The sequence below is a fragment of the Oenanthe melanoleuca genome, chromosome 5 (assembly GCF_029582105.1).
Source record: "Oenanthe melanoleuca isolate GR-GAL-2019-014 chromosome 5, OMel1.0, whole genome shotgun sequence".
Classification (NCBI taxonomy): domain Eukaryota; kingdom Metazoa; phylum Chordata; class Aves; order Passeriformes; family Muscicapidae; genus Oenanthe; species Oenanthe melanoleuca.
The window spans coordinates 24,680,797-24,946,335 of record NC_079339.1 but is presented as its reverse complement, the minus strand read 5'-3'; the positions used below and the strand labels follow the sequence as shown (position 1 = coordinate 24,946,335).

The window sequence follows — 265,539 nt, the reverse complement described above, 5'->3', positions numbered from 1 at the left end:
GCTATAAATGCTTTGTTAACTTGTTTTGTAATTCGGTCAGATTATTCGGCCGCAGCTGATTATCTTACAGCTTGATCTTGCAGGTTATCTCTGAAAAAGCCTGCTCCAAAAGGCACCACACAACATGCCTTCTCCTGAGGAGGCTGCTGTGCTTCTCACAGGGCCCACAGCTTGTGAATGCTCAGGAGCAGACAGAAAGGCAGCTGGGAAACTTCATAAATCATCATTCGTCTTTGGACACTTTTCTGGAACCAGGTGGTGCCTAGAACCCAGAATTTGGGCAGTAGGGATTTTCAGCTTAAATGGTGAAGCCTTGTGGTGAGTTTAGTTTTGTGTAGAAGCCATTGTGGGAGTTCTCCTAGGGTGCATGTTATGGAGGAGGCAGGGCTGACAGCTGCCGCCAAATTATGTGAAAGCACAACCTGTAAAGTGCTTTTTAAAGTGTAAAATGGTTGGCAGAGCAACTTTTCTGCAACAAGCAGTGAGAACACCAAAGCACCTGTAGAAGGGTATGCCTTCATGGTAGATTGTAATGGATTTTTGTTCTTCCTAAAAGAAGATAGTCCCTGCTTTTATTATTAATTTTGCAATGAGTTTCAAATTTCATGTAGCAGAAAGGCAGTCTCAAAACATGAAAATTGATTAGACCTAATATATACCTAGAGTCATAACAGTTCAATCAAAAGCATGATTTTATAATTGACGGTTTTATAAGAATACTCACAGTAATAAATGTATAGATAGAGCAGAAAATGCAGGGGGCAGTTTTAAATGGGTATTCAAGATTGTGCACACACACACATTGGATCCATGTAACTCTTTTACGTCACTGTGGCAGCTTCTGTCTGTAGATAAGCAAGCTGGAAAAATATATTTATTCACAGGAGAGGGGTTACGTGTGAGCTTTCACAGGGCAAACAGGAACCCTCCAGACGAGCCCTGCTGCATGTGGAAGGACATTTCAGTTTCCAGTCTCTTTTAGCAGTTGCTCTGTGTGCTGATTCTGCAGTTACAAGATTGTGTGGTCTATGATTAGGAAACCTTATTTAGGAAACCTTAACCTTGGCAACGGTTCTGGGACTACCAGCTCAGTTCAGTTATAGAATATAATTTTAAAGATTTTACTTTCAGCTAATGAAGATGGAAACAAAAGCACCCAATGCATTATCATTTTAATAAATACATATATAAAAATTGTCCTTTTATAATATTGATTAGTGATGATTGCTTGGATCAGGTTAGGTAGGTTTAATTGACTCCATTTATAGCACATCTGTTCTAGACAACTATTGATCTCTGAAGTTTGCATAAGATTTAACCCCAAATTTTTCAAAGCTACCCAGAAAATAAAGAAATTCTTCAGTCAGTATCACCACATTCCCTAGTAAGTGTACAGCTGTTTTAACAAATGGAATGGTACTCTGTGTCCTGACAAAGTGCTAGTGACTTGTACTTTTCACTTGTGAAATCCTGCATTCCTGACAGGACAGGGCTGCCTGCATCCACTGGTGATGCTTGCCAAGAGTTGGCTCTGATAAGAAAGATACAGATAAAAATGTGCCTGTTGTACAGATGGGTGGACTGATAGACAGTACATGAGTTGGCTGCATACAGTTAGTGACTGTATATACATATAACTAGTCAGGGGCAGGAGCAGGGAGCTTCAGATTTGCTCTGTGCTGCTCTAACTGCCAGATCACATTCCCACCTCCAGGGGTGAAACATTTTGCTTTTCACAGTCATTCTGGCTCATATCGGTGCTGCTGCGCACTGCCAGGGTTTCACATTTCACACACGCCTGCTACAAAAACAGCTTTCTGCCTTTATTTATATTGGCAAAAATAAAAGTCTATTCCATTCCCATGAAATCCCTTTCTAAACATTGTTATCATTAACATATTGCTTATTTCTACTTCCTTTCAGTTTGTGTTCCCATAGGGTGTCTAAGCCTCGACGATACAGAGGCAAAGATGCGACAGACATTTCTAAGTAGATTAGAAAGATTTCATGAAGACAACAGTTTAAATATGATCTAGAGGGGAGCTTTGGGTTTAACTTAGCTTTTGTAGTACATACATAATTGTTCACTGCCCACATGAGATTTCTTAGAGACCTTAGAGCATGACAGCTGAGAAACGCCACCTTCTTCAATTCTGTGCTGGGCATTCCCTCAGAACGCCTGAGAAACACTTGAGAGCTGTGATTCACAAGGCTCTCTTGGATGCAGCAAACACAAGCGTTTGTTAGAAGTTACCATATCTCTTTCAGGATATAGCTGGAGATAAAAGGAGTTGGGTGTGTTTTTATAAAAAAAGGCCCTTTTTCCAGAACTGGCCCAAATGCTGGCCGTGCCTAAGGGAAGATCTCAACTCTCCCACAGCCATTCATGCCTGAGGCAGAGTTTCCCTCTGTGGGTAAAAGCACATCTCTCTCAAGGGGGAAAGCAGTGGGTGGGCTGCCTGCCTCTCAGGAGTGGTGTCAGGAGCAGCTCTGCCAGGGACAGCAGGCAGCCTCAGTGGCTCCTCACCAGCTCCAAAGGGGCTGGGGACCCCTGGCCCCCAGCGTGCTTCATTGTTCTCTCTTTGCTCCTCAGACAAAGTGAACAAGTTAGTGCATGTTACAGTCACATCCTGGTTTTGTCATGCAAACACTGCCAGACCAAATTATGCAAGTGCACGGCTGCTGCACGCAAGAGGAGAATGAGACTCCAAACACAGGTCATATGACGTGAAAACATTTGCTACAGTAAGTGGGAGCTCTTCATTTTTGGGATTAATTTTTGTAAGCTACTTGCCAAATTTCTGTATGCAAGACATTTTATATATTCTTGATATAAACTCTGGATGCTTAATAAATGAAACCTATATTAAAAAGAAAAAAAAAAAGGAGAATGTCTTTTTACCTAAGAAGAAGCAAAACTGTAACTGATCTGAGAGTATGAATCAGGCGAACCTGCAGGAAAGAGACAATAAACTATGAAGGTCCTCTCGTGGCTGGAATCAAAATTACATTTCCAAGTCATGCCTGCACTAAGTGCCTCTGACTATTCAGCTACCTCACATACTTAAATAAAGAGAGAGAGCACACCTCAGGCACAATCAGATGCCAATACCCCCTTGGAAAAATGGGTGCAAGTGTCTGAGATCATGAGGTGATAGCTATGACAGTGAGAAAGGACACAAAGGGTAAGGCCACAGGGGAGGAAGGAGTGTGCACAGCACCCCTGCTAACAAAATGTATGCTGGTGTATAGAGCATAGGGTTACTCTGTAAGGAAGGGTAGGGAAGTACTCTGGAAAGAAAGAGGAGATGAAGGTCATGACAGAGAGGGAAAATCTGGGAGAAGAAGCATTTTTTTCTCCCCCATCTGCACCATTTCATGCTGCAGGCAATTGCTGTTCTTCGTTATTCCCTTGCACTACTTGTATCCCTCATATTCTTACTGCTGGCCTGCGGGGCCAACAGTATCCAGAGAATAAAATAGAGGAGAAAGAGCCCCAGGTAGAGTATTCCATGACAGAAGTGTACTGAAAGGAGCAAGCAGGTAGCAGCATCACTGGCTGCAGCTTGTTGGTCTGGCATGTGAGTTGTGCACTCCCTCCTCAAAGTTTCTGAAACTCCACAGAAGAGCATCTGGGATACTCCCATGGTTTCTGCTTATGCTTTCCCTGTTCTTGCCTTAGGTAAAGGATTTATCTTCCACAGCTGGCATTTTAGCAGAAAATCCACACAAAAATTTCATAACAAAATAAAAGGAATTCTTGCTGTCGTGTTTGAGATGACTAAAGGTAACATTCTCTAACAAACATGTTCCTCTTAGTTCTTTGTGAGCTGATGGTGAGAACTTCAAAATGAAGGCTTGATTTAAAGATAATTACTCTTGTGAAGCCACTTCTTAGCTTGACACTTCAAGTAAGCATATTTGTTATTTCTAGCCATTTATAACACCTCAGAACACTGGGAAGTATTTGCCTGTATTTATGGTGATAGTTACATCAACATTCATGGACTTACTCCTGTTTTATAATAATGTAAATAAGAGAGGAATATATCTCATTGTGAATAAAGATAGACTGTTTCAAGAAGTTTAATTTCACCTGTTTGTCCTGCAATCTGTGGGTATGAAAAAATTAATTAATTGACTTTGTTATTAATCAATATTGGACTAAGACAATGAGAAGTAAAACAAAACTTAAAAATCACTTTCCCCAACCCCTTCCTTCTTCCTGGGCTTTATTTTATTTGGAATTGTCAATACCCCCTCCCCCTCAGAGATGCAAGGAGACAGGAATGGGGGTTATGGTCAGTTCCTTAAGTGGTTTCTGCTGCTGTTTCCTCCTCAAAGGAAAGACTCCTTCCCCTGCTCCAGTGTGAGATCTCACCCACATAAGACAGTCTTCCACAAACTTCTTCAACTTCTTCCCATGGAGCACAGTTCTTCACAAACTGCTCCAGTGTGGGTCCCTCTCCATGAGTTGCAGTCCAACCTGGATCTGCCACAGGGTCACAGGTCCAACCAGCAAACCTGCTCCACATGGGCTCCTCTCTCCAGGTTCTGCCAGGAGCCTGCTCCAGCCTGGGCTCCTCTCTCCACAAGTTCTGCCAGGAGCCTGCTCCAGCCTGGGCTTCCCAGCAGCTCACAGCCTCCCTAGGGCATCCACCTGCTCCAGCATGGGCTCCTCCAGGGCTGCAGGAGGATCTTGCACCCCCATTGACCTCCATGGGCTGCAGGGACACAGCTGCCCCACCATGGTCTGCCCCATGGCTGCAGGGGAATCTCAGCTTCAGTTCCTGGAGCACCTCCTGCCCCTCCTTCTGCACTGACCTTGGTGTCTGTCAATTGTTTCTCTCACTGTGTCTGTGATACTTTTGCACAATAACATCTTTTTCCTTCTCAAAGAAAGCTGTTCCTATAGCCCCCACATATGCAAACCTGATACAATTATAAAAACCTCAGTATTGTGGGAAAAAAACACCAAACCTTGAAATTCTGAAATAAATAGATTTTGATGAAGATTAAAGCTAAATATAATATTTTCCACATAAACCATCACTACCATTATTTATTGCAACAATCTGGCATGGTAGTTGAATTGAAATAGTCTTTTAATGGTGTTACTACACAAATGTGGTAAAAAAAATTGTATCTCAACAGTCACCAGCTTTTATTCTTTTATTTCTCTTTGTAAGAAGGAAATCTCTGGAAAACTCTTGAAACTTCTTACTGGGCATTTGACTTCCTGGATGCTGGGGATGGGGGAGCTTAGTACAGTAATACTTCTTTCTCCACACAGTTTGCTTTGCCAATTCGTTTGACAGTGCTTCATTAAGAATCAAACAGATCCTGAAAAGTCATAGACACACCCTAGTGAGATTAATGATGGCACATGAGTGTGTATTTAAGAAAAACTAAGCAGGAGCAACTACTAAGCAACAAGCAAACAGCTTTTTTTGTATTGTAAGGGTCTGATCTGTGCTTGTGCAAAATGACTCCAAATGGTTTGTAGAGAGTTTTTTAGGATATAAAGGTGCTCTTTGGCATGACCTAATTCCAAATTAGTGCCAATGTGTCTCTTACAAAGATCACTTTCCTCTGTATTGGCAGCATCTGTTGGCACACACATTTGCCCAGCTTTGTGAACTAGACCACAGTATGACACAGAACTTGACAGATATTTTTATTCACAAGACTTGGCTGTTTGTCTCTGGAATCAACTAAAATATAGAATAAAAATAGTAATGCAAGAGAGAATAAAAAGTTAAAATAATTTGGAAAAAAAAATACCCAGGAAACTTTTTCTCTGGGGTTTTTGACATTTCTGTTTGGTAAAATCAAATACTGCATGCTTGATATTCATTTGCCTGTGAGAAGTACCTTCTTCACTTGAAGTCACAGGAGCTGGTTTTGCGCAAAGGAGTGCATTCCGTAATGACTTACTCCAGTCGATCAGGGAAAAGAGCGGCCTATGAAGTTGGCCAGGAGCGGCAGAAACGCGAGATGTGCCGTTCAGCACCGCGGACAGCGCCGGGCTCCGGACAGCGCCCCCGCCGAGCCCGAGCCCGAGCTGCGGGCGGGCTGCCGAGAGCCCGCTCGGACTGCCGGCACTGCGGGCCACGGGTACCCGGCAGAGCTCAGAAACAGCCCAAACCAGTGTCTGTGCTCCGTCATGGTAGTAGCTCTGTCTTCAAAACGCGGAACCCACGTTTTGTCACCCGTTTGAAATCCCCAGCACTGCTGCTAATAATAATGCCTTTACGACGTGTCTGATAAGGTTCTTGAACAGTGTCCTGGTTTGGGCTGGGACAGAGTTAATTTTCTTCCTAGTAACTGGTACAGTGCTGAGTTTTGGATTTTGTATGAGGATAATGTTGACAACACACTGTTGTTTTGGCTGTGCTGACTAGTGCTTACCCTCAGCCAAGGACTCCTCAGTTTCAAGGCTCTCCCAGTGAGGAGGTGCACAAGCTGGGCAGGCGTGAAACACTGCCAGGACAGCTGACCCAAACTGGCCAAAGGGATACTCCATCCCACAGAACATCATACCCCATATATAAACTGGGGGAATTGGTCAGAAGGTGTCTTTGTCTCTGCTGCTTCCACCATTGCTAAGAGCACACAGAGTTCTCTTCAGTAACTAAACTGGGATCGTAGATCATTAGATGGAGTTTCCATCTGTTTCTCCTTCCAAGAGAACAGATTGCTAGAAAAAAGACATTGAAAACCATACAGATAAACCAACCATTCTTCCTTGTAAGGAGCTATATTATTAAAGTCAGGAGTGGCCAATCTTTCACCAAATTCTTCTAATTCCTCTGACAGACTAAATGGCACAGCATTCCTCCAACCTCCTAAAGTACAGGTGTTTTCCACTTTATTGTCTTTTCCACGGGACTAGTAGCACAATTTGTTAACAGTGATAAACAAAGTAGCCCTGCAAAAGTACCAGGGGAAAATATTCTATGATTTTACTGGCATAAAAGATACTAAAATGGCATTTAACATCAAGGAAAAAAATACAGCAAAATGAAGAAAAATTGTCAGAGGTGTTTCATTCATGCATCCAATGCATCATTGCCTCAGGCAAGTACAATTTTTCAAGACTCCCTGATGACTAGACAGGAAGCAAATAAAAACACAGATCCTCTTCAAAAATTCAAGGAGAAGAGCTCTGCTTCCCTAATGGGGTTGTTATCAAACTGAAGAAGCGTTTTTTGGGTTTTACTTTACAAAGCTGACACATGTGGCTATTAATAATAATATATATATAAAATATAATGTTACCAAGGTTCCTGCAAAAAAGTTTGAGAAATTGCCTCTGAGAACATAAGCACCTTCAGAAATGGAAAGACTGGGCTGAGATGATACAGGGACACTGATTGCAGTTTATTTGCTGGATTTCATTTTCATTCTAGGAATTGCATTTCCCTTATAGACAGTTTTCTGTAATTGCCATGAAAACATTTTCACTTTGATACACATGCATATGGAAACCTGGAAAGCAATATTATTTCAACTTTCATCATGTTCATCATAACTTTGGCTGAAATCAATAATGGAGGTATTGAGTTGCACTTTACAGAAAATGCCTAATGACAGGTTACATATTCATATATAACCATATACCATATCTGTTTTTCAGATTGTCAAATGAGGATAAAACTCATAAAGAGATATTCAGAGAGACTGAATGGATAAACATCTTCCTGAAACAATAACAGAGGTGAATCACAGCACACACATATAGTTAAGTGAATACTGTCTTCATAAATAATTTTAGATAAAATTGAACCATAAAGTTCAGTTAGAGCTTAAATAAAATCAAATCCATAGTGCCACATTTTCCTGCCCAATTGCAGGCCAGAACAATTTTCTTCAAAGGTATGCTTTTACCATGGAAGAACCTAAGTGCAGTACAGAAACAAGAAGTTTTTGCTGGAACAGCACAGGGTAACTTCCAGTGTCAGCAGCTGGTCAGTTCTCACCACCGGGCAAGTTAGATAGGAAAGCTTGTGCTGAACCTGTAAAAAAGCTACTGGGACAAGAAAGGCACCAGCGGCCAAGTTGAAACTGAATTCTTGTTCCAGCGAAAGACGGAGATAATCAGAGGGAGAAGGGGAGAGAAGAGGGAGGGAAAGAACAAGCATGAGAGTCTTGAGATACAAGACTTCAGGGAAAAAAAATAGGATTTAAACACATCACCCATCACGACCTCTCTCCGGCGAGCCTCCCCCACCGAGCCCGTTTGGCCACCAGATGGCCCCACGTGGAAGTAAAAGGAAACTGATTACTTGATTCAAACATTTCGGGGGTTTCAATGACTAATTTCCAAGGATCCTAGCTGTCTACAGGGAAACAAAACTAAACAGAAACAAATCCAAACGTCCAAAAGTCTGGCTCATGAGGCTGGAGAGTTTGAACAGTCCAGGTTCAGGAGCTTGGATTAAATACACATCTCAAGTCCTGGGATGTTTTTCATGGAGTATCATGTTCCATTTTTAAATCACAGTGAGTGACTTGTTCCTACGAGGGTCGGCATTGAATTAACACTGAACTGACAGTACAAAGAGGAACTTAATAATATGCGACATACCTGGCTTCATACTTTCAATCTATGTGACATTTGTAAATTCACAGGTTTGCATCCACCTTTGGGTGCTCCAGGAGAGCTGGAATCCACCTGGAACTGTAGAGAATTCAAAGGAGGGCAGCACATATGAACAGAAATTAAACATTACCAGCGTGCAAAGCCTGAAAATTGGCTTGCAAAACTGACAAAGAGCTTTATTGTCCAGTTGCAGGCAGCAGCTGGCATTGTGGGCAGGGTCCTGAGTTAAAGTTCCTAGCCAGAAGTTTTCTTCAGAATAATAATCTGCTTTTATTAATTTGTTTGCCTTTTCCCTGAGTTTGTTTCTTACCTCTGCTGTCTTTCTGAGATAGGATGGACCTAAAATCAATGTTTTAATGTTTAGGTGTCAGGTGGATTCTCTTTTAAATTCATCACTCTATTTTTCATGCTTATTACAAGGTAAAAATCTTAAGAGGCTGTTTAACCATGCAGGTATCCCTGAGGACCAATCTTAAGAGATCTCTGAGGATAAACAAACTTAACCCTGCAGAGAATGATGGCCCCTCATGACAGAGGGTTTCCTGGTGCTTTTAGTGTATGATTAAGAGAGGCCTCTGAGACCTGATGTAAATCCCAAAAAGGGGTCTCTTCCTTAACTACTATCTGAATAGAAGATGAGCTTATTTTTAAGTGAGATGAGGGGGAATGCCTTCAAAACATCCTTCACTTTATATTTACCTCTCAGCATGTAGTAGGTAATATCTCACTAGTGGAGCAGGTGCTTGAAGAACTTTCTCACACAAGCAGCCTTCTGAAAATAGTTGCAATACATCCAGCAACATTCACCTGCAAACAGCCTGAATAAGTTAGCACCTGCAGCAGGCCCCCAACAGTGGAAATTCAGCAGGAATCCATACATGTAGTTCAGGTGAATACTGAAAAAGGGATCTGGCAAAAAATGGAGCAGTGAGGTAGGAGTCTGAATATTAGCTGTAGATTTGTACATAAAAAGTTTTTACCCTAGTTCTGCTACATCATAGAAATATAAACTGGAGTTTGCCCACATGGATTTGGGTACTCAGGCTAAGTTCTGCTCTGAGTCCCACTTGTGGCTGGATTTTTGCATCTTTGGTGAGACTCTACAAATGCTGCATGATCATATTAACTATGGCTTTACAGGGTGGAACGGGACTTTTTGAGAAAGCCTTTTCATCTTGCTAAGCTTTGGTACATGTCCAAAAGAAGATGTAAAGGAAGTGTTCTTGTAGTGGTGAGCAAAGGTGAGGTGTACATGGGTAGTGCTGAAACAGTGTGGAGCCATTTCCTTTTCACAGACCTGATCCTGTTATGCTTCACTCATTTTTGCTCTCCTGATTCATTTGGAATTTCAGTCTCTGTATACTGACTGAGATTTATGATCACTTGAGCTTTTTCTATAAAAATAGTTATTACTAGAAGCTGTGTTGTAATTGCCCCCTGTGTACATCTGATTCATGTTCAGAACTTGCAAGAGGGAGTTCCTGAAATTTCAGACATTTCTACCGGGTAAGTTCTCTGTCTGTTTTGATTTTATCTGGTTTACACTGATTTATGTATGTCACTGATTCAATAATTTTTTGTTTTACACTAAAGCATGCCCTAAATTATAATTCTGGAAGGAAGGGAGGTAAGAACTGTTGTGACAGAGAGAAATCATGTCAGGCCAAAGGCAGGATTGTGAAGTGTTGGTGCCTTTTCCTGTTTCCTTTTCTTTTTCTACTTCTATGACACACAAGCCAAAAAACCTGGTTATCATCAAGCTAAAAGCTTTTGACTTATTAATGCTCTAAACACAGAAATGGAATCACCTTGCAGCTGTGAGCAGCAAGCACTGCAGTTTGTCTGATGTGCATGTGTGGTGTTTCCTCTTCTTCCTGTTAGTCAGAGACACTTCTGTGGAACAGCAAACACCTAAAGTTTCACTGCTCACACCTTTTATTCTGTTCACAGCTCTCCTGCTCTTAGAAGCTCTCTGAGCAAGAGACAACTAATCATAGTTTACCTTTCAAGACTCAAGTTCAAAACTGTGTGAAAAATTAGGATTGCTTGCAGGCAGAATAATTGTTTTTAAAGTGGAGGAAACATCTTCAAGAAACAACTGGTTGTGTGGTCTCCATTGCTGGCATACACTGATCATCTGTTATGCTTCCATGAAGTATGATGTCAGATTTGTGGATACCTATCCTGAATGTGTGTGAGGATTTCCATGAGAGTGGGAAAAAACTCTTATTTTTTCACTGCTGATGGATATATGTGTGGGAAAGATGCAAGCTTGACTTTGAAAGATTTTTTTCTTTCTCTTCCTTTTTCCACTTGCATTTTTTCTTCAAACTGGAGCACACATTAGTATTTGCTAATTCTTTCAATTCTTTAAAACTTCTGTGAGTCAGACAAAATAATGTAGAAAAGCAGAGGCAAGCAGCTTTGAATTGGTTGTTGTCTGATAGTATGTGGCCTTTGTTTTGATTTGATAGAACAACTTTGAGGTGGCTTTGTTTTTAAAACAGATGTTATTGAGAAGGATGAACAAATAGAATAATGTATTAACTCTCTAGAGTTTATTAAGGTAATCACAAATGAACATTTCAATGATCGTATCGCAGGCATAAAAGAATAAATCAGAAGAGGAGTTATGGCATTCCTCCTCATTCAAATCCTCCCCAGGGCCTGAGCCTCACCACCCTTTGCTCCCAATTGCAAGAACCCATTTTCCTCCCAGGAACACATCACCAAGGGTTGGCATCCAAAGGAAAGAAGCTCCACTGAGGGTTATTCTCTGGACAAAAGCCAGGAGGGAGCCCAGCTCAGCTTAGAGCCTGTTCTGGACAGTGCACTTGTAGGGAAGACAGTACACCTGTTGTTATCTGGGCACACATGCACACGTGTCCTCTGCAGCTCTTTTTGCTCAGAACCACACCAGCTAAACAGCATTACAGTAGCCAGAGATCTGAGGCAGTGTGCTACTTACAGTTCCCTCTAGGCAAGTGGCAAAACTCAAAGTCTGCTGTGAAGAGTTACAGATTTTTCTGCTTTAATAGATACCCTTCTGCTACTGACTAATGCTTGTGATGGATGAATTAGCCATCATTTTTCTGCCACCACTGTAGGAACAATCTGTGAACCTCTGTGAAAGAGGAAATAAGAATAGAAAGCCACTCACATCTGACAGTGAGAAACTGGAGTGGGCGTTAACACTGAGTGCTGATAGCAAAGACGCTCCTCAAACCCTCAGACTCTGTCAGGATCATTTCTTCTGAGCTTTCCTAGGCTGGATGAGGGTGCCAGAGTACTCATGTATTTTTAGATATACTTACAGCTTCAGATATAGCTCTGGAGGGCTCTTTCATGTAGAAGTGAGTTATGAAGCAAATCTTATTCCCCTCTGCCTCTGCATGATCTGTCAAAGATTGTAGGAGAAACATGTAGCCCTGATTCAGGAAAAAGAGAGAGACTGCATCCTTCTGCACAGCCTTAACTTTGATGGGAGTAATTTCCAGCTTCCTCTGACTAAAGAAAACTAAAAAATAAAGGAAAAAAAAACCCTACATGAGCTACAGAGTTGCCAGGGCAGTGTGAACAATGCAGTATCAGGAGACAGTAGGCTTATGGGACACCCATGAGGATAAGATCCAGAAATATGAAAACTTCTGCATAAAATAATAACTTTTTCCCCTCCAAATTGTTTTGCTCTTCTTGCTTGGTGTTCTCACTTTGGATCTCTCCTTCCAAAGTTTCTTCTTCCAAAGCTGCCCCATTTATGAGATAGTCAGCCAGACATGACCTGGCTGTACCAAATGCCAGCCCAGGCTTGTGTACAATCTGCTGTCAAGGAGAGCACTTCTTTCTGGGCCCTCTCTGGCACTGTGGCCTGATCACTGTCCCCAGCTGATGTCATATATCACTGCACCTTCCCACTGGAGCAGATAATTCCTGCAACCCTCTTCCTGCACTAGGAGGGTTCCTCCAAACCCTCATAATTTAAACCCCATTGTATCCATTTTTCACAGTCCCCTTTTCCCTCTCCCTTGACCATGCTGCTGGCAGCAAAGGCTGTACAGATTGCTGGCTACTCTGTGACTGACTTATTTTGTATCTGTCCTTTTCTGTGTGATGAGAAGCTGAGAGCCAACTTTGAGTCCAAGACTAGACTGCCAGCCTTCATACATTTGCAGATTTAGCTGAGAGGAATAAGTGCATTTGAGAGATTTTCAAGTTAGCTGCTGAGAGACCGACATCCCCTAGAGGTGGTGCCAGTAGTCACAGTTAGTTACAATTAATATGGCCACAAATTAACATTTGAATGTGACTAGATAATAGATTTTTTTAAAAAAGAGGACACATCTCATGCTTAGTATGACAGCAGTTATAGACCCCTCAGTGATCTAAAAACAAAGTCACCTAGGAATATAAGAAGTGGATAATGGTTTGAGTTGCTTCTCCCATGTTTCATTGTTCCCTTCACCATAGCTCCACAATTTATTTGTACTCATTCTCCTGTAAGGTGAGAAAGCAACAGGTAGAACAAATATATTATCTAAGGTTACCCAGCTCCTCCCAAGCCTTACCTGCCAGGCTCAGGTAAGTCCCAGGGGCTCGTGGATTCCAGCAGCACAAATGGGAAAGCCCAAACATTGTCCCCACTGTACCAACTGGCCTGTCCATTGGCTGGGTGTTAAATGCTTTTGGAAATAAATAAGAATCACCTTTTCACTGAGATTTTAGGTCATGCACCACCCCAGCTGTATTGTTTAGAAGGTACTTCTAACTACTTCTCTAACAGACCGTCCACTAAAATCAGACTGTTATACTTATAAAAGTGGTCAAAAGAGTTTGTAAAGTCACCATGAATACCAGATCTGCTCATCAGAAGATTTTTAAAAGCTATAATGGAAACTTTGTCTGAATTGCTGGCAGCTGTGCTGCTTGAGGCATGAGGCTGATGGGCTGTGATGAGAGCACTGCTAGAGAGGAAGATATTCTGGCATTATGGTCTGTGTAATGCAGCTTCAAGCATCTGAAGTTATTTGTTTCTTTCCTACAGTATTCATGATCAAGGCTCTTGCAGGTTGTTTTAACTCTCAAGCAGATTATTTATTGCTTCTTATGTCTTCTTCTAATTTAAAAATTGACATAAATATAGTGTTCTCAAATATTCATTGTGAAAAACAACATTCTTCCTTCTTCCCGTGTCTCTTACCAATGGACCAAAATCTATCATTTATGAACAGTTTTCATGAAACAAACATATGCTCTTAAAGATCAGTAGGAATACAATCATTTTAATAGGTAAAGGTCTGCATGGTACAAGAGGTCATGGCAGGGATTTTTTAAAAGAGTGCTTAAGATAATAAACCATATATACAAATTTCAGGCAATCTCAGCAGCAGTCACCAAACTCCCTATCAAGCACCTGTGAGGACAAGTTTTTCGTGTTTTGTACAAAGGAAACTGTTCTTTGTTTAACCTACATTAGTCATTCAGGGAAAAATAATCCTCATAATTCATAGTATAGTTGAACAAAAAAAAGTCTATTTCATACAATTTTTTTATCTTCTCAATTTGTTTTGAGGTCAAATGTCTGAGATACTCCAAGGTGATGTCACCATCAGTTCTTTTCTCTGAGCTGTATCTCTTCAAGCTGGGGTATTGCAGGCTCTCTGGTGCACCAATGTCCTTCAGAACATGCTCAGAGTCCAACCCAAGAGTTTCATACTTACCCACAATATCATAGTGAATGTTGCAAGGATCACAGAGCAGAAACATTGGTTTCCAGTGGATGTCAAGAGTATGTGGTGGTTTTGATATAATGAAGCTGACAAACTCCTGGAAACTCACTTTTTCAGAAGAATCTTTATTTTTCCTGAACATTGCCCTAATCTCATTAGCAACAGTGGTGCTGTAGAATGGCTCAGAGTGCAGGAGTTTGTCTCTGTAAGCTGAAACCAGCCGTTCCAAGGGATGTCTGGTGAACATCACTTTGGTGTAATTGCTGAGGAGCTCCTTTTGCAAGGCAGGAGGGTAAGACACCAGCCTTTTGATTAGTGATGTTTGGTGGATGGCGTCATGCCGAATATCAGAAGCCTCTGCACTGAAGTCTGATTGAAGAAGAAAAATAGTTCTCTTCCAGTTGGAGCAGCCTACCTTGGGCACCTCACAGTAGATAAATTTATGCTTGTGCTCCACAAAGAGCTGGTTTGCAACAACAGAATCCAATTTGCTCCTTGGTTTGTTAAGGTTATTCTTCAGGCAGACAGAGGCCAGTGTGTTTTTCCGACCGTTTTGAATCGCCCGCCAGTTTTCAGTAGTAGTGGGGAAAACATCTGTGACCAAGGAAGAAATTTAAACCATTTCAGTGAAATAGCTTTGTATAAATATCTTTATCTGTGACAATCATAGCACTTGATCTATCACCCTCCATACAAAATCTAATGAAGATGCTAAAATCAATATTCTTTCCTGCAACCCGACCAGACTATGGCAAACATGCAATAAACTACCCTCCCTAGTGAAACATTTATTAAATTGAAAACTTTCAATATGTTAGCAGTATTAGTCTAAGCAAGTTTAATGTTCCAACATCATGTTTTTGTAGTGCTCTTCTCTTAAATATTGCTGAGATAACTACTATAGTAACAAGTCCTTAAATATTTTCATGGTATTGTTTATATCTTGGGCTCCATAGTTACTTTCTAACACTTGGGAAAAGTGTCTCTCTTTCTATAAAACAGTAAATCTTGTTGGCAATTTTTTTTACTTACCTGTTAGGTTTTCTTGTCTCTTACAGAAAAACCCAACAAGAAATATCCCAAGTAAAAAATTTGGGAGAAGGAAAACTAATAGCTTCTGGTTCATGTTATTATCACAGGAAGAAAAATGACGTGGTCTCCAAAGTGGAATTCTGTCTTTCTGCCAACAAGGAAAGATAATTCAGGTTAGTTTTTGTATGACTGATATAACAAAGATAATATGTGAATCTCCTGCAGAAATTAGGACAGCAGAAAGACCTTTCAAGCCCTATAAAATTAGGCTTTACTAATAAGTAAAAATTTTCTTATGGAAAAGACTCACCACAATTATACTGTTAAATCAAATAGATAAATAATATATGTCCATTTAGAATTATTCCAAAATTCCTCCTTTTCTCAGAACAACGAACTCCTTATGAACAAATACACCTCCCTTGTCTTTTATAGTTGTTGGGGAACAATTACTTAATTTAGGATTACAAAGCTGTATTTTTTTGATAACGTTTAGAATCTGGGAACACAAAGATCTCTTAACCTGTAACGGGTGTATCCGCAAAGACCATGACACATTCAGGATTAATTTCTTTCTATTTATTGCCCTGAAGCTTTGCACTTTGGACAAATAAATCACTGCAGGAGAAACTCTTCCCTATTCCTGCAGGGAATCCACACCACTAACTTGAATTCTCCCATTCTCCCTCCCCAAAGATACTGCATGGTATATATGTATGCTACCATTGCTGCTGCAGCAGAAGAGTCCCAAAATGATTCAGTAGGACAGGAAATGTACAGAAGTGGTAGAGGAAACAACAGAAAAAAGTTGTTCCATGTTCCCAGATAAAAGGAAAGAAGGCAGTCCAACACAACATATTTTCTCTCTTGTGCTCACTCATTGTTTCCTTGCACTTAATGGAGTGAGACCTATCTAAATCCTCTGTGCAATCTTGCTCTGTTCCCCCAGTAGAGAGCTCTTCATCAGTGTGCTTTTATTGGAAGTTGCAAAACTAAGCACAAAACAATAACTTCTGGCAAACACGATATTTTCTTCCTCTTCCATAAAGTCTGCACAAGCAAAAAAGTCAAATAGCACTGTCTTCCTTTCCCACTCCTCCAGTTTTCAATCTGAACCTGCTGGCAATAAGCACATCATTGCCTGAGTTTCTTGAGGATGTAAATTTTTATTTTTTCTTTTTTCAATTTGTCTTATTCTGTTTTGTTTTTACCAGATACGATAGGACCACTTGGGAAGTTGTGTGCCACTCATGGTGAGGATGTACATAAACCCCAGCTGCCATAACAGAAATTGGTTTCTGGTGTTTCTGAGACAGCAGTAGAGGCTGTTCCATTTACATTGCTGAAACTGTACTTGAGCACAAGGGTTCCTCCTTTCAGGACTGATACGTGATTTTGATATCACACACTTTGACCAGGACATCTGCAGACTCAGAGTTAACAGCATTACTGACAATTAAATATCTCTTAGCATAGGTATGACCTGGGGAATGGAGAGGGACACTGTTCACTATCTCTGTATTAAAAATTCACTTGTATTTACAATTAAATGCTGCAATACTCATTCAAATTAATCCAGTATTCTTAGACACATTGTTATTTAGCCTATACTTTTTCATTTTCTTGGCTGGATAGGATCATTGTAAAGCTTATGGGAAGGCCTGCCTTTAACCTTTTCTTCACTTGTACATCAATTCTCATTTCATGATGTGATCCCTGAGTCCTAATGCATCTGAGGCTGTTTCAAGGCCAGCTAAAATAAGTCAGGTTGTTCACTGATCTCATGAGAGCCAAGATTGAGTGCTCCCTTTAAATTCTTTTTCAGAAGCAGTTTGGAGAGACAACTTAACTCTGTATAAATTGAAATCAATATTATTCTAAATAATTCTGTAGAGGGACTCCTTGTTAAAGTATGCTTAGCAGAAAGATACTGGGCTTCAGTCACTTTAAATGCAGTCACTTCAGAGAAGTAATTTTATCATACCTGTCTCAGGAATCAGAACATTTCCTAGATAAATTTTACCCTATTTAGGTACTTGTATCATGCATGTTTACTGATCACACTATCACTAGAGAATATAAGGTCTGCTATAAGACATATTTAATGTGGAAACAGGTCAGTGAGTCACCACAGTGAAATGGAAGGGCTTGCTTCCTTGGGGACAAGAAACTCTTCAGCAGCTAGTTAAACACAGGAGACAACTCCTCTTCTAAGACTTGTGCATATTTGTGGAAGCAAAAGAATCTTTAATTAAATTCAGGAGAACAATCAAACCGTAAGAAGGGATAGAACAAGCTCCACGATGACAGATGGAATCTTTCTAGACTCCTTAAAAAACTTCACAGAGCAGACTGGCAGTAAGTGTTAACACTGCCCTCAACAAATGAGGCCAACATGACATGAAGATACCTTAAGGTGAAGTCCAAAGCCTTCTTCAGAAGACCTTTTCAGGTGAGAGACCCCAGTCCTGAGTTCTGTGTAATGCAAAGCTTCCAGTGATGAAAATCATCTAAGGGAAACCTGAGGAAGAGGAGGAAAGCAAATTGAAAGCCATTTTGTCAAAGAGAGATAAGTCACCTGGAAATTAAAAAGGAGTGAAAAATACAAAATGAAAACCACCTTTGTCAGTAGGTGTCAGTGTCAGTAAATCAGATGAACTTTTCCTCATATTTATTATGGGTTTTCCATGTACTTGCAATTGTGCTTGCTATTTAAGATGTAATGAGCTAATACTTCTCTTAGCATTTTCCCTCATCCTATGTGGAATTAGGTGCAATTTTAGGTAACTGCAAGGCATTCCTCAGTCAAGGAGTGGTGGGTCTATTAACACAACAAGTCCATGCTGAATAGACTAGTTCTGCTGTAACCAAAGGGCAGCAGTATGGGCTCTCCTGGCAAGATGGAAAGACATCATCATAAGCCTCACAAAAAAAGAAAAAAAAAAAAAAAAAAAAAACAAAAAAAAAAAACAAAAAAAAAAAAAAACAAAAAAAACCAGAAATCTCTTCAACTGAAAAGTAACAAAACAGGAAACAGGGACAAAGAGATCTAAATGCTTCTTTGGATCTTACATATTCCCAGAAAAGAAGATCCTAAAAATTAAATATAAGGCATTAATCTGCACTGTTCTTGTTGTACATAGTGGGGGAGGAGGAGATGTTTGTTTGTTTTTTATTTATTTTTAATGAAGCATAAAATCTTACAGATAACAGCCTTACAGTCACTGTTGTTTTTTCCTTGTTCTTCAGATCACATATTATAAATCAATTATACATAGCAATGGCTTGATATTTTCATTATCTGCATGTCTTATTGGATTCTGAAAATTACATAAAAAATAATTTTCTGACTCTTTTTCAGTCATTACTAAAGAGCAAGCCAGGCAGCAAGAATTATCCTCATAGAATCCTTTCTTGCAGGAGTCTTTCAGAAGGATTGCTATCAGGAGATTTTTGAGGCCTGTCAGTTAATTGGTGTTAAATTTCTTCAGTGTGTGTCCAGTTCTTTTGATTTCTTTCTAGTTTCTAAGCCAAAACATGCTGTTTTTTCAAATCAAATGCTTTTTACAGTTCTTAATCCACTATATCAAAGCTATTGGCTTAATCAAGCCAAGAAAAAACAGTAAGTTGGTCTGGTGGCATCTGTTTTCTGTAACATAAGCCAAAGTTTCTATATGAGAATAACCAGAGCAATTGTTCAAGCCAAGAGTGGCAACAAATGGGGAATAGATTACTGAGGAAAGCTGTGCCATGAGATTCATGTGCATGCAAAATGGCAAAAAAGGCCTGAAGCCTTCACAAAATTAAAAATACTTACTGAATTCAAGCCTTCTTTGCACTGCTGAGAATTCTCCCATGGCCCTCTACAATTCCATTTTGAAGACTCTTTTCTTCCTGATAAACACACTGCAAGTAACAAAACAAAAAACATTGTATTATGTTGTTCATATCTTTGCTGTCACATTTGCTGACCATAAAATGTTCTTCCCATCCTTCTGTTTACTCCAAGAAATTTCTGACAATTGCCTGCTTTTAATTACTTTCAACATGTCCCTTTTACAGGGTACAGTGGGTAGGCAGGTGTCTGGAACCTACTTGCACATCCCCTGCCTGGCAGGTGAGACTGTTTGACCCAGAAGAAATCCCTATCTCTGTTTTGTACTTTTCCAGGCGTGTTAAAAAGTTGTCATAAGCTGGAGTTATTAGATATTTTTTCTGTTAAATTGCTTTTTCTTGGTTCACTTGCCTCATGCTTGCTTGATGTTTTGTGATAGTAGATCCTCTGCAAACTTCCCCAAGGTCTGTCTGGACTTTAACTGAGCTTGTGTAGCTACCAGCACTCACACTTATCCAACCACCAGCTTTGGGTTTATAATGAGTTACCTTCCCCCTGACCAAAACAAAGTCTGATCAAAAGTCTTTAGTACTCTTTCAATTAGGAAAAACTCAAAGATGTTTTAGTGGAAGTCACACAAGTACACAACCTAGCACATTGAACTTAGATGGAAGTTCTTCCTCCTGCCTTGTAGATTTATTTCTACAACAGGCACCAAAGATTGTGCTGCCTTGCATAGGTACACTGCTCTGTCCTTGAACTGCTGAAACAATCATTCCTAATATAGTATTTCCTAATCCTTCTCCTGAAACTTCTGAGCCATTGCAATGGAAATATCTTCAGTATTTAAAGAAATATAGCAAAAAAAAAACCAAAAAACAAACAAACAAAAAAAAAACAACTTAAAAATACTTTTATACTTTCATAAACAGTAAGAAGTACTATGGCTGGAAATAACAAATAATGTAAAGTCTTTTTGTGTGGCCCCTATTACCCAAGTACAGAAACATATGTACACACACATGAATAGTTCCAAAACACATTAGTATCAGTTACACTGGCATATTATTTGTTCCAAGTAAACTAAGTAAGTAGGCTGATAATGATTTAAAATCTTCTGATAATAAACTTACAAAGGCATGTCTCAAGCTAGTTTTTTACATACAGACCTTGGTCAGAGCTGAGCATGTGGGGTGATCCTCTGCACCCACTTGATAAGTGGAACTTTCCAGATTAAAAGAATGAAATTACAACAATACTTATTTGTGTTCCTGATACATTTGAAACCAGAAGAAAGTACCAGTATGGCAGCTCAGTGGAAGGTAGGGAAAAATCTCTGAAAACAGATAACATTCTCAGTTGCTGAACCCCATTCTGTACTTAATCCCTTCAAAAAGACAGCTGCAAATACATACATACTGATATGTGCATGGGTACATAGAAGGTGAGGAGGGAACGATGGGTAGAAAACCTCCAAGAACAGCCTGGACAGGAAAACCAAGCTCTGGATGCAGTTCTGTATGTGCTGTTCTATCAGAGTGAATTGCAAGAGCAAGACCTTTTTTCAGCCAAATCTGCAGCACCCTTGCTTCTGTACAGTTTGTGATGGGTGGACAGGAGGGAGAAAAAGTCCAGAAAACAGAACCTTAGCAACAGGCTGGCCTGTCCATGGAGGGGAAAACCAGTAATAGGTTAGGAAACTCACACAATTTCCAGACAGCCAAGGCTAGGAAGTGTCTGATCTGGGTCATTTTGCCAACAAGAGGCAGCATTTGACATCATCTCATTGGCAGCAAGGGTTGAATGGTGTTGGGTGAGAATGGGTAGAAGCTCAGGAGGAGACAACATATGGGTCAGGTTGGGAGCTACTGAGGAGAAAGCTGGCAAGGGTGTCCTACAGAACAGCACACTTCACAGCACTGAGATGGGTACAAAGCAACATTTTCCATTATAAGCACAATCTAAAACCCTTGCTCTGTGTAATGGTCACCTCAGCCCTCCATTACTGCATCAGACCTCTTTCTGGTCTCAGCAGCTGTAGTGATACCTTCCTTGCTGCCATCATTAATCCACTCATTATTCCCATCTCTTATGCCTGCCTTTTAGCTTTTCCTTCTCTGCTTAATTCCATGTCATCTACTTGTCTTACCTTCCAAAGTTTTTTTGATATCTGTCATTTCTCATGCAGCATTAAAAGCTCAGCTTCACTTTCTGATCCATCACATAGGTAGCCCCTGTTACCATTAGCCCTTGATAACAAGAAGCAGTTCCTGCTTGCTCCTCTGCTGCCCCTGCTTTTGGATGAAATTTATGAAGCACCTATGGAGCCATTACATTTTCTCTAAAATCACTCCTAAAAGTTTTCTGTTTCAGGAATGCCAACACCAATTATGACAAGAGTGTGCTAAAGGTGTTACCAACCAGTTCACAAAAGAGCAAGTGAAAGGAAGAGCTGATTTGGGGATGAAAAGGACCAAAGTGAAGAGAAATAAAAGGGTTCATGGGGAAAGGCAGCAGAGAGTCTGGCAGAAAAGCTCCCAGAGAGAGGCAAGAAGCAGAACCCCAAGGAAAAGTGGCTGAGCTGAGGGCCAAGGAAATAGAAATGTTCTGCAGCCTGCTCTAACAATGTTGTGGAAAAGGGAGGTTGAGAACTGGACTGAAAAAGACACAAAGTATAAGTCAGTGAAGATGAACAAATTCAAAGAAATTATTACAGAAAGCAGTATGTTAATTATCCAATAAACTACCAGAGACATTTAAAAAGGAATGAGACTATATGCACTGCAGTCACTCTTGCATTGGGACCCAGCTTGTGCTATTTTATCAAACTTGTATCTCTTTTTCCTCCTGAAGCTGCAGCCAGAAAGGCCAAGGGCTTTTGATTTCCTAAGAAGAGCTAGGTTCAGTGGGGACTCCTGGCTTGTGGCTGGGCTCAGCTTGGCTGGAACCCAGGGAGCAGGAGACCAGTTCTGCTGCAGCATCCCTGGGGCAGGGACTGGTGACATGGGGTCCTGGGCTGTGGGCAGTGGGAGGCAGCCCAGGGGACTGGACAGTGCCCTGTTACTGCTTTTGGTGCCTGACATCTGGTGATGGGCTGTGGGGCCTTTTTATCCTAACACTAATTCAAAATTCCATGCACTTTTCAACTGCCATTTAAATCACTGCAAAACCAGTCACAGGAGAACAAACATCACTACTTTCTTTTAGGGCATCTAGATAAGCCTGAAAAACTTGGAAAGAAGGAAAAAGGAGGAAAAAGAAGTATAGAAGAAAAGTTTAGAGCAATGCACCCTGGCCAGGGTGGCAATGAATAGTCTCCTCCCAAGCTTGTTTCATAGGAGATGGGCCTCACAAAATCCCTCTGCTTTGTCATGTGTATAGCTAACTCTCTGCCTTTGCATGTCTTACTGTCCCCTCCCATGTTTCCTTTCTCATTAATTTAATTAATAGCTATGTTTCCTTGCCATTTGGGTCTACCCACCTTTTTTCAGACCCAGATCCACCTTGTCTCCTCCTGCTTTTCACCTCCCTGTGCAAGTTTGATTCATTTATTCCTGCCATTGCACACCAAATAGCACAGTCAAAACTGTTTGTAAAAGTCCCAGTTATTTAGCACACTGCCCCCAGGCAAACTCCTGTTTGCTGTTAACCTTGTTATACCCTTGTGTCCCCACCCCCAGCACCCCTTTACCATAATTGATGGCAGCTATGACCTCTCTTTCCCTCTTCACACTCCAGTGAATACAAAGCATTTCTGCTTAAATGGTTTTCCCTTTTGCTCCTCTTCCCTCCAGTTTCTCCTGGCATTCTAGCCTAGATTTTGAACTTATTTTCAGGATCCAAGACTAATTTTGTCTGAAACCATACCTCTACTCTCATTCCCCTCCACTCTTTCTTTTTATACTCCTTCAAAGACTTGTTTACAGGAATTGTGTACAAGTCCTAACACCAGTGATTTGGTGTCTGCTCTTTCACAGAAATAACCTCTTTGCCTGAAATATCCTGACACTTTCTGACAAACTGCATGTACACCTTTTTCCCTTTTCCTACACGAATCTAGGCCTATTCTTTCTTTCCCTTCTGCTCTCCTCTGTGTTGCAGGGCAAGCTGTTAAGCAGAAATGTTATGTGTGAAGTCTGTTTCTATGAAACATGATTTTATAGCATACTATGACACATGCAGTATCAAAAATTAAGAAGTTTGGAGACAGTAGGATTAAAGTGATAAGTTAAATCATAGAAAGCATAAAATGAAGTGTCTGCTGGTTTTTGGCAGAACAGTCTTGAAGCTAAAGACTTGACATTTCAGAGCATTTGACATTACAGTGCACTCTAAGTCAAAAATAGTCTTGTGGATTCAGCTGCAGATACAAATGCTAGAAAAATCTGCAAATCTGGTTTCCAGACTTGTCCAAGTATCCAGAAAATGGAGAATGGACAGTCAATGAGTCTCTGAAAAGGTGGATGCCCCACACTATATGGGATTATTATAGCAGACAAGGAATACAAACTCTCCTCCTAAAAACTCTTGCCTGGCTCACTGCACACCTTCCTTCCTCAACCACAGATAGTGGGGATCCTACTGGACAGCCCTTGAATGTCTCAAGAACATGTTCATCCTGTGAACCAAACATGTCAACATGAACCACATGCTGTGTGGAGTATCTTGCTTCTTTAAAACCCAGCTGTTGAAAAGCTACTGAAAAATGTACTCATGAAGCATCATAACAACATGCACAAAAATCATTGAATCAGCTCCCTTGACCAGTGTCAGGATACTCCTGCTAGCAGCAGATTGCTATCTTCTGAACAAGCCCAGCATCAAGAGTGACAAGCCACAAACTCATCAGTCTCACCTGCTGGCAGCAGCAAAATGGTGAGACTGGCCAGTGGGATGCTATTCCTGGCACTGAAGGGAAATGTCCATAGCACAGCTTGTCCCTGCCTCCCCTGCTCCCACCTTTAGCATGGCCTGCCCAGAGTCCTCCTCTCCTGGTCCCCACATCACTGTCCAGCAACACTCCAACACTCCTGCTCAACACATATTTGCATGGGCACCAGAGCTTTTCCCTCAGTCCCCATCCCTGGTGTGACCCCATCTTTCCCAGACTCGATTCTACTCCTCAGGCAAAACTTTAACCCAGTCTCCAGCAAATTCTCACCTCCAAAAGCCTTCCTCATGTCATCCCCAGGCAGCTCGCTCAGCAAATTCAGTTTTCCAGCTTCCCAAACCCCGTCGGATCTCACCCTGATTCTGCTTCAGCCTTCCTCATGCACAAGCCTGCTCTTTCCTGGCTCCCCTGCCAGACTCCTCCCTGTGTCTCCTCAGCCAGCCTCACAGCCCCCCCTCCAACCACCACACTTCCCAGCCCAGCTCATCACAGCTCTCTCTCCTTCTGCTTCCCAGATTCCCACGCAGCCCCACTGCTTCCCACTCTCAGTTCTGTTCTCAGCTAGTTCCAGGCTCTACACTTCAGCTTCTGCAGTTATTTTAGTATCTCCCAAACTAAGCTGACACATTTTACTTTTCTTTCCCTCCCACGTCAATTTTCACACTAGTCATCAAGGCACATTTTCCTGCTGATTTTGTTCTGTGAATGTATTTTGCCAGCAATCTCCAACAATTTCTCCCTAGAAGCCTTGCTCATGCTTGCCTTGTTCTTTAAAATGGATGGTTTACCTTCCTGTGCAGAAGAGGTTCCACTGAGAAGGCACAAGAGGAACCTCTTAAACTCATTTTCCAAATGCTTATTTCAAAATCTGCAATCTACCTGAACTTCTTAGAGAAAAGGTCCCTGGAATCATTTAAGAGAAGAAAAAAGAGCACAGATTTCCTGTATAAAAATCAATAAATTATTTTTGCTCAAAAGGTTTAAAGAAATATCCTGAAGTAGATATTTAGCCTGAAAAACTTCTGCTGAAATGATTGAAATTCGACAAAATCCTATGTAAATGCAAACTGAATTGAAATTAGAAGAGTCAAGATGCATAAAACCCTTAATAAAGTCAAGAAGTGAATGAAAGCCATTGTCATTTCATTTCAGGCACAGAATCCCTGTAACATCAACTTCTTAACTGAGGAAAGCCATAGCAGTGAACAATAGGCTGCCAAAAAAAACCCAACTCCTCTGTAGATACATTTCACCACAGTGTGATTTCAAAAGCTAAACAATGTCTCAGTTTATGCCTTAAAATATTTGATGTCAATTTCTAAATATGTAAATAAATAAAAAACCCAACCAACTCTGAAAAAGAAATCTCTCTTCACAGAGATTTGCCCACACTTACAAAATCATGACATGAAAAGCCACTAACAATCCAATTTTACTCACCAATCAGACAGCTCACTAAAGATTTCCCATGCCTCTGAGTAATGCTAAACAAACAACAAAGATGCAGACAAAGAAAGATCAGTGCAGAGAGACATATTTTAATTTCATCCCTACAGATGGAAAGGAAATAGAGGAAAGATTTTGTGTTCTCCTTACCTGATCTTTACGGCTGGGCAAAGTGCTTCTGTATCCACACAGTTGCTTTAACAGGAGAGCATTTGAAACCCTCTGTACACGTAGTACTTGCCTCTGCTTTGATTAAATGCCCAGTTAAAGCTGCCCGTGTTTCCCTGAGTATGTTCAGGTGAACATCTGCAGCTGCACATTGCAGAGCCCTGTGCTGTGTCTGTCTCTAGGTACAGCGAGCAGCTGTAACCACTCCCTGTGGGGTGCCAAGAGGCTGCCTGCTAAGCAACCAGGAGAGGGGATGGTCGGGAATACCAGGGCAAAGGCAATTAATTAGGTTGAGAGCGATTGTGCTGCGATATTATTTTTAGATGGAGAGCAAGAGGCAAGGTCAATTCAAACCAAACAAACTCTGTACAAGAAGACTCCAATAAACCCTGGAAACTGGAAGGTAAGTTCTCATGGGAAACACGGCTAAAGCAGAAGGAATTTGGAGAAGTTGGCACTCCTTAAAGAAACTATCTTTAGGGTACAAACACAAACAATCCTACACAGTAGGAGGATAGGAAGTATAGCCAGAGACCAACTTGGCTACTTGGCTAAGCAGCACCGTCTTCAATGACCTGAAACACAAGAAGAAAATGTACAGAAAGTGGAAACCAGGTCAAACTCCTAAGGACAAGTAAGAATAGCACTAGATTCTGAAACAAAGTCATAAAGAATAAAGCACAAATTTAACTGCCAAAAGCAATGGATGTAGGAGATAACAAGAAAAATCTGGAAGGAAAAGAAAAGCCTAGTGATAGTTTACTTGTGGAAGGCTGATGTACATTTTCCATCATTCTTCATAAAAGGGTGAACTGTAATTACCTGAATAATATTTAAACTTAGAAAGAGTCTATCTAAAATAGAAAAAGAACAGACCAAAAGTAACTTTAATATACTGTAGTTCACATAATCCTCAAGTATACCATTAGAGCATGTCTCCAGGAGAACTCTCTACTAGCTGTCAATGCCCCAAGTGTCCCTGGATTGATATAGGAACTTACATTCCTGCACAGATCCAAATAGCTCCTTCATAGGCTGCTAAAGAGGTTGAATGAATGCTACACATACTGGCACCTGAGCCTGAGCAAGTGCACTTTAAGGTACTTTGGCAACAGAGAGAAACAAGGTCAGATCTGTTACCTGTGTCAGAAAATTCTCAGAGGTTGTGTGAGAAATGTGTGAAGTGATAAACACAATGCTCATCTTTATAAAGTCAAGAAATTAAGAAGAGATAAAATCTGGGAAAATACTAGAAAAAAATGAAAATATAGATTATTCATAAAAGGTTGGAGATAGTTGAGCTACTTTGCTTTGTATTTTTTGGTATGTTGGCTATTAATTTCTGTAACATGGCAAGAAGTCCTACAAATAGAGAAGCAGTAGGTCACACAATATTTTTTTATTTTAATAATGTTACTGGTATTATAGCATTGACTCATAAAATTTTAAAAAGTATCTTAAAGTGAAACTATTTCTGGAAGAGTGAAAAACTACCCGGGTGTAGGGAACAAAAAAGGAAAACAAAACCAAGCAAAAAAACCCAAAACCACAAACTAAGATTAGTTTTTAATAATTCACTATCAAACTCAGAAAACATAATCAGAAAGATTCTAGCTGGGTCCATTCTGGGCTGAGTAATGGTGCAGGTCATTAATAATTTGGATAAAGGAGTAATCCTTCCACATCATAGATAACAATAAGCCCATGTGAACAGTAAACTCATTGCATGATACATTAAACTCAGAATTCTTTTGACAAATAAGATAAACTGTCTGTAGGAGAAAATATATTGCAATGCACTTGTGTTTACAAGTCTCAGGTTCTAAGGGAGAATAATTGTCTATAAAAATGTGGCAGCCATTCTGGCAAAAAAGGGATAAGAGGGCTGCCAGTCAATCACAAGTTATTCACAAATAAGTAGTGTTCCATCATATCAAGAGTGCAACCTGCACATTAGGAAGAGAAACTGCTTTGATTGTATATTTGGTTGATACATTAAGAAATACCTCCCATTATATTTCTGTCTAGCACAGCAACCAGTAGCTGTGTCCTATTCAAGCAAAATTCTTCCAAGAGAAGGCAGACCAACTGGAAAGGGTCCAGGGAAAAGCAGAGAAAGTGGTCAGCTGTCTTGGGAAAAAAGAAATGCCACAAGAAAGAGAGATTGAAAGAACTGGGGTTACACAGTTTAAAGAACAGAGGGACAAGTAAACACATGAAAACTATCATGTACATAAGTTACCTCTAGGGAGGTAAGGAGGGATTATATTTTTTTTCTGTAGTGGATAAAGTGATGACTACAACAAACAATGTCACTGAAGGTTATGCTATATTTTAAGAAAATATTATTAACAATAAAGACAATAAGATCCTTTATCATTTCTGAGGTACAGTTGGTTCCCTTTTGGAGCTTCAGAATCCACAAGATAAAGTCTTGAGGTCTTTTCCAGTCTCTTTTAAGTCTGTGGTTCATCCTGTTGTATAATTACCTCCATCTTACCTCCCTACAAAAACTACATTTATCAAAGTTTTCATGCTAAATTATACAAATCTAGATTGTTATTTCAATATAGTGACTCTGAACCAACAAAGCCACTACAGGGCTTAACACAGCCCAGACTGGCACAATGCCACTTTTTTTCCCTACTGTAAATCCCATTAGTTCTCATAAGAAATGTGAAGAGTTTTGGCAAAAGGACTGCTGTCTTCCAGTGTATCTGATATTTGATGGTTGTACACTGCTATTTCAACTGCAAAAGTGTGTTCTTTCCTCAGGATTCCAATGGAGTCTGCTAGAAAAGTCTTCTTATCTTCTAGTGAGCTACTCCACAAACTGCTAACAAGACACAGAGCTCGTTTGCCTCAGGGGCCACTTATTGTGATGAGAGATGAAAGACACAGAACTGAGTGAAATGAGATGTGGGCTGAAAATATGGAGACACACTTTGTTAGAGGGCTGCAGAATCAGATTGCTTCATCTAAGAATTTTTTCATGTTCTCATTCTTTGTATTAATCAAAATTCCAGATCACACAAGTTTAATAAAGTATCCTCACTTGGCAGAAAAGATTAAATTCCTTTTGCCTGCCTTCCACCAAAGATCCAATTCTGCCAAAATACAGACATTCCTGGCCAAAGAACAGTATCATATGGATAACCAGCTCAAAGAAATTCTCATGGAGGGTTGTTTGCTGCAGTAGTGCATTACAGAAGTTCCAAGGACATGTGACTCCATTTCCAGCAAAAACCAGTGTTGGTCATTACCTGTATTGCCTCTGCAATTCACTTATAGACACATGTTCAGGTGATTCTGTACAGAAAAAAATATCTCCTTCAAGCAGTTTTAATCTTGCAGAAAAATTACATTCCCCACATTTTATAAATTATTTGAACCAGGAAAAATCCATTTGATATTCCTTCCTGGACTTCTGGACTTCTATTGAACTCTGTATTTGTCTAAAATACACAAGATAATGTTTTTGCAAAACATACTTTTCAAACTCAGAGTAATATCCAGTACAGCATGAAATTCATGTTTGCCCTATAATAAAATACTGGAGTCATACAACAATTCTTTTTTCCATAAATTCATTAGTCTATGATTTTTCTCTGGGTAAACTTTTCAGATTTTGCTGAGGTCATCTTGTGGTGAGGGCTAGGTATTTCACCTCAAATAAGGCTGAGAAGAAAAGAACAAATGAACTAAATAATTCATTTATACTATTAGAGTTTAAAAACTTTATAAATCAGGGGAAAATTTTACATCTAAAAGCAATGTCTGCCTTCTTTGAGTAACTAAACTCATGAGGGAACGTTAGTGACTGAGTCATAAAGGAAGTGCCAATAGCTGTGCTTCTGAGCCCATGTTCCATTGAAATTAAGATGTAATGAAAAGTTTAATAAACTTGATAAACAGACTCCCAAGGGCCAAGTTCCAGTGCACAAAGCATGGGTTATCATGAGGGGAAAATCCTGTTCCCTTAAAGATATCTATGATGTTTTTGGATGTGGCATAGACTTTTTTGACAGTGTGGAATTGTATTATAACATCAGTGTTCTCATAAGACTTCAAAGATGAGAGATGTTAAACTATGTTAATCAGTAGCAACACTATTTAAAATTAAGTAATAAGTCAGATAAACTTCAGTTTTCTCACAACTTCTTTCATAAAGAAAAGAAACAATAGCAGCATCTGGACTTCAGATAACTAATGCAGCCTTGGAAAAGCAGTTCTGCATGGAATCTTGCAATGAAACTCTGAAATGATCATCATTTTAAATTAATGACTCTTCACTGCGTTTTCTTCGCCCTCAGATCCTATTTCAGCCTGGATGCAGTAATACAAATAAGACATGGCTTTTAGTGGCCCTTTTAACAGTTATTTAGGAAGCAGGTCCTGGTACCATGTTGTGTAACCTTAACATGGGTTGTGCAAATGTGGCTAGCCATGCCAATGCCCAGCTGGGAGCCAGGGCTCACTCACCATGGGAGAGCAGAATGAGGAATAACTGCAGGAATGAGGAAGGAAAATACTGGGAGCACTTTGTGCAGTCACAGCTCAGCAGCACTTTTAGAACTATCTCTTGCTTTGTCCACACAGGCATGACTAAATGTATAAAGCATGTCTCTGTTACACATTTATATGCTTACTCAGAAAATCTCCAATAATGTTCACAAGAATTTCTAACTAGTGAAGCACTCTAAGTGAAACCCAAAGGGGAAAAAACCCACAAGGTAATCCTTCATTTCAGTTTTCTTTGCTTCAAATTTAGAACTATTTGTATCTTTTAAAATTTAAAAATATATTTAAGCAGAGTGTGAAATAGAAGAAGCTATTAATTAATTTGTATTGTCAATCGGCAACCCCCATGCAAATGCTACAAGAGCTGAAAAAAAAAGCAATTTATTGCTTCCAAAATAACGTGGTAGAACTCATCTTATAGGTAAAAGTGCTCAGAAGTTTAGGATTTTTATTTTGGAAAGATTTCCCAAGCAGCTTCAGGTTTTGTAAGAATTCAAAAGTAAGAATCTAGAAATAATCTCAAAACTAAAATAACAGTAAAAGAAACTCTCGAGCAGTTCTGTATTTTCTGTATGCTTTCATGAATAAGACTCCTCATGCTAGTTAAAAACTAGGTTTGTACATCACATTGATAGATAAAAAATTCAGAGATTTTAAAGGGTGACAAATCTCTTGCCTTAAGAAGGCTTTGCAAGGTTTTGAGACCAAGAGTTTTAAATATCAATGAAGAAGCTGAAGAAGTTAAATAAGATTGTGTTCTGGCTTTTGATCAAAGCAGATAGAACAAAAATACAGAAAATGTAGAATGTAATAACCCGTGAAGTTCATCTATAAACAATATCAACATTCCTTCTTTAAACTACTACTTTAAATCTATTATCTAAAAAAACATTTAGCTTTTTATGTGATTTGTCTATCTCCTTTACATGGATAGTTACATAGTATTTCCCAGGTAACACGACTTAATCCTGGATATCTGGCCTAAATTCTTCATTTATTTCCCACCACACTCCACCCCTGCAGCTAAGGCAACATAACAAAAAACTAACAAACCACATGAAAGTGTTAGCAAAATTATTTCTGCATCTGAAGAGATCAGTTGAAAAAGCCGATTGCCCTTGAGATCACTAAACCTAAATCAGAACTCAGTATCTTCTAAAACACAAACAGAAAACACTAAAGTTTTAATTTACTAACAAAACACATAGAAGATTAAAAAAAAAAAAAAATCCTACTACCCTTCTAAAAGGAATAGACAGAAAAAATTAGTACCTCTATAATATTTTCTGTCTCTGGAGGTTCCTACTGGATGCAGCTTTGTGCAACTCTGGCTGAGTTTACTGCTTTCTGTTTACATAATGCCTTAGCTCAAATAAAAAGGTGTATCCTTGAATACTATATGTTAGCATGACACATTGTGGTCTTTCCTCAGCAAGGAAGTTTCAATTTTTTATTACCAATATTTGAATTCTAAAAAAAGGGAAGAGAATATTTAGGCTGAGTGACCTTCACCCTTATTTTTAAAACTTTCTCGGTTTTAAACAATTTCCTTCATCCATGCCCTGTCGCTGCACTTCTCAACCTTTCAATTTCTACTTCAAAAAATGTCTAACTCAAAGCTCAGGGAAGTCTGTCTGAGACATTTCAGTCACAGATATGCAATACATTGATTTCTACCTGTTCTGGAGTGGCATGCAATCATTCCACTTCTAGCCTGTCCGGGTGCCAGGAGCTGTTTGGTGACCTAAGGACGGACAAAAGTGCAGGTGTGAAGTATTCAAAAGATGAAAGTGTATGCATGTATGAAAAGTGAACTAAACACTTGAATAGGATGTGTTTGGAAATATTTTTAAAATATCTGTCCTTAACTCTTTCAGAGCTCACTGATGATACTTGAAATATCCCTTGTCAAAGGGTTGCCTGGAGCCCCCACCATCCAAAGGGACTTGACAGACTTGAAAAGAGGTCCTCTGAAAATGTCAGGGAGTTTACAAGGACAAATGCAAGGTTCTGCTCCTGGCTTGGGGCAATCCCAACTAAGAAGACAGTCTGGGCATGGAATGATTGAGAGCAGCCCTGAGGAGGACTTGGAGGTGTTGGTGGAGAGAAGCTGGGCATGAGCTGGCAATGTGTGTTTGCAGCCCAGAAAGCCAATTGTATCCTGGGCTGCATCAAAAGCAGCATGGCCAGAGGGGTGAGGGAGGGGATTCAGCCACTCTGCTCTGCTCTGGTGAAAACCCACCTGCAGTGCTGTATTCAACACTGGGCACCCCAACACAGGATGGACATGAACCCATGGGACTAGTCCAGAGGAGGGCACAAAGAGGACCAGAGGGCTGGAGCATCTCTCCTGTGAAGGCAGGCTGAGAGGGTTGGCATTATTCAGTGTGGAGAAGAGAAGGCTATGGGGAGACTGAATTGCAACTTTCCAGTAACTCAAGGGGCACTGGAAAAAGTATTTATAAGAAAGATGAGGACATACCTTTCAATAGGACCTGTAGTGAAGGGACAAGGGGCAATGTCTTTTAACTGAAGGAAGGTATTTTAGACTAGATATAAGGAAGGTGATTTTTATTATGAGGGTAGTGAGACCCTAGAACAGGACACCCAGAAAATTTGTGGATACCCTGTCTCTGGATGTGTTCAAGCCCAGACTGGATGAAGCTTTGAGCAACCTGATCTAGTGGAAGGTGCCCCTGCCCATAGCAGGGTGGTTGGAGCTAGATGATCTCTAAGGTCCCTTCCAACCCAAACCATTCCATGTTTCTATGAAAATATGGAGCTGAATGCATTTGTTCAACTCTAAAAAATCTGTAAATAGAAGATGTGCCTATCTTATGCAAAGCAGCCCATGAATTGTGACAACAACTTCGTCATGGGCAGGGAGGGGATTGGAAGATGCAAGGTGGCCTTTGAGCCTAACTTATTACCTAAACCTTTTTACTGACAGTAAAAACAGTAAACTGAAACTAACAGTAACTTGACCTCATTAAATTTTAAGTCTAATTTGAGTCACATGAGTGCCCTGTAGTTCTGCATCAGCAGCTTTGCCTAGGCTTATCTTTCAGTTCATTTCACACCCTTGTTTGTACCTCAAAATGAAACTCTGGAGTCTGCAATAGAGTTAGGTGTTTATTTTGGAAGAAGAAAATCAGGCCACATCACGAGCCCACATTGACTGCCTAAGGACATATATCACTAGTACTCACCTGTCCAAAGAGAAGAGCAGCACTCTAGCCAGGTGCACAGCATGAGCCTGATTTCTTCAATTTCTATAGACCCTAAAAGTGGTATGGTTGCAACTAAAAAAATGCAAAAGTGCAAGTTACTTTCTTGATAAATTTGCTGATTTTGTGCTTTCTGCAGGTATAGCACCATGTTACCTACTGTACATTTAAACAAAATAGAAGAAAACCAACAGAAGTTCACTGGAAGTTGCCTCCCAGGATGTTTCTTTGTTGTCTGTGGCTTATGAATCCTCTGGTGAATGATGGACTTTATTGACTATATTAGCCAATCACAATTAATAAGATTATAAGATTTAATAATTTGCAAATAATCTTTGTACTGTACCCTGAGGCAGAACAACACCAGATCAAATAAAATCACAAGAGCATCAGTCACATATCATCTTTAGAAGTTAAACTACCAACAAAAGCAACTGTGACAGAAGTATAATAAACAGGCAATAATTTTCAGTTATGACTGTTTTTAGGAGAGCAAGACCTAGAGAAGAGTCAGAATATAACTTTTCTCCTTTGCTTGTCTAACAGAAACACAATTCCTACCCAGAAGGCCTAAATTACAAAGGAGTACTGCTGATAGAACAAAGTAACCTTGATGAAGTGTGCTCATTATTAGGGAGGCTAAGCAAAAGCTTCCAACATTTCAGCAAAAGTGACTTTGGTATTAGAGAAATAAGGGGGATGTTGTTACTCTCATATTTTTATAAGAATGGGGCAGCATGTTTGTGGTACAGGAAAAGAATAAGCAGATTGTGTTGCAGATGTAGGGGAAATAAGCAAATGCTGATATTTTTACAGAATAACATGGTGCAAACTGAAGAGACTCTTGCTATCTCAGTCTTTTAAAACAATTCTTTGTTGGAGATTTTTTTAATTTACTTCTGTTTACTTGTGGTGAGAAAAGAAGGTATAGTAAAGGGAAGAAGTGCCCATGCTTTCAATTGTGTTGCCTTGCGTTACAGCATCCCACAGCTTCCCACAAATTTAGAAAATCCTGCTTATCACTGACTAGGAGACTTTTTAGAGAGATATAAAGTACCCAATACAGATGTAGCATCATGAAGACCTGTGCCCAGAACAATATTTTTACCTCCTGGTGCACATCACAGATTTGTATGAGCTTCTCAGAGGAATTACTGAAAGCTTTAGTTTGGGGAAAACATTCCTAGATCTAATGGGGCAAGGGACTCTGCTTTTCTAGGTTAGTTTCTTGCAGAACTCTTGTCTGATTTAGTTACCACTTGAAACTAGATACATACATTTGGATTGAAACACACTTCTCCAGAAAGCACCCAACCCTGATTAAAATGTTTTTAATTATAAGGAATCCTTCCTCTGTTCTTCCATCTTAACTCACCATCACTCGAGTCTTTCCTAATATAAATTGTCACATTTTTCCCAGCTTGAATTTGTGAAAACTGAGTCACCAGCCTGGGACTCTTGTTAAACATTTCTCCAGCCAGATTGAACCAGATTCTGCCATCAAGCTTTGCTCTGCAAAGTAGAACACAGACAAGAATAAAAGAAAATAAAGAGCAGCTGGTAACTCTGCCATGTACTCTACTTAAACACTGCTCAGTTATCTTGGTTCAATATCATCCATAAAGTACAAGCAGAAGTACTGGAGCTGGTGCCAGGAAAGAGCATATATCAGCATCACAGAGAAAACTTTCAGTTTCATTAAGTCAGTATTTGAAATGCAGTATTTTCCCAGAACATAATACATTGGAGCCTAGAGGGCTGGGTGCTCTCTTGTCATATGATGGCTTGTAGCAGGCATTGGTCTTTACAGTTTTTTACCCTTTATCTTCTAAAACAGTGACCTGCAACATATTACTCTTGATCTTACCTTGAAAATATAAAATAAACTTAGGGGTTTTTTAGTTTTTGCAGAAAAGTAACAAAGGAAAATCAAACTTGAACTTTTTCAATCTGAACAACAAAATTTGGGAAAGATTATAAGAAAGAAATTCCTAAAACACTAAAAAGTTGTACAAGTTTAAAGCAGGAGCAGCTATATGCCCTTTACCTCCATATGTGGATAAACATTAACATTACTTACATGGTTGTTCAGCCACATAATAATATCACTTACATGCAAACCACTGTATTATTTGTCCCAAGTAAACTGATGAAAATGGGTGATACATATTTAAAACTCCTGAAGATAAATTTCTAAGTGCAGGTGTGTCTCAAACAAACATTTGGTGGGGAAAGATCTTGGTCACAGTCAAACAGGGTGATCTTCAGCACTTGATCTAGGGATAAGATTTTCCATGTAAGAAATAAAATTACAATAATATCCATATATGTTACTGATATGTTTGAGTGTCGAGGCAAATAGTTGAATGATAGGGTTTCCTAATAAAAGACCAGCCAGACCTGTGGAAGCAGATAGCAGGAATAATGATTGGGCTGCATTCTCTGCATAAGCTCTCTTAGTTATTGGATGGTTGGTGTGCCAGCTGGCTTTTCTGTAATTCAGAACCATTTAAATTTGATTGTTTAGATAACCAATGCAAAATTAGGTTTAGGTTCTCTCATTATTTTATAATCAAACTTCTTCAAAAGTCTTGAAAAGAACCTGAATCACCAACCCAAGAAGTTACACACACACACACACAGACACACACACAACCCCAAAACAAAACTCTTGATGCTGTGATCTGAATTTCGAAGACAAATTTTTTCTCTCCTGATGGGAGACAGGAGGAAAGTAACATATACTTGCTATACATAAAAAAGTAATATTCAATAAGGAACATAAAAAGGAAAGGAGACTATGCCAAACCTCCATGGCCCCTCAGTTAATATGGCTCAGAAAAATAAAACTCACAGTTAGACTGTTGCTGTTTACACGCCAGTTATTCACAGTGCTCTTCTCAGACCCTAATTACTGCAGTCTTACCTTGCTGTGATCACTGTATTGAGAAGTCTGACATATTACATCCACTGTCTACATCTCCTTTCAATCCTTCATTTCAATCACATTTCAACCACACAGCAATTGCTTTTCTGTGCTCTGAAGACCCTGCATGTCTTTGCTGTGCTTGTCAGAAGTGCTCTCTCAGCTGCAAGATTTCCAAACTGGTACTGTATGACTGGTTCTTCTGGAGTTGAAGAAAATGAAATCAATAGCATTCCTCTTAACTTAGATAATTTCTTTTGTCAAAAGTATCATATCAGCACGATCTACTGCTGCAAAAATTTATGTTTCTTTTTATTTTCCTGCTTTAATTACTTCCTTCCTTTAAAATCTTGAAAAAGAACTGTAAAAGCTGAAGTTCTTAGGCTTAAAGAAGAGAAGACTGATATGAAACATGACAGTCTTCAAGTAAAAATACCTTTGCAAAGAAAAGGAAATAATGTCTATGGAATGAATGAGAAATAATGTGTGTGTACAACAGTGAGAAACTTCAGTCAGATATTAGAAATAAATATTTAGTGGTAATGTTAAACTCCACAAGAGGCTGTCTAAGCAGGCTGCAGTTTCTCTGCCTCCCTTCTCTACTTCTCTGTCATTCTCACAATGTGGTTTTCTTGCTACTCAATGCTTCCCCTCCTGAAAGACAGCAGTTAATGGGACCCAGCCCTGCACGGGAGGGTCAGCCCTGGTTTTCATTTTCATGAGAGAGAAAGAGGCTTTGCTGCTGTTCCTAGCCCCAGCCTGTGCAGCCACACAGCCCAGCAGCCCCAGGGCTGCCTCTGGAGCACCATCACTGCCTTCTCTCCTAAAGATTTGTTCTGCCTGGTAACCTAAAAGAGAGGCCAAAATTCTGTTCTGTTGTGGAAAGTCTGTGCACACACCCACACACATGCTGGGGTTGCTGCCTTTTCATGCTTAGCTAGTGCCACACAATGAGCACGTCCATGGCCACAGACAGACAAGAACAATGACTTTCTTCCTTGATGGAAACAACTGCTGGAAGAGTGTTCCCAAAAGCCCAAAGCATAAACATTAGGGTCCCAGAAAAAGAAAGGTTTCGTTTTTTCCTGGTTTTATGAGCATTTCTCAGTCAAGTCAGGGTCATGATTTTGTCAAAGATCACCTCTTTGCATGCTAAGATGATAATCTTGTCACATACCTCTACAGATGTGGATGTAATTTTTTAGTTGACAAGTGCATTTTCTTCACCTCTTGCATAATACACACCTCCAGGTGAAAAAAATGCATTTGTCAACTAGGCAGAAAAATTTGGATGTACAGGTTATGAATGTCAAGGGAAAAAAGGACAGAAATTTTGTAATTGCCTTCAGACTCCATAGAAGGCTTAAGACTGAGCCCATTGCAGTGAGGTTATAAAATGGAATAATGTGGTTTCTCTTGTTCTAAGAGATGAGATCAGTCTAAAATTTTCTACCCACCAGAGCAGAGTTGTTATAGAAAAGCATGGATGCAGTTCAATTCTTAAAATTCAATCATCTGTGACTCAAGTACAATAATTAAAGCAGTGCTGGCACCAGTCAGTATAATAACTCTAGAAAGCTTCTGACAGTGCTTGTCTAGCTGTAACAGAAATGTGGTAATCAAGAATGGGGCTGTCAGAAGTTAGTGCAATCTTTGGTTCCTTCGTTTTTCTTATTGATTACTGATACAGTGTAGTGAGCAGCCCTTGGATCCTAACCTTCAGACCACAATTCTTTATCTCCCCACAAACTGGTTCATTCTTTTAAAAACTAGTCTCCCCATTGTCTCAACTCCATCCACATTTTTTATCTCCTAAACAGAGACCAAAGTTGCCTGACAGTCTGTGTGCTTTATTTGGAATATCACATTCTCTGCTTAAATGCTGCCCTTGTACTGGTAGGTAATAAGCCAAAGACTGCTTAACTAAAAAAAATATCAGAAGGGTCCTCTGAAAGTCACCTGGCCCAGCCCCCCACTCAAAGTGGGACAATCACCAAACCTCATCACCCACAGACTTGTCAAAACTTGGAAAACTGAAGCATAAGAAGGTAGAAGGTCCTGTAGGAGAGTCCTACTACAGCTTGGAGGTTGTCAGTGCTCACTCACAGGGAGTGCTTCCCTGAGATATAGTAGCAGTGAGGGGACAAAAGCCTTTGGATCCCGTTCTGCACACACACATTTCCATGCTCTAGTCCTTGCAATATAATATAAGGGTGTTTGAAGACATCTGAGGTAAACAATCTCTTTGTTTATCTTTTGCAATACAGACTGAATGACAATTTCCATTAGTGGTGTGTTTATGATTGCTTGGAAAAAATCCCAGAGCAGCGTGGATCATTTAACACAAATCTGACATGAACAACAAGGTGTATTAAGTTAAGCAACACTAAAAAATAGCTGTCTTTTTCTCTTCCACAGCAAAGTTTTCACCCAAACAAATGCTCCAAATTAAGAGCTAAGGTCTCATGAAGTCACTGCTGCTGTCTCACTGCTAGTAGAAGTGTTAGCTGTGAAAATAGGAGAGTAGGGCTGGGAGTGAAATCAAAGGTATGGCTGTCAACTAGAGCATCTGGAAACTGCTATCAGGAATTTTTCCCTGACTCTCTGAACAAATTGTCCCATTGAGAAGGGATCAGTGCATGCTCACTAAACTCAGGCAAGTTCAGGAAGGAATTGTGCCTAATGAATCATAAAATAACCTGGGTTGGAAAGGATCTTTAAAAGTCATCAGGCCCAGACCTCATGCCATGAATACAGACATGTTCAACTAGATCAGACTGGTCAGAATCTGATCAAATGAAGTCTTTCTGATAACCCTAATAAACAGGGAAAGTAGAGCACCCATACCATCTCTGATAACAGTTCTATAGGCCTTGGCTCCTGACCACCCCACCTGTCCCCATATGAGAGGACAGGATTTTTTCTAGAGACATCTCCTCAGACAGGCTCTGCAATCTTCATCAGCATGGTAATGTCTATTTCAGGGGCAGGAGAGTATCTGCATACCTGAATCTCCTGGGACCCTTTCCATTACCTCTTGCTGTACAGCTGAGAACAAACTGATGGGTTGAATAAAATTGTATTTACATTGTGCAATGCTATGCTGAAAGGCTTTCATAGAGGGTGTCTTGATTCCTTTCTTCTGCTTTGTAGTAAGAGTAAATTTACCACCAGCTTTCTGATGGTATCTCAGTACAATGACATAAAATACAGCCAATTGTGCAACTTGTTCTCAGATTCCACTATGCATTTACACATTTTTTACATTTACTCAGATTTTTGGCAACTTGGAAAGACATTTGGATGAAGTTATTTGTCTTATCTACATCCTGCCAGGAGTGATGTGATTTTGTAACCTTAAGCAGTGCTTAAACAGCACTGAAAATGTACTGAGGAGAAATGGAAGGGCTCTGGGAAAGCCAATCTTAAGGAAAAGGAAGACTAATATATTTTGGGCTAGCATCTCAAAACTGCCCTAGAAGCCAGAACATTTTAAAGATAAGGGACTACAAGAATCCCTTCTAAGAAGTGCAGAGAATACTTCTTCTTCCTATGAGCTAAAGTTTCACAAAAATAGTATTTTTTTCTCTGTCACACAAAAGACTCCAGCCTTTGCAGAAGATTGGAAAAGGTGTGCAAGCACTGTCTAGTCTAATACATAAGAAACAGCTAACCGGGGAAGAAGAAATTATTTTTTAATGATCTTGTTTAAAGATTATCTTTCAACACCAATAATTGAGTATCTCATAATAAAACAGAATAGCCTGGGCTTTTGCCCACAACTTGCAAAAAAGCATTAGAGAGACTTGTTTTCAAGAACTGCTGATTCTTTCTTCCTGTATCCTATTTTTGCCTACATTTTTGTAAAAGTAACAATAAAGGCAAATCAGGCTAGACATTGCTGATTTTAATCCCTGCCTTCTCTTTAAAATTACCTCCTTAGGACACCTAAATTTTTCCAATCAGAAAAAAATTACAGGAAGTCTGATTAAAATTTCAGTGTATCTTTGCAGGGATTTGGCTGAATATTGATTTGGAAAGGCAGATGAAAAATACAGAAACAATGAGAGGAGAAACTGCACTAAACATAGGCCCTCCACACTCCAGGGAAAATCCTAAAGTAGTAAAACACTGTAAGTGCCTACTGAAAAAGTATTAGCTGTGGAAAGTTACCTGAGAATCTTCCTGTACTCAGGAATGCAAGTTCTGTCTTCACTCTCAGAACTAGGCAATCTTCCTATCTAGATCTTCTGCCAGTTTTTCTTCCTCCTACATGACTCTTAACTCTGGTATCTGCCTGGAGATAAAAAGTGGGAATTTCAGGCATCTTGTCTTCTGAATGTGATGCACGTTCAGAAACTGCAGGTTTTTGGCTTCTCCTGGTCTAGCTATTCCATAAAATTCCATATTATGGGCCATAAAGAAAACAGATACCTAATTTTAAAAAGTTTTGTACTGTAAATAAAACATTTAAACTGGTGGACAAATATGGGTAGGAACAGACTAATGGCTGGTGACTGTTGTGTGTTTTTCTGATCATGCAGATCTTGGCACTGAATTTTCAGGAGAGTGAGTCAGAAAAGCAATTGTTGCACTCTAAATGGGCCTTTGTATTGCTGATCACTGTTATCAGACAGTCACTTCCCCATGTTTTTTCTAGAAATAACCTGAGCTGAATCTTCTATAAGACTGACTAAAGGTTTAGATTTTTTTGCAGACACTAAAGTGTTAGATTTAAAGCTTCCCTGATTAATCTAGGGGATATTGGCTAGTTTTTGAGGAAGAAAATAAGAAATGCCTTGTTGACAGAAGGAAGAGAAGAATTTCAGGTAAAGCAATCTATCTGCAGTGTCTTGGAAATAAATAACCCATCAGTTAAAAAAGAAGCAGGAAAACAATATCTACATCTTTATAATACAGTTTATGTACTAATTTTACCAATCAAGGCTTTTTACCTAGGCTGGGCCAAAAGAGAGCTAGGGGAAGGTGGGGAGTGAAGAGGCAGCCACATTAGGAGGAGGAGCAGACATTTATCTCTTGTCTGTGATGACCAGGAGCAAGGGAATGGCCTCAATGGTTTCCCATGTCCTGCTCTCCTGTGTGCATGTAGTTAATGATTTTTGGAAAGCAACCTTCCCACAAAATTTCATATCTGCTGTTGGAGCTTTAATCTCATTTGCTGGAGAAAGTAAGATAAATAGTGAATGGAAATAATCAAACTGCTGGGCCATAACTGCATATTTTCTTTACATTCAGCTTCTAACAGACCCTCAGCCCTCTGAAATGTTCAGTTTGCAATTCAAGTTTAAAACCTTTATTTTTTGTTCCACGTCTTGTTTGCTCAGTGCCTCACTCCCACTGTTCTGCTGAAAAATGGGTGATGTGAGTAACTAAGCCAGAAATAACACATGCACCAAGCTGCTACAATTAATCCACCAGTTAGATTTATTGGACTACAATCCAATTTTAAACTCTAGTTTTCCTCGTTTTTCTGTATAAAACACTGTATTTTTTAATCTATCTCACCAAAACTTCTGCTCTGAATCAAAAACTTAGAGAAGGGTGTATTTTTAACAGAGTTAAAAGACTGTAGGGGTAAACATGGAGCTAAGGACAGAATGAAGAATTGGCACAAATCTGGTACATCTTGCACTTCCACACATCAACAGCTGATCTGGGTTGATCATGCCACTTTCAGAAAGGAACAATTACCTTAACAACCCTCTCTTCCATAAGAAAAAAGATCATACAAGGCATTTTCAAATGTCATTTGATGATTCCCAAAACAGCTCCTGCCATTTGCTCTCTACAGTGATTGGCTGACTCCTGTTCCTCAAAGATGCCAAAATTTAACAGCCTGTTCTGTATTTTAACCTTAAAACTCCTGCTTCTCTTTTCTCCCCTTTCCCCTTTTTATGCAATAATTCATATTTTCACTGTTGCTTATATACACCTGATACTGTTCAATAACAATTTTGCACCTACTGATGAAAATTTAGAAAGGCCTCTAGTTTTTCCAACTTGTTTGCCACTGTCTCAAGTCTGCTTTTTTCTAGAACTTGTTCAGTCTTATTTTTTGTTTGTGCAAGTAACAGATCACAATATTTACATTTTGAATATCGCCAATTTTATTTTAAGGAAGTTCAGTTCTCAAATTTTTATTGAAAACTACCTGATTTCAAATATTTTTAGCTGTGCCAATTAAGAGTTTGGGTTTACTCGCTAGTTTTAAAATATCTGTACTTCTTCTTCCATGGGAATATTGGATCATGGGTACTCTACACTCAGTAGAAAATGGGTACAGTTGTATCATTTTGCAAAATATTTGAACTCATGGTAATCACATTGGGTACTATTTATAAGCAATTATTGCATTTAGCATGGCACTGCATACATACCAGGTATTACTTATGGCTTTTAAAAAAATTACATTAGGTATTTAGTACTTGAATTGAACTATTTCTGTGAATTGAGAAAATATTTCAGACAGGAAGAGAATTTCTAGCATGTGCAAGCATATCAATGCCATTTTTCAACTGCAAATCTGAAGTTTCTGCAGTTATCTCTGCAAATTTTTCTTGGGTATTTCTGGGGTTTTACACATTTCCCATTCTTTGATTTGTTTCTAAATCTTCATTCCTTTGAGGTTATCAGCATACAATTTTAGCCATTTTTTGTTTGCATTAGTCCCTGGAGCTAAACCTAAGCAAACTTTTACAGCCTCATTTTCCATGATTACTACAGAATTAAGCAATCTGATAGACTTTTCTTTGCTTATCAAGTTCCTCTCTATTTTCTGCTGGCACACTCAAGAAATGTTTGTAGGTGTGATGTAGGTTTTTGGCAATACAGCTACATCTTGTATTACAGCAGTTTACCTCTGATACATTTTAAAACATTTCTACATTGATCATCCTGTCTGTGAATATATGTTGGCCTAATGTACACATTCTCCCAACAAGCCCTGGCACATTTACAAGCATGGAATAAATATTTTCTTTTCTAAAACAATTGAAAGCTATTCATTTCCAAGACATTCATTCATTCATTTCCATCTTTACAACTAAATTATTTATGCCTGGGAAATTATTTCTGTGCAGTATATTCTGGGTCATGTTTAACAAGAATACACTTTTCTCATTTTTTTTTTTCATAATGTACATTAATACCTCACTGCCTGATAAATATGTATTAAGATTTCAGCCTTTGGGTAGATGTTCCAGTCTCTTGACATAAATCTTCCTTTACTGTTTTCAAAATAATTATTTTATGTTTCACAAAATCCATTTACTAAGAATCTTAGTAAGCATTCTCAGTCCTTGTGTTTGGGCTTTGTGAAATACTTTTGCTATGGCAGTTGTGTTGTCATTTTAGAAATGCTGGGAGTCCCTTCAGCCTCTGCTCCTTCCTTGTGCAGTGCTGCATGCTGCTCCCTGTCAGTGTGTGCTGACTGCCTTTTGCAGACTCCTTGGATCTTTTCTGTGGAGGACAGCAATATTTTTCTTCATTCCTCAGTTTTCTGTGAAAGTTCTGTGTGTCAGAACTATTCAGTTCTAACACTAATGCACTTAATGTCTTCATTTAGGCCATGAAGTAAAGCTGAAAGCATGTTCAGGCTTGGAGAGAGAGAGAGGGAAAGATATGATGAAACAGTGATGTGGTATACCCATTGTTTGACCACTTGAGAACTGTACGACCTTTGAGTTTACTGAGAAATATGAATAAACTTGTGAACATAGTGAGCCATTTCTCTTCTCTGAAAGCTTATTGTGTGTTCAGGTTTTTGGAAGGGACTTTTATAACATTTGTTTTTGTCAGAGATAAAGGACAATTCCTCCTAGCTACCTTTACTCAGCTCCAGTGCACACATTGTGAGGTTTTTTCTGTAGAGCATGAAAAGAAACAGCAACTCCAGTGAGCATAAATATTTGAGGACAGATCAGAATTTTCTGTCCCTATCATACATTCTTAAAATAATCCTGACTTGGTTTTGTTCATGTTTTTCCAGGAGGCACAAGCAATTCTGCAGGACTAATCTAGATGGAACAGAAATGTGCATTATGATGGGGAAAGAAGAGAGCTACCAGCAGTCCTGTGAGGACATGACAGACACCATTACAAGCAAGGGACTCAGGATAATGTGTGTGAAGAGGAACACAAAATCAGCTAAACAGGGTTAAGGAAGGTCACCTTAATTGCTTACCAGCAATTGCAAGGAATCAAGGAGTGCCTGCTGGGCACTGTGATGGAAAACCCAGCAGGACACCAGAGTGCCTGCACACATGCATGCAGCATCAGGAATAACCATGAGGAGCTGGCCATGATCTTTTTGGAGTCACAGAGACATGGTGGAATGGCTGTCATGGCTGGAGTGCTCCAACAGAGGGATGCAAGCTCTTAGGAAGGACAGGCTTAGAAGAAGAGGAAAAAGAGTTGCCCTTTGTGACAAAACAGCTTGTGTGCATGGAGCTGTGCCTGGGGATGGATGGTGAGCCAACTGAGAGCCTAGGATGTACTACATAGTTCTGAGTAGGGGAATCAGGAAAAAAGCATCATGAAATGTTTTACTGAGCACTGCAAGAATGCTCAAATAGACGTTGTGGAACCTCCATATCAAAAAAATATATTAAAAAACCACCTGAATGTGGTCTTGGGCAACAAGTGACACTGCTTGAGCATGGGGCTGACATTTCTTCTAGCCTCAAGCATTCTATGATTTTGTGATCATACAAAGACTGAAGACAAGTATTGTCTGGCTAATCCAAAAGGAGTTTTGGCTTTGGCTTAATAAAACAGTCAAAAATAGGTAAATTACAAATTCTGTTGGTATGAGTCCTTTGAAACCACCACTCTACGAAGTCTGCAGCTACAATCAGCAATGAGCACATTCTTTATTACAGGAGCAATCTCTGAGTTCTAATCATAACTTCATGATGACTTAACTCTTTCATAATGACACAGAGCACCTGGAGTCTGAATGGACAGCATTGTCTTCCAAGGCCACAGTTATTGCATTGGACAGTGTCCTCTGCCCACACAAAAATGCCTGTTCAGGATGCTGGAAGTGGGCACAAACACCACAGAAGCAATGTTTTGAGAGAAGTTTTCATTCAAGTCCTCTGATTAATGCAAGGAAGTACTGGAATGAATACTTTTAATGAGAGCAAACAACTCATACATTGGAGTCACATAAAACACAGTAAAATACATTTGCTTTGTTGATTCAGATGATAAATACCACAGGAAAAATTCTTGAGTGCTGAACAGAGTAAAGGGATCAAGTCATTGTGCCCTTCCTGTGACTGATCTGACACTTTTTACAAGAGTTCCTCTGTGGGCTTGGTGGTACTGTAAAATGTTAGCAGCACTGGAAATATTTGTTTGCTTCAAACTGGATTGTCACTAGCAGACAAGAGATCAGTATCTTCAAAATTAACCTGTGTGTTCATTACCTATTATAGGAGTATTTAAAAAATGAATTCATCTCGTTTACTCTACCAGTTTATCATCATAAAATCTAGAGATTATACTTCCTTGTATTCCCTTTAAAAACATCCTGAGATTTGGGGAAGAAAAAAGAGAACATTCTAATCAGTTAATCTCTGTACTTATTTACTCCTAAGAGGAAAAGAGAATGGTGCTGCACATAATTTTGAAGTGGAAAAATGTGTGATATGGAGAGAGGACAAGATCATTTAAAAGCTATCTGATTAAAAAAAAAAAAAAAAAAAAAAGGAAAATATTTATTTATCCTATTTCTCATAAAAATAATTACATTTTCAGACATCCTTACATCAGTGGCTGAGGAAGCTGGGAGTGTTTAGCCTAGAGTAAAGGAGGATCAGAAGTGACCTTATCACTCTCTATAATTTCCTGAAAGGAGGTAAAAGTGATAGAACAGTGGAAATGACCTTAAGTTGTGCCAAGGGAGATCAGGCTAGTAGCAGAAGTTTCCATGTTCACCTAGCAAATGTTCAGGAATGTTCAATGTTCACCTAGCAAATTCACCTAGCAAAATCTCTTCTTCTGAGCTTACCTTGAAAGAGAAAACTAAAGCAAAGGAAAGCTGCCCCAGATATTACCAAACAGAAGTGGCTCAGCAACAGTGCTTTGCCAACTGGCAGGATGAAAAACCAAATGGCAGTGAGTCTGCAGCCTGGCCTCAGCCTGGAACATGATTTCCCTTTTAACCACCTGTTGGAAAATTCTGTCAGTGACTTGCAGCCCAAAATAAGACTGCAGGAGCTGGTGCTGCACTGGCACCTGCTTCTAAATGTGAGCTTAGAAACAAAAGGGGGGAAAATTGTCTGCTGCCCTGCTGGATGGCTGTAGTACACTGCCCAGGGAAGAGCTGGGGGAGAAGGCTGAGCCTGACAGGCTGGAAAACAAATACAAAAGAAGGTGGTAAGGCTGGAGGTGCCGGGTGGGGAATTAAAAAGCATGATGGTTGGGCAGGAACTCTGCTCCTAACACTGCTCATATTGCAGTTTGTTGTCTCAATCCAAATAAAAAACAGAGGCTTTGAAAAATGTCACTGACACCTTCTCACCACAATACTGTTTCCTCCATTTTCTTTTAGCTCCTCTTCATCTATTCATTGCTTGAAATAAGAAAAAAAAACCAAGATCTTTAACAACAAGGCAGCTACTTTTAAAGTCTACAATCACACCCACAGTTTGCAACCCCTCTGCAAATTCTGGATCCATCAAAGACCATCCTAGTTTCTCCTTGACCCTTGTTCCTCCTCCAGAGATCTCTTGACTAGTCAATCTCAGAGGCTCATCATGTTTCTTAGCTTCCATTGGCTGTAAAAAAAACGTATTTTCTGGCACTTCAGTCATCTTGTGCTTCCAAAAGAGATTGTGAACAAACAGAAAGAGTATGGGTCTGCTGATGGTTACCAGCAAGTGAAACTGCCTCTGGCTCAGGATGTCCCTGAACTGTGGATGTAAAGAAGTTCTCAAAGAACAGTTTCTTTGTGGCCTGATTCTTATGTTCATGTGCTAATCATCCCACACTGGCTGTTGCCTGAGACAGGATAATGACTCAAAGGGATATTTGATCAGACCCAGCCTGGTAGCTCTGATGGAAGCCCTTCCCCACCCAGAAGAGGAATGCTGCTTCTCCCTCTGAAGAAGCAATGGAGTATTCCCTGGCAAAACTTCTGACAGTCTACCTGCCTTCTTGTGGGAGCCCTTCCCCATCCAGCACATCTTTGTTCCTCCACTGGACAGGTTTGCAGTATTTATAAGACCATTCTCTTGGGAAACTGTAAGAAAACTCACTATATTTCTCCCTCACCACACAATCTTATTGTGAAGCTTTCAGTCCCCTGACAGATAAGAGAGAAATCAATCTTCTACAGCCTGATCAGATAAGTAAGAAAGTAAAGCTTGTTATAGCTGTACACCTGTTCTGTGCAGGATGTCTTTACTTTTTCAGAGAGATCCTCACAAGGGATGGTCCAGTGCAGGGCCAGGAGTCAGATTCAATGATTCTCTTGGGTCCCTTCCAAACCAGCATATTCTGTGATTCTGTTTCTGCTGTTCTAAAATGAATCCCAAATCAATTTCAAGACCACAAAGAGACCAACAAAGATTCTGCAAAACCCTTTTCTCTCCAGCCTGATTGCCAGCTTCAGCAGTGTTCTTTGATTCTTGGAAACTGAACACAGCATTCACATCTAGTGCAAGTTAGCTCTACAGCCTCATGAGCTGCTATCATCTGGAACAAGAAATTTCACCTCAAGTATTCTATCATGACAAGTAAGAGGTTCTTCCTTTTTTCTTTATAATGCAAGCACCACTTCTTGAGCAAGTTGCATTTTCTCTTAGCTTTGTTCATGTCTGAAGATAAAGTCTGGGATAAATGAGACAAAAAAGAGCATGTGAACATTTTGACAGGTGCAAGCTGGAGCACCATCTCAGCCTGTTCAGCCAGTGAGGCACTAGCTCCTTCCACAACCAGGCATGCAAACCAAACAATTTTATTGACATCCAAAAACTGCGGTCTTAGTCCTCCCACACCAAGAAAAACCCCTCAGGAAACTCACCTTTTGCTGTGCTTGTTCAATGCCAGAGCTAAAAAATCACCTAGAATTGTAACACAGCCTGGCTTCTAACCCATCAAAAGGAAATAGGTCAAATCTTATCACTCATTCCACTTGCAAAAAGTTTAATTTCTGAATGTGTTTGCCCAAATGGATTGTTACCATAGCTCCCTGCCATGGCTGAACGGTGCTTTGCCTCCCTGAACTTGACAAATCAGTTCTTTTTAATACTGAATGACTTTCTACAATACCATGTTGGTTTTTCAACAGGATTAATTTTCAGTCTCAATAATAAGTTAGGATAGAAGTTTATAAAGAAACCAAAGGCAATAGTAAACTACAGCACATTTTTTCCAGAACCTAATCAGGTACAGCTGTGTTATTTCAAACTTGTGGCAAAAAGCCAGTGCAGGCATTTGGAGAAGGGTGCTTAGGAGATGCTGCTGAGCTGTGGCAGTTGTTCAGCATGCTCAGGAGCAACCTTACCTCCCTGCTCCCCTGAGCTCAGGGACTGGAAAGACAAGCCAAGAAACCACAAATGGAGCCAGGCCCTGCTTCACAAACACAGCTCTCAGGTTTGCACTGGCCAGCCTTTGAGGCACTGCCTTTCATTGTCTTTGCTTCCCAGGCACTGCAGCTCCAGCATCACATCTTTGGTATTTGAGAAAGGCCATGCTGAGAGACCAAGAGCTGGAAATACTTCCATGCAGCCTGGACCACTCACTCTGTGACAGCCCATTGTGCCATCCCCTCCTCTCAAGGCTGGGGCTCAGATCACATTTGTCGTATTTTTGTCAAACTCCCACTTCAATTCAGCTCCACTTTAACACCTGAAAAAACATCTGTTGTTCTGCTGTGGCCATCTGCTTCCATCCCCAAGAAGCCAGGCCAAAAATACCCAGGGACTTTGAAGAACAGTGTTAGCTGAAACATGATGTTAAAACAGCCCAGTAAATGGGCTATCTTAAAAACTTACAGGAATGAATGCAACTTAGCTTCTACCTCCCAGGGTAAGTTAACATTATTATTCCCTTTGAAAAGGGACTGCAGCAAATGGAACTAATATACCATATAAATATGCAAGTTGTGATAAAATGAAGAATTTATTCAAGGTGGAAGTTCATAAGCAGGAACGGAGAAAAACGAAGGGGCAATAATCCTTCAGAAATTAATTGCTTTCTATTTTTAGTAATCAGGCAACAACAAATTTGTCATGAGTGATGAGTGACTTTATGGTAGATTACAGTGGATCTCCTGATGCATCACTTTTTCAAGAGATCAGGACCTGAGAAACTACCCAGGCTGTTTCTGCCTAGAAGTCAAAACTTTAGTGTGTGGCAGGCCACAACGAGCTCTGCCCTCACTTTTAGTAAATAACACAAAATAATCACCACAGGAATAGTCCTGCCCTGTGACTTTGCAATTTGGGTCACCCATGAGTGAAAATATCCCCCATGAGGGCCCTATCCAATTCCCACTGCCTCCCACAGAGTCTTCCCTTTCATTGTAACACTGGCTAAATAGACCATAATATAATATTTGGGATTGTATGTCTTCAGGCTTCTGGGCATTCAACCCAAAAGTGTTTCAAGATATAATTTATAAACATATTTTTTCCCCTCTGTACTCTTATCTTCCTCTGGAAGAGCACTAGCTGCCCTGAACAGATTGTGCTAGCTGAAACAGGCAACACAGTGACAGGAAACCCAAGAGTACACTCTGTAATATTAATGACCTAAAATTAAAAACTCATCATTGTTAAGCAGTAAAAGGATGTTAGCCTAAAACGAAGGTTTTTGTTAAAGATCATATACTCCATGCTGTTACAATGGTTCATTCCCATTTCCAGACTTTGGTTGCCAAGCTAAATTGCAGAACTCTTCATAGCAAATCCTTCACCAGGAGTAGAGCTTAGAAGAGAATTTTACAAAATGCTAAAATGGTACTCAGCTTACATTTCACCTCAAGTTTGGCCATTGTACTATTGCTATCTTCAACTTCCCATCTTTGATCATTTGAGAAAATATTGCCCAAGTTTGCAATGGAAATAAAAATCAATAATGAATTTAATAATTAACTAGCCCTGGTTCAAAATTGAAAGGAACTGCTTTCTGTTTGAGATTCATCTATTCTTTCTCAGATGAAGAGAGCAAACGTTTAATTTAATTCAACAGTGGAAAACCAGTTTGCCTCCAGAGTCCATTATATTTCCAGGGGGAGAGCTTTGTTATATGAAAAGTAGCTATTCTAGTAGTTTTTGACAATTACTCCAGTAGTTTTTGACAGCTGGTTTTTACTCCAGTTTTTTTTGACAACCTGAAAGTCTTCAAGAGCAAAGCATGAACTAAGTGTTTATTTTCTTTTTCCCTTTTAAGTATATATGCTGTATATGATCTGCTTTTTCTAGTCACAGATCAGTTTTTTTCCCCCCAGTCAAGGAAGACTACATTAAACTGACTGTTGAGGGTGTGCTTGCACCAACTGCAGCCAGAAGAAGCATTGCATTAGCACCATCCTTGGGAAAAGCTGTAATTTGACACATTAACCTTCTAAAGCACATGGGACAGGAGCAATAATTTTGCTCGAATTGCTGTAATAATCAGATCAAAAAGTCAGTTGGGCAAAAACGCTTCACTAGAACTGGCCTGTCTGAAAACAGCCACACAGCAGCTGCCAAGCCACAGGTGCTCAGATTGCTTCCTCACATCAGCCTGACTCCTCCAGCACCACTTCCAGCAAACAGCCTAAAAGCTGATTGCCACATGGCTACTCTCAGGAGCTGAGCTTTTACACAGCAACTTCACTTTGAAAAATAACAGATGCAAGTTACCTGTTGGCAGATACACCACCAGGAAGAATTACAAAGGGTTGAAGTAGACATCATGTACACTGTTGCACTCAAGGCAAATATTCTTGCATGCCAGGTGGTATATCAGACAATTGCATGTTTGTCTTGAAGGGAAACCAACAAATTATTGAAGAACGGTCTTTCAATAAAGCCCAAAGTCCAAATCATCTTGAGTTTCAAATAAAATTTTATTTGTTTGATTCAAGGGCACACTTTACAGCTGTTGAAATATTCCACTCCCTGCCTTAGAGTGAAGATATTTTGAATTTCTTTCCTGAAGCAGGCACAGTGAAACAAGGCATTGTTATCTTGTATATGCCATTTACAAAGACAGATCACTCCCAGCCTCTGATGTTCTACTCTACTGCCCCCCGCTTCAGCCCACTGAATCATAAATTCAATCTCCCCAAAGACTTGATGTCTTTTGGTCATCATACATATATACTCATCCCAGAAAACAACCTATATTTTTTGCTTCCATTCCAACACTCACTTAGCATTAAGCTGTATTTATGAATCTTGTCTAACATGGTCTTTAACAAGTTGACAAAGTTACTTATCTGTGTAATTTATTACCCTATCCACCCTCGTATTTTCTGCAGAACAAGCTGTCAGAGGTTTAATAACAAAAAAAGCTGCCTGAGGAAATATAAAGCTTTTACTTGAATGTTAATGTGAGATTTAGGACACGAACCTGAGACTTCCAACAAGTTTTTTGTCACTATCTTTCTTCCCTTTCTCTTTTTTTGTGATCATGGGTTTCTGTACTGACCTACTCTAATTTCTCCAAAATAGTATTCAAAAACCATAGCTCTCATAGAGCAAAATTGTATATATTTACCAGAACTAAACAAACCTCTGTAGAATCCACAGTGTCTTATGCAGATTCAATTAAGTCAGGGATGTTGCTTGCAAGCACTTGGATGAGTAACTACTAATTACCTAATTGACCAATTTTGAAACTTTAATGTCACTTAAAATAATTTTAGAAAATTACTTCCTGCATGATAGTTTTCTGTAATGTGGGTGAAACAATGTGCTTCATTCCTAGTGGCAACCTGGTGCCACATTTGGCAGAAGTGGAAGGCTAGCCATCAGAAAACCACATATTGTGTCTTTAAATTTGCACAGTATTTCTCCTCATGGAGCAGAGGCTCCTAGTGTTTTCAGGCTATGAATGCTCTTTTCCTACCCTCCTCAGGGTGCAGTGTTTTTTGTGTTGCCAGGGGAATACAAATGTGTTGAAAGACAGAAGCTCAAAATGGCATCTAAAGAGTTTTAGTGGAGCAGAAAGTCTGCAGCTAGCTTTCAGGAATTAGACATCAGCTGTTGTCAGAATCAAACCCACAAAGAAATTAAATATTTTTCTAAAGCTTGATATGAAGAAAAGAAAAAAAATCCCTTCCATAAGAAAAAACGAATATGAAGAAAAGAAAAAAGAATACTCCTCCATAACTATCACTTTTAATACATTCCCTTGCTTCATACTGCTTAAGAATATTGAGTCTCTAAAAGTATCCAGCTCACGCTTTGACACCAAGTGCCAGCACTTAAGAAAGCATCCTTTTTCATTTCAAATAAGTACTCATGTTCCAATACTGAAGACAGAGTGCAAAGTTAATGATACAGAGTACATTCTAAATAATGTTGTCCAAAATATGTTCTATGCAACTTAATCACTCTCAGGTAAATTATTTGCTCTACAGAAAATACACTTAACAATCCACAGACTACTGGAATGCAACATGCAGAATCTTGGAATAGTTGTTAAATTCCAGGATTTTCCCAATGACAGAGTTGTTGCCCACACCAGCAGTGGGCTACAGTAAGAAAACTGCTTTACATTTTGCATTCAATTAAAAGACAAAACTTGAGAAACGTATGTGCACTATATATTTAGAGAAGCCAGACCTTAAAGAAATCAATCATTAGCAAACAGCCAAGTCCTGTTTGGCAAGCTGGGTAATTCCTGTCATTTTTCTTAAAACAGCTTCACTATGGAACAGACAAGTTACAGCAAAGTAAACTCAGGCTTCACTTCGAATTTGCCGTAGATAGAGTCATAATATAATTTATATTGAAAGGGACCTCAGGAGGCCCCCAAGACTAGCCTCATACACCCAGCAAGATCAGATCCAAGGCCACATTGCTCCAGCTTTATCCAGCTGGAAACTACCAAAGAGAAGCTCTTTGGGCAGCCTTTTCACTGTCCTCATAAAGGACACCCTTAATCAAAACCTCTCATCTCAAATGATACCATTATCTGACCCACAGCTGAAAAAGCAGACCACTTTCCTGACAACATCTCCACATTCACTGAAAGGCTGCTTTTAGCTCCTCCTGAAATTGCATCTTCCATTACACTGAAGATCTTGTTTATAGGCAAAGAAGAAGCATAACATACATACAAGTAAAGCTAAGAATTTATTGTCAGCACATGGAAATCTTAACCCAATTAGTCTATTAGTCTCTGTGTAAGTACTATAGGAAAAAAATAATAATGCAGGTTGTGTCCTTTTATACAGAAGTTCAATAATAACTTTTTAAGATGCATTTCTCAGTTTCTCTCATTTTTAGGAGTTGTTTTCACCCTTCTACTGTTACTCTGCATCTCAAAATCAATATCTCCAGGCTGCTGGAAAGGATAACTTGAAGCTATCAGCATCTGAAGTACTTTTTTGAAAGGAATATGCTGCTGCTTTATTCTTCCTCCCTCTAAGAAGGAATCTAGGATTCCTCTAGGATCTACTTGGAGCTCTTTTTCTGCTTGCTAACATGCTCTTACATCTTTATTTTTCCTTATTGGTCTTAAGATCAAAATATATGATATATGAGCCCTTCACACATTAGATGTGATTTCTTTGTTCTGTTACTTCCTAAACACAATCTTGTCTAGTTCATATTCTGCCTTAAACAACAAAACCAAGACAAACAAAAAAACCACCCCAATCAACCAACCACAAAATCAGAAAAACCTACCAAAAAACAAACTACTTAAAAAAACTCCACAGCCCAATGAATCAAATCCCATTCCCGCCCCCCGCTTCCATATCTGACTGCTGGTGAGTAACCACTCACCAATACAGGACTATGAGGTTTCCAGTTTCAAAGACATGCCATCATTAATCTGTACTCTTCTGTTCTACATCCCTTGTTTCCAGTTCTAAAGGCCTGCTATCATATAACATGCCTGCATTTCTCTCCATGTCATTATTTTAGTCATAAATATCTTACTGCACATAAAATACCTGCATAATACTCTTACATAAATAAAACTATGGTTGCACCATCAAAGATAAACAAAGTAAAATATATTAACTACAGACACCTGGCCAGTTATAGAAATCATTCTAGCAAAGCAAAGTAAAATAAAAATACAGGCAGGCCAAAGAAAGTCCAGAAGGGGAATTCTGATATTCCTCCTCAGTCCTAAGGCCTTGCAGACTCAGTACTAAGCTTACGGCATGTTACTAACCACCATAATACATTATTACAGTGCTCATCATGACCTGCTTGGAAGAAGCTGAAGAAGCCCTAATTCATGATTATCTTGGTGGCCTTTCAGTAAATTTGTTTCAGGTGGCTGAAATCTTCCATGAACTGGGGAACCCAAAGATTAGACACAGCCTACATGCACTGTAATACAAAATACCGTATAGATCATCCTAAGTACTTTCAATACTCACCTTGCCTTCTGTTACTGATAGGTAACTGCAATATATTAGCTATTTCTGAGAAGTTCCTACTTTAATTTACCTTCTCTAACTGCTCATTCTCTTAGCTGGATACTGCTTCTTCTCAGTAGATGAAAGCATGCTAAATAAATTACATGGGTAACACTTACCTGTTATGGCCTGACACAGTTGGGCCACAGGAGCCTTTAACAGCTTGATAGATGTCAAGCATAAAGAACCCCAAGGGAGTATTGAATGGCTGGCTTTCCAAAGAGCTGTAGAAATTCAAGCTATTACCACTACAAATCTCCATGTTTACTAGCCCCACAGTCCAACTAACCAAGCAGAAACCTAAGTTGGTGGTTAGGTTTTGTTTGTTGGGTTTTTTTTACCCGGGTAATTCCACACACAAGACATAAGAAATTGCTCATTTGAGATTCCTTCAGCTACTGAGTGTGAGAGGCAATCTAAAAATCTGAAGCAATTGATGATGGTGGTAAGGTAAAACAAGTGAGCTCCAGATTTAAAAAAAAAAAAAAAGCTCCTATTTGTTTGGCTATTTAAGCATCTCCCTCTAAAAGACTAAGCTATGGTGCTGAAAGTAAGACTGAATATGTATCAGTAGCTTAAGTACCTACTTTACAACAAGTTACAGTTCTTGACTCAAACTTCCAGGCCAGGTCTTTCAGCCTGCTCAGTGGTTAACCTCTAGGGACAATTTTGTTACACAGACTGCCCTAGAAGGAACACTATTAGTGTCCACAACCAAGGAGTCTCAGAAAGGATGTGTGTGTTGGGAAATCCTGCACTGCTCATCCTAAGCCACCATATCTGTGAGACAAATTCTGAGTGCTGCATTACTCTGCATGTCAAAAGGGGGATGGGGCAGTACTTGCAGGGAAGACAGACAAAACAGGAGAAAGTATGAAATTACAGAATCATAGGTTAATTCATGTCAGAAAGGAGCTCAGGGTGATCACCAATCTACACTTTTTCTCAAAGCTGGGTAAACGACAAGATTGGATCATGTTACTTGTGCCTTAATCTAGCATTCTCTTGAAAACTTCCAAAATAGAGAGAAAAATCTCTCAACCTAGTGCACAGTTTAACTGTCCTAAGGGTATTTTTTTTAATATTACATCTTGGCAGAACTTATCCTGTTTCAAATTATGCCATGTTGTGTCACATCCCCACACTTAACACCCCTGAGAAGTCTTGCTTCACCTTACTCAGTAGCTTCTTTAAGTTCAGTGATATATTTTAGCATTTTTATTACAAAAGCAGTCTGGATTTCTACAAGACAAGCAAAGTCTGTGTTTTAAGTGAGGTGCAGCAGAGGTGCAAGTGAACAAGAGGCTCCATCTGAGTCTAGTGATAAGGACCAACTCCAGATATTAGAGAGTGATCCAGGAATCAACAGCTGCTCTTGCAAAGAAAGGGGGCTTACTTTTCATTAATTATTTCACAATATTAGCATTAAATAGAATAGTCCAGACTGATAAAAGAAGTGTCAGTTTCTGAAAAAAGAAAATCCAGACAGGAAACCCTTAGCACCTCAGATCAAGGGATAAACAATCAACCTTATTAAACCAACAAACCAAGTTTATTTATATAAGTCTGTACAATTGTGATGAACTATGCTAGGACACCAATGAAACAAAGTAAACAAATCGCTCCCTCTCTAACAAGTGGGAGGTGTAGTCACTCACCTTTACATGCACTTAAAGGAAAAAAGATTACAGCTTTCATACAATTATGTAACTACTCAAGAGTACTTTCTTCATGTATTATTCTCAACATAAGAGGTTTGCATAATTTACTGAAGGTTGCCTTCTCTGAAAACCAGTATTTTAGCAAAACCCAGAGATTTTGAGAGGGTAAGTGGCAGCTTCACAATTGCAGATAATTAGGACATAGTCCATCATTCAGATTGGCATCCTAAACTCACTGCATCTCCTGTGTTTTGGTTTTCTTTACTAAAAGTTACTTGCAACACTGTATGGGTCTTATCCACACTTTGGTTGTATTACAGATAGCCTTGTGTTACCAAATGTAGAAGTTAACTAAAACTAATACATCAAGGCCAAGCATATTAGAAAAACTGTATTTGGGTTGTTTATCTTTAGAGACCACTTGTCACTGCATCTCAGAGCTCTGAGGCATTTCTGTGGAAAAAAATCAGTTCCTGAACTGTTTGATTTGGCAATTATTTCTGCAAACCATTAGAGAGTGATTATTTTTAAAACTGTCTATTGCAAAGTAAGTTTAATTTTTTTTTTTAATCACAAATCACTTTAGCTGTTGAAAAAACCAAATCATATCAAATGCATATCTGCACAGTGAATCACAATGTTTCCTATTAAGTTATGATGGTAGATCTCATAAATCCAATCTTAAAAAGTTTTAAGTATATATGTGTAAGCCTACTGTAACTCCAGAGAAGCTGCTAAAATAGGCCATTGAATAAAGTAGTCTATGATTACATATTTACAGAATAATCCACATGTCCTAGAACTATGGACTATTCAGTAAATAAGTATGGAAACATTTCTATTTATTTGTTTATATGGTAGGCTTCATATGTTGATATTCTTTTTATACACAGTTTGTAGAATCAATCTGCACACAATTACATGATGCTTCTTTAAAGTTACTGTTAAAAAAAGAGTTAAATAAGTTAAATAAGAACTAGATTAGAGTTTCATTAAGAATCCAGCAAGAAAGTATCAAACACAGGTTAAAACATAACCAGTGTATGATTTCAGAAAAACAGTAATGCTCTGGCACAAGAGCATTGCATTTTCCCTCTTTAGGGTCCCTCAGAAACATTCCTATCCAGTTCAGTGCTTAAGTTGTTATATACGTACTGGCCTGAGTAGGAACACACATGTGCTTCATGCTTACCTGAACGAGGGCCTCTAACCTTATAGATTTCTAATTCTTTTAATTTAGTTCTTAGTTTCATATATTTAGTTGTATCTTGTTTGGAAAAGTTCTTTGTTAAATGTCACTTATATTTACATTTGATTTTTTTTTCTTTTTTACACCTGAGTGATAATTTAGCTGTCAATTTGTGTCCAGTCAAATATTCCATAAAGTCATACAATTCTTGTGCTCATGTTGAACTCCACTTATACTAGTTTATATATGAAAAATGTTCATCACCTGCCTCTTATATTACCCACTGACCTTTCTATTACGTCCTTCCCCTTCCATAGAACGTGATATTTTTAAAAAAATTTTGTTTATTGATAGAAGCCCCATTTAAATGGTTCAGAAAGCAAGAAACAAAATGAGCTGGAGTCCAGTGAAGACATGATAACAAATATGTAATACTGAAAGCTTGGAGAAGAAATTAAAGCCCAATCAAATGAGCTCCCACCCCACAAAAAGCTACTTCACCAGTTACAGCTGTAGAGTCTGGATGCACTACAGATGACAAGTCCCATATTAAGAGCTGTGTACCTCTTTCTCATCAGTTAGAGTGTAATTAAAAAAGGGAACATGAAGTTAAATAGCTATATCAGCCAAGCCATTTTAGTAAGAAGAATCACATTTAATGAGTTTCTTTCTTGCAATTTCAGATGCTCAAGTACAGCTGGTAGAAATTCAAAACAGCCGTAAAGAACTGTGACAGACGGATACAAATAGTACTGCAGCTTAAAAATGATAAAAAACACCTGAAAAAAAGTCACACAACCCTCCCAAAAAAATTTACACTTTGAACCTAGGCCAGTTTTTGAAGATTCCCTTCTCCAAAGCTAGGATGAAGGAGGAAGAAGAAGAGGGAGAAAGTGCAGATGACCTTCCAGCCACAGAGGTCTTGCGCCAATGTTTATTCACTGTGCCTGTGGTGGTATGTAAGGGGAGATCACCGAGTGCTGATTCTGCGACTGCCAAGAGATTCCTACGGAAATCCAGACCTCAGGCTAATACTGAACACAGAGTGGACCAATGAGCTGCATCAACAAAATAAAAACAAAACTCAAACTAAAAGAAATGGGAAAACCCCAAATAGCACAGATCCACATTTGTGAGGGGAGCAGAGGAAAGGGCAAGAAGGGAGGTCTATACAGTAAATAGTTGAATGGTTTATGTTACAGATGACTGGCAGTTTTAAAGAGTCTCTTCCCAGCTCCATTGCTGCTCCAACCCAGAAGGGAGAACTGAAAAGGGAGGAAGAAAAAGTAGGACATCATCATGGAGCATGCAGGATCAGAAGCAGCAGAGTGGGCATGCTCAAATAAGCCCCCGTCTCTTTTTGTAGTCCTCCAAGTTCAATGATCGCCGAGGGGCACCATCTTTTGCTGGAGGAGCCTTGGAGGTGATGGCCAGTGCCTTAGATTCTGTTGGGGAGAAGAAAAGAGTAAGAACCAAACTACAGGCAAACTATAAATTTTTACTTGTTGTTGTAGACAACTTCACCAAAAAATCATGTTTGGCTTCTCTAGTATACATCAGGTTAGAACTTCAGTTAATAATACAGACAGTATTGGAGAGCTTATCTTCATAGATGCAGCACATGCAGTTTTGAGTCTGTGTGTTAATCCAGCTGTTAATCCAGAGACAGATAGTAAGCAGAAAAAGTCAAATGTTCTATCTATGTCTACAACACACATTTTTATCAGTCTCCAGATTCTTCTGTTAAGCAAGGAGACTGTACAAAGTAAGATGCCAGAATGGTGCTCTAAGGAAAACGGTTTCTCATCCTTCTCTCTTCAGTGTCCTTCAGTGCTTAATCCTCATCTTCTTGCTAACTCTCAAATTCATAATCCTCACTAGCTGTTTCAGGAAGTCTCTTGTTCTTGAACTCCTGCCTCGTTCTGTAGTCTTACATCCAGAGTTTCCATCTTGACCTAGTTTGGAAATACAACTTCTCCTGCTCTTGCTTCCTGACAACGTTAGTCTTTGTGCATTTTTACAGTACTTCCTAAATTACTGTCCTAAAAGAAGCTGCAGATCTAATCCTTCAAGTAATGCATGAAATACTAAACCTTGTGTGTCAAATTGCACTGGTATATTCCTCCCATGCTTCCTTCCACTGGAAAACAACTTTATAGGACACAAGAAAATAGCGTCAAATTGCACTAGGGAGGTTTAGAGTGGATATTAGGAGAAATTTCTTCACCAAGAGGGTTGTCAAGCATCAGAACTGCTCAGGGAAGTGGCTGGGTCACCATCCTTGGAGGTATTCAAGATGTGTAGCTGTGGCACATGGGGATCTTTCAGTGGTGGACTTGTGAATGTTGAGTTAATGGTTGGACTCGATAATCTTAAAGGTCTTTTCCAACCAAAATGATCCTATGATACTCAACTGTTCATGCCACACATCTCCTGCTGTCAAAGTCAAGATAACAAAGAGGAAGAGCCAGCAAGTTTGTGTCTATTATCTTCACTCACTGGTCAGTGTTTCAGAATATTTTCGTTTCCCTAAAATTTAGCTTCAATACCACCTGCAGTGCCTTAGGGAAGAGCAACTTGGTAAAGCAGAAAGTTCAAAATCAAATAAAAATACCTTATCCCCACAGTACATGCACAGGGAATAGAACAGAACAGACACACAGCTTATCTGCTGTCAAAAGTTATTAGACAAATTAACAAAGTAAGTATCAAGGTAGCTGCCAAGACTTATTAAATACAACACCAAAGATTAGGCAAGTCATAGATAATACAGACTGGAAGAGCATATCAAAAACCACTCATTATCTCCTTCTCTCCCTAGGCTTCAAATCAAGGACATGGGGATATACAGGCTTTTAGTCTAACACGATACAGTTGTTCTGATTTTCTCAATGGATGTCACTATCGCACATCCCCTCCTCCTCAGTTCAAGATACTTGCAAAGACGGTAAACAGAGTCCTTACTCCTATTTTCGAAAGCTCACCAATAACTTTGAAAGAATTATTCTGGAAGAAGTAACTTCTACCAAAATGGCTGGACAATCACATCCCCAAACTCAGAGGGAACACCTACCTGAACTGGGAACCTGAAGATCAATCTTTACATCAAAGTCATGCACTTTGAAAAGATCTTCTGAGAGGTCACTAGCTGATTTAGAGTTCACATCTTTATCTTTTCCTTGACCCTGAAATGAAAACTACAGGTAAGTCTCCAAACCTTATCTGGCCATACAAACAGAGATAAAAATGTTTTTTCCCCTCTTCTGTCATAAACATACTTAGTGTAGGTTTTATACTGCTAGAGCAACTTAAATTTCCTTTCCCAAGAACCAAGAAGCTGTTGCTTTTTTATGATAAAGTTCTACAGGATACCTTTTTCTAGAATTAAAACTTGCATACCTGCTATTAAACACAAGCTTCACAGAGCAAAAGAGTGACAGTATGAGGAACATAACAGAGACCAAAATGGAAACTTACCTTACTCATGTCCTTTGGAGCATCTGGTAACACACCAGATCCATATTTTGCATTTAGCTGGGCAAGGATGGCAGCTTGGACAGCAGGATCTCTGGACTGCAAAGGTGAAATATTAGGGAAGAATAAAAACAAAAAATTACTGCAATTAAATTTGCAAAAGCTGGAACTACATTTTGCTAAAAATGTAGCTAAAATCCATTAATCTAAAACCATAAGAGACTACATATCAGCTCATCCAACTTCCAGAATCTTAAAAGGCTACCGAAATCATCCTGATTATCTGACACTAACAACTAAAAATCATCTTCAGAAAGCTTTTATTTGGAAAAATCAGAAATACATTTCCTGATTATATGGTTTGTTTCTGTGACTATTCTTAATGGCACTGTAATACACATTTGCTTTCAGCTGACAGTTCTGGCTGAAACACTCTACTACAGAGAAGAAATATTTAGAAGATTATTTTCTTTCCCTAATAGTTCTTTACATTAATAAAGCTACTCAGTTACGATTCTTTTCTAACAAAAAAGTATTTCAGAAACGTTTCATTCAAGCCCTGCAATAGAATTTCTCTTTTATTTCCTTGCTGGTTTGTGGAAACTGATGAGAGCCAGCCTGAGCAGTTGTACTTAGGTACCTACACCAGAATCATACTACTCCAGAACAGACCTCAACAAGGCCAGATTACTTAAAAGGAGGAGTTTATTGCCTTTGTGTTCATCAATATGTTATTCAGTTATATATGGAGGGACTGCAGTAGAAGATTTTGCCACAGTATCACATGGGAAGTTTGTGTTGAACTACTTCATCCATCACAGGTCCAAAATGTTTGTTCTTCTCTCACCTTTAACTGATCTTTCAGGAAACTTTCAGCTAACTAAAAGAGAAACTCACACCTAAAGCAAACTGTCTTCCCAGAGCTAACTAAATCTGAGTAATTCAACATAGATGAACTCACAACACAAGTCTCAATCATGGCTTTTGCTGTACATACCCCCACATCACTTATGTCCTTCATACACTGCATTAAAAAAGATGAGGGACCAGGATCTCACTCAGCTGGCATTCAGGGTGTTAATAGCATATGGCATAGTTGGGAATTTTGCTCCTGCACTCTGCATTACACTGGTTTCTGTTTTTCAGCAAATTGCCTCAACTGAACTTAAGTATTACACTCACATTAGACACTATTGTGGGCTTGCACTGCCGCCTAGTAAAGGGGTCCATTTGTTGGTTTTTCATGCTGTGACTTTCAGCCTGGAAGAGAAATAGCACATGGTTTTGCAGTTTGCTACTTGCATTCTTTTAAATCCTCCCACAGCCCCCCATCCATGCAATTACTCATCTGCTATATACAACACTGAGATCAGAGAAAAACCAGCAACAACGTTACAGATTAGAAAGATTTTAACGCACCCATCGTCCCATGCTTCACAGGACAAAACTGCCCTTATTGCATATAACAACAGAAACAGGCACACAACTCTCAGGATAGTTAATGCTTAAGTTTTTGTTAACAAGCTTAACTCCTCCTTAATAAAAATATAACTACAGAGAAGCAAATATCTCTTTCACTGTTTTATTATCTGAAGTCTCCTTTATGAGGAGACTTATCTTTTCTTTCCCATATAAAATGCATTAAGTCACTCTTATAGTAACTAATCTGCTGATAAGGGAATTGAGCAAAAGGATAAAGCAATGTGCTTTAAAATCACGTTATTTGCCTATATGAAAGATTTTACAGATAATTAAAAAAATTAGTAACTTTGCCATGCGATTATCCCTCTCTGCATCATTTCATCTCTCCTTGTAGGAAAGTATTAGTTCAGCACTACTTACCACAAGAGCCTTCTCAGACTCAACGATATTCCACTCTCTATTTCTCTGGTTGATGTAACTGCAGAATGGAAAAAAAGAAGAGTGGGGGAAAGAAAAAGAAAGTGAACGTCATTTATCAGTCCCTACATAAAAAAACCACCTGAAAGCATTCTTGCAGCTTCATCCTGACCACAAGTTACTCTTATTGCAACACAACTGCCCCCTGGGGTATATAGAAGAGAGTTTATATTTTTGACAGTTTTAACTGGACGAGAGATACAAGAAAGTGAAGATAGACAAGCACTAACAGAGCCATTAAAATACACATACCTGTGCAGGAAAAAAGCTCCCATATCCTGCAGTTAATTTGTTAATGCATTACTTTCTCTTTTTAAAATATTGTTTGATACTATTTAAGAAAGAAAATTCTCAATATCTGCTTCTTACCTGATTGCAGAAATGTTTTTTGTTCGTTGACGATCCAGGGCCTCTGCTCTCTCTTCAAGTTCATTAAGCTGATCTTGAATCTGCTTGGCCTTATCTTGGTCACCCAAGTCCTCAGCCATAGCCTTCAACCAAGGAGTAACTCATTAGGCACTACTCTCTGCCCAGAATTACTCAGAGAAACAAAGGCTATATCCATGAATCAGTTAGCTAACCCTGCTCCAGTCATGAAGGTTCTTCCCTGCATGGTAAGAGTTCAACAAAGAGCTACACTTTCCTTACAGCTCAAGGCAAAACTGGATCTCTTTTTCTGAAAAACCCTTACACTAAGGAGGATGTAGGAACACCAGTCCCAGCATGAGGAGGACAGGTCAGTTAGATGACTTAAGCTACAAGTTCTTATTAAAATGTAACATCCCTATTTAGAACATTAGGAAAATAATTATTTCCACGACTGCCAGTTGCCATTTACTTCAGGGAGCGGAGAGTCCCCTGAGGCACGACAACAGCTTATTGTGCCACCTGGTGACAGCAAAGAGCAACTGCACACCCTGTGACGGGAACCTAATCACTTACATGTCCGTGTACCGTAAAACAGTGACCACAAAAACACAGCTAAACCAAGGAACCAAGAAATGCATTTCAGTACAAACTCGGGTTTTACTGCATATGAAGCTTTAATGTCTCGAGAAAGACAAACAGATTTTGGATCTATTCATGCAGTCCTATCTTCAGAGAGACTTCAGACTGCTTATTTTCTTAATTCCTTGGCTTTGGCTTTTATGCACTGTTAAGTCTACTTGTTCCAGGAAGACTACAGGTAAAAACAGTTCATGGCAAGTAAATCTTTTGGCCACTTCTTTTTTTTTTCCAATATAAATTACCAGCCATAAAGTGACAATTCAGCTACCCCTGAGTAAAAAAAAAAATGTAACACAACTTCTGTTTTCCCTATCTTAAAATAAAAAAAGGAAATCAACTTTCAAACATTATTATGAGGTACTCTAAAAACAAACCAAACAAAACCAAAACAAAAAACAACAACAACAAAACTGACCCCAAAAAAAAACCAAAAAGAAAAAAAAGGCTAAGAAAAAAGGAAAAGTTTCTGAGGCAGACCAGTTTAAGACCTTGCTTAATGGACACAAAAAGAGAAGGCTTACATTGTTGGCAATTGCCAACAAAAAAAGAGTGCAATAGCTGACTGGATTCTGAGTATTCTGACCCCAGCAATGAACCTTGAGAATCACCTTCCAGCTGCACAGTTAAAGTCGAGCTTACTGCTGACTACTGCCAAAACCCAGATGAGCTCCAGTTCTTCAAAATCAAAGACTGCATTAAGCTTGCAGGCATCACATCTCTCACCTTCTCCTTTAATAGCTGAGTTTTCTTCATGGCATAATTTGGAGGTGCTTTTCTGAACCTTTCCTTCTCTTTCACAATCTGTAAGGTGCAGAGGAAACAACATGAATATGCAAATAAGGAATCTCTATTTCAATACTTGGGCATTAGCAGCAACAGAAGAGCACAAACATCTATTTCAATACTTGGGCATTAGAAGCAAGAGATGAGTACCACCTAAGAAATTTATTTATTGCCACTGAATTTGACATATGATCTGACGGTTGTTTTTTAGTTTGTGCCTTTGATAATGAGTTACAGCTCCATTCTCCTCACTATCTACAAAAATCTGATGCTAATCACCTTTGGACACTATCAAGCCAATACAAAACTGCAAAACCTGTGATAAATGCAACTACCACACAACTGTCAGTTTTTCAGAACTTGAGAACTAAGTTGCCATACTCAGGAGTTCAAAGCTACACAACACAAGTTCAAGAGGAGACAACAGGGCACAAATGATGAAGGAAAGCAGGAGTGAACCAAACAACAGCAGGATCACCAAGCTATCCTATCCAGTTATGAAACTTTCTTTTATTTCCTTCTTGGAAAGCAAATACCATGATCATTTTGCCTTGTAACAGCTACTGCTCTACTGCATGAGCGCCTGTCACTTTTAAGTACTGACACAGCTTCACTACAATGCATCATTTACCTCTTCAATGTCCTGATCATTAAACTTGTAGTTAAGAGCTTCTTTGATGGACACTTCCTTCTTGTTTATCTCATCTAGTGTGGGCAGCTGCATCCCAGCAGAGAACATCTAAACATGAAACAGAGTTACTTTCCACTTAAAGTATTCTTGGCAGAAGGCTGCTAAGAGGAAACTAAAGTCTGGCAAACTTACTGCTTCCTTCCACTTCATAAATTCACTTTCAGTAAATTCCTGATTTGAGACGAACTCCAAGCGAAATACACGTGAATCACTGCCATGCCTGAAACAATAAAATGTAAAACATTCCCTTGTGATGATGTGGTGACATTGGATCTATATATGTGAACTGATGAAAAAGCCCAAAAGCAGACAAACACATGTCAACACAATCATAACTCCCTGCAAAAAAATTTTGGGGTATTTTATAATTTCCATTATGCACAAGGAGGAAAAAAAACCCAAATAAACCCAACACAAACATTCCAGCATTAACTATCATGACAAAACTCAGTCTATGTTTCAGTTCCCACCTCCAGACCCCACAGAGAACATTATTTGCTATGAAAAGGACACAGATTGATGAACCAAAGAGGATTCTTTAGCATCTTACCGCAACTGTAGTCCTTTGTTTGTCCGTGTGCCACCAAGCTGGTAAACCTTTGCAGTCTCTACCACACCAGTTATTTCAGCAACCTGTACCACAGAGTAAAATATATGAGAAGAAAGATGCAAGAGTCCTTTTTCTTCATGTCCCTGGAATGTATCTGCCATATTCAAACCTCTTCACTAGAAATAAAAAACCTTACTCTAGCTAACAATTCTAACCAGATCAAGGAAAGCAAGACTCTTCAGTCTACATTATCAGGTACTGCATGAGTTGCTTCACACATAATTTTTGAGTTAATAAATTATACCATCTGAATGCTTGATGCAGTTTTTTTAATCTTCTTAGCTCTGCCTTCTTGACCAAATAGTGTACAGTCTCTTACCTTTCCTATTTCCTTCTCAAGTAATGTTGGTTTGGGTTAACATATGTTCCAAATGAAATACACTATTGCTCACACACTAAACACAGCCCTTCTGGGGGCCTTTTTAAATTCTATTTTAGAGACTATTAATGCATCCTATAATTACAGCAATGAAACAGAAAAACAAAACTGAGTTCTCCAACATGGCCTCTTCTGATGGCACACTGGTGTACTAGAAACTTTGTGAAAAAGGAGTCAAAACCACACAATAACTTGGGAACACTCCTAGAAATAAGGAGTGAATCTTACTCATCCTTACCTGGTCTAACCAGAGTCTGTAACTCTAGTTTGCAATACAAATGATAAGACAATATTTACCAAAGCTGGAAGATCAGGCTTTGTTAGAGTTCCCTCTCTCTCACTAAATTTATCTCCTCCCCTAGGTGGTCACATAGATTTATTTATTCTTAAACCAGTCTCCTCCACCTCTGTGGCAGCAATTACATTTTCTCGTTATAAGCAATCTTTTTATATCAATCAGTCACCGGCACCTGAGAACAAATAAGCTGCAAACATTTTATTACAGCACAAAAAAAGAATTAAATCCTGAGAGCTGAACTCACCCGATAAACAGGTTTACTGTTGTGATTGCCAATGCCAATACGGACAAAGCAGCCAGTGACTGTCTTGGCAAAGAAGGGCATGTGACACCAGCGCTCCAGCTTGTGCCGCGACAACCGCACTCGGTTCAGCTCTTCAGGCAAGGACACTGGCTGGGACTTGGGAGGAATTTCTTCTTTCCTGATTTGAGAGAGGTGAGAAGGAATAACCAAAAACCATAAGGGAGGTCCTGAGTAAGGTGCAGCATGACACTGCTTGTATTACCAGGAATGATTCATCATGCACTAGTTGACTGCAGATGTGTGAATTTAGCATTCATGAGAAAGAATTAATGTGAAGTCCTAGGCTTAATAAACACTGCCCCTGCTACCAGAAAGCAGAAAGACACACACCAAGGCACTTTAAGATACAGAGCCATATCTGTAGAGATACAGAGCCAGCACATGTATCTGCCCAGATTTGTGCCAGAGTTCTGCAGCTGCTGAACTGCAGGACTAAACAAATCAGTCAACAAAAGTGAACTGAAGCTGCAAACCCACCCAAGGTAAATGAATCCCATGAACCACGATATAGGTCCAAGGACTCAAATTTGAGCAATGCAATTGTACCCAGAAGCAAAAACACTTTGGAGACACTGAACTGCTCCAAACAATCCTCTAAAACAGCATGTGTCTACCTGAAGTGGATCTCTATTTTTTAACATACTTACAAGTAATCATAGCCCAGTGTTTACTACTTACTCCTCCTCTTCATCAGAGGATGACGATCTGGACGAGCGATCACTTTTCTCACTAGACTTATCATCCTCCTCCTCCTCTTCATCATCAGAGTATACTTCACTAGTTTTTAATGGCTGTTTTTTTGCAAGCAATTCAGCTGGGAGAAGGACAAAGAACACAGAAAAGCAAGCTATAAATATTTTATGAAAGCTTGCCTACAAGAGCTGAACCTTAATTGCTTTAAAAAAAAATCCAAGAGGCAGACAGGTATTAATTTTACAGCAGATACAGGTGGCAGATGTTCAAATCCACTAGTAAGCTGTGCACTTCATTGACTTCTCTCTTTTCATACACATGAAGTATTTAAAATCATCCTAAATCTCAGTTGTACTTATTTTCAGTCTCCCAGCTTGACCGCACATAGTAATTCAAGATGGGTGCAACAACTGTATATATCAGAAAAAAACTATAATGATCAGACAACTTGTTATTTTACAAGGAAAAAGAAAAAAACCTCATATTTGGAGAGGATCACAATAAAATCCAGTAGAGTAAAAAAAATGGTTGCATCAAAAGTCAGTGGCAATATGGACAAGGTGATGTGCCAGTAAAGAAACAAGCAAAAGTAGACAGGATATCACAAGTAAAATAAGTAGGAGTTTGAATGATCCAGAGATCAAAAACCTGAAACTAAGTGACCAATTCAGACGCAGTAGCTAAATCTTACTAAGAACCATTCCATGGACTGCAATGAAAGTTCTGTTTTTAGACCACTCCAGGGAGAGGTAAGGATGAGGAATACAGCTGGCAAAAAAATACTTTGCTGGGCAAAGACCAAGGAAAACACAGACATGGAATTCATTCACTCCAAAGTGTAGGATTGTTGCATTACTCTGAAACAGGAAGTAGCACTTTCAGAAAGCTGCAATAATGTCTCAAAAACTGAAGCAATAGCAATAGCAACATGCTTTCATACCTGTTCTGTTCTTCCTTTTCTCTCTTTCTGCTTTTAGCTCCTCCATTGCCTGAGATTTCTTGTCTAGCTTCTCATCCCGCTTTGATCTCCTCTCCTTGTTATGTGACATGACCTAAAAACACATACAGAAAATCCCTCAACACCACAAATCCGTAAGTTGAAAAGCATTTAAACAAAGATTATTTACATACTTCAAGCATTTTTCAAATAGAAATTACTAATGTACTCCTTTTTGAAATCAGTTCTTTTCAGTTCATTTTTTACAGAAGCTAGAGAAGGAAATCATCTGGAGCTTCATTCTGCTTCATAGCAAAAATAATGAACATATTTATAGGTCAACATTTCTGCCACTAGGTCTTAGTCTCCAAATGCCTCCTTTAAAGTTAAAAAAGGACTAGAGAAATAAAATAGAAGCAATTCAGCAAATAGGATATAATGAGGAAAAACTGGATGAGTATTATTCTCATTTGATACTTCTGCAAGGCCAGATCAAAGCACTAGTTTTCATTTAATAGCAAAGAAAAAAGTTTTGTTTAAAAATACTTTGTGCAGAAATAAAGCTTGTAAAATCTGCAAGATGAATCCAAATCTCAAATGTTTTCAGTCCTCTTGTGGTTTCCATTTCTAACACATCTATCTCTATATAGATAGTATAGTAGCCTCTATAATAAGCATAAAGACAGTAATTTGAGCTAAGTTGAAGTAATTTCTGCAAGGCACTGTAAAAGAACTCTAAATAAGATCCTTTTACACATGCATATATGTATTTGCATATATGTGTATTATAAATGAACTAATAAAGTGTACACACATGTCCATATATGGAGTTGAAGGAGCAGGAAAATGAGATTTATTCAGTCAACATGTGCCTAAGGGAAAACTCATCTCACCTAATTCAATTTTAGGTGTTAAACATCTATTTTACTAGCAAACTGTGGAGCTATTTGTCAGCTGATGTCCTCTTCCATTGCACAAAACAATAGGCACCAAAAAGTGTAAACAATTGACTGGTTCTTAGATGGCTGAAGTTGGGCAAGATGAATCCCACCCCATCCTGGGAGTCTATCTGCCCTGATCTATATTAATGGCAGATTTTCACTATTTGAAACCACAGTTCAGTTACAGAGGCCTGGCCTCAAAAACTGATGTTGTCTCCTTTTTACTGGGGGTGGAAAAACTATAGAACTACTTCTGCTCCTCCTGGCATTCAAACTTTTCCTTGACATCCCTGCCAGAGGAAACTAAGCATTTTTTCCACTGTATGTATGTGCATGCTAAATAATTAATACAACAGTTGAGCAGGTTTTGGTCTGCTCTCTTAAACTTTTCAAGATCACATATGAAATGTTTCAGACTGAATGACAGAAGTTTGGCTAAAGGAACTGTAAAAGGTTGCTTTCCTTTCCTCATGTGGGAGGGCTATCACAGTAACTCCAGACATAGCTGCAACTTTGCATTTTTCATTAAAGAAGTATCAATGCACCCCTCAATATGCCAAAGATGTTAGCTGCTTTAAATTAAATGGAAAAACTGAAGATAGCTTGAGCATACAAATTAACTAAATTCTTATCTGCTTGCTAAACTATTTGACATTAAGGGAAAACATTAGGGGTAGAGAGGCCATATCCTATCTCCTTTCACCAAGGGAAAAGGGTTTATTACCAAGAACAGTTTCATTTCCTACCTGGGATTCCTGGATCTGTGTGAGTTTTTTCTTCTCCTGCTCTTCCTCTTGCTTTTTCTTTTTCTCTTTCTTTTCTTTCTTTTTCGCTGTTTTTAGTTTTTTCTTGATTTCAAATCTAATAGCAGTTATTGGAACAAAAAGAATGTAAGAAAGAATGCTCTTCCTGAGAGAAGATCACAATTGCTATTAGGCTGCAAGGAACACTTCAACTGCTTGTCCCTTTTATGTTATCCTGTCCCCTATTCCCATCCCCTCCCTTCCCCAAGAAAATAAAGCGAATAAAAGCTGAGCACACCAGGTGAAGTCCTACAGAGAGCTAACCTAAAGGGTTGATGAGACCATGCAGAACTTACTATTCCACAGAAATATGCCCTTACTCCATTTTCCTCTTGCCAGTGCAGCAATCATTGCATGCTGCTTCCAACTCTAAAATCATATGGCTATTTCACATAATTAGAACCTAAACAGCTAATGATTTTTTTCTTTAGAGCCACTATCATGCTAACTTTTTCACACTTAAACTTCACCTTTCTGCTGGCACTGGTCTGTGTAAGAATGACTGCAATGTTTCGGGGAGTCCTCCTTCAGCAGCAAAATTCTCATCAGACTGTTTCTGCAGAAAAATTTAGGCACTTCCATGTCTACCTTTATGAAATATATCACCTTGATGTCTTATTTTTAGCCACTGAATTCAGAAGAATAGTAATTTCAATGGAACTGAGATTCCACTGCACCATGGACTGGTCACACTGCTTTAGTGAAGTGTGCATATGGACATACACAAGAAAAAATATAACTTCCAATAACTGAAATTCAAAATGTGTGATCCATTACTGTGCACAGTATACAGCCCATTCTTCTTCAGGTCTTTATATCTGGATTTTGTAGACAACAAACTGAAGTGTCAGACGAGCTCATTGCCCTTTATGCCTTTAACATGAAGCATAACACATAAGGCAAGGCATTATATCAGATGCAATGTCTCCTGTAATTCCAATGAACTCACAGCATCATGTGCAGAAAAAGAGCTTTTAACAGATTCAATTTACCACAAAGTTAAATGACTACCCCACCATCCCCTTAGTTCTACCTGCCAAAACTTTACACAGAACAGCACAAATTCATTTAAGATTAAATCAGTAACTCAAGCTTTGATTGTTTAGCATCAACTACTCTTCAGCATTCTTTCTAAAACAGAGACATTCAGTTACCATAGAAGAGAGAGTAAAATTTCAAAGATATTACATCCTTCTACATGATCTAAATCCAAACTTGCAATCATTTTGATTCCTTTGACGAGAGCAGCAGACTACATAAGATTCTGAATGAAGTGTTAAAATCAAGGCAGGCAGGCAGTGCTTTAGCTATGGCTTGGACAAACACAGTTTGGCAGTTGCTTGTATTGACATGATTTACTCAACAGATGCCAGTCCTCTAGGGAAATTTCTCAGCAAGTGAAAAAAGAGAAGGCACTAAAGAATAAAGAAACTCGAAAAACCTTGCCCCATACATGCCAAATCCTTTCAATTAAGACACATGGGAAGTAAAATACCTTTACTGCAAAGAAGCTGCCTGATTGGACAGTGTACCAGCTACAGATAAACAACAAAATCACAGTACATAAAGTAGAAATCCACAAAAAATTCAATGAAAATGACATATCCAATGCCACTCCTTATTTCAGTATCTCTTATCTTCTATTAAGGTCCAAACCATATACAGGCAACTTTAACATTGATCTGTGCTTCACCATTGTTTTCTGAAAAATTCCAGAAATTCATGTACACCTTATGCTTTGTTTGCCTTTTCCCAAAGCATCAGCACATGACAATTGATGCAAAAAAGATGAAAAGAAAGCAGGCCTTCAGGCATCTAACCTATGGAGCAGTAACATAACTACAAGGATAGCTGACAGAACCATGCATACTCAACAGGTGAGAAACTTTTAGATACTGTCTTCTACAAGAATATGCAGAACTCCTGCTGTGTGCTTCTTTACTACAGGGACAGTTTACATACAAAAAATATACAGTTAACCTTAACTCACTTAACAGTGCTGAATGCTTGGACCTTAAACAAGAGAGCACAGTCAGCATAGTCTCTATGCAGCCTTTAAGAATTTCCTTCCAAATATCAACAAATACAAAATTCACCTTCTCTTTAGCACTTCTCTCTTCTCAATCCGGTTAAACAGTTCCTGCTCTCTCTCCTTTTCTGTCATTTGTTCCAGTCGAGCTCGGTCTTCCTCATCTCCCATCAGGTCTTCTCCATAGCCGTCATGGAATTCCTCATCTTCAGATGAAGAATCTGAATCAGAGCTAGATGAGGAGCTGTTGCTTTCTGAGTCAGAGACTTCTCCTAAATTAAAAATATAAGGTAGTGAGAATCAGCTGGGGCAAAGTCCAACCGCTTCATTATAACATATTAGCAAGGGCTTCCATTCCTCATCTTCCACTATACTAAAAACATACATATAATGAACATTAAGGCCAGGTTGAAATTACCATAAAATATGTATGCTAAAAAATTATAAAATGAGAGATACTACATTTGAAAAGAAATTGGGTTGTGAGTAAAAATTCTTAGTAGAATGAACAAATTTTAAAGGCCTTTTAGTAATGTGTTACAGTCCTAAAGTTAGACTTCTATGCCTATATGCTTATGTCCCTGACAAGTTGCTTAGACAGCCATGAATCTGTGGGTGCACACTTCAAACACCATGATCAACCACCAGAGAAGTGCATAATTAACCACCTCATTACAGCAACCCAAAGGACCAAAATCTGTCATGAGAAGACTGCAACACTATGAATTGCTACAGCAGGAGATAAAGTTGAAACCAATACCCTCAGGGCTGGCAAGGCCCTAACACCAGCCCCATTACTTTAACAACCTCTCCCAGATACACAGGTGTTTAGGGAACAGCTGACTCCCCAAAAGTATTGGCTAACACCATCTTTAAACTTGATCCAAGTCTGAGTGCTTTGATTATCTCACCTAATTGACTAAATTACATTGTATTATGGAAGCAAGCCGTTAGGATTCCTTCCTTCACTTCCTTCTGGGATCAGTATTTCTAGGAACTTCCAGCTTTGCAAGATCACACTGTGAAAATCCTTGATTTGTAAGCACTGATACATAAAAGTGCAGTCATTCCACACCTTTGTCTGTATTTGCCATGCTTGATATACTCAAAACTGTAAGCTCCTTCATATATTTTCTTAACTTCCTTTTTTAGTATGAATGGAAATTGCAAATAAGCACCTGCAAGCCTTCATGGGCATGATGAAAATAGAAGACGGGAAGTTTTCCCAGCATTGAAATGTATTCGATATTCACGTAAAAAATTATGATAAAGTTAGAGAATTATTTTTATTATTCTGTGTCAGTATAAATGTGCAAGAACTCCAAGTCAGAGGAAATGCATGCAAGATAAGTTCCTATTTGCATCACAAACACTATATACCTTTCCCTTTGTTATCACAAGAAGTTTGGGATGGCAAAATACATCAATGAGAAAAAAATGCTACCCACACGGGTAGATAGGACATGTTAGAAGGAAACAAGGAATTTTCCTGGAGAAAGTCAAGCAATGAAATGTCATTCATTCTTCAGATGAAATAACATTTAGCTTGCAGTTGTAATGGAGTGCTCACAGCAATGTTACACTGAATTACATGAACTTCAAGCCACAGTAAATTTAAAAGTTACCCTGACTGTAAGTTACACGATGAAAAGTCTTTGAAGATGGTTTTCAAAATCATGATGCAACATTACTGTTCAGGGTGCCCAACAGATAAGTTCACTTGGAATCACACTAAATAAATGCACATGTGTTATCTTACCCTCCTCAGGTGCCGAGCTCTCAGCTGAGCTGTCTTTATCTGAGCTGCCCGAAGAGGCAGCTTTGTTCATCTGTTTCTTCATGGCTCCTTTCTTCTCTGCCTTACCCGCTTTTCCCTTTTTTTTGTTTTTAGAACCTCCAACAGTCCACTGCGAGGAAAGAACCAAGAAAGGGATCATGAGACACAAACATAATTCTCTTCTCCCTTCTCTGGAGTAAAACCAGCTAAGAAATAGCCCAATACCTGGCAGCAAAAAAACTCCAAACATACAAGTGTAAAGAAGAGGGAAAAAAAAGAGAAGCCAATAGAAAACTTACCAGATAAATTAGAGCTTTTTACAAGGTTTTGGGGAGTAGAGTGTTGTGTGATTGGTTTAAGTTTTTTCTTTGAAAAAAAAGAAACTAATTATAACAATTGGTCACTCCTTTTAAAAGATAATGAAGACATCTGGACAATATCTGCCAAGGGAGGTGGTATTGAAAATATTTTCCTAAGAAAATATTTTTAAACAATGTGTCCAATACATTTCTAAAGATTAGCTTCAGTTTACTATTAAACAGAAGCAACTGAAGTTTTTTTAGAACTAGTTTAATCAGGAGCAGATTTTACATTTCATGAAGGACACAAATGATATATGATTGCCTTTCCAAAATCTTGGTTTTAAGTAAAAGTATACAGTGTCTGTATTTTTATGCAACAAGCCAACAGTGCATGCATAGATGCAGGTGGTGGAACTACCCACTATGTACACAAAGTGGAATCAAATCACAATCACAGAAATCAGAAAAAAAAGGAAAAAAATACAATATCAAGTCCTAATTTGAATTTTCTTTAAAATATCTGTAGTTAACTTAGACCACAGTTTCCAAGTACAGGACTTATACCACCAGACATACAGAGATAGCCATTTTTTACCCCTAAGTCCCTAAGAATATTAGAAAAACTAATATTCTATTAATCACACCTTTCACCTACACAATTCTAGTACTCACACCTTACAGTGTGATTTCTTAATAGAATTTTTACATTGTTCCAACTACTTGGGTAAAGCTAGAAGGGAATAGAAACAAAAAGGATTGACCATATATTACTTAAAGGCTTTACAATATTTTGCCCTTCACTGCCTCTCCTAGAAACTCTCCAGGTGTGAGACCCTCAGGAATATAACAGTTAAAAAAAAAATATATATATAAACATACATACATACATGCAGGTCTATAAATCCTCTAAATACCTGCACATTATTCTCATCTTTTATGCACATCACCCTCTGGTTGACCATGCAGTTTTAAAAAACCAGTCATAATGCAAGTGAGCAAATACAACTGTGTATACCTGAGATCTTGCACTCAAAACTACTCTAAGTGGAAAAAAACCACTTTAGATTTGACCTAGATTTGCATACAAACTTCAGGCTTCTTACCCAATCACCCTATCCTGGTGGATGAATCAAGTCTATCTCTGCAGGCAGTAATCATTCCATCAAACTTGATAAATTGTTCTGACTGATAAGACATCATTCTCAGAGAACCCTGGTGTTCAATTACTCTAGATGAAACTCAATCAAGTAGTTATAAGCTACTACACTACTATCCAATCTAACAGTACATGAACTAATACCTTTGGAATTTCCCAGGTTTTGATTACTCTCACACCCAACCTTGTACTTTCCATATTATTAAATGCTTCATCATGATCTTTAGGCACCATCAGAGTATTCAATAGTCTCTGTCAGTGCAAAAGTTTGTTCTGTTTTTATTCCTGAGGTAAAACTACAGTGTTGAGACTTGCAATTCATACCCTGTGCAGGTACCCCAGAGTCTGTTATGGTCTGCAGGACAGGTGAGAAACTGCACAGAAAGCTTCTGACTTTATATCAGCCCAAGCTTGTACTGAAGGTTTTACTGGCTTCAGCATTAAACTTTTACTTGTTCAGTGTTACAGTATTGCTGTCTAATATTATTTCTGGCTACTATGCTCATATAAATCAGTTAAGAACAAGCTTGCACTCTGTCTAAATCTACTCAAATCTCAGCACTAAGGAATCATCTCTCAGGTAAATAGAAAAGTGCATTTTTGCTACTGGCTCAAACACTCACCTACTGCCAGCATTCCAGAGAAGACACAACAGCAGGAAAAGTTAAACACCATTTAGCAGTGATGCAGATGTGCCTACCTCTCAGAGCTCTGCCACTTCTTTTCAGTGTTCTATTCTGAATTATACCTCATGTCAGCATGCTGCAAGGAAGCAGCACATGGAAAGCCACAGTACACAACACAGTTATATCAAGACCTTGAGAGGTCTTGCTGAGATGAAAGAAGCTAAAATCAGACAAAAACCAGCAGGATTTCAGTGAATAAAATGTTTAATAGCTGTACATACATGTGTTACATATCACTGTTTTCAGCTTTTAACTCACTAGTAGAATTGTGGAGAAAACCTGAGACCAGGAAGATAGGAATCAAAAGAAACCCATGTGACAAACACTTGGAACAAGAGAAAAAAGAAACAATAACCAAAAAAACCAAACAAAAAACCACCAAACAAAAAACCCCCCACCCAATCAGCAAAAAATCCACACAAACAAGCAGCAAAAAAACCCAAAAAACCCCAAACCAAAACAAAAACAAAAAACCCCACAAACAGAAAAACACACCACCAAAACCAAAAACCACCCAAACAAACCAATACAGGACAAGGTAATTAAAAGATCTGCTCTCTCATCTAGGAAAGTGTGCTTTGGTTTCTATTTCACCCTGGAGGCACCACTTCATCTCGCTTTTGTTTATGCAAGTGACCTCTATGTCCATCTCCAAATTTCAGTGCTGTCACAAAGCCAAATTCTTACCCAACTCAGGTGTTTTTAGGCTTATTCAGTTACTCCAATCTCTCATGAATGCCTGGTCATTCCCAGAACAACTAGACAAGACAAGAGTTAGAGCAAATCTTGGACCACTAATTCATCAAAACCAGGTCACAGTGCAAGACTCTTAGGCTCGTAAATTGCTCTGCATTTGCAAACTGTTGTAGTTATCATTTGATTTAATGACCTATCTGCACTGCTCAGAGGGAGTGCCCAACATGAATTTTTTGTTGTGGCAGAGAAAGACAAGAGATTAGCTAGTCCAGGAGGCAGAGGGAAGGCAATACTGGAAAGCCAAGGTCCTGAATTCCTTCCTCATGCTCCAGCACACCACCAGAAATCAAAAATGCATCATGTTCACAAGCAAGGTCAAGTAAAAATGCACAGTTATAGTCAGAACATTTCTTTGTTCTGTTTCCCTTAACTTCAAACAACAATCACTTTCCAAAATCTGTCCTCTATTGCAGTTTCTCCAGGTCCCTGCAGTCAGGCAGCACCAGCCAGTGCTTCTCACATGCTCCCCATGACTCGGAACAGCCCCTCTATTCACCGCTGCCTCCTGGGCCACCATCTGGAACCCTCCACGGTTCCAGACACAGCAAGTTAATAAACCCATGCAGAAATGTACTGCAACGTGGCTTTCTGCTTGTTGTTTAGTACTACCAAACAACAGAGCATTATGGCTCTCTCACAAGCAGCAGCCAGAAGAGCCTTTTGAATTTTCCTCTTTCTGCCAAGGTTCACAGTGCTAATAGCTTGCATATTTCCTCCAAGAAACAGTTGGACATGATGATCCTAAAGGTCCCTGTCAACCTAAATGATTCTTTGCTTCTAAGAAGTCCAAATTAAGCCACAGTAACCAGAATGGACTTAGGGAAAAAAGCCCAACCCACCACATTAGAAATTACCTAGATTTATAAGTCAGCTTCTAAAAAAGCAACTACACAAAGTTATTTAAGAAAATAATTTATAGCTCAGCAAACCTGGAACAAATTTTCACTAGGGAGATAAAATGAGATCGTGGAGGGAAAAAAATAGAAAAAGAAAAAAAGAAAAAAAAAAAAAAAAAAAAAGAAAAAAAAAAAAAAAAGAAAAAAAAAAAAAAAAAGATGAAAAAAACCCATATCTGAAGTGAGCACAGAGTGCAGAATTGTTTTACTGCTCAGGTAGTTGCTGTTTGCTTCTATTCACACAGTATCTAAATGCATTACACACCGAGATTTTAATTTGCAAATAGTTGCAAATGTTCTCACAGCTTTTTTTTAATCCCCTATCAAGCCAGAGATGCACAAGTAAGGTTGCCAGCCTGTCCTTGCCATATTCTGCTCTCCTTCCATATCCAATGGCATTATAAGCAAAATGCAAACTACAAGCCACAACATAAAAGCAAAATAGGCCCCTTACCAGTGGGTTCCTTTCCAAGGCAGATAAACTTCAGCTCCTGTTGTCATTGCATTTAAGTGCACCTAGGTAGGTAACATCAGCTCAGCTTACAAACTTTCATTAATTCATACATGAAAAAAAATAAGGCAGTCCACCAGGCAAGTCATGAAACTACTGTTTCAGCCTGTCTGAACTCAACATCAGGAAGCACAGATATGAAAATTAGGCAGAATTTACTGTTTTTAGGCTTTCTCAAAGCTTGGAAAACTCTATGGACAACACTCCAAGCGCTTCAAGAAGGAAAATGCTCTTTACCACTACTTTTAAAATTAAATAGTAGATAAAAAGCCCCTGTTATTTATCCTGCCTTTCAGGATAAATGACATGTGTCATTTGAACACCTCAAACACTTCCATGATGACAACAGCCCAGCAATCCCAAAACTTAAAGAACTGTTTTAGACACAGAGAGGAAACTCTAGGTGTCAACACCAAAATGGAAAGGAAATAAGCAAATAAAGAAAACACCTTCAGAAGCCACAAAAGAGGCTTTGCCAGGACCTGGCTGAGAGAAGGCCTCATGGGCCAGAATATCACCAGACACCTGATCTACCCTTTTCATTCCAGTACTGCTCTAAGACGCTCGCAGAAATCAAATCCCAAGAAGTTATCCCCATGCTAGTTTGCAATTTAAAGAAGTCAGTTACAGACTAAATTTTACACCAATTTTGTCCACAGCATATTCACATTACTCATTTGGACATGCCAGCCTTCATACAATTAGCTTGTGCTACTCAGATTTGCGCTTGCACTTTATTTGGAGCAGAGGAACTAACACCACCTCTCTTCTTTGAGAAAAGCTTTACTATTGCACCCATTAATAGCTGAAGGAAACTGTCTCTAGGAAAAGTTGAAGTTACAAAGCACACGGTCTATAAGCTGTGTATAAGAAGATTAAAGCATGGCCTGTTTCAAATTTCCTAAGCTTGAAAAAAATGTATGGCAAAGGCCTCACAGGACTGGAGAACCCACTCATTCTTGAATGTTTAATTAAGCAGTATTATAAAATAAAAGCACATAGAAAAAGACAACATTCAGAAGTGTAATTTATACAAACCCACAAAAAGATACCCCCAAAACAGAAAGAATACATGCAGTATTCTGCTCATCTGTGCTTTGCTGGAGTGCTCTAACTTGAAGTGCAGTAAGGAGATACAAAGAGGCATAAAACCCTCTAGCTATTACTTGAAACCATTCTTTTCACTAGCTGCATCACTACTGCTTACCTTCCTCTCTGTCCCTAGCTCTTGACAAGATCCTCAGCTATACAGTTCCTCAACAAATTAGCACATTTGTAAAAAAAAGAAAAAAAGGTATAAACAGACAATCCTCACTAAACTCCAGAATAGTACTAAGCATTCATTATATAAGTCCTCTAGTCCTGGAAGGATATTCTGTCCTGACCCTGTAGGTGTTAAAAGGCAGAAGTGAACCCTTCCTGACATTAGAATGAGTGTACTTTTCAAGAGAAACAAACAGGAGCTCCCGCAGCATTGTGGCTTTCTGTCTAATCAACACTAATGTCAGTGAAGTTGTTGCAGAAGTTATCCACTCTTCACACACAATAGAATTCATTATCTTACTGCAAGCAAAGAAGACAGAATAAAAGCAAAAGCAAGAGCCCAGAATTAACTGACTGCAACTGAGGAACATCATCCACCTAATGCCCTCAATCAGTAACAAGAACACCCTGTGGACACACAAAACTCTAGCATGTTAGCTGCAGCAGTAACCTGGTTAGCACCAAACCGGTTACATGTAGAAAGCTCCCAGTTTGACACGGTGAGCTCTTGAGGAGACATGGTCACAGACCAGATAAAGGAGCCATCAGTGTCCAGATTAGTACATTTCTTTGCAAAGGTAGTTCTTCTTATTGCAAAGCCCTGCAGTCATTGCTGTTTATCAGCTCTCTGAACAAAAGTCTATGGTAATTCAGTCAAGAACGTTCCAGAGCCCCACCAGAAGACAGTTCAGAGCATCCCTCCTATTTCATTGACTGAAACCCACTTTCAATCTGGTGGCTAGGATATTTGATTCAGACCACAGAGGTCCTTTAAGTGTTACAGAACTCAACATCTGGGTGGGAAGTGCATTCTCACTGATACACATAAATATAACATTAAAGATGTAATGACATCCCTTGGGCACTATTGCATAGATGCAGCATAATTTGTACCTGCGGTTATTCAATAACTCCAAAATGTTTTTCTCTCCCTCATGCCTCACTAACCTGCTCCCTCTAAAAGAAAGCAGCATGCTGCATTATGCTCTGAAATAGAGATTTAGGCTTCTTTCCTGTACATGTAACATAGTGCCAATCTTGGAGCATTTAGTGCTTTCCAGGAATCACAAAGAACACGAACACTGAAAAACCTCTGTGAAAACACATGGGTATGATTAGGCACATTTGGCCAGGGCAACAATTTCCATGCTTTTGCCTCAATGTCTTCACCTTGCAGGAAGTCCAATAATACAATTTCAACTTTCAGACGCCCCTACCCCAAGCCCCAAGGCTAAATAAACTTCAAACCAACCACAAGAATACTTATTAAAACCTGAGTTATTCAGCAGGACTAGTGTAGTCAAGCCCAGGGATGTACCGAATGACTGGCAGAAACAGAACTGTTATAAGCCAGCCGCTCATCCTGCTGTGACAAGCAGCAGCTCAGAATGCATATTTCAGGCACAGGAATAGAAGCAAGTGTCCTAATTACCTCTTCTCTAAATCTTTTTCCTCCTGCTGCATGGAGGTCAGAAAGAACATAGTATCAATTTGAAATGATACACAGATTAGAAAAAGTATCAAATGCATGGGGTACAACAGTAGCACTACTGATCTGCGCAAATTCGTGAAGAGGTATTGTCACATTCTACACATAATGGAAAGGTAGACTTAACTTATTACACAAGTTAAAATTCTTACAGCTTTCGGAGATAAACACAGAATGAAATGCTTTATCATCCACATGCTCTCCACACCCAAGTCTACTTTTTCCAGACAAGCTGGTCTCCACATAACTTAGAATAAATAAACTGTAAGCCAGCAGATCTGAACACATACAGCGACAGACTGAGCAGTTCCCCAACAAGAAACCTATTATATCTAGGTTGTTCACAATTTTGTCTGTCTTTATGTCTTAAATGTATATTAGATATACAAGAAGCACTTTTTTAAAGAAAATTATTGATTTGGAGCAGAGTTCCAAGCATATTTATTTCAAAAAATGCGTCAGAAAGAAAATTAAACTGCATATTCTTCACACTTATTGGAAGGAATCTGCTACACTAACAAATGTTTTATGGTTTATCACTGGCCTATCCTGTTAGTCTGCAAGTTGCCACAATGGATAATCCCAAGTGTTATTTCAGAAGAAAAAGATACCAAAAAAAAAGAAAAAAATACACCAAATATCTTCCTGTAAATTTTTTAAGAATAGATGGAATAAATGACCTCACTATAATTTGCAGAAAGTGTGCAAAAGATATTTGTAAGCTTTCCAGAAATTGCTTTACTCAAATACCTGTGTAACATCTGTCATTGCCTGTTTTAATAATTTTTTTTTCATTTTCTTTTCTAGATGCACAGGCTTTTAACCAGCTCTAGACTGTAGTACCAAGAACAAATACTAAAAACAGAACCAGCAGATAAGCACTGCTATACAAGAAATTGAGAAACCTTAGAACAAAGTAATTGTGAATTCCTTCTTGCCTCTTTCTTCAAAGATGTTGATCAAAACACACACTGTTGCATATCCAAATGGCCAGACAGCTAATTCACAGCACAGTTCTAGGAGAATCAAAGCAGCTAAACAGAACAGTTTTACTAGCTGTAAAATAGTACTCCCTGCCTTGACCCTTCTCTTAGGAAGGAAGCTCCACTCAAAAGGTGAAAACCTCTCTCCCTGAATTCAGAGTCCAGCTTTAGCAGCTTCACTGCTACCTCAACTGCAAGCACAACACAGGAAAAACACTAGCTAAAAGCAGGCAGCTCACCAGACCACATGAACATGGGATTAAACTGGAAGTCCTCTTTTCTATAGACAGATAATTTTGTATACAATTAGAATTCAAAAGATATTCATAAAAAAAAAAAATCCCTCTTGCCTTAATGGGTCTCTATCACTGACAGTCAGTCCCACTTTATGAAGTCAGCAGGCTAATTAGACTGCATGATAAATACACTTTCACTGCTTAGGTATGATCAGACAAATAACCCATAGCAATCTCACTGATAACATGATAAACTCACCTCATCATCACTGTCTGATGTCTCAGAGTCTGAAGATGCTGTAGGTTTGCTCACAGGTGGTTCCTTTTCCTCAGAGTCACTGCGTTTCCGTTTGGCCAATGACAGGAGCTCCTGGTGCAAAAATACACACATTTATTTCAAAGCATCATAATGAGTTTTAACAATCCAGGTCAGTGCACATGCAGGTTCTCTGCAATATCTGAGCACATCTCAGCAGCATGATTATTGCCACCTACTAAGGAACAAGTCTACTTATGTTTCATAAATACAGATGTGCACACACAGTTTTAATACTGGCTGCTACAAAACAATTTTAAAGATAACAAGCTATATAAAGTAACTATTAGTACCATTACTTTCTTGGTATAAACAACGTAGGACAAATTACTTCTAGAGACATGTCCAGATTTGTCTTACTTGGATTGGGCAATAATTCAAAACCACCCTAACTACATGATGAAGAATTAGCCCTAAAAAGCCTAATACCAGTAGATAACAACTTCTTCTCCTAAACAACAGAGATGTTTGCAATTATACACTTTAAAGGGAAAATGCTTTTGGCATCACCTTTACATAATGGTTGGTAATATTTAGTCAGCCTGTTCAATTCCTTTTCACTGTTGGTACACACCCCAGAATGCACTTAAAGCTTTGGACATGGAGCAGGTATCAAGCTCAAAGTCTCTGAAACTTAGTACAGCTGTTGTGCTCAAAAGAAAGCATTTTCACAGGCAACACACACCCACACAAAGAACTACATGCCTCTCAAATACTCTCATCATCTGCTGTTCATCACTTGTTCAGGTGACACAAGCAGTAGTACAAAAACAAATATTTTTGAAGCTATGTTACTGTCTTTGCTGTCAGGGACGCAGGATGAATCTTAGCTGTGTGTAGAAATACAGCCACACTAACTTCTGCAGTCTTGGGAAGTTGATGCTGGATTGGTTTCCATTAGCTTCACAACTGGAAGATTATCTCCAGTAATTGATTACAGTTTAATACCTCAAATGAGAATACAAACACTGCAGAAACTGACAGTCTGCCTACTTACCAACAAAGAAACTTTCCACTAGTAATGGCATTTTACCAACCATTCTCTAAAGAAGTCCTGCAACATCAACATTGTACATTTGTACAATTAACAAATCTCCTCTGGAAGACCTAAAGAAACTTCAATAGTGCTTCTCTTTGGGAAGCTTCTGAAGAGGAGAACTATTTTTAAGTCAATAAATATTCCTTCTTTCTTTCTTTGTATGCTTGTTTTCTGTTTTCCAAGATACTATATTTAAAAGGCTGTTAGCCCTTTGCTTCAACAAGCCTAGACTGCCACGGGAAGCTGTCAAACATTTAAATCTACAGGAGTTAACTCAGTATTTAACATTTATATCAGTATTCTCTCATCTCAAAAGCACTGCTTCCCTGCTACCTGATCTTCATCTTTGACACACATCTCCCTGCTGTTACAGTTGCTACAAACAGTTCAGTGGAGGGGGAAGCACCTACTGCTCAGGTACAGCTGTAGATGATGCCTGCTGCCAGTGAGGGATGGAGCAGATGCAGAACCACTTGGCTATTCCTACCACCATCACTTTGACAGTCTAACTGATGCTGGGGCTAGTCCAACTCCCATTTTCATGTTCTAAAACTATCAATCTGATACACTAGCAGGGAGATGCTGGTAGTCCAAAGGACTCTAGAGGTATGCAAGATCAGCCACATCAGCTCCAGTGTATCTGTATTTTTAACAGAGTATCTGATCTGATTTTTCTGAAGCCCCGATCTGCAGAAGTATTTTTGAGTGTTTGGGAAAGCTTTTTATTGCAACATAGCAACAGCTTCTATATTAAAAACTCCGAAGGTTCAACACATAAATTACATCAGACGTGTCAGCTTCAGCATATTCGATCCACCAAACTTCTCCCCGGAGCAAGCACTGCCAATACAAGCTATAGCACACTTCACCTATAATGTCTTTATTTACCACTGAAATCACATCATCCATATCTGCTATACCAAAAGATGAGTCTTTGAAAGCAGCCCCCTCCAAAGAGGGAGACAGCCCCTTGCAACCCTGACACGGTTGAACTCATACCAGACAACACTTACAACCCGGGAGACGCTCTGATGACAAATAAATAAATACTACCCCTTCTTACATATACGGGCTGGCTTCCCATCAATAGAGCTCCCCCAGCGCAGTCACCAGGATTAAGGGGGTCGCACTAAACACGCGTTACCACTCGGGAGGCAGGGACCTGACACGCTGCTCTCCCGGCGTACCAAAGTAGCATGGAAAAGTTGCCCAGCCCTTCGGGCCTCTTTCCCCACTACTCGAGGTGAGAAGATCGCAGGCAGCCGGGCCTCGCTAACCCCTCCTCAGGGCCAGACCGCCCCGGAGCATCGCCCGGAGCATCCACCGCCCGCCCCTCCGTCCCGCCGGCGCCGAGCACCGGGCCCGCGGCAAAGAGCCCCCGCCAACGCGGGCCTCCTGCCAGGGGCGGGCCGGGGACCCGCCGGAGGGACGCGGGCTCTCCGCACGGCGGCCGCGGGGCCCCATCGGGCTGAGGAGAGCGAGAGCGGCGCGGAACCACCGGGCGGGAGCGAGGGAGGGATGGCGGCGCCCAGCCTCGCGCGGGCCGGCGATCCCAGGCCCCGCGTTCGGGCCGGGCCTGCCCGCGCACCTGGTCCAGGTTCTCCTCGCTGCCGCTGTCCTCGGTGTCGGAGTCGATAAGGACACGGCCTTTCCGCTTCTTCACCATGGCGGAGCCGGCGGTGCCCCCTCCCCGCCCCGGCGGCGGCGGCGGCGGCGCTCGCACGGCCCGGCCCGGCCTGACCCGCGCCGCCCGCCCGCCCGCCCGACACAAAGGGCACCGCGCATGCGCGGCGCGCGGGGCGGGGCGAGGGCGGGGCCGCCGCTGTCCCCTCACGGAGCCGCGCGCTGTCCCCGCGGCCGCTCCCGCGGCGCCCGGAGCTCCGCGCACTCCGAGGGTCGCGCCTCGGCCGCTGCCATCGCTGCCGGCGGAACGGGAGCGCAGCGGTGCGGTGCGGTGCGGTGCCGTGCGGTGCGCGTTCCTTGGCCGGCCCGACGCGGCGGACCCGGCGGCGGCAAGGTGAGGCGGGGTGGGCTCCGGGCTCTGCCGGTCACGGAGCAGGAGCGGCGAGGCGGCCGCTCTGCGGGAAAGGGGTTCGGCCGCCACCGCCGCGTCCTGGCCTGGCTCTGCCCGCCGGGCCCAGGCGTGCGGGCGGGAGCCGGGCCCGCTGGCCAGGCCGCGGCAGAAGCTGCCGGGCCGTGCACCGGGCTGGCGCTGCACCGACGGGCTGCTGGAGCCTTGCCGACGGACAAAGACCGGGCTGGAGGAGAATGTACCCAAATTCTCCATTCTCTGCTCGTTCTCGGGTCAAGCGATAAGGATACACGGTTTCTTGATCGCCAACTTGCCTCCGATCTTGTGAAGTGCACGATAAAGCAAAATGTGAATTTCTTCAGTGTAGCTTTAGACAAAACTTAATTAGAGTGTGAGAATAACAGTAGTGAATTTTACAGGGAGTAAAGGAAGGTGAGTGACATATAGAGGATATGAGTGGGATGGCTGACTCCGTTCTTTAAAGCTCAGAGAAGTTGAATGCACATGACATAATTTTTCGTTTTGTTCTGTGGCACGAAAAAAATAAACGAACCCCTGTCTAATTTTACAAGTCAGAGAAAATAACTTCCGTACAGAGCATTGAGCAGTTTTCCTGAAGCCTTATTTAAAAACCCCTATTGAATTGCAGTCTTGCATGTTAAACGTTTTGGTCTTTGCAAATGTCTCTGTAATCCTAAAACTGGTATATTGGGGATGTCTTGGAAGAGAAATGTGGTATGGCTGCTGCAGGACTTCATATTTGAAAAGTTTGGTCATCTGTGTCAGATGAGATTGTAATTTTTGTCTGTGTGGCAGCAGCATCTGCCTGTGGTGAATTTGTGATTTTCATGCAGGGAATAAAACTTTTTAGTTATACGGCTGTCGCCTTGTTTTTGCTGGTGTTAACCCCTAAGCTTATTTACAGTGGAAGCAAGAAGAGAAATGGGCTTTCTTTTCTATTTGCATTTTTATTTGAAGTAGTTTACTTGGGTTTTCTTATCTGCATGGGGATTTCACACCATGGGGAGAGGGGAAAGCATGGGGTGGAAGTCAATAAGTAAATCTGAGCTCTGGGGAATTGTCATTCTGGATGTTGTTCTTTATTCTGTTTTCCAATGACTTGGATTTCTAGCTAATATCAGTTATAAAAGTTAGTTTCACAAGCATCTCATATGTAATTTTTGTAACCTTTTTTCTTTTTCATTAAAGGGTGAAGATCAACTACAGTAACTACAGTAAGACAGCTCTGAATTATGTTAAATTAACTTTCAATCCGTTAATTGCCTTATTGGACGTGAATTCTTCAAGTTTCTGGTATGGCTCTGGCTGTGATGCTGCTGAACGGTGCTTCCTTCCACAGTGGATGCGGCAGGCACAAAGTTTTGCTCTCCTTACTTGGACCTCTCCTTGGCAATTCAAAATTGTACAGCAGCTACAGGAGGCCAGGGGCAGAGCCTGAGAAAAAACCGTCTTGGCAGAATGCTGATTTCAGCTTTAAGAAGGGCATTGATCACCTAAAGACTCAGCTGAGCTTGCTGAAGAAGGAAACCCAAGATTACTTAAAAGGACCTGGAGGCCATTCTGTAAGTCAGCACTTGTTGGAACAAACAAGAGTGTTGTGGCAATTTAGGAGCCAAGAAGATTTAAATAAATGGGTTGTTTCCTCTGATGTGGAGATTGGAGGGAAAAGTAAGGTTTACATCAAGTTGGGCAGGAATAACCAGGCTGCTCTGCTGTATGGAACCCTCAATACAGAAGTACCTCGTGATGGGGAGACACAATACAGTGGATATTGCAGTATGAGATCCAGACCAGCAGTGGTAAGTACAGGTCTGTGTTTGCACAGCTTCTGTTACTGAGTCTGAGGGTGTTTGTGGAATCCCAGTGACAGCAGGTGGCCTGCTCTTTACTGCTGATCACTTTCAGGACTACATTTTCTCTCAGAGATGTAATTGCTGCTGTGCCTGATTTGACTTGGAAGGAACTGAAATTTTTTCTTTGATTTTGTTTTCCTTTCTTCGAAAAGGAATAATACATATTTGATCATTTACCTAATGTACAATAGATAGACTTGTTTGCAGCATCCTTGCAAATGAAGGGTCTGGAATGAATCTTTATATCCATATTGGTAGGATTAGAATAGATATCTTTCTAAATTTGAAGTTAATTGAATGTGTCATAAGTAGGAATTTTCTGTGCTTTAACTTGGTCTGTTCATCAGACTTGGTTAGGGTGAATGAACTAATTTTCTCATGGCAACAGAAAATAATGCTTTGAAATGTGCTTTTTAAAAGGTCTGCCTCCTCCTGTACATCAGAAAGAACAAGACCCAAATCTTTGATAGCTCAGAATTGAGCAAAGTAGGACCAGAAGTGTGTGTGCTTATTATGGTTATTTCATCCCTTATTTCTAAGCACCTTTAAAAGGAAAGAAACATTTTCACACACTGAATAAAATCCTTAAATATTTAATGTGTTCTCTTGTTTGTGTTTTGGCACAAGTACTCAGGTGAAATCGTTTCTGGGCCGGAATCACGGGGAGCAGAGAATATGAGTAAGCAAACTCAATGGGTAAATGAGAGACATATGAACACAGATTAAAATGGTGACATTGGATCAGATGAGTGGAACAAGTGGAGTCTTGTCTGAGTTAAACTCTCAGGGCTGCTACTGACTTGTGCAAATGTGACTCAAACTTTGACCTCCTAATTCTGAAGTAGTGGAGTGTATCAAATAAGTAGAAAGGTCAAAATCGTTAAGCCCATAAAATAAAGTGGCTGCAGGCCTTAAATTTATATTTTCATAGTCTACTTATTCTGTTACCTACAAGATGAGTTGGTAGAATGATAGCTGATAGGTAAACATAGTAGTGCTGTAAAATAAAAGGGAAAATAAAAATTATGGCGCTATTTTTGACTTATTGGCAATTCTGGCTGAGAATAACCCTGCCTCTCATTGCTCCAAGTGACCTCGGTGTAGCTCTCTGAGGATTCTTGGATATGCCATCATACAAATGACAACATCAGGATTTTTCAGATCTTTGGGAAAAAATGCATTAAAGAGTTAGACATGCTTGCAGTCTTATATAAATAAAATATTTATAAATACTTTACACAGTCAATAAAAAAAAAAGTTGGAAAACATTGAATGCTGCCAGTGTTCATTAGTCTTCAATTAGAAAGGGGTAGATTATTTTACTGCTTCAGTTTCCTGTTATCACTTCTGAATTACCTAGAACTGACCACAGAATATAAAACTTAGTGAACTATGGAAGTGCTGATCTATCACTGTAGCATTTATGTACTTGGCTGGTAGGGAATTCAGTCCTAGGAAGGAAGTCTCATTTCTGATAGTTACAAGATTGTGGCTTATAATGAAAATGTGAATCCTCAGAGTGGCAATATTGCAATTTGTGGTCTCTGATATGGTGCTGAAGGAAAGTCAGTGAGCTCAGTAGCCAGGGTGGTGACAGATTAGCTGTGTTCACTGTGTTACAGTAAATACTGTCTGACATAATAGCAAGGGTAGTGATCAAAGCAACAATTGTCTGTTCCTCATAATGAAAGTGTCCCTTTATTAAGGAGGAATAATTCTATTTATCAATATTTTGTAGGGATCTTTTAAGAGGAAGAAGTATTATGACTGGTCAAACTTCAACAGTCTGTATTTACGTGTCCGTGGTGATGGCAGACCCTGGATGGTAAACATTTATACAGACCCTTACTTCTCTCATCAAAAGGATGACCTCTACACCTACTTCATGTTCACCCGAGGAGGCCCATACTGGGAGGAGATACAGGTAAGTGAATGAATCTTTCAAACTGACAAGACTGCCTTGAGATCCTGGCCAAAACATGGGAAGGGGAATTCTTTCAACATTCACAGTTTGTTTATATTGCTGTCCACTCGACGTTTTCATTATACAATAGACATGTGCCTTTGGCTTGAGAGTTCCCAAAACTGGATGGAGGAGGGCACACTGTTTCAATTGTATTAAAGAATTGATCCACCATATGTTCCTCTGAATGCCTACTGTTGGCTCCTACTGGAGTAATAGGATAGATACAGCAATTGAAACTTAGTGGGCCTGGAATATTTTCTCTGATAACCATTTTATCTGTAATACAAATGGATGTAGGCTGATGTAGGATTTATTCCATACAACAGGATTTGCTTAACTTGCAGCCTCTCTGGAGTCAGTCAGACTCAAGAGTTGGGATTTTGTCATTTGTGACCCTTGACTCTGAACACAAAATAACATTTTTAAGAAGTGTGAGTTGTGGCTCTTTTCTGGTTCAACTTGGAGACCTTTTGTAATTGTCTGATAATGACAGGGAGGTTTGCACATCCTTATGAATTGGTGTTGAGTGCTCCATGACACCGTTGTCCAGTCATGTGGGAATAAAGAGTCATTGCTGGCTTGGATGTTTTCCTCTCGCCCTCACCAGCCACCAGCCAGCCCTGCTTTCTTGCTCCCAATACTTTCAGAGAAATTTTTATATTATCCTGAAGTGCTTTGCTAGAGATGCTGATGGCAGAGTACAAAGTTTGCACTGTGAAATGCACAGCATGGTGCAGACGAGCTGTCAGTATGTGCCCATGCTAGATTTTGCAGTAATTTCTGGTTTATGTTTTCATGTTGGAAGGAGATACTCGATGTAAACAGCCACCTTCTGTGCTGCAGCCTTTCATTGTGTCCTGACAGGGCAGTGCTCCTGTGTGATGGCTACGGCCACCACAGGACAGGGTGGGCCTGGAGCTGGCTGTGACTGGCCAGCTGAAAGGGTTAATATGGCACATTTCTTTGTGCCAGTTTTATGTACCCAACTAATGCCAGTACCAGATATAGCTGAGTGTTACTTTACTAAAACATGTTATTTTCTTTTCCCTAAGTTTCTATTTTATATACTGGTGACACTAAAGTCTGATTTTGTTTTATTTATGTCAGATTCCATTCTCCAAATTCTTTCTCTCCAGTCGGGGAAGAATCCAGGATAACCAGCATCCTGTCTGGTTAGACAAGGCAAGTTTTCTGGAGGATTTATTTGAAATTTCATTTGAAAAGGCAGTATAAGGAACACACAATTGCTCTGTAAGAAATTCAAAATTTCCTTCAAGATGATATTGGACTGATATAGATAACTTACAAATTCTCTAATGTTTGTGAATTTGAAATTGAAGGGCCTTTTCATGTTACAAGGCACTTATTCTCATGTGTGGTAAATGAAAACATAAAGTTGTATATGAGGTATTTAAAAATATTTACTAGAAGTTAAAGGGACAAATCAATACTTGATCTAAGTATCCTCCACTGAAGCTTTGTTAAAGGTTATTTGATGTGTAGCATTTGACAGTAAAAATTATGTATTTGCAGTGTAATTTTACAGACGTATTTTAAAGAAAGCCAAAAATCAGGGAAGTAGTGTGAAGGTAGTTTAAGAAATCCTAATAATATATCTTGGTCACACACAGAATATTTAGAGTTGGAAGGGACCACAGGGACCATCAGGTCCAACTCTTAAATGAATGGCCCTTGTGATACTAATGTATATTTACTTAGGGATCTGGAAAGGCAGAAAATAATTGTTAAATAGGAAAAAAAAAAAAGGCAGGAAATAGTCAATGTATCTAGGGCTTGCAAAAGAATAGATTCTTGAGAGCAGAGAGAGCTGAGGCAACATTTGGGCAAGCTACAGGCTCACAGAAAGCACACCTGGGGGATGCAGATTTGTTCTTATATTTGAGAACATTATTCTAATTGGAAAACAGTGGCTAAGAACCTTGTCTTACTATTAAATTCAGTAATTAAGTTTCATGCCAGCTTAAAATTAGGTTCTAAAATGTCTGGTTTGGCATTTTCACAGAGTAGATGGTGTATCACTTGATCTAGAATGATCCCTTCCATCCTTAATTACATCTTAGCTTTTCCTATTCATGAAAGAATTGTGGTTTTATGAAAACATGTTTAGAAACCTAACTGTGGTGAAAGTGGCTGTACACAAACCATGAAGGATAAAAGTAACTGTTGCTTTAGGCTTGGGCCATTTTAAATGAAGGGTTTCTTAGCACAATGGTAAAAAGGCAAATGTGGAGTCAATTCCCACTGGGGTCTGTATTGGAAATGAGGTAGTGAAATGTTGAAGCCTTAGAAAATGCTGCTGCATTTTGAACAAATGCTAGTTTAAAGAGGATGGCTGTGATGGCTGTGTAAAATACAGAAGTAAGAGATACAATTGTGAGTTTGATTGTAATGTTATAAATGTTGTTCTATCCTCTGTGTGTTTAAATTAGGTTAGAACCCTTGGATTCACCATTGGAGATAAAGTAGATGGCCCATTCCAGCTGGAGATCGATTTTATTGGTCTGCTAAATGACAGAGCTCATAGAGAAGAGTTTGCCTATGAAACTTACGACAAGAACACTCCAGTCTAAGTTTGGGCTGGTGTCCTTTGGAAAATTCTTCAGATATTTGGTTTATTTTGATAGGGCTTAATAGGGCTTTTAACAACTTGAAAAGCCTATGTAAACATTAAAGAGATAAATATATGAAGTGTGACACCACTGTCATCTTTAAACTCCCAAATACAGAATATCCTGAAGGGACTGTACATAGATGGACTGCAGTAGTAGCTCTTCCCTGGGTAAGTTTTGGCTTCTGTCTTGACCTTTACTGAAATAAAGTATTTAATGAGTTTGTTCTTTTTTTTTGTCCAGCTCCTTCATTTTCTATGTTATGTGGTTTGTTGACAGTTGCAAAACACATCTGCTAGTTTTAAACTGAAAAAGCTATGAGGATTAATACTCTGAGGACTGGTGCTTAAGCATGACTCAGCTACTGCAATTTACTAAGAGCAGCACCAGAAGGGGAAAAGGCAGAAGTATTTCAACCTTTGGCTCTCTTAGATAGCTAAAAAAAGAAAAAGCTGCCACTGCCAAGATGGAAACAAGAGCTATGCAACAGGCTTAACTTTTCCTTTAGAGCTGTTGAGAATAATCCTACACTGTTGTAGAGCCAAGGCTGGAAAGAAGTAATGCTCCAAAGGAGGGATGGGAGAAAAGCCCTAGCTCTTTCTGCTCCCTGAGGCACAGCTTGGCTTACTTAGCACCATTACAGGGCAGAGCAGATCCCACTTTTGCTGTGTGCAGTTAGCCAAACTCAGCTGAGTTCACAGCCTCAACTGGTGGCACAGAACCTCAATACCTCCCTTTTTCAGCAAAAACCAGTTTTCAGTAATTCAAGATTACAAAGCAAATGCTGAGTAGTTAAGTATGTGTTTCAACTGTCATAAATTTAAGTAAACAAAACACTGACTTCCACAGTGACCTTGTTTAAGTACACTTTAGAAATATTAAATGTACCTGTATTTTATATGGAAGAGAACACAATGAAGCAAGCTGAATCAGGATCTATCATTTTCCTTTTGCACAGAATTCAACAGCTTAATTGTAGAAGAAGGATGAGGGTTATTGTTTCTAAAGATACCAAAGCAAACATTTTTCATGGAGTGAGAGACAGGTGAGTTGGTGAGGAAAACACATCAGTTAATACAAGTGTGAAAAAAACCACTGCCACAGTAAGGAAGCAGTTGTATATAGTACACTAAATGATAGAGCCACTGATAAACAGGACATATACAAAATATTTATTTCCCCCATTAAATGTATAAAAAAAATTGCTTTTTCTTGACATTGCAACACATATCTGATGGGACATTAAATTCAGTGAAACATTTACTTGCTCAACAGCTGAGATTACAGCTGCTAGATTACATTTCTACTTCTGTCCCTAACAAATCCAGACAACTTTTCTATCTATTTTTTAAACGTAAAAATAACAACTACTTTTAAAACCAAGGTATTGAATGTACCTCAACACAATTACAACCTCTTTTAAGCATCTTAGAGATGAAAAGCACGAGAATTTTAACATCTATTTACCATAAAAAGGAACAAAACTTTAACTGTTTATAACATTCTGTTGGTAATTTGTAAATTCAGTTGTGACTTTTTTCAAAAAGGTAGTTTACAATTATGTTATACATTAGTTTGCCAGAGAGCTTGCATATTTTTTCTTCTCTTTGAAATTCCCTTCTAATTGCATGGTTATGAAATAGTAATGCTGAATAATTGCTGTAACATAGAGAATATAAGGATCAATCTGGAGAATAGGGCAAGCAGGTACTTCCAACTCTTGTCATTTTGAACACTGTGGAACATTTTGAAGCTTGCTATCTAAAGCCTGCATTCTAGCACACAACAGGTGCATTCTGATGCATGTCTGTCCTAAGTTGTAAGGAGGCTTTTTGAGCATCCTTTTTTTACTTACATTTTCTTTAACATCTTTTAGTCAAGAAAGTTAAATGAAAACATTATGAAGCAACAAGAGAGTTCTAAGCCCCTAAAAGTTTAGAAGTCTCATCTCAGTGGAGAAGTTGATCACAGAAACATTATGTGTAGAGCACATTGCAAGGTCTCATAAATTGCTCTCTAGATTCCACTAGCTAAAAGCAACCTGAACCATGCACAGACAGCACAAGCCTTTACACGACAGGGGCAGTATTTACAGTGATGCCTTAGATACATCTTATTTGTCCTAACACGCAGAGAGGCCTCTACGTTTTCCAAGAGCACCAGCCCTTTTCTTCTTTCTGTCCTGCTCAAGTGACTCACGCCTGTCTTCCCTGGAGGGGGAAAAAAAGATACTATGTCAAGTTTCATTGAAGGTAGAGACAAACAACCAAAGGAATCTGAAGCTGATCACAGCCTAACACAAGTTTAATCAGTGTGCTGCCTCTGCCACCATAGGCAGGGATAACAGCACTGTTATGGACCAAAGCCAAAAATTCAGGCAAATACTTCTGCTCAGACATGCAAGTCTAGCACTCTAGGTAACAGCATGTCAATATTGACAGCTTCTCCCAAGATGAAGGTAAATCTCCAAACTCTGGAACCAATACTGTTCATGGAAAAGAAGTCTAATAAATTCAGGCAGCCTTTTGTTAGCTTTCCTGAAGTTGAACAGTCATTGGAAGGAAGAATGGCTTTAATACAAAAGTATTCTTTCCTAAACTACATTTAAAGCCTAAGAAGAATGAATCATCATATTATTTTGAATAACGCTATGTATAAAAAGACAAGTGGTGTACTAACCTTGTCTGGAGATGTGGCTGTTTGTAATCTTTCTTGTGTGAACAGGTGTTGCTGCCACCACACCTACTGAGAACAGCATTTTCCTTAAATTCTCCCCATGGTTTTAGTCGTCCTACAATTTAGGGGCAAAAAGAGAGACTAGTTTAATAGCTTAGTAATTGTGTGCTTAACTTATTATAATTACTTTATCCTAGCTAGCCTGTTTCTTGCTGGGTGTCTCGAAGAGGAAATGCTTCTTTAAGCTGTATGATCAATTTCACCAGCCCATTCCCTACAAGTAGGTCTGTAAGTAACAGGTGACTGTACTTGGAAGTAGCTCTCACCATGCAAAGTTCAGCTTCTCACATGAGATTGTGTAAGGAATATTTCATATTTACTGTTACATACATCTATTCAGTGGAATACAAGGATATTTATTCTTGTATTTATGGGCTTTTGGTCATAAAATCCTCATCTTTGGTAGGGAGGCTCTTAAAGCATATGTTATGAAGAAATTTAACATCAGACTGCATGGGAACCCAGAGAGAAAGGAAAAGGGACAGGGAAAGAGACTGTAAACTTTGCTCTCAGTGTTTGTATCAAAGCAGCCCTGTAGGAGCAGCTGAGTCTGAGGGGTGTGACCACCACACACTGCAGAGTCACGGTACCTTTGTGTGGCTGATACCGAAGGGGCCGAGAAAGACTTGCTTTGAGATCAAATGTCTTCTTTCCACTCGTGGGTTCCACAGATTGAGTTCCAAATTTGAAGGGGGTAAGAACTATGAAAAGCATCAAGATATCATAATTAGAGTAGCAAGAGCATCAATGTACACAGGAAGACCACACTACAATTATCAAGACCAAAGAGCCATTAAATGCCCCCGCTGCTACCCCTAGAGATAAAATTGCACAAACACAGCTCCCTTGAAATAGGGAAGGCAGGAATTGTAGAGTACTGGCCCTTTATTTATGATTATACTATCAGAGAACACATACAGCTCCATGTGTTTTTCTAGTCCTTCAAGGCTAATTGTGTTTCTTCTGTGCTTCTTTGGAACTAAGTGTTTTTTCATGTTAAAGAAGCATTCTTTTGGAACAGGCCAGCTTCAGATCAGCATGGAACTTTGCTTGCCCCGTAGAAACATCAGTATTATAGAGTAAACCAGGAAGCTCTGGGTTCTTGACCTGTGCAAATATTCCTGTGATGCTAAGGGTGTCAATGACAGCAGAGCTGTGCTGCTGCAGAGATTGTTAGCAATCAGAAGATTTCCGATTTTTCTTAATTTTAGGTCCTGAGTTGATCAGGGTGCTGATGCTGATAACTGGTTGTCCTAAAGCACAGCTAGAAGAAGCCTGATGCATGCTAACCCTACAAGGAGAATGAGACCTCTGAAAAGGTGTCAGGAATTCCTCTCTGTGCAAACAGAGTGTCCCTGTATCTGCTGTATGAATCTTTTGCTAGGTAGTCCTTAAGGTCTAGAAGATTTTCTATCCTCTTTTCTGTAGGTATCTAGGTATCATATGTTTCAGTCATGGCATCTAAACATTTTAGTCAAACCACTGGAAAACAAAGGTAACAAATTACTGATTCTGCAGTTTCTGGAGAACCAGTCATAGATTAGAGAATTAAATTAAAACCTGGGTCTACATGACATTTGGTTGTTAAAAATTTGTATAGTAATTCATTAAGACAAAATCTGAAAGAGCCAAATAGTCATCATCCACTTTACCCTTTGCTGCAGTCAGATCATTATTTCTTGCATTTCCCTTACTGTTCTTCTGACTTCTTAGTTTGCAGCTCTTTTGAGTGTCAGGTGTACAGATCTCTGTGTATGGAGACATTCTAGATGGAGTCTTGGTAAGGGAGCGCTTGTGCTCATTATCTTTTGTGGCTTCTGAGAACCTGAAAGGCAGAAAGACTTACTGTGTGAAAGATGTTCACAGCTCATACAAAAACTGTACTAAAATACCTTGCTGGTATAACATACCAAGTTTCAAGCCAGTGTCAATAGCAGTAACTAATATTAGAAACTACAAAGAACTGACCTTCTTGCTGTTTTGAAAAGCAAATATATTTGGATGCAATAAGCTAGTAGATTTATTCACTGACATCTGATTTTGACCTTTGAACAGCAGAAGACCTGCATTCTGAAGTCACATAATTATACATTATCAGACACCAATATGAAAAGTTCTGGACTTAAAAACAATCCCACACACACTTTAGTCAGGGACAAAAAAAGCCCCAGCAGCCATGATCCTGGCATGCAAAAGTTGAAAAGTGAAGGTCATCAGAGAAAGTAACACAACCAAGGTCTGCAAACAACCATGTATTGTTAGCAAAGGGAGAATGTCTAATCAGAACTTCAGTCTCTGTGGAAAGTTTAGGAAAATAATTAAAGTAAAAATTAATATAATAGTTAGAAATCAAAAAAGAAACAGTAAAAATAAAGGCTTTCACTAGAAATCCAAGCAAAAGGATATTTATCAATATAATACAATAGGAGATGTCCTTTCAATTCCTTCTTTTAAAATGTTTCTTAATCAAGACTTTAGGGAAATTATTAAGAAGCGAATAAAACATACTGATAACAGAGGCTCATGAAGTATTAACACTAATAGAGAATTAGATTACTGTGGAGGAATGATGACAGACACATGACATTCTAAAAGGAAATGAGACAAGGTATAATAAATAGCACTGAGTACGAGTCCATTCATTTAGCAATTCCTCATGACTTCTGGTGCCAACTTGCTTCCCTTCTCCTAGAAATGGTCTGCTTATAGTCAATCATGAGAGGACCCCTGCTGTGACACTGAAGGGGAGAAGCAGAGGACAAAAGGAATAAAGTACCAAAAAAGCATTGCAAGACTCACCTGGAATACTGAAGAGAGTTCTGAATAAAAGAATTTACAGATAAATTAATTCAGATAAAACAAAAACCATTAGGTTGCCTGGCAAAATAGAAAACCTAACACAGTAACAGAAGAAAACTAATTTGCTTGACTTTGCATAATTTATCTTTAGCAAAATTAAAGCCAGGATCTGAGATGGATTATTCTAACAGACAAAAATGAAGAATGAAGACAGTAACAGAACAGTGAGGCTTAAACCACCCACAAAGCCCGGCTGAAAGTTAGTAATCAGAATTAGTCTTGCATAGTTCATGTTTGGAAGAGAAATAATGCAGCAAAATCACAGTCAGTGTTGATTATTTCATGTGTATCCTATCAAATGGCTTGCTGGTAGCTTTGGTTTGTTCTTTTTACCTGACATTCATTTTTGATGTTGAAAGTACAGAAGGATGAAATGAAGATTTCTGGGATAAAATGCTCCGATTAGCAGCGTTCAGAGAATTGCGTGGTGAGCGCCGGAGGTTACTAGGAGTGGCAATGTTGGAGAATCTGCCTCTTTCTGGATTTGGGCTGAATAAAAATCTTTTGCCACTGGATTGTTTCTAGGGAAAAGCAAATTCTGGGTTACCAGACTCTACTCACAATTCATCTACAAAGCAGCAAAGAGGAAGAGAAAATACACAGTGAATTAGAAGCACAATGGCCTCTTCAGTTTTCTTCCTTTTTTTTTTTCTCTTTAAAAGTATATTTTAAATGTAAGTATTTTTATTATTATTAAATTGACCTGACAACACATACCTTAGAATGTTGAGTGTCTTTTTCTGATGCTCTTAAGGTATTTGATTTTCTGGTCAGCACCTGCAAATAGAAATTTGTCTGAAGTATACATTGATACAATATATGTCATTAAAAAAAATAAATGTAGTATTCAGAAGTTTCATTCATTGTTACTGTTTGATATGGACCTGTCAGTGCTAGAGTAACTGACCTGAACAATTCTAAGGCCACTGACATATTCATTCATACATCCACTGATACGTTACTGTCACTTGTTTTTAGGCTCTACTGCACTTTGAGAGTCCCTGTCAGCAGCTTTCACCCATGTGAGGGTGAAATACGAGAACTGAGGACAGCACACACTGCATCTATTTTTAAGGAGAATCATATGCAGCCACGAGGTGATGATAGGTCAGACACAAAAGATCTAAAGAGACCTGGTAGGACTTTTACAGAAAGGACCTGGAAATATATGAATATGCCACCAATGGGTAACTTCCTGTGTTATCTCTTACCTTGACTGCACTGCAATTTTCATTCAGTTTTTTTTTCCTCTCAACGTAGTCAGCAATAGATTCCATTTTCTTGAACTGAGCCTCGTGCATCTTTTTAAAATCTAAGAAGTTCCAAAGATAAAATTCACAGATCTGATATGGTTCTAAGGAAGTTTAGTACTTGCTAGGAGAATTTTGTGACATCTATTGTTATGGCCTCAAAGCAGCCAACACATCCCTTCATTTAAAGGCTGTAGATCCAGCTGACCAAATAGCACCAAAAGAATCTATTTCAGCAGCTGCATGGCTCGTTTGCCTGATAATCTGGAGAACTATAGAATCATGGTTTGGGTTGGAAGGGTCCTTTAAAGATCATCTAACCCAACCCCCAAAATCTGTACTTAAAGATTATATCTCTTCTACATTTGAGATGATTTAACACATTTTAAGAATTGATGAACATGAGCTAATGTATGCTATAGTATATACTGAACATATACTAATGTATAATAGTACAGCACAACCATAGTATTTCTAAAGTGAAAACTAAATAAGCAGGAGTAATAGCATGTATGTGTTCCTATTCTTTGAAAATCATCAATTGTATTGTATTGAAAAGTCACTAGTAAACCAGTTTAACATACATGCCAGTCATTTATTACTATGAATTTACAAGCTGGAATAAGTACCTTGAAATGTAACATTTGGGAAATCTGTTTTGTTTGCTTGCTTTTTAAAGAGACTATTCATTTATTTAAGCAGAAATAGAAATTTGAGTTATAAAAAACTAAGTCAAGTCTCTCTTTACACAGAGTGAAAGCATCTCTTTCTACAGATGATAGGTTTTCTTACTTGGTGTAGTAGCTGTCATTCCCTTTTTTGCAGACCTAGATGCATGACCTACGTACAAAGGGATCTTCCCTCCTGCAGGATGAGCATTACCTGGTACAGTAAGATTAGACAAAATCATTACAACTCCTGGAAGATTATTTAAAGTAATCACAGAAGTTTTAACTATTGTTCCAAGTTTGTTTCAAAACAAAACTTTCTCCTCAAAGTGAGTGTAGGTTTTGAGAAATAAAACCTGGTATAGGTATGTTCTAAGTCTCTGAAAAGTATCTTAATTGGTTTGTCAGTAATAATATCTTAATATAATAATATATCAAACTACAAGCCTAGCATAAATCCAGGACTAAAAATGCCACCTGATGAAAAAGTGATCCAGTGGAATACATTCAGATACTTTTAGGTAGTTCAAACAAATGATAAAGGATTCTATATTCTTTCCTGCTAATTTTACTCCTGGAAAGAAAAAGTTAAGACTGTTCACCTATAGAAATAGATAAATGAAAAATGAGGAAGCAAGTCCTCCCTTTCTTGCCACCTCTTAGATGCCAAATAAGACCTTAAGGGTATTCTAAAAGACACTGATCCTTTTGGAAGTGTAAAATTCAAATACACTTAGATCTCTGAGAACTCCTTCACTAAGAGTTCTGAAGTCAAAGCCAGCAAAATTCCTACCCTGCAGAATTTGTGGATTTGTGTTACAGTATGTTAAACAAGCAATACAAACTCAAACCAGACCAATTTTCTTCTGGTATCCCCAAACAATGTACTGATCAACAGATGTGCCATAATCTTTGAAGACACAATAAAATTATCTTTTGGTTATTCTAAGTAGCATAAATTGAAGTTACTCTTATCCAATTTTCTACTTACATTGTTCTCCCCTGCCTTCAGTAGAAGTCTTCTCTGCTTCTTTCTTCTGTCCAGTACCTATCCCTGGATTCTCAGCAGCTCTCTCTTCAGTTATTTGGTTTTTGTTTTGTAAAATCTTCTGTCCCTTTTTGTGCTCATCCTGAGGCACTTCATTTTCTTTCATTTCAGAATGTACCTGCAATTTAAACATACCTTGTTGAACAAGTTTGCTCCAGCTGGATATAAAGAAAGGCTGTTGTTCTGAGAGTCAGTGGAACAGATTGCCCAGAGGAGCACAGCCTTCATCCTCAAGGGTTTTCAATATCAGATTGGATAAAGCCTAAAGCACTGTGCTCTAACCTCATATCTGTTTCTACTTTGATTGGGAAATTGAGCAAGGGATTTTCCAAAGTCCAAATGGAATTACCCTGTGAAATACTTACCCTGTTACTTCACAAACTTAGATTAGAAAGCTAAGTACAGCTCTCACATTTTAGTATAAAATTGCCTTTATAGATAAAAGTTATTTATTTGCAAGTAAGAATATATTCACTGGGGATGTTACTTTTTATTGTTGTATTTTTGTATACTCTACAATTCTCTAACAATAAAAGACTAACACTCCTCATTTTATCATTTCTCTCCTCTACCTCAGTAAAAGTCTTTCAGACAGTTCTTAGTTTACCTACTCCTTGTAAACAAAAATAAATCTACCTCCATCTAACCTTGAAACTTCCTCTCCCTCAATCACACAACCCTCATAACAAAAAAAAATATGAACTTAGGCAATTGTACATAATTTTTGCTTACTTGTAACTTACACTCAGATAAAGTGTCTGGAATTGTATATTTCTTAGAGGAACTTATTTTCTTGAAGCGATGACTAGCAAGTAATGTCTGTTTATTACAGGATAGCACATAGATAGACCAAAGTCAGTGCTACAAAATACAGAGGATCAGTACCAGAATGCTTGCATATGAATTTTTATATGTCTACACACACACGCAAACACACATATATCAACTACAAATGGTGATTGAAAAGAAATGAAGTGTGCTTAAATTATGCTCAGAGGAAGGGAGGACAGGACACAAAAGCATGCAATGCAAATCACCTGTTTCTCATCAGAAAGCACTGGGTTTTCTTCACTGGCATTAGTTTCCTCATGGGAGTTCCTCTTTTTTCTGATTATTTTCTTATCTTTACCACATCTTTTTGTAATAAAATGCAGTGAATCAGACATAATTTCCTCCTGATTGCTCAGTTCATCCAATTTAATGGAAGCAGATGCACTCTTTACAGGACCCTGTAGCAGAAAAATACTATAACTGAAAGATATCCAACAAATATAAATTAAATACTCCAGGAACAGTTTCAATTTTATTATTGAAAAAAATATTTCACATAGAGGATAAACAATAGCATGCCATGTAGCAGCACAGTAATCAATAAACTGGTACTATCTAGATTCCCCTAAGTGTCAAAGCTCATTGTATGGATACTTAAACCAATCAGAGGAATTGTCTTTGATCATATTTCATTTTAATAATATTATAAAAGCCTAATATTTTATATTTAAAATCTAACTTGCATAATGCCATGACCCTCCCACATTTGTGGAATACTCTTCACCAAACAGGGCTCCTTTCCTGCTTGTGAAAATTCTACAAAAGCTGACAAGGTTTACACCAGTTCCTCAAACCTTTAAAGATGATTTTTAAGGGGTGCACTTAAAGGGAGATGTATTTTAGAAAAAACAAATAACAAATTACTTTTAATCAAAAGCTTCAAAAGCATTGTCACACTTAACAAAATAATTCAGCTTACAGAAAACTTTAAAAAGAAAACAACAAAACACTTAGAGGCAAAAAAAGGAAGTAGCACAACTGTATTGTTTGCCTTATAGTGGAAGTAAATTGTAATAGATGCAAAACACTTTCCAATTAGTATCTAGTCCCCTTCATTTAGGCATGCAAAATGAATAAAATATTTTTATATTTGGTACTGAATAGTGTCTGGAGCCAAACAAGCAAGAATAAAGATTTGTTCAGTGAAAATGAAATGCTGTTGTTCACAAAGAATAGTTTTGTACTGATGCTGAAAAATACAGAGTTAATTTTGGCAGCTGGAAGGAAATCAGCTTTCACTCATAGAGGCCGCTTCAAAACTAACATTAGAATATCTATTTCTGTCAGTACATAAGTGCTTTAGACTGAGGGCATTAAGAAGAAAATGGTATTTCTATTACAGTTCCCATGTGGTTAAAAACACCCTTGAGCACATGACCCATCTATGGGTTACAAATTAAGGTTTACATTTCTTAAAAGCAACGGCTGATTTATTATCTGTTACCATATTTTCACTTTCTTCTTTTGTCCCTTCAAAGTGTTTTTTCAATGATTCCAACAATTTGTCTGCCTGAAGAGAAATTAAAACAACACATGAACCAAACAGTCCATTAAGTCATTGAAGAGCTGCATAAGCCCAACCCACATCCTATAAACCAATCCAACAAAGAAGCAGAACATTTCCTGCACCCAGCAGAATAAGGCATACCTAGGACATCGTTCGAGTCAGTCAATTAGACAAAGTGCCCAAGGCCACAGATAAATATGTAGCATATTCTCCACAGAGGCACAAAGGCAAAATTTCCCTGACTAGGTTTCCCCTGGGCTATTTTCCAGGAGGTTAATTGTTCAAGGAATGAGACAGCTTTAAGACTCACAGTGCAGCTGGACCTCGTATTAAAATCGTATCAAATTTCTGCAATTGTTTCTGTCTTGCCATGCTACACGCAAAGCATTATTTTCACCCCTCGCATACATACAACAGTAATAAATTAACAATGAAAACACACCATCGATGATTCAGGCTATGAAAGATTCTTAAACACCTAAGTTGAAATGTCAGCATAAAAGCAACCAAGACACCCCCAAACGAACATTCCCAGAACAACCTTCAGTGCTGTGAGGACAGGGAGCTGCCTTGCCCACCCAAGACCAATATGAGGTCTCTCATATTTTAAGGTTTGCGTGACTTCTGCCATTGCTCCTTAACCGCGACCTCAAGGTCCCCTGTTGGCGCTGCTCCTCCCACTCCGAGCCGCAAGAAAACAACGAAACCGAGCCAAACAAACAACCACAACCACCCCCGGGGCAAACCGCGCGGGGACCGGCGTGGGGGAGCAGAGGGGAGCGGGCAGCCCTGCCCGCCTCCATCGGTGCCCGGGGACACCGAGCGCCTGCCCGCATCCCGGACGGCGGCGCAGCCCCCGGGGCGCCCCGTGCGCAGCCGCCGCCGCTCCAGACCGGGAGGGAGCGCCCCGGGAGGGCCAGGCCGCGTTCCCTCGGCTCACGGCCGGGCACGGGGGCACCCCAGAACCCGGTGGACAGCGCTGCCTCGCAGCCGCCCCGCCTCACCCGAAGGTTGGCCCTCAGCCCGGCGGCCTTGGCGATGCGCTGGAGCTCGGCGTATTTCAGCGCTTCCAGAGGCTGCAGCGAAGCGAGCGCCATGACAGCAGCTGCGACCGGCCCGCCCGCCGCGCGCCAACCGACACAGCCCGGGGCGCCCCCGCCGTTCAAACGGGCCCGCCGCGCCTGCCCATTGGCTGGGGCGGGAAGGGGCGGGGCCCGAGGGGGCGGGGCGCGGGAGCCGCCAATGGGGCGCTCTGCCGCGCGTGCTTATTTTCAAGCGCCATGAGGCGCTCCCGGCAGGAGAAAGGCGCGCGCTGCGGGGCCCTCTGCCCAATAGCCGCACATGGAGAGGATTGACGTGCCCGCTGACCAATGGCAACGCGGAGAGGCGAGCAGCGCTCCAATGGCGAGGCTCAGGGGGCGGGCCCCGCGCCCGAGCGCTGGGCGGGAGGAGATGGCGGTGCGGCGGCTGCTGCAGCAGCTGTTCCCGGACCCGCAGCCCAGCGGGGCCATCGTGCTGGAGCGGCCGCCCGCCCCCGCCGCTGCTGCCTGGGTCTCGCCTTCGGCGCCCCCGCCGCCTCCGCCATCTCCGCCTTCGCCGCCGTCTTCCCCGTTGCCGCCGGCCGCGTTGCCGGCGTCGCCGCCGCGGCGGCAGGGTCCGCTGCCGGAGGAGTGCGCCGTGTTCTGCTGCCGCCGCTGCTGGACGGTGCTGGGCGACTCGCTGCAGCTGTGCGGGCAGGAGCCGCCGGGGCTCAGCGTCCTCATCTGCTTCAGTCAGTGCCTCGGGGCGGCGGCGGGGGCCGGGCTCGCTCCGGGCACTCTGGATTGCAGCGCGTCTCTCTGTCTTTGTCCCCAGAAGTCACCAGCGATGTGACCAGGGAGGACTCGCTGTTCTTCGGCCTCGAGGGAGCTCTCCTGGGATGGTGCGTAGCTCCCGTGTTTCCCGGCATCGGGCCTGCCGTGAGTGTTCGCTGCTGTAAATGGTGCGGGCAAAGCCGGGCTCCGGCAGAGGCGGGAGCTCGTCCGGCTTGTGCGCGGGGCGTTCTGAGGGCTCGGCAAACTCCCGGGTGACTTCTGTGCCTGCTCCGCACTTAGGGTAGAGAAACCTTTGTAGGGATGTAGTTTTCACTTGAAACCAAAAGCTTTGCTGCTCTAACCTCTGTGGGTGGAGAGAAACATTGGAGCAATGCAGGAGGAGACAGCTTAGCTTGTAGGTCCCTTCCCTAAACTTAAAACATACCTGGGTTTTGGTTGGTTTGGTGGGATTTTGGTTGGTTTGGTTTGGTTTTTGGGGGAGGGGTGGCTTTTTGTTGGTTGTTTTTTCTTAATAATGGAAATTAAAAACTTATGCTGCCCTATTCCTGAACCTGTAGTTAGCGAGACTCATTCTAATGGGAAGAATGTAAAATGTCACTCGGGGGCTTACAGAACCAGTAGCTTGTTTAAATTTTGTTTAAAGGTGTTTTACATATTATAAGTGATGCCTTAAGGACTGGGGACTTTTGCTTGCTCTTTTTTTGACTTTTTCCCTTGCTCCTCTGTCTTTATAGGCAATAATCTGTTTTATTAGAAAGACTTTTCACCTGGCACATGCATTGTTTTATTACTTAAATCACGGTTGAGTAGAATAGTCTAAACCACTCTGTGATAATAGGATGTGCGTTTTCTTCCTTAATAGCAACTTCACTTATTAGGGAGATTACTTCTTTTACAACATGCCAAATTTCTTATGGTCATGTTGATTTTGCACATACTATTTTTTTGATGAGGAGGTGTTATTATGCCTTGGATTTTGCCCCAGGAGAATGGAATATTTGCACAAATATGCAGCATCTGTGGTTTCAAGAGCTTCTATTTAAGAACACTTTTCTCTTTTTCTTTTTAGTGCTTATTATTTATTATCCTGTCGGTGGTGTGGCTTGGCCGTGGGCTTTATTCTTTATTCTTCTGGCAGTGACCTGGCCTATCTCAGAGACTCCTTCTGTTTCTTCAAGGAGAACATAATCTGGTGAGTACACTGTGTCCTCAGGGTCCATAATAGGTAGGTGTAAGTTACTGTACAAGTAGCCTACACCTAACAAAAGTGGTTTGGCTTTTGTCTGAGCATATTTGTTGTAATTCGGTATACGAGGTATAAGAACTGAAATCAAGATACCCTGTAACCTCCTTCCTGCAAACCCCAGTTCATGTGTTCCTTTCCGGTCCTGTGACCTTCCCCTGTGTCCTTGTACCCACCGGGGGTCGGGCTTGCTGACCCTAGTCCCTCTGTGTCCTCATCCCATTGGCAGCCAGCCAAAGCCACTCCCATTCCCTTCTCCTGAATACCTGGTGCGGGGAGAGGCTCGCCCTCTTTCTGGCCACGCCATCGCCCTGAAATAAACGGAGACTGAAAGAGTCTCTTTGTATCCTTCTCCATCCATGATGCGATACTTTGTCTGATGTATCCTTCTCCATCCATGATGCGATACTTTGTCTGATCTTAAGTAATTAGGAAAAAGACACAGTGTAATCGCATCACATATTGGTGTGGGATTTTAATATCCTTGATGCCTAAATTGTGTTGATGTGAATCCCTTTGATTTGCCTTGCACCTGTTGAGTGTCCTCGTGTAATGTAAGGATTCAGATTTACTTGTGTGCAATACTGAAATCTTTTCAGTTTCAGATTCATTTGGCTAATGTAAGGTATCAAAGTGATAGGTTGAGGACTTGACTACAGAAGCTATAAATTACTTATAGCTGGTGATGAGAGGATCTTGATTCCAAAGTAAAACCATTGTTATGTTTTGAATATTTTCATAATTACTACTTTTGGCAACAACCTTGTATCTGCTTTAAAATCATCTTAAATCATCTGTCTAAATAATGCAACTGTAGGTTTTTTAACTGTTTTTGTTATGTTTTTTTTCCCTTTGCCCTTTTGTTTTCCAGTTACCTCTTAAAAACCCACAGGATTATAGAAGCTTCTGAGGTGAATTTTCCACCTGTAACCTCAATGGAATACATGCAGAAAGTAAGATTTTCACAATAATGGGAAATACTTTTAAATTGCTGATAATTTGATCATTAATTCAAAAACATTGATACAAATGTGGGGTTTTTAAATGCCCAAGACTGAGAAAGTGTGACAGTGACTGACTCAATGCATGAGACATGGAACATTTTCTAAGACCCCTAAACTGCACAATATACCCAGTTCTAGCTAAATTTTGGCAAAAGTTTGGTATCCTTTCATCCCTATTCCTTACAAAGACAAAAACCCTCAAGAATCATTTATACAGACTTGGCCTAATTATTGCGACTTGTGTGGTCATTGTTGAGGAATTTAAAAATATAATTTTTTTTATCTGAAAGGGATTTTTAAAGAAAGTATTTTTATGTCTGTGTAAAAGACAGCAAAACAGCATGGCAGTATTTGTAGTTTCAGAGGCAACACTAGGACCTCCCTCCTGTTTTGGTGTTCTAATTGGATGTTCTTATCTGTAACCTGACTAGTTGATATGTCAGTTAATTGCCTATGCCTTAGCTCAAATAAAGTTATTGTGTTTAGGGGACAGCCAGCATACCCAATATTTATGTTTATTTGTACCTTACTTTGGGTTTGAGTTTAGATTTTAGTTTCTCTTACAATGGGCCTTAGACATTTCTTAAGTTGGGTCCTGTTCCGAATCATCCTCCAGTTTCTGTAAGATCAGAGCGTTTTTACAGGTCAAGTGAGGCTGATGCAAAAATCCTATCCAGGTAAAACTTCTGAATTCGAAGTAAAAATATGTGATTGAAGTAAAAAAACGGGTAGCACTTCATTGCAAAAACAAATTATGTGCCTGTAGAGAGTTTTCTTGTTGACTAGAACAAGCTCAAGCATCTGGCCTTTGCTTTTTGAGACACAATGTCCAAATGCATTCCTAAGCTAATGATTAACAGTTTGCCCACATATTGTCAAAGAAGTTCTCTGCTGTGTCAGAACTTGAGTTAAGCAGGAAAGATCAGATTCATCATAATAAAACCAGAACTCCATCTCCTTAAATAGCTATTTCCATTATGTCCCTGGAAGGGCTGATCCTGGCACACATTCACCCATCTCCAGTTTGTAGTAGTGCAGTTTGCAATGCAGTGCAGCCCTCTGATCTGGGTGCTGGTTTTGCCAGTATTAAACATGCAGTATAGAGATCAAGCCCTCTATATTTTCTCATCTTGAAAGTGAGCTGCTCTTTAGCCACTTAAAGTGGGGTGCAGGTCATTCAAAGACCTGGTGTTAGGACTGATTTTCCTAATTTTAACACTCTTCTCTTTTTTTTCTAGGTGAAAGAAAAGCTTGTGGCCTTCAATAGTCGCTTAGAATTAGTGATAAAGAAGCTGGAGAAACAGGAACAAAATAATTATGTAACAGAATGGCAAAACTCTTCAGCAGATCATGACCTACTATCAGCATATGCAAGAGTTAATAACTAATACCCATCTTCAAGAACTGCTGGAGTTGTTTCTGCATCTCTGCTGAGTTTGGTCATTATGAAGAAATAATACACCAGGCGAGGTTTGAGCGTTGATCTGTGTGTAGAAAGAACTGATGATGAAGTACATCCCTTCAGGGGAAACCTGAAAATCTGGCATACTGAAGTTATGTTTGGAAGACTGAATAGCTCAGCCATGCAGCACATCACTCTCTGAGGCTGCATAACTGTGGGTTTGGTTTTTCTAATGACTTCAGGGGAAAAACCAGCCTTGTAAATATCTAAGTCAGGTTTCTGGAGCTATGCAAAACATACAACAAGGTGATGATATTCAAGAGCCACCATTACAAACTGAACATTCTGAGAGACCTAAAGCTCTTTTCCTACCTTTTAATACAGACACAGTGTTAATGGCAGCCTTGGTTTTAATGGCAGCCAGTTTTTGGCCAAGTGGCTCATTAGCTACATCTGATGTGTGAGCCACTGCTAAATGGACTCCTGAATAGTTTTAATGTCTGTGTGTGTTGCCTGCAAAAGCAGCAGATAAGCATGTCACAGATGCTGCAGTGTTCCTAGTGCATGAGTCTGGATGGCACCATGGAGGCAGAACACAAGGTTTCGGATTTCAGGTAAAGGGCAACCCACGTGTCTGCTGAAGGGCAGCCCCAGGGATGGAGTCAAATTCTGCCAGCTAAGGCTGTGAGCAACTACCTTGAACAGATTTGAGCGTTTCTTTCTGGAACGTCAGCTATGAAACCAAGGAAGGGTCTTCTGCACAATCATGGAAGCACTGCTTTCCTGCACTTATGATTTGCCTGTTGCCTTCAACTGGCCAGTTAAGATGTTTCACAAAAAATACCTCTCATGGCTTATTGGCACTTCTCTGTTGAAAATTGCTTCTGCTTATTTCCAAACGTTTAGAAAATAATTTTACAGAAAAGAAAGCACTACTTACCCTTTGTTACTGGGACAGAATATCCCTAATTCTTGTTTTTGGAATATTAAGGGCCCTTTTCTTCTCCCTTTTGCTGCCTAAAGGGGCTAACGTTTTTCTCTAAAGGAATAAAGAACTTTATGGAAAGTTTAGTAGTTGTCTCTAGTACTCTAGAGAGGATTCTATTTACTTGATCAGCTGAATTCCAGCAATTCAAATTGCCTTCTCCTTCCATATACATGACCAGCAGGTTGCAGACCTCATTGTTGCTGCTGCTGCCAGTTCTGCGTTTTTTGTCATTTCTAAAATAACTTATAATGGGCTTGGAGCAGAGGGGACAAAACTCACTGTAAGGCACCTCAGAGGTTTTAGGTGGGCAGCTGGTACTTAGGCTGTACTAATGCTCACTGTGCCACTTTCTGTTTGGGAGTTCTGTATCGTCTTAGTTCCTTGTGGTAAGCAAAACCACAGAGTATCAACAGTCATTCTGCAAGGAGGGGAGGGACTCTCAAATTCTGATACCACCACTAAAGTACTTCCTTAGTGCTTGTGTTGTTGCATGAGTCTAAGAAATGTGATTGAAAACGGGACTATTTGATTTTGCCCTTTCATTCCAGTTTCTGCATTGAGACTGATTCTTGCTGTTTTATATATATACTATGAACAATGCTAAATTGTTTTGCTTCATTAGTGTTGATCCCTAAAAGAAAATGAAAGCTGTCAGTTACATTTTTGTATCAAAGTTGTGAAGAAGGAATTTGTTAAATAAAAGCTGAAATTCAGAAATTCATATTGTGTCAATCATTGCCACTGTTATATGTCTCCTAGGCCTACTTCTTTGCCTTTGATTGATTCTGCAGAAAGAAAAGCATCACTTCATCTTGCTTTGGTCCTCATTTGTTATGAAGCATCAAAGTAATGGTTTCTTAAATTATATTACTTAGCATGAATTCAAACAGTGAGTATGTGCTGAAAAATAGCTGGTAAATTTTTAAACTGCACTTCTGTAATCTTTGAAACTGGGAAGACCTCTGCCAACCACAGAAGAAATTTTTCGTAAGTGTAGTCATCAAAACAATAAACAATACATATATAAAACAGTTTTCTGAGGGGCATTGTTATTCTCAGGCAATCAATACAAGAAAGAGAGGGTTTCTGCTACCCTCTAGAACAGCCCATGAAGCTCTTACCTTAACTGGTAAGTTAAGCATCTTAGAATGAGTGGATTAACAATTTTTGTTTAGCTGCTGTCTAAGTCAAAAGCTCTTGTGCCTGAAGTCTGCTTGGGGAGCTGATCCCAAAGCAGATATCCAGCATATATGAATTCAGTTAAGTTTTCACAAAGCTACAGCAAGTACACCTCAGAAGTGGAGTGGAATGTATAGTAATTTGGTTAATTTGTCTTCTGAACAGATGACACATCCAGTTTTAGTGCATTCTCAGCCTGTGCTGCTTTATTGCTAAAAAAATTTGTATACAGGTGCAGAGTTTCCAGGTTCATTTTTAAACAGTTCCTCTTTACAGTGTCAAAAGAATAAAATATTATCTTGAAATCCTCAAAGATGCATAGATATAAAAGCAAGCTGCCTTTTGGAGAAAATCAGAATTTGCAGGGAGACATTCTTTCACTGTTAACATGTAAAACATGTGCAATGGGAGTACACAGTTCATAGTCACACCAATAATTTCCTCCACTAATTAATGCAAAAATGCTACCAGAAGTTTAGTATAAGTATTCTTTAGCCTATTAAGTACTAAGGTAATTTTTAGGAATTTATACCTAATACTTCTCCTTTGTTGTTATATTTTTCAAAAGGAAAATAACTTCACTGACATCCTGAAGTAGCTTATTCCCCAAGTTATACTGAAGGGAAATACAAAGGATACAATGGCTTACTCATTACAAAAAATATTCAACAGACTTTAAAACCATGCATAGTGTTCTAAAGAATTAAAAATGAACCACGGCTAACCACTGGGCTAAATTTGTCTTAGAAATTTTCTTGTTTCTTGATAAAGTTGGCTCAAAGACTTTTATTCAGTCTAACTTGTGATACCATGGAATAGTTCTCTTGTAATATCCCTATCTTCATTTGGCAATCCTTACATATCTAAAAAGAGCATTAATGGGTAAAACCACAATTCCCATTCTAAACCCAAAACACAGTGCTTTATGAATGGTTGGCTATGAAGTACAAACAGGAGTTAACTTGACACACCTTTTCTTCCTCCAAGACACTTCTTTTTACTTAAGAGAGAGGACTGAGCCTCTGTACATGGAGAAGCGTTCTGCACAAGTTAAGCCCACAAAATTAAGCTAAATTACAAGTATGGAATTCTGCAATAACAAGCCAGTATTCTACATATTTAATTACAGGTTTAAACTTGGGAAAGTATTAGTGATGTAGGCTATGCCACAAATTCTCTTATTTTCGAACTGCCAGCAGAAATTGACTGCATATTCACTAAGAGACTTGAATTACAGAGAACACACTAAGAGTTTACAGAAAGATAGCATCCAAATTCCCTTTTATTTAATAAGTGAAATAAAGAAAAAAAGACAATTGCAACCTCTGTTGCAGAAGATAAAGACCTCCAGTGATCAAATCTCATTTTCTGTTTTTAAAAATCTCTTTAAAGAACTTAAAAAATATACAAGATTATCAGTATTTTCAGGTTCATTCCTGCGGATGCCATTATTGCTGGCTGGTACCAGTATGCTTCAGTACAGCTGCCTATGTGGCTACAGTTACCTGAAAATACTGTCTATTAAAAAGCTATTCAACACCTGAAAAATATGTACTGTGCTTTTTAATTTCAGTCTTCTCCAAATAATTTCTCTCACCACACTCAAGCTAATTACCTACAGTCTGGCAAATACTACACTCAATTGGAGTCTGTGGTTTCTGTTACTTGTTTGTTGGCTTTGTTGGGTTTTGGGGTGATTTTTTTTGTGGGTTTGGTTTTCTTCTTTCCCACCAGTCAGTCCCCCTGCACTGTAAGAAACTCTGCACCCTTTTCCTTGCTACAGCTGCAGCAGGTGAGAAACCTCATCTCGCCTCTAAACATGCTTAGTTCATGCCCTGCTTTCTACATGCTCAGGACAGTGATATGAACCAGACAAGAGGTTATAAAGGCAAGTTCTGCTGATCCTGGTTCCTGATTTACAGTTTTGGTGCCATGCTTCTGTCCCTATCTAAACATTCTGCCCCCTTCTCTACAGAGGCAGCACATTCTCTAAAAAAACCCAAAATCTGAGAATCAAAGCAGGAAGTTCAAGCTATTGGTATATTAATTCCTATTGCTTCATTATGTATAAATGCATATCTCAATTAACTGGTAATAACTACATTACACTAGACATTTTGAATCATGCATAATTAGAATACTAGCTCTAAGATTTGGTTTGTGGGCCTGTGCCGCTTTCCTTCAGTTTCTCCATGCAGTTCTTCATGCCTAAGGCATTACAAACTACCTGCCTTTTATTTGACCTGCAAACACACTCATTTGGAGGGGAAGTGGAGAGGAGCAGACAGAATTTACATAGGACACACTGAATAGAAAGTTACCTTCTCTCTTTAACTTTAGATGGGGTAAAGTTGTGGGACTTTGTCTGCATTATAACCTGGTACATAGGCTCAGAGACAGAAACATGCTCTGCTGACATCATGAACACTGACACTTTCTCTAAAACACAGGAGGAAGTATAGAGACTGAAAATAAACAGACATCAGAATCCATGGTTAGTGTTCTACACAGTTGAACAAGACACCTTGGTTCAACTGTTGGCTTTTTTGTGCCAGTCAGAGTGCTACAGGGCCAAAGTACTGGATCATTCTGTGAAAGAAATCCAGTGGAATCTAACTTGAACTGCCATTCTGCAGCTTTGTACCTGACCAGCAAGCAGGATTATTAGTTTTGGAGGAAGACCAGCCAGTTTCCTAAGGATGCAAGAAGCAGTAATTTTTAAGACTTGTTATACATCAAAAATTGTTCTATCTTCACTGTTTTTCTCCTTTCCTGCCCCAAAAAAACCGACTGCCAGCTCTTGACAATGTAATCCTCCTGTCAGTATCCTAAAGCTCACTACAATTTCTTCTCACGATACTATCAGAAGTCTTAACAAGACTTTTTCTCCTAAATTTTACAATTACCCTCAGTTTCAGAAGGTACCAACGTGAGTACAGTCTAGACCTTCTGCAGCAGCACTACTGTGTATACAAACAGAATATATTTGTATCATCTGGGTTTAGTACTGCTAAAGGAGGAATGCCCATACTGGTCATTATACCTTTGATATACCACACCCAAGTGTGGTAGTATCTAACACTTCCACTTAGGTTTAGAAGCTGTTAATCAAGGACATTGAAGAAAAAGTCATGCCATAGTACAAGAGCTGAAAGGCAAAGGAATTCCTTTTGTTGCTGTGAACAGTAATTCCTAGTCCAACAGCCTAACAGAATTCAGAGCATTATTAAAAGCCTGAACTGGGAAGTATATGTAGTAGCTTGCCTGGCTACATAAGTCTTTATGTCCTCCTCCCTTTTCTGAGTGGATATGCCCTTGAAGAATTCTGTTCAGCCACAAAGTTCATACTTCTGAAGAATGAACGTGACTTTGTTTTCATTATAATTTCATTTTTATGTAAATGTACTTGCTGACCACAGACCACAGTAAATCCCTCATTTCTCTAATATAATCAGAGAGCAATCAAATGAAGGTCCCCTATGGCCAGCTTCCAATTTTATCAAAAATTCAACAGTTGGAATTCAAGCTGATTACAGTCTTTCAGATCAATTAGCTTTTCATAAGCATATTACATATTAGCCAATTTAGACATTTTCATGCTTATCCTGTTATACTGTAAAAATGCTCACAGCAGTCACAGTTCCATTATCAATTTATGAAGAGCCAAAGTGCTTCACCCCCATGCTTTAAGAACACAAGAAGTGTCCATTAAGCTGGAAGTCACAGTCTAAATTACTTCAGCTTTTCAGAAGAAATGCAGCCAGATTGATCTAAACCTCTGATCAAGTAAATTGTTCAGAATACATTACTATCTGTTGGGTCATACTGTGTCTATAGACAAGGTATCTACACTGAAAAGTGTCAACTAGGAACAGTTTAGAACTCCTGCGGCTCTTTTATGCAACCCTTTGATAGCAAGTAATTTGCTGGATGCAGATCTACAGGTGTAGATCAATAACTCTCTATGTTACCAGAGGCTTCACAGTACTTTCCTCTGCAAAACTTTAGGCATCAACTGAAATCAATTATGGCCTAAAATAGTATTTAGCAAAGCTGAAATTATTTTCTGCTGTAACATCTTTAGAGTTTTACAGTTGTGCTTGGCATGTAGAAATATTTTGAGTGTCAAGTGCTCGCTAATGTTTTTAATTTTTATTTTTTTTTTATTTAAAGACTCAGATTAGTCTTTATAAACAAAGAAAACAGAAAGTACTTCCCACCACATAAGTTTCTAATTTTAGAATCAGGTTCTCTTCACAGTAGAGTATTTGGAAAAGTTTAGCTTCTCAGAGAAATACAGCAAGTGCTAGGCTACAAAAAAAGAAAAAATTACAGGGAAACTTCAGCTATCCTTTCAAAGAGAACTGTCTGCCCTTCCCCCAGCACTGGCAGTGCTTCAGACATATGGCAAAGCTATTTTTTTCTTTTTTTAGTATATATATCAAGTTCCTTAACTTAGTTTTCAAGTTCCAAATTCCCTCCAATGAGAGGAACATAAGAAGAATTCGCCCTTCTTCTCAGGAAGACTCTTCACACAACTCCCTGCAGCACAGAGCGCCACAAACTTATTTGGTTATTACCCACTTACTCTACTGTACAGTCTTGCTAATGCAAGTTATTTACTATCACATGCAAAACAGTTATTGCTACTAAAGTTCTATTTTCTTATTAAATCATCTTATGGCTTTGTTTGCATCAGGGATTCTTCCCCCTACATACTGTGCTATTTTGCATTCCAGTTTCAGAGGTATTTTTCAATTGATTCTCCCAAGCACTAAACTACTTTATTCAATGGTACAGCTACATCCATTTAGAATTGAGCCTGACTCTTAGCACAGGTCCCCCAGAGCTCTGCTGTAAATGGCCCACCTATCCAATTTTCTCAGAAATTTATTAGATGCAGAGGGTCGTTTGGTTGGTTTTGTTGGGGTTTTTTTTCCCTGTTACATACATTAACTCTGCCTGGATTACTGTCATTGCACGGAAGTACATGCTTCTTGATTAATTACTTTAAAGATACATCGTACCAAAATTACAAAACCAAGCTACCCATTCCCTCCCTCCCCCTAACGGCCATTTACAGGCAGGTCTCAGGAAAAAAAAAGATGCAGTATCCTCTCTAAGCTAAAAGAGAGAAATGGGTGAAGAGCAGCACTGGCATCAAATACAAGACTTATTCCTAGGAAATCAGAGGATGCCATCCACAGAGCAATGCACATCACAAGAATTATACTAGTCTCCTATTTGACCAGTCCAAGCTGCCCATTGACTGCTAAATAAATTTCACTTCCCTGGTCTAAACTTTCCTTCTTGAAAAAAGCAGAGGGAGAGACAGAAATCATTAAAACTGAGCTTAGAGCTGGAAAGCAAAACTGGAAGTTACCTAAAATACAAGATATTGAATTCTCAATAATACAGGGGTGGGGAATCTCTGATCCATTGGCTAGAGACAGCCTGCTGTACAGAACAGGCTGCAACATCGTTTTCCAACAGCCTTTGACCTTACCATAATCTGTCTTATTAAGATGTATGTAAATGCAGGATCCACCAAAGTTTTTTTAAGATTCAATAGGACTTCAGCCAAAAAAGGTTCCCCATTCCTGCAATAATGGATAAAAGTCTTCTACGCATAATTAGCATATCACATTTTGCAACTATTAACTTATCACACAATGAGAATGTTTTGCTAGCTATAATAATCATATAATCAGATCTGAAAAAAAGAAGAGATTACTTAACAGAATTTGTAAATGATCTGAAGGTAAGAGATGCATAGTGAATGCACACAAACTCCTTAGAATATTCATACTTCTCTGTGTATATCACGGAATGGTGATAAATTGTTCAATAAAATTGAAAATGGAAGAAAACACCAACAAAGATCAAAAAGAATCGCACTGGTACAGGTGAGAATTATGGATGCTTGCATACTCTAGCTTAATACTACAGTTGGACAGACAGACAAATATCAAAAAGTCAACTATGATTCTATGAAGCCCATTAATTGAATGAGTTCCATTTCTAAGGATAGCATTGCCATTGCCAAAGGGAGGATACTGCATGTTTAGACCATGTTTGTGACATTTCTATTGTATCCTTTCTAGTGTTAATTACATAATCATCACTGTTTACTACTAAATTTGTCACTCGGAAATTGTAAAAATACTACTAGGCTCATGCACAGATCCTAACATGGCACTACAGTTTGCTACAAAGCACTAATGCTTATGGAACTATACACATCTCAAAATGGAAGACATTGGTGATTTTGTTGTTTTCAAACAACTTGTAACATCATTTTGTCCACAAGTATTAAAATATATATATGTATATATATATATATGAGCTATTGCACATGCCCCTTGTTTTTGTAATCTTTCACATGGGAAGATTTCCAACCAACATAAAGAAAACGTGGAGCAAGAAAAAGTGAGTCAGATGAAGCAGCATTTCCAAACACAGCAGTTCTTTAAAGGTGCTGGCCAGGAAGGTACAGCAATGGGGGTCTTCTGGGCACGCACTATTGGAGTACTATTTCTGTGAAAGCCACAGATCCTAAACTTAATAAAATCCTGATGTTCTAAAATTAAACATGAAAACTAATGTTGCTACACTGTCATGAATAGTAGTCAAGGAAAAAAAATAAGTAATTCTACTTTTTTGTAACAATGCTGGGTTACAAAACATTGAGGTTAAGGAGTTTAGATTATCAGGTCTCCAGTCAGACAAACCTGCGATTTTTGTACGTGTCTACAGAAAACAAAAATACCTTCCTGTCCCCCCAGTATTTTGTCATCAAGCTATGCAAGAAACACCTGCTATCTCTAACATCAGAGGGGTAAGTATGTACAGAAGGAAGAAAAGAAAATTCCCAAATCTAAAATCAGACATTTCTTATACCACATACTTCCCACCCACTGTAATCGTATGATATTGACAGTATTTTCCATCACTTAGAGATGGATCCTGCTTCTACAGACATCTCCATTAAATGCTACTGACTTCAAAAAAAGGAGGCCCTAAAAGAAAATGTGCTTTTCTAGTTGCCTCCAATGCCAGAAAGTTCAGACCATATTCAGCAAGGAAATCCTAAGTCAGGCCAAGCTGGCAGTTGCCTCATCAAGCACAATGTTAACTTTTATCACAGAGCCCACCACAATATTATCATTTTAGAGCACCTCTGCTCATTGAAGTTGGCATTACTTTGATATGCAGCATCCTGCCCACCACTCTTAAGCTTACATGTCTGTTCTTTGCTTTATGGAAACAAAAACTGGGCAAAGCTGTCATTAAATGCTAGTTACAAAACAAGTCTAAACAGAGACATTACTTGGAGCATTAGACCAATATCAACGCTTGTCCTCACTCTGCTATGGAACTTGGTCCCATAAAATGACACCACATTTTTGATATTAGAATACTGCCCTGGCAATCTATCACCAAGATTTAAGAAGGATTTCAATTGTTTGCTTTTTCAGCCATTTGCAGGCTGTCTGGCTCTCTCCAGCAGTTTTCTAAAAGGAAAAACAGAACAAAACAAGAAATGCAGAACACCTCCCCAACCATTTTAGTATCTCCCATATTTTAAGCTAGCAAGTCACATTTTCTAAATCACAAGCTTGGAATAAGGTGCACTAAGAAGAGTTTCAGATTTGAGGTGGAATATAATACATATCCCAATTCTGGTAGTTTTTTGCCAAAAATCTTACTTGTTATAGATAATCCCATAGCAGGGAGCATGTAAGCAATATATGCTCCCATCTTAGAATGACAGAAAACATCCTATTTAATTACAAACTACATTGACGAAGAATCTTGTGTAAACATAAGAACCACCAGATTGTGCCTTAGTTTGGGAAGGAATAAGAAGAGCCAGAAAAAGGACTGTACTAAGTATTTCTGCTCTCAACTCACCCCTCTTATGTGGCTAACATTCCATTCTCTTGGGCCTATTTCTATCTAGCTGATGGAAACACACAGGTCCTTTCAGTTCTCAGTCATGAAAGAATCAAAAAGAAAAATTCCATCAGCAGTGCGGAAATCTGAAATTGTGTCGAGGAAGCCAGGTGGATGAACTTCAACTTTACAGCTCTGGTCTCTTCCATCCCGTCAGAAGTTAATTTCTATAATAAAGAAAGATGTTCTGCCCATCTCTTCTACTGTAGAGTGGTCTTGTTCCTTTTGATGCTAAGGATTCATAAAAAGCCTGAGGAAGGGAATGGATTTAATGCAAACCTAGTCATTATCTTGTTACCCCAGAGGCCTTCAAAGCTTCCTTTTCTTTGCTAAAAATGAAATGATGCAGAGTAATTTCTTCTTCAGGAGAAAGCTCTTCATATCCTGCACTTACAGAGGTTCACACATGCAAATATACATTTTGATCACAGACTGGGATACACAGTATAGACAAGGTAATTCTGTATTTGTTCTTGTGCATTAGCTGCTTTATGTGAGTTGACATCTATCTACAAAGTCAAGCCTGGGACCTGGGCTAGAAATACCTGTATGAGATGCCCCTAGCTGTTTGGTAAGTTTCTTCCTCATGTCAGAGCAGAAAATGTTCTGGCTTTCCTGCTGCAACTTTTCATATATATCAGGTCAGTCTCACACAGTAATACATGCAGACACTTTATCTGCTAGGAATTCCAATTTGACACGGCGAAGTACTTAACCTTCCTAAAATTAAGAAGGAAATATCAGTGAAAAACACCAGCTTCTACTTGCATCTGATTACAAACTATTTTTCATTTTAAAATAGAATGCAGAAAACTGAATGAAGAGCTGGCACAGAAGACATTTTTTCAGGAAAACACATGCTGATTTCTGTTACTCTGCTTTTGAGTTTTGATAAAACAGTGGGCTTCTTCTGTGGGGGAGGTCATCTGATGAATCAAATGTTTGGTGAGATGATTCAAACAGAAGTGGACACATCTTTGTTCGTTCAGCTCCATGGAAATGAAGGACAGGTTTTGTTTGCTAGAAGAGTAACATCCACATTTTATAGCCTTTGAGCAAGTAAGAGGACCACCTTCTTAGGACAGGATCTGGAATTCCAAATTAAAAAACAGGGAAAGTAGTTTAGGAATCCAAATAAAATACATTCAACATTAAAATGCCCAGCAGTTCACTACTTAAAAGGCGTGACTCTGATGGATAAAATTACCTGGTTTCACAAACGGCAATAATCCCTTGGTCTGTAAGATTTTATATCTAACTTTAGATGTCCATAAGCTGGCTAAGGAAACACTTCAGAAATGCTGAACTATACCATACTCAGAAGTGATGCAGCTAAAAATACACCACTGTTAATTAGCTGTTGGGCTTCAACCATGTCTCCAACACAGAACATGACAATGACGAGGTAGCAGCAGAGTGCACATGGCAGAGAGCACCTGTACTCTGCTCTAGCAGGTCACAGTTCAAAGAGATGTCAAGAACTATCACCCAACTAACTATGAAACTGTCAGTGCTGGAGAGGAAAAGAGCACTTATGACAGTTTTAAGATCACGTACATTAGGTTCTTTCTTTTACTTGTTTCTCCTCAAGTATCCACAGCATAGACAAATTTCAGTAACTCATCCTTCCATGATTTCCTGGCCTTCCATCAGTGATATTCACCTGGTAATACCTAGTCACAGCAGCTGTTAAGGCATGACATTTTTGCATTAAGTTGCAAGCTACCACGGGTGCACTCCTGCATAGCTATTGCCAGAAATATTTATTACCATTCCCTTCCACTAAAATAAGAGATCCAAAATAGAGGAAAAAAAGGAAAAAGAATACTTTTCACATACAAGAACATGAGAATAACTAACCTCTTCCTCTCTTCCCCGTCTTTATTTTAATTACCTTAACCATTCTGTTGATCAAGTCCAGAAATCTTCCTGTAGCAATTTTCAGCTCCTAGGTTAGAAGCAGAGAGTAGACCATGAAAATGGAAATATAGTACGTGTCACTATTATCTCTTTTATCATTGTTAGTATCTCTTTTGAATCAAACATTTCAGCTGATGATTGGGTTGACTATAAACACTCAAGACAGTTGGGAAAGTCTTATTCTTATGAAGATGTGGAAAAACATACCTGGAGAGCTGCAATAAAACATGCCAAAGGTTTGTGACAGAGCTGAGAACAGAATACAGCCCTTTGCTACAAACCTTAACTACCAGAATACCTTCATTTCATTCACTGGGAAAAAACAAATCAAAACTACAGAAGTTTATTGTAATCTTAGAAATTCTGAATCTACTCTTTTCTATTTGATAATTTACATTTGGTTATTTTATCATTCTTCTAATCCTATCATTTAACAAATAGCACTTTTAAGACAACTATTCCAAGTTAATACGACACAATCTATCTTAGCAGAGCAAATGACATCACAGGACAGGGATTTTACAATTTTCAAAGCATTTAATCTTGTTAGACTATATAATAGTCAAATCACTGTTTCTTTAAGGGGAACGCCAAGCTGAAAGCTTATATTGTGGCAACATTCCAGTTCTCTGAAAGCACACTACAAAAATTAAAATCTCAATGACAGATTTCTTTGGTCAGGGAAAAGGCAACTAAATCAGCCAACAAACTTGATAAGCTTAGTACCTTATATTTAGTACCTGGATAACCTTACAATTGTACTTACCATTATTTTTGATGATTCCACATCCTCTTCAGCAAGCTTAGAAAGAAAGAGATGAATAAACAAAATTAATTTTGCATCTAGGAACCATATATTATCTGCAGAAGACATAAAAGATTAGTTGTACCTTCCATGAACCAGGTAACATTTTTAGACTCCCTACCTAAAACACGCTGATGCTATCTTTCAAATTATCAGATATACTCCCTCCTCTAGTTAAAATCAAAAGAACTGGACCTAAGTGTGGAAGAGCCAGGACACACAAACTTTAAATAAGAGCACACACACGTTTCAGTTTCATGGGAACTGATATGGACACATATTCAGTCTCCAGTAAGGCAAAAAACTCTTTCACATTAATAACAAACTATTGTAGTGAGGATGCTGAGCTGACAACCTAACTGGGAGAAAAATGGATTGCTACAAGCAGAACTATCTCATCACACAGAAACTATTCAAAATTCCTCAGCAAAGTATTATTAGCTTCCACATTCCCACTCAACACAGCATTTCGACAAACACCATGCGCCTGGACCTTCAGAAAATCCCCAGTCATCAGACAACCCCTATTTCAGGGTAGTTACTCTGTTCCCATGTTATCAATTCTGAACCTTCCTACTCAAATTTTCCCTCAAGAACCAGCCAAGCACTATGGGAGTTTGAGACACTGAGGAACCAACAGCAAATGCTTCACAAAAGGATTAACTTGAAAAGGAACAGTTACCAGGATTGGTAATTAATTGGTAATAATCCCAAATTGCCTTGTCATAATAGAAACTACATAATAGAAAACAATCCAATCTTTGAAAAGCTGGGTCTTCTTTCACTAAGACTATGAATTAACTAAACTAAACACTAAAGCAAGTCTTATAAAAAAAGCAGCTGGTGACATTTAAAGCAACTCAAGCAAACGAATGGTTCATCCAACACTGAAATTCAGTTAGCTTTAACCTACTTTTTTTAACAAGTTCACTGACTTTGAATGCCCCAGTTTTTAACTACTCTGCTTGATACACTCTCTAGCTGACTTTCATCAATTACGTGAGCATGGAGTTCACAGTAGCCCAACAGAACTTGCAAGTGCAACTGGATATACATCAAGGTTATGGAAAATGAGCAGGCACAGAGACTGATGGTGACACTAGCAACTCTTCAGAAAAAGGTAGTGAACACTACAAAGAAAAAAATGCTATTGTTCTTGTTTCATACCTTACTGAACATACAATCAATTGATGTGGAGCAAGAAAGAACTGTGAAAGCTCAACACTGCCTACATGACTCCTTCTTTGTTAAAAATTCAGAAAGTATTTTTTCATTAAGTCTTGGCCTATTGCCCATTCATTCTTTCTTGCTCTACCATAACTAAAGATCAGTTTTCATGAACTTTAGATCTCACATTCAGTATCCGAGAAGTTTGCTAACTCCAGGAATTCTAAAGCCAAAAGGAGATGAAGAAATAACTCACAAATAAATTCATCAGCAAAACTGCAATACTTGTCTTCTCATATATATTAACATACTGTATTACCAATCCATAGTAGGGCAAAAAAACCCCACAAAAGTCCATGTTTTGACATAATCAGCACACTGGAACTGGAGACTACACTAACATAATAGTATACAGCTATACAATCAACTTTCACTCCACCCTCCCACGCTCTGTTTTAAGGTGCAACAAAAACTGAGATCCATCAGATCTGGCTTTCCAAAATACTATCTTTACCTCTTACACAGACACAAATGCTCCAGGAGATTAGCAGAATTAAAAGGACTTGGAAGATGATTCCTCTTCTCTTCCCTAGAGCCTGAGAAGTATGAAGAAGTGAGGAAGGAAAGACCTAGAAACAGGTTTATCTAAAAAGACCAAAACACAAAAAATTGGAAGTATAGCAGAGACCTATGGAGATACTGAAAGCAAAATCAGCCCTACACATCACAAGTCATCTAGGGTTTTTCCCATGGGTAAAAACCGCCAAATTTAACCTGGAAAGTGGACAATGACAGATGCTTAAATTTTAAACACTAATACGATAGAAAGTAGCTTACAGTCCCACAAAATTAGCTGCCTTCATGCTGTTTTCACTTGAAAGAGAACTTTGAACTAGGCATCTAATTCCAAGCTCCAAGGCAAAGGTGAGAACTTGTAAAAGACAATCTAAGACTGGGAGTGCCTGAGTCTGGAGGCACCAAACCTAACACTGGGCAGGAACTGGGCTCTAAGGGGTTTATGTTAGCAGCACCCAAGTTAGCAGGTCACATCCCTCTGCCACTTCAGAAGACACCCAGACCTGGAGATAACCCCCAGAGTCAGGACAATGCAGAGACACAGGCCAACATCCCCTCCACAAGAGTACACAAAGGCACATCTGAAGCCTAGAATGGTGGCCAGGAGACAGTAAGGACCTGTCAGCTGATGTCCCCTGTCAACACAGGCTGCCAGACTGTTGGATCCATAGCATGCTGCTGTGGAACTTGGCTGCTGTAGAGACATCTCAGGCACCACACACACTCCACCTTATTTTTTTTGTTTCACTCTGTACCTTTAAATAAAACCCCTTTCCTCTTTTACTAGGTTTTCTGCTTCATTGTTGGTACAATACTGTAATGGTACTTCCTACCATGCAGAGAAACCAAGGAAAACTGCTTAAAGATGACCTTCCAATTCCATGATACACACGCTGTAGGAATGTGCTCTAGGAATACTGTTCAGGCAAAAAAACAACCCTTCTTCCACATTCTATTTTAGAAAAATCCTCTTCTTTTTTTTATCCCCTGAAGACTGTGCAGGTTTTGCATCTTGCACTCACATAACCTCTGGCATAACCAGTCTGTCAGGACTGGTTTCAAATACTGCTCCTTTTTTAGTTTTTAAGAATGAACGTGGGAGGTGTTCAAGTGATACTCCAGATTCTTCACAAACTTGGTTAGGACTTTTTAGCCTTGGCTGGCCCAGGACTTTTGACACCCCTGAATAAGAGGTGAGATCCACCTTGAGATGCATAGCCTGTTCATGGAAATTTTCACACTGCAGATTGACAGCACTGTGGGCAAGACTGTAAAGCAATGCATATTGATTTCACATATACCAGAGCAACAGGAAATTCTTATTTTTTAAGATGCTACTTCTCACAGCTCTGGTGCACTGAAAGCAACTAAGTATTAATCCATATGAATTTCTTACTGCTAAAGTAGTGTACAATTTCACACAAAAGCAAGCTGACTGCTTATCCTCTTCTCATGATAATATAAAACAGAATTATCTTTATATGTAGTATGCCAAAGACAAATCCCCTGGCATATTTTAAAAGTTCATGCACAGACATGTATAAGTAGGAATATTCATTAGTAGCAGCATATTGTGTCTTAATGTTCTGTTGCTCCTAAGCTGCTATTTCTGTTACTACATGAGAAATGGTGCACACGAAAATCAGTAAAATGTTCCTTAGGAAATTTTTCTCCTAAGTAGCTACTGCTTTCAGAACTAATTATAACAGACATGCTTATATTTCATTTGAGCTATTTCACCAGCTGCAAACAACTACTTCATTATTAGGTCATGCATGCTAACACACCATGTCTCCACAAAATCTGAAGCTGTACTTCTCATTTAACCACTTTTTTCTTTTACCTGACATGCAGACTGAAAATGAAGTCACAATTCTATGACGAACTCGACATTTTAAGCACTGCTATCAAATATAGAACACGAGGAACCTCATGCTAGTGACACTAATTATTTTGCTTTCACTAAGAAGTGCTCATCCCCTCATCTATTTTTTTCTTCAAATTTAAACTAAGTACCATTCTCTAGCACAAAATAACACGAACAATTTTGAACAAGTCAGGGCATACCTGGCCTGCATGGGACTACCCTGGAAAGCCACACGTTTCATGGTGTGTTAAATTCTTTTTACCTTATTATCAACCACCATACGAATTTACAAGGCTAAACCAAATTCTACTATAATCTCTCCACTTTCCATAGAACTTGTTTTACAGGGTAGATTATTTGTACCTTCTGGTTTTGTCAAACACTAGGAAGCCATCCCCTTTGTGCACTCCCGTGCCAGCACTACAGACATCATAAAAGGACAGAACCATTCAGATCAGCAGAATTCATCCAGCCCACAGATCGCATGAATAAGAACGCTATCAGCAGCGTAGCTGTGTTCAGCGCTATGCCTGCAGCCAGACACGCGAAGCCTATTTCAGATGACAAATTTCGGTTCCCCTTCCCCAGGTCGCTGCCAGCCGCAGCTGTCCCCGGTGGGCTGCGGGGCACGGCTGTGCAGATCAGGCTCTCCCGCTCGGCCATCTGCTGCAGCCCGGGGCCGGAGCTGCCGGGCGCCCTCGCCCCCAGCGCCGAAGTTGCTGGGACTTTGTAGGGCGGCGGGCGGGTCGGACCGGCACGGTTCCAGCTCCGGTTCCAGCTCCAGCTCCAGCTCCAGCTCCGGCTCCGGCTCCGGTCCGTCCCCACACGGACAGCAGCCGCTCCCCGCTCGGGGCTGGCGCGCCGAGGGCGCCCAGCCGCTCCCACTGCTCGGCCCGGCGCCGCGGGAACGGGAACGAGCCCGAGCCCGAGCCCGGGCCCGGCCCAACCACGGGGCGGGACGGGGAGGCGGGTGCGCGGGCGCTCGGTCCCAGCCCAGTCAAGGATCCGGCACCAGGCTCCAGGATGGACGAGGCCGCCGCTCCCGCCGCACTCACCTGAGCGCGGCCGAGGCCGCGGGGACGCGGCCGGCCCGGCCCCTCCGCCTCCTCCGCCCCTCACTCCGCCATCTTCCCCTCCTTCCCCCGGCCTCCCGGCGGGGGCTCGCTGCGCCCGGGCCCGCCCACTCGGCCTCGAGCCTATTGGGTGCCGTGTCTGTGCATCAGTCCTCGGCTTTCGGCGAGGATTGGCCAGCGGCGCCGTCCATCAGGGGGCCGGCCTCCCGCCTCCAAGGCGGCTCCCTCTGATTGGCCCCGGGGAGGGCGCAGGGACGGGATTGGCTCGGGCGGGCGAGCGGGACTGGCCCGGGGCGAGTCCCCCGGTGACCTCCACGGGGATTTAAAGGGGCCGCGCCGGGAGGCGGCCGGGCTGGGACACCCGCCCCGCACCACCCGGCCGGGGATTGAAGGGCAGCGGGGACGTGGGGTCCCGGTCCGGCGGCCCTGCAGCACCTGCTGAGCTCGCCGAGCATCGTGGTCGGCCCGAAGGGCGGCCTTCAGTCGTTCTGCCTTCAGTCATTCTACGGGGTTTGTGTCATCCGCAAAAATAATTATTTTTTAAATGTTTTTTTAGCAGCGGTAATTCTGCGCTTCAGGCTGACAGGTGGATGTATTGAAGAGTGTGAAGAGGAGTACGTGCCCATTCAGAAAACTCTGGAGAAACACCCCCGTCTCACCGTGATTCATCCCAGATTACTACGAGCCCTTTAGCTCAAATCGTAACACGTGTGTTAAAACATTTAATACAACGCTTTTCTGCCGCGTCACGTTTTAGAGCAGACTGGAATGAAACACTTTGGCTAACTCCAATATTCTACAATCTATTTACAACCAAAGTTCCAGTTTCAAAGAACTAAAAGGAGGTTTTTGTTCTATTGTAAAGTTACAGAAAATAACATGATTTTTATTCCTGCTCTTCATGAGTCAAATCCTGTATTTCAATTATTTTCTTTTCCCAGAGTTGTCAGGCTAACAGGCCTACAGGTTTCAGTACTGATTAGATACCAAACCTGTTTCTGCTTTCTGCAGTCTCACGATAATCTGGTAACTGGCTGCAACCACGTATTTCTGCAGTGAAGCCTCCAGCCACTCTCAAACTCATGGCTGCAGATTTGAAAAGAGACTATCCCTCAGTAGACTGGAGCATGGTTCATCTGTATTTAAAATCCTGTACCTTATACTACTTTTTCTAAAGACAAAGATGAAATATTTAGCTCTGCCTCTGAGCTGCCAACACTTTCACCTTCAAGATGACCTGGTCTCAAGACAAAATACTTCTAGAAGCAACCAGGTATGCAAAAAATACTACTTTTGTGGAAATCTGCTATACAGCTTAGCTTTGAATAACTTAAAATCTAATAAATTTAAGATCTCAGGTTTCTAAAACTCCTCTGTCTCCTGCCTTTTAAATTAGATGTTTATATATATAGTTTTCAGAATATTGAGTAAAATAGTTATTTATATGTGATTTATTCTGCTAATGGCAAAGTTTGATTCTGATAGTTGAGTTGTTTTTTTTTTTTTTTTTATTATAGGAAGGTTGGTTGTTCTTTGATTTGACTGTGTTTTGGGGGTTTTTTTCAGTCCATCTGTTAAGACCTCTTGTGTTCACCTTCAAGCACATTAGCAAAAGTATCTGACATCTGAGGTGGGAGCTTGGAGGAACAAATGTCATAAACAAGCCCTGCATGTCCTCTTCTGGAGCTCATGTTGTGCACTGGCTTCTGCCAGCAGAATAAAGGATTATCAATACTCTGAAAACAAGCTGTTATAAGAAACTGATCTGTAAGGCCTGCTAGCACCATTCTTACTGGTATTTAGCTTTTCCAGTAATTGAAGGATAGTTGGTTGCCATACAGGAAGAGTTGGGGGATGGTTTGGTTTTGTTTATACAGTGGAAGGTTTATTTATGGATTGATAAATACAATATCCAGTCTCACTGGGACAATAAGGCACAACTGTAGGTTACAACTATAGTGTCAGAAGCAACACCTACTTCTAAGCAAATCACAAAGCCTACAAGCATTTTTTACTTTTCATTGGCACTGTTACATTCCTATTTTACATGAGGTGGTTATAGAAGTCTAATGTTTCTTTCTCATACAGAATAAAGGTTTTTAATTTACAATTCTTTCTGGAACTGTGCTGCACTCCACAAAACTGTAAAGTGCAACATTTTACTTTTTAATTCCTTTATTTAAAACAAATAAAATCCTTCAGAGACTTGCAAGTTATCCTTCAACAAAAGTGATGATTAAAGGAACAGAGAAAAAAGGAAATGCACATTTGACAGTGATTTTGAGACTGGTAAGTATTTATAGAAACATTAACACGTGTCATTACAGAGAAGCAGTTATAACACCGATTCTTCAATAAAGAAGCTCCCGGGGTTTTTTGGTTTTACTGGAAGGATCTCCCAGATTGTAGAATGCTCCAGCTGAACTACACGAGATCATTTGTCAATCCAGCCACAGAAAGTTGTTATATCGAACCTTCAAGGATTCCAATCTCTTGAATTGATCAGCTTTACATTAATAGTATTAATCATCTTACACTTGCAAAGAGATTTGTATAGAAATACATTCTGAAATATCTGGGATAATATGATCTTTCCCAATTTGTATTCTTATGCCAGAGCTTTCTTAAATACAGCTACCATACTCAACACAAATATAACAGACCAGAACTTTCATACTGGAAAATATAAATAATTAGTCATTATGCAGGCTACTATAATTGGGAAAGAACCCCTATGAAATCAGTTTCATGATTTCATGTTTCATGACACTATTACCAGGGAGCAGTTACAGAACTACAAATAGAGATTTTGGCATGACTAGTTTTCTTGCATTTTGTACACTGGTAAACAATTTTACACTTTCAGAAGCAAAACCACCCTGATGAGGGGAGGGTTCCTAGACAAAAACAATGTGGAGAGGACACTTCATGGTCTACTGGCTGTCAAGCCTGAGAGCTATGCAAACGAAGGAAACAAGCTTCTGCCTCTGCTACTGGAACAGTTCAAGTGACATAGTGCAAATTTTCTATTCCTTTTGAGAACACCACAGCCTGTCCCCACCATAGATTCTACTATTGTCCCTGTGAATTCATTCCACAAAGAACAAAATCTATTCACAGTACTTTAAAGTACTCTAAGCTATCATCATGCATTTGTGCTAGTTGTACAATGAAGCCATTGAAATTGAGAAGTTCTCAAGTAAAAGGCAGATTTAGAAGCACTGAAGAAACAAATCTGCATGTAAAGAGCCAAATAGAAAAGGGGCAAAAATATTTTTTTAAAAAAGGCAGCTGTAATATGGCAGAAGTGAGTAATTATCAATGCACCTAGTATTTGAGTAGATGCTTGTCTCCAAAAGGTTTCAGAGGGCACTTCTGTGGCATGTTCCCATTTTTTCATTCTAAGATTCAGAGCTCAGAAGAATCAGTTTGTAGATTAAACAGCAGTGTATAAGGAGAGACATTTTTACTGAAACAGTAGTGCAGGAGGAGACAAGATAAAGGGCAAAAAACCCAGGATGGATAACATTAAAAAAGCTCCTTTTCCAAGTTGCATGGCAGCCATTTCCCTTTGTTCCTGTTGCACAGGGAATGTTCAGATTGGTAGAACAAATCAGGGAGGGGTTGGAGATGTATATGCACCAGTAGCAATGCTCTGGGGTATGGTGCTAAGGAGAAAATGAAGTTCTATTCATTACATAGTTGGAGTAGAAAGGAATAGGCTCTCCATCCATCAGTGAAGGAATCGAATGCTCATTTTCTGCTCTACATCCACCTTCTCCAAAACCTGGAAGAAAATTGAGAAACAACTACTTTAAGTTGCTGTACATCTTTCCTACAAGGTTTTTCATTCTAGTATTGAGGAAATGGGCAGGAACGTGGGATGTCTTCAATTCAATTCAATGCCAGTCCTTCATCAGATAGAGACTGCTGTTTCTCATTGAGGACTAAGGCCTGTCCAAGGGAATGAACTTCAGCCATCAAAGCCACAAGAAGGCTGTCAATCAAAATGTAACTGATGTGGTTTTAGTCTGCCAACGGCACAGAAAGGCCTGGATTTCCAAAACTAGATTGTGTGGTAATTCCCAGCCAGGAAAAACAAGGGAGAACACAGTAGAGAAAGGGACATGAGCAATCACTGAAGAGCAAAAATCAAGACTAGAGCACTACTACATAGTTTACAAACCTTTACAAATTCTGCAAAGGAGATGGCACTATCTCCATCTTGATCAGCTTCCTGGATTGTCCTGTCAGCAATGCTGCCCAGCTGTTCATCAGAAATATTTACACCAACCATCATCCGTAATACCTGTAGCATACAAAACAACCATCACTGACATAGGAACAAAGGTATTCTTAGTGCTTTATTTTTGTGTATACTGTCAAAATAACACCACACAGGATTTTCACTGAAGTAATTTCTAGCCAAATATCTGTTGTCCTTTGTACATTAAGTCCTTCAGAAAATACAGGTATCTTTTGCAGCCACTATTGACAAAGAATCCTGCTTTTTCACTAGGCAGCAGGAAGAGGCAGAAGCAAGAGAAAACTTTTGGAACTAGGAATGAGTAATTTTGTCCAATGCTTCTACTTTCTTCCCCAGAAAACATACCAGCATTTGATTGAATATATGCTGTTTGAGATATTTGCCTACAGGAATCTTGAAAGTACATGGTCCAGTGACAACTGCCATGACCCTCCACATTCAGTAAAGCATTTTCTGAGCAGATAGAAGAGGGCAGTTCCAGTCAAAAGCAAACCTTTTTCTTACATCAGGAACCACAAATTGCCATGTGTACTTCCCAGGATTAGCAGCATGTAATTACTCCTAGCACAAGCCTAGTTCCATACAAATGCAGCACTGATGAACTTTGATTACCTTTGCTGCAATTTCAGTAAGTTTTATTCTATAGAGAGGATGCACAGAGGATCAGGCAAACAACCTAATCCACCTCAGTGACTGTCCTTTTGAAATCCTTTTAAGGGCATCTTTGAAAGTTTTAGAAGGTAGTTCTTAAGGACCTTAATGTATTTGTTGAATACTTAGATGTCACTTCCAACCGGATCTGCCTAGCCTACCAAATAAGAATAAAGTCCCATACCATATAAAGCTTCAAGGCAGAAGTAAGCAAAGCCACCACATTACTCCAGCAGTTCTTCTGAGAAAACTGTTGCAACACCCCTCTTCTAAGTGAGTATAAAGTCACAGAGAACATCATGACTGAGTTATTCAAAGCAGCCCTGTGCTATTTACCTGGAGAAGCTCATCTCTGGAAATCTTGTCATCTTTATCTAGATCGTATAATCGAAAAGCAACTACAGGGAAGAAAGAAAGAAAGAGCAGTTGAATTCAAGTGCCATTGTCTTTCTTCATAACAACAGACTGATCTGAAAAAAAAAACAACAAAACTAAGAACTTGCAAATTACTTTAAGAGAATTAGCTTAGAAATTTTAATTCACATAAAACTCATGCTCCATTCTATATAGTGTTATTACCATACACAGGAACAGCATTATTGCTAATAGTGGAAAAAATTTATATTCACAAGCACTCTGCTTGCAGGATGTTTCCTCAAAACCCCAAGTCATAGAAGAGTAATTATCACTAAGATACATACAATCTTTTAATTTCAGAGCCACCCATTTTTACATTACCATTCATTCTCTTTGACTATAAATCTGGAAAAGATATGACAAAAATTTTAAGTACTCCAAGGACTGTTGCCAACTTTGATTAGCAAGAAGAAGCATTCTGCTAATATACTGTAGGCAGACATCCAAATACTTAATAAAATGCTCAGCTGAAGGTGGGGAAAAACACTCTATTATATGGAAAAACTGGAGAAATAAGAAAAGCTTGTTCATGTATGGGACGTGGCTTCTTAATCTGAAATAATTTTGAATACAAACCATTTTGAAACACTTCTGTTATGAGACATTTTGCAAAGTATAGAGTCAACCAATTCCACCAAATTCTGATATAACAATGGCTCTATTGTTGACATTCTGAACAGATAAGCTTCCAAGTAAATTTAAAAAAAAAAAAAAATCAGGCATTAGAAGAGATTATTCCACAGGAAATAACTGTGCAGAAGATCCCAAACCCCTTTCTTCCATTCTTAAGGAGGAAAAAGAAAAAAAAAAAAACAACCCAACCAAAGAGAAGACAGAAAAATAATTAATTCCACAAGAAGGTTCACATTTCTTACAGTGGAGCTTGTTACTTCTGCTGTTGAGTGGTTCTGGTCCATTCTGGTCTTTGCTCTTTTCATTATCTTCTATGGGTCGGAAGTGGGCTAGTGTCCTCATGAATCCACGGAAATTCACCTGGTCCTCTCTGTGTAAGCATTTCAGCAGGTCAGTTTTTGGCATACCTTATACAGGCTCTTCATTTCAGTAAACACTATTAATATTAGAAGTATCAACACCATGTGAACTCTTCCATTCCCACCTTCCCAGGGTTTGGTTCCCTATGCTGTTGCAAGCTGGGATCATGCTGTTATGAAGTATGATGTGTAAAAAAAGAAGCTGTGAGAAGTCTTACTGTGGGCTTCCCTTTCCTGCAAAGTCTGTTTAAGCTGAAGCCCTGACCCATGCTCTTGCTGTGGCCAAATGTATCTATGTATCTTGCTGATCTGGACCCTGATTCCCTGGATTGACTTGATGCACTGTCAAGCACTGGACTGTTGGTTGACCTGACAACAGTCACTGGACATGCTCTGTTTTTCGTGTTCAGGATTGTGCCCTTTTTTGGCAAGTACATCACCCCTTCCAGCTTTGCTGACACCCTTGACTCCTGCCTGTGGGGCTGCCATTGCTCACTGCTCTCTGACAAAGAGCTCTCTTCTCTAATTTCTGTGGGAACTGGATATGTAAGCCCTGCCTGGTTTTACCTGATATGATGACTTGATTAGACAATTCAATCTCTATCAATCAGTAATGACAGCTGTGTTCAAGAGGAAAAGCAGATTCCATAGAACAATCCAGAGAGTATAATGGAAGAGAGACAATACTGAAAATTTGATCGTCTCTTTGTATTTGTGTTAGAAGTGTCATAATCTATATCTTAAATGTAATAAAAACCTAAAATCAACCAACCAAAAGAGGCAGTCTAGTAACAATGGTACAGATACAGTAAGACAAAATTAGTTAATTGTAATGCTACTTTACACAGAATACTTGTTGATACAAGTTTGCTTTAAGAACCAAAGTCCATACAATTTCTTCAAAAGTGTTCAGTAGTTTAGGAAGAGGAGTGGAAAACTGTGACAGAAGCCTGAGTCTGTTAATAAATAAAGCACTAAAAAGTATTGTAAAGTCGTAAAGTATTTCTCATTAGAGAATTAAAAAATGCTGCAGGAACTATCACTAGTGCACACACACTGCAGGGCAAGTTTGAAGTGGTCGGTTATTAGTAAATTCAAATTCTGTGCTTTACTTATCAGCATTTCACTCCCATGAAAACTTCTGACAAACTACAAATTTTGTGCCTGCTCACAAATTCAGTTTGTTGAAACTCACCCTTCTGGAAAGAAGGCGTTGATGATCCTGTCTCCGAGTGGATTGATGGCAAGCTCTGGAATCCGCTGGAAGTCTTCACGGCTAAGTAAAGCAAGAACACAACAAGTCAGCTTAAAGTTGAAGTCAGAGAAGAAGCTGCTTAAAAAGAATTCACAGTAAAACATCCATGGAATTCTATTTCTGCAGCAAGACACTTGGTGACTTTGAAAATGCAACTTTTTAAATTATGTTTTTTTTATGACTAATGGCACAAAATAAAGCAAAAGACAATGCCAAACCTAAATTGCATTACAAACTAGCAGTGCTCATTTATCATGTTAACAACACTTCTCAGACACTAACATCATTTGTGCTAGAAACCTTACTGTAAAGATTCCAACTACAGTTTGCAATGTAAGAAAAGGAAAGTTTCTGAAGTTGCTTTGAGAGAAATTATGGCTCCAATAGGAAAATATTGATTGGGGTTTTTTAATAATTATTTTGGTACTTAATCATATGAGTTATCATGACTTTTCCAGACTGTCTCATTTCAAATTCTGGAAGAATATCATACTTCTCCATGTACACTATAGGTCATTAGCATGTTCTAATAGATTTTTTAGTTTGTTTATGCAATAAATCTGTGTTTTATAATAAGTGCCAAATTTCAGATTATTTCAGATTCAACCAAACAATACTCCTATTTTAAACTGGCAAATCTACACTTTTACAGGCACCGGTACACCAGATATAATTTCACCAGTAGAGGCACATACTCACTGCTCTTGCCAGCCATTCTCTTTTCTGGTCATGATTGTATGTACATAGCACAATATAAACACAGTTATGCTTACACTCTTATTCTTCTGATCTGAAAGACATCATGAGTTGTACTGCATACACATTTTAGAACAGTATGACATTAACACAGCTTCATTTTCCTATTAGAATTGCACTAGTACTTTCTCTTTTCTTTCAACCTAACAGACTGTCAGTGACAGGAAGGCGGGTAATCTTGGTGTGACCAAGGCAGACACCAAATGTGTCTTAGTGAGCAGGTTTGGTTGATTTGTTTTTCCTTAAAATAGAACACAACAACTTATGAGTTACTACAAGATGTACTTCATAATCATCTAGATTTTAAATTGCAAACAGCAAGGGGGTTAAGCTATAAAAAATTCCCATCCTATTCTGTCTGGATGCATAACTTGACATTTCCTGCCCAATCTCCAGAAATACTGGCAGTTCCTTTCAAGTCAAATGCAGTCCTGCTGGTTTTGAATTTGGGGTCAAAGTCTCAAACTTGATTACTGGATGTTTGCTACTTCTGAAAACTATGCTCACTAACTAAACTGGCAACAAGGTCTAACTCATCATGAAAAACTGGCTTACTAAAATAAACACAAATAAATTTTGAGATTATTTAAACATAAAAGCCTTTTATAATGCTGTGATATCAAAGACAGGGTAAAAAAGAAATTGGCTGACTTTATCACCAGTGTAGCTCAGGAAAGGCAGAGAAGCAAGATGTTCTAGTTTTAAACGTATTCTAAAGCACTTTTTGCACCCAGTCACCACCACAGCACTGTTAAGACTCCTAATTCCAGTGCATCTGTTACGACACGGTTAAACTGTCTGACCTAACAGAGCAACCAGACCTTATTTTTAAGTTATCCCAGCAAACTTCTGCTCTGACCAGGTCAGTGCTATTTTTAATAGGCAAAGTTAACATCTGTTTAGCATGATCAGCTTGTTACCAGACCCTTCAGGACTGCTGCATTTTAAGCTATTGCTGAAGGGCAAAGTATGCATTAGTGATTTAAGCAGGAGATGCAGTGATGTGGAAAGCCTATGTCCTAATAACAATATTTTAACAGCAGAACTTCAATGTCAATGCTAACTTTATAACCTAAAAGCAGCAGCTGCCCTCTCTTTCACATAGAGCAAAATCCTAATGCTTCAGAAATTTTCCTGGCATATCATGACTTTTTAGTATTCAGCCTCAGTAGGCACTTGGCATTTCAGCCTCCAGTGATTCTGTTTTCTAACAGGAGATTAACAATTAACCACAAATAACTCCCTGGTTTCAAATCTATTTGTTCTGTCATTATCAGGGTTGCAATAGAGCACTTTTGCTTATTAAGAGCACATTACTGAGTGTGTATTATAACTGAAATAGCTGCAACTGCCATAAAAGCAAATGAATGTGAGGTAAGTTATTCTCTCTTTATAAAGCTAAGCTTTCCTGCAGTCATTAGGAACCAACTTCACCTGGCTGAAACTGGCACTTACAAGAAATTTAATACCCTCTACTTCTTATGTGTTTATGGGCAACAAGGCTCTTCTAAGGTATCTTCCCATGAACCTGGCTCTTATGAAATCTTTGCTTAAATGCAACAGGCAAAGCAATCTTTAATTGTATGATAACACTATGCAGGCCAGCCATTTAATACATATGCCAGTGTATTCACAATAAGGTGCAATATGCAGCAAAGAATAACTAGATTCTAAGAAGACAAGTATTCCTAAGCATGAGTATTCCCTCCTAGGCACAGAGCAGATCCCAACTGTAAAGATGGTTCTGCCTTATCCCAAAGCCTACAAGACCTTTTTTTTCCCTTCCATTTATGGTTGTTCATTCTTCTGTTACTTCTAGATGGTAGCAAAACATTATTCCCTCACCAGGGATGAGGAGAGGTATCTAGAGCTGAGGGAAAGTAAATTAATGGAAAGAAAAAAAAACCCCACATACATGCACACCAGATGTGGTAGAGGAAAGATGCCCAGAGGATACAGGTACCAAGAAATTACCTGAAGAAGGGAAATAATTAAAAGCAGTAAGGTGTATCATGCAAGCTGGTCAAAAAGATTTAAGAGGTTACTGCTGAAGAGGTTCCACTGCTCCCTTCCCTTGATAAAATCACTTTTGTCATTCATCTAACCTTTTGGTGTTCTAACATTAGCTTCCTGTTGAATTCACAACTTGAAGTTCAAAAACTTCAAATAAAAACTAAGAAGACCACAGCTGACAATGAGGCACTGGAAGCATGGAGAAGTTATGGGCAAAGAATACCAATATCCCCCATCTTCAGGATTGCCTCATCCATCTCATCTAACTCCATCCTTACACATGCTCTACATGAACGTTAAAAGTTGCTTAATATCACAGCACTAATTGGTTTATAAACATAAGGCCAAGAAGTATGCAAAAAGGTGATAATTATATGAGCAATAAGGAAGGAAAGAAAAAAGGCAGCATACAAAAAGTGTGGTTGAAGATGCAACTATAGACTACTATTGTACCCTGTCTTTTCCAATCCAAACCCATATCCTTCCTGTCTTTTCTATTTTAGATAAAGCTAAAAATGCTTTGCATTTTCTTGTGCAAAAGTAAAGAACTCCACATTCAGAGAGCTATAGCTTTTACATTTTGCAATCTTGCAGTATCTATTTGAACTAATAAGAACAAGCCTGACATCTTTCCAGACCCAGATGGTTCAGTCAGCTGACAAAGACTGACAGATGGCCTGGCTGGCTCATGTTACCCTTCTCTCAGGATCAGAGTCTTTCTGAAGTTCTCCAGCAGACACATGTGAATAGCTTTCATAAACATGAGACACGCATAAACAGCTCAGTGTGTCTATTCTCTGTAGCTACCAACCAGCTTTCAGAACATTTTCCCTTCCTTCCTCCTTCCATGCTTACCAGGCTATACCAATTACTGTACAGTAAAAACTACTTCTCAAGGGCTTAACCTGTCTTTTCCCCAGTGCCCAAGAAACTAGTATTAAGCGGGAGGTGCCATACAAAAGTTACATGAGAAGACAGCAGTTTAGACAGTACCTCCTTTTATAGCTCTCTACACGTCTGTCTAGAGCTACTTACTAGTAGATAAACTTTGGAACAAAGGTATTCTTGTGTGGTGTACACTACAGTACCAGCCCAATAGGGAGACTCACTAAGCAATCACATACTTACTCTGTTCATGCTATACTATTTCCTCATACTGGAAATCAGCATGTAAGTAAGGAAACATGCACACTGTTTTCCTCCTGAGCTATAGTTAGGATGTAGACACAACAAGCATGTTCCAGATTTCATAATTTAGATGTGTATGGAACCAAGGGTATCAATCTTTTGTTTTGGCAACTCAGCATGTCACAATATTGAAATCCAAGTTGACAAAAGAATTTTCAGGAACATTTTTGTCCTGTCTTTTCCAACAGTTTTGTTCAGATGCTGCAAGTCTGAGGGAACTTACTCATTTTGTTTAGAAAAAGTGAAGCTAAGGAAAAATACAAAATTTTTCTACACTTTTAAAGAAAGGCGAAGGTAAGCCTGACAGTTCTACCTTTACAGATAAAAATGGCTGTAGTCTCTTAGAGAATAAATATGTGAGAGGAAAAAAAACCAAAAACTTTTTGAAGACCAAGTTTTGTATTTATCAATAACCATCTCTAATATTTCATTTATATAACTTTTTAAAAACAAAGTGCCTTGAAATTGCACATAGGTACACTGGGTATAAACATCTGGCTATGAAAGATTTCTGCTTCTGATTATAGTTCCAGAGCTACCAGGATTAATTATCATCTACCAGATCTTCTGTACAAAGTGCTCTTTTCTTGCTCTTCTTCAGAAGAGTGGTACACATTTAAAGATTTTTTTCATGCCATAAAGAACTAACAAACATTTCTTTTCCTAATCATGGTCACATGACTGATTTTGTCATGTTTGATTTGTAAGTCAAAGGTATAAGTCATCCTTACGGAAACAATAAATCTTGCTCACAGGAAACAAACAGAAGACATACCCTCTAAACTGGTGGTAGTAAGCAGGTGATAACTTCTTACTTGTCTTAAAGCAGCAAGTTCTCTTTGATCTGTATCTCAGAAACCAACATCTATGACCTTCCAAGCTGTAGTTCTTACTCTCTCCTCAATCTTTATTTTTTAGGAAGTAGTTTTCCATTACTTAAACTTAATAGTATCTGCATTTTGTGGGTACCAGAACAAGTTTAAAAATTGAATGCCACTCTTCAGTCAGACATGCTTAAGAGTGGGCTATGCTTAGGGGCCAAGACTGCAAGTTAGGAGATGATAACACGCACAGTTGCTGGGATTTTCCAAACCACCTCCACTTCCTTTCCTAAGTACCACATGATTATCAACAATGGAAGTCTACCTCCTCCTGATGCATAATGCTGTGAAACTGAGCGTTGTGCAACAGACATTCATAGCATATTTAATCAATTACTACTCCTCTTACATAAACTGAGTACAGTCACTCTGACATTTAGTTCAGGATTCAATAAGTGAATTTAGTGTTGGAGGAGAACACAGAAGAGTTGAGGAAGAACATGTCCTAGGTTCAAATTGTGCTAGACTAATCCAGTAGCCATCACCTTTATTCATCAATGAATATTAAACTCACATACCAAGTTTGAAAAGGCTGTTTATGTTCTTTTCCAAATAATTTTAAACATAAGGAATATTAACCTTATCCACAATCTCATCAGCTAATGTCTATATCAGAATTGCCAATGCTACAATTTATATAATGCATTGGTTTTAGTGTCAGAATGAGCTTTTGGAAGTTCCTGCATATCCCATCCCAAGCAAATTTTTTACATGCACAATCCATTTAGCTTCAGCATCTAGACTTAAGCTATGCACGTCTAGAAATTTACAGTACAGTCCAAATCACTGGAGTCAATCAGCTTCAAAAACTACACAAGGCAAAAGGAGAGGAAGAGTTTTTTTAACCCAAAATAATCACTCTGTAGTCCTGTTTACCATACAATTCCACATCCAATAACTTAAATGCTGAGAAGTCAGCAATTTGTGGCACCAGAAGGAACTGCACATTTCCTTCAGGAAAGGAAATTGCAGTAAGCCCAAAGTACTGCCAAAGACCATGTATCTTACAGCTTGCCACTCTGATCTTTTAAGAGGTGATTCCAGCATTACAGTTAGGTTGATTTATAGGTAGGCCTATAGTTTTTCTGGGTTTATAGAGCATCCTACAGTCACATTTTACAAGATCACATATAAAACCTCAGGTGATGTCTGTATCCCCGAATTTGACTGGGATAGAGCTGCTCTGAAAGAAATTTAGATGCTGTAGCTTAACATGAGATTTGGCTCCATAAGAGCTTTTCCCCTTCCTACTCTCTCCTGCATTCTTTTCCAGATTTCCTGTGCACTGTGGCTATATGGTGAATGGGAAACAAAATCCATGAGAGTAAGGAAGGCTACAAAATGACAGCAGGCAGAGATATATTTTAACAGGCTATCATCTAACCACAGTTTACCTTTTGGCTGAGAATACTCTTTCCAGCAGACTTGGTCCACCAAAATGAAAAATATTTTGCATCTTTATTTGACTAAGGTGTAAGAAACCAGTTTACTTCTGTAGTTTTTGAACTGTAGATAGGAAACACACACTAAAGAACTTGGAATGTCCTGTACTACCACTTTAAATAATAGAATGTTCGCTTAGTTACAGTGATTTGGTTCCAGCTCTTTTTTTTATTTTTGAGCATACTAATAGATATGAGTGTTCAACAAGAGGTGCAGAGTTAAGTACAGTAAATGGATTGCAGATCCAAGTAGTGTTTAAAGACATTGGATATCAGGAACAAGCAAGTATAGGTCTTTTTTCTTATGAAAGCCAGGATAAAGATGACACAGCAGAACCATTCTCATAACAAACAGTAGAAGCATCATATAAAGGAAGGTAAGAAATAACAATCTAAAAGTGTTGCTTCACAATTCTGAACATTTTTAAGACTTTGAATACAAAATCTGAACTTTCTCCTATAACTACTACAAACCTTCAACACTGCAGTAAAGACAGTTAGTACTTAGAGCACCTCCACTCAACAATTGAACCTTGCATGTAGACAGTAGGTATGAAAGAACTGGCTGCAACAGCCTCAGTGAGAAAAACACACAGACATCCTGCAACAGCAAGCCACCAACACAGATGTGCCAATGCAAGTACAGCTGAATTACCCACCTAAGAGTGCCATTTTCTCCTTTGTCCAGGCTGGTGAAGCGACTGTACAGGCGGGTGATTTGACTGTGGGAGACTGAAGAAAAAAAGAAATATGACAAATTAGCATGTCAATGATTCCTCATAGGAGCAGACCTCATTACACTGAACTGCGCTGTTGCCAGAAGCTGTGTTCAAAAAAGAGTTCACACAGAACCAGTTACATTGAAAGCACATGACAATGAGCATTTAGGGACTTTGTGAGCTATAAATCACAGTTTAATATTCAAGAATCTTTAAATTAGCTCATTCTTCAAATATCTGTCTAACTCTTGTCTTCTACCCATTTCTGTTTTTAATCTCTAACAATTTTTTGTTATCTGACTCAGTAAATGTCAATTAAAAACTATTTGATTTACAGATCCATTTTATTTCCTTTAATTCCTTTATGGCTAGAAATAATCTGAACAAAGCATACATTGATGACCTCTATATCATTCATGACACTAAAGACCCCTGCTATAGTACCTTTCCTTCTCTTTTGCTTATCTCTACTCTCACTGTCTTTTCTCCACCTAAAGATGGAAAGTGAACTCAGTTTCTCTGCATCTGGAAAGTGGTCAGAGAGGCTTTAATTTTTACTTTACTTTTCTTGCTTTACAGGACTGCTGAAATCTGAACATTTTGAGGTTCATAGAGTAAGAGAATAACCTGACTTGGAAGGGACCCAGCTCCTTGCCCTGCACAGCACCATCCCCAAGAATCACACCTGTGATGTGCCTGAGAGCATTGTCCAAACGTTTCATGAGCTCTGTCAGGCTGGTGCCATGACCACTTTCCTGCGGAGCCTGTTCCAGTGCCCATTCACTCTCTGGGTAAAGAACCTTGTCCTAACATCCAACTTAAACTTCCCCTGTCAGAGTTTCATGCATTTCCCTCAGGTCCCTATCACTGGTGACCAGAGAGCAGAGATGAGGAAGGCTTGTATTCCAGAACTCGGAGCCAAAGATAGATTTATTATTAAATTCAGTAGTATTTTTTAGCTCCTGCATTAAACCAGGAATACTTTGGTGCCTAGCCCTCTGTTAAGATCTCTCTGCCTTCGAGGGAGTCAACAGCTCCTCCCAATTTAGTGCCACTGGCAAACTTATTTTGTATGCCTTCAAGTCCTGCACCCAAGTTGTTTACAAAGGTGTTAAGGAGAACCAGCCCTGAAATGGAGTCCTGCAGAACCCTGTTAGTGACTGGTGTTACCCCATTCACTGTAACCCTTTGCACCGAACCCAGAAGCCAATTGCTCAAAAAATTAATTTCCAGGCTTCTAGGACACAGAATTAAAAATTAAAAATAAGCCTATTTCTAAAGAAAGTTGAGAAGGAGTTGGATACAAAGCAAGCAGAAAGTTATTGCAGACTTTGAATCTGCAGTTTGAAACACAAATTACAAAGGCAATATTAAGTTCAGCATAACTGTGTCAACATTACCAAGGTACTAGACAACTCAAGATGTTAGATAACTATATCTTTAGTCTGTGATGTGAGTGGGATAAACCTATATGGAATAGCAATTCCTTTAACACTGAAAGAATGCTTGTCCTGGTTTCAGCTGGGACAGAGTTCATTTTCTTCTTAGTAACTGGTACAGTGCTGTGGTTTTTGGATTTCATAGGAGAATAATGTTGACAACACACTGTTGTTTTGGCTGTTGCTAAGTAGTGCTTACCCTAAGCCAAGGGCTTCTCAGCTTCCCAGGCTCTGCCAGCGAGGAGGTGCACAAAAAGATGAGAGGGAGCACAGGCAGAACAGCTGATCCAAACTGGCCATAGGGATCTTCTGTACCACAGAAGATCATGTCCAGTCTATACTGAGGGAATTGGGCAGGAGGGCCAACTGCTGTTTGGGGACAGGCTGGGGATTGGTCAACAGTAGTTGTTCTGTGTGCTTATCTTTCTTGGATTTTATTTCTCTTTCTATCCCCTTTTCATTATAATTAGTATTATCATTGTTATCAATAACATTTTAAAATTACTATTATATTTTACTTTCTTTCAATTATTAAACTGTTCTTATCTCAACCCATGGGTTTTACTTCCCCTCTCCCCCAGCTTCTGCCCCCACCTTGACAGGGAATAAGAAAGCATCTGTGTGGTACTTAGTTGTCAGCTGAGGTTAAACCACAACAAGGCCCTACAGGAGATCTTGGCTTTTCAGTCTCTTCTGATGAAGTTAATAAATACATGAAATAAGACTGAGTTGAATGTTAATGTTTACTCAGTAAAGCTGTGATTGTCTACAATGTTAAACTAGGACTTAATGTAATATTCAGATTTAGTAGTTTAAAAAGCCTTCACCAGGACATGCACAATGCTTCTCTTACTTGCTCTAACTTACTTGGGAAGAGGTTGCACAGCATATTTTAATCTATGACAATTGAGGCACATTCTTTTTTCAGGTTTGTTCTTTCTCGAGGCTATTTGTTTAGGTTCAACAATTCCCTCTTTTAGCATGACCTGCCAGCAACTGGGTTTTCTCACACAACCCCCCCAGCCTTCCTGTCTCCTCAGTACCTTTCATTCTTTGCATAGGATTGGGCAATTTGCTCAGTTTCACCTAAGGCAACTTCTCTACAATCAGACTGGGCCATTTGCTTACTTTCAAGTTAAGCAACACACATACAGAAAACAAGTACCAGTACTCTAAAGACTTCAACCTTCTGCATTTCTGATCTAATGTTTCAGAGACCAAAACAACAACTGATGATGAAAAAAAGAAGGCTGAAGCTAAATCTCCTTTTAGAAGCCCCATACTCCCACTCTTCCCTGTAAACAAAGAAGGTGATGAGAATTCTACTCAGCTACCATTCCCAAACTGCTGTCAGCATCTCCATTTTTGGAACACCTCTGTAACAGCTAGCATGTGAGAAATAGTACGTAGCTGTTGACAGGAGAAGTGATATTTTCATTAACGTCATCCTAGACAAAAAGCTTATCATAGCTCTGTGAAAAAGGAGGATGATTCAGGTTCACTACTGTGCTCTGGCGTAATTTCCTTTTGGCTCTCATCCCTCACAAAAGCTGTGTCACTGGACATTTTTCAGTGCATTTGCAAACAAACAAAGATTCTCCTGAATACCACAGGAGATTTAAGATCTGCAATTTATGACTGCTTCTCGAAAATCCAAGGTTAAGACTTAAAACTAGCTGAAACACCATTTTATCGATACTGCTACCCCACTAAGGTTCTTCTAAAAATTTAGGGTCAAGACCTCTAAATTAAGAGTTGCTCCCTCTATTTTACTTACATTAAATAATTGTAAAGTTTTTAGCTATTAGACAATCTTGTCTACAACAGTAGCATAAACTCATATAAATATATTTATAAACTTAGTAGATTTTTCTGATGGATATTTATATATTTTTCTATCTGCTACCATGCAAACATTTTTTTCTCCTAAATTTAGGTACAAGCATTAGTGTACTATTAATCATTAGGTAGAGTGCCTCAAAGCATGGAAAAAAAAAGGTGTGAACCAAATATTTTGAATACTATTACATTCCAATGGCTCTCCAAAAGTTTGCAACAGAATGCAGACCAGCAACATCTTGGGCCTCTCATCTTTCTTCTTTTTAGTAGTTGTTAATGAAATATCAAAGCAACTAGGACGACTTCAAGGTGCTTTCGTGCTCAAATTTCAAAATGTTTCTATGCAAAGCAAACAATTTCCAGACATCATGTGAGAGTTAGGACTGCCAACTTCAGGCTTCATACCTGCTGCTGAGAAGCTGATGCATTACCTATGCAGATGTCTCTGAACTTATGATACAAAGTGCTTTTCACTACCACAAAAAACTCCAGAATTTTAATCCAAGCAAATTTCATTCAAGAGATTGTGGCATTGCATGGTTTTTGAAAGACTATGCTTCAAGTGCTCTAAAAGACACGTTCTTCATGTTCTAAAGAACATTAACATACAGTTTCTCAGTCATGTCAGTATCATTAGCTATTCAGTTTTGTGGTACATGAAATTGAGAAGAAGTTATATAATTCCAGAATTAAACTCAATCAAATTGCTTAAATATTTTACTCAGTGCTGCACATTTACCCCAGATGAACTGTAGAAAACACATTTCACAATCAAGAGGCCAAAAAAGAATCCTTGCAAGCACTTATCAGACCATCAATTCAAGATGGACTTGTAATGTTGCCAGATGTTTTCATGTCTACAAAGTCCCTTTCCCAAACTCTTCAGTAGCTAAAGTACCCTCAGCATCAAGTTTCCAACAGACCACAGCAGTCTATTCAGTAAAACTACCTTAGCATTCTGCCTGTGAACTTTGATCCAGATAACCATTGTTTGGGCTTTTTCCCCACCTTCTATAAATATTTTCACCTATATGAAGTGTATAACAGTGCTAACAGCTTAGTGGAATTTTCCATCTGCCTAGAGAAGTATAAAAAGCAGAGAAAAATCATATTCCTAAACAGCAGTTACAGACTGAGGAGAAGAAGAAAATGATTGATAAAGTCAATGAGACACACTGTGATGACTTATAAGCAAGCATGAGTCAGAGATTAGCAATGGTTGATTAACAAAGTGGTATTGCTTATAAAATTGACTAGATAAAAACACAGGAAAATGAAAGGACCTCGGGTCACAAAGCTGAAACCCACCAGTCACAGTTTTGATTACCCTCTGATGATACAAGAAAAGCATTTAGAGGCTAACTAGACTCAAGCAGATTTATTGCTTAGGATGCCTATACAGCCATCTTAATGGTATTTATTTAACTATCACATAAGTAAACTTTTAGGAATAAAATACCTCAGACAATAAATCAAGTAGCAGCATGAGGAAAAAGGTAAAATCTTCTGATTTAGGGTTTAGGTTTTGAAGCATCTTTATAAATCAGAAGAGACTACTTTTACTCCATGATCTATGTGATTAAAAAGAAAAAAAATCACAGAAAATTGTTGCTGGATAAGCAGACTTGGACATTCCTGCTTGTTTATCACAGTCTTCCTATAAGTTTTCATGACAGATGGAAAAAGGATCATGGAAACTATGTTAACTCACTCAGCCTGCCACTACACTAGCACCAGTGCCGTCTTAATCTACTCCTTTTCTGTACCCACTCATTTTCCTGATACAAATAAACTAACACTTAAAAGAATATATTATATCATTTATATTGGAAAGAAAACTGAAGAAAGCATTTTCAAGTAGCAAGAACAGATCAGAAAGCATATTCAGAAGGAAAACTGGGTCAGCTGGGCATAGCATGTTGACCTGAGAAGTTTCCTAGGGGAACTAAACAGCAAAGTGATACCTGTGATATTATGACCTCTGCTCCCCAGCTAGTCAGGAGGGCATCCTCCATTTATTATCATTTAGTCTTTGCTAGAACTCTCAGGCAATCATGCTATCAGGCAAATTAACAACACTGGAGTTTGAGCTTCTCTAAGATATTTTATGTTTATGGAAAACAACTCGATCAAATATTGTAGGGTAAAGTATCTAAACATTAGAGTCCAGCTTAAATAATGCTCTCCTAGTTGCTGACTAGTACAGGAATTTTCACTTTTTTTTAGTTAATAACACTTATCTCTCACAAGTTACGTTACTTCCTTTACGGTTTAAATGCCACTCAGCATTCATCCTGAATACCCTTACAGCAACTTTAGCACTAGCCCATGAAACAAATAAGACTTGGAAAAAAATTTACTATCCAACGACAATTTCTTTGGGTAAAAAACTGAGAGAAACTCAGCACCAGACATCGAGACAGACAACTCTTCAAAACCCAAGGAGTTTCCTCCGACCGAATACAATACTGCACACACCAAGAGCACTGCTTCCCTTCTATCCCGCTGGGATCTCGCTGCTGCTACCGGCAGCGGAGGGGGGGAAGCGAGAGGCGCTTCCCAGGTTTCCGCGGGCCTGCCAGACACGTCCGGCCCCGGGGGCTGCGGGCGGCGGCACCGGGCGCTGCCCCGAGGCGAACGCCGCGGCACCGCCGGGCAGGGCAGGGCAGGGCCCCCGCTCCGAGGGGCTGCGAGCGGCCCCGCTCCGGCCGCCGACGCCGCCGCACGTCCCGCCCCGCTCCGCCCAGGCCCCCGCACTCACAGCCCGTCTCCTTCTTGATCTCCTCGATCTCCTCGTCCCGCAGCAGAGTGGACGCCCGGGAACCCATCGCCGCCGCTGGGCCCGAGGGGAAGGGAAGGGAGGGGCCGCGGGAAGAGTTACGCAGCCGAACAGCAGCGACGGCGCTGCCTCAGCCGCCCCCGGCACAGGCCCGAGCGCGGCCGCCCCGCTGCTCTGAGGCGGAAGGCGAGCGCGCAGCGACTGCCGCGGCCCCGCCCGCCGCCTCCGCCCGGCCCGGCCCCGCCCCGCCCGCCTCGACCCCGCCCCGCACAGCCCGGCCGGGCCCGCCCGCCTCCCGCCCGCCTCCCGCCCCGCACAGCCCGGCCGGGCCCGCCCGCCTCCCGCCCGCCTCCCGCCCCTCACAGCCCGGCCGGGCCCACCCGCCCACGGCCCGGCGCAGGCGTGGGGAAAGGTCTGTGCGCGGCCTCAGCGCGGCCGCCGAGAGAAGCTGCGCTGTTGTCTCTTTGCCAAGGTAGTAGCGCCGCCCGGTCCTACGGTCTAGCTTTGTTTTGCAAATCGCAGAATCACAGAACGGGTGAGGTTGGAAGGGACTGCAGTGGGTCAAGTGATCCAACCTCCCTGCTCAAGTAGGGTCATCCTACAGCACATAGCACAGGATCCCATCCAGATGATTTTTTAATATCTCTAGTGAGGGAGACGCCACAGCCTCTCTGGGTAATCTGTTCCAGTGCATGGTCACCCACACAGTACAGAAGTTTCTCCTCACGTTCAGTTGGAACTTCATGCATCCATTTTTGCTCATTGCCTCTTGCCCTATTGCTTGGCACCACGGAGGAGAGCTTGGCTCCATCCTCTGAGATCTTCCCTTCAGATACTGATAGAAACAAAAGAAGTTCACACTCAGTCATGTCTTCCCAAGGCTGAGCAGGCCCAGCTCCCTCAGCCTTTCCTCATAAGAGAGATGCTCCAGCTGACCATTCATCCTCGTTGCACTCCACTGGTTGCTCCAGGAGCTCCACCTCTTGTACAGAGGAAAGAAGAACTGAGCACACCACTTGTGCTGCAGTCTCACCAGGACAGAGCAGAGGGGCAGGATCACCTCCCTGGACCTGCTGGCAGTGATCTTCCTGATGCATCCCAGGACACCATTGGCCTTCTTGGCCACAAGGGCACTGCTGGCTCAGGGACACCTTGCTGTCCACCAGAGCCCCCAGGTCCCTCCCGGCAGAGCTGCTCTCCAGCAGGTAATGATAAGCTTTTACCCCAAAGAGTGGAATCTGATGTATGTCGATATTTTTTTCTTCCTTCATGTCAGTGAAGAACTTGGAAACTGGCAGAAGCCCTCCAAGTTTAAGGATAATGGAATAGTCAATAGTGAGGCTTTGCTTACTGCATTTTGGGGCAGGGAGGTCCTGCCCACTTGTAGTTCATAATTTTTAATCCTTTTTTGAGTAGTCACATCTGAATTACCCAGTTTCATTTTTTCTCCTAAAATCAGTAGGCATTAGAATGGTGTATAAATCACACAGCTTTTGTTCCCCAACTGTTTATGAGTGAAACAAGAATAATAACAACTCACTTTGGAAAAGTCTTGAGACTGTATTGCATTAAAGCTTACTGGTTAAATAACTATGGTTAATGTCCAGTGAGACTGCTAATGAAAGTAACTACTCCAAAGGTAATCAGTTGAGATAAGAGTGCCCCCTGTTTACATCCTGAAGGCAAGTTCATTGTGTTTGTTATTGTGCACGTGCAAGACTTTCCCTTATGGACTGTGCTGGGAAGTTAAAATGCTTAAAGTTCATGTTAACTTGGTCTTACTTTTATTCACACAGACAAAAGCATCTCTATTACATGATTTGTTTATCTGAACCTTCTTCACTAATGGCATAAATATGGGATTATTTAAGAAAAACATTTCTAATGTATAAAGGTCTGTGCATTTCTATTGGCATCAGCTTTGCTTTGGGGATAGGAGCAAAGTGCAGAGAGGGGCAACCAGCTAGAAAGGCATCTGCTGGACTTACCAAGTTATTAACTTCCTCCACTCTGCCTTTTTTTATGTATTTGCTTTATTCTATAGGTAACAGTCTGTAAATTAATTAGTTGTAGTTCAATACTGACTTTGTTTCTGATGAGATGCTTAAGTCATTAGACTTAACTAGTCTTTAACAAGTGTCCAAACGTTGCTTTTCAGCACTAGAATATAAATTGTTTCTGTCATTGAATTAACCAGATTCAGGGAAGGGAACAGCAATGCTTTTTAAGTGTATTGAAATACTTCCTTCCTTTCGCAGGAGGAGAAGGGATGGGATGTACTTGCTGGGGGAACTACAACTTATAGTGAGTATAATTCTGATTTTCAAACTCAGTTATGCCAAGTTTCTTTTCCCAGCTCTGAAGAGTTGAACAAGGTGGTGAGTATAAGGCTTCTTCCAATGTAAAAGGCTCCTCTAAGGTATTGTTTACAATTCTTCTCTCTCACATTTTTCTCTCTCTTTTTTTTTGTTTGGTTTGGTTTGGTTTTTTGTTGGTTGGTTGGTTGGTTTGTTGGTTTTGGTTTTGTTTTTTTCTTTCCAGTAGTGTTCCTTGGTAGAAGAATTTCCTTGTTTATTTCATTGTCAGCTTGTGGTTTCAGGGAGAATTTCCTATGCGCATTTCACCTGTGGTGGAACAGTTAGAACAATTGCACAGGGAAATTAGAGTTATATAGATGCTCTCAAAACATTTTTAAGCGTGCCTTCGGAAAGCTAGTAAAAATATATTTCAAGCTCCTGCAGACCCATGCTCCTAGATGGCTTTGCTTTGAGTCTTCTCACAAGACCACTATTTCAATAGTTTATTCTTCCTTATGGTCCTGTGATCTTACCATTTTTTATTATTTTAATTACTTCTATTTGACTATAGTAAAGTTTCAGTGATGCAACTGATTTTTTCATATTGGTGAGCTTGTATAATTGCTCTCCAATTACCATACCTAACTAATGGAACAGATATTATTGATTCAGGGTAAAGACTCACAGATATTTAATTTGCATGGTTCTTGGGCTCGGTTAGGTACTTCATTCTTTGTACCTTGAACTCCAGTTTACCTTAAGATTTTTGCTGATCTTTGCAGTGAATATCTGTTCAGGTTCTGTTTTCACCTTATATTTTAAGAAAAAGCGTGAAATTTTATCTGAGATAAAGGTTTTTTTTAAGTTTTATTTTAAGTTGTTTTTTTTTTTTTTAATAAGCTTATTGTTGGGCAGCTTCAGGATCTTCTATAACAACTATGCATGCTAAATTGAGTTCTGAACAGAGGCAGAGGGTATTGCATGAAATATTTCTCTTTCACATTTCACCAGCATAGACATCTTAATAATGTTTAATAACTTCTGTGTTAGGTTTGGTTGATTTGCGTGCTCAGGTGCACTTTAAGCTGTTGAAGTGAACAAACAAGCAGGCACAGAACCAAGCAGATTGTGACCCATGGAGTTCTCCCTGTGTTCCCTTAGAGAGCCATCTCAGGGCCTCAGATAGCTCAAAATATTCCCTCTGAGGTAATGTGGATATTAGCCAAGCAATGTACTTAGTCTTTGTCAGACAGCATTTTTCCCAGAGATTGTTATCTCTTGGTTTGTCTGTATCAGAACAGGATGTATTCTGAGAGAACAATGGTAACAGAAAGGTAAGTACAGAGCTTGTTATCTACAGACATGGGAAGGAAACAGGCCTGCTTTCCAAAATGTTTATCCTGTAGCTCTTACCAACTATGAAAGTGGCTGAGCAGCACAGCTGATCTTTTGGAGAAATCAAAGTGCTTCAGCCAGTGACCATTCCTTTTGGTGACTATTTTAATCTTATACTTGTTTCTGCAATGTACATGGCGTGCTAGATGACTCAAAGCTCAGTGGACTGTTGCCCTTTGGATTTGTGCTGGCTGGCAGGCACGGATCTGCCTGTGTGCTTCCTGCTCTGGCACGTATACAGGTGTATATGGGCACAGATCCAAACCAGCTCGTTCTGTTCTCACAGAATTGTGATGTGAGTGCAAGGCTTGTATAGGCTAAAGAAAAATTACTTGCATTTACCTGGGTAGTGGGAGAGAAAATAGAATCATAGAATGGTTTGGGTAGGAAGGGACCTTAAAGATCATCTAATTCTAGAGACACCTTGAATTAGACCAGGTTGCTCAGAGCCCCACCCAGCCCAGCTTTGAACAATTCCAGGGATAGGATATCCACATCTCCTTTTGTATTAAATATATGGTTTGGTCATTTTACAATAGTCTGCTGTTTGCATATTCTCCACAGCTGAGATGCTAAGTGTCTCAGGTATTTCACTGTCCATTCACTTTTATATTTAACAATTCAAATACAGGAGTAAAAAAAAACGAGCAAGGGTTGATGTGATCTGTTAGTTTTGTCTTTGCAACAATCTTTTCACTTCCCTAGCTGAACCTGGAAATTAGGGTGCACTTTGCTTTTACTGTACATAATATTTTAAGCTGAAACCTTTTTGTTTTCTTGTGCATCATAATGACAAAAAGTAGTGCTGCAGTTCACTTTTAAACAACTTTTTTTTGTCAAATAACAGAGTTGGGGTCATGCTCTAGACTGTAGGCATTTAAACCAGACAGTTCATGCTTCAAGTCATGCATAGCTGCCACTGTGTCTCAAGACTGTCTCTTTCACCAGCACAGTGTCCTTCAGTGTCTTGATACACAGGTACCCTTCAAAGCTATTCTGGTTGGGAACAAAAATTTAACCAAGAGAAACTTGAGGGCATTCTCTTAGAGAAAGTAAACATTACTAGAATGTTCAACAACATGGACATTCTAGTTGTTGAACCGTGTAAATATTGTGGCTTTGTTCTAGCTAGAAAGAAACCGCAGCCAAGGCTGATATAATCTTGTGTAGACCCATTTTAAAAGGGAGTTACTACCCAATAATAGCAGCAGGTTAATGTGCTTTTTTTTTTAAGATGCACTGGCTGTTCTTGATCAAACTTGGAACAACCTGAGGCCACTGCAACTTAAGCAGGAGCCAGGTTAGCTTGTGCATTATGTTCTTTGTTCTTTCTGCCCCTTGCACAAGTGTAGAAACAGATTCAAATACAGGCATCCAGCACTGCTGGGAAGCATCTGCTGATAAAAGCAGAGGTGAAAATGAGGGAACAGGCCAAACTGTCACAAAAATCTGATTTTGCTGGTGCTGGCCCTGGTGGTGTGGTGATTAATATGTGACCAACAGGAGAATTAAGAGCCTTTTGAAGAAAAGAAAGTAACACAGTGGCTGTGATCCTTCATAATGGGCATGGATATGTTATACATAGTTATGTATGACTTGTGCTTGCGTACATAGTAACTTTTCTTGTCATAGATAGGACTGCTTGTAGTAACCCCTCAAAACCCTAAACTGGGCTAATTTGTAATTTTTATGGCACAGGTTTCTCTCAGTTACTTTCTAATCTTAGTTTGGCCTTTTGCCCTTAAAAATTATGTTATTTCATTACAGATCAAATATCAGTCGGTGTTAAGTCTTGACTGTATGAAAAAGGTAGAGCTGAAAATTCCCACTGGCACTCCCAAAGGTTAGAACATGTAACAGAAACAGTGGAAATAATTAACTAGAACCACCCACACTAGGATCCAAGGTACACAGAATTGCACTCATTGTTCTGTTGTCTTGGTATGAGCTGCGTGCCATGTCTGCTTTCCTCGCACTGATAGTTCTCTAGGCTTGGAGATTCAATTACTCTGATTCCTTGGCCTGAATCCTACTTCTAATGGAAGTAAGCGACATCGTCTGATTTCGGGTACCCTGTGGTGTACCTGATATTGTGGAATTAAGCTGTCTTGTCTTCTACTCTGTACTGCTGGAAAAATAACTGGAGGTGCTTCTGAGCAAATTCTCACAGATGCTTTTTGTCAAGCACTTCCTAGAGACAGCTTCTCAGTGTTGTTAAAATGGGAACAGGCTGGGTGCACAAGTGAGACTCTTCATAAACAATGCAGCAATGGAATTAAGAACTCTGGTTTACATGGAATCCTGCTTGCATAATTTGAAAAATATTATCCCTGGTTTTGGCCAGCGGCTGCAACAATTTATTCCTTACAATAAGTAAACTAATATAATTAACACACAGAGTGTAGCAGTGTTCTGATGTTCACTGTCTTCCCCGCTGATGTTTTTATAATAAAGAAAGTCACCTCTTGAAGTAACTTTTAATTAAGTTTGTGGAAGTTTGATACTGCTGTTTTACATTTGACTTCCTTGTGGGCAGGGGTTGTGTACCTGTTGGGCTCCATCACCCTGAAGAGCTGCATAGTGAGCAGGCAACTGGCTGTTGTCAGTGCTTACACCCCTAACCTTGCTTTCTGAAACTTAAACTCTGAAACTCCTGCCTATTGTAAAATGTGGGTTGAATATCTGTATACTATCAAAGTAAATACCACAATTCTTCCTAAAGGTGTGTGCTGAAAAAAATATGGAAAATTTGAGAACTTGAGAGAGACTTTCCATAAAACAAGTCCATGAGTCTATGAGTTAAGGTTTAACCACAAAATGTACAAGTGAAGAACTCACTGCTGCTATCTGATTCCACAGATCGATGCAGGTAAAAAGGATGAAACCAGGAATAGAAACAAGCAAACACTATGCCACACAGTTGCTGCTGGAGGATGTTGCCTTCTTTCCTTCTGGTTCTATGTGTTGTCAAAGATGAGTCATATTGGCAAAATCAGTTTATAGGCAAAAGATTTATGACAAATTACCTATTCTTTCATTACATTTTCCTTATCTTGCATCATTATTTTAGGTTTTGGATGAAAGGTAAAACTGTAAATATCCTGGGAAAGTGTCACTGTATCTTTACTCTCTTTTGATACTAATAATACTGGGCTAGAAGGAGTCATAGACAAATACAGCATAAAACTTACATAAGTCATTCTTAAAACCTAATCTACCCTTTTACATAACAGCTTTAAGGAATCAGATTGCTAGCTCTACAACTGCATGCAGTCAGAATGGTGATTAATTTGCTTGTAGCATACTTTACTTCTAATATGCAACCCCATTGTCAAACCTCCACATTCTTTGCCTTGGATTAATGGACATTGATCCCTTCCATAACAGGTTGCTGATGCTCTGCAAGTGTTCTGCAGTTTTCAGTGACAGCTCATGGCTTCCTTCTGTACCATGTCTGCACATTGCAGGTGAAGATACCTTCTAGTGGGACGCCATCATGAAGTGCAGACAGCAGATGACTTCACGGAGTGATTCAAGGAGGCACCTTCTGAAGACTCATTGTTAGCTGTCCTTTGCCCATCTTGAGATGTTTCTGTGAGGTTCTTTTTTTAAGAGCAAGGCAGTAAGCAGTGATTAAATTGCTGTATTTAAGGACGTTCTGTAACACTGCCTTGAGAGACAGGTGCAAGCATTAGTTGGCATCAGTGCTTATGCTGGGATTTCCTAATAGCTCATTTGAAATTCAGGTTTTGAAGAACCATAAAGATTGTACAATACAGGCTAAATATAACTTGGGTGGGAAAATGTTCTGGGTATCTTAATATTTTTTACTAATTCTGAAACCTAGTTTCAACAGAGCAAATTGCTTAAAATGAATCCTGAGTCAAATGGGGAAAAGGGGATCTTTTATTGACAGCACTATTAGAGGGAAATAATTCTTGTGCGCTTCAGCATCCAAATTATCATTCTCTATTATCCTTGGTTTTGTTAATCTTTCAGATGGGAACAAGCAAGGGAAAACTTGATGGGTTAAGAATTTCTAAGATTTGGGGAACATCAACTTGATAAAATAGACTATTTCATATGGAAGAGACCTACGGGCATGTAATCCAACTGCCTGACCAGGCTGTCCAGGAAAGTAGTGTAGTCACCATCCCTAAAGGTAAAGATGTGTGGATGTGGCACTTCGGGACGTGGTCTAGTGGTGGGCTGGTCACTGATGGCTTAACAGCTGGACTTGATGATCTTTGAGGGTTTTTCCAAGCTAAATGATTCTATGATTCCATCATTTTCCTGATTTTTTAATCAGATGACCTTGCTTTTTTGTGCTGGGAAGGGGTTGAGGTGGGGTAAGAAGACTTCCAAAGAAGCTATTAAATAAGGATATTAGATACTTCATGAGACCTCCCTGTATAGGCAAGATTTTTTATCGAATAGGAACAATCTCTTTCCTACAAGAGCATTTTTTCTTCTATCATTTTGGTCTTTTAACTTCCTCAGTAAATACAAGTGGGTTTGTGTTGCCTGTTCATAGACTTAAAAATCTTTTTCAAAAGCCTGGATTAAATGTTACTTGATATTGCTATAAAAACTACTCAGTGAAACCTCTAATTTGAACACAGCTTTATTTTTATGTAAGTTATAGAATTCCAATAGTGTCTTTCAAACTTTCTGTTTTGAGAATTCTGTACAGCAAACCTAAGCCAAATGACAACATGCCTTCCTTAGTACCAGACCAAATAATCCTACAGCCCTGAAGACTAAAAATGGAAAATGACCATATAATGTACATGCAATAAGTATATAAGTCTAAACCACTCTGTAGTGCAGTTTTGCCCAGGGTATCATGGTCATGCTCTTTAACTGGGGCTTATTTTCATGTTCTTCTGGTTTCAGTTGTGATTGCTGATGATGTTCCTATCCCTAGCTGCTTCCCCCAGCTCCCTTCTTGGGAGTCGGGGTTTTTGCCTTTAGGTCTTTTAGCTGATAAGAATCCAACCTAGTTTCAGAGATAGGTGAGAGAGAATCTAACATTAAATGCTGGAATAGGTGATGTGTTTTTGTTTTTTTGGTTTTTTTCCCCCCCAATTATTAAACTATTCTTATCTCAACTCACAAAGTTTACATTTTCTTTCCAGTTCTCCTCCCTACCATGATGGGGGTTGAGGGGAGTGGCCATACAGCTGCACGGCATTTAATTTGTGGCCGGGATTAAACCACAATAACTGGTTTCATCTGCATTGGGAAACATAGGAGAATCCTGATATATGGTTCTTGAGACCTTTCCTAGCTCCTCTGCTTAAAGCATTTGTTCTGAAAGCTATGTGCCTTCTGCTGCTCCACTCACCTCTAACGGATAACTTGATGTCTGGCCTAACAGCTTATTTAAATGCTTATTGGACTGGGTCTGGAGAGCACCTAGTGAGCACAAAGGTAGGTATGCCTTTGATTATTTCTCTGGTTAGTGATTGGATCTAAGGCTCTGATGGATTAACTCTGGAGGACCCAGTTACAGAAGCTTCCTTTTCTGCAGCTGTACACACTGCTTTATGCTAAATACCTTGTTTCCTGTGTGCAGCAGCAGAAGTGCTGGTGTCTGTATCTACCTAGCTCCATATCCTGTTCAGTGTAGAACCCACCCCACGTTTGCCTAGTGGATGGTGAGTTGGAGCTCTTAAGGCATGAGCACAGTCACCTGCACCTTCTGTTCACTCTCCTCAGAGCCTGAAAGCCACTGGGCTCAACAGGGCCTGTGTACATGTCTGAGGATATGAAGAGTGACAAGCAGGTGTAAAGTGCTGGTACCTGGAGCTGACAGAGTTGCTTTGTTTTGGTGAGTCTTTGGTCCCCACATTTTGTTATATTTTTCTCCTCATCTATCAACTTGACTGCTGAGCTGGTTTGCATACACTGTCTGTTGCTGAGTAATGTTCGTTGACCAAAGATTTTTATTTCTATAAAAGAATGACTAAATTATCTGATCATTCTGATTTATTCTTGCAACTGTTATCTAAAAAAAAAAAAGAAAAAAAAAAAGAAATATCAAATAAAATAACATTTTTTACCTTGGAGTGGCCGGATAGTGGACACTTCTGTAATTGCTTGTTAATTTTTAAAGCAGAAAGTAGAAAATGCTTGAATTACTGCACTACGGGAAAGAACAGATCAATGCAAACCAAACAAGCAGTGGTATTGCTGTGGTCTTTTTCTGTCTGCTCAATTAAAGCAAGCCCTCTTGTGAGGGCTTGCACTAACTGTGTAAGATATTGTTGGTATTAAATTTGGGTGAAAAGTGCATGGCCAAACATCCTCATTCATCAGAAAGAGACTGAACTAACATGATTAAATCCTTTTAGTGCCTCATTTTTGCAGTTGTAAATGTCTTGAAGTATTTATTAGGAAAAGAGAATGCAGCTCTATCTTCATTTAAAAAAATGTATTTTTCTTTTGCCCTGGTTTAACAAAGCACTGAAGCACAGACTTGAATCCTTTAGGAATTACTTAAGGACTCAGAGCCGTAAATCCCATTATTGAGGATTTAGGAGTAGATTAGATAACCACAAGAGGTCAGAGTTGCTTCACAGATACAAGAGAGGAGGTCATATTTGAAAATCTTTTCTCTTTGGAGGAAAGTTTCCAAAAAAAGAAGGTTGCTACTAGTTCATGGAAAAAAAAAAAGAGCTTGACGTGAATTTCCAATGTGAAATGCACGTGAAAGTAGGCATGACACAAGAGAAAAGAACAGTTTGGTAAAGGGAAGAGAGTACAAATTCTGCTTTGTATTGGGCTACTTGTAAATTTTTTTAAGTGGTTTTCAGCCTGCTGAAAACAATCCTTTTGTAAATCCATCTATTGCATAAGATTAGCAAAGAAATTAATTTGATCCTGGGTATTTCAAATGGTATTTTGAAGATCGATTTGCTATTTCATCTGGTTGACATACTTCCTGCATTCTAAAGCAGTTGCTTCAGAAGGCTTTTTTAGCAATCTAGTGTGGGTAGTAAAAGTAGCCATTTTCACTGTCATTTCACTGTTAATAGTTTTCTGTTGTTTCTGTATTTTGTGAGCAGATCACACAAAAGTTTCTTCTAATTTATTTGAAATCTGCTTGCAATACATATTTAAACTCCAAATGTGGAGTGGCAAAATACCAGAATCACTTTCTGACTAAATGTACAGCTCCTACTAGGGTCACATCACCCTTGTGGTTTTCAACATATTCAGGAGTGCTTGATTTGAGACTTATGCATGATTGCATGTGCCTGTGTCTGATTTACTAGCAACAGTAAAGTATTGTCAGTGGTTCACAGCAGCCAAAAAGAGATAATGCAACATTCTTGTTGATGTAGTACTGGCAGAAGAGGATGAAGAAGAAAATAGAGAAAAAATAATAAGGAAGGAAATAATAAGAAAGGCATCTCTTTGATCCTGATGTTTTTGGAAAGGTATGCTGACACTTTCTGTGGTTTCCTGTGTCATCACCTGCAAGTGGTAGTTGAATTGTCTGAATGGTGGATACTCCCTCCTAAGCTCCCTCCTCAGCTCCCTGAGTTTTTGCATACATACCAGCTGCAAAGCAGTGACCTCTGATCCTCAGTGCTTCTTTATTGAAACCTTCAGCTTCCCTCTTCCGTGTCTTTCAGAAACTGATAATCTTCCTTACTGCTGAGGGGGAGGAGTGAACACAAATTTCCCACCTTGAAAGTCTTGGCTGTTCCTGCATTTTCAATGTAACTGTCTGCCAGCAGTAATTGCTCTTAAGCAGAGACCTAGGAAAACGTTTCTGTTTCTCTGCAGCCTTGTCCCTAGAAAAGAGCTAGTAAAGGAGCTGCTACATGTGCTACATTTTTAAACCCTCTTTGTGGATTCATATTGATGGTTGTTATGTACTTGGAAATGCAGATGTGTTCTCATGTTTAGGACTTAAATTCAAAGAAGCAGACACCTGGGAACCCATTGGTGTACAGAAGCAAATATCTTCCTAGAAGTGCAGAGTCTGCTTGTTTAAGAGGTGCCAGTTTATGTGCTCTGGTACCACAGAGCCATGTACCACACCCATGTGCACCACAGTTGTTATCCCCAGAACACTCAGGGTGAAGCTGCAGTAGATAAGGTGCTGTACTTTATGTGATAGCAGGATTGTTGTGTTCCATTGGCTAGTTACAGAGGGAGCTCATCCCTGGTTCTAACAAAACTATGTTTTTTCGTATGTATTGATTTGACTTTTTCCTGTTTCTGTTTCCTTATTAGCCCACTTGCATGGAGCTGTGTCAGCTGGCAGACATGCAGAAACTGACAAGGGAGAAAGCAGTAGAGGACTACAGAATGAATGAGGATGGTCTTTTGATCAAACCAGCCATGGCATTTAATAGAGAAGGATAGAAACTACAGAGATTATAGGTATTGCTTTCCCACAAAAAAAAAACAGTCTTAAACCACATTCTTCAACAATCAAGGATGTACTTTGTCAAAGGAGAGCTTGAAAATCAAATTCATATGGTAAAATCTGTGTGAGGACCTTAAACTGACCTCAAGTGGATTGTATGAATTTAATTTCTGACACAGGTGAGTTGATGAGCTTAGATTGGGTGTTTAGAGACATCTAAGTGAAAAAGGGACTATTCCCCTTGCAGGAGGGTCAAACAAAAGCTTCTGACTTTACAATGACAGGTAATTCAACATTCCATTGTTGAATGGAAATAATGATGGTCTGTCTTTTGGAGGAAATTCCTGCTGTGTCTGACTGTTCTTTTCTAGGTCTGTTTTTGAGATCCATTTTTCCAAGAGCTATTTTTGATTTTAAAAGAGTGACTTTTTATTTTTCTTGCATTTTAACAGACTACTTTCTTAAACTATGTTGGTTGTTTTGTTACCTATTGCAGGTATGTAAAATTCTCATTAGAGCAGCTTCCTGCTGGAAGTTGCAGACACCACCACCATTGCTTGCCAGCACTGCTGCATCCAGCTTGAGGATAAGGCTATAATACCACTGTGCTATGTGGTGTGTATAAAAAGCAGTTTAGGAGGTGTAAGCAAAATAAGGTATTGAGACAAAACTACTGCTCTACCACAAGACAAAATTAATGTACGCCATGCCTCAGTCTCAGAACAAGTTTTCTGACATATTGGTGAACACCAGTGAATGTAGAATGGGGAAGAATGGAAAAGATCAAAGGTCACTGTGCCAAGCAGATTGTAGTCCAAGAATAATCTGGGCATCAGGCTGCAAAGGTGGGAATAATAATGACACCAGCTTGGAAGGGATATGCCATCTGCATGTGAGTACATGCCACTACCTGTTTGAGTTGGTTTTCTTTGGATATAAATTGATGTGACTTTTATGATGTATCTGCACATTTAAAAAAATATTTTTAGGGGAAACATGTTGGTTTTCTGGTGTGTTGGGTTTTTTTACCTCTCCTCACGAAGTACTATATTGGCAGTATTTAAATACATCTTTATTTGAAACTGTAAGTCAGACTTGCTCACTTCTCAGAGTGACAGAAAAACTGCCAAGGTTTTTTCTCTTTGTCACTTAACTGAAGATTTTTCCAAGCAGTGATGGGTACAATGTGAAACATGCAGGCACTTCTGTCAGAGAGATCAAGAGCACTTAGGTTATATTTCCACAACCAAAACCATCTGGGTCCAGCCAGTCCTATTATCAGACAGAAAATGGTGATACATCAGGTAAGGGAAGGAGGGAAGGAAAAGGAGCTGAGAGATGAAGGCATCGAGTCTGGGATATAGAAGAGGGGTTTGGAATGTCTCTACAGGATACAAAGTGATTGCTGAGGCCACCCTTCTTGGTAAGGGACTAAGCTACTTTCTCAGCCTCTTCCAAGGACTAAATCTCTGACTGAAAGGACATTATCATGGAATAAGGATTTCCAGAGAGGGACTTCACAGTCTAATTGCATCTGTGCCACTATAATGATTCAAGTAGTAAAACTTTCTTGGGTAAATATAAGTACTGTTTTCCCTTTGGTTCTCTTTTGGGAACAGCATAAAGAAAAGAAATATCTTGGAATAGAGTCATCATGCATTGATGTAAAGATTGAAAATAACTATTTTCTTAAAGAAGCAAAAAGAGCTTGTATTTTAATGGTCCATCAGCCATAGTGATGCTGCTCAGTGCCAGCTCTGTTTGTCTGAGCGTGATACTAACATGGAACCAAATCATGCTCGCTTCCTAAACAACGCAATTCCTAGCTGCAGGGATTGCAGGGATTCAATTAGCATCACTAGTTAAGCACAACTCTAGTGAAGTTTTACTGGAGCAGTAGCAATGGTCTTATTTTTATATCTTAGCAACTGTGTGTGGTGGTTTAAGCCCAGCTGGCAGCTAAGAACCATGAAACTGCAGGAGGGATCCCGCCGTGCCCCAGTGGAATGAGGCACAGAATCAAAAGTAAAACTTGTAGCTTAAGTACAGTTTAAAAATTGAAAACAAAGTAAAATATAGTAATAGAGTAAATAATAAGAGTGATAAAAAGGGAAAGAAAAGCAAGTAATGCACAATACCATTGCTCACCCCATGCTGACCAATGTCAGATTCCCTTCCTGAATCCAGATCGGCCTCACTTCCAGGTAGCTCCCCAGAGTCATACTGGTCATGATGTCCTATGGTATGGAATATTCCTCTGGTCACTTCAGGTCAGCTGTCCTGGCTGTGCACCCTCCCAAGATTTTTTTTCCTTCTCAGTGGCAGAGGATGAGACACTAACAAAAGTCCTTGACTCAAGAGAAACACGACTTAGCAAAACTCAGAATATCAGTTTTTTCATTCTGAATGCAAAACTCAGCACAGTCCCAGCTACTGAGGAATTAAGTCCATCCCAGCCAAAACCAGGACATTGGTACCTACTGAGTGCTGGAGTGACACATCTTAGTAATGAAATACAGATTTTTATCGCTATGCAGTATCTGGATTAATCATCCACTTAAGGATTTGCTCTAAGTGTGCTAGTTAATGGGTTTTGGAAGGCAGTGGTGCTGAACAGCTGATGGCCACACCGTGTTTACGGTGCAAAGCATCTTCGCAATTAACCTTCAGGCCTACTTCGTCCAGAGCTCCCCTGACGCAACTCTTAGTGCATGACAAAGCGAAAGCGGTAGAACGCACGTAGTCTCACCAAATGCCCCCACGTGTTAACCCTGACGGCGCCCCGGTTCCAGCGCCGCCAGCCCCTCACGGCTCGCGTCAGCCGCGGGGCCTGCCGGGCCGGCACAAGCTCTCACGCACGCACGGCACCGGCTCCCCGCCTGCCCCGGGTCCGGCCGTGATAAGGAGCGGATCCTGGGGCTCCGAGCGAGGCCGGGCGCCCCCCGCGGCGCCTCAAGGGCGAGTGCGCGTCACTTCCGCCACGCACCCGCCTCCCCGCGCCAGCATCGCGAGACCCCGCCCCGCCTCGCGCGAGACTCGTTGGCTCACCCGGCCGCCTGGCCGAGTCCCTTCGGCAATTTCCGTCACCGCCAGACCCTACCAATCGGCCCAAAGAGTGCATCGATGAGCGAGGGTCCCCCGCGGGGTCTCTGCGGGCCCGAGCCCCGCGGTGCGGGCGTGGGGTCCGTGCGGCGGCCACGGGGGCGCGGGCGGGGCGGCGGGGCCCAGGCGTGGGGCCGGGGCGGCGGGGCGGCATGCGGGGTTCGATTGATCAGGCCTGGGCATGGCGCCTCTCCTCCCCCCCGCCATGGCTCCCCGTGTCCCTGCTCCTCTCCTCTCAGTGAGCGAAAGTGGCCGCCGCCGCCGTCCCAGCGCCCGCAGCCGCCGCCTCCTCCTCAGCACCAGCGCGGGCGCCATCTTGGCGAGGCAGGAGCCGGGAGCGCCCCGCGGCAGGAGACAGGCAACGCCAGCCCCGGCAACGCGGGGCGAGAGGCCGGGTGGAGCAAGCGGGGGAGCGAGCCCGGGAGACACCCCCAGCCCCCCGCCGCCGCTGCCGCCGCGTCGCCGCCGGGCCCGCTACCCAGGTGAGCCACGGCGGACACTGCGCAAGGGCCCGCCGGGCCGGGGCTACTGGAGCCGGCAGTGGGGGCGCCGGCTGGGCAGGCCGCGGCTTCACCCCCCGCGCCGACCGGCGGCCGCAGCAGCCGGGCCTCTTCTTAAAGAGACAGGCCCCTTCCCTGCCCTGCCCGCCGGATGCGCCTCGCGGTACCGGCGGCCGTGAAACCGCCGTTCGTTCCCCCCCCAGCCCCCGTTCAGAGCGGCGGCCGGGCCCCGCCAGCCGCGGGGGGGGGGTGGGGGAGGGGTCGGCGGGGGGGGGGCGGGGGCGCCGTCGCGCACCTGCGGGCGCACGTGCGGGCGGCGGCGCGTGCGCGGGGTGCGGCGGGGGGTGCGGGGGGGCGCGCGGCGAGGGCGGCGGCGCGGCCGGGCCGGGAGCGCCGCGTCACCGGCGGGAGCGCGCGCCCGCCGCCGCCTGCGGGGGCGCGCCTGCGGGAACGCGCCCGCCTTTCCCCCGGTGCCGTCAGAGCGCGGCCTCCGCCCCGGGAGCCGCGGCAGGGCCGGGCCGGGCCGGGCCGGGCCGTCCCGTCCCTGTGCGTGAGGCCGCGTGGCGCGGCGCTGCCCGCACAGCCGCGGGGCCGGGGCGGGGGCCGGGGCTGCCCCAGCGCTCCCGGAATAGCCACCGGCACCTGCAGGAAGGGGCCGCCTGCCAGACTCGTGGCGTTGTTGATGGAAAGCGTCTCCCGGGCGCCCACGAAACGTAGTTCGGTGCTGTGTTCGCGCTGGTGAATGCGCACTTCTCTAAAGCTGCCCTGTAAAGTCTGCTCCTGTTTGCGAACAGGTAGCCTAGTGCGATTTCTGTGTGTGACTCAGTACAATTTCTGCCCATGATTTAGTGTTATGCTTTCTTAACGCTCTTGCCCGTCTTCTGTGGAACATTTTTCCCCTCTGCGGTGTTGCAGATAGTAATAAATTACTTCAGGTTTTTTTCGCCTTTGCGTGAAGAAAATAATGCAAGTCAAGTTAGTTTTTTAATTCAGATTTTAGTTTCCCCTCTTACAAACAAATCTACTGCATGGATTTGTACAGCATATCTGATATGCCTATACGTATGTGACCAACAAATTTTTTAACTTAGAAGAATCGTTTGTGTTGTCACTCCTTTAGTGAGTATGTATAAGAGTGTGGTGGCACTGAGAGGTTGGTAGATAGTGAGGGAAAAGTGCAAGAAACAGAACTATAGTTTGAACCTTTTTCTAGGGCTAAGGGATATTGCCTGTAATTCTTCTCTTGTGTATGTCTCACATGTATATTGTTGAAATTGCTGAAAATACTGCCTCCAAATTCGTGATGGTTCAGATGAGCAAATTTTGTTCCATTTGGGTATAACTTAATAAGCTGTAAATTCTGTAACAAGCATGCTCTTCGACAGGCTGGACTACATGCTAGAGATTGGTTTAGATGGAAAGTCCTCTTAGAGCTTTTTTTGGACATGGTTCCCTTTTCGTGGTCTGGGGTGGAGGGAGTAAAAACCGAACAAAACTGAAAATATCCATGCAGTTGTTATTTTGTGTGCACAGAATGGCAAAGTGTGAGGGTAACTTGGTGCTGCTGTGTAGAGTAGAGAATATAAATACATTGTCAGAGGTCTCCATAAATACTAAATAAATAAATATTAACTGTTCTTTTGCGACAAGAGCTACTCTAATTGAACAATTAAATAGTTAGGTTTGTTTTTCTGCTAGTTTAAATTTGGAAGCAGAGCTCTGACATGCCAACTTTTGTGTTCAGTGCTTTTGAAGGCATTCTGCTGTTTACTCCATATATGCTTCTGATACACTGCTGTATAGTTTTTCTTTTAAATAATAAATTAGGCCCTATCTGTAACTGGGTTTTTTTGGGAATTGGAAAATCCAGAGCCAGTGCCTCCACTGGCTCTTCTCTGTATTTGAAAGTGATTAAAAGGTGGAACACAGATCACTGAAATGCTGTCTCATTCTTTGGAAAACAGTATGAAACCTTACCACAAAAGCAGAATGTCAAAGCATCTAGTTTATCTAGATTTCATTATTCAGAAAAGAAATTTAAATGACTTTTTTAAATTTCAAACTCAAATGGGTGTGAATTCAGAGTTCACTTATATATGCATTAATTTTATTTGTTCAGTTTTAGGTTAGTGGAGGGCTTTAGGTTTGTATGAAATAACATATTTGCTTTTTGAGAAACCATACTGTCTTACATATCCCAGTTATATTTAAGACACTGCCAAAAAAAAAAAAAAAACCATATGGGAATTATGTTTTACTTTAAAACATGGTCTATAGCTCTGGAAAATTGTTTTTAGTGTAACTATATATTTACCAAAGCAAGCTAAAATGTGAGTGGGGAAAGGAGAAGATGTAATTCTTCTTCAAGCAAAATAGATCTTCAAGTTTTTTATACCACCACAATTTTCTCTATTGGAGATTATATGTGTATAAAGAAGTCTGACAAAAGTAAGCCCAGCTGCTGTTACTGTGCTAGTCTATGTTTTCCACACAGACCTTGACTGAGTGAATCTTCTGTTTGGATATATGTATATTTGTGTCAGGATTTATTCTGGAGATATTACTACTGGAAAATCTCACAGCATTAAGTATTCTGCTGCTCCAGTGAGACCTGTATGTCTCAATTCTAAATTTCTTCAAGAGGAAAGTATTTTAGGGGTTTGCATAAGTTTAGAAAATCTGTCTTAATAAGTTGGTGTCAAATTGCAAAGCGCAAAATACCTATGTGTGGGAAATACTCAGAAAACTGCTAAAATTGCAAGGCAACTAAAGTGTCATAGAAGATTGTATTTTTGTTCAGTTTTTAATCCTGCAATGGGTAAAACCTTCAATGCTATAAATAAATGAGGAATGCCTATTTTGTGTGATTTCAAGTTTTTGTCCACGTGGATGTTTTGTCAGTGTGCTTACAGTGATGGGGTGGAGTAGAGAAGAGAAGCTACTTCTGTGGGCTGAAGTACTGGAACAAGTGTTAGTGCTCACCTGCCAGCTGGTCACACTTCATATCCATGCACTTGGTGTGTGTCTGGCGAGACTGAATTGCTTTTACCTCCCTGATTTGCCTTGCTATGAAGTGGTACTGTGCGTCAGCTGCAATCCAGTGCCTTTTACTTGCATGGCAGCTTGTGTTGGTGTATGTGCCCTCAGCAGGAGTGGTTATCATTATTTACTGTCATGTTGATGTTAGTCATAAAGAGCAGAAAAGCTAATCCTCTGGGCCTTATCAGAGGTCTAGAGGTGGCAGCAGCTGAAGGGAAAAGCCACAAGAAACTCATGGATGAAAAAGTCCAGCTTCAAACAGCTTGTAAAGCAAAGCCCATCCAGCTTGCAGCTAGGCACAAGAGCCAGATTTTGCACTTAGAACTTATGGGGTTCCTGTTTGATTCCAGTAAGAAAAACCTGCTGGATGTCCATTCAGAAATACGCAGTGGATGTTTGTTTAAGTTGGGAGAATGTACTTTTAAAGCTAAGCTGCTTCAGGAGACCATGGTTTTGCTGTTTGGTTGGTGCAGGTCAGTGGGCATAAAATTTAGAAATCTCGTTATAAAAACTAACTGCACTCAGGAGATGTCCTGGGAGGATTCAGTGCAGGGTGTTTACTTACTGACTGGATGCTATAAATGGGCAGGCTTGAGAAAAAAAGAGTGAGGAAAGAAATCCCACACCTACATTAACATTGAACTAAGCAATGTGATTTAAAACAGGATAAGGGAGGCTCTTTCAGAACTGAACTTAGATATTAAAAAAATACAATTATTATGAAGATTATTTGCATGAAGTTATTACATTCCTTTGGATATTTTAACTGTACTTTTACTAATTTAGTGGTCCATATGGTACAATTAAATGGCATAAATGTGAACTTCTGATTAAGAATGCTAGAAGATTCAAAGTGCCAGCCTGGCAGTTCAGAAGCTATTTATTTCCGAATGCTGGTTTTCTAAACTATTTGTACTTTGGGTGAGAGGAAGGGAGAAAGCAAATAGCTGTTGAATTTGATACTGAAACTTAACATAAAATTGGTATATATCAGTAAGAAAGTCATGATGGCACAGAGATTACTTTGTAGCTTCTGCTCATTTTGCCCCTGTAACATGAGTATTTACCAAAGTTACCATCAGTAATCAAATCTTTTTGAAAACCTGTTTTGTCCTGAGTAGGCAAAAGGATGGATTTGTTTCAAAAATGTCAAAGAAAGGTGGAATGAATGTCATCACCATGTAAATCCACTGAAGCAGTATGTTGGTCATGTCATAAACAGTTGCATACAGTAGTGGATCAGGCTGTGCACCTTTCATTTATTTGTTCCTGTCCTTAGGAATACCTTACCCTTATAGGGAAAGCTTTCAGGTGATGGTAAGTTCTGCTGGAAATAAATATTTGGTGACAGAGGTCAGTCATTCAAATGCTGTCAGGTATGTGAAGACCTAATATGTAGAAATCCTCAGTCTAAAAATAATTTTTATCACAGAGCTGTTACCTTGTCTAAGAAATTCTGGTGTGTTATTGGTTATTCTCTGTGAGTAAGGATGTTAACTCAAGACCCAGTATTAAATAATAAATAATACAATTTCCTCTTGTTCAAGCACAGACATTAGTCTTCAGATGAGAATCACTTATCATAGTTTATTGTAACTTTGAAGTTCTGAATCTGTTCTGTAGTTTTGGAGGATAAAAGGTTTAGATAAGGTTAGATGCTGGGTTTTGGATCTGTATATGTGAAGAGAGAACAACTTGAAGATTAGATATTCAATCTGTATCAATCTGTACTTACATAAACATAAAACAATTTAGTCACTGATTTAAAAATTAAACAAATACAAAATGTCTTTCAATAACTTAATGTGAAGTTTGCTTTGGGTTTTGTAATATTTTTAAGAAGTGATAGAAACCAGAAGAATCCTTCAGAAGAACAATTAATCCAAGTCTGACTGGTTTTAATTTGAGCAACCTGTTCTAGTGAGAGTTGTCGCTGCTATGGCCTTAGATGTTCTCTAAGGGCCGTTCCAACCTAAACCATTCTATGATTTTTTTTGTCCTCCACCAGAAGTAAAAACTTGAGATATTTATTGATTTGTTTGTTTGTAAGTATTTAAGATCTTGACAGCACTTTCATTTACACGGTACCAACTCTGATTTTGGAAATCACATACTTTTCTCACTATTTATTATAACAATGATAGCATCTTTTATAGTAAAAAAAAGAGTAAAATTTGACTTGACAGAGCTACTATTGTAACAGTTGTCATGACGGCCTTTGTAGTTGAAAGAAGAGAAAACTACAGTTGACAGAAATGAAGTGTTTTGATACCTTTGTTTCTAGAGTGTGTAGTATGCAAATATTGCAGGGGGGTACATTTAGCCTTTTCAAGAATCTTAAATGCAGAGAAAATAAATAAAATCAGGTGGACAGCTTTTACTAGTTGAAAAACATAATGCTAGAATAGGTTCTAAATTTGTAATTATTAAAAATATGTTTCAAATTGGTTTTCATGTGTTATTTTTCTTTGATAAAATAACACTTCAGAATTAAGTATTCTGTGATTCTGTGAAAGGGTTTTTGTTCAAGTATTTGTACCTTGCTTGCCAGCAGGTAACAGCTATATTTTGAATGCTAAAAGAGTAGCATTGCTTTAAGGTGAAGGAGAAATATTACAAGCATTCAGTAGACTACAGCTGTGAACTGAATGGTAAAAATGACAGAGGAACAATATTTTTAGTAGTTCGTTCTTTTTGGAGTCAGTTATTTTATATATACATATATACCCTCTGTTCACTGTTAAACATGTTATCTTTAATAATGGTGAAAGCTTACTTTGCATACTTGAGCACTGTCTTCATAATACTTTGTATTTCTATGTCATCACTTTGACTATCATACTAGGTTAAAACAGTGCTTGTTCCTATCAAACAGCAACCTCAAAATCATAAACCAGAAAACTAAGAATCTAGTTTTTGGCTGTGGTAGTACTGTGGTGGAAAGTTGAGTGGCAATTTCTGTTTACTGTACCTATTAACTGCAACCTTAGCTTTTGCCCAGAATTGCCTTGGTAGATCTGTCTCCTCCCCAGGTTTGTTCCTTTCAGAGGAGTTGTGGTGCTGATGGCCATTGTTTCCTTTTACAGCTGCGTGTTCAGAGGCACCTGTGCATGAGGAGAAGTTTGTTCTATGGCCTCAGAGCAGGGTGCCAGGGAGGATGGCAGCTGCTCAGAGCTGGCAAAACCCCTCTATCTGCAATACCTGGAAAAAGCTCTGCAACTGGATCAGTTCTTACGACAGACGTCTGCCATCTTTAACAGGAGTATATCCAGGTACCAAAAGCTTTTTTACTTTCCCTTGGGAGGGCCAAGGAAAGACAGGCATTTTTATTATATTGTTCCCAGCCAACACTGTATTAAGAATTTATCAGTGAACTGTTCATTAGAAACACTTTAGCTTCAAAGGAAAGGAGGTCACTTAGATTATTCAGTGTATAGGAAAGGAAATCTAAAAAGTACTATTAAATTTAATAATAAATCTAGCATCAACTTTGAGTTCTGAAATAAAGCCTTTCTTCTCTCTGGTGACCACTGACAGGACCTGAGGGAATGGCATGAAGTTTTGTTAGGGGACATTTAGGTGGGATATTAGGGAAGGGTTCTCTATCCACAGGATGGTTGGGCATAGGAACAGGCTCCTCAGGGAAGTGGTGACAGCACCAGCCTGACAGAGTTCAAGAAACATTTGGACAGCACTCTCAGGCACATGGTGTGATTCTTGGGGACTCTTCTGTGCAGGGCCAGGAGTTTGGCTTAAAAATTTTTGTTACTCCCTTCCAACTTGAGATATTCTATGATTGTATGAAAGGTTTTGGACTGTGCTTCTCTCAGTTCATGTTGATAGTACAGTGTGTTACCAGCTCGTGTAAGAATTAGTACAATGTTTTAAAGCTCTTTTTTGTAGTTAAGTGGTCAAAACTTTCTTTGCCTGCAAAAAGTAGGGTGAGGAAGCTCTAAGTAGGTTTTCAGGGATGCTTAGAGCCTTTAATCATAAAGAAAATGGAAAGACTATTGTCAGATGCAGAATTTGTGTAAGTTATAGCAATGAGGCATCAACAGTGTGTGTTTCTGTCCTAAAAATATTACATTTTAATTTCATCAGTGTTTTGGAATTGTAGAGTTACAGAACTGGTAACTGAATGGGCAACACATAATAGGTGTATTTACAAGCATGTAGTAAGACCCAGAGTAGAGAAGGTATATCTACATTTCTCCATCCCAATGAGTGTGACAATATTGTGCTTCAGTTTGACTTGCATAGTTCGTACTTCTAGAACTAGATACCTAGTTAAAGACTGGAGGTGAGGTTGATAGCATACCCAGGCTGATCTCATGATTAACTATTGCTAAGGGGTTAATGGGAAATTATTAACAGCAGTATTTCTAATGTGTAAAATTACATCTGAAGCTGTCTCAATTCTCAAACCTTTAGACAAATGCCCATATGTAAAAAAGCTGACTGGATGTCTTCTCTTTTGAGTATTTTCCTGTCATTATCACTGTATTATGGATCTTCTTGCAGTGATGAAAGTGAAGATGGATTGGATGACAATCCTTTGCTGCCTCAGCCTGGGGATTCCCTGATGCAAGTTAAGGAAGAGCCTCCAGACTCCTTCCTTGGAGAGTCTTCTGGAGCAGGAAATTCTGGAATGCTGAACACACATTCCCTGAATGGAGTACTCCAGCCAGGTAGGCATGTACTAGGTTGAATCTCTGTTTTCTTTGGGTTAGTCTGAAAAAGCATTATTTCTTAAGAACTTTGGTTTTTATTTTTTCTCTAAACAGAACCAAAGTCTGAAAAAGGGAGCTTGTATAATTTTTCCAAACTGAAGAAAAGCAGAAAGTGGCTGAAGGTAAGAATATTGGCAAGAAATGCAGCTATTGTGGAGTCTGTGAGCAGGGTTACCCACCTAGCCATTCTCAGTCACTTGCAGACAAGTTGGGTGGGAATGTTGATCAGCTGGAGGGCAGGAAGGGATCTGCAGAGGGATCTGGACAGGCTAGATCATGGGCCAAGGCCTGTTGCATGAGGTTCAGCAAGGCCAAGTGTCAGGTCCTGCACTTGGGTCACAAAAATCCCATGCAGCAATACAGGCTAGGGGAAGAGTGGCTGGAAAGCTGCCCAGCAGAAAAGGACCTGGGGGTGCTGGCTGACAGCAGCTGAGCAGGAGCCAGTGTGTGTCCAGGTGGCCAAGAAGGCCAGTGGCATCCTGGCCTGCATCAGCAGTAGTGTGGCCAGCAGGACCAGGGCAGTGATTTTCTTCCTGTATTGGTGTCCTGGTGAGACCACTCCTCGAACCTGTGTCCAGTTTGGACCTTTGACTATGAGAAAGACATTGAGGTGCTGGGTCATGTCCAGAGAAGGGCAACGAAGCTGGGTAAGGCTCTGGAGCACAAGTGGAAGCTGGGGGTATTAAGCCTGGAGAAAAAGAGGTTTGGGGGGGAGTTTATTGCTCTCTACAACTCCCTGAAGGGAATTGTAGTGAGGTGAGGATGAGTCTTTTTTCACAAGTAACAAGCAGTAGGGCAAGAGAAATGGCCTGAAGTTGTGCCAGGGGAGGTTTCACTGGGAAGGATGGTGAGGTATTACAACAGGCTGCCCAGGGAAGTGATGGAATCACCATCCCTGGAGGTGTCCAAAAGGCATGGGGATGTGGCACATGGGAATGCAGTTTAGTGGTGGACTTGGCAGTTAGTTAACATTCAGAATCTGAATTTTAGTACACTGTCCAAATTATACTGATCCACTATAAAATGTATTAAACTGAGATTTGGTACTCAACTGTAAAGTTGTTTTTAAGTTGACCTCAGTAGAAGGTCTCAGTGAGCATGGCAGAAGAGAGCAGAATGGTGGCTTTATGCCTCCTTTGCATTTTTACTGTATTGTAGCCATCTCAAGTTAGCAAAAACATGTTGAACAAGAGCCAAACTTGCAGAAACTGATGCAGGTAGAAGTTGTAGAATAGCAGGACAAACTACAAATGGGGTAGGGAAGCACCTACAAACCACACATTGCAAAATACTCCTGCTGTTATCCTGGCTTTTCTCACTGCTGCTTTTTTGAGACTACATGCAGATAAAGTGGACTAAAATTATTTAACTACCACAAACTAACAGAAAACCACTTTCCTCCAAATCAGAGTATGTGTATTGAATTCACTGCTACGCAGGTATGCTCCTAAGAAAACTGATTTTCTATGAGGGGTTTTAGATGGACACTTTTTAAGTGCTAAGTATCGTTGGTGGGCCAGACCCACACCCCTTTATTAGATAAAGGCTCCAGAGTGCTTTGCATAAATAAATAATTCAGCACAGGGACTTGGGGTTGTTAAATTGGTTCCATTTGTTCTTGTTAGAGTATCCTTCTGAGTGATGATTCCAGTGACACTGATTCACCAAGTGATGAGGATGGAGACGAGGAAGAATTTTCTCTTTCAAGGGAGGAACTTCATGATATGCTGCGATTACACAAGTATAAGAAATTGCATCAAAGTAAATATAGCAAAGACAAAGAGGTAAATAGTCAGAATTTTTACATTTCCTTGATTTTGATTCTTTCCTTTAACAGCATTGTTTTAACTGCTCTCATGTTTTTATCAAAATTCATGATTTTGTGGACTGGGTAATACACTGTTTGGTAGACAGTAACTGTCTATCACTTTTAGACAAGGATTATTTTATCAATTACCTACATAAAATGAAAGATGCTGTGAATCTGTCAGTAATGTAAGTAACTAGTACTGGCACATGTTACATATAGCTTCCACAGTGCTCTGTCTCAGTCACTAGAGCAAATAATGTGGGCTAGAACACAGGGTTTGGATGATATATATGCAATGTATATGGAAATGGAGATGCTGTGAGTTAAATTCTAATACAGGTAGTAGCTGCTATTCAAGTGTATTTACATCATCACCGAAGTGATGAATAGTAAGGTCATGTTTACAGTCTTGAAAGGGAGTGCCTAGTTTACTACGTTGTCATTTTCTGTCATGATTTGAGGTTTTACTTGGCTCTTTTTCTTTCTTTTTACCTGTTTTTGATTGGTTTAGATTTTCTTTTGATATTCTCTTTCTTTCCCTTAGAAGAAAATAGTCTGCTGCATTTTTGTGTTTTTCTTAATGTTAAACAAAATTCTATGGCTTAACAAATTCTGTGGCTTCTTTGATTCTAATAATATATTTCTTCAAATTATAAGGGCTTTTGCAGAAATGTTCACTGCTGATTTGAATTGCAGCAGAAAGTCTTAGATAAAGGTGGTTATCCTATTCTGTTATCTGAGAATGTGTCTGAAGTTAAAATTTGTCTTCCTGTTTTATATTCTTTTTTAATTTCTCCAGAAGAGTGAAGAAATATTTTCCCACACAGGTCTTTGCTTCTCTCTACTTCTTTCCTTTGTTTACTTGGGAAGCACTGAACCAATATTGTGTTAACTTCTTGAAGTACTGCATAGCAATACAAATATTCATACATCACATTTTTACACAGACCATAATTTTGTTAGATTTTACACAAATACTTATTTCCAGGCTTGTAAGAAATAATACCCAGTGAAAGTAACCAGTGAGTATATTGTCAGATCAGCAGTTATGGGGGGAGGGGAACATACATCAGAAAAGTTTGTTTGTACTCATGATCTCACATTTCAAAAATCTTCTATTAACTTAAAAGTATGCTTAGGTTTTAAATAGTTAATTTCTGAGTCATATTGCCTTTAGTTTGCCTGTTTATGTGTAACCTGTGTGGTGTTCTTCAGTACTTCATTTGAGTAATGCTGGAAATATACTGGCATTCTTCATCATTTAGGGGAAAAAATGCTGAGGCAGCTATATTTTTACTTGACAATCTGAATGTTTAAGTTGTTTTTCCTTGTGGAAATCTTTTAAATGCCTTTTCTTTAAACCCATCCTTTTACATCCTTTGGAGTGATGAAGTAGAACATGTATGTAATTTGGGAATGCAAGCAAAACAATAATTGGACCTTTTCATGTAATGTGATGTCTTGCTGGACAGCACCTGTATGGAAAAGACAGAGCAGTATGTTTTGAAAGTGCAGCCATCACTGCCTGCTCTTCCCCCTTAACCAGGTGGGCTCAGTTCCCAGTGCAGAACTTGGGAGCCGCCCTGGGAGCAGTGGTTTCACTTTAGACACTCTTACAGTTGATAACAAATGCAAAATATGGAGAAGTGCCTGCTTCCTGATGTCTTCTTTATGTTCAGCATCTGAGCTTGTTTGGGGGCTGTCTCTGTTACCTGCTCACTTTCACCCTTCAGTTGCAGCAGTACCAGTACTACAGCGCGGGGCTGCTCTCTACCTATGACCCCTACTACGAGCAGCAGCGCCACCTGCTAGGGCCCAAGAAAAAGAAGTTTAAAGAAGAGAAGAAAATAAAAGGTAAAGTCACTAACTTTATGCTTTTAAATGACTGCTGTGGTTTAACTTCTTTCCTACAGTGCTTCTTTTGATTAAACATAAATGTTCAAAACTCGTGGGTTTTGCAGGGAAATGCCAAGTTCTGGCAAAGAAAAATGTCTTCAGAAAACATTGTGCTTTATTGTCTGGCTTCTAGAAAGCTAGGATGGAAAAAAGGTGTGTGACTGGAGAGTTCATGGCTTAAGGTTTTGTTAGTGGACCTTATTCAGTGGTTTGGAATCCATAAATATTGTTTCATATAATGGTCATTTACTCAAGAGTGTTTTGAAAACATGATAGGTCCTTGAAAAGTGTAAGAACTTACCCAGTACCTGCTGCAGTTATTCCTGAATATGTAATTTTAGTGGTCAGGAAGTTACAGGGAGCGAGAGTGTTTTCTGGAAAACAGAGGGAACTCAGAGTTGATGTTTGATGTCAGTTAGAATAGAATTATATGTCTGACGTAACGGCTGGAGTTTCTGAGATGCACATTTGCCAGGAAGTGGAGTTTCCTTTCTTGTTTGGGCTGGCAGTGGTTGTAAATCTGTAAAGGAGCAGAGAGGGCTATGAACTGTCAGTGTAAAGTGAACTCTCTTAGTGTAAGTACTTAAGTTTGAGCTGTGTTTTAAAGGGTTTATTTCAGGCCGTCTTCCTTTCTTTTTGCAAGTTCCTTTAACTGTAGTGAATTTTTTCTCCACTAATCTTTTGGCATCCATAATTTTGCATACTAACAGTGAACATTTTTAGTATCTGATAACAGTATCTGTTTCCTCTGAAAGCTGGTATGACATGACAACATGCCAATCTCTTTCATGCAATCTTCTCAGTGCTGAGAAATTTGCTTTGAGACTTATTGTACCAAGTGATAATGTTGTCACATTTGAATGTCTTACCTGTATGTATCTTTAAGTAGAATTTTGTGGCAAGCAAGAAACATTGCACCAAGTCCTAGACATTTTAACTCTCAAGGCATGTTTCCCTGAGTGGAAGTAATTGAATTTCACCCCTCTATTAAACAGGAAAATCTTTTCATTGTAAAGTAATGAGGAACTATCTAATAGTATAAATTAATTGTACCGGAATTGGCAAACGTGGATTTGGCTTTTTTGTTGCTTCCACATATAAATTGACTAGGAGAATTTACTCAGGAAAGGTGCCTATTTAAATGTGCCCCAAAAATAGAAGTGTTTTTTAAATGATTGTTATTGCCATGCAGGCAAGTTGAAAAAAGTAAAGAAAAAGAGGAGACGGGATGAAGAGCTCTCTTCAGAGGAATCACCACGACGCCACCATCACCAGACCAAAGTTTTTGCCAAGTTTTCCCACGATACACCACCACCTGGGTCCAAGAAAAAGCATATGTCTATTGAGCAGCTTAACGCACGTCGGCGGAAAGTGTGGCTTAGTATTGTTAAGAAGGAGTTGCCAAAGGTGAGCTTGGCTAATGGCAGTAGATCAGTAATGATACAAGAAAGTGAAATAGAAAATTAACTTAGTGGGGACTTGGCACTTGAAAAACAGAGTAAATAAAGTAAGACCTGATTTTTCTGGTGGTCATTAATGACTTAACTGGAATTCTGTAATCCATAAGCAACATGTAGTTGAAATATCACCGGTGGTGCCTAAATGGATCACGGGGTTCTTTGTCATGGCTATTCAACCCTCAGCAAGGAAAAGTGCAGTGAGCTCTAGCAGGTATTTACACTGATCTACAGGATGGCAGTATAGAGCAAACCAGTATCTAGGTTTACAACAAAGTTCAGAAAAAGGGTGTTTGAGTCCTGTTTTTCAAACCTTACCTTTACAGACTAGGGAAAAGTGTTTGTGTCATTTACAGGACAAGCTTCAGGCACATTTGAAACAGAAGGCTAGGTTCACTGTTGATAATTTTCTGAGATGGTCAGAGTGGACTTTAGAACCTGCTTTTTGAAGTTCACAGTTAACAGACTTTGACTTCTAGGAAAATACAAGTCATGACTGTATCATCCTTTATGAACTTAAAAGCCAAACACAGAATATGTGCAGTGAGAGAGACCATATTTTATCAAAAGATTCATTTTGATCATGCAAAGAACATGGTGTCTTCATAAACTCTAAACATCTTTGGGAAACAGTGGAAAATACTGTTTGCCTCAGTGATAAAAAATGGAATAGGAGAACCCTGCTTTGCAACAGAAGTAATTAAAGAAACAATTGTGAAAAAGGAGGTATTTTGCATGCTTCCTTCAGGATTTAGAATATGTTTATGTATGCCTTCAGTAATTTAGAGATGAAAAGCTGTTTCAGTCAAAATGAAGAGTACTTGCAGTACCTATTCTCAATTATACAGTAGTGTGCATGACTGAAGTTGGCACATGTACCTGCTGAAGACTAGATAGTTCTTTTTCTAAAATACTGTGAAGCCATTACCTTATAACTAATTTACAGGTTGTGTCCTTTTACAGGCATACAAACAGAAAGCTTCTGCCCGTAACCTCTTCCTAACCAACAGCAAAAAGGTAGGTACTGTTTAATTTTGTACTGTTCCTTGTACTGGATATAAAAAGCAAACTGTAATCTCTTTATGTTTGTTCTGTTTCTTACAATTCTGACAAAACTAGCAGGGCAGTATAGGAGAAAGCACTGTATACAAGTAATTGTGATTTATTAGAAAGCTTTTCATTTTTTCATTGTTTTGTCTTGTTTCATAAGCAAGAGATGAAACAGACAACATGAGTCCCTTTCATGAGATCTTTCTGGCTTTTGAAAGATTTAGTTTGTGCATTTTAAGTTTACTGATCTTTGATACATTAGTGGCTTTGGTACACTTAGACTTTTGAGTTGCCCATATATCCACTACTTAAAACTTGCTGGTATTAAGCATGCTGGTTGAAATCAAAGGGGCTCTTGGAATATTAAGTGCTTTAATTTAGATAAATATGTAAAGGACCTGAGATTAAAAATAGAGCATTTTTCAGCTTAAGTGATTGCAAAAGCAATCCATCTTCTCATCAATCTTCTCTGAGAATTGGCATTGTTTCTGCCTAGAGAAGTTTACTTGAAAACACTGGGTTACAGCTTTCTGAACACTTCTCAAGGGTTATGCTCAAGTGTCTGATTCATTTATATGGCTAATGATGAAAAGGTAATCAAGTACTGAAAATTGTTAGAGACAGGGTGATGTAGTTAATTTTGCATTCTGTATATACATTATTGAGAAAGGAAGCATTTTCCATGTAAGGGATGCAGAAAATGGGACTTGCTTGTGTATGTTTAAGAAACTTAGCTGTAGGATTACAGGTTTTAAAGTTCCACTTTTTTATGCCTTATTTTGTTTTATCGTTTGAAATTAATTTGAAATCTGTATGTTAGAATTGATGTGCATTGTAGCGGAAGCAAAAAAGCCTGTCACACACAAAAAACCCCAGCAATTTTGATTGCTATGACAATGACATCCATTTATTTATACTAGAAAAAAAATTACGTTCTCTTATGCTTCTTTGTGAAATACTAGCAAAACTTTAGAATGCTCCCTCTCTTTTCTGTGTATTAATGTGAACAGGATTGTTTTCTACCAATACTACTATTGTAGTATTCTTAAGTATATTCTTATTGAAAAAGGAGAAAATAACCCCAGAAAAGTGTCAAGAAATAGGTGAGTCAGAGTAGGCAAGCCTTGAATTTGTTATTCTGAGTCCCTTTTAAGGACCTACCTCTGATCAGCGTTTTAAGTATTACTCTATGCTGAAACTCTTCAGATTTTGTCTTCTCTACTATCTCAGAATTTTTTTGGAAGATTACATTCTCTCATGTCATTTCAGAAACATTGCTGCTGAGTAAAGTGTTGCAGTTTTTTCTCTTCTGAAATATCAGACTTAATTAAATAATAATTAAATCTGATAATTGCTTATTGCTAGCTTTCTTCACAATCTGCCCATTTTACCCTTATTCCTAAATCTTGTCTCCCTCTAGCTTGCCCACCAGTGCATGAGGGAGGTACGTAGAGCTGCTATCCAAGCACAGAAAAACTGTAAGGAGACTCTACCACGAGCACGTCGTCTCACCAAGGAGATGCTTCTCTATTGGAAAAAGTATGAAAAGGTGGAAAAAGAGCATCGGAAACGAGCTGAGAAGGAGGCTCTGGAGCAACGCAAGCTGGATGAGGAGATGAGAGAGGTATAGCAAAACCAAAGATTGCTGATACTTAATCTGCTGAGGAGACACAGAAGTGACTGGATAATTAGTTTCTAAATCCAAGCCATGAAATTCAGTTATTTGTTCTGTGTCAGTGCTATTCGACATATTTTTTCTGATATCTTATTTTTGTTTACATAATTATTCTAATGTTAGCAAGAGGTGATTAAAAAAAGTCCTTCAAACTGCATGAATTCTTTATAATTCAGTGAAATTGAGGAAGAAATTAGAGAAGCAGTGCATGTCTCACAGACATACACAGCTCAGTGTTGGTAAGGGCCGATGTTTTGTGATGTTTTGTACATCTTTCTGGGTCCAAAAGGGAGGACACTTTTGTTGACATTGAGTTTTTTTTCTTGTCCTTTTTTTTTCCCTGCTGTAAGCTGATACTGTAATTGTATGGGGCACAGAATTTTTCTGTGCCTGCTTTTCTGTTAGCCAACTAGCAACTTCCTGAACTCCATTACAGAGTAAAAGGGATTAAATTTGAGAAAGTTTCCTTGTAAAAGCACTCTAGTTTATCTGTGGTTTTTACTTTAGTCATGTATAACCTTATATGAGGAAAGGTTGAATCTTTAGAATGCCTTATATTTAGTTTTATGCTTAAATTATACTTGTATTGTTTATGTTCCTCTTTTTCTTGCAAATTCATAAGAATGTTGTGAAGTTTTCTGCTGACTTAGGTTAATAGGCATTTTTTGCCAGAGTCTAAGGGTGAACAGAGCTTCTGCAAGGTCTTACTGAATGCTGAGTAATGGTAATATCTCAGCTGTATGACCTATTGATATATTTCTTGTGTACTACCATAATTCCCTCTACCACTAGTAAGTAACAATGTGGGAGTGAGGTTGCTGTGAGAGTATTTCTTAGCTGCTGAGTTCTTTTACTATAGAACACTAAAATCATGCTGTTTTTTGTTAATATTTTAATTTTTCAGTGTAAAAAAAAACTTTTAAACTTTCTTTATTAGATTATGGTGTTTTTGTCATGATTACTGAATTTAAAAAAACTTTTAATTTGCAACAATTTTATATTTTAATATAGATATTTATGGAGTTGGTCAGTGTTCTTATGTGCAACTAATAATGTAGTACTTAGCAAAGTGATGTGCTTAACATAATCTAGATTAGTTCTTGATACGTTATTAGATAAATTTTTTTGTTGTTTCATTATATTTTTAACATTGAACTCTTGTCTTGTCTCTTTTTCCACTTCTTCTGTTTTTCCTTTTCTTCTCTTAGGCTAAGAGACAGCAGCGAAAACTTAACTTCCTGATCACACAAACTGAATTATATGCCCATTTTATGAGTCGTAAACGAGATATTGGACATGATGGGATACAGGAGGAAATCCTGCGCAAACTGGAAGACAGCTCTACCCAAAGGCAGATTGATATTGGTGGAGGAGTAGTGGTCAACATCACCCAAGAAGATTATGGTAAGTGATTCATCTGCAGTCCTTTCCTTGCACTCTTTTGAAATTTACTGTGAAATTTACTCTGTGAGTTATTGTGCAAACTTAACAATTTCAAGCACAACATCCTTGTCTGCAAGAGGGAGTGCTGTAATTATTGGAGTTTATCTGTTTGTTTGGGTGGTTACTGCTGCAGAGTCTAATATGGATATGGTATTTTCAGATAGCAACTATTACAAGGCCCAAGCTCTGAAGAATGCTGAGGATGCTTACCAGATTCATCAAGCCCGGGTATGTATTTTTTGGATCCATGAAGTAAGAGAGCAAGCAAAGTAATTGGCAGAGACCACAGTGCTAGAATCTTTCATAGCAGCCGAGTCAAATAGGTTAATCCAGGGGCCATATTTGCATTTAATTCCCTTGGTACATTTTGTGCTAAATAAATAGAAAACCAGAGTATAAAGATTTGGGCTATAGGAATAGGCTCATTTTCTCCTCGTTTCTGGCAAGTATCATGTTTTCATGTGAATTGTAAAGCCTTTTACACTACAGTTTCTTGTTAAGTTAATGTATTCCCCATCTTATGCATTACCTTGCTCTTCCTGTTCAGACCAGATCATTTGATGAAGATGCAAAGGAGAGCCGGGCAGCTGCTTTACGGGCTGCTAACAAGTCTGGTACTGGGTTTGGAGAGAGCTACAGCTTAGCAAATCCATCTATCCGAGCAGGAGAAGATATTCCACAGCCTACCATTTTCAATGGAAAACTGAAAGCTTATCAACTGAAAGGCATGAATTGGCTGGCCAACCTATATGAGCAGGTATATTAGTCCATCTTGCAAATTTTCATAACTTCTGGGGTTTAAAGTTGGACAAAAGAATCTACTGTTTTTAAAAAAGACTGTGTATAGTTGATCTTTAATGTATTTGGAAAAAAGAAAAATCTTAGGTAGTCCACGTACCAGTTCTTGATTATTTAGGACATAACAGTTTGAATGGGGCATTGAGTTCAGTATTCTTCGTGTGGTTTATACAGCTTTTTATCACTTAGATCATACATGGAGGCTTCCTACTTGAAGTTGCATACTGTTTCAGGCTTGGGTCAGCTGATAAACTGCAGGCAGTCTTGTCTTTGTGACTGTGACCAGGTCACAATGGGATGATGAAGTGCAGAAATGTTTAGGGGAAAAATTAGACTGAGAGATCAATCAACTACAGTTGAGATCAGTTATCTCTCAGGAGCAGATGTAGGAAATGATAAAATTTCAGAGTGTCAGAGTTGTTAAAGTGGGGCTGTTCTCACTCAACTCAGTAGCAGCTATTCTGCCAGTTCTTTGTAGATTAAAAAGTAGTAAAACAAAGGTGTTCATTTATGGATCTTTTGCAGGGCATCAATGGAATCCTGGCAGATGAAATGGGTCTGGGTAAAACAGTACAAAGTATTGCTCTCCTTGCACATCTGGCTGAGGTATGTGGATTGTAGCTTGTTCCTGGGTAGTATGCTTGATAGAAGATGCATACTTTTGACATGTTGGAAATGAATTTTGGATTATAAAGCTTAAATGTCTGAAAAGGTATTTTATACATTGTTTTCAAGTGGGGCCATTGAAAGAGTTACAAATATGTATCTGATAGTTGCAAATATGTAACTGTATGTCTGTTTTTGTTTATATATAGTTTCCATTTATTCACAGAGTAATATCTTCTCATTTGCGCTCAATGTAAAAGCCTCAGGAGAGAACAAGTTGTACAAGATGGTTCACTGAGTTTTACAGATCAAAGTGCTCAAATTCTGAGTTTCGTGGCAATTAGCATTAATTTCCATATTCCAGTGGGGTTTTTTAGGAAGCGTAGTGATTCCTCTGTGCCAGAGCAGGCAAACAAACATAATAAACAACAGGAGCTTACTTCTTAATGCAGAAATAGATACATTTATTTAAAAAAATAAAGATCTTGATTGCAATCCAGTCACTTGCCCTAAATAGGAGATCTCAGTGAAGTGATACTAGAAGCGAAATTAGCTGCGTTAGTGACAAGTGACAATTGTGTGCATTTCTTTATGTTAGTGGTACTGGCCAAAATATTGTAAAGGTGTGCAGAGCTAAAGGTTCTTCAGCTCATCTGTATGAAAGGAACAACAAGATAACCTTGTCTTCCTGTGACTCTGCACCTTGAGGTTTTTGGAAGGTTACACAAGGCTTTATTCTTCTGCTCCTTCCTTATGAGGGGCTGCTTGTAACTGCTAATATATTAATGGATCAACTCAGTTATTCACCAGAGAGGCCTGTAATTTGTGATGTGGCAGAGCAAAGTGTTTCAATGCCATCTGAGGTTCTTTTCCTTATCAAAATGACAGGGGCTGTTAGTAATATGAAGGTGGCAACTCTCAGAAACAAAGGAATTTGTTCTGGAAACAACTTAGCTGTTATAAAATAAGTCTTGGTTAAACATTAGATCTGCTCTGTTCAATTTTGTATCACCCTGCTGTGCTTAGGAGAGTTGCTGTGTTGCATACGGTTCTCTCTCATTTCATCTCACTGTCATTTAGTAGATGTAAAGCCACATCATACCATCTCTGTATCACTTCCTTTCAATTATTTTTTAATTTAATTTTTATGTGTGTTTTTCAGAGAGAGAACATCTGGGGACCTTTTTTAATAATTTCACCTGCCTCTACTCTGAACAACTGGCACCAGGAGTTTGCCAGATTTGTACCTAAATTTAAGGTAATAAGCATGTCTGAGGAAGTTCTTTCTGTTTTCTCAGAACCAGAAAGAAGTAAACAGAAACAGAGTAAAACATTTTGTTATCCTGAGTTCTGTATCACATATGGGTGCTTACTGACCTTGGAATGTGAAACTCTGCAATGAGCCTGTTTCTGGTATTTTTTCCATCATCCTGTTTTTTTTTTTTGAGTTTTTAATTATCTGGGGCTTAAAAATATTCTTTCTTTAATCATATGGCTTTCATTTTGCAGTGACATAGACACCTTCTCAGTAAGGAACTGTATTAGGTCAGCAAATGGATGTATAATTTTAATGTATGGGCCTGGCAGCAGAACCAAGAATTATATACCAAGTTTTATGTAATGTCTTTAGGGTTAGAGCTGTATTTTCAGTAATTCATATGAATTTGAGTCAGATAAAGATTGTATGTGAACAAACACTAAATAGATAAGAGGGAAGCAAAATGTAGTTTAATATTAAAGAAAAATAGAAGAATCATGGACATACAGTTAATAATCAGGAAGAAGGAGAGAAGTGAAGCACAGATAAATACAAAAAGATTGGAAGAAAACAAATGGAGTTTTTCAGATATATTATGAATGTGAAAACACAGTAAATAGAAATAGTAAATAGTAAATTAGAAAGCAAGGAGCTATCAGTTACTGAAAAACAAGCTGCTTATCTGTCCCCAGTGGAAAACATTGGAGTATTGCAAAGGAAAATTTGAAAAGAAATGTGTATTGCTAAAACAGTGCTGTAATTTCAGAATTCAGGATACTGTCAGAAGCTTGCTGTTACATTTGCAAAGAAAAAGAGATTACAGTTTAAGTATTTGGGTTGTTGATATAGTAACCTTTGATATGAAGAAGTGTTGATTGGTTTTTATTTGAAACATCAGATTTTCCTTTTTACAGAAAACAGTAGAAGATGCTTAGTTATGAGTAATCAGTATACCAGTGACATCAGGCTAATTGTTTGAATGTTTTGGCTATTTTAAAAAGTGCAGAGAAAAAGCTTTGAGTATATTACTATAAGTGATACGTGATTTTTTTGATCTAATGCAGGGCAAAATTAAAGGACTTAGCTTTTATCAGATAGCTTGCTTTGGAGATCCATGATGGGACTGTATGTTGGTTGTGGTGGTGTGTAGCTTGAGGTATCTGTATGAGGAGAAGAGAGAATAGTTCAATTATGCTAGAGCATAGCTCATTACTGGATTATTCAAGTGACTTGCATTTTGGAATAAATTGGCATTACCAAGCCTTGAAAGCAACTATTGAAGAAATACATTGAAACACAAATTGTGTTATTGAGGAGGTACTCGCAAAAAAAAAAGCCAACACAACCTAAAAATAATCCATTCATGTCTTTTCCTAGCCCAAAATAATGGGGGCTCTTGATTAGAAAACTTGAGAGCTGTTGGCCATTCTTTCTCTCGCTTCCTTTGATCAGTTCATTGTATAGAATAGGCAAGCTACTGTTTATGCTTTCTCCTTCTCAGGAATCAAATACAGCAAATGTTTGAAAAATGCAGTCAGGATGCTTGTGAAAAGATAGTTTTGTCTTTTTTGACTTAAACCTCAAACTGTTTATATCATTGTATAGCCGTTCTTTGGCATGCTGATCTTATGGCATGCTGATGTTTACCTCATCCATGGAACAAAACACATTTTAAAAAAAAGTTTTCTAAACTTACTGTCGCATGTTTACAACTTCGTTAGTCTTTTCAACCACTTTGTTTCCACCTCTAGTCGTACAGAAGTGTGCAGTCAGTTCTGCTTGTAGTAAGTAAACTAAAAGACAAATCACTTTTCGATCAGTCTGGTTGTTTTACAAGCATCCTTATTTCAAAACAATAGGAAGAATATTCAATTAAAGGCTTTTTGAACCTGTCATTGGAAGTTGTAAGACTTTTCACCACCTCAGAAAGTAGCGTTCTTCCTTCCTCCCAGACCCAGTCTTAGCTGACTGTAATTCCTTCCACAGACAGGAGATGGCAGTACAATGTTATTAACCAGTGACAGGAGTCAGTGCTCTGCAAAGGTCTGAGTAATAGGACCTCTGCCATTTTGAACTGTAGATTAACAGATTCCTCTGGCAGTAGTGCTTGCTTTTAAAGTTATTGTATTAAATATATACAGGCCAGACATTTTAACTTCATCTCAGGCATTTGGGGTCAGTTCTGAAAATAAAACCAACAGGACCATGCAGGCAACAAACCCTCTAGTCCTCTACGTTTATCTATAGCAGTTGAGTGCAGACCTCCTTCTGCCAAAAGCAAAGCATAATTTTTAATTTTTAGAAAAATCTGACTAGATGGCTTGTGCTAAATGCTAATGGGGATTTTTAGATTCTTAGCATAGCTTGATCAGGCCAAGTTGCTTGATGTGCCTTTTCCTGCAGTGCTCGTTTTCAAAGTATTTTTAGATGCTTTCTGATTTTTCTTGGTGATAATAAGGATAATTTCCCTTTTTGTTGTTCTGGAGAAAGAAGTATGTCATTTTGTAGACTACAGATATAAAATTCCTGAACTGGTGTCATTTTTTGAAAATAATGTCTTTCTATTTTTTTTTTTTTTTTTTACTGTTTCAGGTGCTACCTTATTGGGGAAATCCCCATGATAGAAAAGTGATCAGAAAGTTCTGGAGTCAGGTAATACCAGCATAAATGTGTGCTTTGACTTTCTTTGTGCAGAGTAAACCAAAAACTGTTGCTACGCATCACCAAACAAAACTAATGTGTGGATGCAGAGTTTCTTCATTCCTGTAGTAGCATTTTCATTGAGATAATGAGGTGGAAGACTTCTCTTGTGCTGAAGAGCATTATCAAACAGAGCAATTCAATGCAGTGTGGAGTTCAGATGAAGAACTAGAGATGTGTAAATAAAGCAGGAAGTTTCAGTGTCAAGGCCTGTTTATTCTGTTTGGGAACCTAACTCAGAATGCCCCTGTCCAGAATCCCTGCAGTTCTGTCAAGATTGTTCCTTATTTAACAATAGCATTTTGTAGGGTTCAGTACCCAGGTCTTGTCTTGCACGTTAAGAAGCGTGTGAAATTGTTCAAGGCGAAAGTCCAAGTCCACTGGTTGAGTAACTGTGATATAATTAATTTTAAAAGTCAGGTGGGGAAAATGCAGTAGTAATGAGAAGATTGTAAAGCAGAAGTTTGAAATTAGAATGAACTCTTAACAATGTATTTACATTATTTGGTCCTTTGTTTCTTCTTTTGCGGTTACAGAAGACATTGTATACTCAGGATGCTCCTTTCCACGTGGTAATTACCAGTTACCAGCTGGTAGTGCAGGATGTGAAGTATTTCCAGCGAGTGAAGTGGCAGTATATGGTGTTGGATGAAGCACAAGCACTCAAGAGTAGCTCCAGGTAATAAACTAACTGGAAACAAAATCTTTTCTGTGGATCAGCCTCTCGGAGGAATATCAAGAAAGCATCAAGAGAACATAAATTGATAGAAGTTAAAATTTATACATGTAAGACCCCTCAAGTATCTAACCTAGTTAAATATCTATATAACTCTTTAACACTGAATTAATCCATTAGGTTTTTTGCATTTTGATTTTTCCTAATATGTAATATGTAATTAAAAGGTAGCTCAGGAGCAGAAACTTTTATGGAGCACATGACGAACAACACAGTGTGAAATGCTGTTCACTTTCCTTTCTGACTACTCACAGAATTCTGCCTGGTGAATGGCCTGTAGTCTTTAGTTTATATTGCTTATATTGGCTCCATTGAATGCATTATTTTGATTACTTACTCAGTGGCATTTCCAGATATAAATGAAGGTCAGAACCCCATGAGTACTGTTGGCTGCAGTAAAGCCCAATCTGTGTCATGAGACTCTATGCCAGAAAGTTTTCTGTTTGTTTTCAAGTAATGGATTTGTCCGTCTTTACTTCTGTAATTGCTTTCCCATAACCTTTGTCCAAGTTGCCGCTGTACTCAGTAAATTGAGGACTGCTTTAGATGTAGGCTCATTCTGACCAAAGTTTGTCTCTTCAGCATTCTTGGGAAACCACCCCTCTAAGAGGATTTTAATGTATAGCTTGGCACTCCTGCCACTGTATCCTATACACTTCCTCTTGTAAAGTCTGAAAAATACATGACATTCTGATTCAAAACACCTGTTTCTTTTGGAAAGTTAATTATTCTGATAATGAGATTTTATTAGTAAGAATTTGCTTAAAAATGAGTAAAAAATATACTTAGAAAAATAAAATAAATTATACTCTTTTTATTTTTTATTTAATTGGAAAGAGGCTACTTTTTCCTGTAGCTGTCTTTTGAAAGACTGGGGAATAGCTGCAATAGTTTTGTCCATTGACTTCCAGAGATCATTTTGGGAAACTCACTGGAAGCAATTGGCCTTAAAGTACCTTATGTTTCATATCATTCTGCAGCTTTCTCTAGAAATGATTTTTCTTGCTTTTATTCACCAGTGTTCGTTGGAAGATCCTACTACAGTTCCAGTGTCGAAACAGATTGTTGTTGACTGGGACCCCAATCCAGAACACGATGGCTGAGGTATTTGGGAGCTCACAAGAGTGGATTTTTCTTTAGAACAAGAATAGATACTAAATATATGTAAACAGTTGAGAAACCTCTTGTATTTGTGTGATTGTGAGATCATGCTTGTAGGAAGCCACTGGCAAACAAACATGGATCAGCCCTGGGAGGGAAAAATATGAAAGCTTGCCACATGTTCAAATAAAAGTAGAACTAAAGATATTTGAAGTAATAGATTACAGGATAAAATCTAATTCTAGTGACTTTTCCTTTTGTTGACTGAAGCAATTATGCTGTGTTTCTCACTGCTTTCTAATGGCGTTTTTTAAAGTTGATAGCTGTAGTATTTTAGGGGGATGCAGGAAGAAAATGCAGTTGGAGTTTTGTTTAATTTTGCTATGTCTCAGGATCACTAGTAAAGAACTTGTAAAGAACTGCAAGTTTTTGGAATCCTCAATTATCTTATCAATAAGATAACTTTTGCTAATCTAGTGTTTCCTCCTCTCCTTTTAGCTGTGGGCCCTGCTTCATTTTATCATGCCAACACTATTTGATTCCCATGAAGAGTTCAATGAGTGGTTTTCTAAGGACATAGAGAGCCATGCAGAGAACAAATCTGCCATTGATGAGAGTGAGTGCAGTGTGAAGCTGCTGTCATTTTTGTATAAAGAATCTGTTGCCTTTTTGAACTAATAATGGCTAACCTTTCTGTGGGATATGGCATCTAAAGCAGAGGATGTGTAATGGGATTGGAACATTGCTGGATTGTTCTCGATAGTTTATGTTGTAGTTTCTGTTTCTGACTGTAATATAGCATGTGTAATGAATAGAAAAACAGCATGGCACAGTACTCATTTAGAAAAAGAAAAATCAGCAGAGAAATATCAACTCTATGCTGTAAGAACTCACATGGGAGGAAATGGCTGAGCAGCAAGGGACTTCATTTGTGGTAAGGTGTCATGTAATTTTCTTCCTTAAAGTAATTGTTCTTTCTTTCCCCTTCCCTTTATTTCAGACCAACTGTCCCGCTTGCACATGATCCTAAAGCCTTTCATGTTGAGAAGAATCAAGAAGGATGTGGAAAATGAGCTGTCAGATAAGGTGAGAAAAAGTATTTCTCTGGTATGAATATTACAGCTGTATTGTCATAGCTCTGTTCTAGATCTGATTTTTGCAAACTTGTTTGTCGGTTTGCATGCTTGAAATTTGACTGTAGACTTCTCTTTGAGCTTCACTTTCTTGCACCACATCCCAGCAATGTCATTAGATATGAATATAACTGAAGAACCTCTAATTAACAAACTTTTTTCCCAGGGAAAGCAGTTTGTTACCAGTTTAAAATTAAATATCTTTAGTCCTGATTAAGGTGACAGAAGTATCCCTAATGGCAGCGAGGGAGATTGATACAACAGTAACTGGGTGATGAGCATTTCAAGTTGCCTTTGTGAAGGATTTGACATGGGTTTAGGATTTTTTTTGTGTGAACAAGAGTGAGAAATACATAGTGGCAGCATCAAACTCTTCGCTCTTGTCAGTCTCTTAATTTCACATGGATATTAGCAATACTAGATGATCTTACGATCAGTCCCTGGGTTTTGGCACCATTGGCTGAGAGACATCTAGTTTGTTTCTGATATGCTTATTAATTTCTTAGTCTGTGGACTTCCCACAGACACTGTTGTTATGTGATGCACCTGTCACTATTGTGGGCTCTTGACCACTTCTTATCGTCATTCTAAGTGGGGAACTGTAGGATGGTAGAATTCAAGTCAGATTTTAAACTGATCAGCTGCAGGTGTGATGTCAGCTTCTTAAGAATGTCTGTTTACTTAGTTATGTTCGTGTACTTCTAAAGGTCTGTCTCCTACATCCTTATGCAAGCCTTCCAAAACACACCTGTCAGCTAAGTCCTTTCCAGGTTAGATCCTGAAATGCAGATCTGAATGCAGCTGCCTGTAAATGTATTTTTAAGGAAAGTTATGTTTTCTTCAAGGTGTGTTTCAACTTTATGTGCATTGATGTCATCATCTTTCATTTTAGAGATAGAAATGACTAAATCTTCATTATCGTTTTGCAGATTGAAATTCTTATGTACTGCCAGCAGACAAGTCGACAGAAGCTCTTGTACCAAGCTCTGAAAAACAAAATCTCTATTGATGACCTCCTGCAGTCATCAATGGGCACTACTCAGCAAGCACAGACCACCACTAGTAGTCTCATGAATCTAGTCATGCAGTTTAGGAAGGTAAGGCTATTTTAAACAATAATTTTTGAAAAGTATGATCATTCATTAGCACAGGACTAAAATACAGCTTTTAGAAAACACAATATTAAAAAAAAATCTTGCATAGGTAAGCAAGTTTGCGTGCAGTTTAGTTGTGTTTCAGATGCAGTGTAGCATGATGTTGGGTGAAGAAGAGCTTTAGCCATATTCATCATCTGCTGACTGGTTTGGTTACAAAGGTTAGTTTGCTTGAAGGAAGCCATTCATTTGGGAAGAACAGGTAATAGCTGTTATGTGAAGAGCAAAAGGTATGATGCCATATTCAAATCTGAGCAGATACACTAAAATAACCATGCAATATTGAGCAGTACTGAAGTTTTAGTGATCATTGGTCATGGAATTGATTTGGACTGTAAGTGCTGCATTGGACTAAGTTCATTCCTCCCAGCTTTTGACATGCTCTCTGTCTTACAGGTGTGCAATCACCCAGAGCTGTTTGAGCGACAAGAAACTTGGTCTCCATTTCACATCTCCCTAAAGCCATACCAGATTTCTAAGTTCATCTACCGTCATGGACAGATCAGGGTCTTCAACCACTCACGGGACAGGCAAGCCTATACTACTTCCTATCCAGTTTAGCATATTTAGTACTATTACACTTACTTTATTTTTGTAAGTCCTAATCACAGAATATCCCTTTGATGGAGTAAGAAAGTCAGGAAAAGGAATTTAGAGTTGTTGCTGATGATGTGTAGTAGAATTAAGCTTTAAGATTCTTAAAACAAAAAAACCCACCTGATTTCCCTGCAGTGAGTTTTCACATTCCACGAATCTATCAGTATCTGTCTGTTGCAACATGGTATAACTTGACCATCTGCTTATGTCTTGACAACCTTTAATGCTCAGCTTGGATGAGGAGAATCTGCTCAAATGCAGTTTGCTATTTTCTCCATGGCAATTCTTGATTAATTTTGTCTGAATTTAGTTATGAGAAATGCTAAGGGAAGAGACAGAGACATGTGTGAAGATAAGATTAGCTTTTCTAGAACATACAATGCAATTCCACAGTCAATTATGTGTCTCAGTGTCAAATTAGCACCAGTGCTTATAGACTGATGGCACTTTCCTTTTACTGCCCTGCAATTCCAGATTCTCAGAGCACTAAAATACTTAGGTGAAGAAGTGAATGGCTACTCTGTATCTTCTGCTGATTGTGTGACTGAACATGTTATGTGTTAACACTTCTTAGTGATACTTGGTTTTGTTCCTTTCATTTTCAGGTGGTTACGGGTTTTACTTTCGCCATTTGCACCAGACCACATCCAGCAGTCTCTCTTCCACAGGAAGGGTAGGTTTACAGTCCTAGGAAGCAAGTTGGATTTTGCTATGTTTTTTTCAGGGGGAAGGACTGAGAGGCCAGATTAGTTAGTTCTCTGAGATAATCTCATCAGAGTTTACTAGAATTTTGTTATTGTTTGTACATACATTTCATTTGCTCAGAGAGGAAAGGATGGAAAGCAGCTGGAAGAATTTATATATAACTTGTCATTCAGTTACTGCTTAATCCTAGTGCAGTATCTTAATTCAGTCTGTACTTGCTTCAAGAGATTAGTGCTACCTTTTTAGTCTAATGCGAATTTTTCACAGATTCAATTCTAAGAAATCTTGGATTCATTTCAGTACATTCTGTATTGTATCTTAAACTGCCAACCTACTTTCAGCTAGAAACTAGATGAGATGCAAGTGACCCAGAATCTGTCAATGAGCAAAAACCCCAGAAAAGCTGCTGGTATTGACAGATACAATTTATTATAGATGACTGAATATTTTTCCTACAAGAGCTAATTAGATCGCTTAGCTACTGGATTGGGAAAATCTTCAGAAGTCTAAAGCAAGAGAGATCCTGGCTGCATTACTATGCTGAAATCTGTTAGCATGGAACTCTTCAGCTAGTGTTGGGGCTATGCAATGCACATGGGTGAGCCTGCAAGGCTTTTCCCTTCCAATAGCTGCGTCTCCTTCTAACCCATTTGACTTCCTGGGTGACAGAGAGCATGTCACCTGAGGTATGCATGTTCTGATCAGCTGTCTGGAAGATAATTGTTCAAATTTGCAAATATGCACACTGCCTGTTGATTCTTAATAAGTGAAACAAATTCCTTACTGGCTGCCCTTGGGCCTAGAATGTATTTCTCTTTTTTGTTAAGTGCCCTTCTCTTGCCCACACTGAAAAATTAACTGGAATGTGGAGTCAGGCAACAGAGATTTAAACTGAATTTTCAGTATTTCTAAAAGATCTAAGTTAAATTAGGATCTTCTGTTTACTCACCTAGATTTGTCATGTATCATAGAATGTGTATCCTAAATTGAAAAAGTAAATTTAGTTTTCAGCTATGAGTGTGTATGAAATGTGTTGGCCTAACTTCAGTATTTCTGTGACCTAGGCATCAATGAAGAAAGCTGTTTTTCTTTCCTCCGGTTTATTGATGTCTCTCCAGCAGAAATGGCAAACCTTATGAATCAGGGACATTTAGCCAGGTGAGGCCAACTTTTTTTTCTCTTCTAGTAATTACAGGAAAAGTACAGATGATGTCAATCATTCCTCTCTAAACCTGTATTTTCTATGCCTCCTAGTATTATAATTTCTCTATCATTCTCTAATACTAGAACAACTTCTAGAGTGTTCCTCCAGATATAGAGCACCATTATGTAATGCAATTTTTGTGCCCCTGTCACAAGATACCCCGTGTTACAAAGAGTTGACATTGTAAACACACAAGATGGTCAAAGGACAAAAGGAGAGTTTGCTTAAGGTCACGCTGCAGGTTGCTGGCATTGTCAGGCACAAAATCCAGACTTTGGAAGGCCAGATCAGTGCAATTCTTACCAGTTGCACTTTCCACGTCTTTTTTTTTAATATGGAATGGAATTCTGAGATGTAGGCTTAGCACTGTGGATTTTTAGCATCAACTGTATTATCTTGAAAGAGGAGGTGATCTTTTAAGTTATAGTGTACTCTGTAAAGGACTCTGAGTGAGGTTAATAGTAATTCTAAGGAATTTTATACTAACAGGAGGTCTTTATTAAAAATAAACGTTCTGCTTTAGGGCTTTGTAAGTGTAGTATTTTTTTGTTCTCATTATTTTGAATTACTGTTTCTTGACTGCACTTCAGCAACGTAATTCAGATTTCTTTTGATAAATTCTGTATTCATTACACAGTTATGAATAATTTATATGTAGAGTAATTTACAGAGAAGTCGGTGCAATTTTAAACAGTAGTGGCTAACTGAGGCTTGACCATTTTAGATTAAGTGCTTCAAAGTATATCCTGATTTAATCACTTGGATTAGGTTAAGCCACCTTAGAAAAAATTGAAATTAGAATAATTTGAAGATGTCTAGCAGAAATAATTTTCTTTAAGGCAGGACCTTGTAAGCCTGATATTCTGGAAAAAAACCCATTTCTGTCAAATAGAGTTATGCTGTAAATATATTCAAGCCTTTCTTTCACAAAGCAGTGAGTAAATGCATCTCCTGTGTTTTGTTGCAGATGGTTAGCTCTTTTCCTGTCTCTGAAAGCATCATACAGGCTCCATCACATGCGTTCCTGGATGGAAACTGAAGAGGACAAAGAGCAGGGGTCGTGTTTTCTGAGGAACAGGGATTTCTTGCTTGATGTAAATTTCCCACTGTCTTTCCCTAACTTGCACAGCTGCACTTTGCTGCAGGTAAGCAACATTTCTGTGATCTGGAGACAATAGCAAATCCTCATGAGTGAGAAATGGTGAAAACCATTCTGTCCTTATAAAACAGGGAAAACAAACTTGGAAATGGAATGATGATACTGTCTACTTTTTTAGATATAGTTAGGAGACTTTAGAGTGCTGAACAGAAAAATAGTTTAACCCCTATCTCCTTCCTATTTGGTGTTACATTTCAAAACTTGCTGTAATGAATAAATCAGTTGACTCAGAAGATTTCAAAATATTATTGGAGCACCAAAGGTAGATAGAGGAGCAACAGAACTAGACTCATGATTTGTTAGGTAGAGACTATATGTTAGCTTAACAGTTTTGTAATGTTTTTTATGTGCAAAATGCTCATTTTCAGGCTGAAACTATTCTTTTCTTATCAAATGCAATTGTTGCAGCAGCTGGGGAAGACAGAGACCACCAGCCTGACAGTGTTTTATATAGCTGGTGGACAAGCATTTTCAGTGGTTCATTTCTACTATGAAGTTTGCTTCTGCTGCTCTCTGGTAGATCCAGATGTATTCAAATTACTTTGTAATGCAAGATCTTTTTTGTTAATCTTTGGCCTAGGATATGTGTGAAGATTTTACCTTTTTATGACTAAATTGCAGTTTATTTCCTGAGTTAGATTAAGGCTCCATTGATTCAGTTCACTGGGAAATAAGTTCACAGAAGTGATAGCGTGGAGTCAGGAAAGCATCTAGGGCAGTTATCAGATATGCAGTAAAAAATCTTTTCTGAAACAGTGAGATTGTGCCAAATTTCTCTAGGGAATATTGCTTCTGTTCATGACTCTGGAAGGGGAAAGGAGATAGCCAGAATTCAATTGAATAGTGTGTAGAGGAAGTTGAAACTGAAGACGCATAAGCAGTAGGAAACCAACCTTGGACTTGGTGTCATGTTTTGCAGCGTTAACAGCAAAGCCAACAAAATGAGTCCTCCTAGTTATCAAACAAAGAGCCAGCCAAGTGTCTGTGTGCCTGTTAACTCTGGCTGTGCTGGTATTTCAATAGTCTGTGTTTCCGTGTCTAGCTTGATGAAATCTCTATGCTATATGAATTTGCTTTCAGTTACTTTTTTGAGATTACAGTCAGCTGTTTCTATAGTGGCTGCAGTACTAATCTCTGAGACTGGAGTGTAGCTCTGTCCTCTTGTTGGTATGGTTAATTTGTGTGGTGTCATAAATGTGGCAGTAAAGAAGATGGTATCAGAAGTTGTGTGCTCTTAGAGAAGGTAGCATTCATTTTTACATATGTAGAAAGACAGTCTAAATCCTTACATAGCCCTTGGTTTGGTGTGTGTAAGTATCAAAATGAAAATCACTAAATTTTCTGAAGGACAGAAGATGGATTAAGATTATAGATTTTAAATATAAGATGTGGAATATGCATATGTAGGTTTTAATATTAGCAATTAAATGTAAAGCGTTTGGATAGGCTACAGACCCACCTATACCACAGTCTAGCAAGATTTAAACATGAATTTGTTTTCTGCAAATAATTTCTATTCTTTGAGGATGCCAGTACTTGTGTCCTAGGGGCTCCCAGGGCTGTTGACTGTGTGTAACTAATGACTGTTGCAACTAATATGTTCAATACAGAACACAGCCAGAGTTCTTCAGTGTGTGTAACACATTTGTGATAACCCCAGTAAATCTAAAGGAAGAATAGCCCTGCAGTTATGACAGATACTTTAAAGCTGTTTTCTAACCTGCCTATTAGACAAATTACCACCTGAAGTCACTTCAAAATAAGCTGTATTTTCAGAATTTTGTTTGCAGAGCTTGCATTTAGAACACCTTTAAAAAAAAAAAAGGGTGGTTGGGGAGTGCAAAACCTAAAGGAGAGTTGAAAAACAAGCTGCCCTTTACATGCCTGTCTTTTAGCACTCCACATTATTGTGAGTGAAAATGAACTTTTTCCTTAGTCTAAACTGGAGAAGCTTTCAATGTAACATCCCCAAGGCTTCCTCTTGAGCTTCACAAGATAGTAACATCTAGGGAGTGAGGAGGGTGAGAAGAGAGGAAAAAGGAAATGGTAAAAGTCTGGAAAGGCTTTTCTTAACTGCTCAGATCAGCATTTCCGACGTAAGAGACAAGTTATGAAAATAAGTCAGTAGAAAAAGAAACATGTTTATTTTTAATGGATATTTCTGAAATAAATAGTAGTAACATCTGTCTAAAGATAGTATTATGTTTCATCGTGTAAATACAGAAATTGCTTGCAGAGTGTGAGGTCTCTTCATTGCCCCTGCTTAACGCTTCCACACAATATGGATTAATTTGTATGCATTGAATTAAATTAATTTAAAATCTGCTCTCTTTACATGAACCCTTCTCTCCTTTCCTAATTTTATTTCCATTGAAAAATTTAGAGTGTTTATGCACTTAAGATGCTGGTAGCTGTCACCTATATCTATCTGCAGCTCTATTTGAAATATAGGAGAACCTCTTTCATTACTTATTTTGGATTGCATAGTTGTAGTAGATGTGTACATTCATGGGTTTTAACAATTTTTCTCTTTGGTTTCTGGCTCAGTTGTACCGAAGTATGTGAGCCATTTCAGAGCTGTGGCTGGTTCAGTTCTGTAACTTTACCCAGTCTTTTCCATGTGTGTGGTTGATGGGAAGCTGATGGGTTGATGGGTTTCCACTGTCCCTGTAATATCTGGTGACTGCTCCATTCATGAATACTTAACAGCTGCATATGTCAGAATTCAGAGGGATGTTTCTTACGTGATCTGCTCACAATTCCTACACAGGAATCTAGCACTCAAAGCCAGATAAATGCCCAGGTACAAATATTTTTCTCTCATTTTTTATATCCTCTTGAAGCTTTATTTGTGTTTCCTCCTAGATATTTCAATTGCCCTCAAGTCATCTTAAATAAGTCTTTGATCTTGTTTTCTGAAAGAGAATTAAGTAACAAACTTGCATAGGTTTGGAATTACAGTTTGTTAATTTCCTCTCTATCCATTTCTTGTATTCTGACTTTCCAGGAAATAATTACCTAACTCCTGTATTGACTAGGGCCACAACCAGTATGTCAGTGCTCCCTGTCGTAAGACTTCTGGGAAAGCTCTTGTGACTGTCTGCAATGATGATGATTCTTCATAAAATCAGCTGTAGTCCCAGTGTGGGGTCCAGGGGTGGGGCAGAGAGAGGCTTTGAGCTGCAGCAGTTGTTCACTCTTCCCCCTCTAACTCTTGCTGTCCTTTCTTTATTCTCAGCTGAGGAACCCTGCATCTGCTGATGCAGGCATACCCTGACACATCCTTGTATGAGCCAGCTGCAGAAAGCCTTGTATTTTCATGGCTGTTGAATTTTTAGTTTGATAGTTGTGTATCTGAATAGGCTTCTGGAGAGGAGACAAAACTAGCACAGGAAGTGGTACAAATATATCATGGGAAAGGACTCGCCCTTTTCAGCAGCAGTGTTGGTGCTCTGTTGCCACTGTTTCTGGTTCTCAGATGAGTAAGCCAGCATTCATATTCATTGTCCACAGGCATGTATTCCCAGCCCTGTGATTCCCACCCTGCTGTTTCAGCACATAGCCTGTTTTACCAGGTGGTGAAGCATGTCACAAAACTCACTTGGAGCGGAGGGACAAGGTTTTGTTTTCATCTTGATCAGCATCTTAATGAATACAGACAGCTAGGCCAACAAGAAGGGCCTCTGTGGGGTCTAGAGTAAACATGAGAAGCAGTTGTTTCTTAAGCCAGCATTACTGATTAAGAATTGTCTGCTGAGTAAGAGCCTAGTTTTGGGATCACTTCACATTATCCAGTGTGGGTCAACCTTTGACCTGTGCTTTTTAGCTCTGATGAGTTTCAGTGAAAGACTATCACCAGCTCTAGGCTCTCACCTTTTATATGTAGAGAGGGCAGTGTTCAGTCAGAGTATGAAATTTATTTTTGCCAGCTCCAACTCATATGAGTCTTGGTGGCAGCAGCCAAAAGACATGCTTAAGGACTAGGGTTGAGTGCAGGTAATGCTGGCATGCATGTACAGTCAGACTGTTTTCCTCTCTTGTCAGCAGGTTCCAGATTATATATGCTTGCCATCTGCATCTTGCCAAGGGAATGGAAATAAAAGGGCCCAGAATGCAGATCCTTAATAGGCTCCTGCTGTGGGTGTTTTCTAGCATTTTTTGACATACACAGAAATGCACATATCCAGTGTATGATGTGCTCTTCAGGGTGTCTGCTTCTATCATGTATCTGGATGTTTACAGCTTCAAATACTGGGATTTCATAAAATTGGGAGACTCTGTAAAGTAAAAGTAGCATGCAGCTTTGGTGGATTAGGAAGTGGGGCAGAAAAATACAAAAAGTTGAGATCCTTTTTACTTATTCTTAAGTGAGCTTAAATGCTGGAATTGCCAGAAGGGCACATTCTGTGGTCCTATGGCAGTGAGAGGTGGACCTCTTAATGCTTCTAAAATTATTGCTAGTTTCCTATTGTGTGCAGAATAATACTCTGCATGCTATAGGAAACAAATATAATCTAGAGCTATTGATCTCTATGAATATAGAGGAGTCAGAATAAAAGTTAAGTGGCAGAAATGGCTTCATCTATAAGCAGTTTATTTCATTGTTTCATGCAGATATTTGCAATACTAAAGGAACTGTAACTGATACAAGCAAAGAAAATCTATTTTTTTGTTATTTTTCTGTGTAGACTGAGCATCTTCAAAGAACTTTCCGTTCTTTAGACTGTACTGTCATCTGAGTGTCCCCACTTCTGAGTCAGTGTATTTTTCTGTATCAAAAGGACATTTTGGCAAATTCCAAGTTTTAAACATGCGTTTGTTCATGTGTGTAACCCTGCTAGCACTTTTAAAATCTTCAGGGTAATACTTAGAACCTTTTTGTACAGGAGAGAGGGAAAGAGCTGGAAAAGATGCAAGTCTAAAAATACCAATTCCGCCTTATTTCAATTCTTAATTTTTTTTCTCTCTGCAAGGTTTCACTTTAATTCATAATAGATAAATGAGTAGCTAGAAAACACCCTGAGGGTGAGACCTACTAGAATGTTCCTGTACTTCATTAGAAAAGCTAAGGTCAGAAGGTTCAAAGGTGGAAAAACTTGTTTCCGTATCCAGCTGGGCATCAAGACAACTATTGATGTGATCTGTTCTGATTGCAAACATTTCCAGATTTGAATGTTCTGATAATTACACAAGGATTCTTAACATATTCACTGCAGAAGATGAAGAGTTTTCCTTATTCAAAGAGAAATATGTACGGAATGTGCTTTGGCTGTGTTCCTCGTGGGTCGATACAAGATTTGAGAGGAGTATTTCTTCATAGATGTATTAACTTCTTAATTTTAATTTTGTTTTCAGAACCTGGTGTTCAGCAGCCACTGTAAAGCAGTTACTGGCTATTCAGACCATGTCATATACAGAAGGAGATCAGCTACCTCATGTGTACGATGCTGCCAGGTGACTGAGCTGCCGTCCTTCCTGTGCATAGCCAGTCCACGGGTAAGTCCAAGTTCAGTTGTAAATTATGTATTTTCCATTGTGTTTTAAACCTTGCTAGAACTGTGTCTTAGGAACAGAATGATATATGACTTTCTTTTGGTTGAGTAAAACCATTGTGAGGATATCCTTTTGTTACTGTATTCAATAGTGCGTTTTTCATAGGGGAAGTGACTGTAATGTGTGCTGAGGGGAAAAAGAAAGTTGTAAGATGCACCCAACAGGAGTCGTTCTGCGATTTCACTTTCTCTCCTAGTACCTAAAGCAATTATAGAAGATATATTAAAGTAAATTATTAATTGATATCCCAAGGGGGAGATTTACGTGTAATATGAACAGAATGAGGTGATTGTTTGGTCAACTCTGATGACAAAAGAGGGCTGGGAAGCCATGCTTTTTTGAAAAGTATGTTTGTTTTCTCTCTTATGCTCCAGAGAGGAAATACCAAATTGCAGTGTATAAGGATTACTCAAGTTGGCATTTTCTAGGTCTTTTGGATGTTAAGTGCTTCTGCATTGGGTTGTCCATCATCTATTAAATGAATTTTGAAATCATTTCCTGGGCTGCCACAAGAGATCCTCATCAGGTCTAGGACTATTGTGTTCCATTTTGTTGGATCTTGACAAAACTGGGCAAAATACAATTTTATTGCCAGCCCATACAGATGTTATATTCTTTAGTTGCTGTTGAAGTTATTGTGTAGGCCTCATTAAATCATGTGCAGTTATATTTTTGCATCTGGAGAAGGGTGGAGGGCAAGCAGGACCTCGCAGATGCAAGCTCATCACATACCTGCTGCTGCTCAAGCTGAATTTATTTGTGTCAGCAGTTCTAGGGGCTGGGAATCCAGTTGAACTGCTGGAAGTCACGTGACCTCCTTGTTACAATGTACTACCTCACTGCAGAAGGGGAGGTTATGCTGAGAGTAAATTGTGAAAACCATTTCACCTTCAGATTCCTTTAGTTTGTCCCTCTTTGTACCTAAATTCACACATGGATGAAGAATATGCTGAATTGCTCCCCTACAGCAGAAAGGGTGGAGAGGGGCTTAGAAAGCTTAGAAATTAAGGGAAAGGCAAGAAGAAATCATATCTGACATTTATTCTAGTGAATAAAAATTACTTGTTTTGGTTTGGATGCTGTATAAAAATGATTAAGTGTAGACATGGCTTTTTGTTTCTAGGAGTACAAAGACTTAATTTTATGCTTGTTAGAAACTTTTGGCAAGAAGACCAGAAAGAGCACATATGTTCCCAGAAACTATAGCTGCCTGTTGTTGTTTGACCTGTGATGAATTTTGGGAAGTTAATGGAGCAAATGATAGAAATAGGAGCGTATGTTTATGTAGCAGCTGGGGGAGGGGTAAGTCGTCTTTCTATGCAGGCAGTTTTTGTGAGTACAGACAGGTCTCAGTCATAATAAAGGTAACTTGGAGGATGGATCTTGCATTGTCATTAAGAAGCTAATTAACTAAATTTTGAGTAATACTGTTTGGTTTAATTTCAATAGATTTCTTGCACACTGGAGTATCGTATGAAACAATTTTGGTCATATCACAAACTAAGTTGTTTAATTTAGGGTGGAAATGCATTCATACATCCCTATCACTGTATTTTTGATGTATCTCTGAACCATGACTCTTACAATCAGTCAGTTTGACAATAATGTGTTGACAGAGAAGGATTTAGTACTAAGGACTGCTCTACCTTTTGTTAAACCACAAAAACAAACATGTGGGAAAAAAGTTTGAAAAAGCGTGTCATGACAGAATAAAAGAGGACAATGAATAAACTTGAATGAAAGATTTTTATTTTTTTTGTCGGTTTCTAATCTAGAAACGTGTGCCTGTATTCTTAAAAAAAAAGGAACTGGTGGTAAAGATAATCTTAGGTTGTCAGAGGTCAGTTTTGCACAAGATATGTAGGAAGATTAGTTCTTGTTAATGTAGAAATAGCACTGAGGCACAGAGAGTTTGTCTCAAGATTGTCTCCTACTAGTTCTTCCTTAGGTTGAGGTGTTACTGAAACAAGACTTGTAGAATCTTCTGATTTTGTTTGTCTTGTAAAAACCCTGGTGTACAAATCTGTGTATTCTTTTCAGTAGATATGTTTATGTGCCATAAGTGAGTCTGCTCTGTTTTGTGTGTATTGGCCATCTGTCCTAGGGATGGAAAATCTTGGTCCTTGGCAAGTTGTCTGTGCTTAAAAGAGTGTTTGTTCCAGTCTGTTCGATGTAGAAATATGAACTGAAATGTGGTGGTGAATAGTGTCTCTTAAACAACTTAAGACTGTACCATCATTTCTGGTTTATAGCAATGTTCAGGTGACAGAACTTGCTAGCATTTTGAATTTGTTGCATTTTGAAAGAGGTTTTGCCCTTCCTCACAAAGGTCAAACATATGCTTTGACTGCAGGTGGCAGTACAGGATAGCAGCAATTCTTAAGATTACCTTTTAGTGGAAATCTGTTCAAAGTCTTAACGTAGCCCCTTTCACTTCACAGTGTTTTGTGTGGTTTTGTATAAGACCCATAGACAGATTTTAAAATAGCTCTTGGCATCTTGGAAAACAATGGCTTTACCATTATTGCAAAGACTGTGTGCTTTTTTTTTTAGTTTGGTTTTTTGTTTTTGTTATTATATACTATAACTGTGTCATTAATCTGTTTAAACAATTATTTGGCCCTTGTAAAGAGAAATCTCTATGAGATTAAGATATTCCTATGAGAAGAGCACCTGTAAAACTGGTATGGGCTACAGTTCCAGCTAGGAAACCTTGCTTTAATACCTGTTACTTTGAGTTAGCTGACAAATGTTCAGAGAGGTACAGCCAACATCCTGTAATACCAGGCAGTCCTGAGGTATGGGTTGCTCTCTTTACCTTACAATTCTAAAGTGCAGTGGTGATAATTAAACTATCTATTGCTCATCATGTAGATAAGTTGTTAAAATATTTTCATTTGCATGATGCAATCTTATATATAGATTATTCTCAATATGTAGCAGTTTCATCACACCAGAGTAAGCTTGAACAAAATTTAAACCCCCTTCAAATATAGAAGTTTTTCATCTGCAATACATAGTTCTTTTATTGTGTTTAATGTTTCAGATGTCCCATTATTACCCTAATTCCCACCCCATCTCAATTCTGCAGGAAGTTCACTGCTTACTGTTCACCAAGAAAACCTATAGGCTCCTGTACTGTTTCTTCCTATGCAGCCCCACTTGCCTCTTTTAAATGGGAAAACTCTCACAAGCTTGATTTTCTGTTGTTCATTTGTTACGTTGCTTTTCATAGTCCTGTAGGGAATGTCATTGTGCACACTGTTAGGATTGGTGACAATATTTTTAACTTACATGACTATACAGAGGGATTTTTTTCATTGTACTTCTGAAATAAAAGCAACAATGACTTCTAAATTAATGGTACATTTGCTTCTTACATTGGTGAAAAAATTGTCAGGGCATTTCAAATTTCTCTGTTACTAGCCTATACTGTAAGGTTGTCTTAATAGTAAAATTTATTTTCACTTCTAGATATTTTCATATCTATTTAATTTCTCTTTTTATTTTCTATTTCTATTTGCATTTCTTACTTAAAATTTATTTTCATTTCTATTTTCATTTCTACTCATGGAAATAAATTATAGCACGTTATTCAGTCTTTAGAAAGTATGTAAAAGTTTCTATTAGCTTTTATAAACTTGGTTATAAGTAGTTTTCGTAAACACCCCAGAATGTTTTCCCAGAACAGACTTATATTCAAAGAAAGAAGTTGGTAATCTGTGGGGGTTTTTTTTGTTTGTTTGTTTGTTTGTTTGTTTTTAATTTTTGTGCTAGACAATGAATTGTTTTGCATTTATATTTGTGTTTAAGTGTTGTGATTGTGTTTACTTTAGATCATGGTATTTAACTCTTGAAGTATCTGAAGTTAAATCCAGCAGAGCAGTCTGTCCTGCTGTGTACCATGGCTCAGTTTCGCTTTTGGTTCTTGTCCTTTACTGTGGTAAGGGAGAGATAAGAGAAAGCTGCATATTTTACAAAATCCAGCCTTGTCTGCTGGAACAGAGGTTTTTCTTGAGCACCTTGCAGCCATTGGCATTCAGCTGTTTGGCTCATGTGCACCTTCCACTCTGTACAGATTTGGGTGGATGGGCCAGAAAAGGGGGAGTTAAACTAATGGAGCTGTTCCAGAACAGCTCACATGGCATGAAATCACACTTCCTGTGTTTGCAACACTGGTCTGTCCAGCTGGGTTGTATATACTGAAACAGGTAATAGGGCATAGGATTCACAGAATGCCACAAGAAAAACAGGATTATTTCTGTGGCCCACTTCATTCAAAGCAGCTGTAAAGCCCAAGAAATATGCTGGTCCTTTTTTCCCCCTTCTAGTTTATGAATCTCCCTAACTTTGAATTATTGCATGAATTTCTGTTAAGAACAATACATGTCATTTCTGCTAATAAGGTAAATACTTGATTGCAAAGGGTGAAACTGAATATAAATAAATAAATAAATCTTGGCAAAAGGAAAGGTAGAGCAAGGATATTGCTCTTTTAGTTTTGCTATCAGTTGTGTAGCAGTTGGCACAAGGCATAGTTTATCAAAAGGCAGATTTTCTATGCGTGGTTATTCTTATGGTGTTTTGTGATGTGGAGAGATATTGCATCTCTGCTTGGTTTGAGTCCAACCAAAGATTGTTCTGCTTCTGCATATTGTAATGACGTGACTTATAATATTTGTCCCATGGTAAGGTACTTGAACTGGGAATTTGGGAACAGGGAGAAATGTGAACAAGAATATTGGTTATTATTATTTTACTTGTAGGTAACAGCTGTGCCACTGGAGTTCTACTGCAATGACCGAAGTGCAGAATACGAGCGCAGGGCACTAAGGGAAGGAGGAAGTCTTGAAGCAAAGCAGTGTGTACTCCATGGATCCCCTGAGCTTGCAGCTGACTGGCTGAAGCAGTGCTCCCAGTTCTTCCCAGAGCATCCAGGAGGGCTGCTAGGGATCAGGCCTCAGAATGGCTGGTCTTTTATCAGGATACCAGGTAAGTTCCGGGGTTGTAGTGGAATGGAGATGAGATAAATAAGGATGTCTGTTATTTGGTGGCAATTTATGCTAGGTTGAGGATGGTTATGTGTTTGTTTTTCCTTCTGAGTGAAAGTTAATCCTGGTATCTTAAAATACACCATGATTTTGTATCCTCTGTCTGAAGTAAATCTTCGATGAATGCCAAAAAAATCCAATACAGGTTTTCCTAATGCTTAGAAACCTCTCTTTGCATGTCAGTCCTCCAAATGAGATAAAGAGATAAACTTGCTTATTAGAGCACAGTCTCATGACCAAATACTGTCTTGAGGTTGGAGACAGGAAGATTGCATGAAAAGTTAGAGACATACCTTGCCTCCTAAGGTGTTGGAAGAGCTTCATATCAACCTAAAAGATCTTTTATCAGTCTGCCTAGTGAAAAGGTTAAAATTACTTGTAGTAGTCTACCATGAGAAGGATGAGTTTAAGGACCAAGTTCAGGGGAAATTGGCCTGGAAAATAAGGCATGAGGGATTTATTGAATTTCAAGTGAAATAAAGAAGTCTTATTCATATTTCCTTGTAAAATGGGAAAAAGCTATCAGTGTACCAGTAAAAAAAAATGTACTTTGTTTTTTCTTAGAATTAGACTAAAGTAATCCAAGAGCTCGATTGCCAGTACTGTGGTGACTTTCATGGGCCAGACATGCTCTAGCTGTCAGAAGATGGTCCTGAGCAACAAGCAGAATTCTGCAGAAAGTACTAGAGATCTGATAGATAGCCAAGAGGAAAAACAGCTTACACTGCCAGATGCAAAGTTATTCCCAGACCCTTTTGGGTCAAGGATGTTTGGCAGGGGAAGTTAGCACAGTAAAAGGAAAATGGCCTTTTGCTTGCTACAGTCCAGTTTAAGAAGGTACCTTCTTAAGTGTTTGGAATCATTTGAAGCACATGCACGTTTGTACCTAAAGAAACTGTTTTTCATGAGCTTGAACTGGATTAATACTCAGTCATAGATGTTGATTTTATAATATCTTCAGGAATTCTCTTAATTATTTGCCATTTATTTGGAAAAAGAAATTCTCTGTAGCAGAAAGGTGGGAAATATTGGAGAGAGAAATTAAGATAGAGGACATGGATAGAGAAATGCAGAAAAATAGCCAATGCAAAAATGAGACAGGGCTTTTGAAAGGCTTCCATTTTATGCTAGGGACTTTGTTCAGCAAAAAATTTTAGAGAAATAAAGTTAGGGTACAAGAAGCTTTCAGGTGTAAAAGTGCAGGTGCAAGGTTAGGCAAATTGTTGTCAAAGCACAACAGAATTCGGTTGAGAAGGAGGTTGGGATGAATGTGTTACATGAAGTGGGGTAAAAAAGTAGTTTTGTACAGCTGTGTTTTAATTAGGTGGAAAGTAGCATTCAAACCTAAACTTACAGTAAGAGGATAGGGCACACACCGCAACAGGACAGCTGTGTTCATAGGGGCAGAAACAAGCACTGTGCCTTACAGAAAGTGAGTGATGTGCTGAAGGAGGGAGCAATTTGCAAGGCTAAAATCTAGCAAATGTCAAATGGTCTGTGGCAAATAGGTGACAAGAAGAAAGGGGGGACACCTCTCTCTCTTAAACCCTGATCTATCCTCTCCCAGACTCAGCGTTCCCAGTGCCCTGGCAGCAAACTCAGCTGTGATCACTGTGGGAATCTCTTGAGGTTTTTCCTGTTCTTTGAAAGAAAAATGGTCCTGGATTAAATGGCAGGAAGTGTCTGAGTCCTTTTAGTATCGATAAAAAGCACTGGCCTCACTGGCTGTTTACTGTGAGAGCCAGCTAGCTCCTCACTGACCCCATTGTGCCGTCAGGAGGGGAACCAGGGGTGTCAACTGGAACCCAGGCTTTATCTCTCTTTCCTCTGCTTTTTGCATGTCCAGAGGCACTTTTTCTCATTCTCCAGAGAGCGCTGAGTCCAGCTACAGTTGCGAGCCACAGCTCCTGACAAAGGTTATTCTGAGTCATAATCATTTCTAACTATTCTTCCCAGGCCCACTGTATCCCCTTGTAGATAATTTATGTCCATATCCTAGCATGGCTGGAGGCAGTTTGGTTTGGTTTTTTTTCCAGACTGAAAGCCATTTGATCTGGTTCCTTTTTCTTGTTTATTTCATTCAGTGCTGAAGAACCCAAAAATTGTGTCCTAGGAAGAGCTCTTTGACAGTGCAGTCCAGGACCTCTATCTCCTGACTGACTTAAAGTTTTAAAAGTTTCTTTTAAACAGAAAAAAAAGTAAAATCCAAAGAATTTGTAATTTGAAGTTGTTGCTGATCATTAAAGGTAAAAACATGTAGAACTGCAAATTTTGGAAATCCCCATTTAAAAAAAGTAATAGTTTGTCTTTTTCTTCTCCTAGGTTAGAGAAAATCAGAAATAGAAGTGAGAGAAACTAGAGGTGGAAAACATGGTTGTTTTTTTTTTTCTCTTTTGATTAATTTTGGTATTTTTTGAAGATGGCGTGAATTAAGTACATTTTCTGGAATTTGTTGTTTGAAGCACTAGGGGGCAGGCTTTCAGCATGGAAAAATACTTGATCTTGGAAAACACAATGGCATCAGGATGACATGCTTAAAGGTGCCAGGTTAAGGACAAATTATTTTCTCTTCCAGCGACGATAAATTTTTTTGGTAGTACTATTTTACTCTCCTAGTAAAACCTCAAAAACTTTCTCACTAGTGCAGTCTGCTCTGCTGCTGAAATATATTGGATGACTTATGAAGGGTTAATGAGTTGCTAACTTTTCAGATCATCTGCAAATAAATCCTTTACTTGTAATTTGCATTTCATTGCGATTTAAAAATAGTAACTTATACAATGGAGACTTCAAGAGCCAGCAGCAAAGGACACGCATCATTTCCAGTTAGCAAAGCTTAATTCTACCTATTCATGCCTTTGTGAGGAAAACGGTAGCATTTTGCTTTTGGAAACTTGCTAATGTGTTAACCTGATCCTGTCAACACTGATTTTTGAACAGACCCTGTTGATTCTCTGAGATAGCTTTTAGTTAATAACCATGTTAGTTTGTCACATATATCTAGACTTTTCATGTAGCTTCATTCAATATAATTTTTTCTGAAATAGCAAACTGACCAATTAGAATGAAAGCAGAATGTCATAGCTGTATTTATAATTACAGGAAATAATAACATTTTGTATAAAGAGTAAACATTGCTGTTGTACAGAGGTTTTTAGCTACCATAGGTGTATTTTAAAACCAACTAGCTATAAGTAATTTCCATTTTGCTTAATTGCCTAAGTTGAAAATTTGTTTTTCCTTAGAAGAATGCACAAAGCTATTAAAGATTTATATGTAATTGAGACTGAATGCTGTTCTAGAAATGAGTGCATCATTATACATTTTGTTGCACTTAGAACAAATGCAGCCTAGTGTGTTGGCTTGAGTTTTCCTTACAGTATTTCCTTTGCTTGGCTCTCCAGTTAATGGATTCCCTCAGGTAGTTGCTAACAGTTCAAGCAATGATGTGGTACTTGCTCCGGGCAGAACAAGAGCATCACTGCCAAAAGGAAGAGAAAAAGGGGAAAAAACAGTCACTATTTAGATAGGCAGACAAACAAGAAAGAGCAGACTTGACTTGTCTTGGGTTCTCAGCTAGTGAATTGCAGGTGCATGGCTCTAAAATTTCAATAGGAGAGAGCATAGACAGTATTGATTTATAGAGCAAGTGGAATAGCTAATTATTTTAAACCATATGGAAGCTCACAATTTTTTGAATTTCAGAAAGGAGACAGTGGGTTGCAGTTTTTGATGTTCTGATGTAGATTCCAGCATCAAGTCCATTATTTGTATTTAAGCTAAAGATATTTTTGAAGGAGAACAGCTTTATTCCTGTGTTTCTCAGCAAGCTTGTAGCTATACTTGCAGAAATCGCTTACTACTCTGCCACATCACTGCACACCTACCACATCACTTATGTACTCATGGACTATATTACCTGCTGTGCTTGTAAGATCTTTTTAAGAGTGCTATTATGTGATCTATGCTCCTCTTTTCTGCTAGTATGAACCTGTTTTGGGTTATGTTAAAATGCATGGTGGTCAGATGAAAGAATTAATTTTGCATGTAACTTTTATTAATTGGGATATTGGGCAAGACAGTTAACTGCCTTACAGAAAGCAAATTTTCTTCAGCCCATGAGTTAATTCATTCTATGAAGCAGGATGTGTGCAAAAGTGTTACCTGCTAGGCATTAGAGAGCATTACCTGCTAGACATGTTGAAAATACTTGGGTTTTGTACTAGCCTGCACCATCTGCAGTTGTCAGCTTTCCGTTTTGGCTGTAAACCTAAGTTCAGACATCCAGAAGAATAGAGAATCATCAATGGCCTTTCCAACAGATAATTTTTTGGAAGAAAATTTCTCTTCATCCTCTTTCAACAGTATTGTATTGTTTACTGAAGTTTATGTACAGAATGTACAAACAGGAAGATCTCCTTCCTGAAAAATACTTCATGAGCAGTGTTGAAGTAGAGAGGACATGAAGTATAAAATCTGAAGTGACTGAAAAGATTGCCATCTGGAAATATTTCTTAAACAAAACAAAAGGGAAAAAAAAGAAACAAAGAGAAGGCAGGGAAGAACTAGGCAGTGCTGTAAGGGCATTGTTGTTTTACAGTGACCTAGACAACTGTTCTTTTCTGGGGCCTGAGGGGTTTGGTCTGCAGAGGATAAGTCTAAAGCTCAGCAGAAGGTATCAGCAAATGTGCAAAGGACAGCATTTTCATGTGTGACGTGGCGAGTATTTCTTCAAGTGTCAGGGCATATAGTGCTTGTTGATCTGGTCAGAATAAAACCTTAAATAAGGGGTATGTCTGTCCAGAAAAAGAATTGAGCACTTACTTGAGATCAGTCTGTAATGAGTTTTTGCCACATGTGGCATATACATAGGATCCCATCCCAGCAAACAAAAGTTATTGTTACCATTATGATTTTAAGTATCAGCCGGAAGGGATATTGCAGTTTCTTCCATCCCACCTCCTTACTTCAGAGATTATAATGCAGTGAAGTGCTAGGAAAACTTGGAAGATAATTTGTTGCATGTATCTGGATTTGCTTTATTAGTTACCTGCTTTTCTTCTATTTCTTTTTAGATAAAGAGAGTCTGATCACTGACAGTGGAAAACTTCATGCTCTCGATCTTCTGTTGACACGGCTGAAATCTCAAGGACATAGGGTTCTCATTTACTCCCAGATGACTCGGATGATTGACTTACTGGAGGTAGGAGAGCTATAGCTGACAGAAGATAAATTATGAAGATGGAGATTTAGCAACACTGTTTTGGAGAAAATACAATAGCTTGGATGCAGCAAACAACATAAAATTACTATATCGTAGGATACCCAGTTTATGCATTATTATGAGACCAGAAGAACTGCCATACAAAGTTAGACATAAGGTCCAACCTAGTGTTTTACTGATACCAGTGTATAACAGCAGATGGTATGGGGAAAATGTACGAGAATAGTGATACTTCACCATTACTCACTCAATTTCCACCAGTTTGTGGTTCAAGGGGTTTCTGAACCAAGTATGCCTCCTATATGCTGAGTAGTCCGACATGGATTCTCCTTCTGTGAAGTTGTTCATTTGCATCTTGACACCTTGTTAGGTGTTGGCATTTGCACTGCCCTGTGGCAAGGGATTTAATGGCTTAATTATCCTCCTTTGCTGGTTTCAACTGCTTCCTTCTTTTTTCATTTGATACCTACTTGCTGTTCTATTGGAAGGAAGAGGAAGAACAGTGGTAAATTTTACAGTGTTTATGTTGCTTGTAATTTCACAGACTATTACCATTTCCCTCTGATTGCTCTGCAAAAGTTCTGTAAACAGTGAAGAGATTCTCTGGCATGGGATAGGAAAGAAGTAAGGCATGAAGTAATAATTTAAAAACAGACATGCTGAAGAAAAAAAAGATAAATATTTGATGAGCAGCCATGCCATCAAAGGGCTAGGCTACTGGCTTCTCCACAATTAACTGAAGAGAAAAAGTGAGAAGCCTGAATCAATAGCTGCCTAAGTCATGAGTTCTGTATAAACAGGAGCGTATTTTAAGGTCAGCAGTTAATAGTTCAATAACAAATCACAGGCTGAATTTTGTTTTTGCTGCTGTGAGGAAAAACAGAACTTGCATGGTTGCAATTCTATATTTTGGCACTTTGCCTAGCATTGCTTTGTATGCCTCTTTTTTTGGCAAACGTTGGACATGGTGTAGGTTTGTTGATACCCTGCATTACACCATGAAGCTCATAAAGCTGTGTTTAGTACTTCTGTCTTTTCTCTTAACATTCCATTTGAAAGACTTGTAAGCGTACCATTTTGCTATTCCATCTCTTGAACATTCAACTTCACTTGTGTTTTATTATCTAAAGAAGCCACCTACTAAGTCCTCTGTTTTTCTTTCTCCCCACCCAAGTAACAGAAGCTAAAGTTAGGCAAGCTAAAAATCAAGTAAGGACTCAATTAATAAGAACATCCTTGCAAAAGCTGTGTGTCTGTAGATATTTAATTTTTTTCCTGATCTATCAAAATATATCTGCTTACTTGAATATGAAAAAACACAGGATGTCTTTTTTGACAGTATTTGGATTATATTGCACTAACCTAATCTATGCAGGGCAGAGAGCACAAAGCACATTGTTTACAAAGTTATAAAACCCTGTTTGTTTTATGTAGCTTCAGCTGAAGAGTTGCTGCGTAATTCAGCAATTATAAAATGGCAGATATAAATGCAATGAGGAAAATTGTTGTCTTTCAGCAGAAGAGGATAAATTATAATTTCAGTATTGTTTTTTCATGCAGATGTGTATTTCATATTTTTGAAGTTTTTATTTCTTTTTCTCCATGTGATTGCTTTCTTCTATAAGAGTAATTGTCCACAGTTTCAGTGGGAATCAGATTATATTCATGAGATGAGGGATCAAATTATGTTCTGCATGAAGTAAAATTTCTTGGTTATACTCTACCAAAAGTTAATGAGTTGTGTGGAAACATAAGAGTACTCAATTTAGACTGTGAAATAGTACGAAGGGAAAATATTTTCCTGAGAAAGTATCAGTATGGAAGCCCAGAAGAGCACTGACTTTAGCAGCACTGCATTCTTACCCTACTAAGGTCATTGTGTGTTGTTTGTTTCCTGTGTAGGTGCTCTGTTGCATGGGTTTTTCATTGTTGTCCTAGGCTGATGCTTCTGGTGGCTTGGTGACCTCTTACACTAACTGGCAGGTAGATTTTTCAGGCAGGTCCAGTACAAGGAACTCTATATGAGGCTGAAGCCTCCCTGTTAGGCTTCCCCCACCCCACTCCATCCCTTGGGGGTAACTAGAAAAATGAGTAGTCATTGAGTGCCTTCCACAGTTGCAGTAGAGACCAGGTGCATTTACTTCTAAATATCTTCTTTGCCATCAGGGTTCTCTCTTTAGCTAAAAGCATGCCATTTCTATGAGGGATCAGAACACTGAACTGCTGAGAAGTGTTGTATGAATTACAATGTGGAACTTTTTTTCTGAATTGAAAGAGTGTACTGTTGATATTTGGGAAAGTACTGCACAAAACCAGTTCACGGCAAAAGGATGTTTCATATGAGCACTGTTACATTACTGTGAGATATCTACCTTGAGCAGAGGAAGGTGGATGGAGGCAGACCAGAACCTCTTAGATGACTAGCTAAGGGCTAATGTACAAAGCCAGTTTGCAGACCTGGGGGAATAAATGCCAGTACTGCAGGTGTAGAATAACTTGTTCTTTTGCATTTTATGCCTTTGTGAAAATGTTTGAAATCTTCAATAAGGATGAATGCACCTGATGGAATGATTGAAGTTGTTGTCTCATTTACCAAAGTTTGTTTAGAAGACAGATAGTGAAAAGATAGTTAACAGATGAGGGAAGATTAAATCAAAATCAAAAAATTGAATCATCATAAAGGCTGATAGAGACAGTAACAAAGAAATGAAAGAAAAAGGTTCTTGTGATAATAGTAAAAGAATTTATTAAATCTAGAGAAAAGGTGGCATAGTGCTTAACTGACAACTCTCTATCTCTGGTTTTAGTTGATGACAGAAACATATCATAGAAATTGAATAAATTAATAGTTAATTAGGATTTGTTTGTCTTTGTGGTGAAGTAGTTGCTCTCTGCTTTGAACTTCTGTTGTTGTACTCCAGAAATCCTACTAGCCATGAGTGCTGTTTCATAGAGGTAGTTCAAATGTGGATTTGGCCATTTCCAAGCTGTTTTATTTACCTAATTTTCTCTTCCATCTGCCTCACATTGAAGCCTGCTTCCTCTGCATCAGTCTTTTTCTCATTTTCCTTATAATATGGCTGCTCTTTCACTATTTCTGCAGAATACAAAGGGACCAGGAGCCCTGAAGGATAGGTGGAAAAGAGAACTGGACATGGTACTGTCAGAAGGTTCATTAAAGTGCAAGCACTGCCATGTCTTCTCCCATCACAGAGTTCTGTGCTGAGCACTGTGGCTTATAGCAAGATGAATCCAATAGTTCTTGCTGCTAAAGCACTATCTGTTCCTTTGTGTCTTCATTTGCACTCATGGCATCTCAAAAAGACTCATGCACACCAGTATGGTAACCAGTGAGTGTTGCGTCTTGTCAGCCAAGCAAGGATCCCATTGTTTAAGCACCCCAGAGGATATCTTTCCAGAGAAACTCTGTGATTATTTGAGCTTTGTATGTAATTCAGATTTTATTGATAGTTGCACAGGTATCAGAAAATGCTGAGAACCTTAGAGCATGAAAAATGTGTCTCAAAGGAAAAAGCCTTTGCTTACAGCATTCCTAGCTGATGCCATTTGATTTGTGCCTGCTGCTTGGCAAGAGCTATGGGCTGACATACCAGTGTAATGTCCAGTGTTCTTGTATGCAAGAGATTCACAGGCTCTTCACTGCTGAGATAAAGTCTGGACAGACATTATACAGAACCAGGTTTTTAAAACCACCAGTCAAATGGTATAAAATCAACAGAGAGCAGGTGCAGTTGGTTTGTTTGGAAAGGTTTGCTTGCCCAGTAAAAACTTGGGGTTTAGTAAAAGTTTAGACTCTGTGAAAACAAACTTCCCATTTTAGTGATTTTTGTTTACCTGTTTATTTTTAGGAAAAGGCATGTACGAAGTCTACAGTATAGCAAATGTATCCCCAGCTCTGAATTGACATTGTCACTTATCTTTTCTATGAAATGCAGAAGCAGATTGAGTAGCTTTATATTCTGGATTGTATTTTTATCAACTATTGCTTACTGAACATTTGTTGATGATGCTTATGGAACCTTGTTGTAATTAGCAATCCTGCTTTTATTCCGTGGGGGGCGAGTTCTGAATGAAACAAGATTGAACAGTTTCAAGAACAACTGTATTTTTTTGGTGTCTGTTCTTTGCAGGAATACATGGTCTATAGGAAACATACCTACATGAGATTGGATGGCTCTTCAAAGATTTCTGAACGAAGGGACATGGTAGCAGATTTTCAGAACAGGTAATGTATTCTGCAAGATGTGTTTGTGCTAAATACACGTACCTAGGAAACTGGTGTAAGATGTAGTGAAAATAAATAAAATCTGCACTTACCTTTCCTTATAGCAAATTGGCCTAATTTATCTGAAACAGTTTCTTGGTGGTTTGCTGACCAATAGTCAGTGGTGTTGATACGGATCTGTGAAAAAAGTAAAGTAGCACATGTCCAATGGTTATTAAATGCTTTGACAATTCACACTGTAAAGATGAGATTGAAAATCTTGCATATGCTAGAGTACTGAAAGTGACCTAATTTTCTGCAAAACAAACCATTTAATCATATTTTACTAAGAAACCTTAAACTAGTATACAAAAGATAAAATGGAGATTTTATTAGCTAGAAAGGTAAGGTAACTCTTCTCATTTAGTAAGCCAGAATGGATCCTGACAATTTTAATAAGCAAATCAGGGAGCATTACTTACAATGATTGAATTTGTGGTTATTAAGTTTCCTTTTAATCATGAGATACAGCTTGATAGGATGTCATTTTGGTACGGTACTTGCACAGTAAGGTTGTCCTTCCTGTATGTTGACGTGAGCTTGTAAGGAGGTCACTTTCCTATTTCAGTGGAGTTAGGTTCATAGTTGTTTGCAGGGTAAAAGCAACATTCTAGACTTGAGAAAATTCCTTATGTTATTGGTCCCAAAGTATTGTAGCCAAAGATAGGAGTCAACATCTTTCAGGTCACTGGTTCATGAGGCTGAAGGACCTGAAGCATTGTGTTGCAATGATGAGTCTTCTAGTGATCTTGAACATGTGCAATGGGAGTGTGAGTGGGAGGACCATGTAGTTCTTTTCTTTCTGCCTATTTCCAGGTGAAAGTTAAAAAGAAGTGAAAAAATGGTTTTATTAGTGAATAGAATTTGTTTTTATTAATGAGTAAAATAACTGAAGAAAAATAATAATTGCAGCAGGAAATCCCTTTGAAATGTAGGTCAGCCAGTCTAAACAAGAATTCCTATTAAAATGTTAGTTGAGTTCCTCTTGTACATGATTTACTTATGAGAAATATTTCCAGGAAAAAAAAGCATGACTGAGACTAAACTATTCTGCAGGATATCCTTGCAAGGTGCTGAAAATATATTGCTATGGGATGATAATTTGTTCATGTAGTCTGTGGCTCTGTCCACTTTCCTTCCCATGTGGCATATCCAGAAGCATTTCACAGCTTGGTGTTGAGGTGACTGTCTATACTCACATCCCAGGGTTCTTACAAGGGAACAGATTATCTGGTCAAGGATTACCTTCAGTGCAAACAGGCACCTGTTGACTACTTTGGCTTTGTTACCTGAACACTTCTAAATACTGCTGGCCCTGTAGAGACACTAGTACAACCTCAGCAGAAACTTCGATTTTGCTGTTATCACTTGAATTTTCATCAGTACTTGGTCATGCTACATATAGGCTTGTCTCCTGGTTTGTTCTGTTCAAATTTAGAACAAAACTTGGATCTGCACAGTTCTGACTTTTATTTTTCTTTTTTAGCTGAGCATCATTAAGACAAGATTTCTTTAACATTGGGTCAGTTCTGTGAAACAATAGATGGTTCTTCGCCTATATGAAATCTTAATTTCCAGTGTGGGCAAGATAAACAAGCCCTGGGGTTTTTTTTATTCAAATTAATAAACTGCTATTGAGAATTGACTGTTGACATGTTCAGACAGTTCTCATTTGTAGATTACCTTCTTCCACTCTTTCATGTGTTTTTTTTTCTTGACTGTGAATGAACAGCACAAAGTGTTGTGAACTGTTCCAAGTAATAGAAATATCCCTGATTGCTTCATATGGGTGAAAAAATTGTTTCTGTGGTTATTCCTTATTCATGCACAAAATAAAGGAGTTTAATCTTTTTCCTTTACAGGAATGATATTTTTGTCTTCCTGTTAAGTACAAGAGCTGGAGGCTTGGGCATTAACCTTACAGCTGCAGATACGGTAGGTGAAATTTGGTAACAATTTACATGGGAAAATGGATCATTCTGTGCAAAAGTTGGCACTCTCTTGCTCATACTGATCAATATTTTTAGTACTGCTATTCACATTGTGAAATTGCATAGCCTGTTTACTTTGTTATTTGCAGTGTAATCTTGATGATAAAGTTGTAGAATATTGGACATTTTGGTACACAGTTTTTGGTTACAGTTGGAAATTTCTTCCCACTCCACACATACAGAGTCCAGGAAGGAGTTGGATTACTGAAGGGGTTTACAGGTGCAAATGACATTTAGATGAAACAACATTCACTGTATGAATGACCCTTTGCTCCTAAGGTCAGTTGCAAAGGAACCAGTGGAAGAGTTGTCAGTTGCCCTTTTTTCTGTGCCCAGAAGAATGAAACAATGCCTATAAAAGTAGGAAACCATTTGTTGTTGAGGGTCAGCTACTCAGGAGGGATAAATTTCTTCCCCTGAGGTGTAAAGACAGACTGATTTAGGTGAATTGCAAGGATTTGTACTCTGGAGCAGCTGCCACTAATCACTAAGGTAGGAATAATGATGAACCATTCATCTTTTCATTAACAGCTATTCTTGTGCTTCTAACCTGCACCTGGCATGCTTGCAGATTTGACCTCAAAGTCTGTAGCCACATAAACCCAAAGATCTCTGAATCAAAAATATCCTATCATATCTTGCTGTCAGTCACAAGAAATCAGAAGAAAACAAGTATCTGTAGGATTTTCAGGGCTTAAAAGAAGAAATAAACAGATGGAATCTCTGGCAGGCTCTTTGCATGAGAACTTTTAGGTCTGTGTTTTTCTGTGTAACTTTCTTAATACTTTACTTTGCTGTCTAATATTTTTTAAATGCTTTTGGTTTTTATGCTTATTGTGCTTAAAGTACTATTAGAGTGATAGTGCAGTATTAATTTAATGTGGCATTTCAGTTTATAGTCAAAGTACTATAAATGTTAGACTTGATCTAGGTTTTGAGGAAAAATTAGAGTATTACTTCTTGCATAAAATTCCAATGAGGGTAACACTAAAATGCATCCATGATGTGGTTAGTCTGTAATTAATTGCACGACAGTGATTTAATGTGATAACAAACTTAGGAATTTTGTGCTTCCCAGTCAGGTCTGTTTAAAAAGATATTAAAGACATTCTGTGAAGTTGAAACATTCATAATGTCAGTTAGTTTGAATTCACCTGAAATACAATGGAAGAGACTTCACAGGACAGGGCAAGGCTGTTTTAACAAAGCCTACAGCAGGGCTGTAATTCTGTGAAACATGATTGAACTTCCATTGTTATCAGTATATTGGATTTCTGTTTGTTTAATCGCCTGGTGCTCTAAAGGTGTTTTTATTTAATCCTTTCTGGTGTTGCCTTGCAGGTAATTTTCTATGACAGTGATTGGAACCCAACAGTAGACCAGCAAGCCATGGACCGGGCCCACAGGCTGGGTCAGACCAAACAAGTCACCGTGTACCGCTTGATTTGTAAAGGCACCATTGAGGAGCGCATCCTGCAGCGGGCAAAGGAGAAGAGTGAGGTAGGAATAAGGAACTCACCTGGAACCAGAAGTTACAGGAATGGTATCATAAAGCACCTCTCAACATGAATAAAGAGACAGAAAACTGTCTGCAGGGAGACAGAAGAGAAGGCAAAAGGAAGTGTCTTTGTTCAGATATGTGTCTCTAACACAGCAGCAGTCCAGTGACTTTATATGAACTGGAAAGAAGCTAATTATTTACAGTGTGATTTCATGAAAACTATTTCTTATGTTGCAGTGGATCTACTCAGGCTTCTTTAAGACTGGGGCTTCTGTCTTTGCTGTGTCACAGTTACTGATTCCTCTCATGTTACACAACAGCTTTTACAGTTTTTTTTAAAAGACGTTTGGAAGGTAATCAAGTGGAAATTATTTGAGGTGTGAGTGTTGCCAGAAAAACTCAATGTCCTGCAGCGTCAAGCAGTAAATGTACTAGGAACTTTAAACATCATGATACTTTATTGGCAAGAAAACAACTAAGAGGATTGATGTTTTTGGTAGCAGTAGGTGCACTATATACAACATTCAGATGTTTTGTGTACTTGGAGTTTCTTCTAGATTTTGTCTTACTTGGATGCTGTTCATGATGTTCCAGCAACTGAATGCATTCACATTTCCTTTGTTGAAACTATTTTTTCTGAGATACTGCATTAGAGGTTCCTGAAATCAGCCTGAAAATTAGGTGTAGTCTACAGCTGGTGATCAAAATCATTGAAATTGCCTTATGTTAAAGCCTATTCTCTTCTATTAAGTTATGATTCTTCTTAGTTGATGGGGTTTTTTTTAAATCTAGTTGTAGTAATAGAGGCTGAGTGAATTGCTTAAACTGCAACACCAACTCAGGATGGAGATACAGTTTTCAGTCAAGGAGACTAAAAATGTTGCACCTTTAAGAATATGGTCTTCATGATCCTCTGTGCAGTTACTTGAAAATTTAAATGGGCAAATTATACCTGAGAGGGCTGTTGCTGTATTTTTGTTTTGTTTTGTTCAGCAGTATATTAATTAATACTATTACGATTTGCAGTTTATTACATACTGCTTCAGAAAAAAATGTGACTTTCCATAAGGGATGATAATTTTCTGCTTTTTCTCTCAGTTGCTTCTTGTATTTTATACCCTGAAGTTTTGCTACTAACTATGATAGAGAAATTGGATCAAGTCTGCCTTAGAGAGCTGTACTTGCATGATTTTTGCAGCTGTCTTTCAGTGATGGGTAATGAGAAATGTTTCATGGCTAATTTGACTAATTTTTCCTTTCTTCACTTGGTTTTTTTCCTTCTAGATTCAACGGATGGTAATTTCAGGTGGAAATTTCAAACCTGACACCTTGAAGCCAAAAGAGGTGGTCAGCCTCCTGCTGGATGATGAGGAACTAGAAAAGAAATGTATGTGAAATCTGTGTTTCAGCAATTCCTCCATTTCCCACTTCATTAACTTATGAAATCTGTGTTTTTATCTCTACAAACACATGTATTGCTGATAACAACTTCTGTTTCCTGTCTCTTTTTGTATTGCCAACTCTTGTTAGTACAAGCTGGTTTGATATCACTGCTGAGTTGAATGAAGTTGTGCAAAATGAGACATGATGATGTGATTAAGTTTTTATTGGCATTCATTCAGGATCATTACATTGTTCCTGAATGACAGAGCTTTGACAAGAACTACGTAGGTCATGACAAGAAAAGTAAAAGTGCTGCATTTCATAATATTTTTGAAGTTGAAGGCATACTCTTTCATGTTGCTTGAAAGAAGAATTTCCCCGTAAGACTTTTTAGTGACTTGGAAATAGTTTTAGTAGAGGAATGTTTTCAATGTGTTTTACTTTCAATACAATTGACTTTTCTTCTCAGTTCTGTTAGAATTAGAACTTCTTGTAAGATTCATAAAAGGATAGAAAATATCTTTCCAGTGCTGACAGCTTTGTATTTCTTTTCCAACAGTGCGTCAGCGTCAAGAAGAGAAGCGACAGCAAGAAGAAACAAATCGTGTGAAGGAACGTAAACGGAAAAGGGAAAAATATGCTGAGAAGGTACTTTGATACAGAGAGGTTGCCTGTGTCAGAGATAGAGCCAGGAGAGCTTCAGATCACTGTTAGGGAATGTGGAAATGTTTTATGCCAAGGCAGTCTTAATGAGTAAACCTTCTTGCCTTTGCTGTTGAAAGTCAGTCTGTGGCTGTTCCTTACACAGAAGAGGGATATTACAGAATAAGTAATGCATAGTATTTTAGTATTAGAAATAGTATTTTAGTCTTTAGAAACTTCAGAAATAGGGAAGTACTGCCTATCCAAACAAACCTGACAATCAACTGATTGTTAAGTTGGTGACTTTATCAAGATTTTGTTCTTCAAGGACAAAAGGGGAATGTAAAGGAAACACCAAACAGGGATAAAATCCACATAGCTATGAGGCTTCTGCAGAACTAGGGAAGATCAATTTGTATAAAAAGCATTACTAAAACCAGTTTATGAAAATTCTGAGCTTTTAAGACAGTGAGACTTTGCATTGATTAATTGGAACTTTGTGTAATGCTAAAGAATCTCAAGCTCACTCCAAAAGGTACTAGAAATCAAAGTAATTTTGTAAGAGTGATACTCCATCATTCCAGCTATTTTATGAAGAAAAACAAACAAACACTTCTGAAATCTAAAGAAAGAGCATTAAAGGGATCTGTTACCATCTGTTTCCTTCAGAAACTTGTTTTGGGAAATTCTTCATGTGGCATTCCTTGAGTTAAAATACTGCACTAGATTTTGAGATTTTGGGTTGCTTGTTTCCATTCTTCTGTTTTACTGCCTTTTAATTCCTGGTATTACTTCATTTATTTCAGAAGAAAAAGGAAGATGAATTGGATGGGAAGAGAAAGAAAGAGAACATGAACCTTGTGATCCCATTTGTTCCCTCAGCTGATAACTCCAACCTGTCTGCTGATGGGGATGACTCTTTCGTTAGTGTAGACTCTGCCATGCCCAGTCCTTTCAGTGAGGTAAGACTCACTGTTGCTTTAACCACATACTGTTTCAGTTGTGACCCTACATCTTGAAGGATTCTTGCTGTCTGTTACTTTAGCTCTTGTAGAGCTTTGGGTGTGTGAGGGTGTGATGTGTCTTAAAGGTGAACCATGCAAATGAAAATAGTTTATTGAAAATGCAACAGCTGCTAATAAGCAGCCATACAGCTCCTTATATTATTTGATATTCTGTTATTCCCCTCTTCCTTTACTCTCTGCCTTCCTTTTCTTTCAGTGAATTTATGTCTTGGCTTTCTTCCCTTCCAGTCCATGAAATTTTTCTGCTCTTACCTGGAGTCCCACTTACTTTCTTCCTTCTTTCTTGTCCCTTTTTCCTGCCTTTCTCATGCTCACATTTATAACCATGTGCCCTCTCCCATACCAATATCTTCCATAGCAAGAACACTTGCTCCTGAGTCAAACAGTATCCCTCAAATAGTTCCTTGACATTCAGTGTCTCTGTAAGTACCCCTCACTAGTCTCGTCTGTCTACATCTCTGCTTCCTCATTTGCATCAGGTTCTGAATTATTGTGGTTTTTCTTCTCTGGAATTTAAATTAAAAATTCTCAGTGGACGCATCTTATTTTCCTTCATCTGTGTCTAAAGAATTGCAAACTGGTTTTGGCAGCAAATGTATTTTGTTCGGTGCCATGCCAGTTAAGATTTCTTATTGTACTGTATTGTACTGTTCCTTTATTGATCAAGATTTTTATTAGCAGTAGTAGTGGGTTAAGAATCGTATTTTCTCTTTTGCAGTTGAAAATGCACAGTTGAACAGCAATTTACTTAAATCTCTGCTGAGCCAATTAGTCTTTTGCTTCATAACTTAACATGTATTTTCATGAATTGAAATTAAATCGTGGGTGGAGTTTAAATACTCCTGCTCGGCATGTAAATAAAGTGTGGTGTGATCAGGCAAATGATGTATCCTGCTCATGCTGCTATTGTAGAGGAAATGGGAAAGTACCAATTACTTGTGATTACATAGGTTTTGAAGATCTTATTATCTTTGTGCTCTTACCTAACCTGAGAAGCTAATGGCTTTGTTCCCTGTCACATTTAGATATCTATCAGCAGTGAATTACATATGGGCTCTATCCCTCCCGATGAGAGCAGTAATGATATGCTTGTGATTGTGGATGATCCAGCTTCTTCAGCACCTCAGTCAAGGGCAACAAACTCTCCTGCTTCCATTACTGGCTCAGTTTCAGACACCGTGAATGGTAAGTACTCTTGCCTTGATTTATTGCTAACATTTATTAAGCATTAACTTTGCATGGCTAAGTGATAGGTTTTCTGCATTTTACCAAGGATATACAATTGGGTGGCAAGATTTGGGGGGACAATAATTGCCTTTATGATTCAAAGTTACATCTGATTTGATAGGAAATCTGTTTATAGTCTGTCATTCATCACACCTCTTTTCTGTTAGTTACTTCAAAATATTGTGTCCTTTGTTCCTATGTTATGGAGGGCTCTTCTTCCCTTAAGTTTGATACCATAGTACAGACACCACAGAATTATTAATCTCTAAGCTTTTCCTTGAATTTGCTGTTGGGTTAATAATAGTTTTCTATCTCCAATGGGTGGTTGGAGCAATTTTTTTCAAGTGCAATGTAATTTTAAATAATGTCAAGTGGTTTTAATTGCTGTAGTTTTCAGAATCATAGTTCTTGACGAGTTTCTTTAGAGACAGAAGATGGAGATGACTGCATGTCCATCTTCAAATAAGAAAATGCCTCATCCTGAAGTAGAACTCAGAATCCTCCACCTCTTTGTAGGCTGGATTCATAATAACACAAGTAGTTGCAGTTAATAAGATACTGTTGCTGAAGAGTGAAGTTTTGTATACATAATTTCTTTCCGTGAGACCGCTGCTTGTTTACAGTGTCCCTGTTACTGTATTAATGTAGGCAGCTTTGATGCTGCACTCACTTGTGAGGCGTGTGGAACACTGTACATCCTTTCCTCCTCCAGGTGTTTCAATGCAAGATACATCTCTCGCTGCGAGAGGCCAGTCAAATCGGAACCGGGGTCGTCCCAAAAGTGGCTCCAAAGGTGGCACCGGGAAGGGCAGGAGCCGGAAGTCGATAGCGGGGAGCGCGGCGGCAATGGCGGGGGCCAAGGCGGGGGCGGCGGCCGCCTCTGCGGCAGCATACGCAGCCTACGGCTACAACGTCTCCAAAGGTACGGGGCACGGAGCACAGCCAGCTCTTGTGGCACAGCTGCTCACAGCCTGCCAGCAGATGGGCTAAAAGTGCGCTGGTATCCATCATATCCTGAGATCCAGGCAATAAAAAGTGGGACTTGGTAAGGGTGTGAGAGGATAGCCAGTTTTACCTCGGGTGATCTTGAGTTTTGTCTGCCCCTTGAATTATCTCATACCAAGTATTTTTCCTCTTTTTTTTTTTTTTTTTTTTTTTTTTTTTTTTTTTTTTTTTGTTCTTTTTTTTTTCTGGTTGGTTTTGGGGTTTTTTTTAATGTGGTGTTCAGACAGATCAGATAGTGTTGTTTATGCAGTGGCTATGGCTGTGGTTTTCCTGCATTGCATCATGTTGAAGTTAGACTATCGCATTCCAAAACCTGCTAAACTGATGGTGATTGAGCTGCAGCTATACACCAGCTGAAGATAGCCCTGGGTATAACTGTAAGATGTTTTGCATCTTAAGGACATCCCTCTTCATTACACTGTCAAAAGTCATGAACACAGAGTAGTCTTAGGACTGACTGTTAATATATTGTCTGCTGTTGAAGAACCACAAGTGGAATAATATGCTTATGTAGAATGTGATTCTCTTTTCCATTGCTAGGCATGTCTGCAAGTAGCCCTCTACAAACAGCAATCATTCGGCCTTCCGGACTTGCAGATTTTGGACCTTCAAACGCCTCTTCTCCCTTGAGCTCCCCTTTGAGCAAAGGAAACAATGTCTGTGGGACCTCCAAAAGTTTAAACCTGACCAGCAGTCTCATATCAGAAACTTCAATTCGGAAGCAAAGCAAAGGTGCCCACACCTCAGGTGGTCGGTAGTAATTTTGAACCCCCAAAGCTTGTCTGAACTGTGTTGGCTTTCAGAGTAGACCACCCTGCCAGTCAAAGGCATGCTAACAAATGCCTTGTTGCTGTCCAGCACATGTGTGGAAAGAAAATCAAAGCACAGTGGGAGTGGGTGGTTGATGTGAGCACTTTGATTATGTGTATTCCAAAAAACTATCTTTGCAGACTCTGCAAGAAGGAGGGAAGGGAGTCTGGAGTAAGAAAGCATCCAACTACTCCATGCAATATTCTGCAGCTGTGTGTGCTTGAAGTCACACCAATATACTTCCTCTCTTGGAGCCTGAGGTGGAGCCCAGCATTAGTTTTGTCCTATGAAATCAGTATCTGAACCCCAGGAGAATCCTGTAGAGTCACAAGACATTTCTGTCCTGGCAGCTAGTCAGTGAACATGCAGGAGTAATTGGGGGCTATGCTGAAGGTGATGTGTGATCAAAAAAATTATTGGCTTCTTCTGGTGTAGGTCTCTGGGTTCTTTAAAGACTTGAAATTCAAAGGAAGGTTTCTCAGGTGGTTTCCAGGGAGCGGACTCTTTTCAGCAGCATTTGTCAGGAAGATGTTTAGAGCTGCAGAATACAGGGAGTGCTGTCAGGCCTTGTGAGAGCAGCAGCACAGCCTCTACTTCAAGCGGTGGAAGAAACCACAGGCCATTGATTGGTTTGCATTTCAAAGTTCTCATCAGCACAAACATTCACCATGTTCACAATGATTTCTTTCATTTTTGAGGTGCACAGAAGTCTTAATAGCTTAGAAACAAAATAATGCTCTATTTGTACAAATCTCAAGAAGGAGGAAAGCTGAAGTGCTGAGGAGGAGTTTGTGCTGCTTCTCTCACTGTGCTTTAGCAGCGCGTGGATCTGCAGCTTGCAGTGCTGTGAGAGGAGCAATGAAAAACAATCCTGAGTGAGAGAAGACTGTGCCATTCCCCCTTCCAGCCAAATTCTGGGAAAAAAATTGTCTCGTATCCCAGCCATCCCATTGACTGTTCTTGCAATGTGTTTTCCCTTCATCTTTGTGATCATCACACATACTGGCGTGGTTGAGTTCACTGCAGTGTGCGGGCAGTAGCCGTGTCCCATGGGGCTGATAGAAGGCAGTGCTGCCAGCACCCATCCGTGTTCTTGTTCCCTGGTTGCTCCTTCCCCATTCTTGATGCACAAACCCTGCCCGTAGCCCCTTGCTTTGCTGTAAGCGTTGTCTGCATTGCACTGAGATTTAGATGTGGGACAGTTGTTCTGTCTCACACATTGAATTAAGAGGCTGTTCTGCCGGGGCACTTTCATCCCTTGAGAAAAGCAAGTTGAGTTGCAGGTCTGGGCTGTGACAGTGGAAGATGATTTCTTTTTTTATTATTACAATTTTTTTCTGACCCCAAATCCTTTGCCTGGCGTCCTACAGTGTAGAGCGAGTGCTTCCTGTTGGTTCTGCCTCTAATTTGCACACCTGAAAATAGCAGAACTGAGCTTAGTTAGATTGATTTTTGAACAGATTTGCAGGGGATAATTGAGGGGGAGGTGATGTTTAATTAACTCATGAAGACTTCCCCCTTCCCCTTCTATTCACATGTATATATGATATTTAGAGGGAATCAGACAAATGCCAAGCCTTTTTTTCTCTTTGAATGTGCTGTCTATTTTTGTAACTGAACTTGTACATATGTATAAAGAGAGACACATCTTTCTTTTACTAACTGGAGGAGAAAATCTTAAATAAAATGGAGTGAGATAATTTTATGTAAATCAGTGTCTTTGTGGTTTTTATGCATGTAGCTGTATGAATGAGAGGATTAGGTAAGAGAGCATGGAGGTGCTTCTGGAGACAAACACTGCTCAATGTAAAGCTCTAGAGTGTCTGTGCTCTGCCAATATCATGTTTGTAACCTTCTTCAGTTACAACTGTACCCTTATCACATGTTTGTATTCACTGATTACCTCATAATCTATTTTGGAGTAACTGTCCAGCAGGTCAAAAGAAACAGTAGTAACTGTAATATACCTAATTACACAGTACCTGAATTTCAGTGGTTGAATTCAGTACAGTTGATTGTTGAGACATCATTCTCTCCAAGTTATTTCTTTTTTTTTTTCCTTTTTTTCTTTCCAGCGGGAGTTAAAAGGACTTTTTTTATGCACAGTCTTGATCTCCAAACTGCTAGACAGTTGCATTAATTTATAATCCAAAGTGGAGAGAAAAAAAATTATAATTTGAAAGGCTTACAAAAATGTAATATGAACTATTGCATGCTATACTTTTGGAAGATTAAATTACTGATATTTAAAATACTGATAAGTATAAAAATAAAAATGTATTTAAGAGTATAAATATCGTTAGAATATATTTATAAAATTATTAAATATATTTAACATAAAATTTAAAAATATTAAAAATAACTTAGTCTTCAAGAGAAACACCGAATGACATCACAAGTTGTGGCAAAAGCAGTGGTAGCTCATCTGCTTGCACAGTTTGTGTCAGGCTGAGAAGTTCAGGAAGATCTAACAGTTGTAAAATAAATGAACTGCTAGATCGTATTCAGTTCAATTGCTATAGGATATTAAACTTCAACATTCTTGGTATTATGCATCATAGAAGAAAAGATTCTGTGACAGTAATTGAGAAATTGGGAAAAATCATGTGATGGCTGTCTAGTCTAATTTCTTGGTTTGGGGAAGGAAGTAGTGATATAAAGATGAAGACTGGGTATTCATTTAAGAAGGTAGAGGTAATTTTGTAAGTAATACCTGGGGAACACTTCTGTTGAAGTGAGCAAATGGGTGTGCACATTGAAGCTTTGTTCTTTTCATCTGAGCATCTTTTCACTCCAGCTGTGTGTTATGCACTCATATGGATTAATGGCAGAGAGAGTCACTTTACTCCAAGAGATCAAGGTATTTTCCAAAGGTGGATACAATGCTTGAACTGAGTTTGTGTATTGAGGTGGACTGGTGAAATAGCTATCAGTATGGTTTGGGGGATGTTGGGAGTGCTGCATGTTCATCATGCTAGTCGATTATAGCATGTTACTCACTGATTGCTACAAAACTGTTAAATACAGTTCATTGATCAATGCTACTATTGAAGACATTTAAAGGTGATCATTTTCTTAGGTCCTGAGAGGTTAGGACTTAATTTAAAAGTGCTGTAGTGTTCCAGCCTCACACACATTTTTGTAGTTTAGCCTACAAGGATTCTATAGCTCAGAAGGGTCTCCAGAACACCCTTTGTCCCCTAGCCTGCATTTTCTCTTTTCTATTATAGCTCAAGTATGCTGTCCTTTCCATTTAGCCAGACACTAAATTTCCTTTCCTTATTCTGCAACGAGATGAGCTGCAGGTTACTGCAGGATGGTTTGAACCAGGAACTGCTTTAATTCTTCACTTCAGGATATTACTGCTGCACTGTCCAAATGTAGTGTTATTTCTGTGCCTACTCCCCTCTGTCGCATGCTTTCCCCACCACAGTGTCCCTGCTCTTCGCTGTCCTGTGTCCCCTTTGTAGAAAGCTGCCTGTCTGCCTAGAGCTGTATCTTGCTTTATTTCCATATCCCCAGAGTATTTCCTTCAGCAGCATTTCCCAGTGGGGAAGGCACGCAGAGCTCAGTGGGAAAAGCTCCATGCAGCAGGAACAGGATCTGCACTGCTTTGATTGTCGCTCAGGAATAGCCAAGTTGCAGCTGAGAGAAGGAAGAGCACAATTGATAAAATCACTCTGGGGCAGGATGTGGATCAGTGTAATTTGAGAAGTGCTGCCCTGTGACCACTGTACTGCATGTCCTGCTGGTCTTCTCAGTGGAGTGAGCTGGCCTGCTTCTGCTCCCAGATAGTCTTACAGGCTCCTCAGCTTCTCACTTTTGCCTCCATCTTTCTTTTTCTGTTGACTGTCCAGTCTGAAATACACATTATAACTCTCAGGGAGCCTTACAGGCATGTCTTGTGTTCCTCTTCCTGCTCAAGGAGGGATGGTGGTGCACGACCTGCTGTCCTCTGGAAATTTCTGTTGGAGTGGCTGGAAAACAATTTGTAGCTCACTACCCAAAGGGATGCTGCTTGCATGTGAAATATAACTGAGACATATGTACTAAAATAAAGGTAATCATATCTTATACTTGTGGAATTGTGAAGGATTTCTTTTTTATTTGCAGCCTGCACCAGTTGCAGAGCAGTGAATGAGAGGGGAAGGGATGATTCAGTCTTTCAGGAGCACCTATTAGGACAATACAGATAGCCCAGCTCTCAGATTCAGCCAGCAGATCTGTTGAGTAAACAAGTTGTTCTTGTAGCACTCACATTAGCATGTGCTCCCCTGAAAAGCATCCAACAAAAGCCTCTTGAGATGGAGGAATGCATGATAAGATGAGCTGGGTTTTCTCCAGCTTCAGCCTCCTCTTAGTTCCTGCCTACCCCATCAGAAAAGTGAAGTTACTCCAAAGCTAATGGGCCTTCCAGGCATTTTGTACTGTACTCTATTTATAGAATGTTCTAGGGGCATATGAGGGAATTCTTTTGCATCCTAAACATGAGGAAGTGTTTCAGTACTCAGGTATGAAACAATGACTCCTTCCTTCCTCAGCTGATGAGCATCCCTGATAGAATGAAAGCATTGGAACACCACTTCTGTGTCTTCTTGAGTTTCCCATGGACCGTCTCTTCCTTCTTTGTCAGTATTGCTGGTTCTGTTAGGTCTGCTGTACTTAACAGGCGACCATGTGAGCTTCTAAACATCCAAGCACTACAGTATCCCTTGTCATCTCTGTGACTTTTTTTTGCAAGCAGTTGTTTTTTTTCCTCTCTGTCCTAAACTTTATCCAACTCTTTTTAGGACCCAGGTGTTGTCTTCAGTAGTTAGTAGGGGAAATGCTTCTGTCTATAAAGTGTTAACTTGTAAATGCATGACCCTTATGCCTTGCACCTCTGTTGTGAGGGCTGAATTAAGATAAAGTTAAGCATACAAGAAAAACTCTACTGTTGCTCAGAGATTAGAATTTACTTGGAAATTTACTATTGCTTTGGATTGTCTCACAAAACTGATTTTTGGACTATTTGTTAAATTTATTCAGATTTTCTTATTCATAACAAGAAACTAGCAGCATTCTTCTCAAGATGTGTTTAAGAAATGCTCTCCTATTAGGTGGAGCAAATCCTGTTAATCTCACCTCTCATTTATTCCTGTGTTCCTCTGATGTATCCCTACATTTTAACATCCCTACTGGGTCTTCCTCTGGGAAGATATATATCACAGGTAGGAGCCCTCCCTCCATTCCATGGTAAAATGTCATCTGTCTTTCAGATGACTGTCCCTCAGGTTTCTTTTCAAGTGTGGTGTTACAGTTTCCCTTGATCTTACAGTAGAGTTCAAACACAGAAATTCTTCTTTTTACTGAGTTTACTGAGTACATTTTAGAGTTCTGCAGCTGCTGCACAGACAAGTGGTTTTGTGATGCTTGTTCTTTGACAGTGTTCCCAAAGAACTCCCCTCCCAGGTAAGCTCTTTGCTGAGGAAGAACATTGGCGTTTGCTGGGAACACCTATTCTCTAATTCACAGCCTTCTGTAATTCAGGTAACTTTCCTCCATAGACAAGTCAAAACTTGATTGGTCTAAACCCATCTGAGTTCCTCACAGAAGTGCTTCCAAAGCAGTCACCTTTGGCAGCCCTTGCTCTCCCCACAGTCAGAAGCAGCAGTGCAGAGCTCCTGTCTGTATTTCACTCGGCCTGTGGAAGGCTGATGGGGTTTTTTTAAGAATGGGAGAGTCATCAAATTTCACATGTAGTTGCCTGAATGTTGCTTTGGGTTTTTTTTAAACTCCATTAAGCTTTTGGCGTGTGACTGCAATTAGCTACGTGCTGCCACACAGTAAATGCAATGGCACGTGCCCGACACACCCTTGAGTGACACCTCACTGTCTGTGACAAAGCTCCTATGTGTTACCTTTGCAAGCAGGGGAAACAGGAGAGGTGTTCAGGCTATATGAACCTTCAGAGAATAATAAAAACTAACTGCCAAAAAACCTATTTTGGGGGGTTACCCCATGCATCTGCTGGGTGCTAATGGGAGGGTCCTTCTGAGTCTTGTTTTTCTTGCTGCTCCTGGTCTTTCCATAGAGTTTCTGTGAACACTTTCTTGAACAATGTGTGCATTCCTGCAGACCTCCCTCTTCTTGCCATTTAATCTAGATTTTTCATTGATTTAATCTGTGTACTATGGTGTTTTGTAACACTATAGAATGGTTTTGGTTGGAAGGGACCTTGAAGGTCATGTAGCTCCAAACTCCCTGCTATGGGCAGGAACACTGTTTTTGTTGAAGTGGATCTCAAAATAACTCTAAAGGTGCATAATGAGACATTGCAGTCTCTGGATTCCAAGAGCCCCTGACACAATAATTCAGCTTCATAATGTCTGTTTGTCCAGATGATTGCAGTCTTTCATCATTCTCTGCATTTTCAGAGTTTGGAAGAAATTTCTGTAACTAACTTGCAGTCATAATTTTACTGAGATATTTATTTAATCTGTTCAGCTCAAAAAATTTAAATTTTGCTCAGTATTTTAGTAATTTGACACAGATAAATTCTAATTGACTAACTGGAAGCTTACTGACATTGTGATGCTGAATCTGTAATGCAGAAGGAGGTTTCCAAAACAGTGTTGACTTGGGACTGGAAGTCCTGACAATTCCTTTTATTGGCTGCTTTGAAGTGCTTTGTATGATTTTGAAACAACCAGTCATGAGTTTTGCAGCTTCCCTGGCTTTGATAACTTACTGTTAGCATATACAATCAGGGGTATATATTGTATAATTAATGTAATTTGGTTTCACTGCAGCTTGCTGTCCTTTGTATCATTGTGTCTGTCTGGAATCAAGTAACTAAATATTAAAAGTGAGAACTGGTTTGGTAGAATATTCACAGACAGATTAGAGAAGCCCAGCTCTGCCTTGCAGTCATATGATTGATAGCATATGAGAAAAGTAATGTTGTTTAAATTTCTAATTTAGACCAGATCTCATGTTTGAGATGTTACAGGACTTAACACAAGTAAGATGTTTAGAACTGTCAGCAGATAAAAGAGCTTGAGATGCTGCAAGAAATTTGAGTGATGCCAATAAAGCAAAAACACCCCAAGCTATATAAAAATGTTTCTCTGCTGAGCTTAAATTTTAGTTGTTTTGGTATGTGAAAATTTGAGAATACTTGGAGTAAAACAGTAAACTTGCAACCACAGAGATCCTCACTGTGCAACTGCAAACATAAGAGTATGAAAATATGAGATGACTCTTGCGTGTTTGCGTCAGGATGTAGTGCTGATTACAGGAGCACACACTATCTCTTTTCCAGTGTGGTATCACTGAACACCCAATGTACAGTTCCAAGCACTCTCAAAAACATCATCCCTCAGTATTTCACAGTGTGCTTTGAAAGTCACTGTACACTTCTGAAATCCCATTCTTGATGTCCCTGCTCCCTGTCTGTACAATAGAAATTACACCTCTTCACAGAGGAATTTAAGCTTGCCAAGGTGCCACAGTGATATGCTGGTGTTGCTGTAGTGATTTGCCAGAGAAAAGCCAAAGTGGGGAACAGTCCCCCTGTGTTTGTGTACATAAAGGCATAAACAAATATAGGACCAGACAAGAGAAAAAGAAATTTAATTGCTGCTCATTTTGAACATCCTCTCATCATATGAAATGAGGTAGCAATCCTCTGGGAAAAAAAATAGTGGATATTTATTCTGAATGAGCCTAGTCCCACAGTTACTTTTTTCCCTCAGTCCTGAATTCATCTGCCCTCAAATTATAGGATGTATTCCCAGGAATAGATTTAGAATATATGTAGTTTAGAGACAGAAATGCTGCCAGAATCAACTGTATTGTGCAGCAGCAAGAGACACTTTCATCTGGCTCCTGCCTAACATGTCCAGAGGTAATTGAGTCTAAGAGCTGCTGTCAAAGGAAAGATGAAAAGCAGCATCTATCATAGCTGTGGGGAGCTGGGCACTCCTGCACTTTTCCCTCTCTAAAAATGGGATTGTGTGTTTGTGGAGAGAAACAACTTGAAATAAAACACACTCCTATAAAGCAGAGCAAAGAACGAATGTATATATAATCTAAAATGAATTTGTGTATAATCAAAGAACCTGCTAGCTGTTTGAAACACGCTTTTGGCTCAATTTTACTTAAAGAAATGAGCACTTCACAGGAAAACAAGAACAAGTGAGAGATTTCAGCCCATGTCACCAGTAGAAGCACCCTGAGGACAGAGCTGCTGACCCCAGCTGTCTGTAACAGGATCTCCCAGCCCCGTGCACCTCCGGCACATCCAGCAGCGGGTCCTGGGAGGTCACTTGCAGCGCTGGCTGCCACTCGGTGCTGTGACACGTGGGAGCGCACGTGGCAGCGCTCCCCGCGGCAGCCCCTGCCTTTCCCGGCCAGGACAGCGCCTGCTCCTTCCCTCCTTCTCTTCTCCCTCCTCTCCTCCTTCCCTCCTTCCCCCCCTCCCATGGCATCACACACTTCCTCAGTGTGGACTCGGAGTTTGGAAAGGCTGCTGCGCCGTCTAGACAAGGAGGGGATAAAAAGCTGCTTTAAAAGTTTGTTTTCTCAATGTTTTCAAAAGTCACATATGCTTTGTGTAGACAGAGTTTAATAGCAGCAAGCTGGCTGTGGTTGCCCCTGCGGCGGCTCGGTTGCAGACCAGGATGTAATTGCTGTAAGTGGGCTGGATGTGCCTCTGTGAAATGATTTCCATATTGTCTGTGCTGTTGGTGTCTCAGTCCACAGCCTCAGTTTAAGGCAAAGCAGAGAGCTGAGGCCAGAAGGCAGTGAAACCCAGTGCTGTTCCATTCCCTAGCCTCTCTGCCGTGGATGAGGGCCATGGGGTGGGTGGGCTGTGTGCAGGGAAGCCCCTGGCCTGCAGAGACAGAGCCTGGGCAGGTGCCCAGTGTGCCAGAGCTCTCTGCAGGGCACAGGTGAGCTGCACATACCCAGCATGTGCCCAGCCAGCTCAGGTGTGGGTTCATCATGTTTCTGAAAGTCAGGCTTGCTAACCATCACGGGTACATGAAACCTCTCCCCTCCAAACTCTCCAAAAGTCACCCTCTGACTTGCCTTTCTGTGAGTGAAACTCTTACAGATTTCCAGGTGCCTCAATAGCTGATACCTGCTTGTGGACAAAGCAGCTTGTAAGCCAGCAGGATTTGGGTAGTGGGATAAAAACTTCCCCTTTCCTTTGGTGACAGGGGTTTTAAGTGCAGGTAGCTATCAAGTGTCTTCAGTTGTTCAGGCTTAGGCCAAATTGATCCCTGGTGGTTTTAATTGAAGCTTCATGGAAATGAGTCCTTTTAAAGCAGTGAGGTGAGGGAGGCAAAAAGCAGCGTAAACAGGAGGACATAAGAGAGAAGTCTTTGTTCTTGTGTTCCCAGAGCAGCCCAGCGTGGTCTGGGAACAGTGTGGTGTCCCCAGCTAGGAAAACAGCACCTCTGTCTTTGAACTTCCCTGACCTTTTACGTTATTTCAGTCTCATTCTCTAGAGTTCAAGGTACTGGCTGTGCTTCAGGAATTTGCAAGCATAAACACTCTTCAGTGTGGCTGGCACTAGGATGAGATGAAAAGGGAGTTGAGAAGGGATAAAACACATCCAAAAGCCAAACAAAAAGTGTACAGGGTTTGTAAACAAAGCATGTAGAGCTTCCCCAGTGCTGCCCAGAATGCCTACTTCCTTCCGCCCTCCCTCCTCGCCAGGGCTCAAGGCTCCTTCAAAGCCACAAGGGGCTTCTCTCATGATTTTAATACACTGTATAAATCAGGGGGGTTTTCACCTAAGCCAAGGCAACTAGTCAGTAGGAAATTCCTAAGTCCTTTGAGCAGCAGCTAGTTTTGCTGCAGGTGTAGTTTTTCCACAGCCTGACTGTAAATCAATTTTGTTAATCCTTTTCCTGTTCCTCCCATGCACAGGGACTGATTCTGTACTGAGCTGGACTGCGTGCTGGTGGCACATCACTGCTCAGTCATGCACTGGGACTGTACTTTTTTATGCTGCATCAGTCCTTGAGTTCTAAAAAATATTTGGGTTTCATGCTACTGAACTCTGTGCCATGTCATGAAAACTGGCAGCATCAAAGTGAGAAAGAAGTCTGACATGGGGAACATCTCTCATCCAAATTCTGCTCATTTGTTTTCCCTTCCGCCTTTGGGATGAAATTACTGTACTGAATGTGATAAAACCTGATTTAAAGTTTCAGCCCTAGGACTGACTACCAGGTTTTGGGACACGTCAGCTGTGTTCCCATTCTGGTGCTGAGCTATCTGGAATGTGTTACTTGGAGAAGTGTCAAAGCACACAGGTGACAATGTCTGGATACTTTATGCAAAGCCTTGTGCTTATGCAGGCTCTTTCTTTCCCCTGCTTTCTTTTCCCTCCAAGCTTTCCTGGTAGCAGGAGCAGAAGAACAGGCTGTTACCAAGCCAGATGTGGTTCCTGGGCATGCCCAGGCTGTGCTCAGTGCACAAAGTGCCCCTGCTGCAAGGGGAGTGCTGGCCAGCACAGCCTCTGCAGGCTCTGTCTCACAGCAGCACTGCCTGCTCTGGCTGCCGGGACCAGCCTGCAGCAGTGACAAGCATTCTTTGGGGTTTTATCTTTTCTATTCCTCTGCCTGTGAAACATCTACAAGTCATTAAATCTGTATTTCAGCATGTCTCTTGAGCAGCAGGCTGACACATATGCAATAACATGTGCTACATACAACCAGCTTCAGTTCCTGTCACAGATGCTAAGTCCAGCCTGTGCTGTTCCCTGTGACTTGCAGGCCACCTGCAAGACTCCCCCTGCCCCACATGGCAGAGCCCCAAGCCATGCATGCAGAGCTCCACCTTCCCCCTTCAGCTCCTCCTGGGACTGAGATCCTGGGCTGGGTCCTCAGTAGCCTTAAAAGTTGGTGCTGGCCCCACTTGGGATGCTCAAATGTACATTTTCCTCAGGTAGACTTGACCAAGTCATTGGCTGCTTTCACACCCATTTGAGGAAATCTGGTCTGTTCCCACTCCTCTCCCCTTTCCTACTACCTCCTTCCCTTGCCAAGTTGCATGCATTTATTGTCATCTGCCACAAGTATGAATTTGTTCTTTTTAATTTTCTGACCTGGAGAAGTACATGAAGCACAGGTAAGTTCACACCTTGGAGATGTTATATTTAAACTACATTTTTACTAAAGCTGGAATCACTTTGGTAGATTTACCTGTGTGGCCTCAACTATTCTGGACACTCAACCTTCAAACCACAATGATATTGTAGCACCTAAAAACCAGAGATTTTTCCTCTTGGTTTGGTCTTTGAATCCTTTTAACCTTACTGAGTTTGCTTTTCCTTTCCCCTGCCTTTTAAGGACTGTTTGCCCTCAGGAGTGCTTTAACATATGAAGGCTGGGGCTGGATTAACTGTTGTCATCTACATTATTTAGTTGGCTTGTGCCACTGCAAAGCAGCTGGGTAAAGTCCGGTCTTAAAGTACTCAAGGAAATGGTTACCCAGGCCCAGGTTCCAAGACTGTGTGGGAACTGCTGGGCAGGAAAATGGAAAAGGCTGAAGAAGGAACTGAAAGCATATGAATTGTGCTGGTTTTAGACTTGGGAAATATGCACTTGATAGTGCTTGTAAATGTGTTTCCACTGCAATCAGTTTCTCATGTGAGGTGACCTGATAGGCACAAGCTTGTCATAGGGAAGTCAGAGAAACCTGCACATGCAAGAAGCCACTGGATAAGGAAGCATCTCCAGAAGTGTCTGGCAACACTGGTTGTCCCACTGTCCAACAATGGTGAGTTTTTTCCCAGACCAGCTGTCAGTGGCAGAGCTGCTGGAAGCTGGAGCTTCACCCAGAGCCAGCTGCTCCTCTGGGGAGAGGAAACCTATAGTGAAATACCTCTGGGGTAGGACACTGTGTGTGTCACCATCAACCCAAGTGCCATGGTGGTGAGACTGCCTCCAGGCAGCAATTCTATTCCTCCCACTTGGTTCATCAGAGGCAAGCAGCCCCCACCTTTGTGTAGCAGTACAAACTCTGGGTATGTAGCAAATGTTGCAGGGTGCTGTCTTTCCTCACTCAAATTTGGGATTTTAACCTTTTAAATTCATCAAATGGCCAAAACATGACCAGTTCCCAGACTCATAGGACACAGTAAAAGCCTTGGGAGAAAGAAGTTACCTGACTACTTCAGTGTCTCACTGACTTGAAGATGCAGTGACAGGGTGACAGCAGCAAGCTGCTGTATTCACCACTCCTGATGAGAAAATGGGGTCCTTTTTTTGGAAGCCCACTACAAAGAATTCCTTGGGAAGAAAATGGTACTGCAGTGGAGCAGTGTACCTGTGCTTGAAACAGTGAAGTTTTTCAGGAAAGAACAAACAACCACAGAAGGAGCATTCCTAGTGCAGCTGTGTTGTTCACAAGCATTCACTGCTTGTCTTTTACCAGATGTGAAAGATCATGGGGCCAACCCAGGCTAGGCAGGACAAGGCAAGGAGCTCTCCCTGTGCAATGGCAAGGCAGGTTGCTCAGTGCACATCTGATATTCATTCCTGTCAGTGGCATCTTTGTGCCTGTGAAGATTTGAAAGGTGTGAAAACGGTTTTATTTTATCTGGAGGTATTCTAAAATCTGACCCCAGTCTTGTTCTAGTGAGGGAGTGTTTCTCTGCAGGTAAGTTCAGTCTTTAACCCTTTAAATTTCCAGCCCCCATGGTGCAGCTGCTCAGCTGAAGTGAGAGCCTCCACCATGGAAGTGTACTTTTCTCTAGTCTGTTATCCCTGAAACACACAACTGCCTTTCATTAGTGGTATATTCAGTTGTTTCAGTTAGTTTTCACTCCATCCTCAAGTCCTGAGCCAGGTTATACTGGTAGGAACAGTGACCTGCTGGTGCTGAGAGAGCTGGTAACTAGAGGAATGGGAATGTGCTCATCACCTCTGTACACACCACGTGAGGCACAGAGCAGAAGAAAAATAACTGACTCCCTACTGCAGCCAGCAGATCTGGCTGCAGCTGCAGTTTCTTGTCCATCCACTATTACTTCTTGGAAACAGCAATGCCAAAGTACACTCAGAATGAAAATCCTTTCACATGCCAAGGAAGAATTACATTTCTGTGCCTGCCCTGCAGTTTGGAAGGCTGGCCTGTGCCTATGATCACTACCAGCACTCCACAATCAACAGGAGCTGGAAAGAGAAAGTCACTGAATCCCCTTTTTTCAAAGGGAAAGAGTCAATCAGTTCTTCCACTAGATCTGGCAGAGGCATGCAGCTCAGCAACAAGATGATTAAAAAACCAAAACAAAACAAAACCACAAAAACATCCATAGGAACTTCAGTAGCATTAGCAGTTAAGGCTTTGTTTAAAAAAAAAACATCACCATTAAAAAACCCACAAAAAACAAACAAAAACCCCCGAAAATCCACAAAAAAAACCCCAAAACAAAACAGAAAAAAAAACCAAAACCAAAACAAAACAAAAAAAACCCCAAAAAAACCAAAACCCAAGATTTCACAGTTTGAACTCCAAGTCTGTAATGTAAAAGAGCAACACCAAAGTACATGAGACTGACAAAGTCAGTTTGTTTTATTACTGGGCACAGCACAGTACCACTTCATATGCATACAAGCCACAGTAATACAAACAGTCCCTAGCCTTTTTCATAATTAAAAAAACACATTGTATTTGGGAGGAGCCAGCAGTCCCAGGGGGCAGCTCTCAAGAGCTGTTTTGCTGCAGTTGCAGTAGCAGCAGTTTTCTCACAAAATACTGTGTGTTTTCATGCTGTTAGTATGTGAAAGTCTGAGCTTGCAGCAGTGCCTCTGCCTAACATGATCAAGGCAGGCTTCTCAGCAGCTCACACTTGCAAGTGTGCTCAGTCATGGTGCTCTGCAGTCAAATGCAAGTGTGCCAGACAGACACCCCTGTATGGAACTAGAACCCTCAAATGTTTCTACACAAACCCACATCATCCTGAAGCACCAGAGGTCTATCCAGTGCAGGGCTGGTTAAAACTCTCCTGCATCCTGACAGCTTTCCTGCAGGCAGCACAGGCTTCCCACACAGGCAGGACCATTTCTTACAGAGTCAGTTATGTCTGGAGCAGCACAAGGACAATGAAGCTTGGAAAAAGCTTGTCATTAAAGCAGGCTTAGCTCCTCAGAGAACAGATTTAAATCTAGAAGGCACAAATGCAAGGTTGAGTGTGGGCTGCACACCACTGTGGCATGTGAATAGTTTAGGTATCCCTCCTAAGAGGAAATATATTACATAATAAATACAGTATGACATTTTAGAAAATAAGTGCATTATTGTGATCCTTCACAACATAAGGAAGAAGGATGCACAAGAGAATAAAGAGGCCTGTTCACTTTATATTGCACAAATGTTCTAAAATTTAGTGTCAGGTCATTGTACTGGAGGTGGGACAAGGCAGGGGAAAAAAAAAAAAGTTTATTTGGCAGAATCTGCCAAAGTCTCCACCACCAGACAAACAGCTTTTCTGCCAATTTGAGGTAGAATTACATATATACTGCTTAAACTCAGTCAAGTCCTGCTCAACTAGTCTTCAAATAAAACAAAAAAAAAAAAAAGAAAAAAAGAGAAAGTGCACAGAATAGATAAGCCTCTTTCTCTAAAGGAAATGACTGCCTCAGGTTTGATTCCCAGAAGCAAGTCTTACAGAGCAGAGTTCCTGTGAAGATCCCAGCTCTCCATGTGGAAAGCAGTGATGGGTATCGTGATGCTACAGATAAGGAGTGTAACAGGTACAAACTGCAAGTCCTCCACTCCACTCTCCACTTCCTCCCTCCCCAAACACTTGCTAATTCTCCCATTATTCACTCAGTCCAGTATATTTTATCAGAGCTAAGATTGTCCCCACTGCTTTCTTCTCCCTTATGTCCCTTCCATTAAACCCTGCAAAAAAAAATCCTATTTCAACCCTTAGACTTCTGAGGGACACTTGCAGTTTCTTCTAGAGAGTCCTCTGTGTAGTACAGACACGGAAGGATGGAAATGAGAGCCTCTTCGATGGAGAAGAGATGTTTATCCTCCGCTTGGGGACAGAAGTAGCGCATAAAGTCTGCCAGTCTCAGCAAGTACTCAATGTTGTGACCAGCACAACCACTTGAGACAATGATTTGAGCTGCAATGTCTTCTTCAGATGCCGGGCCGAGGTACGAAGGGTTCTGGGGTGTTGCGATGTAAACAAGAGCCAGGAAAGGTTCCTCTGCATCTTTCTCCTGGGGGTGGAACTTCACCAGCTTGGTGTCGTAGCCTCCCAGGACAGCTTCTCGCATGTTGAGATACTCGAGCGACGCAGCGATTTGCTCCCCACGGACTTCATAGGCTACACCCCACGTGCAGGCCTGCAAGCGAGGAGCGGGATGTGACGGGATGCTCCAACTGATGCGTCCCGCCTCCCGCTACTGCTCCAGACCAAGGCTCCCATTCTCGGGGGTCTCGGCACAGGGCACAGAGGGGTAACACACCGCACAACCCCCACCACCCCGGGGGGCTCAAGAGCACCCTGCCGCTGCCGAGCTTTCCACGCGGTGCCGCGGCATCCCCCCGCCCAGGCCAGCTCCCGGTACTCACCCCGCAGTCCTCCAGCAGCGTCACCACCCGGCCGGGCTGCGGGCACAGAGAGAAGAAGCGATGTTAGATGTTAGAGCCGAGCCCAGCCCCGCGCCCCCCGCCGTCCCGTCCCCACGCTCACCATCTTCTCGCTGCCGCGGTGGAACGTGTCCCCCTGCCAGAAGCGGCGGCTGTAGCCGCGGATGAAGCCCACCTTCCGCGACGTGAACTCGAAGCCCGGCCTCCACACCAGCGAGCCGTAGCCGAAGATCCACACCGGCGGCACCCCCTCCTCCTGCCCCGGGGGCGAGCAGGGCGGCGGCTCCGAGCGCTCCTCGGGGCGCTGCGGGTCTCGCTTCATCTCGGGCCGGGCTGCGCTGGGCTGCGGGAGGCGCCGGGCGCTGCTGGAGCGGCGCGGCCGCCGCGGCGCTTTAAAGGCGGCCGGGCCCGCCCCGCCCCGCCGGCCGGGTGATGCAACGAGGGCGGGAGGTTTCGCCTGCCCGGTGGGGCAAAGCGGGGCGCGGGTTGCGTCAGGCGCGGCTGGCCGGCAGCGGGGTGCGAGATTCCTGCCTGGGAATGCCGGGGATCAGCCGCTGGCAGGACGCCGAGCCCGCTGGAGCAGAGCGCTCCGTGCCCAAAGGGAGAAGCTGGTGTGGAATGAGCGGGCCGGCCCTCCTCGGGTCTCTGCCCTCCTCGGGTCTCTTCCCTCCTCGGGTCTCTTCCCTCCTCGGGTCTCTGCCCTCCTCGGGTCTCTGCCCTCCTCGGGTCCCGGCCCTCCTCGGGTCCCGGCCCTCCTCGGGTCCCTGCCCTCCTCAGGTGCCGGCTCTCCTCAGGTGCCGGCTCTCCTCAGGTGCCTGCCCCACGCTCCCGGCTTTGGCTTTATCCCTGAGGTGCTACCCTGGAAAACCAAGCAGTTAATATTTAACAGGGTGACGCGACAGCTCCTGACGTCAGCAGGGCCAAGGCGTAAGGCGCGCAGGTAAAACAGAGCAGTAACATCCACACTAGTGCAAGGACACGGTGCAGGATCCAGCTGCTCGGGTACATTTTCCCTAGTACTGTACTACTGTACCTGGGCTGGAGTGTCACCTTGTGATGCATAACATTTGTTATGTGGAGGGGTGCCAGTGCTGGCTGTGTGTGGGATGCACACCCAGCTGTCAGACAGCTTTAGGCACGTTGTGACAATTAAAGAGGTGGACTTTCACATTAAAAAGTTACTCATTTTGGTGAGACCGGAGGAGAAAGAATGAGAAACAAAACCACCAAAGTGTTTCTCATTATTGTTCTTGACCTTTGCACTTAATCAAAACAGTCTATTTACAGTCTTTTATTTATAAGTTTCCTGTTGGTGCCCATCCAGCTGGAGCCCACCTTTCCATTCCGTTTAGCAGGGCACTGCAGTTACAGCACCCACGGTCTGAGATGGGCGCTCCCTGTCCTGTGGTGTGTTCAGCACGGTGACAAGAGCCTGCACAGCTCTCACACCTGCCCTGCTGCTCCCTTCCTCACACAGCACATCCTTTCCTCCTGCCCTGCACCACTGACTCTGTGGATGACCCTTCACAAGGTCAGCCCTGTACCAGAGCCCAAAGCTGCTTCGTTTTCCTCTCCACTTGCGCTTTTCCCAGTCACCTTCTCTGTCTTACTCAGGCTCAAAGGTATGGGGTTGGCATGGCATGCTCCCAGCCCTTCACACCACACACCCATGCTGGCACGGGCTTGCAGCCTCTTAATCCTTTTCTGATGGTCCCTTTCCATAGGCAGAAGGTGAATCTGTTGCCTCTTTTTACAGCTGCTCTATTCAGAATCCTTAGTCAGACCAGAAAATGTTCCATGAACTTTTCTAATCAGCTGTCTGTATCAAAGCTCCACTTGGCAAAACAAGAAATTGCTCTCTAGTCTTATGTGTTTTCAGTCTTGTGGTTCCTGTCCCCTAATGTACAAAACTCCTGCCTCAGCAGGAGTTTGTCAGTGCTAAAATGATGTGGCCTTTCAATCAAATGAAACCAGTGTCCTCTAGGAATTAAATCAGTCTTCTCTGATCCACTGTATATGTAGAACAAGTGTATATTTTTCATATTTAGTTGTTTGTTTTTGTTTTTTTCCTGATAAAATCAAGGAAATTTGAGCAAACCCCCAATATGTAGTTAGCAAAAACCTTAAAACACTTGTCTGTAGGTGCATCCTCATTATTAGGAGCACAAAAGGAGACAAATCAGAGTGTAAAAGATAAGATGAAGGAGGACTCGTTAAGTTCTGGTCTTAGCAACACCTGTTAAAAAAGAAAATCTGACCTTTTTCTTCAGCTTTCCCCAGGATGTGAATCTTACCAGTTTTCTTGGTTTGTCCAGTCTGGAGAAGAGGAGGCTGAGGGGAGCCCTCATTGTGGTCTTCAACATCCTCATGAGGGGAAGCAATGGGACAAGTGCCCATCTCTTCCCTCTTGTGACCAGACAGGACTTGAGGAAACATCATGAAGCTGAGCCAGGGGAGATTTATGCTGGATATCAGGAAAAAGTTTTTCATCCAAAAGTGGCTGAGCACTGAAACAGGCTTCCCAAGGAAGTGGTCACAGCACCAAGCCTGTCTGGGTTCAAGGAGTGTTTGAATAATGCTCCCAGGTGGATGGTGTAATTCTTGGGCTCAGGAGTTGGACTCGATGATCCTGATGGGTCCCTTCCAACTCAGCAGCTTCTGTGATTCTGTGATCTGAGAAATGCACTGAATTATGCATGTGTGACAAACAAAGCTCTAGGTATCTTATCTGCTGGTACTAAGCTAGGGAAAATTGGGCCAGGAAATTCAGAATTATACCACTGGGAAGTGACTGCATGCTTGCTGGTGAGGGAGAAAAATTGTTCCTTTCCTTTGCAGAGCTGTCTCATTTGTGTGTTTGCCTTTGCCAAAAGGCTCTGCTGCCTGGCTAAGCCAGATTTGCAACAGAGAGTCAATGTGTAACAGCAAAAGCCTCAGGGGACCAGCTTCAGATGCCACACCACTTAAACACTACAGTTCTCTGCTCCCTGCAGTGCTGTACAGCCAGGTCAGTGAGGTATGAGGTTAGAAACTCCTTTTGAAGTCCCTGATTTTCTTGTGTAAATTGGGATATTGCTCCATCATTAGAACCACAGCTTGAGGGAAGACTGTAGCTGACAGTTGTAGCATATACAGCAAGAGGTTAAGAATTTTTTTGTTGTTGTTGTTCCAAGCTTTCATTCATTTCTTATCTTGACTGTACCTTCACTGTACTTTGGTTAAATAAACTAAGGGCATGAGGATCACTAGGGGCAAATGCTTGAGCAGAAGAGGTGTTTTGCAGGCAGTATAAGTGCAGCTATTTAAGTGAAGCATGTGGGTATAAAGGAGAGGGTTTAGTGTCTCTTGGAATGGTTGGAGCTTGTGTTCAAAGGGCCAGGGGAGCAGCCCACCAAACTGAACCACAGGAATGTTCAAACAGGTGTGAGAGAGGATGTGGAGCAGCAGTGGAGTTAACTGTTAGGGAATATGATGCAGATTTTGTAGTACAACAAAAGGAGATGGAAAAAATGCACAGAATTTCAACTGCTTAAAAGTGCCTAAGGGAAAAATAAATGGAATATTTATTATGGTCATGCTATGTTAATATACTAATAATTAAACAGCAGTAAGAATGTTTGCTTTGCCCTGGAACCTTTGGGAAAAAGGGAATCAATAGCTTTATGTGTTGCTCCTGAAACAAGTTTTTCAATGTTTCAGGAAAAGGAAGAGCTAGTTTCTCTTTAGCAGTACTGCTGTGCTTCCCCAGAGCAAGCATTCTCATGTTGGTGTGGGGTGACCAGCAGTGCCAGGGCTGCCTGTTTTTCAGGATAGTGGTGAATCACCTTAGAGCCAGAGGAATCAACAACAGGACTGGCATGACACATAGCAGTGGCTTGTGTGTCAGGCTTTTATTTACTTCAATAAATTGAGGGCATCCTCTGGGTCTTACCAGAAGTTGTTGTGTTCAGAAAATATCAGCTGGGGATAGGAGAATAGCTGGATCATTTCCAGATACCACACATCTTCCAACAGCTTGGCACTGCTTTCCTCTCTACAATGAGCAGACAGGAGAGTCTAAAAACTAATTGTTCTCTTCTCCTGAAGGCTTCAGTAAAGATGAAAGGTACTGGAGTTGGAGATGAAATTCAAACAATGCCACAGACTTTATAAAGCAATGTAAATCAGTGCTATTCACCTGATATTCACAAAGCCACATCCACGTGCATCACCAGGGGTCTTACTCACTTCTGTTTGAGGAATCCAATTCTTATGGCATTTGCAAATCCCCTCCAGATGTGAACACTTACCACAGAAACATGCAGCCAGCCTTGTTTCAAACATGGAAATGCTGGAGCCACATTGTCAGAGCTTCTGTATTAAAACTTGGGGATCAGGAAGGACATCTAGAACAGTAGGAAATGGATGTATTTGAATTTGTTTGCTGCATCCAAAGGGAACACACTTCCATTGTTAAATGCATTAACTCATGGGTTTAAATACAGTCCTGAGCAAAGAGAACTAAAAAATGACAAAGGACATACTGGTATGTTAGAGAGAACAACTGTAAAATCCAGGGGGAAAAGCACTGTAAGGACAAGTCTAGGACAAGGTGGTAGTTTGGACAATTCTTCTGCAGGACAGAACTTCAGCTGATGTTGACCTACTCCACATTTAGTCTGTTTACCCCATGACTGCTACAGCCCTGACTGTTGTCAGCTGTGTTGGGAGATTTTGCAGGGTGCCCAGTTCCCAAATGAGAATGACAGACTTGATGGAGACATTACAAACTTGATTTGGGGGGAAAAATAAATCCATATATCTAATGAGTGTTTTAATGTGCCATCAGTGCCCTCCCAGTGGCCTGGTAGCTGGCTGAGGGGTCCCTTAAGAAAACCCAGCACTATCATTTTGGCTTTTGAGTTGTACACCAGAGTGATCTGCTGATCTGGGTTTTGCTGAGTTTCCCCCACCCTGATCTCACTTCAAGCTAATGGGCAGCTTTGACTCCCCTGGCAGGAGCTGCACTTGATTGCTCTGGTCATTCTGTCCCTCTCTCATGTTCCATGTTGCTGACAAAATCCTTCCCAGCACTGGTACATTAAAAAATTCTCTATAAAGAATCTAATCTACAATTTCAGGTTTGTTTTTTTACTGGTTAAAGGTAGATATAGTGAGCAGAGAGTGAGGAAACTGTGTAGAGTTGTAGCAGGAGCTTAGGGAATTTTGTCTTTCTTCCCTTCAGGGTAGGAAAGAAGCTCAAACACTCCCTACTAGCTCAGCCTGAGGGACGAACAAATTGGACACTGAACTTAAAATCTGAGTACAGACTTGTGGAAACTCCTTTTGCTTGAGCCCACAGCATCCAAACCTAGAAGCTCATCTGAGTGCCAGGCTGTGAATCATGAGCCAGGCTGGCTCATCTTTTGGTGGAGTATAACCCCCAGCTCTCTGCTCCCCATGGCCTCACTCTGCTGCCCAAACACTGGAGAGGCATTTTGAGGAGTCATGAGGATGTCCACAGTGGCAGCTTTTGGGTGAGACATGGATGGAGGAAACATGGGCTCACAAGGACAGTGTTGGGAACCTCAGCCCTGGCTGTAGTTACCTGGGCTGATGTAATTTTATTTACTAGTTTCACTTCAGGAAGTGATTTAGTTTCACCTCCAGTAAAAAAAGAAGAAAAATGGGTTTATAACTAAAATTTTAAACAGGTCTGAGGAAGCACCTGAAGGAATTGATTGACACAAGCAGGTAGACTGAAGAGTCCAAATACTCTTGTGGAAGGACAACAGAAATTTCAATTCAAAGGTAGAAAGCAAATCTATGATTTGCATCCTAAATAGGGAAGAATAACTTTTTAGGGAAGTAACCAGCTGATTTCAAGAACAATTTAAGAAATAATAGGGAACTCATACAGGGTTGAAAAGGAATAATGCAACAGAGAATCTTCTGTTTCAGCACTTAGCTATGTAATAAAGTAAGAACTGCAGAAGTCTGGGCCAATTTGCACACTTGCAAAGAGTTTAAAACCCAGTAAGAAGCTTTCTAGTCAAATAAAAAGAGGATCAAGATAGAAGTGAGATTACAGGCAGGGATATGACTGTCAACACCAAAAACACCTTAGGTGCAAACCAATAAAAGACAGGATGGTGGTTGCTGTGAGTCCTTTAAAAATTACCATATCTGGAGGAAAAGCACTGTTCTTAGAACTCCTGGTGCTTGTGTCAAGTGAGGTAAAAAAAAGAGACACAAATCAAAAGTTTATTAGCAAAGAATGCAAATGTGTAAGTGGAGCAGGTACCACGACTGGAAAATATCAAGTGGTTCCTGTATTTGAGACATGAAAAATAAATCACAACTGAGCAAAGTAAAGCCCTGTTATTGAAACTGAATTCACACAAAGAGATATGAGCATTAACTGGACATGAGTGGCTTAGCTTGAAGAGTAAGAAGAATATCCTAACCTGCAGAACAGCAAGTTTTTAAATCTGAACCCTCCACTGCTCCCCATATGAAGGGCCAATAACAGAAAAATAAGTTCTTTATGTAGATTTAAGTGCAACAGAGATTGTGTGATGTGATTACCTCTATTACCTACTGCCTTTCCATCCAGTGCTCTTGTTTGATGAGCAGAAAGTTTTCATTGCAGGAGCATCACAGGAAGCAGCTGGAGTACAACCAAGCACCAGAATTTCCACAGTGCTGGGGAGGCTGCATCAGCTTGCAGTGATAATGTTTTGTCCTGACCTGCTTGCAGCTGTTCTCACCCAGATTGTCACAGTGTCTTTGTAACAAGCATGGCTTCTCTGTGGCTATGGATTCATTTTCTACAACACAGCTAGCTAGAGTATGACCACAAAGCCCTAAACAAGCACAAACTGAGAGTTCTGAAATATCTGACTGATACACTAATGGCAAAGCAAACTCTGAATCACCATCTCATCCCTTGACTACTGAGAAACTCCAGATAAAGCAATATTACAGTATCATCTGGAATTCCAAAGGGTATAAGGAAGTTGAAATTAATGTTCTACTTGGGAGCAGAGAAGTGAGCTGTAAAGTCAGCCAGTCAGCCACCAGGCTTTAAGAAAGGACCACGAGTAGCCAGCATGCTTTTCAAAGAGAGGAAAAGCAAGCTGCCAAGGGTAATAAAGGCACAAGAGATTCCTCCTTGGGAACAAAGCCCATAAAGCACACAGCTGAGGAGATGAGAGAGGCCTATAAAGAGAGAGCAAGGGCAAAGTCCAAAAGACTAAACAGCACAAAGAGGAGCAAAGTCCTCCCTCTACCTGGTGTCTGCTGTGATACCCCACTGAAAGGAGAGAACCAGCCTCCTAGCAGCCCTGCCCTTCTTTGCAGGGGCCAGAGGGATGGATTTGCACCTGGAATAGTCACTAATAGTCTTCATGGGAGAGAGGAAGAAAACCTACCTGCTACTCAGTCAGACAAGTCCTTATCAAGGCAAAAAGGAGAGTAAGGAAGAGTGCTTTTGTTTAGACTCTGGATTGCTCCAGGGCAGGAAGATGTGTGTGCTGACTGTACAAACAAAGCAATAACCCAGCCACTCAAGGTGTGGGACTCATGGATCAGTGAGGAGAAACACTGATAAGTAGCTATCTCGATTAGAACTTCCTCCTTCACTGCATCCCTTCTCCTTTACAGCTTTTAATGTGTAAGTATGACTCACTCATTCTATATTTCACTCTTTTGAACATTTGAGTTGCAAGCAAATGAAGCAAATGACCTACCTAATGTGATGCTAAATGCAGAGAAAGACAGGTGCTTTATGCTGTTGTATCAGTAAATGAGTTTTGTTTATTTCTAGAATGACTGAAAGGCTCCTTGCTGTGACCAAAAACCCAAATTGTCCTGAGATTGTGACTCACAGCAAGCAGATTTTATTGTTAGTGACAAGTACTGACAGATTTTGCTTTAAATGTGGCCATGCTGGGAAGAATTTTGTGTTCTGATGTAAAGACTACATCTCTGTCTGAAGGTAATTTGCAGTCCTGCTGAAAATATTTGTCTTTCTGTTTTAGTATCTCTGGCACATACATTGAAAACTGTGCTATGAAAAACAGGTGTAGGTGTGTTGTATGTGATCCAGCATGTTTGATTTTGTGGCATTAACAGGACAGATTCTGTCTCAAGAGTAGCTCCATTCCTTTTGTGATTTCCTAAGTTAGGTCCACTAAAGTTTTGGGCACTTAGTCCTCAGCTGTCTCAAAATAAAACCCTGTTTTCTTTGCACTTTAATTTGGTAACCTAAGTCTGCCATTTCCTTTTCTGAATCTTCCTATGATTAGCCCAGCAGATCCAAAGACCTTTCCTTTCTAATTACAGGTGCTCTTCCCAAAGATGAGGAGCAGAACGTGCCAGTGATCACCTTCCTTAAAGCCCAACACTATTTATTTAGAACAAAATGTTATGGAAAAAAAGCTACTTAATAAGCCAAGAAATGACTCACACACCTGCTAAGTGTTGCCTGTCTTCCTTGTGGTGCCCTGGCAAATATGATAAGCAAGATCTGCCAGCTCTTTAATTCAGAGAGAGCATCTGTGTATCAGCTCGTGCTGTCTCTGCCCCAGAAGACAAAAATTTGTGCCAGGATAACAGGCATGAGAACTTGTGTGAAGACACACAGGTTCCACAGAAACACTTCTCATTCAGCCTGGAGCACAAATGCATGAGTAACATGTGCTGCCCAGCAGTCAGTCCATGCCATCCCTCCCATCCTGTGGGCCAGCAGTCAGCTCTGGAGCCTCTCTGCAAAGCTGGGTAGACTCCTGCCTGGAGCCAGTCATGCTGCTCTCTGAAGTCAAGTGCCTGCCTTCTTGCCTGTGGGAACAGCAAAAACTTGCATGGTTGGACAGCTGAGAATACTCAAAAGTGATCAGTAGCTGTTGGATTTTCTGCATGGCCATGATGGGCATTGTCCTCCTACACTCAACCACCTGCAAGGTCAAAACAGGAAAAGCATCTGCCTGGACAGAGCTGCCCTGTGTGTTGGCTGTGGCCAGCCCTGGGTTGTCCTGGTGCATTCCATGCCTCATAACCCTTGTGGCAGTTTGCTGTAGAAGAAAGCTCAGTGTTACCATTTCCATCACAGGGATATCGTGACACTCAAATTATGCAGATTATGAAGATAAAATTATATCAACATTAAGCCTCTTTCATCTGAGTTTGTAGCAGATATGATGCTTCCAAGCCCTATGGAATGAGAGGTCAGGTCATGGACTGTGGTGGTGGCAGAAGGTGGGTGGGAGGAACATCAGTGTCCAGGCTTCAGGCACTTGACTGCCTGGCCAAGACTGCTGTTGTAGTGGCTGCAGAGAGAGAAGCTGATCAACAGGGTGAATCAGGGCATTAGCATAAATGGAGGTGAGCTCCCTGTGGCTGCCCTGTGTGTTTGGGGAAGCTGACTCCAGGCACGTCTGAGCCTGGGAGCTCTGGGCTGATTCACCTGTGAGACACGGTGCTGTCAGCAGAGCCCTGCTCTGCACAGCTCCAGCAGCTGCCCTACAGTGACCACTGCTGTTTCTGCCCCACTTTGTGCACCTAGACATGCCTGCAGGCACTGATTTCACCTCCCTCCTCCAGGCAGAAACCAGGAGTCCCTACCCAGAAGCAGTGTCTTTGCTTTGGTTCTCTGGGCATAAGTCATGGACACGCTTTGTGTGCAGTGGAAGCTTTGCTGTGTCAAATTGTCTGAGCCAGCAGGGCTCCTGCAGCCCTGAGCAGCCTCTCCATGAACTAATTATAACTTCCTTGCTCCCAGTGCACGTGTGAGAAGGTTTCTGCCAGGTTTTGATGGAATGTGTGGCAAGGAAAGGTAACTCAACAGCTTTTCTAGGTGCAGAGGAGATGTTTCTGCTGCACCTTCTCGCTGTGTAAGCAGTGTGTGGGAAGTGTTGACAGTGCAGTTCTGCAGGCTGTGCTCCTAATTGGGAGGCAACAGGAAAGTGACTCATGAGACATTGCATCCTCCTTTGTGCAGGCAACCTAGTGGCTTGAAGAGCAGGCACTGGACTGCACAGAAGCTGTGGGATCGACAGCAAAATGATATAGGCTGACACTGACCAAGCTCTTGGCTGGTTAAGAGCACGACTGAAGTCATCTGAGCTCCTCTTAGGAGTTCCTCAGCTATCAGTGACCTGTGGCCAGCAGCAAATAGAGTTCTGCTCCGTCCAGATCTGTCTTACTTTGCCAGGGTTTTAATAGCTCTGGCCGAAAACAGCATCCAGTGTTGGCAGAACAAGGTATTTACTGTTAACCTGTCTGCTTACATAACTTCTCTGTGCATGTAACTGCAGTGTCAGCCTGAACTTTTTCCTGTGCTCACCATGTCCTGATGTTGCTGCTCTTTTGACTGACCCTGACTTGTCAATATTCTCTGTGAGATTGCTTTTCTCTGTCTGGTCTGATTCTGCTATCGATCCTGTTCTGGCATGAACCTTTTCCAGCTCTGCCATGACACATTTCCATTGCAGATTTTAATTCTTCTAATGTTCCAAACCTTGTCTTATCTGAAACCCTAGGAGATGCTGAGTATTTTGGAACTGATGTCAGAGCAGAAACTCAGGTAAGCCACACTGAATTCAGTAACTTCATCTCTTTATGTCAAGGCCAGAGATTTCCTTGTCATTCTTCCCATTCTAATGTCATTCTCTCACCAGCTCTTCAGTAGTTTGAGGTGCTGTGGTATCCTCCCAATGCCAAATACCCTGCCTAGTTATGTCTGTATGTGGAGACAGTAACAATGTCAGCAAAGCAGGATGTCAGTGCAGTTTATCTGTCTTGCCTGGTGTAAAGGATGGTGTGGGATGCAGTACTCCATGCATCTGGGCCCATTTGACTCTTAAAAACAATGGGACTTTTTGAGAGGAGGTGGAAACAAGGAAGAAGTGAGATTGATTTGTGCTTTTCTAGAAGTAATCTACTTAAATTAATTCAATCTGAATTCTACCTGCATCCTTGTAACAACATTTGTAGAACTTGTTCCTCCAAAGCCAACTGTAACAACGCAGAGTAAAGGGTGTTGTAGTTTGGTTGAATCTGGATCCGGATTTTACCAGGGCACCCTCCCTGCTTAATGTCCAGTGTGAAACCTGGCAGTGAGGGATACAGTGCTGACCCTGGGGAATCTCCTGAGACAGACTAAAGCTGCAGGCACTCTGGTGGCAGTGACACTGGAAGCTGCTGACTGGTGTGTCAGTGGAATATCAGAATCATGGCTTGAGTGGCTGGCATGTTACGTAAGGGCTGGGCTGGAATGCTGTACACAAGCAGAGGCACCGTCACCTGTTTGCTGCTCTGATGTTACACATAGCCTGGGGTTACATCAGGCTGAGCACACACAGGTTCTTGTGAGGTGGGAACGCTAGACTGGTGCCAGGACAACAGCTGATAATGTCCGCTTTTTTTGAGAGGTGTTTCCCTCCCCTCATTTCTAGGAGGAGACTCGAAATGTTCCCTGGACGGTATCCTCAGTATAAGATTTCAGGACTCTCAGCCAACACATGTACTTCAAATCCTCAGAGAGGTGTGAATCCCACCTTGGTACAGATTGCACTGTTGAGGAAAGAGTCTGTCCTGTTATCTGTGTGTTTTGGATAGAAGCAGTTCCTTGAGTACATCTTTTCAGTAATAAAATAAATAAAGTCTTACCCCAGAGCCTCCAGACCATTGTAACAAAGTGTCTGGAGAGCTGCTTTTGTTCCAGTTTCTGATGGATGTGGCATTGCTATCAGCAGAGCTGGGACATGTACAGCTTTGTTATAGATAAAAACGAGATCAAGCCGAATTAAACATGATTAAAATAAGCGATATTTATTTTGCGACCGAAAGACGGTCCTCGATAACCAGAACCAAAAAGGACAATGCCGAGCCCGGGGTCGGCGTCGGGTGAACGCACAATGATTGGAACTCTCGCTCCGAATCCCCAAATGTTCACGAAACAGCTTTGGTCAGTCCAGTGTTTATACAGTTTTTCCTTGCCCGGAGCGGAGGTCTTTGTCTTCTTTTGTCGTTCATGTAGTTTTCTTTTACCGCCTTGAACTGGACAAAACCATATCCTGGGAGATGATGAATTCTGATGAAGGCAAGTTCAGGTTTACAGAGATGGAATTGAGATGTAACTTGCAGATTTTGGTTTACTGGAAACCGGCATTCAGATGTATTTTTCTTGATGGCTCTGATTACCTTAATTTACCTTAATTGTGGGTGCTTATCGGGCTCTTATGGTTTGGGTGTTCCCTGGACAGAGCCATCTCCACCGCGGCTACCTCTATTGTCTTGCTAACCCAGCTCTTCAGCTTTTGTTGGAAGTTACAGTGTTGCGATTAAGCAATCCCTGTTCCAGCTTTTGGTTTTTAAGTTTTTTATTACTTTACTCAGACGGACATTGCTTATTCTACATTAATTTACAACTTTACACGAATTACATTATATTATATATTACAGCCTATTCTTAATTTTACACATACATGCCATGTTGTGGGACAGTGAGGGGTTTCCAATATATTTTAATCTATTCTAGTTGTGTTCCTATTTTAGGAAATCTCTGCCAGCTAAGATAGGCAGGCTGTTGCCTTATAGGCTTTAAGAGGTTAATGATTCTTCAGGATAATAATTTTCTCTTTTTAAAATTGTCCTCTAATCTCAGCCTCCAATCCCACAGCACTTGGCTATAATCTGCCAAGACCCAGCCTAGCACAGTAGCTCGCAGCACCAGCTGGAGCAGCTGGGCACTCTGGAGGAGAGAGGCTGCATGCAGAGGTGGATGCAGGTGAAAGGACAATGATGTTCTCCTCTCTAGGATCTTGCCTGGCAGAAGCTTATTCCTAAAGTCTCCCACTGCAGGCTAATGCCAAAGTCTTTAGCTTTATCCCATGTCACACAGCCTCAAATTGTGGAATGGGAGCCACAATGCTGCCCTCTGATAGACTGACCATCTGCATGTTTCATGTTATGATCAGACCCCACTATGTTTTAAAGCTTAGACAAGAAAACAAGGATCAGAGCTTCCTGACTGAAGATGGATAAGAATGTGTTAAAATCACTTGATGCTGAACTTAGTAATGTGCTTAAGATTTAGCAGTTAGTGATTCCTTTGAGTCTGAGCCTATGCATAAGAGAGGTCTGCAGAGTCAGAAGCTGAAAGAATCCCTCCAAATCTGCCAGAGCCTTTTCTCTCAATCCTGAAGATGGCTGTGGTGATCACACTATTGCTCAAGGACTGTTTCATGCTGCATCTCCACGAATTCTTCTCCTGTCCCTCCCTCCATTACCTTCTGTGCTGAAATGGGAGCCTTTAACACGAAGTTTTCTCAAATGAAGGCTGTGGATGGCTGTTCTCTTCTAGATCCAGATGGTGGGAAAGCCCCAGCTTTTCTTGTTGCTTCTCCAGACCTGCTGGCAGAGCTGTGTGTGTATGTTTTATCCTAAATGAGCAGGACAAGCAAACTGCTCTTCAGCAGTTTAAGATAACATCTGATGTCACAGTAGCTTAGAATGCACCTCCAAGCATTTCTCTTTTCTCTTAGCTGCCTCATTAAGCTGGCTTTACAAAATGTTCCCTTCCCTGTACAGCAAAGCAGCACGGAAGAGCCTTAGGATTTCTTAGCCCTTGGAGTTCCATGGGTGAGCAGACAAAGGGAAGGGGAGCAGACAGCTATTGTGTGGCTGTGAAGGAGCAGGTGTGGGTGGATACATGGACAGGCAGGTTAAATACCGCAGCAGAAAGGATTTAGGTTTTGCTGCAAGGTGATGGAATGGCACCAAGCTGTGATGGTGTAGCTGAAGCAGGCTCCCATCATCTAACAAAGCCCATGTGCTGCACTTCTTTGCAGTCAACCAGTACAAATATGGGAGACCAAATCTAAGCCAAGAACTGTCTCTTCCTCTCTTCAAGCCAGGGTGACTTGGTGTATGTTGAACATAAATATAACTTTGCCATGTGTCTTCTTTCAAATATCAGCAGGTGTGAGGTCTTCTAGTTCTGTCATAACATTGGGTTATGCACCAAAAAAAAGTCAAAGCCAGAATCCACAGCATCCTCTGATGCTGAGCCTGAGGTGTAATCCCTCAGACAAATTTCAGCCACTCTCCTGTAACAGAGCTGGCCTATTTCTTTGAGCTATTTCTGGCTGCTCTTTAGAGATGTGGTAGAGGAAAATATTGAGAGCAATTAGAAAGGAATTTCAAGGTGCTGTGCTGGAGGTAATGGAAAGAAGGTGTCATGATATGATTGTGCAACAGCCTCACGTTTGAGGTGTTGCTCATGGTGGAACAGGAGAGGACTCAGTACCTGAGCAGAAGGGTCATTGTGGCATATTACAGCACCCATGATAAATGTGGCAAAGATTGCATCAGACAGCTGAGCATTAGCATTAAGGAGCATCTGAAGAGCCTTTAAGTGGGAGAAATCCATGTGGGAAGGCCAGCTGGTGGCTACATGTGGCTTTTCCCATAAGGTATCAGATCAAAATAGTTACAAGCTGAATCTCCCAGTTTTTCTGTGTGTTTGCTGGGAACACAGTGCACTGGTTTTGAAAACAATTGATCTTATGCTTTGTGAGCAGGCTAGTCAAAAAACAGCAACAAATGGGAAACTGAGAAACAAAGGCAGGGCAGGAAACAGAGCTGAGCTCTCAATATGACCCTTTAAATTGAAAAAGCTATAAAAGGCTGGCATAGATTTCATAAACAAGGGAGTTGGGGAACAACACAGTTTGAAAGCATCATTGTTTTTAAACAATTTTTTATTGACAAATCTTTTTCCTGGTATGTTGCCTCTGTAGGAGAGAAATTAAAGCAACAGCTTTAGACAAATATTGTGCCAACTGATCCTCTTCTTCCCATGCAGGTTTTGATCCTCTGCTGATCTCTCATTCTCCTCCTTCCCAAGGGCCCTAAGCAGTACCACTCAGAATGACAGAATACTCTGGTTTGGAAGGAACCCACAGGATCATCCATGTTGAACTCCTGGCCCTGCACAGGGCAGCCTCAAGAATCATATCATGTGCCTCTTAGCAAGCTCTAATCTGCATATGGAGAGGTGATGTGGAAGAAAGGTGCTGATGACCATGACATCTGACATTATTCTATGGCTTTAGTAGACCTCAAGTATCATCAAAGTTTGTGTAGACCTTCCTCCATTCAGTGCTCTACCCTGGGCATACCTCTGGTCTGAGCAGGCTCAGATGTTGCATCAATGTCCTCTAGTAATGTGCAAACCCTTTTTACACCAGTTAATTGAGTCTAACTATCCCTCTTGGCAGATGAGTGAGTGCCAGCCCCACTTTACACCTAGGAAGAGTGGGAGAGGAAAGTGGCTTGACCCAAGTTTAATTGGCAGCCAGGTGAGCAATGCCAAATACCCTGTCTGCCTGCACCCAGCCCTGGGCATGCAGAAATGGGGAAGTTCCTTGCAGAACAGGAGAGGGGTTAAGTGTTGGGCTGACATTCTGTGTTAGGTATTATATTGCTCATTGGGTGCCAGGTAATGTGCAGAGAAATGCATGAGGGGAGTGGGCTCAGGGGCACAACTGCATTGCCAAGCAGAATCACAGTGCTAGTGGCATGGGAGTCAGGGAACAGGCTTGCACTGGCAGCAGGACAGCCTGGGCAGTCTGATGGCAAAAGGGATGCTGGCCTCCTTTCAGCTGCTCAGTCTGCCTGCATCAGTGCCCTGCTTGGTATTTCCTTCCTTCTCCTCTAAAGAAAAGACAAGATAATTTGAAGGGAAAAGCCAAGACTTTGCCCTCTGGAGGGATTCCAGGGCTGCAGATGGACCGGGCTGTTCGCAGTGCTGCTGGAAAGCAATTACATTTGCAGTTCAGGGGAAGGGAAGAGGAGGAGGGAGAGTCACTGAACTGACAGCAGGGATAAGAAGGTAGCTCATTAGCACATCATCTTTTCTGCACCCTTCTGTGTGGGAGCAGATCTCCATATGATGACATTCAGAGTCTGGCAGGAATGTCATCCTGGAACTAGTAGGAATTTTTCTGCAAGAAAGTGTGAGCAAGTAGGTTTAAAGAGATCAAAAGTGAGTTCCTCTGTGGTCCAAAGAACATAAGGGTTCATCCTTCTAGGTTGTTCTCAAACTTCACCACCAGCTGCTGACCTGGAATATGAAGACAAACTGTGGAAGTAATGAGGTATTCACTAAAACAAAAAAAAAAAATACAAACCCCTAACAAAATCCCCTCAAGACAGAAAACCCCCAAACCAACCAACCAAAACAGAACCGAAAACCCACCCCTTCTGCTTTTCTCAGTCCAGCCTTGGAGTGCATGCCAAGAAGCACCTAGTTATTGCACTGTATAGTAAATCATAGCTGGCAAAGATCATATCTCCCTTTATAAACATCCTCTGTGGTGGATGAATTTTTAACTGAACATTAGAATTAGAGAGCTGATCATGTACAGGCAGTTACTTGAGCTTGGAGTATTGCAGGAGAAGCCATGGAAGAAACCTTCTCTTTATGGCACTCATAGCAATTTGGAGAGCAAGTCCTGTGTCAGTGAAGTGGCCTGTTGGAAACCCCAGAGTATGGCAGTAATAAAGATGTAATAATACACTTAATTATGGCCTAAAGGGTGAATTCCTTACGGGCTTATTCAAAAGACTCGTGTGACTGCTTAACAACACTCCCATCCCCTGAGCAGTCCTCATGGTCCCACAGGAAAATAGAAGAAAAAGCATAACTGTTCCCTAAAGGAACAGCTGAGAATGGGAAATGTGTGTGTCTCATGCCAGGCAAGCAAAAACCTGTGTACTGAGGGAGTCCTCAGTGGCAGAGCTGCTCTCCTTCTCATGAAGATTTCTGTGAGTGTGAGGGTCTTGAGTCCTTTTTCTGAGACACGGATGAAGGGTCAAAGAATGAACTCGTGCTGAAAGCTTTCGAAGGCAGTGAAGCACCAGGTAAAGACCAACCCTTATTCTCTCCTAAGTCTTCTGTCTCCTCAGCACCTTGTGCAGCTGAGGGTGGAGCAGCTGGGTGCCCGCAGGACCCGCAGAGCCCTGCTGTGGCCGCGCCTCTGTCTGGACAAGCAGCCAGCTCCAGCAGCCTGGATCCGCAGCCAAAAGGAACCTCTCATCCCGCCTCTCCACCAGGGCTCCGTTTGTGTCAGCAGGAGCGATGCCGGTTTCCTGGGCACATCCCACAGGGTGCCGAGTGACAGCAAGGTGGAGGGCAGGACTGCAGAGAGGGGCTTGTCCTGCTTGCTAGCACTGCCTCCCTCCACAGAGGATCTCCAAGCACTGTACAAACCTGCTGGAACCTACGGTGGGTAAACAACACCTCAACAGAAAAACAGGGGATTCTGCAGAGGGCAGCTGCAGAGACTGTACAGCAGCAGCTGGGAGAGAAGAGAGGGAATGGATCCCTAACCCTGAATCCCTCTCATCCTGGTTTACACAAATCTGTAACTGTTGGAGTCAGTGCAATTACACAGTAGGAAAGCTAGCTGAGAAATAAAAAAATAGCTCCATGTCTCTTCACCAGGTGTTCTTTGTACTACTAGCAAAGCTTTCTTCACACTCCAGCACACACTCCATCCAGCTTACAGGAAATTACATGCTGCAACTGCTTAGCTATGCTTTTTATATAAAACTAAAGCAGAGGACAAAAGGAGAACACAGGATGTGAGCATCAAATATTGCAGAGGTTAATGCAAAGGCATTTTGGACCTAATCATTCAGCTCTGCAATATTACAGGTGAGGCTGCTCAGCATCCTGAAGTCATTTGGCAACCACATCCCTGTGGCATTAGCTGCCTCAGGACACAGGGGATGGCTGGAATAACAGCAGTAAGACAAAGGTGATGTTTATGGAAGTGAACAACTGCATTTAGAGAAATAGAGAGAATGGCCCTCATCCCCCTTCTGGGAAATGGCTGATCTCTCAGGTCTGGGGTGGTGTCTTCTCTCCAGGTATTTATCCTGTGTGGCTGCCTAGCAGTGCCTCGAATGCCTCTCCCTCTCTGGAATATGACTCAGAAAGGTTGGAGAGCTGCAGGAAGGAGGGAACAGGATCTGAAGCAATGAAACAAAAGTGAAAGAGAAGCAGAGGTAGACAGTGAGAAATCCTTTCCATATAAATGTACACAGTGCAGCTATTTGCTATGACATTCTGATGCCTTTTCATAGAATCTCAGAATGTTTGGGTTGGAAGGGGCCCTAAAGACCATCTAGTTCCAGTTGTTCTGCTGTACAGGGACACCTTCCACTAGACCAGGTTGCCCAAAGCCCCATCCAGTCTGGCCCTGAACACTTCCAGAGATGGGGCATCCATTTTTGGTCAGGCTGTGAATCTGCCCACTGCCCACTCTTTCTCTGTCTCCCACATTCCCCATCACATGTTGTTATTCAGTTCTGGTGTAGGCTTACAAATTCCCCTTAAACTCTTCTAGCTGTCTTTTCACTAGTATAATTTCAGCATGTGTGTGAGCCTGAGAAAAGGAAAACAAAAGCTAACCAGCCACACCCGAAACATCAGTGCTGCAGAAGTGACTAACTGCTGGACCCTGGCTCTGGTGACATCTTTAACCACACCTAAAGAAGCACATGGGCTGCTCTTCCCACCTGCCACGGGGGCCAGGCTTTCTGAGCCTGCAGTCCCACTGACAGGGCTCTCCTGCAAACCTTCAGAATCCCTACACTCCATGGGCTCTCTCCCTGTTTGCCTTGGAGGCACCGATTAAATATCTCTGTGTTAGTGGGCCTCTGATAAGAGACACAATGCTGCATGTACAAGCTGCTGTTGAGAGCTCTGGAGCTGTTTCCTGCTCCTCCAAGGGCTCCAGTGCTGCCAAGGACCCTGTTGAAGCTGTACTGCTGCTGAAGCAGGTGTACAGGTGTCCCCTAAAGCAAAGGGGCCACCGAGAAAAGCAGAAAGCTTTCCTGTGCCTTCAAAGCACCAACTGGAGGGTGGCTGCTCTGCAGCCTTCTGGTTCAGCTATTTTCAGACCATTTTGTGATAGTGGGCTGGGAGATGCAACTTGGTGTCTCCCACACAGTGTTAGCCTGTCTTTTGTCACTGAGAAACCCCTCCTGGTGCTACAGCTGCAGCCCACAATCCAGCTCATGGCTAGGGAGGACAGAGGAGGGTTCTGGGATGGGAATCTGGTACTGAGGGGAAAGGATGCTGTTTGTTTTCTCCCTGTGGCTGCTGCTCTGCAGTAATGCTCCCTGTCTGGAGGTGCAGGCTGGAGCTGAAACATGAGCAGTGTCTTTCAGAGAGATGCCCTTCCTGGCTCTGCACACTGGCACTGAAAATGTGTATTACCTGATGTGCTGCATCATGAAGTCACTGAAGGCTAGGGGATAAAACTTCCCCGATCCCTGTGGATTTCTCAGAATTTGATTTGTCTCATAGTTTAGAGAGAGTGTTGACATTGAGTCTCATTGAAAATGCCCGAGTTGCCTTCCCTTGGCTGCTGTGGAAGGTTCTGATACCTTGTCTGCTCTGTAATGTGGGTTTGGGTGCCACACAACCTCCTCCCATGACTCCAGCCTGACCCTTGAAGCAGTATTTTGCAATGCCTCAGTGCACTTTCCATGGTCACTTGTGGTTTTGCAATTGGTGTTCCAGAGCTGTGCAAAACATTTTAACTCTGTTTAAAAACCCATTTTGGCCAGACATCTGCAAACTGTGTCCATGCAATGATGGTACTGTACTCCCAATATTGGTAAGGGATCCCTGCAGCCACAGATCTTGCTGGCAGTGTTGACCCTCTGTGAGCCCCACTGCTCTGTTCCCCATTAACCACAGGGCACAGGGACAGAGCTCTGGTGTGCCCTCGGCTGCAGGAGCCCCACAGCTCTGCTCAGTTTAGGTGCCTGGTGGCAGGAAGATGCAGCCTGCCACCTACCCTGAGCCCTCCCAGGCTGCAGCTGCAGGCTCGGGCTGTGCTGGCTCTACAGACCTCTACTGGCTGAACAGGGCTGCTCAGGGATGCTGTGCCAGCTCCTCGGGCTGCAAGACTTGTGCAAGGGTGCAAACACTCCCTCTTCCTGCTGCTCTCCCACTCTCTGGTACAGATGAACATACTCAGCTTTCCAAAGACAAAATCTGAGTGCAGCAGGTTGTACATGGTGAAGAGCTCCTTGCACTCTCTCTGCTCTCAGATGCTGCCAGTTTGGATTCACCTGGCAGGATCCATTCCTCTCCAGCCTGTTTCCAGCAGTGTACCCCACAGTCACTCATTGTGGGAGAGTCTATTCTAAATATAATGTACAGAAAGTGCTCTGCTGTTGTTGCCTGCTCAGATTTCTCATAAGAACACTCAAATGGAATGGTCATAAAGCTTTATACTGCTTTATACTGCACTCGTAGTGGTACAGTCTTATTGCCAGGTGTTTTAATAAGAAAACATCTAGTACAAACATGCACATTGTGTTCATTCAGAGTCAGCTAGGGAAATCAGCTTTTGTTTTTTGTCTTCTAGATCAGTTATTGCCACTTCCATGTCTTCACTCTGCAGTTTAGAATGCCCAGGGTCTGTCCTGTGTTGCATCTGTGAAACACCTGAATATTGTGAAAGCTGCAGCAAAGGACAGGTCCTTCCTCAAATATTTTACAATTTAAATTGGCTGGTTGGGCAAAAGGTGAAGGAACAGGCATGTTGTTTTTTGTTGGGATTTTTTTTTTGCCTACTGTAGATGAGATGTATTGAAATAAAAATACCAGCTTAAAAGTACCACACCTCTGGTGCATGTCTGCAAAGGCTCTTTATTTTTTTTCATATCTGAAAAGTGGTGACTCAACACAGTAAGTAACTGGCAATATATATTAGCTGGGTCAGGCCCTGAACTGGGTGCTGGAGGGATAGGGACACCTACTAAGGGCCCTTCCTTGGGGGAAGTGACACCTTCTAAGGGCCACGAGTTCCTTGGGTGCTTAAACAAGGGTGTAAAGAATAGTAAGAGGAAAGTTTTCTTCCCATCTGAGCCAGGGACCTCACCTCAGATTTAGAGGCTGTGACAGTCAAGGAGAGACTGAAAGGGCTCAGCTGCCTCAGGTGCCAAAACAAGACTGGGAACATCATTTTATTGCAAGTAATGAGAAAATACCACATGCTAATAAACCCTAAATGGAGTGGAGAAAGGCATAACCTGAAGTGTCTGGATGATGAGAGCAAATTCAGCTATGGAAGTGGGGGTAATGGAGTACTGGGACTAGTCCCTTGTGCTCTGGTGCCTCCACGTGATTTTCCACAGCGTTTCTTTAGGCAGCTCAGTGCCAGGGGTCTGGGAAAGCAGAAAGCCCAGTGGCAGAGAGGGTGTCTGTAGAGAGGCCCCATGAGTCCCTCTATCCCCACCTTCTTGTCCAGCTGACTCTTGCTCTGCAGGGTACCTTGCTGCCTTCTGCTGGTTTGCAATAAAGCCTGGGAACCATCAGCACCACATTTTGTTCTCTTCCACTTTATGGAATGTGTGAGACTCGCTTCTTTAGCTTGGGGCTGGGCACCCAAGGGAGAAGGAAGGTGACGGTGTGGGGAGAGGGCTGGAGAACCCTCTGCCACCATGTTCATGACATTTTTGTGAGGAGTTGAAGTGGGGGTGCTGGGAAGCTGGTTCAGTCCTGGGAAAAGCAGTTGGCATGGTCATAATCAGGCAGGAAACGGGAAATGGAGCGGTGAGGTAACAAACAGGAAGCGATGATGGCAGCACAGCACGGCCCAGCTCGGGCTCAGGCTCAAGGAAAACTGCTCCACTGGGAGGGAGGGGGGAGCAGGGTCTGCCCTGCACCCTGTGCCACAGCCTGGTGAGCCCAGAGGCTCTTTGTCCTCAGCAGCTTCTTGAACAATAAGTCACGACCGGTAAAGGCTTATTTGCACTTCCTAGCCATGGGGAGACTGAAGGATGTGGAGGAGCCCTTACAACACCTCCAGAGTCACATTAGCAGTTCCACTCATATGCCAGCAGAGAGAAATGGCCAGCCAGAGAAACACAACCTCCTCAAGGACATGCAGGGGTTAAGTGTCTGCATCCCACTCCCTTCAGAGAAGCACTGCCTGCTCCTCAAATTCATGCCTAAGGATGCCTCTTGCACAGCTCAAACATCCAAAAAGTAGTTGTCAGGTTTCAGTTAATGGCATTGACCCTTCCAAGCGTCATCCTTCACCCCCAGTTATTTCAGATTTCCCTCCAGGAGCAGACTCTGCAAGGATCTACCTTTCCCTGTGAGCCCTGGATAAGCCACACGCTTGGCTTAAAGCAGACGCTTCACGCTTGGATGGCTGCAGTGAGGTGAGATGAGTCTGCATCTGCTGGAGATGACTGAGAGCAGATTGTGCAGCAACTGCCAGAAAGGCAAGGAAATTCTTCCTCCTCATGTTTGAAAAATGTGTATCTGATGCAAGGGCTCCTGAACATTACTGTCTCCATGAAAAAGAAGACTTTTGGAAATATAAGCACACAGGTAATTCTACCTCTTCCTAGGATGTAAGTGAACCCTACCTCCAGAAACCTGGACAGTTTCAACTGTGAATTGTATCTAGAGTTTTGAAGAACTTCAAAAACCTCCTCCTGAGCAGTTTATGACAAACATACATACCATTAATAGCATGAAAATCCGTGTAATCTTCATGAAGGGAGAGGGTTGGGAGGAAAAAAAGAGCCTCTGTGCTATAAAGAGACATGAGAGGATGGGAAGCTATTGATCAAGAAACTAGCACTGGGACCTGGTGGGCTGAATTAAAAGAGAGGATTAGAACAGGGCCATTTTCTTTTTTAATTACCATGCTTTTATCTCATGTGGGTTTTTACCCCCCAGATACATTTTGTTCAGATTGTCTTTTGTTTCTTTGTTGACAGTCTTCCAGAGAACAAATGAGTTTGTGATCAAGAACAAAATGCTTTGGCAATGCTTTGGTATTTTCTGCCAGAGCAGAAAATGTAAGGCAAATATCAAACAGTGTTAATAGAGAAGTAATTTCAAAGTAATTTCAGTTGCACAGTGATTCATATCTGCACCAGGAATTTCAACCCGCTCACAAACCTTCATGGGAGCCATGTGCCCCAGTACAGGGATCATCAGAGCCCTTTCATGGTGCCAAAAAAGCCAAATCCTGTTCTGACTGGTGAAGGCCTCTCCAGCTATAAACCTAACTCTCAGCAGATCTGTTTGGATGGTAAATACAACTTAGTTCAATTTCATCTATAAAAACAAACATGGTGCCTCTGTGACCTTCTAGGCAATTAGTTAAAAATATAATCACCAAAAGCACTGTGAAGCCAGCAACAATTAAACAAATAAGCTATAAAGTACAGATAAGAGATGTCATCACCAAACAGCCTCTCCTCAAACTGCATGTTTTCCTCCATTAAACGTGTGTTTGCAAAACATGACTGTGAGCAGGGTGCTCCTTTTGAACCTTTGGACTCTCTGGGGATGACCTGATCTTCGTGCAGAGCAGCTGGCAGGGTGGGTTGGCTGCAGGAATAGATGGAGTCTGAGCACTGTCTCCAACTTGGCTGGCAAGAGGAAGGACAGAACGCTTGCAGAGGAAATGAAGAAGGATTAAGCCCTCCCATGGTGTGTTACACAGGTCACACAACACCCAGGGCTTATCTCCAGTGCAGACCCCTCCACATGCCTTGGCTGTAGGTGTCCTCTCTCACATGACATGTCAGCCACAAGTGACCCAGCCCGAGGGGAGGAGGGTGACATGGACACTTGGGCAGCAGGAGTTATTCTCCACTTTTAAACTTGACCTACTCTTCCTGTCCAGGGGAGCACTCCTGGAGTGTGGGGAGCTGCAGAGAGCCTGTCACCGAGTTCCTTTGGGACATGTGTGGAGAGCTGCTGGGAGGCAGTGAAGACCTCGGTGGCAGGGACTGCTGGCTGAGCTTTGTAAGCAGATCAATGTTGTGTCTCTCTCCCTTTGCACCTCCTGAGGGCTGAAAAGCTCACTGGAGGGGACAGCTGGTGTATCTGAGAATGGAGCACCTCTGGGAAGGTGGTGGTCTGTCATCAAGATTTAAAAGGGAGGAAACAAAGGTACGTTCCATGTACAAAGGTCCTTGGAATCAAGTGCTGTGAGTGGAACAATTGCGTTGGCGTCTGAAATTCTTGCTGTATACACAATCAATTACCTGATGGACCAGAGAGTTCCATCCTAGCCCTGCAGTATGACAGACCACTGTGCTGCAGAAATATGCCCCAGAACTGTACAGGGAAAGAGGAGCAAGGATGGTAGTGGTAATGCCCAGCAGAGAGAAAGGGTAGCTTTATGGGGCTGGATCACACTGTTTCCCAGAGAATGTCTGAGACCAGAGTAGGCTGGCTTAGAGCAGATGCAAGAGTGGTCAAGGAGAAATCTCACTGCTTTGGGTGTCACTGGCCCAACCTCTGGGAGATGAGCTGGCAGAACTTAACAAGAGAGAGCAGAGCTTAGGGAGGGAGAGGCAAAACGAGGACAGGGAATCTTGATGGAGAGAGCATGAAATTGTAGCTGAGAAAACAGTGAAGCATGGCAGAGGGCCACTGAGTGATGTCAAATCTCCACAACTGGAGTTTGGATTGAGAGCAGAATGTACTGGGAGTGTCATATTTGTGCACAAAAGCAATATGTGTTTATGGGTCAGGTGTGGGAGATAAGGGGATGACAGGCAAACACAGACACGTAACTGTCGCTGTAGTTGAAGCTGCTGCAGTGAAGGTTTGTAGTGGCCTATGGTGCCTTTCTCATTTTAGCATAGATTAATGAAAGAAAAGACTGAGGAGCACTGAAAATACCTGATAAGCATTTTTACAGAGATAGTTTCATCTGTTGGACTAGGGGGCTGCAATTGCACAATAACTAATCAACTCTTCCTGAGCATCTCTTTTGAGGCTGAAAGCTGCTGCTGGTCAAGTCTTGTGCATGTCCTGTATCAACCCTCATTTCTACAAGCACCCCTCACCTACCCCCACTTGAGTAAACTCTGTGCCCTGTGCTGTGTCCTGCTGCATGTTGTCTCAGCACCAGTGGGTGCTATAGCTACGGGTATATCCCAGCATCTGCCTCCCTCCATCAGCAGAGTCGTCAAAGAGGAAAGTGGAGTAGGGCTGGAGCTGAACATGGAACAACTCAGGCAAAGCACTGCCCGAGGCAGTGCCCATCTCACTCATTCCAGCTCCAAAAACCACTTAGACTGAAGGGCTCTGCCTGGCTAAGGAATAGTTTTTAACAGGTGCTAATAAACATGGAAGAGTTTCTCAGAAGCAGAGTCCATTCTTAAAATTGTTCTTTTGTCACATGGCTTTCAAGTGAATTTGTGCAGTCTTTTAAGACTGAATGCCAAGTTTAGCTGCAGTCCTTGAGCCAAATCCATAACCTTACCATAGTTACTGCAAGTTATGCTGAAAGCAGTAAATTGTACAGTTTGGTCTGAGAAGTCTGTAAGCTCATTAAGAGCTTGTTTAGAGACAAGGCACTGCTTATCACAATATTTTGGTGCCCATGGTCTGTGGTCCTCAAGAGGCACCTCTGAAGCTGAGGATGAGGATTCTTACAGCCAGAGGGATCTCAGCTCTCCCAGTGAATGCACACAGCGTGGCTCAGAGATGCACTCACCTGGGGGGAGCCAGGCTGCTGAGCAGGCAGAGCACAGCAGCCCTTGGTGAGGAAGGTTTTGGCCAAAGATGTGGGTTAGACCCAGGTCATATTATGTGTTCAGCTCCTTTGCTCGTGGTTTCTTTGGCAAGGACCTGGGGATGTGCACACGTGCATGGATTCACATATGCTTTCCATCTCCCCCCGTGTGGAGGCCGGCACAGCTCCTGTTTTTCCTGTGTAGGATCTGTGATCTATTCCGGTAGCTGCATCGTGCACTGCTGCCTCCAGTAAATATCCACAGATTTCCTTGTAAGATGATGCCTTTTTTATTATTTTCCTCTCTCCTGTGTGGATACACAAAGGCATGTGTTGTACCTGCTTTACCCCATGGGATCTACATAATCAGGTCCACAGGTTTTAATGGATTTCAACTCCCTTCTGTCTATGGGTACAGTTTCCTGTCATGTTTTGAGCAGGAAGAGCTGAGTCTTTTTTGGTCTTAGCATTCCTGCTTGCCTAGGCATTGGGAAGAGTTCTCTGTCTATTTTCCTGTTTGATTTTTGTGTGTGTTTTGTTTTAAGCAGGACAGAGTGCATGTGTGTATGTAATCCATGTGCTCAATTAAGAGAGGCATCTGTTGGGTTTATTTCACATTGCCGAGGAAGGACTGCAAGCAGGGAGCATCTGCTCAGCTTTTTGTCAATGGCTTGTTTTTCATAATTTGCTCTACAGGGTGAATGTTTGGGGAGGGGGAGGTGGCTTTTTATTTCTGAGTTTCATCTTAAATTTATTTTTTTATAGTAGCTGGGGAAATTGGCTGGGATTTGAAAGTTAATTTCGCTGCGAAAAGGTCTAAAGAGGGAGGAACAAAACCATTTAAAGTAAACAGTATTTATGTAATCTTAATAATGCACTCAGAAGGACCCTTATGAATCATTATTTTCAGTGTGTTAATGACAAAGTAAAAAGAAATTGTTATAGTGCTTCTTAAATGTCACTGAGGTATTAAATTTTTCATTTTTTGAAAAAAATAGCAAATTTTGCTTAGATTTTATTTTGGGGAAATATAGGAAAGGCATCCAATATTCAGATGATTTTTGGCACTTTGTCAACAACAACAACAACCCCTGATTTTAAAATAGAGCAGCAGTAGTTTCCTGTCCTTATAGTTTTGCTTTTGTGCACTCAGATGTTGGCTGTATTGCACATAGCTGATGTAGTGAGAGACTTAATTGCCTGTAAATGTATGTGCTTCAAAGGCTACTAAACCTGCTGGGAGTGTTTATACAAGTGTGCTTTTTACACTTTTTTTTGGGTGGAAATGTCCTCCAAAAGCACAGTAGAGGATAATGACTTTGTGATGCCCCGGGAGGACACAGCTGCTGATGTAGTGTGGGGAACTCAGGAGGAGAAATCCTCAAACTCCCCCTAATCCCACAAGTGAAAGACAACTCTTACCCCTTGCAATCAGACAAACAAGGACACAACCTCACATATGTAGATGTAGATGCTGTGCCAGAGTAACCTGTGGACAAGATTTGGATCTTATTAAAAGTGTTTAAAGAAATAGGATTTAAAAAGATAGTAATAGTGTTTTGTTCTGTAAGTGAACCCCAAGGCAATGCATTTATTAAG

The 265,539-nt window shown here is 40.4% G+C and overlaps 8 protein-coding genes and 3 long non-coding RNA genes across 17 annotated transcripts; 5 read left to right on the top strand and 6 right to left on the bottom strand.

Annotated features, from left to right (window-relative positions):
- Positions 1 to 13,863: 13,863 nt before the first annotated feature.
- Positions 13,864 to 31,585, bottom strand: LOC130253805 (carbohydrate sulfotransferase 9-like). 4 transcript variants are annotated; one of them, XM_056492716.1, is made up of 5 exons: positions 31,497 to 31,585; positions 19,181 to 19,269; positions 17,774 to 17,884; positions 15,364 to 15,511; positions 13,864 to 14,925 (listed from the first exon to the last, which is right to left on the bottom strand). In XM_056492716.1, exons 4-5 carry the CDS (start codon positions 15,455 to 15,457, stop codon positions 14,075 to 14,077), a joined length of 945 nt encoding a protein of 314 aa, XP_056348691.1. In that variant the 5' UTR covers positions 15,458 to 15,511; positions 17,774 to 17,884; positions 19,181 to 19,269; positions 31,497 to 31,585; the 3' UTR covers positions 13,864 to 14,074. The 4 variants fall into 4 exon arrangements, with proteins under 4 accessions (XP_056348691.1, XP_056348692.1, XP_056348690.1 ...); XM_056492717.1 differs by lacking the exon at positions 31,497 to 31,585 and adding an exon at positions 25,686 to 25,909; XM_056492715.1 differs by lacking the exon at positions 31,497 to 31,585 and adding an exon at positions 24,360 to 24,524.
- Positions 31,586 to 56,656: 25,071 nt separating this feature from the next.
- RTF1 (RTF1 homolog, Paf1/RNA polymerase II complex component) lies at positions 56,657 to 85,878 on the bottom strand. Its single transcript, XM_056492261.1, has 18 exons — positions 85,697 to 85,878; positions 83,013 to 83,123; positions 74,458 to 74,605; positions 72,766 to 72,970; positions 70,613 to 70,727; positions 68,929 to 69,040; positions 67,974 to 68,109; positions 67,236 to 67,413; positions 66,255 to 66,337; positions 65,837 to 65,924; positions 65,645 to 65,752; positions 64,954 to 65,031; positions 63,592 to 63,713; positions 63,166 to 63,223; positions 62,506 to 62,583; positions 61,327 to 61,422; positions 60,923 to 61,034; positions 56,657 to 59,294 (listed from the first exon to the last, which is right to left on the bottom strand). Exons 1-18 carry the CDS (start codon positions 85,772 to 85,774, stop codon positions 59,188 to 59,190), a joined length of 2,013 nt encoding a protein of 670 aa, XP_056348236.1. The 5' UTR covers positions 85,775 to 85,878; the 3' UTR covers positions 56,657 to 59,187.
- Positions 85,879 to 85,902: 24 nt separating this feature from the next.
- On the top strand, positions 85,903 to 92,838 carry NDUFAF1 (NADH:ubiquinone oxidoreductase complex assembly factor 1). The gene is made up of 5 exons (XM_056492259.1): positions 85,903 to 86,125; positions 87,350 to 87,960; positions 89,753 to 89,938; positions 91,088 to 91,162; positions 92,431 to 92,838. The coding sequence occupies exons 2-5, from the start codon at positions 87,457 to 87,459 to the stop codon at positions 92,569 to 92,571; spliced, it is 906 nt and encodes a 301-aa protein (XP_056348234.1). The 5' UTR covers positions 85,903 to 86,125; positions 87,350 to 87,456; the 3' UTR covers positions 92,572 to 92,838.
- A 923-nt stretch (positions 92,839 to 93,761) lies between these two features.
- NUSAP1 (nucleolar and spindle associated protein 1) lies at positions 93,762 to 104,664 on the bottom strand. The gene is made up of 12 exons (XM_056492105.1): positions 104,514 to 104,664; positions 103,447 to 103,512; positions 102,209 to 102,400; positions 101,115 to 101,289; positions 100,248 to 100,337; positions 99,417 to 99,517; positions 98,923 to 98,982; positions 98,539 to 98,726; positions 96,999 to 97,171; positions 95,937 to 96,047; positions 95,290 to 95,401; positions 93,762 to 94,820 (listed from the first exon to the last, which is right to left on the bottom strand). Exons 1-12 carry the CDS (start codon positions 104,604 to 104,606, stop codon positions 94,733 to 94,735), a joined length of 1,449 nt encoding a protein of 482 aa, XP_056348080.1. The 5' UTR covers positions 104,607 to 104,664; the 3' UTR covers positions 93,762 to 94,732.
- Positions 104,665 to 104,810: 146 nt separating this feature from the next.
- Positions 104,811 to 111,372, top strand: OIP5 (Opa interacting protein 5). 2 transcript variants are annotated; one of them, XM_056492107.1, is made up of 5 exons: positions 104,811 to 105,280; positions 105,364 to 105,430; positions 106,393 to 106,515; positions 107,438 to 107,519; positions 108,809 to 111,372. In XM_056492107.1, the coding sequence occupies exons 1-5, from the start codon at positions 104,851 to 104,853 to the stop codon at positions 108,956 to 108,958; spliced, it is 852 nt and encodes a 283-aa protein (XP_056348082.1). In that variant the 5' UTR covers positions 104,811 to 104,850; the 3' UTR covers positions 108,959 to 111,372. The 2 variants fall into 2 exon arrangements, with proteins under 2 accessions (XP_056348082.1, XP_056348081.1); XM_056492106.1 differs by having other exon boundaries at positions 104,811 to 105,430.
- On the bottom strand, positions 111,318 to 126,582 carry LOC130253499 (uncharacterized). The gene is made up of 4 exons (XR_008840565.1): positions 126,486 to 126,582; positions 121,782 to 121,817; positions 120,990 to 121,043; positions 111,318 to 120,183 (listed from the first exon to the last, which is right to left on the bottom strand). It is a non-coding gene; the product is annotated as an uncharacterized LOC130253499 (long non-coding RNA).
- Positions 126,583 to 128,660: 2,078 nt separating this feature from the next.
- Positions 128,661 to 147,387, bottom strand: CHP1 (calcineurin like EF-hand protein 1). Its single transcript, XM_056493574.1, has 7 exons — positions 147,124 to 147,387; positions 141,025 to 141,097; positions 134,026 to 134,106; positions 132,714 to 132,841; positions 131,758 to 131,819; positions 130,690 to 130,812; positions 128,661 to 130,290 (listed from the first exon to the last, which is right to left on the bottom strand). The coding sequence occupies exons 1-7, from the start codon at positions 147,188 to 147,190 to the stop codon at positions 130,237 to 130,239; spliced, it is 588 nt and encodes a 195-aa protein (XP_056349549.1). The 5' UTR covers positions 147,191 to 147,387; the 3' UTR covers positions 128,661 to 130,236.
- A 154-nt stretch (positions 147,388 to 147,541) lies between these two features.
- On the top strand, positions 147,542 to 159,357 carry LOC130254226 (uncharacterized). 2 transcript variants are annotated; one of them, XR_008840660.1, is made up of 3 exons: positions 147,542 to 148,346; positions 149,400 to 149,445; positions 154,221 to 159,357. It is a non-coding gene; the product is annotated as an uncharacterized LOC130254226 (long non-coding RNA). The 2 variants fall into 2 exon arrangements; XR_008840659.1 differs by lacking the exon at positions 147,542 to 148,346 and having other exon boundaries at positions 148,805 to 152,133; positions 154,221 to 156,666; positions 159,084 to 159,357.
- Positions 159,358 to 162,711: 3,354 nt separating this feature from the next.
- On the top strand, positions 162,712 to 226,845 carry INO80 (INO80 complex ATPase subunit). 2 transcript variants are annotated; one of them, XM_056493571.1, is made up of 36 exons: positions 162,712 to 162,803; positions 168,947 to 169,132; positions 170,382 to 170,548; positions 170,645 to 170,712; positions 172,216 to 172,374; positions 174,134 to 174,254; positions 175,489 to 175,703; positions 176,717 to 176,770; positions 178,224 to 178,427; positions 179,687 to 179,882; positions 180,082 to 180,149; positions 180,469 to 180,678; positions 181,245 to 181,325; positions 182,488 to 182,583; positions 185,176 to 185,235; positions 185,820 to 185,962; positions 187,039 to 187,123; positions 187,619 to 187,736; positions 188,121 to 188,206; positions 189,183 to 189,350; positions 189,804 to 189,937; positions 190,610 to 190,677; positions 191,774 to 191,867; positions 192,881 to 193,058; positions 198,428 to 198,568; positions 203,392 to 203,617; positions 208,752 to 208,879; positions 213,052 to 213,146; positions 215,048 to 215,120; positions 216,518 to 216,676; positions 217,962 to 218,064; positions 218,620 to 218,708; positions 219,509 to 219,664; positions 220,753 to 220,912; positions 221,667 to 221,876; positions 222,500 to 226,845. In XM_056493571.1, exons 2-36 carry the CDS (start codon positions 168,990 to 168,992, stop codon positions 222,715 to 222,717), a joined length of 4,674 nt encoding a protein of 1,557 aa, XP_056349546.1. In that variant the 5' UTR covers positions 162,712 to 162,803; positions 168,947 to 168,989; the 3' UTR covers positions 222,718 to 226,845. The 2 variants fall into 2 exon arrangements, with proteins under 2 accessions (XP_056349546.1, XP_056349547.1); XM_056493572.1 differs by lacking the exon at positions 162,712 to 162,803 and adding an exon at positions 163,362 to 163,615.
- A 9,468-nt stretch (positions 226,846 to 236,313) lies between these two features.
- Positions 236,314 to 239,018, bottom strand: CHAC1 (ChaC glutathione specific gamma-glutamylcyclotransferase 1). Its single transcript, XM_056493486.1, has 3 exons — positions 238,476 to 239,018; positions 238,355 to 238,390; positions 236,314 to 238,125 (listed from the first exon to the last, which is right to left on the bottom strand). The coding sequence occupies exons 1-3, from the start codon at positions 238,692 to 238,694 to the stop codon at positions 237,694 to 237,696; spliced, it is 687 nt and encodes a 228-aa protein (XP_056349461.1). The 5' UTR covers positions 238,695 to 239,018; the 3' UTR covers positions 236,314 to 237,693.
- Positions 239,019 to 245,622: 6,604 nt separating this feature from the next.
- LOC130254380 (uncharacterized) lies at positions 245,623 to 254,547 on the top strand. Its single transcript, XR_008840697.1, has 2 exons — positions 245,623 to 246,026; positions 253,221 to 254,547. It is a non-coding gene; the product is annotated as an uncharacterized LOC130254380 (long non-coding RNA).
- The last annotated feature ends 10,992 nt before the right edge of the window (positions 254,548 to 265,539 follow it).

Coding starts and splice junctions, on each gene's coding strand:
- RTF1 (XM_056492261.1), bottom strand. CDS start 85,774: ATGGTGAAGAAGCGGAAAGGCCGTGTCCTTATCGACTCCGACACCGAG. Junction 65,032..65,644: donor ATGATCAGGACATTGAAGAG/GTAAATGATGCA, acceptor TGCACCTTACAG/ATTGTGAAAGAGAAGGAAAG. Junction 61,423..62,505: donor AGCCCACAATAGTGTCTAAT/GTGAGTGTAATA, acceptor TCACCTTTGCAG/TCCAGAGATCCTGCTGTCCA.
- LOC130253805 (XM_056492716.1), bottom strand. CDS start 15,457: ATGAACCAGAAGCTATTAGTTTTCCTTCTCCCAAATTTTTTACTTGGG. Junction 14,926..15,363: donor GAGACAAGAAAACCTAACAG/GTAAGTAAAAAA, acceptor CCTTGGTCACAG/ATGTTTTCCCCACTACTACT.
- NUSAP1 (XM_056492105.1), bottom strand. CDS start 104,606: ATGGCGCTCGCTTCGCTGCAGCCTCTGGAAGCGCTGAAATACGCCGAG. Junction 99,518..100,247: donor AATGACAGCTACTACACCAA/GTAAGAAAACCT, acceptor GGAACTTCTTAG/ATTTTAAAAAGATGCACGAG. Junction 98,727..98,922: donor AAGACACTCAACATTCTAAG/GTATGTGTTGTC, acceptor GCTTTTCCCTAG/AAACAATCCAGTGGCAAAAG.
- CHAC1 (XM_056493486.1), bottom strand. CDS start 238,694: ATGAAGCGAGACCCGCAGCGCCCCGAGGAGCGCTCGGAGCCGCCGCCC. Junction 238,391..238,475: donor ACCGCGGCAGCGAGAAGATG/GTGAGCGTGGGG, acceptor CTGTGCCCGCAG/CCCGGCCGGGTGGTGACGCT. Junction 238,126..238,354: donor CGCTGCTGGAGGACTGCGGG/GTGAGTACCGGG, acceptor CCTCGCTTGCAG/GCCTGCACGTGGGGTGTAGC.
- NDUFAF1 (XM_056492259.1), top strand. CDS start 87,457: ATGGCTCTGGCTGTGATGCTGCTGAACGGTGCTTCCTTCCACAGTGGA. Junction 89,939..91,087: donor CATACTGGGAGGAGATACAG/GTAAGTGAATGA, acceptor TATTTATGTCAG/ATTCCATTCTCCAAATTCTT. Junction 91,163..92,430: donor ATCCTGTCTGGTTAGACAAG/GCAAGTTTTCTG, acceptor TGTTTAAATTAG/GTTAGAACCCTTGGATTCAC.
- INO80 (XM_056493571.1), top strand. CDS start 168,990: ATGGCCTCAGAGCAGGGTGCCAGGGAGGATGGCAGCTGCTCAGAGCTG. Junction 187,737..188,120: donor CAAATCTGCCATTGATGAGA/GTGAGTGCAGTG, acceptor CCTTTATTTCAG/ACCAACTGTCCCGCTTGCAC. Junction 218,065..218,619: donor TGAGGAACTAGAAAAGAAAT/GTATGTGAAATC, acceptor CTTTTCCAACAG/TGCGTCAGCGTCAAGAAGAG.
- CHP1 (XM_056493574.1), bottom strand. CDS start 147,190: ATGGGTTCCCGGGCGTCCACTCTGCTGCGGGACGAGGAGATCGAGGAG. Junction 132,842..134,025: donor AACGCCTTCTTTCCAGAAGG/GTGAGTTTCAAC, acceptor ATGCTTACACAG/AGAGGACCAGGTGAATTTCC. Junction 130,813..131,757: donor CCAGAGATGAGCTTCTCCAG/GTAAATAGCACA, acceptor TGTATGCTACAG/GTATTACGGATGATGGTTGG.
- OIP5 (XM_056492106.1), top strand. CDS start 104,880: ATGGCAACGCGGAGAGGCGAGCAGCGCTCCAATGGCGAGGCTCAGGGG. Junction 106,516..107,437: donor TTCAAGGAGAACATAATCTG/GTGAGTACACTG, acceptor TTTGTTTTCCAG/TTACCTCTTAAAAACCCACA. Junction 107,520..108,808: donor CAATGGAATACATGCAGAAA/GTAAGATTTTCA, acceptor TTTTTTTTCTAG/GTGAAAGAAAAGCTTGTGGC.